Genomic DNA, 288,358 nt, shown 5'->3' on the forward strand with positions numbered 1-288,358 from the left:
TCTAAGGTTGAAAGTTAAATTGAGGTTTTTTTGAAAGATTGGATTTTAAATAAATATGGGATGAAGATTCTAATTGATAAAAATGGAATTCAAACGGATTGTAGAATTTTTAGGATTGGAAAATTAAATTAACATATAGAATGTTCGAATAATTAGACTTTAAATGATTAAATAAATACGGGATTGTAACTCTAAGTGATGAAAATAAGATTGAGTTGAATTGTAGAGTTTTTAGGATTTGAAAGATTAAATTAAAACATGGAATTTTTGGAGGATTAATCTTTAAATAACTAAATAAATATATGATAATAATTCTAATTGACGTAAATGAGATTTGAACGACTTATGGAGGGATTAAATTAAGACGTGGGATTTTTTTTAAAAAAAGGGTAGACTTTAAATAACTATACATGTATGAGATAATGATTCTATTTAATGAAAATAAGATTCAAGCACACTATTGAAAAATTAAATTGAGGCATGGGATTTTTGAGGGATTTAAACCTTAAATGACTAGGCAAGTATGGGATCATAATGATTCTATTTATAAAAATAATATTTAAGCAAATATTTGAATTTAAAACAAGGGATTTGTGAAGGATTGGCATAGGGCCTTTCATCCACACGAACTGGGCCTGGCCTGCAACTTAAATCCAAGCCCAAACCCGTCACCAAGAGCCTGGGTCTGGGCTCCAAATTAAGCCCAAGGCACCATCTCTATCATAGCATGGGCCTGGGCTTGACCTTGAGCCCAAGTTCAAGGCCAATGTGGGCAAGCCCAAGCATTATTGTCAACAGGGTCAGCCACGTGGTCAGCCATGTTCTCTAATGGCCCCTTCCCGGTCACTACGGCCTGCACAAAGAACCCGAACATGGAGAACATGGCCAACCTCCCATTCTTTATCTCCCTCACCTTCAGCTCCGCAAAGGCCTCGGGGTCATCTGCCAACCCCAAAGGATCAAAGCTGCCTCCCGGATATAGCGGGTCCACCACTTCTCCTAGTGGTCCACCGCCAATTCTGCACCTCTCTACTACACCATCAGCATCACCTGGGATGCCCATATGGACAAAATGCTCTGCGCATGCACCAGGTTAGGATTGCCTAGATAATCAAGTCTCTCCTCGCTAAAGATCTGCGCCCCGGCGTCGAACCACACGGCTTCGCCAAATTTCACGTCATTGCGCGCCAGAAGCTCCGGGAACACGCAGCTAAGGGCGCCCAGCACGGGCCATCGGTAGTGGATGACCTCAAGCTCCCTGTTCTTCGCAAAAGTCTCGGGGTCGGCCGAGAGCCCGGCAGTGCAATACCAGGGGCTCCCGGAGGAGACTGGCTTGACCCGGCCACCAATCTTCCGCATAGTCACCTGCCCTTCTCCTAGGAGATCGGAGGCAGAAGAGGCAAGCTTGAGAGCTTTGCCGGCTAGGGAAGGGGAGGAGAGAGCCATTGGAAGCGAGAAGGGAATGACAGATTGAAGACGAGGAGAAAGTGGGATTGTGTGCATGGAACGTTCAACAAATATGCTAAGCCTATTTCACTATCTCATCCTTAAACCTAACAATCATTGGATTGGAATAGAGAATGTTGGATAGGGTGAAGCATCAAAATATAGCAAACTCTTCAAAGACTAAACTAATAATCATCAAAACTCAGCAGCTCAACAATCAAAGATATCCTCAGAGAGAGTAAAACAAGAGAAATATGAAACATGAGAGAACATACGAAGAAAGAAATTATAAATGGCGATACCTGAAAGTACCCGTCTTGCTCCTGTGACCACCGGACTCTCCTCTCCCAGAGATCCCAACCCTCATTTTTTTTTTTTATTCCTCTGTTTGTATCTTCTTCAACAAGCCACTACTTGTTTTTCTTTTCTGTTCACCCGTCAGCAGCATGGGCTCCCCCCCCCCAACCACCTTCATGGCTGCCATTCTTCTTTGGCGGCCCATCCCATCTGGCTCCCTCCAGCAGAAAAGAGCCCCCCCTATTTCAAGATGAAATGCCGAGAAACAATAAAATTTTCCTCCCCCGGGGCCCTTCACAAAAAAGGGGTCTACACATATTTTCTATATTTTTAAATATATTTTAAAAATAACTTTTATATGTAATATTTTATTTTTAATCATTCTTCATATTTGAATAATTATTGATTAAAACGATCCTTATAAAACTAGTGAAAATAATTGAAAACAATTAAAAGATATTGTTAGCCCAAGGGTTCTCCTAATCAGGTTTTGATGATAACAAACCATGGTTAAGTAACTAATTGGTTTATTGTTTAGGAATCTCAGGTATAAACTCGAAAATTCATCAAATGACCAAATGGATACAAGATCGAGACGCTTGGAAGACTTGGGATCATAGGAAATGAATGTAAGATGATAGCATGAGTGCACTTAGGATGTTCATACCTTTTCATGCATCTTAGAAAACTCGGTTTATTCTTTAAAACTTGATTTTCTTTAAAACCCGAGTTTTATCAAATATACCTTAGGCAAATTGATTCAAAAGTGGCATATTAACTCACCTAAAGACCTTACCTAAGTATTGGAAAAGAAAGAAATAAAAAAGGATAGGTTTTCGGGGCCAAAAGGCTCAACCGGTCGAGGCTAAGGCCAACCGGTCAACCGGTTGAGGAATCGGTAGACCGGCTGAGGTCGTCTGATCGAGGACCGATCGAGGAAGGTTAAAAACCTTCTCTCTCTCCCAGTAGCCTTCTCTTCCCGATCGAGGTCTGGTTGAGGCAACGGTAACCTGTCATGCATTAAATGCTCCAACGGCTAGTGAACCGGTCGACCCCTAGCTCGACCGAACGAGGTTGCCTTTTGCTAGTTTTGGCTCCCGAGCTTAGAAACCTATAAATTGAGAGCTCCTCTTCATTTATTGACAAGAGAACAATTGCATTCAAAGCCTACCTACCTGTTCTTGATCAAAAAGCTCTCATTTCTTTCTTAGTGCATCAAACCATCACTTGCATATTCTTAGTGCACTCTTGTAATTCATCCTAGCTTTCTCTTGTACTTGAGCCATCCTTAAGCTAGGTTGAGAGTTTCATCTTTGTGTAAACTGAGTGTGAAAGCCTTCAAGTGGTTCAAATCTTGAAGAGATTGTGTAAGAGCCCATTGGAGCCGGAATCCAAGTGTAAGAAGATTGAAAACTTGATTGAAGCTTCAAGTTAGTGGAACCCTCACTCGGTTAGGAGATTGAGGAGAGTGGACGTAGGCAATGGAGTGTCGAACCACTATAAACCCGAGTTTGAATTCTCTAACTTTATCTCTTTCCTTTATTTATTTTGTGCATATATTATTATGTGGAAAAAGATTTGGAAAAACCCAATTCACTCCCCCTTTTGGGTATTTTCCTTAATTATTCATAGCCTTTGTTTTATCAATTGGTATCAGAGCTAGACCTCTTGCTTAAGACTTAATCGTCTAAGAGGAAAATGACTATTCCATCAAGCTCATCTCAAACTGAAAATTGTTCAAAACATAGAGCTCCATTCTTTACGGGAATCAACTATCCCTATTGGAAAGCTAGAATGACTTGGTTCTTACAATCAACTGATTTAGATGTATGGGATGTCATTGAAGATGGCCCAACTTTTCCCACTAAATTAGTTGATGGAGTTTTGATTCCAAAACCCAAGAAAGAATGGAATGAGCTTGATAGAAGAAATTTTCAATTAAATGCTAAAGCCGTTTTTACTTTGCAATGTGCTATGGATAGGAATGAATATAATAGAATATGCCAATGTAAATCTGCTAAGGAAATTTGGAGATTGCTTGAAATAACTCATGAAGGAACTAATCAAGTGAAAGAGTAAAAAATTAATATACTTGTCCATAACTATGAATTGTTTTCAATGAAAGAAACTGAATCTATTATTGAGATGATCACTACTAGGTTCACTGAAATTGTCAGTGGCCTTGAAGCATTGGGAAGGGTCATAAATGAATCTGAAAAGGTGATGAAGATATTGAGGTCTCTCCCCTCAAAGTGGCATACAAAGGTCACCGTTATTCAAGAAGCTAAAGATTTGACCAAGCTACCTATGGAAGAACTCTTAGGGTCATTAATGACTTATGAAATCAGTTTGACAAAGCAACTACAAGAGAGTGAAGACAAAAAGAAGAAAAGCATAGCTCTCAAGGCTACAACCAAGGAAAAAGAAGATGTTGAAGAAGAAAAACCAAGTGAAGAAGATGATGATTTAGCTCTCATCACAAAAAAGCTCAACAAGTACATGAGAGGTGAAAGGTTTAGAGGAAAAAATTTTACCTCTAGAAGAAATCCCTCAAGAAGGGAATCCTCATCACATGGTGAAAAGGAAAAATGGGAAGAGAAAGGAGATTTGATATGCTTCAAATGCAAAAAGCGGGGACACATTAAATATGATTGTCCTCTCTACAAAATTGAAGCCAAGAGAAGAATGAAGAAGGCAATGATGACCACTTGGAGTGAGAGTGAAGAATCTTCCGAGGAAGAAAAGGAAAAAGAAGTGGCAAACATGTGCTTCATGGCAATAGATGATCTTGATGAGGTAAACTCTAACTCTAGTGATGAAGATATGCATGTTATTTTTGAAGAACTATATGAGGATTTTGAAAAACTTAGTTTGAAAAATAATTCTCTTAAAAAGAGAATTCAAGAACTTGAAAAAGAACTTGAGGAAGTGAAAGAAAAGTTTTCGATTGATGAAATCTCTAAAACTCATCTTGAAAAAGAGAATGAGATTTTAAGAAATGAAAATGAAATTTTGAAAAAGAAAAATGAATGGTTGACCTCCTCTCTTTCAATTTTCTCTTGTGGACAAAAGTCCTTTGAAATGATCTTAGCAAGCCAAAAATGTGTTTTTGACAAACAAGGACTAGAATTCAAATCTTCAAAGAACCAAAAGTATTTTTAATCATTCTTCATATTTGAATAATTATTGATTAAAACGATCCTTATAAAACTAGTGAAAATAATTTAAAACAATTAAAAGATATTGTTAGCCCAAGGGTTCTCCTAATCAGGTTTTGATGATAACAAACCATGGTTAAGTAACTAATTGGTTTATTGTTTAAGAATCTCAGGTATAAACTCGAAAATTCATCAAATGACCAAATGGATACAAGATCGAGACGCTTGGAAGACTTGAGATCATAGGAAATGAATGTAAGATGATAGCATGAGTGCACTTAGGATGTTCATACCTTTTCATGCATCTTAGAAAACTCGGTTTATTCTTTAAATTAAAACCTGAGTTTTATCAAATATACCTTAGGCAAATTGATTCAAAAGTGGCATATTAACTCACCTAAAGACCTTACCTAAGTATTGGAAAAGAAAGAAATAAAAAAGGATAGGTTTTCAGGGCCAAAAGGCTCAATCGGTCGAGGCTAAGGCCAACCGATCAATCGGTTGAGAAACCGGTCGACCAGTTGAGGTCGTCCGGTCGAGGACCGTTCGAGGAAGGTTAAAAACCTTCTCTCTCTCCCAGTAGCCTTCTCTTCCCGGTCGAGGTCTGGTTGAGGCAACGGTAACCTGTCATGCATTAAATGCTCCAACGGCTAGTGAACCGGTCGACCCCTAGCTCGACCGAACGAGGTTGCCTTTTGCTGGTTTTGGCTCCCGAGCTTAGAAACCTATAAATTGAGAGTTCCTCTTCATTTATTGACAAGAGAACAATTGTATTCAAAGCCTGCCTACCTGTTCTTGATCAAAAAGCTCTCATTTCTTTCTTAGTGCATCAAACCATCACTTGCATATTCTTAGTGCACTCTTGTAATTCATCCTAGCTTTCTCTTGTACTTGAGCCATCCTTAAGCTAGGTTGAGAGTTTCATCTTTGTGTAAACTGAGTGTGAAAGCCTTCAAGTGGTTCAAATCTTGAAGAGATTGTGCAAGAGTCCATTGGAGCCGGAATCCAAGTATAAGAAGATTGAAAGCTTGATTGAAGCTTCAAGTTAGTGGAACCCTCACTCGGTTAGGAGATTGAGGAGAGTGGACGTAGGCAATGGAGTGTCGAACCACTATAAACCCGAGTTTGAATTCTCTAACTTTATCTCTTTCCTTTATTTATTTTGTGCATATATTATTGTGTGGAAAAAGATTTTGAAAAACCCAATTCACCCCCCCTTTTGGGTATTTTCCTTAATTATTCATAGCCTTTGTTTTATCAGATATTATCTGAAATCACCATATTTTTTATTTTCAAGAATGTGAAATTGTTTTTTGTTTTTTGTTTTCTACTTGTTAAACATATTTTCTTGTTTTTGTTCTAAAAAATAGAAAATTATTTTAAAAAATATTTACCAAACAAGACCTAAAATTCTTTGATAAGGAAAGGCATCACTAGTAAAGCCTTTTAATATGGTTCAATCAAAACACAAATCAGAATCATACATATTATATTGAATGGAAATAATATCTCAAAAAAATCGAATGAAAAACATATTACAAATATTTGTTTAAATAAAATTTTATTAAAAATATTGAAATATCTGACATATCATTTAGAATTATAATTTAGTAAGAAATGAGATAACTTAAATTTGAATGTGAATCAAATATGAGATATAATATATTATCTCATCTCTTATCTTATGTCATATAATATCCAACCAATCAAATATAGCTTAATGTGAGTTAAGATATGTTATTTAGTCTCTTATTTTATCCCATCCGATATCTGCTCATATAGGATATCATTTCCGATGAAATATAATATCCTTAAAAACTATAATTAATGAGATATATTATACTATACTTGCATTTGTGTTATATATATATATAAATAGGATGAAAAATATGATTACATATTTCATTCCACGCTTGAACATGTATATGAGAAGTGATGTGATAACTTAATTGATCCCATTATAATTTATCCTATCCCATTACTAATCAAACTTAAGATAAGATACATTATCAAAACTTTTATTCTATTAGAAAAGTGAGTTTTGACTTACTAATTTGAAAAAAAAAAAAAAAAAAAAAAGAGCATCAATTTTTATAAATCAATTTTATCTTCACCACTTTTAAAACATTTTAAAATTACATCCACTTTTTCATAACTCAAATAATTATTAACCGAAATGACCATTTTACTTGTGATGTTAATAACACCGATTAACAAATTTTTTTCATGAGAACTGATTTGAGATTAATAAAATAGGAAAATTTAAAAGTTAAAAATACTTTAAATCTAAAAATATAAAAATAAAATATTAATTTTTATTTAGTTAAAGTATTCTATTAGAAAATATAAATATAGATATTGAGAAAGAGCTGAAAATACAATGATAGTAAATATTTTACTTTTTACTTTTTAAGTTTTTTTTAATTGTATTTTTTAAATGTATTTTAGTTTTAATTGTATTTTTAATTTTTAAAATTTCTTATTTTATTGTTGATGCCAACTAACAAAATTTTTATTCAATTTTATCAAAAAAAAAAAAAATGAGAAGATGAGGGGATTAAAAAGATTTTATTTATCATTTGAGGGTCCTAGAGAATTTTTCCACAATGATTTGTATCTCATATTACATAATAAAAATTTTATAATATATTTATTTGTAAAACACTTTTATCAAATTAAAATGATAAATTAAATTTGGATAATTTTATTTAATATTATTAAGTGAAAAGTTATTTTAGGAAATAATTATTTGATTTATGTTTTGTACATCTATTTTAAAATATTTTAAAATGGATAAAGATAAAACTGATTTATAAAAATTGAAGTGTTTTTTTCCATATTTTTTTAAATTAGTGAGTCAAAATCTACTTTTCCCATTTATGTGTAATATATAGTCAACCAAATATAACCGAATGATTGACTATATGTGATATAATATGATATGATATGAATATATATATATATATGAAAAAATTTTATGAAGAAAATTTATAAGAAATGTAAATTTATAACTTACGGGTAGGTATATCTCATATCTCAACAAAACATAATTATATTCCATGTATAGAGGATATAAAAAGACGGATAATAATATATTCCAATCATTTATCCTAATAAGTTGAAAATGAGATATAATAAGCGGTGAAATGTGACATAACTTATCCTATCACATCTTCAATCAAATATGATATGTAATTCCATTTATTACCCTATCTTATATTATATGAGGTCAACTAAACATGACTTAACAGTACATGGCCATATCAAGACAGAATATGAATGAATGACATCAACCTCCTAAGTTCTCAAATTCTTTTAGTAGTTCTTATTGTAGGTAAAAGTACCAAGAATTTAGTAAGAATCCCATGTTTCATGATGCTAGTGACAATACAATTTCAAACACAATAAAATGGAAATTATAGTTAGACAGTGCATCTCATATTGTAGTAGATCCCTGAATCAATTTACCGGTAGGTTAATATTCAGCCACTGCATAACTTGTCACTATTCTTTATCATCAACATTTTAGATGTGGCATTATTGTCTTCTCTGTGACAGTCTCAGCAAGTATGAAGATGGCAATTGCTGCTTTAGATGTACTGCATTCTTACCCAGCTACCCCAAGAATGAAAAATCTTGTACCATATTGTAGATTATCATTCGATATGGAAGGGGACAATTCATTAGCATTTCCCGGATGGATAGACTCAATCCAGTATTGCCGTTTCCAGGTGATTTCTGGAATTGTTTCCATGGCCACATGCATTTTGTAATAAGATCACATTTTTCCTCCACATGCATCTTTTTCCATATTGCTTCACAATCATCTTCATCTTCAATTCCTTACACTCATTTTGTGAGGGGGCACTGGAAAGTCTGTCATTGGGAGCAAGACAAGATTTAGGATTTCTTTTCAAGGCTTCAGGAAAGTCCATGGAGAGGAAAGCTAGGGATAAAATTGTATGAATGGATTCTAGGAACAAGGTCTTCTCTATCAAATCCTTTTATGCCATTCTGGAGCATGGGACCGCAATTCCCTTTCTTGGGGTAAGGTATTGACCATGGATCAGATTCATAAGAGGGTGGTATTGGCGAATAGATGTGTTCTTTGCAACTGCGAAGAGGAATTAATAAATTACATTCTCTTGTGGGAAGGAATTGTAGGAAGGTTTAAAGAGTCATCCCTTTGTATTTTTTAGATATTTGGTAGGAAAGAAACCAAAAAGTGTGAAAGCTACTAAGGCAATTAGACAAATAAACTCTATTTTATTGACTGTTGATTGAAACCAATAAGGAATTACAACACAAGTACACAGAAAAAAGGCATCACATTCACACAAAGATGACATATATGAGATGATGAACCTTATGAAATAGACACACAGAACAACAATCCAAAAAAACCTCTCCACAAGCTTGCCTTACATCATACACAAGGAGGATGAGTAGAGAGTTAAGCTTCAGGAACACCTTTGCTCAATGCTTTTTCCAACCTTGCCTCAAATGGGGTAGAGTGCCAATTCACTCTCTTGTCCTGTAAAATCCACAGCATATCATCAAATACCCAGCATTGCCTAATGAAAGAAAATCTCACTTCAAGTATATACCTCTCTGTACTTGCTGGTTGTGTTTGGTATTCCTTTGTATGAGGCTGAATCAGAGTCCTTAGCTGGTCCTGTGTGGCTCCAGTAGGTCCCAACAGTGCCTAGAATGGGCATATCATCAGGGCTTCGAGTCGGTGACCTTCTAGGCGAATTAGATGCAGAGAATTGTCTGATCTCTTCCAAGGTTAATGCGCCCAAAATAGGCCGATCTTCTTGGCTTCTAGGTGAGTTTGAAGTGTAAGACGCGCCTTTCTGATATGAAATAGTATCAACAACACCAATGGGGCTAGTCTTGTTGGTGGGTGTGGTTTCAGATGAAACCAACCAGTTAGAAAGGCTTGCATTGACTGCTATTTCCTGGTTCAGGTTCTCAGGTTCATTGATTTTTGATTTGTTACTGAATGATGATTGCTTAAAATTGGGCTCCATGCTGAATGAAAGCCTTGGTGGTTCTTTATCTGATGTAAGATTCTCCTTCTGCAGCTTCAATGGTGGTGTCCCTTTTCCTTTCACAGCTTTCCATTGCGTAAGATTTTCAACAGGGTTTAGTACAGGATGAACATATGTGCTTCTATCCCGAGCGTTTGGGTTTGCCCCAATTGTTTTCAGTTCCCTTTGAGGGGAAGGACTTATGGCTTTGGGATCAACCTCCTCTGTAATCACTTGAGCTGGAGAAATTCTAGTCTTTGATCCTAAGATGTCATCATCTTCCTCATCAGAATCATTGTATTCATCGTCCTCATCATCTGGATCACTGTCCCCGTACTGCATTTCATCCTCTTCATCATCACTCTCTGCGCAATTCTGGTATCGATGATTTGGGGGATAAGACCCCAAGCTAGATGTGTTTGAATCATCGTCTGACAGCAAATTGGATCGGCTTGATTTTGCCAAGCTTTCCTCCGTCGCCTTCTCCCCAGTGCTCTCTGGTAAAGATTCAATACTTCCATGTACTGAGATAGGCTCATAGGTTCTCACATTTGAATCGAATGTAACTTTCTTTTTTGCAGCGAAGCTCAATTGTTCCTCCGGCTTCTCCCTACACCCAAAACCCAGAAATCCCAAAAGCAGAAAAGCAAAATTCAGGGAACGGGTTGGGGATTTTGTTGTCGAAAGGAAAAACAATGATCAAGAAGGAATGTAAACCCAAAACCTATGTAAATGTAATACTCACCGTATCTCTGAAACCAGGCTGATGGGTTGTTCTATGCTCTCCTGTTTCTGAGAGACAATGGATTGCACAGGCTTGAAACTTCCATTCCTCTGCAGTAATTTTCAGAATTTGAGTAATTCTATACTAAAAAAACTTTTGGAGCTCTGTTTGGATGCTGAGAAAAGGAAAGGAAAGGAAAGAAAAGAAAACATGGTACTGAGTCCTAAAATTTTGATCATCTGGGACCCAAAAACCAGAACCCCAGCACAACTGAGCCTACTAAAACGGATGGGTCCAGTTGGAGTAGGTTGTTCCGCTCTCTGATGAAAAGAAAGCCCGACAAGAAAGAAAAACACAAAATTTCTTTCTTATGTTCTGTTTCTTTTCTTTTCTTTCCTTGGGTTTTCTCAGAAACCAAACAGAGGTTGAGAGAAAAACAAAACGACATTCCATAACATGGGCTCACCTGGTCTCGAGGGAGTACATGAATCCTCTGTTTCTGGCGTTTGGCATCCTTGGAAGACCCAAAACAAGCAAGAAAACAACCCATTACAGACGAGTCTCTCTTTCTTGATCTTTCTGAAACTTGTTCAACGTAGGAAGAAGCCCGAGAAGAAAATGAAGATTGGCTTAAAGGGTGTACTTCTCCATGGGTTCCGAGAGAGCAAATTCGAGAGAAAGAGACAGGAGCGTTTGGATGGAAAGAAAAAGGTGGGGGCTCTGGAGGACAAAACGGTCATGAAATTTGAAGTTTAAAGCTAGGGTTTGTTTTCAAAAAGGAAAGTGACCGTTGGAGTTCATGATTATGGGCAGCGTGCAATCAACAGCCTGTAATGCATTACTTTTAATTCCTTTTCTTAATCTTATAATCATTATTATATTATTATTGAAAATTAAAAACAATTTTTTAAATAGAAAAAGGAATTTGAATTGAAACTTTCTCATAATTCAATTATTAATAATTAATAAATAATAAAAAAAGTGTAAAAAGGGTATATAATATTAGCATTAAATAAACATGTGGTACGATTTGGATTTTAGGCCCAATTTGACCATATTTTCTTAAACTTGTTTTTAAAAACTGTTTTTAAATTAAGAAAAGTTAACAAATAAAAAACATTTTTAAAAAATAAATTTTAGAAAATATGGTTGAGTATAATGTTTTTCTTTTATTTTTAAAAATTGGTGAAAACAATTCTTACTTGTTCTCCAAATTTTTTTCTTTATTTCATTTTATTTTTAAAAATTATTTTCAAAGAACAACAATAAAATAATATTAGAAAATTGTTTTTAAAAACAAAAAATTATTTATAAATCACACGACCAAACATATTCTTAATTTTTAAAAACTTGAGCTAATTACCTATTACATAATTTATCTTCTAATAAAGTGTAAAAGGGATATATAATATTACCATTAAAAAAATGTGGTCCCCTTTCGATTTTAGGCATGTTTCACCGTATTTTCTTAAACTTGTTTTTAAATTAAAAAAAGTTAAAAAATAAAAAACAATTTAAAATAAGTTTTGAAAAATATGGTCAAATGAGTCTCATGTTTTCCTTTCATTTTTTAAAATTAGTGAAAATAATTCTTATTTATTATTTTTTAATTCATTTTATTTTTAAAAATTATTTTAAAAGAACAACGGGGCCAAATAATATTAGAAATTTTTAAAAACAAAAAATTATTTATAAATCACAGGACCAAATAGATTTTTAATTTTTAAAAACTTTAGCTAATTACCTATTACATAATTTATCTTCTAATAATGTCAAAAATTCTTTTAAATGTAATTTACAAATAATTTTTATTCCTAAAATTATATTTCCATAAAAACCAAAAAATAAATAAAATTAATAATAAAATGTGAAATAAAAATATTTTTGCTTTTGGGTTTGTGAGTAAACATTCTCATCTCCCAACCAACCAACATGTGGGCACTTGTTAAAAAGGTAAATCAATGGTGTGATGATGAGTGGTTGCATTTCTAGGTAGAGAGGGTGTTGAGATATTTAAATATTTTTCATATTTTTTAAATATTAATTTTTTAGATTTAATAATATGATGTCTTGATTATTTTTAATTTTTTTTTTGAACAAAAATATAAATTAAAAAAATAGTGAACAAATTGTACTATTTTTTCTTATATATTAAATATAAATTTTATTTGCAAATTTAGGTAGAAAGTTACAAGAATGGCGCACGTGTGGTAAGAAGGGTGCACAAACACACTTCTACTTTATTACAAGCAATTAAAGCACTCCAACTCAAAGATAGTGAACTCACGGAATGGCCCACATGAAACGACGTCGTTCTTATGGCGAAACGACGTCGTTCTAATGGTGAAACGACGTCGTATAAAGAGATCATTGATATTTGGTCGGGCAACGCCTTGCAACAAACCCTAACCCCCTATTCGTTCTTCCCTTGCAGGCCCGAAGGGAAGGAAGCACACAGTAGAGAGACACATGAAATTCTAGAGAGGCAAACAACAGATTCTAGAGAGACAGGGATAGAGCAGATTCTAGAGAGAGAAACATGGACTCAGACGAAGGAAAGCTATTTGTAGGAGGCATACCATGGGACACTACAGAGGAGAAGCTCAAAGAGTACTTTAACCAGTACGGGGACGTCACGCAGACAGTTATTATGCGGGACAAGACCACTGGTCGACCCAGAGGCTTTGGCTTTGTGGTATTCGCAGATCCTGCCGTTCTCGATGCAGTTCTTCAGGAGAAGCACACCATTGATGGCAGGACGGTGAGGGATTCTTCATTCTGTGTCGTTTCATTGCCTCGTTGCATTTGTTTAGATTTTAATTTTTCTGGGCTTTTGATGATTTCGTTTGTTTCAAGGGTTTTATCATTATTGTGCTTCTTTATTTTTTCACTGGTTTGGAATTTCGGGTAATTGGTCGAGTGGTTCTTTACATTTGTTAGAAAATTATTTTCGATTGTTAGATTATTTTCTTTGGTGTTTTGGAAATTTGGGTTTGTTTCTGAATTTTTTGGGCTCTAGGTTTTTGTTATTTTGTGCATTCTTCAGTAGAAGCACGCCATTGATGGGATGGAACTTAAATTTTGTTAAATGGGCTTGCCTTATTTTTCTTTATTTTTCAGTGGGTTGGAATTTAAGATGCCTGTTTGTGTAGCTCTTAACTCTTGTGAAATTGTTTCGTTTATTGGTAATGAATATTTTCTTCACTTTTTCTGGGATTTTATATCAGTCTTTGACTGTTTTAGGTTCTGGGATTTTGTTATTTTGTGCAATTCTTTAATGGGCTTGGCCAATTGTTATCCATTTTTTTCATTGTTAATAATTATTGGTTTTGATATCCAGATTTTTTAAAATAAAAATTGATTTTTTTTCCCTTTGTTTTTGGTTGTATTGATTCTTTTGTCTGTATTTATGGACTGTAATGTTTGTAGCTTGGTGTTTTGAGTTCTGGGTTTCTGGTATCTGTGTTAATCTTTGATTGGTTTTGCCTAACTTTATATTTTTTCATCCGATATGGAATTATACATGAATATTCATATATCTTTGTGATTTTCCCTCTGGTTGGTTCTGAGAAAACTGAGGAAGAGGGAAAAAAAACCACAATTTGGTTCACATGGTATTTTTCTTGATTTTGCTAAAGAACATGAATACTTGGCTCATCTAAGAGAGATGATTGTATCAGCTTGGGTTAAGCAGTGGTTTTATTCTCTCAGGCCCCAAACAGTGATGGTCTGCACCCTTTTTTCTGTCTTGTTGAAATGCAAATATTTGCCCTTTCTGCATCTTTAATGGTTTTCTCATTTGTTATCCAATTGGATATTTGGATATCTTTGCTGTCTGGAAGTGGTTGACCTGCAAATGAAAGAAAAGAAAGAGAATAAAAAATTTTAAACCTTGTATTATTATTTATTTATTTTTGCTTTTGACGAGTGTCGATGCTTTTTTTTTTGGGTTTATATTGATCTATAATGTTTGTGACCTGCTGTTTTGATATCTTGGTGTCTTATTTTTTGTGTTGATTGGTTTTGCATATTTTTTTAATCTATTTTTTATTGATATGAAATTGCACATAGTATTTGGATATTTACTATTTTCCCTCTGGTTGGTCGCTGAGAAACTGAGGGAGAGAAGGACAAGTACAAAATGTGGTCCTGATGGTATGTTGTTTTGGTTTCCTTAAAAGAAAATGGAATACTTGGCTCATCTAACAGAGATAGTTGTATCAGACTCAGTTCACTGGAAATTTTTGTTTCCTTGATTCCCTAATAATGGATATTGTACACCCCTTTGGGCTATTGAAGTTCGCCTATTCTGCATATTTTTATGGCTGTGACTGTTTTTATCCATTTATTACATGTTTATTTGAATTCTACATGTTTTGGGTTTTCTTACCTTTTAAGTTTTAATGTTTGTTTGATTGCCAACAAAGCACACAGGAAGGGGAAGAGAAACTAAAATTTTGAATGTAATGTAAGATTTTTCCACATCTGTGATCTCAAACACCCAACACTTCTTCTGGAACTAAGATCATATTCATATAATACATAGATATTGAGAGATTTTATTTTATTTTACTCAGTTTTCTTAGCAACCAGCTGATTGTCATTAATATATGTTTGGTGAAATCTCTTTGGATAAATAGTTCTCTTGCATGTTCTAATTCTTAGGGATTGGAAACATTTTCACTGAATTGTGAGATTACCTTTGTTGGCCAATGGGTTTGGTTGTGTAATTTTTTCTGTTTGAAAGGACAAAGAATTTTGTGATTCTTGATTTGAAGAGTAATTCTTGTGTTAATTTATGGATTCATCAAATTGGGTATTTTCTATGCCCTTTTTTCGGCATTCATTATTTATATAAGATAGAATTTTTGTTTTTCAAATTGAATATGGTATCATTTTAAGTGATGTTGATTCTCGTTAGCGGCATTATTATGGCTTTCTATTGTAGTTCTTTGGTAGTTTTAAATTAGCACGTCTCTCTTATGCTTGTGCATTTCGATTGTCCATGCTTGGGATGCTGTGGAAAATTTGATTACATAAAATTTGAAACTTTTCTGCATTGATTCTCTTCTTCATGAATGTATCCATGCTTACTGTTAGAAATGGTTTAGATAATGGAAAAATCTGCCCACCTTGGTAGAATTTCGGCCCAAATGAACAAAATTGTTTTCTATTACTATTATACGTATAAAAGGTTTTCATTACATATAAAGGGGTTCATTGAATCCCAAAGTTTCTCAAAATTGTACTTAGACATACAACTGAATTGGTCAACAAGGGTCCTCTTTGAAAGATTGTCCAAATATGATTATAGACACACAAAAACAAACAGGCCAACATGGTTCCTGCTTGAAAGGTGGTCCAAATATGTTGAATCCAGCTGTTCCCTTTTAGTGGTTTTTCCTATTTTGCTCCATTTTCAGCTTTCTTGTTGGATCTTTAATAAGTTTTGGGCATTGTTTTTATTCTTCGTGTGTACTTTTTTCACCGCTTCTAGGCATTACTAATACAATCTCTTATTTACCTATAAAAAAATCTTTAATAAGTTGAGGTGTTTGTGTGTGTCAGAGAACCTATGTATGCATGCGTGTATTCATGTTTCTCCTGCAGTTTGAAATTACACTTTATCTACTAACCTATTGAATGAAAAATTCCACTTTGGCTACTCAGGTGGAGGCTAAAAGGGCTTTATCAAGAGAAGAACAGCACACCTCCAGACCTGGAAATTCTAATACTGGCAGAAGCTCAGGCATGGGAGGAAATTTTAAAACCAAAAAGATATTTGTTGGAGGGTTGCCTTCCACCCTTACTGAGGAAGGATTTCGTCAGTACTTTGAGACTTATGGTCATGTAACAGATGTAGTAGTAATGTATGACCAAAATACTCAACGTCCCCGTGGGTTTGGATTCATATCCTTTGACACTGAAGATGCAGTTGATCGAGTTTTACATAAGACCTTCCATGAATTGAATGGTAAGCTTGTAGAGGTGAAACGAGCCCTCCCTAAAGATGCAAATCCTGGTGGTGGTGGCCGTAGTGGAGGCTACCAAGGCTATGGTGCTTCTGGTGCTAATACAAGTGCATATGAAGGTAGAATGGATGGTAATAGATTCATGCCACCTCAGACCACTGGTGGTGGTTTCCCACCATATTCTGGCTATGGTGCACCAGGTTATGGCTATGGAGCAGCAAATAGTGCTGTTGGTTATGGTGGTTATGGGAGTTATGGTGTTGGTGGTTATGGAAGTGCCAATACTGGATTTGGCGGTCCTGCTGGGGCGTATGGAAACCCAAATGCTCCTAATGCTGGTTATGTAAGTGGCCCACCTGGTGCTATGAAAAGCCAATGGAACAACCAAACTCCTTCTGGATATGGTGCTTCAGGCTATGGTTCAAATGCAGCCTATGGAGCTACAGGTCCTTGGAATGCTCCGGGTGGTGCTGGTGTTTCTGGACCAATGGGTCAATCTCCAAGTGGCGCTTCTGGATATGGAAGTCAAGGTTTTGGATATGGTAACTATGGTGGGAGTGATGGTTCTTATTCTGGGGGATATGGGGCTGCTGGTGGGCGTGCTGGAAGTGCACCTAGTTCTGGTGGTAGTGCTAGTGGAGAACAGGGGACAGGTGGTGGCTACATGGGGAGTGGCTATGGTGACGCCAATGGAAATCAAGGGTATTCAAATGCCGGCTGGAGGTCTGACCCTTCACAAGGTGCTGCTGGTTATGGTGGTGGCTATGGTGGTGCTCAGAGGCAGGCCCAACAGCAGTGATAAAGATGCTTTAGTTTCCTTCACATGAATCTTTGGCGTTCACACTTGTTCCTCATTGTGAAATCTTCTGCATGATGGCGACAGATCCTGGGACTGGTTGGATTGCTTGAATCTCAGTAGTAGTTTGCAGTTGTTTATCCTGCTAGTATATAATGGCTAGTAGTTCTGAGTAGTAGTGTTATTTCTAATTTACTAGCATTTGCTTTTAAGTTATAGTGCTTAGCTTTGGCTTTTCTGTGGTTGTCTGCTAGCTTATTGAAGCTTTTTTCCTCGTCTTTCTACTGTTAAAGCTAGAGTAGCTTCTATTAAACTTCGTTATTATTGTGGGTATTGATGATAACTAGTATTTTGTTAAAGGCATATTGCTTTAGCCTTAAATCTCTGGCAGTCTGGTTTGCTGGTGTGAACCTATATGCTTTGAAGCTTAGACTGGATAACAATAGTAGTTCAGTAGCTACTACATTTTATATGCTAGAGAAAGAGGACTAGAGATAAAGATGTAGTGCAGTATCTTGGTATTATGGGTGGATCTCTATGTCACCTGGGTTGATCTCTGCATAGGGGGTATTGCTAATCATAGTGGTAGTTGATGTACAATAAAAAGGCATAATCATTTTCCTCCTATATTTTGCCCTTTTGTACAGGAGAGAGATATCGTCTTCTAATTTGGAACTCGGGGAAGTCAAAAAGGGAAAATAAATTTAAATGAGATTTGTGGCATGGGCAGGAATTTAAAGTGGATTCACTTGATGATGCAATGTTCACTTGATCTTTCATGCAGTTTATTGATGGGGACCAGAGTCTTCCAAGTTCGAACAGGTTGTGGTATGTGTAATTTGAAGTTAGAAGGGTAGTTAGCTTTATGTTCCTCTTTTAATTTGCTTTTTAGGTGTTTCTATTATAATTACTCTTTTGCAACCTATGGTTTTGCCTGTTGGGAGGAAAAGAAAAGTAAACCTTGAATTTTTTTTTTTCCTTTTTGGGAAGGTGAAACTTGAAAGGATAGCATAACATGGTTTATTTTTCTTTTTGTTGCTCTTCTTTTAGTGGACCTCAAACTAATTTAGATATAGTGTCTTCTCACCAGTTGTGTAAGAAGACAAGGTCAGTCTTGGTTACCCTAACATTGTTTTTATGCTTTAATGTTGCAAGCATGCAAGCTGATCGATCCCTAAAATCAATCATATTCACCAAGTGCATGGCAAGGCAGGAGGGACTTATCTCGGCATCTGACATTCTTCTCCTTGGTTGTTCCATGTTTTTCATTGTTTACTTTTGGTTATTTTGTTCTGTAAATTTTCCCCATTCCTGTTATATTTTGATCAGATTGTGATGTATGCGGCTGACTTCAATCACTAAATGTTCAGGTTGTTTTGGTTTAAGAGTACCCATAAAGTAGTTTTTGGTTTGCATCTTTTTAGTTCTAGCTGAAATTCTCAGTAGTTTAATAGTTTTACTAGTTTGGTGGTTTAGTTTAGCTTTGCTGGTGTAGCCAGGCAAATCATTCAAAGTAGGATCAAACTGGTATTGGTTGATCCTGCAAGAAAATATTTGGTATTGCATTGATAGATCCTTTGCCATCTGCCCAAGGCTGAATCACCTTAATTTTTCTGCTTATTCTCGGTACCCTTGTTTTTTGTGATCTCAATATCAAACTTTTCTGTGGCTTTTGGCATTGATGTGCAGGATAATGCCATTTGCTTATGCTCAACTATTTTTCTTTAAACAAAATTTTGCCTGTGAAGTATTGATAATTTGTTCTCTTCTGAAGTTCAATGAGGTAAAAAATCAGCCTCAGAAGAGCTAGTGGAGTTTGTGTCTCTGGACAGCACTCTCTGTCTGTTTGTTGTAAGTCCAGTATTCCTGGTTGGTGGATGGATATGTAGGCTATCTGCAGTGGCATAAACCTGGGAAAATAGATATCTGATCCTTGCGAGGGATGCTGGAACTGCTTTGTATCTGTATCCCCTTGGCTACTGCTTTTCACTATTACCACACTTAACATCGTTGTGGGTGGACTATAATGTATCATTGCAGGTAGAGGATTTGGTTGGAGTCAATCACAGAGCTTGCTTGCAATTGTGGGCTTTTGATTAAAATGATGTTTTCTATGAATCCTCTCCCAATTAAATTGCTCTTCCACTTGAAGCTGATGCTCCAGAAGTGGCCTAACCACCTATTGTTTGTAGATTTTCCCTTCTTAACCCTTCTTATATCACTAATACTTGTTAAAATGTCAGTTATGATTTCATACGTGAGGTTTTAGGACTCGTGCCAAATGAAACTTTTTCGTCATTCATTTAGCTGTGGCTTGCTTCCCCTACCTCTGGAAACAAGTTTCGGACAGCTAGTTATGCAGTTTTTCCTAGAGTTCATGTTCCTACAAAGTAAACCCCTGTTGTCCTGGTTGGACAGATCTTGTTCCCCAGAGCAGGTGCCATTAAGTGGGGGATTGACAACAACTGGGTTGGGTGTCGGTTTCAGGTGGCTTCGTCTTCTTCTTCACAAGGCCCTCCAACACTTCTCATGGTTCTCATGGCTCAAAGGGTTACGGTCACAATTGAACCAAGTCTCTCGGCAGGACAAACAAGTTCTGCTTATAGTTGATCTGTGGAGAGCCCTACCATTGACCTTGGTGCCTTCTTGTCTTGTCGATGCACTTGGGTTTTCTTTATCAAAATGATCGTAAATAGATGGTTAGCATTCATGAGGGGGGTCTCATGCACTGCATCTATCCCATTCCTCGAAATTTTTTGCTATCCATGCTTTTTGTCGTTGATAACCATGCCCTAATATCATCCAAAGAAACAGGATATGTGGCTAGTAGTGGTGTCTCCCCTTTGAGGTGAACCCAAAATAAGGGAAGAATTAAATTCTGTTTTGGAGGCATTTGAGCTTCTTTTCATTCTTTGATTCCTTGGGTCGTATTGAACAATGTGGTCTTGTCTTTAATGTTTCTTGGCTTCATCTATAAGCATTGTCAGTGTCTTGGTCTATTGACTCTATTCAGTTCCCTTTTTTTTTTCTTTCCCCTCTTTCTCTATTAGCCTCCCTTTGTTTTCTTGACTAGTCACCTGCCTCAGCGAGGCCACAGGATTCAACCTCCTGGCGTCATCCTCTAGGAGCATGTCCCTTTAATGCTGTTAACTATGCTTTTTAAAAAGCAATAAATGGGTTTCCAAAATTCATTTCACATCTATTTCTTAAGTGAAACTTTCCCTTGAGGTTGTTTTATTGGCAATCTAAGTTTTGCATTCAATTTTTTATGAGGTTTAAGTGCATAAATTGGGTGGATAAAGAGCTCGCTTGGGTGTGATTTTGAAAGGGATTAGAAGTGCTTCTCGACGCTTGAAAGCTCTTTCTCGTAAAAATGAGGTATTTGACAATGTTTTTAAAACCACTTTTAAATACTTAAAGAATTCATAGATTTTTTTTTTATTTTTTTTATTTTTAACTATATGATGCATTATCAAAACACTTTCTAAATTTCATATCCAAACATTAAAAGAATACTCTTAAATTTGTTTCATATGAAAGGGTTTCTAACAGGGGAGATGGATATATTCTAACCAGAATCACTCTCAAACCCCGGTTCCAAGTATTAAGAAACAAGTTGTTATTGGATTTAGGTTGAGTATAACATGTGGGAATTCTATAATTTGTTTAACAAGTCGGAATGTCCAAGCACTTGGCCAACCGAAAGCTCCAAGGAAGAGGCCAAAGGGAATGTGAGCGAAGGCCTGTGACAAAAGAATAAGACTGTTACCCTGTTGAGCATATTATTGCAGGAACTGAAAAAAGATTTGGATCAAGCTTGGAGTTGGGTTTGTCTGCATGCCTTCAGCATTTTTTCAAACTGCTTGGAAATTGGATGTAATTCTCTTTTCTACCCTATGCCATATGTAGGGCTTTTTCCTAATCCATCCAAGAAGCAAGAATATACTCTAGAAAGAAGATGTTTTTGAGCAAATATTTCACAGTTTCAATTAACCATGCTTGTTGTATGGTTGAAGCACATCTATTTTCAGTTAATGCTGGATTGGTCCTAGCTTAGAATCTTTTAGTTTTTCCTAATTTGTAAAAACTAAAGACAAAGGTTGTTGAATGATTGAGAAGGAATTTAACTTTGATTTGTTTTAAGATTTGATTTGATGCCTTCACCAAAAAGACAAATCCCTTCCCACAAATTTGTGGCTTGTGAACTCTTTCTGCTACGTGTCAATATTGCTCCCACAGCTGCTAAATCAGTCGATGGTTTATAGGCAAAGTCTGAGAAAAGAATACAGAAGTAGACAAATGGAGGTATGTGCTGGTTGTGGCTGTGACTGCTAAGATGCATTAAGAGGCTTGATAAAACAGAGGTGAACAGTTAAAACAAGTGGAAAGCCTGTAGTTTTAGGTGTTGGAAAGGCCTTACATTCACCTGTCCCATAACATTATAAAAGGCTATATGCTCACATGATTTCCAAGTATAATCTAAGGTTTGCTATCTCTTTTTGGCTACCATGTCTACAACAGTAGCTGAAGAGAGAGGTGGCGGGGATGGAAGAGAGGAGTACACAGAAGATGGGACTGTGGATCTCAAGGGTAGACCTATCCTAAGATCGAAGACTGGAAGATGGAGAGCTTGTTCCTTCATTGTAGGTATGTTACCCTAACTTTTAAGTGACACCCAACTCTCTTTATTGAGCCTCAAAAGTCCCTGAAATAAGGGCATGTAAGAATGAAGGACTGTTGGATAAGTGAAAAAGGGTGGATGCATGTGGGGAACCCTTAACCTAGAAGGACACTTCTTTCTCTTCTATGTTATTGGACTCTTCTCACATTTAGCTATAGTCACTTGGTCTTCTTTTCTTGATCTGTTTTTTTCAATCTATACATATCGTATGAAATTTATGTGTATAGTTGAGATTAAGAGCTTTGCATAAGAATTCTTCCTTCTGTGAATATGCTTTTGTAGGATATGAAGTGTTTGAGAGGATGGCATATTATGGGATTGCTTCAAACCTAGTGCTATATTTGACAAGGGAGCTCCATGAAGGCACTGTTAAATCTGCAAACAATGTCACCTACTGGGTTGGTACCGTATGGATGGCTCCGATTTTAGGTGCTTACATTGCAGATGCTCATCTTGGACGGTACTGGACTTTTGTCATTGCATCAGGCATTTATCTCTTGGTAGTACCCGATCCCCATTTTTATGGCTGTAAACGTGAATATGCCCACATGCAAGCTGACATACACCATACGTATTTAGTCTAAGTATACTTGTGTAATCTTGGCTTATTTCAAATCAAATCCACACATATTATGATATTTTTGCCTGCGGGCTTGAGGAGGGGACTGTTTGTTGGAATCCAAACAGTCCCATTTCTTAGCATTGTCTGATCAAAGATAAAATGGTTGTCAAAGTGGACAGCAGGAGTGAGCTAATGAGCACCCAGAAGCTCCAAGGCTCCAAACTTGTCCAAGGTGACTTAACCCAAGTAATGAGCACCCAGAAGCTCCTATCCTTTGGTCAGACTGTTCTTCAATTCAAGCTGTACTGCCCCTAATATGATAAAATGAATGGACTCTTAACTTTTTTTTTTATGAATTTGACATCATCAAATAACCTGCCTGTTTCTGTAACAAACAGGGAATGGGTCTGTTAACCTTAGCAGTTTCGCTGCCAGCACTAAAGCCTCCGTCATGCGGTCATGGGGTGAAAGATGAGGACTGTGACAAACGGGCCTCAATGTTTCAAGTGGCTATATTCTATCTGGCTCTTTACATAATTGCAGCTGGAACTGGTGGAACCAAGCCCAACATCTCAACCATGGGAGCAGACCAATTCGATGACTTCCAGCCCAAGGAAAGAATTCAGAAGCTCTCCTTTTTCAATTGGTGGATGTTTAGCATTTTCTTTGGTACCCTCTTCTCCAATACTTTCCTTGTGTATATACAAGATACCGTTGGGTGGAGCCTTGGCTATGGCCTTCCCACACTTGGGCTGGCAATTTCAGTCTCGGTGTTCTTGGTGGGTACCCCCTTCTATAGGCACAAAGTGCCTTCAGGGAGTCCCTTCACTAGGATGTTTATGGTACTTGTGGCTGCAGTGAAGAAGAGGAAGGTGGATGTCCCAAATGACCCAAAAGAGCTTCATGAGCTGAACTTGGACGAGTATGCCAAATCTAGGACTTTTAGAATCGATCATACCCCTTCACTAAGGTCATTTTCTTCACTGGTAGAAGCTCCAAACATTTACTTTTCTTGCTTTTCTTTTATCACTGTTCGAAGCATAGCTTTTGAAATGGAAACCATCTGGATTTCTGTATCTTTTTGCTTATTTCTAACCTTCATCTCTGCAATATTGCCTGCAGACTACTAGACAAAGCCGCTGTAAAGAGTGGGCCAACCTCACCTTGGATGCTTTGTCCAGTGACCCAAGTTGAAGAAACTAAGCAAATGATCAAAATGATTCCCATTTTGGTTTCTACATTCTTGCCTAGCACCATGTTAGTTCAGGTGTCCACACTTTTTATCAAACAAGGCGACACTCTTGATAGGAACATGGGCCCAAATTTTGTTATTCCTCCAGCTTGTCTCACAGCATTTGTAACAATCTTCATGTTGATAAGCATAGTAATCTATGACCGCTGGTTCATTCCATTAGTTCGAAAGTATACAGGGAATCCAAGGGGGATCACAATGTTGCAGAGAATTGGAATTGGCATCGTGCTTCAAATCATTGTCATGGTCACTGCTTGCTTAGCCGAAATGAGGAGACTCAGGGTCGCAAGAGAAAATGGAATTTTCGGTAAAACGCAAACTGTCCCTCTTACTATTTTCATTCTCCTCCCTCAGTTTGCTCTGATGGGTATTGCTGATACCTTTGTGGAAGTGGCCAAGATCGAGTTCTTCTATGACCAAGCACCTCAAGGAATGAAAAGCCTCGGTACTTCATATTTCACAACCAGCTTGGGAGTTGGGAGTTTCCTCAGTAGTTTTCTTCTATCAACAGTTTCTGATATAACTAAGAAGCATGGCCAAGGGTGGATTGAGAATAATCTAAACGTTTCTCATTTGGACTATTTTTATGCATTCTATGCCATCTTGAGCTTCGTCAACTTCCTTTTCTTCCTCGTGGTCGCAAAGTTCTATGTTTATAATGTGGATGTGGACATGACGGAATCCAAAAGAGAACTGCAGAAAGCCATGGAAACTTCACCAAGTGAAGCTAGATCTCAAGTTAACGAAGTCCTTTTGAAGGGACTAGGCTGATTAAACTTGCATTTTGTTAGAAGATAATCTTTTACCTTCTTTCATACTTGGAATTAATACACCATCACTGTAAAACTCATGGTGATGGCATCCGGATCGTCCTTGTTTTTGCTTGTTTTTGGTGGTCACAAAGATGCCATACAAAGCTTATTGAGACTGTGATGAAAGAAATTTGTACTTCCATGGAGGTTCTCTAATTCAAGACCGTCTCTCAAGATTCTGAACTTCTCGTTCATTTTTAAGAACGCAGCAACCAAATCACAGCCTAGTTAATCTGAAATAGAAAAAACTACACACTCCCAATCAATTACATGCACCCCTGGATTCTCAAGAAGTGTATCTCCTCAATGGTACTTACCAACTGAGGCTAAAACTAATGATTGTTGAATCTTGGTTGATCACTTCGCTTCATCTATTTTGGTTGATCACTTCGCTTCATCTATTTCAAAATGCAAATATTTTGATTTGAATTTACCTAATCATTGTTTGGTGTTTAGTTTAGTTTCAAGGGGATGAATCAAGTCAATATGATTCTTACATCTATGAATTGCACCAACACTCAATAATTCACCTATTAAAAGAAAGGATGGATTATAATAGTAAAACTCTCAAAAAACTTGTTTCAATTGCGGTCACACACTCTAAAAAAAATTGGGTTAAATATACAATAGGTACAAATTTATCATTCATTACATAAAAAAAAAAAAAAAAAAATTCTCCGAGAGGAAACCCCCGAGCTAATTGAGTAGCTTGATTCTTGTGAGCTCAAGGGGGAGCTTGACCCCCAACATCTCGTGCAAAACGTAATAAATTTGATTCAGGTTTCACAATGTAATATTATGTAGTAGCTTTAATATATCAGTCACCCTTAATTAGTACTGCTTTTAAATTTATATTTTCTATTGTGCCATTCAATCACTCCACAAGAGTACACAAGTGGTTTTTCTTTATTTTTATACTTGTTCTTTTTTTGCACTACCAATCCTCGTTTCATTACTCAGATTCCCCAAAAAATATAACTTTGTGTCCAACTACACTTAAGTAGGTGGATTTAATACCCCTAATCATGAAGGAATATTTTGTTAATTTGGGGGATTAAAAAAGTTTAAAGCAAAATAACTGTCTAGGCTGCAACTTTGTCTCCTTAAAAGTGCAAGCCACTAGTCAGTCTAAGCATGTCCCCTTGATAGCTAAAGATCTTAATTAATTATCTGCAGACCCAAGCTACTAGAAAGATTCCCCATCTATGTCATGATTAAGGAGAGTAAGTTCAAGTTTCCTAGGTTGTCAAGGATGAAAACATCCTATAGGACTTTGCCATAAAAGACGAGTTCATCATTTTTGTGATCTTTTGAAAAAATATATGAGCAGTATAAAAAATAATTCAATTGATATTTTCAAAAGACGATTTCAATGTAAAAACAATAAAAATAGTAAAAATATTGAATTTATCTTTTTAAAAGAAAAATTTATGTCAATTTTTTTTTATATATAACATATATATACAAAAGAGAGAAAAAAAGAAAAAAGAGTTCAATGGTCACATTGTTATTACATACCCAAGCTATTAGAAAGATTCCCCATCTATGTCATGATTAAGGAGAGTAAGATCAAGTTTCCTAGGTTGTCAAGGATGAAAATATCCAATAGGACTTTGCCATAAAAGACGAGTTCATAATTTTTGTGATCTTTTGAAAAAACATATGAGTAGTATAAAAAATAATTAAATTAATCTTTTCAAAAATACGATTTCAATGTAAAAACAATAAAAAAATATTGAATTAGCCTTTTTAAAAGAAAAATTCATGTCAAATTTTATTTTTTTCTTTCATATAAATCATATATATATATATATATTAAAAAAAGAGTTCAATGGTCACATTGTTATTACATGCTATTTGTCTTTACAAACTATATTATTTTATTCATACTTCTTTTTTTAAAATAATCATTTTTTTTCTAAAAAAAATTCCATCATTGGTTGATGATTAAATTTTACCTTCCCAACTGTATTCTATTCTATGCCGTCTATATATGCCTTTTTCATCATATAGGACAAGAGTTGCTAGAAGTTGATCTAGTTTGCGCCAAAGCATTATACATGCTTTTATGTTGATTGATCTCAACGTAGAATATGAGATTTCATACCTACTTTAGAAGAATTAAACACCACATTTTCATTTCTAAATTATAATAAAGATGTTGATTGACGGAGAAAGAATTAATTTTTATTATTTAAAAAGAAATATTTTGAATATTCTATTGCCATTATCAATAAACAAATCCTATTCACACAAATTTGTGGCCTCGATTATTTATAGGTAAAGGACAAGAGGAAAAGAATATAACACAGACAAAGCATATACTTGTTAATTGATAATTACAAAGTTGCGGGGAAAAAGCAAAAGTGAAAGGAGAAAATAGTGGTGAAGAGTTGAAACAAGTGACAAAGGCTTACAATTTGGGAGGTTGGAAAGGTCCTAAATTCACCTGCCCCAAAACTTTATATTAAAAAAAAAAGCCCTTTAGAGTCACATGATTTCCAAGAACACTCTAAGCCTATCTTTCTTTGCCCAAAATTTGGACACCAACCATTTGGACAAACAAAGGTACGCAACAGATCAAGAGAAAGGTGGTGCAGATTGGAGAGAGGAGTAGGCAGAAGATGGGACTGTGGATCTCAAGGGTAGACCCATTAATTCTAAGATCACAGACTCGGAGATGAAGAACTTTGCTCATTCATTGTAGGTAAGTTAATTACCATATGTTTTAGGGGCTCCCAAGCCTCTAATTAACTGAGTCTCACAAGTCCCTTTAAGTAAGGTCATGTGAGAATGAAGGAGAGTGGCAGATGCATGTAGGTAAGTTACTTTACCTTTGCTGACCTCTCATGAGATCTCACGCTTTGTTTGTAATGTTCAACTGTTATATATGCTTAGTTCCATTTGGATTAATCTCCCACAAGATCTCTTTGTTCTTCTTATTGTTGGTATAACTCTTGTTTTGCATCCCAATATCAAACTTCTCTCTTGTTCTTTTTTAGTCTCAGAAGAGCTAGCTGGAATGGGCGTGTGGTGAACTGCATACATGGACTGAGTCCAAAAGAGAGATATCTGGTGATGGCAGCAACTTTACATCTTTGTCGCCTCGTTCACTACTTTGAATTATTACTGAGCAATTATATACAACTGCAGGTGCATTCATGGGTGGGGACTCAAGTACTACACCGTGTCATGACTATATATGTAGAACATTGTGAAAGTTTTGGACATGACAAGCACGCTTTGTAATATAATCATAGAAATATGGACGAATTTCGGAGTTGATTGTATTGAAAGCATTCTCTCCTTGGAATTACGCTTTGTTTATTTGATTTTGTCTTTCTTTCATGAGCACCCATTAGTGAATCTTCTTGTCTTCCGGTGGACCATCATACATTATATACGTCTGGCAGTGGCTTTTGTGATTGGCTGTTCTCCCCCATGCACCATGGTTTTCCTCGTGAAAATGATAGCCAATGCGCCTCTGTTGGTGTCGTCTATGAATATGGAGTTAAAAGATGGTTCCTAAAGAAGGATTATTATACACTCCCCCAATAATTTAAACAATGTTACATGCCAAATAATTAAGACTTCCCAATCAAAATTTATATATTCATTCAATAAAGTACTCTATCCAAATATATATCTAATAATTCCTTAAGCAAAAGAGAAAAAAATTTCCCATGCACAAATGGTAGAATTCTACCCATATCCTCAGCCAATCAACTCATTACAACCATATTAATTTCCCAAGTAATGATTTTTGATAGAAATAACCAAATGAAGAAAGAAAGTGAAAGAGATAATGAACGGGGATTTAACATGAAAAATCTTTTAAGAGATCAAAAGGCACAACCCTGTAATCAGTCCAAAGATTCTATTATAAAGAAAAACATCAAGTATAAGGGTGGTTTTCTAAACTCAAGTCCATCAATCCTCTCCCGGATTACTTAATTACCATCTTCTAACTTCAACTATACACCTTTGTTTTTAGGAACACATTTGAAATCAATATCAAGTTTGATCTTAATTAGACATTTTTGAAAGTTCAATCAAGAAAAAAGAAAGAGTTTTACCCAAATCCAAAAATAACAATGAGAGTAGAGATGGAAGAACTAGATGAGTCAACTCATATTTTGAAAGGAAACCCACTAATTAAAATCTATCTTACAAATAAAAAATGGGTGGATTTTTTGAAAAACAAACTCTTCCAATGAATGACGTTTGCTACATTTCCCTTATACCCCAAATTGGAAAATTTGGGTTTAAAGAGTAGGGGTTGAGATCAATCAAACAAAAGTAATTCAACTAGAAAATTTTAAAAAGGTTTTTTTTTTTGGTAAATCGATCAAGTATAATCTGGATGGGTATGTAGGTGTATTACACTGAACATTCTCAATTATGAAAATGGATCAATTGCACTTAAGCTATGTTTAGTTTTTGGAAAGTATTAAGAAAATAAATAAAAAATTAAGAAAAATGATTTTTTTATATTTGATTTTATTATGAAAAATTTGAAAGAAAGTCATATATAATTAAAATTAGTTAGAAATTTATGTATTTTAAAAGTATTTCATCTTAATATAATAAGAAAAAAAAGTTAAATGAGTTCAAATAAGCATATAAAAATAATTTATAATATTTTAAATATTTTTTTCTTTCTGCTTTTCCTTTCTATTTTCCTTTCTGCTTTTCCTTTCTATTTTCCTTTCCTTGCATTTTCCACAAATTTTTCTAGAACCAAACATAATCTTAAGGTTGGATAAATTACAAAAACAAAGCACAAAAAGACCCTTTGACTCCCTATGATCTTCTATTACAAAAATAGTCAACACAACCATAATATGAAAAACCCACTTGAATTAATTGTATCTATCCATAACCTCAAACTTACCTTTGCTTTTAAATACTTTCAATAACCTTGGGCTAGAATAGAGAAGTATTTAAAAGGAGGATTGGAAAGACCCCACCCGGGTGCAAGATATGAATTTTGACTCGAGTGGCGAATCTACCTAAAGCACTTACCATTACAATTTATGGGGCCCTCATGCACTGTGTCCATACCATTTCCTGATACCGTCTCCAATCGAAGTGAATATTTTTGCTAATCAGAATGATTGGCTTTATGACTTTAATGTGTGGATAGTAGTGATGTCTCTTCCTTTCAGATGTGCCCTATTCAAGTGAAGAATCTAACCTCCTTTTGGAGCCATTTGATCTTCCTTTTCTACTTTGATTCGTTGAATTGCAAGTATTTGAAAATATGTACTAATGCTTCTTATCTTCATCTGTAAAGCCTGGTCACTGTCACTGTCTATTTGCATTTTCTTTCCTTTTCTATTCCTACTAGCCTGCTTTGTCTTTCTGGGAATCACTGATTCACTGTCACTATCTATTTGCATTTTCCTTTCTTTTCTGAGCCTTCTAGCCTGCTTATTTTGACTTCCTGAACATTTTCCCTATTTCCAGCATACTAGAAGTCAACCCAGCTTTCTGCCTAAGAGCCCTAAATTTTACTCTTTACTTTTTATTTCACCCAACAAAATAAAAAAGTCAGAATTTACACTGACCTTGTTCAATCATATATATAGAGATAGTGATAAGATAATTTTTGTTGGTCTGTGATCAGATCCCATTCTCCTTAAACAAACCCTCATACAAATTTGTGGTGTGTGAACTCTTATGACATGTCAATGTCGTTCACAAGGATGATAAGCTCGTCCATGACTTAGGGGCAAAGCAGACTAAGAAAATAAACAGAAAAAAAGACGAAAGAGGGCAGACATGGTTATGGCTCCTACTGCTAAAATACAAAAGAGCGGCTAGAAAATAGAGGTGAAGAGATAAAACAAGTGGAAAGCTAGCCTTGTAGTTTTACGTGTTTCAAAGGTCGTAACTTAACACCTTTCTCAGCACTTGGTAAAAAGTTATATACTCACATGATCTTCAAGTAGGCTCCAAGCCTTATCTCTGTTTACCATGTTGATGGAGGTAGCGGAAGAGAGAGGTGGTGCAGATGGAAGAGAGGAGTACACCAAGGATGGGACTGTAGATCTCAAGGGTAGGTCTATTCTCAGATCAAAGACTGGAAGATGGAGAGCTTGTTCCTTCATTGTGGGTAAGTAATCACCCTCTGTTTTAGTGATAAGTCATGAGGGTGATGAATCTCTCTCTCTTTTTTTTTTTTTTTTTCTCTCGATATTCTTTTTTATTTGACATTAGATGTAATTAAGGTATGAATTTCTTTGGTAGAATACTCTTGAGATTAAGGGCTTTGCTTAAGAATTCTCCCTTTTGTCAATCTGTTTTTTTTTTAGGGTATGAAATGTGTGAGAGGATGTCATATTATGGAATCGCATCAAACCTTGTGCTGTATTTGACAAGGGAGCTCCACGAAGGCACTGTAAAATCTGCAAACAATGTCACTAACTGGGCTGGCTTTGTATGGATGGCACCAATTTTAGGTGCTTACATTGCAGATGCTCATCTTGGTCGTTACAGGACCTTTGTCATCGCATCAGGAATTTACCTCTTGGTAGTACTCAATTCCCTAGTATATGTTAATACTCTCATAATTGTTGATTGCATCAACATATGGTTTAGTTTTGATCAGATGATTCACTAACCTTTTGGGGCCCCTCTTCCTGTTATTATCTGATCAAAGATCAAACTGTTGTGGAGATTAAATCATGAGGTCGGAGCTCTAAGTCTCCAAAATTGTGACAACCAAGTAATAGGAATCCAAAATCCTTAAAACTTGTTCAGAGTGTTCTTTACTTCAAACATACCCTCACTTGGCAAAATGAATGGCTTCTACAGTTTCCCAATGCATTTCAAATGATCTAAACTCTTTAATTTCTGTAATCAACAGGGAATGAGCCTCTTGACCTTAGCAGTTTCAGTGCCAGCACTCAAGCCTCCATCTTGTGGGCATGGGGTGAAAGATGAGGACTGTGAAAAACATGCGTCGACATTCCAAGTTGGTATATTCTATTTCGCACTGTACATAATTGCAATTGGAACTGGTGGAACCAAGCCCAACATCTCCACCATGGGAGCAGACCAGTTCGATGACTTTGATCCAAAGGAAAGGACTCAAAAGCTATCCTTCTTTAACTTTTGGATGCTCGGCATTGTCTTTGGCACCCTCTTCTCATACACTTTTCTTGTGTACATACAAGACAATGTTGGCTGGAGTCTGGGATATGGCCTTCCTACCTTAGGGCTGGCGCTTTCGATCCTAGTGTTCTTGGTGGGTACCCCCTTTTATAGGCACAGACTGCCCTCAGGGAGTCCCTTAACAAGGATGTCCATGGTACTTGTAGCTGCAGTGAGGAAGTGGAAAGTGCCTGTTCCTAAGGACCCAAAAGAGCTTCATGAGCTGAGCCTTCGTGACTACTCAAACCTTGGGAATTTCAGAATTGATCGTACACCTACATTAAGGTCATCTTTCTTCATTATTTTCTTTTTTATTTTTTATTTTTAATTTAAACTCTAATTTTTATTTTGAATTTTAAACTCATTTGGATGCGGGAAAGTTTGGTAAGAAGAAATAGAGTGGGAAATCAATGGAAAGAAAAAGTGAAAAAAAAAATGTTTATATATATATCATTCCAATTTTGAAAATATTTAAATATTTTTAATTATTATATTTGGTTTTCCTTTATATTTTCCTCTCCTTATGCAAACAATTATATATTGTTTTTCTAGTCTTCTGCATTATCTTAATAGAACTTAAGAACTGAAATCATGAATGTATAAGGAGGGAATAGGAAGAGAAGATTAAAAGAAGGGAAAAAAATGAAAAAAAAAATATATAATTTGAAACTTCATATTTTTTTAGCAATATTTATTCAATGCTATTCCTTTATATATATATAAATTACTTAAAAAATATATACACTTTGAAATAACTCTCATATTTCACTTTGTATTGTTCATCAAATTTCCTTCCCTAAACCTTTATTAATTTTCTATTTTCTTATCACAGTAATTTCAAGTTCCCTTAAACTTGTGTGTGCAATGGTTTTTGAATTGCCAACTGCTGCTTTTTCTGATCAGCAAAACAAGGGAAGGTACAGGCTTTCTGTGACCTTCTCGGATCTTTCTAACATTAATTGCATCACTGCGTTGCCTACAGAGTGCTAGACAAAGCCGCAGTAAAGAGTGGGCCAACGTCTCCATGGATGCTATGTCCAGTGTCCCAAGTGGAAGAAACTAAGCAAATGATAAAAATGATTCCAGTTTTGATTGCGACACTCATACCTAGTACCATTACAGCTCAGGTGGGAACCCTTTTTATCAAACAAGGCACCACACTTAACAGGAGCCTGGGTCCCCATTTCGATATTCCACCAGCATGTCTAACATCTTTTGTAGTAATCTTCATGTTTATAAGCCTAGTAATTTACGAACGCCACTTCGTTCCTGCCATACGTAAGTATACTGGAGACCCAAGAGGGATCTCACTGTTGCAGAGACTAGGAATTGGACTAGTGCTGCATATCATTATCATGGTCACCGCTTGCTTTGCTGAAAGGACGAGACTCAGCGTTGCGAGAGAAAATGGGATTTTGGGTAAAAACCAAACAGTCCCCCTTACAATTTTCATTCTCCTCCCTCAGTTTGCTTTGATGGGTATCGCTGACGCGTTTGTGGATGTATCAAAGCTCGAGTTTTTCTACGACCAAGCACCTCAAGGAATGAAAAGCCTTGGAACTTCATATTTCACGACCAGTGTCGGAATTGGGAATTTCCTTAGTAGTTTTCTTCTAACAACAGTTTCTCATATAACCAAGAAGCATGGCCATAGAGGGTGGATTCAGAACAATCTAAATACTTCGCGTTTAGACTATTTTTATGCATTCTATGCGATCTTGAGTTTCCTCAACTTGCTCTTCTTTCTCTTGGTTGCAAAGTTCTATGTCTATAATGAGGAAGTGGATGTGATAGAGTCCAAAAGGGAATTGCAGAAAGTCATGGAACCTTCACCTAATGAGATTTGATGTTAGGATAAGGAAGTTCCTTTGAACAATGGATTGGGATGATAAAACTTGTATTCTTGTTTGCTTCTTGGAAACTGGAATCATAATCAGCTGATTCTTTGCTACTTCGGTACTGTAAAACTACATGGTCAAGATATATATTGCAGGCATTGCTGGTTTTTTGCATTGTTTCAAAGAATGTTTTGTCGAAGCTTATCAAGACAGAAATGAAATCTAAACCTCGGAGGAAATTTTTAGTTCTAATAAGCTCAATTTTTCTTCAGATTTTCAATTGTTAGTTTCTTGACTATATTACAAATCAATTTTCTGAGATTTACTGAAAGATAATTTATCATTCAGTTCAATGTTCTCAATTCAAGGCATTCAATGTGATACTTTATTTTAGTCAAGATCTTTAATTTCACATTCTCACATTTTATTTGATAGCTTTCATGAAACAAGGCATTATATGGCTCTTAGAGGTTATCAAACTTTTTTTCAAATCCCCATCACTTGTCTCATTAGGACTTTCAATTTCAAGGGATGAGGGTTGTGAGATAGTGAAGGTAATAAGATTATTATTATCTTCACTTTCACTTGAGCCTATAGAGTTATTGCCATCAGACTCAAAATCACTTTAAGTCGGTTGTATTGTTTTTTAATCTTTTTACAAGTAGGGAAATTTGTTGCAAAATATCCTTTCCCTTCACAGTTGAAACACTTGGGATAATTTAGATGAATATTTTGCTTGAAATCTTGGATTGCTCCGTTCTTTACCCCTGTATTTCGTAAGGTGTATGTTATCTATCCCTAGGGGTCCTAGATCTAATGTACTAGAAAAGAATTGTTTCAAAAACCAAAATATATATTAGATCTAGTGATAGAAACTCAAACCTATGATCTAAATGTTCCCAAATAAAATATTATTTGATGAAAATGCCACAATTGTGATAGTTGTCATAGATTTTATCTACCCAATCTCTCTCTTCATGGTTTCCGGCATGAGAGAAGGGTGAGCTTTTCTTTCTCCCATGAAGATGGGTAGGGGATCTTCTCTCTAGAATCTAAAAAATTTGAATAGGAAGACTAAAGGCCTAGTTAACCCCTAAGGGGGTTTATTTAAGTTTCCTTGTAGGCTTAAGTGACTTAAGTCACCTAATCCAACTCACTTGGGTCTTGATTAATTAATTAGTCATAATGGGTTTCTATTAATTAATTAGCCTAGTCCAAAAAGATTATTCATAAGATCTAATGCAACTTTGCGTTTTTACCAAAATACCTTTATACACATTAATGAATTATATACCTAAAATACCTTCAAAAAGTGCACCACCATGAACTAGCTAGGAGCTTGAGTAGGGACCATTGGGATCCATAGGAAAATGATGGTTCCCTTAAAATCCAATTCTAAAATTGACTCAACATTCCACTAAAGAGAGTTTATCTTATGAAATTACAATGAGACAAAATTCAGGTCCGTGATTTACTATATATTGCATGTAGAGTACTTCCCATGAATTGGTGTCCCTAATATAATAGGGTAGTGCTATCAACCCAACCCATCAAGATTACCTCTCTAATTCTTGAGTTACAAATCCCCCTATTATTTAGTCAACTAATATACTCTAACTTCAAAAAGCATATATTAAATTTTATTAAAGGAATTACAGCGACAACAAATTTCATGATCACATGCCTTTTGGATCACTACCCAAGAGGACATATTGCCTCAATCCCATGAGATATTATGATGCCTCTATTGAGAATATCTATTACCACTAGCCTCCATCAATAGTGACTTAATCTATAGGGAATATATGACCACTTTAGGATTTCAACCATAGGTTAAAGTCACCTATTAATTTTAGCATAGACTCAATATCCTCTCAAGGTTGAGAGTCCATGCAATATAGTAGCTTGATGAATCATGACAACCTGATAGCCTTACATTATGATTCATGATAGGTTTTGTTCAATGTGTAACATACACACTAGTGCACTCACCATGGGAAGTTCTTTCTAATGATCAAGACAAGTCATCCTTCTAATTAGGAAGTAATGCACTATAGTCTCTATTGGATTGTTCAAATCCATGAATCAATTGTGAACAACTTATTATCTTGCAAGGAACCCATGACTTGTATCTTTTGTGCAAATCCTAATGCACCTAAGTCATGTAAATGCAAGTGATATAGGTCTAAATGCTCAAATCAATATCAACGCATAAAAAGAATGGTAAGGGGAAAGTAAAGTCTAACTTTGTTACATTATATCTTGCTTTTAAGGGTTCAATTCCAACAATTTTTTACTTTATTTTCTTAGACAATTTTTTTTCCCTATCTTTGAGTCATCTTTTTTGTTTGTCTTCTTTTGTAATTTCATAAAGGTTTTCAAATTCTTGGGTAAACATAAAAACTTTAGATTAAGTAAGAACTTGCTCACTCTCATCTTTACACAATATTTTCTTTTGAGAAGGACTACAGGGATCGATGCCCACTTAGGTCTCCTTGTTAATGATAGAGTCATCTCATAAGTCTATAAAGAACCTATACAAGTTCATTTACTCTAATCAAAACCATTTTTTTTACTTTCCTTTAGTGAGGTCATTTTAGGTCTTAATTTTTATATCACTTTAGAATTAGGGATTCTTTCTTGATCTAGGTTAAAACATGAATTAACAATTTCAATGTCATCAAGTTCAATGTAGAACTTAGAAAAGACATGCATATTTTATCATAATGCTTTCAAACTTAGTACTTAACATTTGGAGTTTAGACACCTTCATAATGGAAGGGTCGTCATGAGTAATTACTACTAAGATATCCTAAGCCCATTTAGCATATTTGCAAGTTGCAACATTAAGGAATTTAGTAAGACTTACTATAATATCCCACATTGGGTAGGGAAAAAAGTTCCTAATGCTATATATGCATGGGCTCCTCTTAATAATGTAGACACATTTTAAAGCCATGAGAGTCCATTGGGTTTAGAGTGAAAAATATCTATATGGTTAGGAATGGGTTGTCATAAATAGTATTAAAATAGATCATCAACCTAGGTGTAGGAAATTTTTTGAACCTACAAGGGATGTCAATCTATTTGGTCTTGCAATCTTGTAGGATGCAATAAGGATGTTCTTTTTATACAGGGAGGAAAGAGGATGTGATTATGAAAACCTACATCAGATAGGGGAAACCATGTAGATGCGTTTTAAAGCCCTAATAGCCCATTAGGTTTAGAATGGACAATATCTACATAGTTGGGAGCGGGTTATTGAACTTACACCCTTGAAAAATATAATAAAGGACATTAGCATTCACCTCACTTCCTTCATTATCCAATATATCCTATTCTTGTTTAGTCTTTATTTTACTAGAAAAGTATCCATTCTTTATTGGGGATAAACACCTTCCACTATATTCTATACTATTTATTCTTCCATTTTCAAGAGAATTCTCTTCTAATTTTATAGGTTAATTGAAGTACCCACTCTTTGTGGTTCCATTGATCAAGACAAGTAGGATTTGATAGAAATTTGGTTTTTTTTTAAGGAAAAAAAAAATCTAATTTGATACCACTTGAAAGAATTTTAAGTTTTGATATGAAACTACATAAAGAAGGGGTGGAAGTGAATAGGTAGTCTAAGGAATTAACCTCAAATTTATAATTTTCATCCAGATATTAAAATTTTGAAGATGTCCACACTAAAAGATAAAATCAAACAAACACAAGAACGTCAGATCTAACATGGGAAATCCACCTAGAAAATCCCTAATTGTAAAAAATTATAGACTAATGAGAGATTGTTCGGACAAACTCTTAAAAGCTAACATGATGTAAAAAATTTAGATTTACTATTTATTTAATGATATTCATTGAAAAGGTAAATATATTGAGAGGAAGTACTATTTGATTCATGAGATAGTTCTAATGGGTAATGTGATGGTTGAAAAGATACCTTTTGCATAGAATTTGGTGGATCTCTTCAGCAAGACATTGAAGAGGAAAGTCTTTAATGGTTATAGGGATAACATAAAGTCCAATGTGTACCTAGTTTGATTTGATAGCTTTATACTTTGAGGGCTAGTGAAAGATTGTTAAGATAAAGCCCTCAAAAGCATGACATGATATGACAAATTTGGATTTATTATTTGTTTAATAATATTTTAATTTTACTTTTATCTATCATTTTTCTATGTATTATACTTTATGAGTATTCTGACCTATCATTTTTTGCATTATAAATAGCTTGAGTATATTAGGAGTTGTATGAAAGATTTAAATCATGAGTTCCTTATAAGTAGATGACTAGTTCATAATCAATTCATAGACTTAAACAATCTATTTGAGGTTGTAATGCACAAGCTCCTAATTGAAGAGATGACTAGTCTTGATTATTAGGATGAGGTTCCATGGTGAGTGTATTTGTGTGTACGATTACACATAAATAAGACCTACAATGAGTCATGAAATAAGACTATCGAGAAATCATGACTTCGCCAAGCTACTATACTATATTGTCTCTCAACCTTAAGAGAATATTAAGTTTATGCCAAAGTTTGTAGTGGCTTTGACCTAAGGTGAGATACTAATTAAGTGACCATATATTTTGTATGGATTGGGTCACTATTGATGTAAGTCAATAGTAATAGGTATTTTAATAAATGTAGCATGATATCTCATAGACTTTGAGATAGTGTATTCTCTTGGGTGATCCTAAGGAAATGTATTTAGGAAAATTATGACCATAGTAGCTCCTTAAGTAAAACTTGACATAAACTCCTTATAAGTTAAGACATGTTATAGTTGATCACATAATAAGAGGATTTATAACTCAAGGATAGTAGAGGTAATCTTAAGAGACTAATAGGGTTCACCTTATTAGATTATGAACACTAGTTCATACGGAGACTATATATAGTAGATGATAGGTCACAAACCCCAACACTTAGTGTCTCATTGTTATTTACATAGGGTATTGAAGTGTAGTTGACTCCATAGTGAGATATTGAGTCAACTTCAAAATTGGATTATGTGGGAGCTAATATTGTCTTATAGGTCCCGATAGTTCTCATTGAAGCTCATATTCCTTAATGGCACGGTTTATAAGGGTTAAATTGATTCTTAGTTCACTTGTGTGCATAAAGACATTTTGGTAAAATATGCAAGTTTGCATAAGAGTTAGTGAATGATCTCTATGAATTGGATTAATTGATTAATTGAAGCCTTATTAGGTTAATTAATCAATTATAACCCTTTTTAGGCTAGATTAACTGATCCAAACCTAAGGAGGGTTCAAGTCACTTAATCCTAGTAGGAAACCTATAAGTACCCCTTTTAAGGGTTAGAGTTTCACTCTTGCATTCACTATTCTCTCTCATACACTCCAAAGAGACAAAAAGAGTCATAGCCTCCACCCTTCCAAATCTCCATTTTTTTTACTACAAAGTTTCAAGGGTGAGTCATCAAGTGGAAGATTAGTGGGTTTATGAGATATATGACAATTACTGTGGACTAAAAAGAATTGAACTAAGAACATCCAAATTGAAGTTAAGAACACCAAAACCATAAATTCTTGATCCTAAATTGTTTTTATATGAATACTTGATTTTGTGTGCTAGGATCTAGTAAACATAGGAAAGTTGCATGCACCTAATCAAATTTAGGGCTAAGGAACAAAGTAATTTAGGATTGCTAACAACATGCAGTATGATATCTCATGTGTTCAAGACAATGTGTCCCATTTGGTGATCTTAAGGACTTGCGATCATGAAATCTATGGCCACAATTGTAGGCAACCCTAGATGTCTTTGTTCTCTATCCTAGGTCCAGGTTAAGTATATGAATACTCCTTAAGGCTCTAGATCTTAGCAACAAAAGCATAAAAGTATAATTTTTATTAATAGAATCTAAAAGAACAATGATATAGAAAACCTTACTTATGATTTAGACATTCCCAAATTAACTCTGCATGGTGAAGAAGATGTCCAATGTATTTGGAAGTCTTATACACCTAAGATTTTTCACTCGATAACTCCTATCATGATCTTAACACTCCAAATGATGGGTAATGGAAATGAGAAAGATTTGATTTTCTATCTCTCTCTCTCTCTCTCTCTCGAGGTGGAATATGACTCTTTCATTAAAATTCATGAAAACCTTGACCCTAAGGGGTATTTATATGGTTCCCCTACTAGGCTTAAGTGACTTGAGCCTACCAAGGCTTAGGTACCAAGTTACTTAATCTAACTCAAAATGATTCCTAATTAATTAATTAACCACACAAGGTCATCTAATTAATCAATTAGCCTAATTCAGAGAACTTATTCACTATCCCCTGTGCAACCTTACGTAATTACCAAAACACCCTTATGCACAAGAGTGAACCTAGAGCCAATCCAACCCTCATAAATCATGTCATCATGGTATATAAGCTTAAAGCGGGGACCACTGGAACATATAAGAGTATTGAATCCCTTAAAATCCAATTCTAAAGTTGATTCAATATTCTACTAAAGAGAATTAACTGCACTCCAATACTCTATGTAAATAACAACAAGATGAAACTCGAGTCCATGACTACTATTCACTATATGTAGACTCTCCATGAATTGGTATTCATAATCTAACAAGGTAGTGTTCTCACCTAGCAAGATTACCTCTCTAATCCTTGAGTTACATATCTCACTTATTATGTAGTCAATTGACATACTCTAACTCCAAGGAGCATAGGTCAAATTTTCATTAAAAAAAATGATATGACCATAGTCTTCTAGATCACACATCATTTGGATTACCTAAGGAGACACAATGTCTCAACCCCATGAGATATTATGGTGTTTTTATTGAGAATACCTATTACCACTAGTCTCCATCTGTAGTGACTCAATCCATAGGGATATATGATCACCTTAAGATCTCACTCATAAGTCAAATTTTCCTGTTGACTTTGGCATAGTGTCAATATCCTCTCAAGGCTGAGAGTCGATGTAATATAGTAGCTTAGTGAATCATGATAACTGATAGCCTTATGTCATGATTCACCGTAAATCAAGTCCAGTGTGTATCACACACATTAGTGTACTTACCATAGGAAAATCATCCACATGACCAAGATAAGTCATCTCTCCAATTAGGAGGTAGTGCAAGATAATTTCAAATAGATTACCCAAATCCACAAACCAACTATGGACAACTCATCACTTTGCAAGGAAGTCATGACTTAGATCTTTTGTGCAACTCTTAATGCACCCAAGTTATGTACAATGCAAGTGATGTTGGTGTGTATCTCAAATAACCAATCAATGCAAAAGGGATAATAAATGAGAAGCCAAGAAACATGAATAAATAAATTTATAAATGAATCTTTGTCTATTACATCATGTCATGTTTTTTAAGACTTAATCCCAACGACAATAATTTGTTAATGGAATTTGATACATGCTTTTAGTGAGCTAGTGTATGTCAATTGATAACAAAATAAGTGGATCTGAGACATAGGGATGGTAGAGATAATCTTGAAAGGAAGATGACTTATACCTTATTGGATTATGCACACTAGTTCATAGAGAGCTGGCATGTAGTGATTTATAAGTCAAAACCTAAAAATTTATTAAATTAGATTTAATCCATTTATTTATTGGTATAATTTTCATAAGATATTAGAGTATATTTGATTATCTTTAGCAGGATATTGAGTTAATTTTAGAATTAGGCCTTGAGGGAGAGAGTATTTTCTCATGGGTCCCAATGGTCCTTACTTGAGCTCACACTCCTTGGTGGCATGTTATCAATCTAAGGGCTTTATGAGCTTTTATTCATAGATGTGCATAAGGACATTTTGGTAAAAAAGCAACGTTGCATAAGAGCTTATGAATGATCTTTCCAAATTACGCAAATTAGTTAATAGGAGTCTATTAAGGCTAATTAATTAATTAATTAGGACTTAGTAGACTAGATTAAGTAACCTATGCTTAAGATGGACTTAAGTCATTTAAGCCTTACAAGGAAGTCTATCTAATCTCGCTAGAGGTTTAGGTTTAGACACACAAGTTCATTAATTTTTTTATTCCAAAAAAAGAGCTTTAGCATCCACCTTTTAAGAGAGAGAAGTCTACCCTTTTAAAGTGTTATGTTCTAGGAATGAGCCATCAAGCTTAAGATCTTTGATTTTTGAGACCTGTTTCACCAATTGGAAGTGATATGAGAACATTTAGACAAATTAAAGATAATGTTTTTAAATCCTTAAATCTAAGGTTTTTTCACATAAATGCTTCCATTGTGCTTAGATCTAAATCCCCAAGAAGATCATATGCATGTATCCATATGATTCAAGGCCTGGATAATATTTATCCTAGGTATTCTAACACAATTATATCTTCATGCAATCAAGTTATCTTCTTTTTCTCTCTCTTATTCTCATGATTTACTTTAGGCTTCATCCCACTTTTATTTTATTTTTATATTAATTTATATGATTTTATCATTGTACAATCCATTTTTGCAAGCATGCATAGATACTTAGGTCTCTATACAATTGACCTTGAACCAATTCATTGTTAAGCAATTTGTGGTGATGAATCATCACCAACAATGGGAAAAAAAAAACACTTCAATATTTGTATCATACTTATTTTATCATTTCTTAGAGGTTTTTTCTTTCAAATATTTAGTTATGATCAAATTTTATATAATTGATTTTTTATTTTTTATTTTTGGTTTTCATCCAAGTGTTTTCTATATTTTTGTAAAATTCAACTACTCATATTAAACAAATCAATGATATTTTTCATCCTTATCAAGGATTATGATTGATTGTACTATATCTTTTGTGCTTAGTTCTACATGATTTTTAAGAAGGAAAAAAAGAAAAAAAAAATAAAGGGTGATGATTTGTATATGATTCTAAACTCAGAATGAATTGGTCCACATGCAAATGACTCTGAATCAAGAACCAATTGATCCACATGCAAGCAATGCCTTTGAAAAGATCAAAGGCAGAGAGAGGAATAATGATAAGAAAACGGTGGGATCTCTACTTGTTCTTATCGTGATCTGGAGCAAAACATCTAACTTCAATTAATTAAGAGATGGAGCAGTAGGAGCGACTACTTCCTGGTAGTTGGAGATTACAAGAATAGTAGTAGTTATTTTAAGATAAGAGGAAGCTAAACAAGGAGGATCCCGAGGACTACATATTTTCCTTTCTTTGAGCTTTATGATGTAGTGATTTTTTCTCCTTATATTTTCCTATATTCTTAGTAAATATTAATTGAAATATTCAGTAGAAGAAATGATGCAACATGCAATTACACACATGAAATCGTGTAGCACATCTATTATTTGGTGGGATGCCATTGGTTACACCCAATCTTTGGAAACTTTAAAATGTTCTATGGTTAAATGATACATATCTTTCTATTGTGATGTAGCATTCTACTTTAAATTTTGAATATTTAGATCTCATGAGGTATGGTAAAATTTCTTTAAGAAAAATGAGAAAGAAAAGTTGTTGAAACTTTGAATGGAAGAATTAGAAGTGGCATTGTACACGCTAAAATTGATTTAATCACCTGTTCACTTAACACTTTGGGCTCATTTCCATATTTAATTTTAAGCCCATTTTATTGGATTGTTTAGGCCCATTTTACTTTCATTTCCTAGAGCCCATTCTTTTCACTCTTCCTCCTCCAACCTACCTCCATTCTCTCTTTTTCTTTCTTCTTCTTTCCATAACTATGTCTCAACCTTAGTTACCTCATCTCCACTTCACCCAACATCACCCATGGGCCATAGCCAATGTTACTACCACCAGTCGTCACCACCGATCTTGCTAATGGTGTCACCATTCATGCCACACTTATTTCATTCTCTCTCTCTCTCTCTCTCTCTTATTCTCTCTCTTTCCCACTCCTTTTCACACTCATTTCCTGCATGCACTACTAGTAGTGCATGCCACAACCATAGCCACCTTTCACTGTCAACCCATGATTTTGCTTCCTTCCACTATAGTAGTGTCACTTCTTTATTTGTTTATCCAATGATGACTTCTGAGACTCCTGATTTCATTTACCACCCATGACATACCTCATAGATTTTCATTCCTATTGGGGTCGAGCCAACTGGATTCAGGACCGTCCAGCTTCACTAGAGTCAGGCGGATTTCTTGTCTTGTTCGTGCTTCTTGAGGAGTCCGTCTAGCTTCACTAGAATCAAACAAACTTCTTCTCTGCATAGAAGGATGTCTGAACGGGTGGTCCAGGCATGCTTCTTTGAAGCTTAAGTCATAGATCAACAAGAATAGCTCTAACTATTTTTTGGGAGAGAATTAGTGTATGTACCTTGTTTGTGCTTCTTGAGGGGTTTATATAGAGCTGATGGCACCATCCTTATCTTGTAATGATGATTGCGTGGACTATCAACGTTGTTATTGTGGCACAGATGGGCAATCACATCAAGTAAGGATGGCTAATCGGTGCCATTTGTTGACTGTTATGCCAAAATCTCAGACCGTGTAGCTGACTGTCCATTTAGCTTGTCAATGTATGGGATTGGGTGTAACAATTAATTAACATTGACTTTTGGGTATAAATAACGTCTAGTCCGCCACTCAAACGTCAGGCTTCTAGGTCGTCACTTAGACATCAGGTGTCTAGGTCGACACTTAGATATCAGGCGTCTAGGCTAACACTTAAACATCAAGCGTGGAAGACCACACATGCCAGAACTCCTGAGAACTTGACTTGATGGATTTGCCTATTTGATAGGTCTAGTTGGCTCGGTCTATCCATTCTATCTAACATTGTAGGCTCATCTAAAAGGTTAACCAACTTGGTCTGTCCATTATGTTTGGCATTGTGAAAGAAGGAAAGATTCTCACTTCTAGTGCCAGATGGAGCTCATCTTGGTCCAAACGGAGTGATCCTAGACGGGTTATCTATTTACTCTAGATAGCCAAAGGGTTTTGAGTCCGAGAAGGACACGTGGAGGGAAGCCCCCCACAATGCCCTCTAATCCATATGATTTTATCCAATAGGGTAGTTGTCGGGTTAAAACAAGACAGATTATCCATTTTCAAGTTTTTTGGGTGCCAAGAAGTAGTTTTTGAGACAGTAGAAGTGGTAGGTCATCTCCCACTTTTCCGTTTATTTTGCCTTAGTCTCTCATTTTATAATGATTTCTCTATTGCCCCTAAGTGGTAGCCGAAGTCTGATACCTTATGTGACAGTGCACTCATCTTTTCCATTGGTTGGAAGCAGCCGAGACCATAAGGGCATAGGTTGCCCATAATGTGGACAAGAATGAAGATATTCTTGCCAACTTGAAGATGACGAAAAGTAAGGTTGTTGCTACCCAGGAGTTAGCTAAAGAAAGTGTCGGTCTGTTGAGGAAGACTAATGATGAGAAAAAAGGTTATAGTGGCTGAGAAAGAGAAGGTTGAAGAAGAAACTGTCCGACTGAGGCTGGAACCGTAAGATCCTTGGGCAAGGTTTGATTATTTGTATTTCTTTACTCTAGATGACTGAAGTTTAGTCTTTCATACTTGTAATAAGCAATTTTACTGATAATATTGTTTTAGGTTGGTTACATTCCATGGGCGGAATAGGGGTACTCCGTCTAGATTCTGGAGATGGTATGTCCCCGAGTTTCCTACCTTAGTTACAACATATGGCCCTTCCCAATTAGATTACAGCTTTCTGGCTCATACTTCAACTGTATTCTCGAAGACTCTTCTGAGGACTAAAGATCCTGGCTGGAAAAATCATGGTCTCACTCTTTTGTTGTATTGAGGAATTGTCCTCTGATGGTATGAAGCTATTTGGATAGTTGCGTCTCCTCGCAATTCGTCTACCCAATCCAATTGTCTTCTGAGTTCTTCATCATTGTCCATTTGGTCTTGCCTAGCTGTTTTGGCAATAGGCATCTCAATCTTAGTTGGAATAATGACCTTCATCCCATAAGCAAGAACGAAAGGAGTGGCCCTCGTTGGCCATCTAGATTTTGTCCAGTAAGCCCATAAGACTCTGGGTAGCTCGTCTACCCACTTTCCTTTTGCCTCTTCCAATATTTTATTCGGTGCACTCAATACGGTCTTGTTTGTCATATCCGCTAGTTCATTGCTTTGTGGATAGTGAGATGTTGAGTATAGGTTCTTGATGTTTAACTCTGAGCAGAATGTTTGGAAAACAATACTGTCAAACTATGGCCATTGTTCATAACAATCACTCATGGAACTCCGAAACGACATATGATGTTTTTCCAGACGAACTTGGAGACATCTTTGTCTTTGATGCTGACGTAGGCTTCTACTTCCACCCATTTGCTGAAATAGTTGGTTTCAACAAGCAAAAACTTTTTTTGTGCTACTACAATATGCAAGGGCCCAACTATGTCCATTCCCCACTATGCAAACGGCCAAGGACTTGTGATCGAGTTGAGAGCTTGTGATCGAGTTGAGAGCTTCAGTAGGTACACGAGGAATGAGAGCGTATCTTTGACACTAATCACACCTCTTAACATTGTTTTCAGCATCCTGCTTCATGATGGGCCAATAGTACCCTTGCGTTTAAGCGCGATGTGCCAAAATTTGTCCATCTAGGTGATTGCCATATACGCCTTCATAGAATTCGACCAGAACATATTTGGTATCTAGCTCGTTCAAACACTTTAGGTATGAACCACCAAATGATTGTCTATACAGTTGGTCATTAATTAAGTGAAGCATGCTAATTGTATACGGATTTTGTGTGCTTACTTCTCGTCTCCTGGTACCTCCTCTATCTAAAGATATTTCACGATGTTAAGCATCTAACTTGAGTCCGTTTGATTGGTGTTGCACATTGGCTCGGGTATGATTGAGGGGGTAGCTTTGAGGTAAACAAGTAGCATCACCGCCTCTTTTATGGGAAGAATGGAAGCTATTTTGGCTAGTGTGTTTGCCTTCCTATTCTCCTCACGCAGCTCCCATCTAACAACCTACTCGTCCAACTTTTCCAGGCGACTTTCCACCATGGTGAGGTAGCAAGCCATGCGTTCATCATTTGCTTCATATTCTTGTTGAATCTGTCCAAAAATTAGTTGAGAGTCATTTCTGATTTCCAACTTGGTTGCTGCTAATACTAGGGTAAGATCTAGCCCGACTAGGACAACTTCATATTCTACTTCGTTATTGGTGGCAGAAAAGTTGAGATGGATAGCTTTCTCCATCGGTTCCCCAGTTAGTGATTGTAAGATCAAACCTATTCTAGATCCGAACACTCTGGACGTTCTATCTACATGCAGTGTCCACCATTGCTCTCTAGGGCGATCAGTCGGTTGTGCTTGTTTTTTAGGGAGTTCAACTATAAATTTAACCATAACTTGTCCATTCAATGATAACCTTAGTTGATACTTGATTCCGTACTCACTCAGGTCGATGACCCATTTCAACATTCATTCGAATAGATTCGATTTGTGTAGGGTAGCTCGAAGTGTCTAGTTTGTAAGTACGGTCACTTGATAAGCCTGGAAGTATGGTCGGAGATTCTAAGTGGCATTCTTTAGGGCTAGGGTCATCTGCTCCATTCTGGAGTATCGAGTCTCAGCGTCTACCATTGTTTTGCTCACATAGTAGACAAACATCTGCTCTTTGTCTTGTATGTGCTGAAATAGGACGACACTAACAGCATAGTCGGATACAACCAAATACATGTAAAGTTGTTTCTTAGACTTGGGCTGCTTAGAATGGGCGGTTCAGTGAGGTAGCACTTAACTGTTTCAAATTCCTACCTGCATTGATCAATCCAGCCGAACGTGCTTGCTCCCCTGAGCGTGAGGAAGAAATGTCTTAACTTGTTCGTGAAACAGGCTATGAAACACCCTAAAGCTGCTAGACAACTTGCGAGGTGTTGCAACTCTTTTTAGTTGCTTAGAGCAAATGTTTCAAGGACAACTTTTATTTGAGTCGGATTAACTTGAATTCCTTTTTGGGCCACCATAAAACCTAGAAACTTTCCTACACTAACGCCACAAGTGCACTTAGTTGGATTGAGCTTCATATTGTATGCCAACATCAAACGGAATGTTTCTTCCAGGTGCTAGACGTGCTCAACTCGGGTTTCACTTTTTACGACAATGTAAACTTCCACGATTCGACCAATCAGGGGCTTGAAGATTTTCGTCATTAGTCTTTGATAAGTAGCACCAGAATTCTTAAGCCTAAACAACATGACTTTGTAGTAGTACAACCTATGTGGTGTAACAATGGCTATCTTCTCTTTATCTAGTTGAAACATAGGGATTTGATGATATTTAGAGAAAACGTCTAGGAAGGAGAACATCTCATGCCCAACGGTGGAATCGACTATCTGATCTATCCAGGGTAAGGGAAAGCTATCTTTTAGGCAGGCATCATTCAGTTTGGTGTAATCAACACAAACTTGCCACTTTCCATCCTTCTTTAGGATGACCACCATGTTTGCTAACCAATCCGGATATTTGACTTCTTTGATAAATCCTGTTGCCAACTATTTGTCAATTTCCATCGGAATGATTTTCTATCTATCTAGATGAAAACATCAGAGCTTTTTCCGGATAGGACACAAGAAGGGTGTGACGTTAAGTTTGTGGGAGACCACAGATGGATGAATTCCTGGCATATCTAAGTGAGTCCAGGCGAAGATGTCCTTGTTTCGCTAAAGTACACTTTCTAGCGGTTCCAGTTCATCCTGTGTAAGCAGGGAGGTGGTATAAGTGATTTGATTTGTACCATGTGAGAGACACAGTGGCTAGAGTGGATGAGTTGCAAATGGATCTTTCTCCGTCTAGCTCAATAACTACTATTGCTCCTTTGTATTTGATGATTCTAGATGTGCCTCATAATTAGCTGGATGTCCGAAGACTAACCCCACCTAATAGCATTGGTGTGCAGCTAGCTGGCTGCCAAGGAGATCGACTTGTCCCTTCTTCATGAGGTAGCTCACCATCTAATGGTACATAGAGCGAATAAATTTCATTATGTAAAACCATGCACGTCCCATAATGGCATTGTATAGGGACAAATCGTCGACCACTAAGAATTGTACGTTCAGAGTGACTGGGCCAACTTGAACAAGTAGCACAACATCACCCAAAGAAGTCGTTGTAGCTCCATTGAATCCAGACAACAAACGCCCTAGGTTCTATAGGGTAGATGGTGAGTAACCCATATGCTTGAAGGCTGACATTTACAAGAGATCAACTGAGCTACCCGGATCAAATAGAATCCTTCTCATGTCGAATCCGCCTACCCCTAGTGTCAGGATTAAGGCATCTTCATGCGGTTGTAATACTCGATTGGCACCTACTAGAGGGAAGGTAACTGTGTCGTCAATGGGGCACACACTCCATTATAAAAAATTGCACTGAATGGAGTTAACTTGCTATCTTACAAAGGCTACATGGAGTAACCTTTGCCTTTGTCACTTAGAACTAGTTGTATCTATCGTCTACGGGGCCTCTATATACATAGTTGATGACGACTTTGGGAGCTGTCGGAGATTTAGAGGCTTGGACAACTGCCTTTGTGTCATTTCTCTTTGCTCGCTAGCTGTGCGAACATACTGTTTAGGTGCCCTGCTTTGATTAATTTTTCCACTAAGTAATGGAGACTCTTGCATTGCTTGGTGGTATAGTCCTAATCCTTATGAAATGAGCACCTTCTATTTTGATCCCATTTAGTTGGATTTGTCTTGATCAACTCTAGCCATCTGAAGTCAGATAAATCATTGATCATCGGGAAGAATCTCTCATATGAGATATTGAGGGGGGTCAGTCTTGCCTGATTCTACTGCTACTGGCTAGCTCGCCCCTTGCTAGCTTGCCTCAATTGGTTTGAGGGCTTAGAACTTTCTAACTCGTCGTCCTTAGTTGGATGATTGGTGACCAAGACCTGTTGAGTAGCTGCCTAGACATTGTCTTTGAGCATGGAGTATTTGTCTGCTCGCCTGAACAAGTCATCCATCATTATAGGCGACTTCTTTGTGAGAGACTCAAAAAATGGTGTGCTCGAGCCAATGCTTTGGTCGAAGATCTGTAGGATGTCATCCATATAGGATTCCACTTGGAGCACAGTTTGCCCAAACTGCTTCATGAAGTCTTTGAGCGACTCATTCTCCTATAGCTTGATGTTTTGCAGGGTGCTTATGTTCTATTTATGGCAAGCAGAACATAAGTAGTGGCTCACAAAGGCTTCTGATATTTCCCAGAAAGTGTTCACGAAATTCTGCAGGAGACGGTGGAACCAAGAAAATTCTTGGCCGTGTAGGTTGGCCAGAAAGACCTTACACAACAGTGCATCATTCCCTATATCGAGGGTTATGAGTTGCCTGAAGTGCATGATGTGATCAAACAGATCATTTGTTCCATCGTATGTCGTGAATTTTGGCATTATGAACCCCCTAGACGATTCATAATTAATAATATAAAGGTTGAACGACGTGAAAAACATGTCATCTAGCCGCCGACTGATAGAGTTGAGCAGAGATCGGATCGTTAGGGTCTCAACTTGTTGTTGCCTTAGCGGCTAAGAAGGTCATCCCGACATAACTATCGCGGCTAAGAGACCTAAACAGGCCTTCAAGGTTTTTGATACGCATGGTTGCCCATCCACGTCTAATGTCTAAGGTCCCAATCGAGCTCGCATCGCATTTGAAAAACGTGACCTTCTGTCGTGCCTCCTCTTCATTAATGCTTGGGTAGAGTTGGTGCCTTCATCCAGCTGAGTTTGGCAAGTTGACGAAAGCCCCTCCTCAGACCGTGTCATGTAGCTGCCAGAGAAGAACTTTGTGTTCTTAGGGAAATATGCCTCACGTTGGCATTTCTCCATTTTTTTTTCATGCCAGGCAATGTAGTTTTCGCCACCCATGGCTGATGATTAGCTTCTGGAGGGTGTTAACATCCTTAGTCGTTCCCACAAGCGATGCCAATATTAGGGTCGAGTCAACTGGATTTAGGTGTCCAACTTCACTAGAGTCAGGCAGATTTCTTTCCTTGTTCGTGCTTCTTGAGAAGTCAGTTCAGCTTCACTAGAGTCAAACGGACTTTTTCCCTGTACAGAAGGATTTTCGAACGAGTGGTTCGGGCATGCCCCTCTAAAGCTTAAGCGAAAAGTCAATGAGGATATCTCTAACTATTTTTTAGGAGAGAATGGGAGTATGTACCTTGTTCGTGCTTTTTGAGGGGTTTATATAGAGTTGATGGCACCATTCTTATCTTGTAATGATGATAGTGTGGACTGTCAATGTCGTTATTGATGCGCAAACTGGGAAATCACATCAAGTAAGGGCGGCTGACTGGTGCCATTTGCTGATTGTCATGCCAAAATCTCGGACCGTGTAGCTGACTGTCCATTTAGCTTGCCAATGTTTGGGATTGTGTGTAACAATTAATTGACATTGACTTTTGGGTGTAAATGGTGTCTAGTCCGCCGCTTAGACATCAGGCGTCTAGTCCGTCGCTCAGATATCAGTCATCTAGTTCGGCATTCAAACATCATACGTCTAAGTCGGTGCTCAGACATCAGGCGTGGTAGACCAAGCATTCTAGAAATCCTGAGGACTTTATTGGATGGATTTGCCCATCTCATAGGTCTAGCTGGCTTGGTCTGTCCACTTCATCTGACATTATAGGCCCGTCTGAAAGGTCAATCGATTTGATTTGTCCATTTTGTTTGGCATTGTGGAATAAGGAAAGCTTCTCACTTTTGGTGCCAGATGGAGTGATCCCAGATGGGTTATCTGTTTGCCCTGGACAGCCAAATGGTCTTGAGTCTAGGAATGACACATGGAGGGAATGCCCCCACAATTCCTATCTTGTGTCATCATTTCCTCGATGCCACCTTCGACATACCACTATTATCCCTCTCCTTCAACTTGTCATCCATTGATCTTCAGTTTAAGGTTTTAAAAATGAGGTAAAATTCTTCTTTGATCTTCACATTTTAAGTATATTAGGTTTGTTTTTGGACTTCGGACTTAGGTTAGTTCGCATGTTAGATGTTGTTCTAAGTATATATATATATATATATATATATATATATATATATATATATATATAATCATTGATATGGGCCATAGGCTTCAAATATATCATTGGTTGATTTTGAGACTTTAGGCTTTGTTTGGGCTTATTTTATCAATTGGGCAGAATTTTAGATTGTTTGTTTTAAAGATTTTGGGCATTAATTGTTTTGGGCTTCATTTTCCTAACTTGGGCTTCATCAGCTATTGATATCTTAAAAAAAAAAACAAAAAACAAACAAAAATAAGTGACAATTCAAATTTTTAAAAATTAATTTTTCACAAATAAAATGAATCTTGCCATCAAGTGGAAATATATGTGAAAAATATGGGTTTACAAACATGTTTCAAACTAGCTAATTTTCTTTACAAGTGCATGTTGATTTTCAAATTTTTGGAAAGGAAAGTTTTTTAGCCTCGAACTTATAGCATTTGAAAAGAAATTTAATTTATTTTATTGTTATATTATAACAAATTAAGATATTATAAACTTTTTACTACATCAAATTTTTAAAATTTGAAAAGTGATTTTTAAAAATGCTAGGCAATTGCATATACATTTTTATATAAGAATTATTAGGTCTTACATTAAGGGTGGTAATACCTATCCTACCTCACCTTTGATGAGATAGGTTTGAGATAAATATAAATAGGTTCAAGATGAGTTTAATAAATATTTTAAAACTTAAGACAAGTTCAAGTATGACGTCGTCTCTCTCTTGATTAATTTTTAATTGAATATTTTCATTTTTTACTTTTTTTTAACATATATAAAACACTAATTTTCATAAAAATAAATTCTAAATATGTATAATATTTATTTATTTATATATTATATTTATTTTTATTAGAAGTTAAAATTTTAAAAGTAAAAAAATTAAAAAAAAAAATTAAAAAAAAAAAAATTAAACAAGGCGAGGTGGGACAAATATAAGAATTTCCTATAGGTCTTGCCCTCCTTATTTATTTATTTTAAGATGAGGATAAGAATATGTATAAATAGATGAAATGAGATTGGGATGAGGGTGACTTGCTTGAACTCATCTTATTACCACTCCTATTTTACATAGAAGTTACCATTATTTTATATATATTTTTTAAAATTAAAAACATGAAGTAAATCCAAAGAAGTACTTCATTGTTTTACCAACACAAATTAAAGTTGTTTGCTTCATAATTATTACCATTCATCTAATTCTTTTTGTCTTTTTACTTTCTTTTATACCTATGTTTCTAATTTATGCTCTACAAGAAGTTATACTTCAATTTTTTATTTTTTATTTTTTGGAAAATTAATAATATATATATGTACTTATGTATATATATATTGAAGATGATTTTCACTTTTTCTTTTTCTTTTTTTCTTTTTCCATTTTTACTTATTTGTGTTGCATGAGTACAAAAACAACACTTACCTTTTATATTTTTCCTTTTTCATTGAACAAATTCATAACTTTTTTTTCAATATTGTGTTTCTAATTTATTTATAAATCAATAATAATAAGATGAAAAGAAAAGAAAACCACCCGCTTTATAAATATAACTTTTTTATTTCCTTTTTTTCTTTGAACAAATTCATAATGTTTTTTAGTAATGTGTTTCTAATTTATTTATAAATCAATAACTATAATATAAAAAACAGATAAAAGTTCACCTAAATATAGTAAAATTTTCTTTTAGTCTTTTATTTTGCTTCCAAGAAACATGACAATGCTTTGAAAAATGAAATTTCAATTGGAACAAACCAAAGGGTGGAGAGAAAACAAAAGGACCAAACATCTTGCACAAGATGATGTTACTTTTTTTTTGGGTTGTTCTTTGAATGACAATGATGATCTTTTATGGGCCACCCCTATTTTGCAGAAAAGTTACAATTGTTTTACATTTTTTTAAATTAAAAATCAAAAGTAAATTTAAAGAAGTACTTCATTGCTTTGTAGACACAAATCAAAGAGGTTTACTTTATAATCATTATCATTCATCTAATTCTTTTTTATCTTTTTTACTTTCTTTTATACACACCTATTTTTCTCATCTATGTTCTACAAGAAGTTACACTTCATTGCCACCAATTAGAATTGTTTGCTAAATAATCACTTTCTTTTTCGCATTCATATATATATATATATATATATATATATATATATATATATATAGCTATCTTAATCTACTCAAGAAGATTTTCACTTTTTTTTTTGTTTGTTTGTTTGTTTTTTTTTTCCTTTTTCCATTTTTACCAATTCATGTTGAATGAGTACAAAACAACACTTACATTTTTAATTTTCCCTTTTTCATTGAATAAATTCTAAATATAATATGAAAAAAAACATTCACTTTAGAAATATAGTAATTTTTTTTCTTTTAGTCTTTTATTTTTTCACTTCCAAAAAAAAATGACAATTCTTTGAAAAATAAAATTTTATTTGGAACAAACCAAAGGGTGCCCAAAAAACAAAAGAGTCAGACATCTTTTACACGATGATGTTATTACAAAACAATATGACTTGACTACTTTTCTTTTTTATATATAGTTGCTCTTTGAGATGACAATGAGGAACTTTTATGGGACATACCTATTTTACATTGAAGTTACTATTATTTTGTATTTTTTTTAAATTGAAAACAGGAAGTAAATCCAAAGCAATTCTTCTTTGCTTTGCTGGCACAAATTAAAGTAGTTTGCTTTATAATCATTGTCATTCATCTAATTCTTTCTATCTTTTTTACTTTCTTTTATACCTATGTTTCCAATTTATGTTCTACAATAAGTTGCACTTGAATTTTTTTATTTGGAAAATTAATAATATGAAAACCAAAAAGAAAAAAAAATGCTCTATCTCCCTACATTGCCATATATATATATATATGTCTTTTTTTATCTTTATCTACTCAAGAGGATTTTGACTTTTACTTTTTCTTTTGCCATTTTTACCAATTCATGTTCGGAAAACAACACTTATCTTTTTTATTTTCCCTTTTTTATTGAAGAAATTAATAATGTTTTTATGTATTGTGTTCCTAATTTATTTATATAATGAGAAAAAAAATCCATTCACTTTATTTTTTTTTATTTTAGCCTTTTATTTATTTCACTTCCAAGAAACATGACAACGCTTTGAAAAATGAAATTTTATTTGCAACAAACCAAAGGAGGGAGAGAATAAAAGGGCCAAGCATCTTTTACATGATGATGTTATTACAAAACAATATGACTTAACTACTTTTTCTTTTTGTTTATATATATATAGTTGCTATTTGAGATGGCAATGGGGATCTTTTATGGGCCACCCCTATTTTACATAGAAGTTACTATCCTCTTACATTTTTAAAAAAAAAAATTAAAAAATGAGAAGTAAATCCAAAGAAGTTCTTCATTGCTTTGTTGGCACAAATTAAAGTTGTTTGTTTCGTAATCATTACCATTCATCTAATTCTTTTTGTATTTTTTACTTTCTTTTATACCTATATTTCTAATTTATGTTCTACACAAAGTTACACTTCATTTTTTTATTTGGAAAATTAATAATATGAAGACCAAAAAGAAAGAAAAATGCCCTATCTCACTACTTTGCCACTAATTAGAATTATTTCCTTCATAATCACTTTATTATATATATATATATATATATATCCACTCAAGAGGATTTTGACTTTGCCTTTTCTTTTGCTATTTTTACCTATTCGTGTTCCATAAGTACGAAATAACACTTATCTTTCTTATTTTCTCTCTTTCATTGAGGAAATTAGTAATGTTTTTTCAATATTGTATTCCTAATTCATTTATAAATCAATAATTATAATATGAAAAAAAAAAGGTCACTTTATAAATAAAGTATTTTTTTTATACCTTTTATTTATTAGGTTTCAAGAAACATGACAATGCTTTGAAAAATGAAATTTTATTTGGAACAAACCAAAGGGTGAAGAGAAAACAAAAGGACCAAACATTTTTTACATGATGATGTTATTGCATAACAATATGACTTGACTTCTTTTCTTTTTATATATATGGTTGCTCCCTGAAATGGCAATAAGGATCTTTTATGGGTCACCCCTATTTTATATAGAAGTTACTATCATTTATATTTTTGTTAAATTAAAAACAGGAAGTAAATCTAAAGGAGTACTTCATTGCTTTGTCGCCACAAATTAAAGTTGTTTGCTTCATAATCATTATCATTCATCCATTTTTTTTTGTTTTTTTTACTTTCTTTTATACCTATGTTTCTAATTTATGTTCTATAAAAAGTTACACTTCAATATTTTTTTATTTGGAAAATTAATAATATGAAAACCAAAAAAAAAAAAAAGCTCTATCTCACTGCTTTGTGACCAATTAGAATTGTTTCGTTAACAATCGCTTTATTTTTCTTATATATATATATATATATATATATTCATGAGGATTTTCACTTTTGTTTTTTCCTTCGCTATTTTTACCTATTAATGTTCCACGAGTACAAAACAATACTTATCTTTTTTATTTTCCCTTTTTCATTGAGGAGATTAGTAATGTTTTTCAATATCATGTTCCTAATTTATTTATCAATTAATAATTATAATATGAAAAAAAAAAAAAAAAAATCATCACTTGATAAATGTAGTAATTTTTTTTCTTTTATCCTTTTATTTATTTCACTTCCATGAAATAATTTTTTTTTTTTTGAATAAACCATATGGTTGAGAGAAAACAAAAGGGTCAAACATCTTTTACAAGATGATGTTATTACAAAACACTATGACTTGACTACTTTATATATATATATATAGTTGCTCTTTGAGATGGCAATGGGGATTTGTTATGGGCCACCTCTATTTTACATATAAGTTACTATTATTTTATAATTTTTAAAAATTTAAAACATGAAGTAAATCCAAAGGAGTATTCCATTGCTTTGTCGACACATATTAAAGTTGTTTTCTTCATAATCATTACCATTCATCAAATTCTTTTTGTTTTTTTTTTTTTTTTTTTTTTTTACTTTCTTTTATACCTATGTTTCTAACTTATGTTCTATAAAAAGTTACAGTTCAATGTTTTTTTATTTGGAAAATCAATAATATGAAAACCAAAAAGAAAAAAAGAGCTCTATCTCACTATTTTGTCCCCAATTAGAATTATTTCCTTTATAATCACTTTAGTTTTTTTATTCTTATATATATATATATATATATATATATATATATATATATATATATATATATATATACACAAAAGATAAGTGTTGTTTCGTACTCATGAAACATGAATAGGTCAAAATAGCAAAAGAAAAAACAAAAGTGAAAATCCTCTTGAATAGGTAAAGACATCTTCGGTTATCTTTACCTATTCAAGAGGATTTTCACTTTTGTTTTTTCTTTTGCTATTTTGACCTATTCATGTTTCATGAGTACGAAACAACACTTATCTTTTGTATTTTCCCTTTTTTTATTGAGGAAATTAGTAATATTTTCAATATCATGTTCCTAATTTATTTATAAATCAATAATTATAATATGAAAAAAAAACTTTATAAATATAATAATTTTTTTTTTCGTTTAACATTTTATTTTTTTCGCTTTCAAGAAACATGACAAAGCTTTGAAAAATGAAATTTTATTTTGAACAAACCAAAGTGTAGAGAAAAAAATAAAAGGGCCAGGTATCTTTTATATGATGTTATTACAAAACAATATGACTTAACTACTTTTCCTTTATTTTTTTTCATATGGTTGCTCTTTGAGATGGCAACCCTATTTTACATAGAAGTCATTATCATTTTATAATTTTTTTTAAATTTAAAAATGGGAAGTAAATCCAAAGTGGTACTTTATTGCATTGTCGACACAAATTAAAGTTGTTTGCTTCATAATCATTACCATTCATCTAATTCTTTTCGTCTTTTTTTTACTTCTTTTATACCTATGCTTCTAATTTATGTTCTATAAGAAGTCACACTTCTATATTTTTTTTATTTGAAAAATTAATAATGTGAAAACCAATGCTCTATCTCACTACTTTGCCACCAATTAGAATTGTTTCGTTTATAATCACTTTATTTTTCATATTCTTGTATACATTTATATAATCTTCGGCTATCTTCACCTATTCAAGAGGATTTTTCACCTTTGTTTTATTGTTTTTTGTTTTTTGGATTTTGGTTTTTGGTTTTTGGTTTTTTTTCTTTCTATTTTTATGTATTCATGTTCTATGAGTATGAAACAACACTTATCTTTCTTACTTTTCCTTTTTCATTGAGGAAATTTGTAGTATTTTTTTAGTATTGTGTTCCTAATTTATTTATAAATCAATAATTATAATATGAAAAACAAAAAATGAAACGATCAATTTATAAGTATAGTAATTTTTTTTGTTTAGCATTTAATTTATTTCACTTCCATGAAACATGACAATGCTCTAAAAAATGAAATTTTATTTAGAACAAACCAATGTATGGAGAGAAAACAAAAGGACCATGTATCTTTTAAATGATGATGCTATTACAAAACAGTATGACTTGACAACTTTTTTATTTTATTTTATTTTATTTTATATAAATATATATTTAAGGAGCTGTTGATCTCAAAGTCCTTATCATCAAAGCTTATTGTGTTAATCATCTAGGAATATGTAGGAGACATATCAAGAGACTCATCCTGATGTGATTCCTGTGTAGACTTCTTTTCTTCAGTGTAAAAGGGTCTGGCCAAGTTGGTGTGATTTCTAACACCTGTTAGCTTAATGTTCTTAAGATTTGTTGAACTGGATCCTTTTTCTACCCTAGTGGTTCTTACTAGGATAGAAGAGCTTGAAGCTCTAGAAGGCTCATAATCTAAAATTCTAGTGCTACTAGAATGACAGAAAGAGTTGGAGAAAATCAAATCTCCTCCTCCATCAGGATATTGAACAATTTGTTCAATCCTTTTAGATCTCTGCTCTATGGCTGGAATGACATTAGCACAATGCCAATTTTCAGGAAACTCAACCTCACTCCACTTGATCTTTTTGGGGATTATGAAGTTTGACTTGTTTAACATATCAGAGTGGAAGAGAGTAGTCTCACTCTTAGGACTAGTGCACAGAGCTCTAGATCCAATGCTTGTGGTCATGCTCTTATAGGCAAATTTGGTGATGATGGAAACATGATTGTTTCCTTCCTTGAACTTAAAACCATGGGTCTTAACATGAAGGACAACCGAATCTAAGATGTCGGCATCTCTTAGTCTAATTGTGAAATTAGGGAAACACTGGAAGTAAACAGGACCATCATTCAATCCAGCTTGGACTGCACCTATAATAGAATTTCGATAGTCGAGATGTCTATTATCTCTTAGACACATGACAATAGAGGTGTTTAAACCTAATCTTGTCAAAGGCTTGGCTGCAACTTGAATCATACCAAAGTGTATGAAGTTGTAGTGGTCTTTCTTATGCTTCTCTACGGACTTACTATCTAAGAGTCTTATGACTTGATCATCTTATTCTAAACTTATTAACATTTCAGAGGTTCTAATGGTGTAGTATGTAAGGAACTTAAAGGTTCCTTTCTTATAAATTTCTTGATTAGATATCTTGGGTAACTTCCAATCATCTAAATCATTTTGGATCTTAGGATAATTGATCTCTTCACTGTTTACAACAGTATCTTAAGAATTAGTGGATTTCCTAGACATGGTTCTGAAAATCGAACTCATTTTAGGGTTTTAATCTAGAACCTAATAGCAGATTGACAGACCTAATGAGACGTCTCCCCAACCCCTTACAGCCCTAACAAACGCCTATCCACGACTAGGGATGGCAATGGGGTGGGTTTTTTCAGGTACCCGCCCCGCCCCGCCCCTAATGGGACGGGGATCAATTTTAATAAACGGGTTTGGAACGGGTTTGGGAAATTTTTTTAAAACCCGAGACAGGTTCGGGGCGGGTTCAGGTATTGCCTCACCCCACCTCGCCCTGCCCCGCCCCGCCCCTTTATAACATATAATATATATTCTACACATCCCCCATCTCCCATATCCATTCATACCCTCATAATCGGGTTCAGGGTGGTCCTCAACTGCTTCAGCAGAGCAGATTTAAAATCAACAGAGGAGAGAAGATCCTATCGTGTAGAGAAATCAAGAGTGGAATTGGAAGAATTAGAAGGAATAGGCGCAGAATCAACAAATGCAGTATGGTTCCAAAGAGAGAAGAGACTCAACTGTTGCTGCCTCAACAAATACAAAGATCACAATTCGGATTCCCTCATATGATCAGTGGGAGAATCAGCTTTAACGATGGAAATACTGGTGGTAAATAAGTTTCGAACATCTGTGGTGAAATAAATGATTATGATGAAGAGAGGGGGGAAGTTGGTGAAGAGGTACCTCTTATTGAAGGAGAAACGATGAGCAGAAATTCCAAACTTGAAATCCTCGATTTGGAAGCAGGATTGATGAGGGAGCTTCCGCTCATGTTCGTCGATTAGGTTTTGTCGATCCTCCTCATCGTCGGAAGATTCTCTCTCCATTTCGAAACGCAATGCCGAAATGCCCAAAGGTCCGATTCAATTTCAAAGAATGGAGAGTGAGTTTATGTATGTATTTAGAAAATCAAAGAGGAAAGTTAAACGGGGCGGGTATGGGAATTTATCATACCCGTCCCGCCTGCCCCGCCCCGCCCCGGCCCTTTTAAATTTTTAAATGGAATGGGGATGGGAATTATTTTAAATAAACGGGGTGGGGTTGGGATGGGGGCGACCCGTCCCAAACCCGCCCCGTTGCCATCCCTATCCACGGCTAACAATGGGCTCAACCCGGCAAGGATCACACTCCTCGGCACACTACTACTTATCCTAGGATAGCTCAAAACACCCAAAACAAACCCGACTTCCCTTCCCGTGGCTCTGATACCATAGACACCCAAGACAAGGTTATATGCCCAAATCATTTTTGGGTCTAATACCAAAAACACCCAAGACAAGGTTGTATGCAATGAAAACATAAATTATGCCAAGATTCAAAACAAAGAAGAGAAATAAAAAAATACACAAGTGGTAGACAAAAAGGATTTTATTTGGAAAATTAATTATATGAGAACCAAAAAGAAAAAAAAAATGTTTTATCTTACTACTTGCCATCAATTAGACTTCATTCGTAATCACTTTATTTTTCTGTTTCTTATATATATATATTGTACTATCTTTATCTACTCAAGAGGATATTCACTTTTTGCTTTTTCTTTTGCCATTTTTACTATTCATGTTCCATGAATACGAAATAACACCTATCTTTTTTATTTTCCCTTTTTCATTATGGGAATTTGCAATGTTTTTCAATATTGTGTTTCTAATTTATTTATAAATCAATAATTATAATGATAAAAACAAAGAAAAAAACAAAAAAACCATTGACTTTACAAGTATAGCTTTTTTATTTTTCTTTTTTCATCGAATAAATTTGTATTGCTTTTCGGTATTGTGTTCCTAATTTATTTATGAATGAATCATTATAATATGAAAAACAAAAAGAACTATTCACTTTATGAATATGGTAATTTTTTATTTATTTCATTTTCGAGAAACATGACAATGCTTTGGAAAATGAAATTTTATTTGGAATAAACCAAATGGTGGAAAGAAAACAAAAGGATCAGGCATCTTGTACATAATGTTATTACAAAACAATATGATTTGACTACTTTTGTATATATATATATGATTGCTTTTTGAGATGACATGAGAATCTTTTATGGGCCATCTCTAATTTATATGAAAGTTACTATTATTATATATATATTTTTTAATTTAAAACAGAAAATAAATCCAAAGAAATATTTCATGGCTTTGTTGGCACAAATTAAAGTTGTTTCCTTTATAATGATTACTATTCATTTAATTCTTTTTGTCTTTTTTTTTTATTTGAAAAATTAATAATATAAAAACCAAAAAGAAAAAAAGAATTTTATTTGGAAAATTAATTATATGAAAACCAAAAGGAAAAAAAATGCTTTATTGCTATCAATTAGAATTGTTTCCTTCATAATCACTTTAACTTTTTTTATTCTTATATATATATAACTTCTGCTATCTTTATTTACTAAAGATGATTTTTACTTTTTGCTTTTTCTTTTGTCATTTTTAGTATTCATGTTCCATGAATACGAAATAACATATACCTTTTTTATTTTCCCTTTTTCATTGAGGAAATTAGTAATGCCTTTTTAGTATCGTATTCTTCATTTATTTATAAATCAATAATTATAATATGAAAAAAAAAAAAAAACCATCACTTTATAAATATGGTAATTTTTTTCTTTTGGGCTTTTATTTATTTCACTTCAGGGAAACAGGACAATGCTTTGAAAAATGATTTTTTTTTTTTTTTTTTTGGAATAAACCAAGAGAAAACAAAAGGTCTAGGCATCTTGTACATGGTGATGTTATTACAAAACAATAGGATTTGATTACTTTTCTTGTTTTTTTTTTTATATGGTTGCTTTTTGAGATGGCATTGGGGATATTTTATGGGTCTCCTCTAATTCTAATCCCAAATCGGAAGAAAAGTATCTAGCTCCAATCTATTTATAGCTAGAAAGCAGATGATCAACATTGTGATAAAGAGTTGAAACTATGCAGCTACCTATTATCTTTCATCTTTTTAGTTGTTCCAAGATAGATGCAAGATATATTGTGAACTTCATTATCAACCCAAAAACTAGAAATCTCATGTTAAATCAAGAGAAAACATGTCGATTATTTAAGAGAATGTAGACAAACCTGAATCCATTGTTAATCTTGGGAAATATGGTGCTTCTAAGGAAATAGAGGAGGAAACCACATTTCTGTTTTCTCTCTTGTGATGAGAGGCAGGAGAGGGAACGTTTTGTATTTTTGGAAAAGAAAACTTAAAAAAACACCAAAAATCAATTTCCTTTTCCCTTTTGATTAATTTCTTCTATGCCTTGGGGACCATACCCATTGGGTTGTTGGGCCACATGTGTCTTAAGCCCATCATGTAAGACACATGTGACTTAGGCTCTACACACAAGGTGACCCATTCTTAATAAATATAAATTGAATATGTATAGATAGCTTAATCATAAACAATTATTAATATATGTGAGTCCATAGTTATTCTAACAATCTCCCACTTGGACCACATATATTACCGAATAATGTTCATGATAATACTTTATTGAGCTCATCTTTGCTATCCTATCCAAATATCCTTAAATAATCTGGTCTACTAATTATGCTAACACAGGATCAAAGCAGTCTTTGTTAATCATAACTATAACTAGACCCATCAATGATCACAACATTAACAAAATTAGCAACATGGATCAAGTATGGATGTGTAGCATGGAAATTACATAAAATGTGATATTTAATATGTCTATTTCCAATTGGTCCTACTTTATGACTAAAAATAGTCAAATTCCACTTTCAACACTTAATGTTAAACTGCTTCTGAAAGTCATCATTTCAATTCAAAGTATTCAAACACAATAGTATTTAAAACTAAAGTCTATACAGATAACACAAACATAACAATACATCAAGAAAACAAACACAAAACCCAAATACAAACTCCCACTATACTGGCATATCATTAATATGTACAACACTCATATGTGTGACATGCTCATGAAATACTTTGGGTGGCAAACCCTTAGTGAGAGGATCCGCAATCATGGAGTTTGTGCTTATGTGTTCGATTGATACTCGAAGACTCTGAACTCTTTCTTTCTCAACCAAGAACTTGATGTCAATGTGTTTGGACTTTAAAGAACTTCGGTTGTTCTTATAATACAATTTTGCGGCCTTATTATCACAATTGATTCTCAATGGTTTCTCAATCCCATCAACAATGCACAACTCAGTGATAAAATTTCGTAGCCATATCCCATGGTTTGATGCCTCATAGCAGGTTATGAATTCTGCCTCCATAGTGGAGGAAGCAATAAGTGTTTGTTTAACACTTTTCCATGAAACTGCTCCTCCAACCAACATGAAGATGTAGCCTGAAGTGGATCTCCTGCTGTCAAGACATCCCACGAAATCGGAGTCTAAATATCCCTCGATCTTTAAATGACTGGATCTTCGATATGTGAGCATATAATATTTAGTTCTCTGTAAATACCGCATAACCCGTTTTGCCTTTTTCCAGTGATCCATACCTGGGTTACTCAAATATCTGCCTAATATTCCAACGATGTACGCAATATCCAAATGCATACAAACTTGTGCATACATGAGACTTCCTACTGCCGAGGCATAGGGAAACCTCTCCATATCTTTCCTCTCAAGTTCATTTCTTGGACATTGGTGCAAACTAAATTTATCGCCTTTTGCCACAAGTGTGTCTCCTGGTGCACAATTGCTTATGCTAAACCTGCTTAGCACCTTATAGATGTAGGACTTTTGTGATAGCCCAAGTATATCTCTTGAACGATCCCTATAGATTTGTATACCTAGCACAAAAGATGCATTACCAAGATCCTTCATGTCAAATTTATTGGATAGAAATCACTTGGTTTCATGCAAGAGTTCTACATCACTACTAGCAAGTAAAATATCATCTACATATAGCACCAAGATAATGAATTTGCTCCCACTGAACTTGAGATATATGCATTGATCAACAATGTTCTCCTTAAAACCAAATGAAGTAATCACCTAATCAAACTTTCGATACCATTGTCTAGATGTCTACTTTAAACTATATATGGACCTTTTTAATTTGCATACAAGTTGCTTTGAATCATTAGACTCAAAGTTCTCCGGTTGCACCATGTATATTGTCTCATCAATGTTACCATTAAGAAACGCAGTTTTAACATCCCTTTGATGCAGCTCTAAATCATAATGAGCCACAAATGTCATGATGATTCTAAAGGAATCCTTTGATGAAATCGGTGAAAAGGTCTCCTTATAATCAATGTCTTCCTTTTGAGTGAAACCTTTTGTGACTAGGCATGCCTTATACCTAATAATGTTGCCTTTTAAATCCTGCTTAGTCTTAAAAATTCATTTACAACCAATTCAAGCAATTCTACTAGGTCCCAAACACCATTATCGTTCATTGATTTCATCCATCCTTCATGGCTTCTATCCACTTTTCAGAGTCAAAACTTTGTTTGACTTGACTAACTTAAATTGGATCATCTTCTAAACCCATGTCAAACTAATGTTCCTAGAGATATACAACATAATCATCTGAAATTGTACTTCTCATTTCTCTAGTGGATCTTCTTAGTGGCACTTGTACTTAAGGTTCTTGAGGTTGTTGAGTTACGTCTTCATGAACTTGAACTGGTTCCATAACTTGAGTAGGAGGAATCTCAGGTGTGTATACAATCTCTGTTATTGGTTGTACATTTTGGATAGTGTCATCAAACATAATATGACCATGTCCAATTGTAATAATAGGAATACTAACAGATTCCTCTTCAAAGACCATCTTTCTTAAGAATTCTCTCCCACTTAACTCAATATCGTCAATAAACTTAGCATTGCCCATTTCAAAGAAGGATTTAGTTGAGGGGTCATAAAACTTGAAACCTCTCGATCTTTCAAAATACTTTACAAAGTAGCAGTTCACAATTCTAGAGTCCAATTTTTCATTTGTCTTGTAAAGCCTAGCCTCAGCTGGACAACCCCAGACATGCAAATGCCTAATACTAGGTTTCTTGCTAGTCCATAACTCATATGGGGTTTTGGCTATTACTTTGCTTGGGACTCTGTTCAAAATGTAAACTACAGTTTTGACAGCTTCGCCCTAAAGTGATTCTAGTAAGGTGGAATGATTGATCATACTTCTTACCATATCCTTAAAAGTACGGTTTTGCCTTTCTACTACACCAGTTTGACTTGGAGTCCCTGACATGGTGTATTGAGGAACGGTACCACACTCCATCAAATATTTGGCGAATGGCCCTAAACGTTGTTCACCGAATCTGTCATATCTACCATAATATTCACCTCCACAATCAGATCTGATGGCCTTTATTTTCTTGCTTAGTTGGTTCTCAACTTCAACTTTAAAATTCTTGAACACATCCAATGACTGAGATTTCTCATTAATCAAGTAAAGATAGCCATAGCGTGAGTAATCGTCAATGAAAGTGATAAAATATTGTTGTCCGTTCAAAGAAGAGGTAGGAAATGGATCACAAATGTCCGTATGTATCAATTCCAAGACGTCACCACACTTATTGGCATCATTTTTCCTCATATTTGTTTGTTTACCCTTAATACACTCTATACAGACTTGAAAGTTTGAGAAATCAAGTGGATCAAGAATTCCTTCTGACACAAGTCTTTGAATACATTGATTTGAAATGTGACCCAAACGCCTATGCCATAACATTGATAAATTCTCATTTGTTAATTTTCGCTTAATGCCATAATTACTTGAATGCAAGGTTTCATTTCCATTAGAGGCCTTTATGTTCAATTTGTATAAATTGTCTGTTAGACTACCTGCACCAAAAACATTTGAATTTAGATAAAGACTAACCATTCCATTTCTAAATGAACAATAATATCCACATTTCTCCAGATATGAAACATAAATTAAATTTCATCTAAATGACGGTACTACAAAAGTCTCTTCCAAATCCAAAGTACATCCAGAGTCTAATTGTAATCTAAAAAGACCAATAGCATTTATTGCAGCCTTGTTTCCATTTCCCACATAGATGTATCTTTCACTATCAGTTGGCAAATACTCCTTAGGTAACCCTACATCGTGACACTTATGTGAGTGGTTGCACCCGTATCTATCCACCAAGTGTCAGTAGGCACTATAGCTAAATTAATTTCTGAACAAACAAAGTTGAGAAGTGTACCTTTCTTTTCACGCCAAGCAACGTATTTGGTACATGTCTTCTTCATATGACTAGCCTTCTTGCAAAAGAAACAAGTAATCTACTTATCTTATTTCTTCTGCACCTTTTGCTTTGATGTCCCAGAAACTGCAGTTTGTTTTCCTTTATTGTCCCTCTTTTTTTTCTTGCTAGTACCAAATCCCTGAGATGTGGAAGCCAAGTGAGTAGTTTCCAATTTTTCTTGTTTCAATCTCTTTTCCTCTTATACACACTAAGCAATATGCTCATTCAGAGTCCATTTTTCCTTTTGTGTGTTGTAACTGATCTTGAATTAACTAAATTGTGTAAGTAGGGAGATCAAGACCAAGTGCACAAGTATGTCTTCTGACAACTCTAACTTTAGTGCCTTGAGTCTAGTCACAAGATTGGACATTTCCATTATGTACTCCCTTATATTCTCTTTCCCTTTGTACTGCTTGGAGACAAGCTTACTAAGAATAGTGCTTGTCTCAACCTTTTCGTTTGTAGCGAATCGGTTTGCTATCTGGTCCAAGAATGTCATAGCTCGGGTTTCCTCAAGTATTGCACCCCTTATAGCTTCTGGAATTGAGTGCTTCATTATCATTAGACTCATGCGATTGGATCACTCCCATTTTTCCATAGCAGAACTTTGCTCAGCAATGTTGGCACTAGTAAGGTTTGGAGGGTGATCCTCTCTTAATGCGTAGTCCAAATCCATGCACCCGAACACAATTATAATGTGCTCCTTCCATTTCTTGAAGTTTGTGCCATTAAGCACAGGAATGTTATTAACATTTATAGATATAGAAGATGTTGAATTCATAACAATAAAACTCACAATCAGTCACAAAAATATCATACATACATGAATAAATAAAAAAATTTAACATATATATGTATATGCATGTGGGCCTATTATAAGATACCTAGTACAAACATTAATATTCAGTCTTTGGACAAAAATATCAACTTGTAATTGGTATTCTTTTCAAAATTAATTCAGAAATATTAACAATAAAACAGAAGCAATATGTCTGACTTTGGACTGACATACAACATACAAGATAAACTTTATATGTCACATATTTATGACTACTTTATTTATTATTATATTAAAATAATCTTCCTTTGGGCCAATTATTTTTATATAATAATAACATGTTTACATATTATAAAATAAATAAATTATATAATATAAGTCACTTTGGCAACAAATATACATAATTCATTTATTTTAAAATATTAAACACAAATATAGCAAGAAAAGGCTAAATCCATTATTTAAACTCTATGCAAATAACCTGAATTATGGTTTTAGTTGAGTTTTTCTCTCTAAAACTGAATCCATAACTCAAATCCTCGTGTTTCTCACCAAAGTTGAATGAGAAACCCATAACAAATGCCTATCTTCCCATAGCATGGATTAGTTTAGATAAATAAAAGTAAATAAATTTCCAATGAGATGACGTTAATATAATTCATGCTTGGAATGCCTTAATAGAGGAGGGATTACATGTCAATCTCATTAAGACTTTATTTATTTATTTATTCATTTATTTATTTATCAAACCATCACCAGTCCTTTATTATCAATTGCTTAGAGAGGGCATTATTTTAGATGCATAAACCCATGTATACATATATATATATATATATATATATATATATATTATTTTAAGTAAACAAACCCATACAAAGAGGCCCATCTTATCACACATTGGGCTCTACCATAAACCTGGACATGATGAGTAATGTATTTAAAGGCCTCATTGTTAATCCCACCTACAAGGATTTGAACTATTGATATATATATATATATCCATTGCAGCCCCAAATGACCCAAGGTTCCCTGCAGCCGTGTCATCAGCGACACCAAAACGACGCCGCTAAACGATGTCGCCGATTGGGGATGACTCCAAAACGGTGTCTTCGACTGCATTTTCGACTGGAAATGATGCCAAACGACGTCTTCAACTCCGATCCCCAACGACGTTGAGAGCGGTGTCGTAAGGAGGCCTGCAACAGCGCCTAAAAATGGCACTTCTAACTGGCGCCTGAATGGAGGACTCCACCGATCTGGAACGCCTACATCAGTCACGCCAAAACGGCGCTTGGATGGCATCGCTTGACTGGGAACGACACCATAACGGCGTTTGAACTGCATCGTCATCTAGAAACAACACCATAACGACGTCTCACTTGCCTGAAACGGCGCTACAATGGCGCTCCTAGCCCTCCTTTAGGCAGTGTCATAGGGATCCTGCATTTGGAAACGCCAACAATGACGCCAAGGATCAGAGTCATCTTCTCTGATTTGCAATCATCCGCCAAAATGCCACTACAGGAAAGGTCACCATGACAGGAGCAAAGTTGCATGCCTATCAAGGGCTTTGAGGGAATGGGTTGCAACGTATTTTACAAAGAAATATGCATTAAGAATTAAAATGTGGCAATTTCACAATGATTAAACATGTCGCCTCTGATACCAATTGATGGGGATTCCAATGTAAATCCAATGACAGATTGGGATTGCATGTTGAATCATATGAAAAACTTATGCCAGACATCTTTATAGAAATGAACGAAAATAAGTCCATTTTGCTTTTCAGTTTTGAACAAGGTATGGATCTTTTAAGGCTATAGAGGGGAAACCACCGTCTCTGTATTCTCTCTGGCGATGGAAAGCAGGAGAGAACGTTTCTTGTCTATTCAAAAGATATCTAAAAAATGAACAGACACTTAACCTTATATACCCTCTATGCCTTAAGAACCATTCCCTTTAAATATTGGGCAATATGTGTCTCAGGCATATCATCTGAGACACATATGGTATCGGGCTCTACACATGAGGTGGCCCATACTTTAGAACAAACAGAAAACAAATACGCAAATGGAAATAGCTTAATCATAAACTATGTTACATATGTGAGTCCATATTTTAACAATATTAACTCAATCAGGTATGTGTGAGCAGGAAATCAAAAAGGCTATAGAGGAAGTAAGTACATACGTAGGGCGACTCTTGAGGAAATAGCGTGAAAAACTGTACTAAGGTACAAGGATCTTAAAAGATGGTTGTGGGCAACCCATGTTAAAATGATTAGGAATTGTGTTCCTATAGTTATACTGCAACGCCGGCTCCATATGGGAGAATGAGTTGTTAAAAAACTTCAAGTCAATTAAGGAAGAGGAGAAGTCGTACTCTATCTCAAAAGAAGTAGTGACCTTTGAGGGAGCAAGGGTAAAGCCCTTACTCTATTCAAATAGTGGACTTTAGAGAGTGATGATAGAAAATTGTTTAAAAAAAAATTCTTTACCTCACTACTTTTCCACCAATTAGCAATTAGAATTATGTCCTTCATAATCACTTCTATTTTTTTCTTTTGCTATTTTTACCTATTCATGTTCCATGAGTACAAATCAAAACTTATTTTTTTTTATTTTCCCTTTTTCATTCAGGAAATTAGTAATGTCTTTTCAGTATTATGTCTCTAATTTATTTATAAATCAATAATTATAATATAAGAAAAAAAATGTCACTTCATAAATATAGTAATTTTTTTCCTTTTAACCTTTTATTTATTTCACTTCCATGAAACAAGACAATGCTTTGAAAAATGAATTTTTTTTTGTGAATAAACCATAGTGTGGAGATAAAACAAAAGGGTCAAGTATCATGTAACATGATGATGGTTATTACAAAACAATATGACTTGATTATTTTTCTTCTTCTTTTTTTTATACGGTTGCTCTTTGAGATGGAAATGAGGATCTTTTATGGGCCACCTCTATTTTACATATAAGTTACTAATATTTTATAAATAAAAAATTAATTTAAAACGTGAAGTAAATCAAAAGTACTTCATTGCTTTGTCGGCACAAATTAAAGTTGTTTTCTTCATAATTATTACCATTCATCTAAATTGATAAAACAAAGGCTATGAATAATTAAGGAAAATACCCAAAAGGGAGGGTGAATTGGGTTTTTCAAAATCTTTTTCCACACAATAATATATGCACAAAATAAATAAAGGAAAGAGATAAAGTTAGAGAATTCAAATTCGGGTTTATAGTGGTTCGGCACTCCCTTGCCTACGTCCACTCTCCTCAATATCCTAACCGAGTGAGAGTTCCACTAACTTGAAGCTTCAATCAAGCTTTCAATCTTCTTACACTTGGATTCCGGCTCCAATGGGCTCTTACACAATCTCTTCAAGATTTGAACCACTTGAAGGCTTTCACACTTAGTTTACACAAAGATGAAACTCTCAACCTAGCTTAAGGATGACTCAAGTACAAGAGAAAGCTAGGATGATTTACAAGAGTGCACTAAGAATATGCAAGTGATGGTTTAATGCACTAAGAAAGAAATGAGAGCTTTTTGATCAAGAACAGGTAGGTAGACAATTGATTGTAAAGGTTCTCTTGGTCATAAATGAAGTGGAGCTCTCAATTTATAGGTTTCTAAGCTCGGGAGACAAAAACAACAGAAAATAGCCTCGACCGGATGAGCAAAGGGTCTACCGGATCACTAGCCGTTGGAGCATTTAATGCATGACAGGTTACCATTGCCTCGACCGGACCTCAACCGGACAAGGGTGAGGCTCGACCGGGAAAAGAAAACTACTGGGAGAGAGAGAAGGTTTTTGTGCCTCTCTCGACCTGACCTCGATCGGACAAGGGAAACCGGTCGACCGGTTCCCAAACCGATTGAGCCGGTTGGCCATAGCCTCGACCGGTTGAGCCTTTTGGCCCCAAAAACCTATCTTTTTTTATTTCTTTCTTTTCCAATACTTAGGCAAGGTCTTTAGGTGAGTTAATATGCCAATTTTGAATCAATTTGCCTAAGGTATATTTGATAAAACTCGGGTTTTAAAGAAAATCAAGTTTTAAAGAATAAACCGAGTTTTCTAATATGCATGAAAAGGTATGAACGTCCTAACTGCACTCATGCTATCATATTACATTCATTTCCTATGATCACAAGTCTTCCAAATGATCTCGATCCCATATTCATTTGGTCCTTGATGAATTTTTGAGATTATGTCTGAGATTCTTAACAATTTAAAACAATTAGTCACTTAACCATGGTTTGTTATTATCAAAACTTGATTAGGAGAACCCTTGGGCTAACATAAATCTTTTTTCTTTTTTTTTTACTTTCTTTTATATCTATGTTTCTAACTTATGTTCTATAAAGAGTTGCACTTCATTTTTTTTTATTTGAAAAATTAAAAATATGAAAACCAAAAAGAATAAGAAAAATGCTCAATCTCACCAGTATGCCATCAATTAGAATTGTTTTCTCCATAATCACTTTATTTTTCTAATTCTTATGTATATTTATATAATCTTCAGTTATCTTCATCTATTTAAGAGGATTTTCACTTTTGTTTTCTCTTTTACTATTTTTACCTATTGATGTTCCATGAGTAAGAAACAACACTTATCTTTTCTATTTTTCCTTTTTCATTGACGCAATTAGTAATGTTTTTCAATATTGTGTTCCTAATTTATTTATAAATCAATAATTATAATATGGAAAAAAATCGTCACATTATAAATATAGTAATTTTTTTTCATTTAGCATTTTTTTTTTTTTTTTTTGCTTCCAAGAAACAGGACAATGCTTTGAAAAATGAAATTTTATTTCGAACAAACCAAACTATGGAGAGAAAATAAAAGGGTTAGGTATCTTTTACATGATGATGTTATTACAAAATAATATGACTTGACTACTTTTATTTATTTTATATGGTTGTTCTTTGAGATGATAATGGGGGAATATTTCATGGGTCAACCCTATTCTATATATATATATATATTAAGACTAAAAACAAAAAGCAAGTCCAAAGCAGTACTTCATTACTTTGTCGGCACAAATTAAAGTTGTTTGCTTCATAATCATTACCATTCATCTTCTTTTTTTTTTTTTTGTCTTTTTTTACTTTCTTTTATACCTATGTTTCTAATTTATGTTCTATAAGAAGTTACACTTTAATATTTTTTTATCTAAAAAATTAATAATATGAAAAGCAAAAAAAAAAAAAAAATGCTCTATTACCCTACTTTGCTACCTATTAGAATTGCTTCCTTCATAATCACTTTATTTTTTGGATTCTTGTATATATTTATATAATCTTCGGCTATCTTCACCTATTCAAGAGGATTTTTACCTTTATTTTTGTTTTTATTTTTTATTTTTTATTTTTTATTTTTTGCTATTTTTACATATTCATGTTCCATGAATATGAAACAACACTTATCTTTTTTATTTTTCCTTTTTCATTGAGGAAATTAGTAGTGTATTTTAGTATTTTGTTCCTAATTTATTTATAAATCAATCATTATAATATGAAAAAAAAAAAAAAAAAACCATGACTTGATAAATATAGTAATTTTTCTTTTCGTTTAGCATTTTATTTATTTTCCTTCCATGAAACATGACAATGCTTTGAAAAATAAAATTTTATTTGAAACAAACCAAGGTGTGGAAAGAAAACAAAAGGGTCAGGTATTTTTTACATGATCATGTTATTACAAAACAATATAACTTGACTACTTTTATATATCTATATATATATATAGATGGTTGCTCTTTGAAATGGTAATAGGGATCTTTTATGAGTCATCTCTATTTTACATAGAAGTTACTATCATTTCTTATTTTTGTAAAATTAAAAGTTGGAAGTAAACCCAAAGGAGTACTTCATTACTTTGTCGATACAAATTAAAGTTGTTGCTTCATAATCATTACCAATCATCTAATTCTTTTTGTCTTTTTTACTTAATGTTATACCTATCTTTCTAATTTTTGTTCTACAAGTTACACTTCAATTTTTTTATTTTTAACTTGGAAAATTAATAATATGAAAACTAAAAATTAAAAAATAATTTTATTTGAAAAATTAATTATATGAGAACCGAAATAACACTTATCTTTTTTATTTTCCCTTTTTCATTGTGAAAATTAGTAATGTGTTTTTAGTATTGTATTCCTAAATTATTTATAAATCAATAATTATAATATATATATATATATATATATATAAACCATTCACTTTATAAGTATAGCTTTTTTATTTTCCCTTTTTCATTGAATAAATTCGTAATGTTTTTTAGTAAAAAAAAAAAAACTTCACTTTATGAATATAGCTTTTTTTATTTTCCCTTTTTCATTGAACATATTCGTAAAGTTTTTCAGTATTGTGTTCCCAATTTGATTATAAATCAATAATTATAATATGAAAAAAAAAATGACCATGCTTTGAAAAATAAAATTTTATTTGGAACAAATCAAAGGTTGGTAACAAAAGGGTTGGGCATCTTGTAATGATGTTATTACCACTATAAAGAAAAAGATATATGGTGACGTTTATAATGAGTCACCCTAAACATAGGGTGTCGCTACAACATAACATCACCTTATCCACTGACACCATAGAAGGTACCAATTGATGACGTATTTGGAAGCGATACCAAAGCAGATAAATGGTGATGCATTCAAAAGTGACACCATATATTTTTAGTGATGCTTAATTTGATATAAAGTTGTGTGAGACATATAAGGTGTCATATTAAATGCACCATCTTTGAGTTATGATGTCACATTAAATGTATCACCTTTAAGTTATGGTGTCACATCATTGTAAATGATTATAGAAGATATGATTGTTTTTTGTTGATTAGCCTATAGAATTTTGTAACGCTTATTAATAAATAAGATCAATGTGTGTAAATTTTGTCCATAAATATAATAATCATATTACATTTAGCTTATATTTTCATAATGTTTATGGATTAACTTGTAATACATTACATCATCCACCAATATTTGTATATCAAATGTTCACAAAACAATAGTACATCAAACACATCAAACCCACCAAAACTAAAAAAGAAAAGTGAATACACATTAAAACATGATTTAGAAATGTTAAGCATCCCAACATTCATGTATACCTGCATTTCATATGCATAAAAACGGCTAACCATAAAATGACACGAGTTGCATCCAAAAACCCAAAATTCTCAATTCCAAATAAAGTAACATTTATATCATATAATGTATGACATAAGAGTCACATCTAAAAACCCAAATCTTGTTGTCTCTTTCTTCTTTCTTTTTTATTCTTCATATTGTCCTCCCAAGAATGTATACCTGCATTTTATAGTTTAATGAGTTTTAGAGTTCTTATTGAAAATAAAAATGTGATGTTATAAAAAATAAACAAATCTAAGTACTAATGTTTTCTTTTCTTTTTTTCCTATTTTGATATAAAAATAGTTCGTAAAGAATAAGTAATGTTGTACAATACCAATGGAAATTTTATATAACAACTAAGGTACTCACCATGCATGATCACGTACAATATATCAACATGATTCATGATTAGTTATAACACAAAAGTAATCCATTCTCCTCTAATTTCATCAAATTCTACTTGAGAATGCGTTTTTTTATTATCAAACTGAAATCAAATAAGAATAACATTAATATCACAACAATTGGAATTATGAAACTATGTACAATTCATTAAATGAGTAAAACATTTAATGCAATAACTGTAGAATCAACAATTATTTCTTTAATGAATCTCATAACAAAGTAGTCACATTTGAACTCAAATAAAAATAATTTAATAAATATAAAATCAATCAAAACTACAAAATAAAAATATAGATCTAAAACTTTATAAAAATACTAACCTTCCACTTAAAATCTACACTTTTTTAAATTTATTTTTTATAATTCATTATGCTTTTAAAAATCATTTTTAACATCTAATTTTTTTATTTTTTTTATTTTTATTTCTTGGAAGGATTTTCTTAATTTCAATATTTTTTTAATGTTCATTTTGTGAAATAACAATGTCCATTAAATTTCATCTCAATTATATAAAATAAAATTTTAGTAACAAAATATAAAAATGTTTTCAACTACTAATATGATAGGACATGATATTATAACAAGCATGAAAATTGTGTATATAAGATAAAAAACCTAATTCATTATTAAGAAATGTTAAGAGAAAAATTAGTATGAGAAAGAATTAAAGAACCTTTCATAAAAATTATTGATTTTTCAGTCATAACTCCAATTGATATTTTTTTTTTCTAAGTAAAATAATTAATAAAAAATTTGGATAAGAAAAATATGTTCAAATAAAATAATAACAAAATAAAAACATCAAAGGAAAAAATATTCAATATTTTAAATTTTTTACTTTTAATATTCTTTAGATCAATAAATTATCAAAAATCTTTTTCTGAAAAAAAAAATGAAGAAAATGAAGAGTTTTATGGAAGGAATTGGAAAAAAGTTTATAATAAACGGATTTTATAGAAATTTCCTAACCTTGAAAGGAAAATTTCATCATCAATCTCAAATTACTCCAAAGTTTGGTCAATGCCTATAAAAACAATAAGAAAAGAAGGCAAAAATAAAACATATTTTTAGAATCCTTTTGCAGGAGATGACAATATTGAAAATAATTTTCTCAAAAATTATTTTCCAAATATCAACAACCAATGTCCTCATCACAACATACTATAATATTCTTAGAAAATAAACAAACAATCCAATAAAAGGAAATTTCATAGAAAATCAAAAAAAAAATTATCAAACATCTTCTTAAAAAAAAAAAAAAAAAAAAAAAAAAAAAAAAAAAAAAAAAAAAAAAGGAAGAGTTTTATGGAAGGAATTGAAAAATTATGTAATAAAAGGATTTTATAAAAATTTTCTAACCTTGAAAGGAAAATTTCATCATCAATCTCAAATTACTCTAAATTTTGGTCAATGAATATAAAAACAATAAGAAAAGAAAGTAAAAACAAAAAACAAAAAATACATTTTAAGAATATAAAAAATATGAATAGAACAAGATGAGATATTAACCATAATACCATGTAAAAGAATAGAAAAAAAAACAAAATATCATATTTGATCATTTTTATTTTTCATTCCTATTTAAATTTTAAAAATAAAAAACCATTCATTTACATTAATAAATAAAAAATAAAATTAATTTCTCATTGTTAATTCCAACATTCCAAACCAACTCCAATATGATATGGAAACTATTTCATTTTTCATTTTGTGGGAGATGACAATATTGAAAATAATTTTCTAAAAAATTATTTTTCAAATATCACCAATCAATATTCTATAATATTCCTTGAAAACAAACAGAAAGCCCCATCAAAGGAAATTTCCTGTAAGATCAAAAGAAAATTTCATATTGTAAAATGTTTATCTCTCATTTTGAGTATGAAGTATATTAAAAAAAATCATTCATTTTTCTTATTTTCATTCATTTTGGGGTTTATGGGTTTAATAATGTAATAGAAGATATGGTGGAATGTTAAACCTAGTTTTTACTTTCCTACAACTCAATAAAAAAACACTATTTACATAATCCATATTACAAATATACCAAATCAATTAATATAGATCAATTGTGCTAATAAAGATTTTGACATTAATAAAAAAAATGAAAATGATAAAGATTTCAAAGAGTAACCATAAATTATTATTTTTTTTTTTCATGTATGCTTACTCTTTGAGATGACAATGGGGATCTTTTATGGGCCACCTTTATTTTACCTAAAAGTTACCATGATTTTATATTTTTTTTAAATTTAAAACGGGGAATTAAATCCAAAGGAGCATTTCATTTCTTTGTTGGCACAAATTAAAGTTGTTTGCTTTATAATAATTACCATTAATCTAATTCTTTGTCTTTTCTAATTTTTTTTTTTATATACCTATCTTTCTAATTATGTTATACAAGAAGTTACACTTTAGTTTTTTTTATAGGAAAAATTAATAATATTTAACCAAAAAGAAAAAAAAAATGTTATCTCTCACTACTTTCCCATCAATTAGCATTGTTTCCTTTGTAATCGCTTTATTCATAATCACTTTATTTCTCTAATTCTTTATATATATATATATATATATATATATATATATATATATAACTTCTGTTATCTTTATCTGGTAAAGAGGATTTTCATTTTTGCTTTTTCTTGTCATTTTTACTATTCGTGTTCCATGAATACAAAATAACACTTATCTTTTTTATTATCCCTTTTTTATTGAGAAAATTAGTAATATTTTTCAGTATTGTATCATAATTATAATATGAAAAAACAAAAAAAGAACAATCACTTTATAAATATAGTATTTTTTTTTCTCTTAGGCTTTTATTTATTTTGCTTCTGTGTTACAAGACAATGCTTTGAAAAATGAATTCTTTTTTGGAATAAACCAAAGAGGGGGAGAGAAAACAAAAGGGCTAGGCATCTTGTACACGATGATGTCATTACAAAACAATATGATTTGATTACTTTTCCTTTTTTTTATACAGTTGCTCTTTTGAGATGGCAATGGAAATCTTTTATAGGTCTCCTCAAATTCTAATCCCAGATCTGGAGCAAGGTATCTTGCTCGAATTTATTTATAGCTAGAAAGCAGATGATCAACAGTGTGATAGAGAGTTGAAACTAAGCAGCTACCTATTATCTTTCATCTTTTTAGTTGTTCCAAGATGGAAGCAAGACCAGTTCCTGGAAATAGGAAGAAGGAACACGTAAGGAAAGTCCTATTCGAAAATGCCATGCAAGGGAAGTGGAAAGCTGTGGTGAATATGTACCGTAGATGGCCCTGGCTGGCCAAGGAAAAGATCAATAGAGGAGGCAACACAGCACTGCATATGGCTGTCTCTGATCGCCAAGAAAGGTTTGTTGAACAACTAGTTGAGGTTATTTTACTCCGGTCTGGAATGCCCGAGGTTGTTCTACAAATAAAAAACAAGAAAGGGAATACCCCTCTCCATTTGGCAGCATCACTAGGAAATGTTTCAATGTGCAAATGCATCCCTTCTCAGCGTCCAGGCCTGGTAGGTGTTCTCAATGATGAAGGGGAAACTCCTCTCTTCCTGGCTGCTCGCCATGGTAAGATGGATGCTTTCTTTTGCCTCCTAAGCAGTGATACCGAAAAATATGTTGACACGCGGAACAAAAAAGGTGAAACAGTTCTTCATTGTGCCATCAATAGAGGTCACTTCAGTAAGCATTTCCATTCAGTCGTCATTTCTCTGGTTTAATCAAAATCATGTCCATCTATGATTTTATATTTCTAAATTTTATTTATTTATTTATTTATTTTGGTAATTGAACACTAATGTTTCTTTGCTTGACAGAATTGGCATCTCTAATACTTGAGCAGCATCCAAATGTTTTTAACACCTTTACTGAGAAAGGAGCCACCCCTCTCCATGTCTTGGCAAACAAGCCTGGTGCATTCAGAAGTGGAACCTACCTCAGCCTATTGGACAAATTGATTTATCATTGTAAGTATCTCATTCCAAATAAATCATCCATGGAAGAGCACATGTATTTTTTGTTTGAAAGCAGCCCCCGTACCCTAATATCTTTCTCCCAAGGAGGTTAATTTATGTTTTATGTGTGCTCATTTCAAATGTATATTAATTACTATATTAAGCTGTTGAACACCTTTCTCATTTTGCAAGGCGTACTTGTTCACACATCTCCCAACTGGTTTACAGCCCTTCAGAACAAGATTTGTAGAACAGGTGGGTAAAGGTCATTACTTTGTTTATAGTCACAGGTGTGTGTGTGCGCGCATTTCATTATGAGCCAGACTGATGCTTCAAAAGCACATAACTGGCATGCACCCACATACATATATGAGCGGAAAAAATGGTCTTACATATGACTTCTCAAATCCTCCCATCCTGCCCCGTAGAAGAACTGTGTGGAAAGGATTTCTGCCATTTTACTCCTCTTTGTATTATTAATGCTCATATATGTCGTGGCCTTGCTACTTTTCAATTTCAGCATCAACTAGAAACTTGAAGAAGTTCCAATACACATATGAAGAAGAGAACCCTCCACAGCTCATGACTGAGATCCTCGAAGTTGAAGAAGAATCCAGTATCATCCCCAATGAAGGTGATGAGTACACTGACTCTCTTGCGTTCTAACAAAATTAAGCAAACTTCCTCTTAACTTCTCAAACATAGGAACATGTTTAAAATTTTCCTGTTTTTTTAGTTCACAAAATATAGCATGCTCATTTAACCTTTTTTTATAGCTCGCAAGGACGAAAGCAGGAATTATAATACTTGCTTGGGCTTCATAAGGGGTATCCTCAGCCTTCTAAACAAAGCAATGAGGAGTATCCTATTCTTCTTGGGGATGGGTAGGACACTACTTACCTTACCATTCGGAAACTTTTGTGTTATTAACATTAGAGCTAATATAATTGTAAGTTTTAATTATTTGTACATGTTTTATTCATGGTTGAAAGGGCTAAGTTATATACACAAGATAAAGAAGAAGAAAGAAACAAACATTTGGTCTATTAAGGTTATGGACCAACTACTGAACCTTGAAGGAACTCAAATATGCGACTATGATAGAGCTGGATGGAATCCCCTCTATTGTCAAAGGACAACGGCTAACTATAATACGGATAGTGAAGAGGAAAATAAACCAGAACAAGACGAGGAAACTGGCCTGCCCAATTACGAAGATTTATCAGCAACAGATTCAGGTGTTTTGGGAAAGAACCACGGAAAGCAAGGAAAGGGAGATGAAGGTATACTGACAAAGGAAGGAAGCTCCCAGAAGGGTAATTTCCCTCTCCAACAAAGCATGCAGAAGTGGAAAAAAAAATTGAAATAAAAACTAAATTTATGAGCCAGTTTGAATATGCATATATGCAAAGCCTAGTGGCCCCATGCTAGCGTATTGCCCACAAAAGGGACTCTTCAAAGTTCAAACCTAGCCTGCGCATGTATTACATTTTTGTAAAACAAACCATTTGAAGCAATCCCATTCCCACATAGGCAATGAACAAAAACAATCTTCAAAGAATGCCACCCACACAATGACCCATGTGGGTTTCAAGAGGCCTTTAGTTATGGAACGGCCGGGTCTGAATTTTAAAACATTGTTTTACATAACCATTTAATCACCTTAAATCACCTTGTTATTTTTTAATGATCTCGAATTTTCAGCAGAAAGAGATGAAGGTACTTTCGAAGAGAACCAGAAAAGGAACAGAAGCTCGGAGGAAGGTAATCTCTCTCTCTCCCCCCCCCCCCCCCCAAAAGAAAGCATATATAGAAGTGAAAAACAAAAAAAAACAAAAAAAAATGAGGTAAAAAATAATTGTGATGTTTTGGTAGGCATCTAATCAACATAAGGTTGTTTTTTTTTTATGATTTTTAATTGTTAAATTAGAGTTTACAATATTCCAAATCCTTAGTAATTAGTTTGTACGCCCAGCTGAGTTCACATTTACAATCCAATGCTCAGGCTAAATGATGTTTCAACTTTTCAACCTTGTGACAGATTCTAATTGGGCTCTACTGCTCAGGCTGGGTAAAGCTGGCCTCCGCGCTGATCCAATAATTGTAGCAGGCAAAGCTGCCAAAAAACTGGATGATGAACTTTGTATGGAGACGGAGGAAAAAAATGACGAGATGGGAAGAGTGGAGACACCAATATTACTTGCAGCAAAGAATGGTATCACGGAAATGGTGAAGGAAATCCTTGAAATTTACCCCTTAGCCATTCATGACACTGACTTGGAGGAGAAGAATGTAGTGCTATTAGCGGTGGAGAATAGGCATCACCATGTCTATGAGCTCTTATTGAAGACGAATATTCTGAAAGATACTGTGTTTGGGGCAGTGGATAGAAATGGGAACAGTGCACTGCATCTTGCTGCCATGGTACCAGATAATCGGCCTTGGCTCATTCCTGGTGCTGCATTGCAAATGCAATGGGAAGTCCTGTGGTATGAGGTATGAGACATCAAATTACTTGGTGTTTTTTTTTTTTTTTTTTTGCTGCATACCATGATTTTCGTTTTATGTACTTCCATTTTTATGGCAGTATGTTAAGAGATCCATGCCGCCACATTTCTTCCCTTCCCACAACAAATTCAACGAGACTGCAAAGCAGATTTTCACACGCGACCATAAAGATATGGTGCAAAAGGGTAAAGAATGGCTGGGTAGCACAGCCACTTCATGCTCGGTGGTGGCTACGCTCATTGCAACCGTGGGCTTCGCCACATCAAGTGCTGTACCAGGTGGCACCAGGGAAGGGAGCGGAAAACCCAATCTTGAGCAGCAGCCAGCCTTTCATATCTTTGCAGTTTCATCACTTATTGCTCTTTGCTTTTCGGTCACCTCCACTGTCATGTTTCTTGCCATTCTCACATCTAGGCATCAAGAAAGCGATTTTGGGCAAGACTTGCCCATAAAGCTTTTGATAGGACTAACCTCCCTTTTCATATCCATATTGTCTATCTTGGTTACTTTCTGCGCAGGCCACTTCTTTCTGCTCAAAGATGAACTCAGTGTTGCTGCACTCCCAGTGTATGCGGTAACATGCCTGCCAGCTACATTTTTTGCTCTAGCCCAGCTACCATTATACATTGATCTCATATGGGCTACTTTTAGAAAGGTGCCACAGCGTTGGAAGGAGGAAGCTGACTAGGGTTTCATGATTTTACATTCTATTGTGATTTTTTTTTCCCTTGGTTGATTCCTAGAATAGCCACGCTTTTGATGGCCAGGGGTTCGGTTTGGCTCCTGTTTTTCTTATTTTGCGTGGAAATGTCTGGTCAAAAAGAAAAGAAAAGAAAATCTTCTGTTGTCATAGTAATGTTCCTTCTACTTTTTTTTATATCCATTTTCAATGGGATAAACTTTATCTTTATGACCGGTCAAGAAACAAAACAAAATAGAAAAGTGAGCACAGGACCTTCTTTTTCTTTTCATTTTTGTACATCATACAGAATAATAGTTTTGCCTTTTTTATCATGTTGGAGAAGACAACACACACTAGATTTTAGCCACAAAGCAAACCGAAACTCGAAGTATATTAACTCAAGCAGGTATGTGTGAGCAGGAAATCAAAAAGGCAATAGAGGAAGTAATTAAGTAGGGCGAACCCTCTTGAGGAAATAGCATGAAAAACTTTACTAAGGTACAAGGATCGTAAAAGATGGTTGTGGGCAACCCATGTTGAAATGACTAGGAATTGTGTTCTCGTTGTCATACTGCAACACTGGCTCCATACGAGAGAATGAGTTGTTAGGAAACTTCAAGTTAATTAAGGAAGAGAAGAAGGTTGTACTCTATTCCGAAAGGAGTAGTGACCTTCAAGGGAGCAAGAGTAAAGCCCTTACTCTATTCAAATGGTAGACTTTAGAGAGTGATGATAAAAAAATTGCTAAAATGAAAATAAATAATAATACAAAAATTAAGATTCGAAGAAGAGTTATGTCACATCTTATTATTTTCTCAAAAACCTTAATAATTAGCAAAGGAGCACTTTGTTGAGACAATCTTTTTATTTTGGACATAAAAAGGAGAATGATAAATATCTCAATCTCTTTCTATTTTGTTCTTTTTTCTTTAAACTTTTGTTGTCTATATAATATTTTCCTTTTATTAATGAAATTCACTAAATACAAATAGGAAACAATGACATGGAGTTATTATGTGAACTCATATATCCACGTACTTAAAAAATATTTGTACACAGTGGCCGAGCTAGACACTTGAGTCGGGTTGGGGGCAAGGAGAAACATATTATATTATTGTTATAATAATTAATGATATTTATTATTATTGTTATTATTGTTATTATTGTTATTAAAATATTAAATAATTTTAAATATTAATTATGAAAATGTACCGAATTAAACAATCATAGTACTAAGAACATTTAAAAAAAATTAGATTCTATACAAAAATAAAAAATAAAAAAATTGTTAAGAACATTTAGAGGAAGATATCAAAAGAAATAAAATTAGAAAGAAAAAACACTAGAAATTTTCAATAATTTTAATCATTTTGTAGCAAAAACCCTTAAAATTATTTTAAAGAATTCAATCATTTTTATTATATATTTTGATATTTTTCAAATGGAAGAAGTGTGTGCCTCTAGGTTTCGTTTTCTTATAACCTAGTTTCATTTATCTATACCTTAATCTCATTTTTTTGTATCCACGTCAAAAGATTTGGATTTTTCTATATATTTTCAAAAGTGGAGATTAAGATTAACATGTAAGGGACATTCTCTTTTCTTTTTCTTTTTTTTTCTATCTTTTTTATTTTTTATTTTTTTTTTATTTTTTTTGGTTGAATAGGATTTGAGAAATTTTCACATTGGATCATATTTATAAGTCTTGATTCAAAACTACTTCAGCTGGTCCAAGAGTTCTAATTTATTTTTTAGGGGTCATCGGATTTTGAGTTGATATGTGTACTCAAATGGTGATGTTATTTTCAATTTTGAGTATCTATATCACATCTAAAAAAATGTCATCTTCTAAAACATTTTATGCTCCAAAACTCCACAAAAATGTTATTATTCTATAACCCACACAAAAAAAAAAAACCTTCAATAAAACGGTGATGTCTTTTTAGTTCATATCTCCTTTATGACACTAATGTCTTTTTAGTTTTTACTTATCTAAAAAGCCCTCAATGAATAAGATTTTTTTGCCCTTTGTCCACTTATATATAGACTCATGTTATCAACATGTACGCATATATTCACAGTTATAAATAAAAAAATAAAAATAAAAATAAAAATCCACCTATTTCTAAATATCTGTTTCCTCACTTGTCTTTCTCATCGTGAGATTTTATTTGATTTTGTAGGAGTTCATCATTTACGAATGATGCAAGGTAGCATCGTAATGGGATCGACTACCGCACCTCTCGCATGCTAAGCTAGCACTCTACCATCTGAGCTACATCCCCATGACATGAGTAGCGCCTTGAATTAGAACTTAGGAATTGCCTAATTGAAACAAATATACAATATTGTTTACATCTATATTACATTTAAAAGTAAAGACAAGTGCATTCTCTAATTAAAATTTTAAAAAATATCATAACTATCTTTTATCTTTAATAAAAATATGATTTCAAAACATAAAATTAATTTCCATGATATTAGTAACTGCTTGAACTTTTTCTATTAACAAGTAGAACTTCCTTCTAAATTGAACTTAACCTCTCAATTTGAATATCTTGAGTTGGATGGAGATTCAATTTGAATGTTTATTAATTGAGTTGAATACAAATCTAACACATCCAATTCGAGTTGTAGTCATATTTCCATTATTAAATGTAGAAGTTTAACACTATTGCAAATAGAGTTGTAAAATATTTATTATAATATTACTATATTTTAAATAATGCTACATACTATTCCTAAACAATATCGTGTCACTCTATTCATGATGATGTTATTCATTGGAATTACATATCTTATTTTTATTTTATCATTTTGCTTTTAATATTAAATATTGATAATAAGAAAACCATGCACTCACTGTATTTAAATCTTTCTAAATTTTCAAAAATTTTGTTAGTTTCTCTCTTAATTTTCAAGAGACCCATGCAAATTTTCAATTTAAATTAGCTATTTTTTTACAGAAAAATAAATCAAACTTTAGAAGGAAGTTTTAATTACTACATTATGGTATTTAGATTCAAGAAACTTATTTCTTTGAACTCTCTAAGTTATTTCTAAGTTGATTTAATCCCGAAGTGGGGAAATTATTTTTAATCACTACGTCATAGTGTTTAGATTCAAGAAACCTTTTTTTTTTAATTAGATTTTCTTTTCCAACAATAAGTTCCTTAATATTACAATTCATGTCAATTTTCTAAGACCCATAAAAATGAAATTATTTATTCAAATCATGTTTCTTAAACAGACATTCAATAAGAGAGTTCTTTTTATTAAGGGTTTTCTTTAACATTACATTCTTAACCTTTAATTCATAACTCTCATGATGCAAGGCATTATATGCCTCTTAAACAATATTATACTCTCCTTTTTCTTCATCACTTGATTCAATGGGACTTTTTATTTTAGAAGATGAGAGAAGAGCGGTAGTGTTGACAACAAAATTATTATTATCTTTACTTTTAGTTGGATTATGGAATTATTATCATCAAACTTACAATCACTCCAAGTCACATGGCTTTCTTATCTTTTCGAGTGTAAAGCAAGTGTCCTTTCCCTCCACAATTAAAGCAGTCAACTTGTAATGATTTTGAGTCATCTTTAGAGTTTGCTTCCTTTTCCATTTTCATAAAAATTTCAAAATTTTTAGCAAACTTTGAAATTTTAGATTGATTGAGAACTTGCTCACTCTCATTTTCAAACTCAATTTTTTCTTTTGAAGAAGCCTTGAGGGCTATCCTTTTAGGTCTCTTTAAGGGTTGGTAGAGTAATCTCATTGGTGTATATAGAGCCTACAAGTTCATATGCTCTCATTAAGCCCACATTTTTTACTTTCCTTTATAGTAGTCACTTTAGGTCTAAATCTCTTAAAGAGAGAACACAATATTTTTTTGACCACTTTAGAGTTGAGGATTTTTTTTCTCCTAAATTGAATAAGAATTAACAATACCATTGAGTTTAGTATATAACTCAAACAATGAATGTCTCATCATCTTTCATCTTTGTGCTTTCAAACTTTGTAGTTAACATTTGCAATTATGATAACTTTACAATAGAAGTGTCCTCATGTGTTACTACAATAATGTCTCAAGCCTTTTTAGTATATGTACATGTGGCAATCCAGAGGAACTTGTCAAGACTAACCCACTTGAAAACACAATAAAGGGAGTTGTTATTTTAATTCACTTTTTGGATTACCATTCTTGTCAACTAGGATTGGGGGCAACCACCCATATTTCACTATAGTCCAAACTCTTTCATCTTGTATTTTAAGAAAAATTTTCATTTAGACTTTCAAGTTAGGCCAATTACTCCCATCAAAGAATGGAGTGAAATTTATAGAAATCCCAACACTCTATGGTTCCATTTATCAAGACTAGCATAAATTGATAAAAATTTTGAAAATAACTTTTTCAACTATGATACCACATGAAAAAAATTTAATGTTCAATCTTAATATAATGAAACTACCTTTATTACCTACTTTAGGTTGATCCCTTGATATTAATTCTTTAGTAAGAACAAAAATCGCATGCATAGATAAATAGAATTGATTCCACACAATACATAGGGTATAACTCAAAAAATCTACCTAGCAACCTATTAGGAGTAACCAACCCTGGGTGATCGATCTCTTGACCACTATATAATCTACTAATTATAAGAAAAAGGTACATAGCTTTACCTAATCAGATGTCCTACTCCCTTAGATCTTATACCCATGCTCCTTAGTGAATTCCACAAAACTCTTATCAAAGTTTCACAATGAGATCACTAACTTTTATTGAAGTCGAAAGTTATTCTTAAAAAAGATCTTAAAAGTTTGAGAGTTGGAAGATCAAAACTTTATTTTATGAATGGTTATGCTCTCTCAAGGTTTATAAAAGGTTTTTACTTTTCAATAAACCATATCTCTATTTATATTTGTAAAACCCTTTTTAAAATAATGGAGAATTTCCTAATTCTAAAAATCCTTTCCATAATCAAATATCAATTTAAAGGTAAACATAATTTTAAAACTTAACAAAAAAATTTCCAAAAATCCTTCTTAGAATCAAACACCAATTTAGAAATAAACACGATTTCAAAACTTACAAAAAATAATTTTAGAATTAAAAACATTATGTATAAAAATTGAATAAGGAAATACAAAGTATTTTCTTTCTAATTTATTGTATATTATCCATTCTAAAAGCTTTATTACTTGTCTTAATTAAATTTTATGACCCTGCACAACCGGAATCCAAATATGATGTGAAGTTGTCTTGAGACAAATAAGATCTAAGTAAGTTATATATAAAATAAGAAATATTTGGTTAAAAGGGATGAAATAATCCCCAAAATTGGTAATCTAACACTTCCCATGTTTTTTCTGGAAAAGTAATCCATTTTTTACATAAATTCCCTTTTCAATTTTAAGTATTTACATGTAGGTTTTAAAAGAAATGGTTATTTTTACAAGAAAATAATGAGGATCTTTTTGTCCAAATGATGCCAAAAAAGGATGGGATATTAAATTTCAAAAATTAGGTTTTGAGAGGCCTTAATCAAATAACCCTATAAATAATAAGAATAGAACAAAATTGCCAACTAAATAAAATATACTTACAAAGAAATCATGTGTTTGAGCCCAAAGGAAGTTGTGGTTTGTTTCGCCTACCAACCAAAATTGATTGTCACACAAATAATTTATCTTAAATTCCAAAATTGTTACCATAGTTGTGCATTTTTTTTTACGGAACTCTTTGTGCTACTGATGAAGTGATTCAAATCTATATCTAATGCAAAAACTACGGTTTCCTTTCACTGCACTCAAAATGTCAAGGATTATCATCATGGAAGGTTGTAGCAGCTCAGCCAGTTATAATGGATTGAATGCCAACTCTAGAACTGATTTAGGTGTCATGCAACCACCTCCACCAACTACACTGGGTTAAAATGGTGGTCCTGCAGCCTCTTTCTCCAACTACGTACACTGATGCCAGCCCCTGTCTCCTGTAATTAACCAGATTCTTAATTTATTCACAAAACCAACATAGCAAGACAAATTCTCACTGCTGCATTATAGGAAAAAGTCCAGAATTGACAGAGAATTAGGACAAGTGAATGAGTCCAGATCAAGATTTAGTTGACGGTTCATATCTTTTGAATCAAAACAAGAAGATCAAGTTACAAAGAAGCACATAAACTCTTATGCTGTGTCAACCATGGAGTTAGATCAGGATCTAGATTTAGGTGGTGTTTGTTTTTTTTATTTAATTTTTTGCTGAAAGTAATTTATTTTCACAATTTAGGTTGTTTGTTTTTCTACTTTTTCATAACTTATTATAAACTTTTTACTAAATAGAAAAAACCAAAATATGTAAATTTTTTTAAATAAAAAAAATAACATATTGGTTTTTTTATACTTTTTAATACTTAATAGAAATAAAATACTACAAAAAAAACAACCTAATATTTAACACTATTAAGCATTAAAGTTCTATTTAGAATTAAGTAAAAAAACAAACACCACCTTACTAAGAGAGAATCAAATTATACCGAAGGTTGTGATTATTTACACTTTTCACATGATTATCAGTTGCTCCTACCCTAATAATTATGGATGTGAATCTTCAAATGTAAATTATTAAATAGAAAGATTGTATGAAGAAAAGATTCCAGAGAAAGATCTACAAAATCTGATTATGGTGGACAAAATGAACTCAGTCAGGAAATTATATTGTATGGTGGACAAAATTTGGTTAAACTAGCAAGTAAGAATTTATTATTCAATACAAATTCAGCCTTGCAAGTTGTTCAAGTATGGCTAGACCCTACTTCATGTAGTTGTTCTATTCCACCTCATAAGTTCCATGAACAACTGTGGATTCACATGGATGAAGTTGTATGATGCACTTCAATCCTTAAGACAATCTTCTTTAAAACATTAAATAAAGGTAAAAGCATTAGGTTTCAAAACCCTAAAAATAATTAAATCAATACAATGAGTTAAGCATAGAAGTTACCTTATTTGATCTTTTCGCGTATTTTGGAGAAAAGCGTTATCTCTGCTACACAATCCAATCATTGGGCAATTAATAGGCCGATGTTGGATCTAATCCAATGGTAATGGAGATTTTTGGTGGTGACAAATTTTTCGTCTAGAGGTGTAATGACATTACCATTTGTGATTGTAAGCAGATAGGAATTTTGGATTCCTATCTTTCATCCCATTCCTGATATGTAAAGAGAAACAAGTGATCAAAGGTACTAGAGGCAAAAGAAAAGGTAAAAAAAAACATTATGTATAGATTGAAAACAAATTTTACTCAAAGAAATAGAGGTACATACTTTCTCTTATTCTATTTCAGGAGATTGAATAATTCTAGAAATTAGGGTAAATTAAACCTAATCCCATAATGTTAGTGAAAATATACCCCTCTCAACTACAAAGGTAATAGAAATAATGAAACCTTAAATTAAAAAATTAAAGAAAAGAAAAAATGAATGGCATATAGATATACCCTTTTCATTATCTTAATTCTCCAAGTTTTGTTTTTATATCTTGTTTATTTCTCCTTGAAAGGTGGCAAAAGCACATTCGTATCGAGTCATGAAGAATAAATTTACTATTGGTTAGGAACTTGAAGTAATTCCATTATGATTAACAATATAAATAAATAAATAAACTAAAATTTCTATGATAAGCACATACAAAGAAAGGTCAAATATGTAGGGTTGAAATAGCATATTTGATTAGGGAAATTAAAATAAAGTGAGGACCAATACTACCTTATTTGTGGAGAAAAATTAGATAATTAGTAAATTTATTGCTAATATTAGTTTAGCTTCGGTGTAGCAAGATAAACCGGTTTGCCTAGATTTCAAGGCCTACAACAAAAATAATTTCATGGAATTGGCTTAAAATCACTTAACAGGTTACATAAAAATAAATAAATAATAAATAAATAATAATATCATTACTAATTAAAATAAGGTAAAAAAAAATTGTAATTTAATTTGTGTGAGGAATTTGCCTAATCTACAAACCAACTATCAAAGTAAGTCTATAAAACCATTTTCATAACGAAAGCAATCAAATAGAAGAATAAACAAAACACATAATCATAATCTCACCCAAATCAAGATTGCCACTAACAAATATGATATATATCAATTAACATTAATATTTGGAACATGAATTTAAATAAATAAAAAGTAAAGTCCAACACAAACTTCAATCAAACTTATTAAAGAATGAAAACCTAGAAGATCCTAACTATCAATTGTAATCTTCTCAAGATTATGGGTTGCTCTAATAATAAAGAATTATAAATGAAATTTGATATTGTAATTACTGAGTAGAATTATCAATGAGGAGAATTTTGAAGAGAATTAACAAGTTAAAAATTCAAAAAAAAAAATTAGGAGATGCTAGTTTTACCTTTACTAAATCATTGATTTGATCGTCGTTGTCATCTCTTAATTTTTCATCCTTCTCATCTTCTTCTTCATCATTGTCGCCTTCTTTTAGCACCCACAAGTTACTCATGGTAGCAAGATGGCTATGGTACGTTTTTCTTAGGCATGTTACATCTCTATATATACCCTTACTCTAGATTAAAAATCTTATCACATGTCGATGTGGGTTTGAACTCTTACCTAGCTAATCATAAGCCAATGACACGTTGATGATACACAAAACTACAGGTTCAAACTTAATTAAGCATAATGTCACAATTTAACATAAATTATCAAATTGAAATGAAATTTTTTCTCTATCAATTTTTTCTTTCTTCTTTCTCTTCAAACCATATTTTCTCTTGCTCTCTCTTACCTTATCTATTCTCAAATCTATCTTACCTATCTAAACAATCCTAAAATTTAATTAGCTTATTTTATATTAGTTTGATAATCAATAATTCAATTTTATAGATAAACTTATGTTATTGGGTCATATGAAACAATTTATTAGAGGCATTTTTCATGTTGACACGCATAATACACTAGCTAGAACTAGTTTTGAAAAGTTTATCACATCGATCATGGTTTTAAACATAAGAATTATGTTCAATGTATTTTTAATTTATTCTAGATTCATGAGTTATTAAATGCAGATAGTAAAATCATTTTTAAATATGAATGTAGTGTCTCACAACACTTGGAGAGTGAGACGTGAAGAGCCATACATGAAGGGCTTTCACAATACACCATCGAGGCCTTTTCTTGAGGGCGGAGGCCCAATAAAGAAGAAAAACCAGGGCCGGTTGCTGGTCCATGTGTGCGTCACAACAACCCTGAACTGGACAATATCAAGTGGAGAATGGGGCGTGATAGAAAATCTAAATCACACAATTACTAATTGAATTCCAACAATAATATTACCAACATGGATCCCAAAGCAAACCTTTACCTACACACAACTCATTCAAAAAATCAAAATGCCAAATGTTTTTCCCTTTTTTATAATTAACAATGTAATTGATGAATAAAGTATGCTTTAAGTTTAATAAAAAAATAATATCCTCATTTTGTAGTAAGTACTAAACATTGTCATTGTAAAGTACTCCTATATTAATCAGAAAATTAAAGCTCAATCAGAAAGCTCATGCAATGACCAACGACATGCAATCCAATCTCATCAACTAAGATCTTGGCTTCTCATTTCCTCAAGATATCATGAAATCTTCTATCATTTACCTGAGGAAGATAAAAGTCGTTACCAATCAATGTTGTTGAAGGTAATAGGCATAGACATGGAGCGGGATAGATTCCAAAATCAGTGGACTCTATATAGAAAATTGCCACCATCAATTAAAATTGGTGACATAATTCCCGACATCTAACTTGGAAACTCATGCCTATTTTTTTCAAGTTCTAGAGCCTAAATTATCATGGCTAAATCTAAGAAATGAAAATTCCAATATTTCTTATTTTTTATCATACAAGCAACCTGGGTGGGAATGGTTTGTTGTTGCATCTAGATCATTTAGTTGCAATTGGCTCATACAAAATATAAGTTGTTTATTAAATTTTGAACCATACCAAAAAGTGACTCGCCCAATCCTATGTATATTAAAGGTCCAAATAAATGGGTATTTAAGATGAGCAAACTGATCACATTACCTAATCACTTAAGTCTGTCTGCTTGTTGGGCAATTAAGATAGCCTCATTTCCTCAAACTATAGCACTAAAAACAAAATCAAACTACTTAAGTTTTCCCTTCTCCAAATTAATTATTTTGTGAATAGCACCCTTTTCTTTGTCTTTCTATAAGAAGACCTAGACTTTTTGTAGACCAAAGAAGAAAGTTTATATTATATGATTCAACAAAAATTTATTCCCTCACATTGATATCATATGTTATCATTTGTATCAATATTTATAAGAACACTTTTCTCTTATATTTCTAAAACGATTAGTAGTATTTATATACCATGACAAAATAAAAGTAATCATATTTGAAAGAGTTTGTGATAATATCTCTCTCACTTCCTCTTATTGAAGAGAGAATTATCATCTCACTATGTTTTTCCCCATTTTATGTTCTCTTTTAGAATCATACCAACCATATCATTTCTACAAGCACATAATTGTCATACATGCATGCCATGTGTACTATCAATTAAATTAGTATCAGTTAAAGTTCCAAATTTATCAATTTTTAGTCCAATTATCACAAAAGCATCTAGACTCTTATTAAGAAAAATTAGTAAAAAAAATATTTGTATTTAAACTATATATTATGTTAATGCCTTAATTCACTAATGACAATTGATCTCAACTATGTAAACTCATCCGTCTTATGTTCATGTTGTACATGTTCATATCTTTATAATTAGTTTTATTATATTTTTTTTCTCTTTGGTGCCTTTTATATTCTATATTAATTTTTCTTAACGTTAAGTATATTATGTACTTAGGATAGAAAAGAGCCAAATATTAGCTCTCTATCAGCAAGATCAAAGATGGCTCTACAATTTAATTAAGATAAAGATAAGCCATGAGTATTCCAAGGTGGTCATGAGTACTCCTTAGTAATCTTCGATGAGTGAAACAAATTGGCAACAATAGGAAGCTTGTCCCTTAACTTTAAAAATCATTGTGAAGGACTACTCTTGATGAAGATTCAATAGGTAGAATAAAAGGAACATCAAGGGTGTTGATGAATCTAATTGAAGATAGTAGAAAATTAACTCTCCAGCTTCCAAGATTTGATTGAAAAATACCAGAAATTTAATTCCTTTATTTCTAAGATTGTGTAGTTGTTGTATATTTTTAATATTATTTCTTCATTTATAGGATAGAGGATTTCTAGGAATTAGTCAACCTTCTAATTTTGTGTAATTTTGAGTTTGCTAGTTTTATAGGATTTCACCATACAAAGCAATGTCCATACAAAACAATGCAACAACCTTCCATATTACTTTGAAACAATTTATTACATTGATAATATTTTTTTTGACAGAGTGCCTAGTATAGTCTAAATTTTCTGAGATAGCATGTTTTCTAAGAGGAAAAAAATTAAATGCTTTTGAGATATGAACTAAATAATAGTTATTTTAAATATAACGAAAAGAATCGATACAAATGGCATAGTGAGCGATTGAAAACAGTGTTATAAAGACAAATGTTTCCCTTTTTTAGTCATTGATAATGTAAAAAATGACTAATGATTGTTTAAGCAAACAAACCAATAACTTACTTTGTAGCAAAGCTTGAACTCCATTTTGTATTCTTTAACTGAAAATCATTGTAGGAATTAAGTCAAAGTCCACCGTACTATTTAGCTGATAGGGTCATAAAATGATAAAATGTTTTTATGCTTTTCTTAATCAGTTCCTTATTTTCTTAATAATCCCTCTTGTAGAAGCTAAAAAGTTTTCCTAACAATAAAATCAATATCTATACCTATACTACATCTAAGAAAATAGTCATCCTCTAAAACATTTTATACTAAAAAATATTATTTCCCTATTATCCCAAAAAAAACCTTCAATAAAATGGTGATGTCTTTTCAATTCATATCTTCTTTATGACACTAATGTCTTTTTAAAAGCTTATCTAAAAAGCCCTCAATGAGTAATAATTCTTTCTTTTCAACCACATATATATAGACTCATGTTCTCAACATGTATACATGTATTCATGGTTATAGAAAACATTTTCCTCATACTTGGATGTCCACCACACTAAAGAATATGTCTCATTAAAACCTTGCTAATAAAAAAACGTAGTGAAGGAAAAAAAAAAAGACAATATTCTTTTAATTCTTTAAACTACTCTTGGTCTGTTAGGAATGTCTCATTAAAAACCTTATCAATAAAACCCAATGGGATAAAACCTACTAGATCATCACTTGAGCATATTTGTTAAACATCAATTTCACTATTGTTCTAAAGTTCAGGCGTTTGAAAAAATTTTGGTGAAATGCGTTTAGTTATATCTCCTTTAATACAACCCTTTTTTATTTATGCAATGCATGCAACATTATCATCAAATGATATTATTAGGTTACCTTGGGTAGAGGAGAGTCCACATGCTTTCCGAATATGTTGGATCATAGATCTTAGTCATATACATTCATGACTTGCTTCATGAATTGCAAGTATTTCTTAATGAGTTAAAGATGTGACCACCATTGTTTGTTTAACAGATCTTTATGAAATAGCAGTACTGTTACAATTAAACAAATATATTATTTGTAACCTAGCTTTATGTGGATCTAAAAAGTATCATGGATTTTCATATCCAAGCAATTGTAGCTTTAATTCTCTTGAGTAAAATAAACTCATACCAGTAGTTCTGCAAAGATAGCGTAATAAATGTTTGATACAATTTCAATGTCTTTGGGTTGGAGAAAAATTCTATCTTGATAATAAATTAACAAAAAAAAAAAAAACATCTAGGCATGTACAATTGGCAAGATACATAAGTGCACCAATAACACTAAGATATGGTGCTTCAAGACTACATAATTCTTCACCTTTTTGAGAGAACGAAATAGGTCATTTTTCACATCAAGTTATCAGATGGCCATTAGAGAACTTAAAAGATGTTCTTTATCCATATAATAACACTTTAAAATTTTCTTAATATATATTGATTGATGTACTAAAACTCTATTTGGAAAATGCTCAATCCACAAGTCAACACAAAAATTTGTTTTTTCAAGATCTTTCATCTCAAATTCCTTTTTCAAATAATTTGTTCTTCTTATGAGCTATTCAGGAGTCCCAACAAATGGCAAATCCAAATTTTGATTTCTTAATAAAAATGCATGGACATATAGGGTTATTCACATACCCTTATTTTGGCAAGTATTCACTAAAGTGACTGTATCACATGCATCCAGATTACTTTAATCCATACAAGGATTGTTGTAACTTGATTAAGTATATGCTATGAGGCTTTATACTATTTTCTTCAAGTAATTTAAATATTTCAAGGATTTTCATGTATATTTCATTTTTTGTAGATCCATATAAATATGTTGTAATAACATCCATGAGATGCATATTTAGTCATTCTAAGATTGTCAAACTAATTAAAAAGCAAAATGTAATTGTGTCCATGATAGGAGACTATGCATTCTCATAATTAATACCAAGTCTTTGTGGGAAACCTTGTACTACTAATCGTGATTTATATCTTATGATTTCATTATTCTCATTGTGCTTTCATACAAATACTCATTTGTACCCAACAATCTTTACATCTTCAGGAAATTGGACTATAGGTCCAAAAACGTTTTGTTTTATTAATGAGTTTAACTCTGTCTGCATAACTTCTTTTGTTATTTAAAATTTAATGAAAAGAATCAATACAAGTGGCATAGTGAGCAATTGAAAACAATATTAAAAAGACAAATGTTTCCCTTTGTTAGTCATTGATAATGTAAAAAATGAGTGATGATGTTTTAGGCAAACAAACCAATACACTTACTTTGTACCAAGGCTTGAACTTCATTTTATATTCTTTAATTGCAAATCATTGTGGAAGTTAAGTCAAAGTCCACTTGTATTCTCTTCAAACCATATTTTCTCTTATTCTCTCTTACCCTACCTATTCTCCGAATCTATCTTACCTATCTAAACCAATCCTTAATTTTATTACAATATATTATTTTTACAATTGGTTTACTAGAAAGATGAATAATTCACTTAATAGATAAACTTATCTTTTAGTGTAAAGTATAAGAAATGTTTTCTAGAATACAAATTTTATTTGATGGATCTTGATTGATAAGGTTTTAGTTTTTAGTATAAATCATAAGATATTTTTTCTATAAGACAAATCTTAAATTGTTGGGTCATATGAAATGATATATTAGAGTCTTTTATCATGTTGGGATGCATAATACATTAGTTCATACTAGTTTTGAAAACTTTTTCACATTCATCATATATAGTTTTTAAACATAAGAATATGTTAAATGTACTTTTAATTTGTTCTAGATACATGTGTCATTAAGTAAAGATAATAAAATCATTTTCAAATATGAACAAAATAGTACTTATTTTAAAACAACAAAAAAAAATCTAAATTACACAATTACTTATTAATTTCCAATAATAATATCACCTTTTTGGATCCAATGGAAAATCTTTACCTAAACACAACTCTCATACAAAGTTGAATGAGCTTTAATTTTTATAATTAATGCAAGAGAACTCTACAATGGGAATGTTCAATACTTACCACAAAGGGAGGATATTGATTTTTTTTTTTAACTTAAAACTTACTTTGTTCATCAATTACATCATCAATGGTAAAAAAATAAAAAAAATAAAAATAAATAAAAGGAAAAACGTATGACAATTTTGATTGTCTACAATGGGAATAAATTAGCAATTATGTAATATGAGAAATATTGAGAAGAACAAACCAGGTAAACCAGCTAAGAGGGGAATCAATGATCATATCCAGAATGTGGAACATAGTGTAACCCAAAATCAATGGATTGTGTATGTTGGTGACCAAAACAAAGGAAGTCTGAGAGGCAGTAAAACTAACCTATTCTAAAGTTTAAGATGTTGCTCAAGTTTACAAGATAAAGATAAAGATTCGCTATGTAAAACAATGTATTTAAATTGTAACTTGAGTACTTTAATGTTGTAAAATATCGAGGTTTGAACTAGAATATTATCAAAATCTTGAAATAAAAAATAGTGAAGATATTGCTATGTTTCTTAAGTTTATTGAAAGATAGTAAAAATTTAAATTAATTTTTAGTCAAACTTAACGTGGAATTGATCACGTACGTGTTCAAGTACTTGGGACAGAATCATTGGCATCCTTGAATGAGGTATTCTCAATCATATGGGCTCAAGGTACATCATAAAGGCTAAAGAAGGGAGTAAGAGCATAATGCTAGACACCTCAACAAGTGAAAGGCCTACCCTTGAGGTTTCAAGCTCTCAAAGTAGCCTAATCCTTAGCATAAATTCTAGTAGAGAGGTATCCAAGTAGCTGAGTAACAAAGGTACCCAATGGTGTACTCATTGCAAAAAAAAATCCAAGGCATATAAAGGAGACACATTGAAGTTACATAAGAAACCATAGTCTCTCAACAAAAATGGTAGACACCAAAACCAACACAATCTTGATAGTGAAGATGCTAAATAAACATAACACTTTTGAAGGAGAAACCTAACCATGAGATTCAAACAATTCAAAGATTAAGGGACTTAAAAAGTAAGAGATTGAAAAACTATGGAGATTCCTCACTTCATAAAAGCCCGATGAGCCCAACATATCATGCTCCTTGGCTAGATCAAATAAGTACTTTAGGAGTAGTTCTTTTAGTACCTCAAAAAATCATTAGCATGAAAATTAAGTTATAAACATAGATGATACTAACCACATGACCTATAACTTTCATCATTTCTCATCTTACATCCCATGTCCTATAAACCAAAAAATCAAAGTAGTCAATGGTAGTTTAGCTATTGTGGCTAAACAAGGGACGATTACCTTTAATCCATCTCTTTCCTTAAAATTCATACTACATATTTGTAAACTCTCAATAAATCTTATGTCAATTTATCAAGTTACCAAATATCTAAACTGCAAAGTAACCTTTTTCTCATCCCATTATGTTGTTGATGACTTAGATATAGGAAAAATAATTGGTCATGCTAGGGAACAAGAGGAGTGTTAGGATAGAGTCCTTAAAAGCATGACATGAAGTAACAAATTTGGAATTCATTATTTAATGATATTATAATTTCACTTTTATCTATCTTTGTCCCATGCATCACACTTTATGAGCATTCTCGTCTAGCATCTCTTACATTGTATATGACTTTGGTGTATTAAGAGTTGAATGGAAGATCCAAGTTATGGGTTCCTTGCAAATAGATGATTTTTTTACAACCAGTCCATGAACTTAAGCAATCCATTCGAGGCTTAACGCACTACCTCCTAATTGGAGGGATGGTTGGTCTTGGCTATCAAGATAAGTTTTCTATGGTAAGTGCACTAGTGTGTATAGTTACACAATAGACAGGACTTACAGTGAGTTGTGACTTAAGGTTATCAAATAGTCATGACTTCACCAAGTTGCTTCATTGTGTTGTCTCTCAACCTTAAGAGAATATTGAACTTGTGCTAAAGTTAGCAATGGCTTTAACCTATAGGTAAAATCATAAGCTAATCATATATTCTCTATGGATTAGGTCACTACTGATGGAAGTTAATAACAATAGGTATTCTCAATATAGGTACCATGATATCTCATGGGATTGAGACAAAGTGTCCTCTTGGGTGATCTTAAGAAGGTGTGTTCATGAAAATTATGGTCATGGTAGTTCCTTGAGTGGAACTTAACATAAACTCTTTGTGATCTAAGATATGGCAGTTGAACACACAATAGGAGAATCTGTAACTCAAGGATAGTAGAGGTAGTCTTGAAAGGCTGATATTTTTTACCTTATTAAACCACAAACACTAGTTTATGGGGAAACTTAACACAATGGGTAGCAAGTCACAAACCCAAGCACATGGTATCTCGTTGTTATTTACATAGGATATTAGAGCTCAATTAATTTTTTGTAATGGGATGTTGAAGTAACTTTAGAATTGGATTATGAGAAGTTCAATACTCCTATAGGTCCCAGTGGTCCTCGCTCAAGCTCATATACCTTATTAGCACTGTTTATAAGGATCAGATTGGCTCTAGGTTCACTTTTGTGCCTAAGGGCATTTTGGTAATTACGTAAGGTTGGGTAAGTTAACAAAATCTCTAGATTGGGCTAATTGATTAATTAGTAGGCCTTATTAGGTTGATTAATCAATTAGAACCCATTTTGGGCTAAATTAAGTGACCCAAGCCCTTAATAAGCTCAAGTCACTTAAAACACTAGGAAGCCCTATAAATACCCTTTTAGGGCGGGGTTAGGGTTTTCATAACTTTTTCCATACAATTGTCTTCCACCTCTAAAGAGAAAGAGAGTCATAGCCTCCACTCTCTCTTCCCTCCCAAAAGTGCGTCAACATCAAGGAAAAGCCATCAAATAGAAGATCTTGGGTCTACTAGACTTCCGACGACATCAATTTGATTCTTCAACACTTGGATTCAAGGTTTGGAAAGATCCAAACTTAAAGGTTAATACTTTAACCCTAAAGATCAATTTTTTGAAAAATTGGTATTGATTCTATTGCTTAGATCTAAGATGCTAACAAAGGGCTTTGTTATCTAGATGTTAAATGATAATGGTAGTAGTCACATACCTTTCTTAGTGATTATTTTTGTGTCACTTGGTTGTTACTTAATTTTAAAAGCAAATTTCATGATAGTTTTATTTCTTTACTTTTCATAAGATGATCAGTACCTAGTTTAGCATTCAAATAAATAATATCAAATTTGAAAATAGAGAAGTGTACTATAACCAAGATTTATCTTATTCCCTAGAGAAAGAATAAAAAAACAAATCATTATGTAAATATACTCAAAAATTAGAGTTGCTAAAAGAAAATTTTGTCATCTTCTAAAAGTACCCTATGCCTTTTTATTTGAGAAAATATGTGCATAAATCATATTAGGAGAGGCAATATTAACCATTGCTTACTTAATCAATCGATTACCTTCTAAAGTGTTAGGAAACAAAGCCCGATGAATGTTCTCTCTGAATTCTTTCTTAATTTTCATGGGTTTAGAAAGATTACACCTAAAATATTGTTTGGATGTGCCTCCTTTGTCCATATTCATGCTTATAGTTGTGGTAAACTTGATCCTTGAGATTTATCATGTGTCTTTATTGGTTATACATAAAAAATAAAAAAAAATGATACAAATGTTATCACCTCAATTCTAAGAAATTTTCATTTCTATGGATATCACTTTTATTGAAAATTAGTCTTTTTTTCACTGGTCCTCATGTTCAGAGGGAATCCCTATCATTAAATGAAGATGAGGTTGAGTTAAGCTTACTCAATTTATCAAACAAATCTCTTACAACATATATTCCAAATATTATTCCTTCATTAGTCATCAAATCTGCTCCTATAAGGGTTGACACTTCTAAACTCGAGGATGATGATGCAAGAAATGGTAGCATTACTACTATGCCACTACAGGTGTACTTAAGAAAAAGATCATCAAAACATGCTTTAGTAAAAACCTAAGAATTCAAAACTATGAGAGGTAATGAATCTATACCTAGCCATTCTCCTTTATCACCCATGTTTGAAAACCTAAATTTGTAAATAGCTAATTAAGAAAGGAGTTAGAAATTGTATCTAACACCCTATGTCTAATTTTATATCTTTTGATAGATTGTTGTCACAACACTAAACCTTCATTACCTAAATAAATTTATTAAAATTCCACCAATTGTCCAAGAAGCATTTATGAACAAGAATTGGAGGAAAGCTATAGGTAAGGAGATGAGTGCTCTTGAAAAAATACATAAGACATGGAAGATGATTGAATTATTCAAAAGTAAGAAATCAATAAGATGTAAGTGGGTGTTTATGGTAAAATATAAAGCAAATGGAACCTAGGATAGACACAAAGCTAAACTTGTAACTAAAGGCTATACTCAAATATATGGAATGAACTATCAAGAAACCTTTACTTTAGTAGTAAAGATGGTCAATACTATATGAGTATCATCTCCTTAACAACTAATCTTGATTTTGATTGGTCCTTGCAATAGTTTTACATTAAGAACAACTTATTACATGGTGAAGACATAGGCAAGCTCAAGTATTTGTTGGGAATTGAAGTGGCTTATCCAAGAAATGGTATTTTATTTCCTATTAAAAATTTATATATAATTAATCTTCAAAAATAAACCAAGATGCTCATATATAAGCTTCTTGACACATGACCTATTGAACAAAATTATAAGCTTGGAGAAACATTAAAGTTGTGTTTGGTTCCTGAAAAGTAGTGAAGACAAAAAAATGTTAAGGAAAATTATTTTCTCATGTTTGATTTTACTATGAAAAATACAAAAGAAAGTCAAATATAATTAATTAGTAAGAAACTTATTTAATCTTTATATAGAATAGTTAAATAAGTGAAATGAGTTTGAAATAGAATATGAAAATAATTTATTAATTTTAAATTTATTTTTTTATTTTCCTTCCATTTTATTTCTCTAACATTTTTCCTCAAACTTTTTGAGAACCAAACATAACCTAAAAAATACAATTTTAAATAGGTGAAGTTACCAAAGGCTAGTTGAGAGGCTCATTTATTTGTCTCACATGTGACCTAATATAACCTGCATAATGAGTGTAGTAAGTTGGTTCATGTACTCCCTTACAAAGGATCACTTATAGGCTACAGAGAATTTTGCAATACCTAAAATCCACTCCATAGAAGGGAATACTCTTAAAAATAAAATGAAGACTTAAGATTGAAAGTCTATACTAATGCAAATTGAGTCAAATGAATAGTAGATAGTAGATCAACCTCTTGGTATTGTACTATTCCTAGATAAAACTTAGTGACATCAAAAAATAAGAAACAAGTTGTAGTTGCCAAGTTCAGTATAGAAGAAAAGTTTAACTAGAGTCGTGGAATAAGGAATTTGTGAACTACTTCAGCTAAAAATAATTTTTGGTAATCTAGAAGTAAAGTAGAAGAGGATTATGAATATAGAAATATTTGTTATAATAAATTTCACCTTTTACTACAACTGTTTTAATGAAACATAATTGCATGATAAATTATGTGAAATAGAATAATAAAGCCTATTTGGGAATGGTTCCAAAAAAACAGTCTCAAAAGACAACTTTTGAGAACATTTCTCAATTGCTTTTAGGAACAAAAATCCAATAGAGGAACTCAAATATGAAAAGTAGTTTTCTTATCTTATTCTCCATGAAAGTACTATAGATTTATTTACAATCCAAAAATTTATGAAGTATTCTCCATATTTTCAATTGCTACTTAAAATACTCTACAAAATATAACAGACAAATATTTAAAATTTGTTCTCAAACACATATTTTCATAATGAATTCTCAAAAAAAAAAAAAAAAAACAATTTTATCTAAGGAGTTTGTCGAATATGTTTTCTATTCTAAAGAGAAAAAAAAAATATTTTCAAGAACAACATCCAAACAAAACAAAATAATTTTTAAAATCTAAAGTATAAAGTTGATAAAATAGAACGACACATTGATAATGTGTTTGGCATGCTGGAACATGAAAGAAAATCATTTATAATAAGTAATTCAAACACATCAATGAAGAGAAATGAAATGAACTTTCTATTTTCATTTTGGTTCCATTATTCCAAATATGCTAAAAGAAAATGAGAAAGCGTCCATTTGGATACATTTCCAATTCTCTGTTTTTAATATTAGAAAATAGTACTAACTTTTATATAAAATACCAAAGCTTTTAGATGTTTCTATTGAAAGTTCTAAAAAGTGTGTAAAAAAATCAAGGTATTAAAAAATTTTTACTACATCAAATTATTTGAAGTGATTCTTAAAAATACAAGGTAAATCTATATTTTTTGTAAAAAAAATTTACATTTTATATAAAATAAAATAAAATAATGTATCTAAACGGAAACTAAACAAATCATCTCCACAACAACATTATGTATAGGTCTAGGATCAAATGTTCACACAAACTCAACCCTGAGTCTAAACAATCAAAATACAACAGGCTGAGCCAAAAAACCAGCTCATTTTTCCCCATTACTGCTAATCTAAACCATGAATAGCAATGTTTTTAAGCAAAAAGACTATCCTAATGTCCTCTGGAAACAACTTAGCATGTACATTGCAGACTCGTTTATCAAAGGGTAAAGGGCTGCAATCTGCATGCAGCAATTGAGTCTAAAATCCATCGATCACTAATCACATGTGAACCAATCATAGCAGCCAAAACCTCTGCTTCTCGTTTCCACAGCATGACTGGGTCATCTTCCCTCAGCATGGACCCTTGAGGCGGCTCGAGGTTGTAAACAACCAGCGCTGTTGAAGGAGCTATCCTGCCATCATGGACTTGTGCCACCAGCTTGTTCTTGCAGGCCAGGACAAAACCTCCTGCTGCTCTGATTAGATCCACAAGGTCTATTTTGTATGTTGGCACAAAATCACCGATAAAGTAAAAAATCAAGTCTTTGAATAGTTTTGGAGCCTGCAAAAGAAACTATCATATTACTCACACCTCAGACAGATAAGAAGGGGAAAAATGTGAAGGCAAGCTTCTCAAGCGATGTTATTGCACAGCAACCTTTCATAACATAATCCCAGGAGAACTTGAAAATATTAATCTTTTTCTCAAGTCGCACAAGTCCAATCTACCTAGGTAAACTTACCCAAACCAAAAATCTAAAATTCATCCTAATATTAGTCATATATCTCTAATGGAAGAAAGCTTGTTAACTCCAGATACTTCTAGTACTTGCAATCAATTCATACAAAATATAAGGAGATAATAGAGGTTTGAGAAAACAGAATCAAGGCTTCCACAGTGCAGCAAATGTTCGAATTGTCAACTAAATTTGTATATTAAAGAAAGGAACAGACATTATCCAATGACCTAAGTCGGCCTGTTTTTGGACCATCACGACAACCATAATTGTCAAGGCTAACTTCATAAGGTTCTTCATCAACAAGATATAGAGCTTCCATACATGCCTTTACCCCTGTAAGTTCAAAATTCAAGTAACATCAGTAGCTTATAATAGTTAAAAAGGAAGAAAAAGAAATGGAAAATGGGAAAAAAGAAAGAACAGCCAAAATATGACCTAACTCAGAATAATTATAAAAACAGATTTTACACTTGAATAGCATCATTCAGCTCTTTCATCAAGTTTTTGCCATGATTCCAATATTTCTCATTGCTGGAAACTACCCCATTTCTCACATAATAGTTACCCTAAACCATGAATTTCCTCAATACACAACACCGAAAACAAAAGAAACCAATTCATTTTCCTCCCGATTTCTAGACACCTAAATAAAAGAAAAAGAAAACAGTCATGCATTAAGGAATGACCACAATAGGATTTACCAAAACATAAGAATAATAATCACAGATATTACAGCCACCCACATTCTAATTTGTTCAGTACAATAACCCAACAAGAAAAGACACAAGCTTAGTTATAAAAGATAGCCTATGGACACAATAGTGAGCAACAAAGCGTCGAAAGCATAAGCTTACAATCAATCTTAAGAATCCATCCTCCGTGCAAAATGGCCATGAGGACTTTAATTGTTCTGCAGCAAGCACCATTCACATCTGTGGCAGTGATTACATGTGTGACATTTGGGTTCCAGTACTTAGATACACTTACACAAATTGTTTCTCCAAACTTGACCAAAAGAAACTGCAAATTAATAGTCAAAGCAAAAAATTTGTCATCCTGAATTTCAAACAGACATTATAAGCTTTGATCAAGCATTGAAAGAGAACAACCTTTTATCTCTTCGGTATTTCTATGGTGAGTGCAAGAGAGGATGAGAGAGAATATGAGTTGGGCAGAAAGAGACAGAGATAATAAGTAACAAAAATAAAAATAAAAATAAGCTGAGAAGTTTCTCTATTTGTTTCTGATCCTTGAAGTTAAACAGGGTTGTTTTGGGCATTATCGATGCAGCATGGATTAAAAGTAGATTTGAGAAGTATCCATGGCCATTAGCTTGTGAATAAAATTGGAGATCTCCTATTCTCATTATTGACGAGAAAGGAGAAGGACCCACCTAGAATGCATGGTGGTACCACAGAAAAGGATTCTCTCCACTTCCAGTCAAATTTACTAGTATTGCATTTTTTCTAATCAACACTAGAAAAAATAGTTATTTATAGCTCTATCATTCTCATGCCTTGCAAAATTTTATATTTTTTTCTAATGAATGATTCTGATCGCATTCATTCATTTAATTAAACTAATTCTAAAGAATACTTCATCCTACTAGCTATCAGATCAACTAAGTATTAATTATCCAAAATATTTGATGATACTCAGCTTCCCAATGTATATTTGAGCTTCTTAGACTATGTCCATTAAAATTTGGTGGTTCTTATTCAAACCAAGCTTTCCTATTTCTCCATAGATCAACATTTGGACTGATACAATGGACGTATCTTCATGTAAGAATCTCATCAGACAAAACACTCCAATACTCCAGGATACCCATCAAAAAAAATACTCCAGGCAAGGATCCCTTTCAGACATGTCTTTAAATAATTCTTCTCATATTCTAGGTCTAAATGGATTAAAACACAGTGTAATACATTAAGATATGACTATTTTGATTTATTTAAAAAAATGATTTTAAAGGCTATGCCTCTGTGTGTAAGTATGTGTACACGTCTCTGAGTAAGAATATTAACTACAGGGTAAGTCATAAAAATATACACCAGTTTGTTTGCACTGACCTTCTCTTTGGTAGATAGGGCAGATCCACATAGAACCCATTCTGTTACTCCCTTTTGAGAGGATGCTCCAAAGCTTCTACATCAGAATTGAAGAAAGTTGGACATCAAACAAAAATATGAAGTAACAACCTATGAAGCTAGAACAGAGAAAAGTATTCCTACTGAAAAAATGACTTCAAACTTCCTATGTTTTTTCTTTAAGAAAATAAGTTGAAGCCATTAACATAAACATAGGAAAAAAAAATGCACAATCTGTTATAACAGATAATGCCGTAATACTCATGATGCTGCTATGAACACCAGGGTGAGCATTTCTTTTTCTTTATTTAATAAACTTTGCATTTATAAAATACAATTCTATTTGAAAAAATGAGAAGAAAAAAATCATGCTATAGACATTATATTTTTAGCAGTAGAAAATACAATCCACCGCTAAATACCATTGAAAGCAAAGGCCATAGGTATAGTTCAGAGGAGGCTTTTTAGCAGTACCTAAGCAACCATCACTAAGGCCATTTTGTCCCCCTCCTCCAACCCTTTTAAAGAAAAAGTCAAGATGAGACTTTGATTGATGCATGTACTCAGTGCTAAAGCCATGTTAATCTCTCTTCCCACTAATTAGTCAAAATTTTAATGACAGTTGAATGCAATTGCTGTCAAAGAAACTTTACCTAGCAACACAATTTTGTTTGGTTGCTTCTAATTTGTTTTTGCTCAAAAATGTATTTTAGAAATGCAATTTTTGGTACCACATAAACTCAAATTTACAAAACCTCACACATGTCACAAATGAAAAAATACATCTATAGTTACTTGACACAATAGCAGTTAAATGAATAGGAAATGTACATTTGAGTCGACTTGGAATTGTTTTTACTGCTTTTCTCCCCAAACTGAGACTTTTCACTCGGGAACTTGAGTGAACTATGACTAGGACAAAACATCAAAAAATTTTCCTGAAACAAACCAAGGAAAATTAAGTACACTATTTTATGTAACGTTTAACCAACTACACATATAACATGAATGTTTAAAGAGATGTCTAATATTCAGCAAAGCAAGAAAGAATGCTGAACTTACAAAGTCCCAACGACAATGTAAGATTTTCATGGCACAAAGTACGTGAAAACTTTTCCGGCAGTGCTTCATGTAGCAGCCAAGTGCAGCTCCCTTAAGCCTACAGCCGCTGCACTCAAGCTGTCCACTCCTCTCCAGTTCTTTCTCCAAGTTTATAATATTTTCACCAGCATAATATACTCGTGGTGCCCTGCATTTTCAATAGTTTTTACATTCCTCTAACAGCCAATATATACTTTGTTAAAAGAAATGGTAAACAAGGAATCAGAACACAAACATTGTTTTAAATACAGTAACAAACAAGCTTAGTGGAATGGATATGATGAAACCAAACCCCTTTACAAATCAGTTTAATTAAAAAGGATAAAATCCTATTCAAGCAAATAAGATGGTTGTTTTCTTACACAATCAAACCTAAATCATGAACATCCATAGTCGCCAACATCACTTGGAAATACTCCACGTAAAATAGCAAAGGTAACTTACCAATCAACACATTTCTTATGAACATGTATGACATTGGAATCAAATATGTTGGATGATTGAACTGGCTTTCCATTAGCATAATGCAGCATTGGTCCCGTAGCCTGGAAGCACCCAGTGACAGTGCAAAAACAATCAAAATATACCATAAGAAAAATTGCTATAATCAACACACACCGTTAAACTGTAAAAAAGATAATGCAGCAAACAGTTTTATTATTCAAAAACAAAATCAGAGATACAAAAGTACCATTGAAAGCTTAGATGACTGGCAAAAACCGCAGACAATTTCCTTCACATCTGAAGAGCCTGAATTTGATCGTAGATGTGGACCAGAAATAGACCCTATATATTTTGATTCCAAATTAGAACTGAAAATCAGTCCATTTCCAGAATATGACATCGGCTTTGAGAACAATTGTGTTTCGACATACCAGACTCTAGATGACCAACATTCAATTTCTTTTGTCTCTTGGCTGGATTTTTTTTTGGACTCTGCAAAAATCCCTAAAGTAATTGAGAATAATTACGAGGCAGACGCCTAAAGCAGTTCCATTGTCATTAAAAATAAAGTCTTTAAATATTTCTTCTATGATAAGAAAGAGAATAGAAAGAGGATTAAGTCTAGCTATCAAATGGCATATTTGTTGGAACATCGAGGGAACTAAAATGAACTCATCTCAAGAAGTAAATTAATTGTCCCAAACAATCAATGGAACTGCTGTTAACGCAGAAGACTTGTGAAAAAAAGCCCAGAGATTAATATGGAAAAAGCACCTAAAAGAATTAAAAGGGTTGTCACATTGCCTTCAAATGTACAAACAAATTACGATCGCTTCATTCCGAATGGGTCACTTGTCAAATGAAGCCGCAAACACCAACAACAACACCACACTAAACCCATGAGATGAATGATGAATCCATGATACAGCCTTGTTTGGTAACTGGGAAAACAAAGGAGAAAATCCAAAGAAACAAAAGAAACTAATTTCCCCTTGCATTAGCTACAGGAGTTCCTGAAGAATGAAGATTTTTTGTCAAAAAATCCTAATATTAAAAAAAAATAAAAAAAATCCATTCATTACCCACGTTTTCTCAGTTTCCAAACAACCCACAAGTGCAAAAAAAAAAAACCCATGAAGATCAAAAGAAAAAAACTAAAAATCAAAAGAGTAAAGAGTTTATTTCTATCGATTTCTCAGGAAGCAAACGGAGAATGAAGAGCTTACCATTTTGAGATGAAGAGGCACTGGCCAAGCAGAGCACTTTGACGGAAGTTGAGTTGTTACTTGTTACAGTTGCTCAGGTTTGTTTCTAGTAAATGTGTACACGTGGACGTCTCCATTTAGTTGAAAATGGGCCCTATAGAAAAATTAGCTTTATTTATTTCTTTTACTTTTATTTTATTTTTATTTAAAAAAAAAATTTCCTCATCCTCATACAATATATTTTATATATTTTTATATTTTATTGTTCATATTTCAATTTAAAAACAAGATTTTCATATTACCTTATAAAATGTCCAATAACTTTGACAACTTTCTTACTCAAATCACATATGAAATTACGAATATTAGAATCATTCTTTTTTTTATTATACAAAAACTTTTACCTTTATTTTTACCGGAAAAAAACTTAGAGAAATATTTTTTTTTAGAAAGAAAAATGTATTCTTTAGAGAGATAAAAAAATATATTTATCTCTGGTGTTTTTCAAGAAGAAATTGTTCTTTAAGAGACAAAAAAATAATTTATTTTTTATATTTAATAAAGGCAGTTTCTTGAGAGTTTTAAAACTTCGAAAAATTGTTCTCTTTATTTCTCTTATTTATTGGATCAAATCAATTCAACAATTTGGACACCCAAATCCAACTTCAATATATTCTGATTTTTTTTTCATTGATTTATTTACCCACATAAGTTTCATTATACATATTCAATATTCCGATTTTTTTTATTAGGCAGGTATACTAGTAAATATTATTTATTATTTTATTGATTTTAAAAATTTTAAATAAAATTACTACTTGTAAGTTGTGACCATAATGAAAGTGAAAATAAAATGGTACATTTTATAATGCCTCAATTTGTTAGGCTATTTTTTATTTTATTCTTTTATGATTTATACTCTCTTTCCTTTCTCTCAATTACTTGGTTTTAGAAGTGTAACTTTTCACTCTATTTTTCAAAAAATTGAAGGTAAATGTTATCAAAATAATAAAAATAAAAATAAAAATAGATTTAAAATTAATAAATTATTGTAAATGTTTTTCAATTTAGAAATGGATTAATTTTTCCTTTTCTATATAAAGATTAAAATTTTGAAAATATATATTTTTTAAATAAATTTTAACTTATTTAATTTTATTTGAAATTCAAATATTATTATGTTATAGTGGAGAAATGTATATCATTTCTCCACTATTTTAACATTCTATAATAAAGCCTTATTATTATGTTATTAAAAAAGTGTGTAAAAAAAAACTTAAATTATTTTTAAAATATTAATTATTTAATATGTTTCTAAGATTAACATAAAGAAATATAATTTTTCCATCTTTTAAAAAAAAAATAAAACAAGAAAGAGGACATATTAAATACTTTAGAATATGATTGGAAGGTTACCCATACATATTATGGACTTTTGACTCTAAAGCTCTAATATGATATAGAGTTTGATATACCATCTAGCAATCATTTTACAAAGAGAAAGGTGAGATTTTGATCAACTTGTTCATAGACGCTCACCTGATCACGACCGTACCTGATTACTGCTATATAAAACCCCCCCAAAACCCTCTCATTCCGTCATCTTCGAACCCCACTGCTTTTCCAAAACCCTACCCTTCCCATGCCCACTTCAATGGCAGCTAAAATTTCCCGATCGATTATGGCCCTTCGTTCCTCCTCCCAATCTCTCCTAACCCTTCGATCCACACCCCCGCTTAGCTCCCTCTCCAAACGCTTCCTCTCCTCTTCCCTCCAACAACCGCGTCCTGTCCCGGTTCGGTTCTGGCCGGCAATTCCCCTCTCTTCGCGGCTCAATCAAGTCCGTTTTAGGGTGAACCGGGCTGGAAACTCCGGCTACTCGCCGCTCAACTCCGGTTCGAACTTCAGCGACCGGCCTCCCACCGAGATGGCCCCGCTGTTCCCGGGTTGTGACTACGAGCATTGGCTGATTGTCATGGATAAGCCTGGCGGTGAGGGCGCTACCAAGCAGCAGATGATCGACTGCTACATCCAAACCCTAGCCAAGGTCGTTGGAAGGTAACTTAAGAGTTTTGGGTCTTTGTGGTTGGGTTTAGGGTTTTGATTTTTAGGTTTTTCATTTTAGGATGACGCTCTGTTTGGTTGATGAGGAAGTGGGCGGAGAGAAAAGAGTGTTCGTATCTCATGTGTTGTGTCGTTTTCGGGGAGAGAGTGTTTTAGTAGTACATTTATTTGGTTGATGAGGAAGCAGTGGACCAGGATTGAGACTATGGGTTTCGAGCTTATGTTCTTTTATGTTGTGATAGGAAGATGATGTGTGTTATAGTGGTTATTTTAAAGGGTTTACGGGTTTATGGGCTTTTGTTTTGTGTTGTTCCACTCTGAAATTATGCTTTGGGTGCTGAGAAAATCAAGGAATATAAACAAAATTAGCATGTTGAATCTTATGTTTTATGTAGGAAAAAATAATTTGAGTTCTGAACTCAGCCAAATTGTTGGGAGACTGTTCGAGTTAAGCCCAAATTTTAGTCCATTTAATGTCTCAAGTCTGCATCCTAGGCTTCAAAATTTTAATTTCATCTTTCTGCATTTGTCGGTGACCAAATGGAGCATCTGGGTATGAATTTCGGTGTTTGAACCTTGCCAATTTCAAAAGATTTAACTTTTTTCTGCATTTCTCCACAACCAAACCTTTTGGGATATGCATTTGAATTTTGAAGTTTTCCAACGGATGCTGAATTTTGGGATTGTTTGAATTCTTTCACTTGTGGCTTCATAAGCTTATAGATTGTCAATCTGTCTATTTGTGAAATTATATTCCTTATTTTTGCAGTTCTAGTTGTTACGGGTTTGGGACTTTTATCACATGAGATGTGTCCTCTCTATGAGTACAATAATGATAATATTTTTAATGATGTCTCAGTGAAGAGGAAGCAAAGAAGAAGATTTACAATGTGTCGTGTGAGAGGTATTTTGGGTTTGGCTGTGAGATTGATGAGGAAACCTCGAATAAGCTTGAAGGTTTGTGTTGACTCACTTCACTTTATGCTTACTAATATCTGGAGCAATTGATCTTATGTTTCATACTTTGTTTTACTCTTTCTGCAGATCTGCCCGGTGTTCTTTTTGTCCTTCCAGATTCTTATGTTGATCCTGAGAATAAGGACTATGGAGGTAGTCTCTGATACATCAAGTTTTTTTTTGCAAAAACAACATTTTGTAAGGTCGATATAACAATAATGCTAATAGCGAGTGAGTAAATGAGATCCTCTTGAAATGTTGATATAATAATAAAGTCATAGGTGACTGAACTTAGTTGTGCCATTTTTCACTGTAGATATTAACTTATTTTGGTCACGAGCAAACTAAGATTAATTAATAGCATTCTAGGGCAGTCCGTCCAAATTTGCTATAAGCTGAAAAGCCTTCAAAGGCCAAGTACCTGCATTATAGATCACTCCGCCTTGACCAGGCTGAGAAGCCTTATAAGTTATAAGGTAAACAATTGCATTGTGGAGTCCATCTTGGCAAAGCTGAAAGGCCTTAAAAGGCAATGCACAGCTTTGAATGCTAATGGACTAACATAAATCTTATCTCCTAACTGTTCTGTGCTTCTTGAACTCGGTGGAGTATCAGGTCAGTGGAGATGGAACATGAAATATTATATTGTGCTCTTATTTGACTGTCTACATAGAACTCCAATCGAGAAGTGTTATTTAGTTTCATTTTTCAATTCTTCTCCTGTATCTTGATGGCATTGTGTGTCTGAGTCTTTGGCATAATGTGTTGCCAACTTGGATGAGGTCTTTACTTGAGGTATCAAAGTTTTTCCCTTCTCAATCCACCAGGTTGTGGGTGTTTGGGGAACCACCAAAATCAGGCCAGATGAGTTAACTTGATATAGGTTTTGAAGTTGTTTGGCTGTTCAACCCCCATTTTGTTTGCTTTATCAGAGAGAAAAGGCATTCTTGCCCATTCTCAAAGCTCAAATTATTTCAGGAGGGCAAAATTCAAGGAATTAGTAATTTACTACTTTCGAATTAGTAATATGCAAGCAACTTATTACTTGGAGTTTAATTATTTTCTCCCTCCTACCTGTTGTGTGCCAATTTTTGAAGCTGGAACAATTTTGAATTTCTTTATTTTTCTTATGATCAGCTGAGCTGTTTGTCAATGGAGAGATAGTTCAAAGATCTCCTGAGCGGCAAAGGAGAGTGGAGCCCCAGCCCCAGACAGGCAGAGATAGACCAAAATACAATGACAGAACCCGATATGTGAGGCGTCGAGAGAACATGCGATAAAGCTAAGAAATGAAGCCTAGTGGCACATTGTGGATGAACAACTCTTTACACAATTGCTTGGGTTGGTTGTATTTAGATATCTTGTTCATTTTAGGATTACCTTTGGTTATGTGACTGCATTCTAATACCAGAAAATTTCAGGTTGGGACTTGAACTGTTGTATCACCATGAACTTTTGGTGTGGCTGTGACAATATTTCCAGTGGTATAATATGGCAATTTTGAACATTTTTCTTTAGAACATTTTGAAAGGTTACTTTTTGGCCCAAACGTTGTAGCAATAATTTCCTGAGCTGGTTGATCTTTTTGCAATTAGAAATATGTGTTTTGATAAAAGAGGAATCCTCTGATAGTAAAAGGAGATTTTAGAGTTTCTTGGCATATGGAATAGTACCGGCCAAAATTTCCAGCTCTCGGGAATTATTCCATTTTCTGGGCTGGGGAGTTGGGTTTGCTTGGTTCAAACTCCAAAAATGTTGAACCAACCTTGGTGTTGGAGAAATAGTAATCTGCAGCTCTTAACTATTTGGACCCTTGTAGATAACTGCTAATAAATTGGGAATCTGCTGCTGTAATTATAGAATCAAACAAAAATAAAAGTAATCTGCTCATTTTACTTTATTGTCATATCATAGAATAGCAAAATATTAAGCAGAAGCTTATTCTTAAAAACTGATTGTATGCTTAACCACTAATGCCAGCTTCGCTAGTTGTTTATGCATCAGCATATTTGGTCCTGTAGTTCCACAGAATCTTCTGTAACTTGGCTTCCTGGGGATTTTTCTTCTCTGCTCATATCTGGCTTGTTAATTGCCAAGCTGGAGCCACTACAATGGTTGTGATTTCCTTCTTCAATGGGCAGCTCAGCCGTGGAACTCTCCCCTACTATGCCTGTGGAAACCAGTGTGGTATGGACTTTGGTTCTCTCTGGGTCAGGTATTTCAGCCATATCTTCCGATGCTACAATGTTTGTTGCATGTATAACACTACTATCATATGAGCCACCCTCCTCTTCAAGAAAACCCAAGGGCGTGTGGTGAGGGCCAAGTTCTTTATCAAGTACTTCTCCTTTGTTAATTCCAACTTCTGTTGCGCCTATGGCTGCAGCATTCACCTCAGATTCTAGAGAATCCTTGCAAGAACTGGCATCATCCTTACAAGAGTCGGTGGCGTACACAGATTGGTTTTCATCTGATGCTCCTTCACGAACAGCAGTAGTTTCTTCATTTGGAGGCAACTCTGTTTTCATCTCCACTAGCCTTTGAATAGTTTCAGTGGCAGCCTTTGTGGCCCATCCATCATCCTCATCTAAATCTCTGTGATAAAGGAAAAATATAAATTTCTGTTCTAAGGAACATGAGTTTGGCGCATGAAAATTATTAAATGAACTAGAATGAAAGACATCAAAATAAATATTTCGTCATTTCTCAGCCCTGGGGGCCCAGTAGATTTTCTGGTAGTTGTAATTCTTGTAGAAGACCCGATGGTGTGAAAAACACGGTTTAACACGAAAAAGTAACCCCTCACAAAGCCAGCAGTGCTCAAGCAAATTCAAGGAAGAAAATTTTTAAACAGCCAAAAAAAAAAAAAAGACATTTCATTTACAGTTGTGATTAGATTTTCATTTTCAGAAGTAGCAAATTAGTTAAAATCTCTGGTAAAACAAGTTGTTGCTGATTCTCCAATAATGCTTCCTGTTGATTTTGAGTTAAGACACAAAAACTTGTTGCCAATTGGCAGATGCCTCTTAACAACCTCTAGATAATAGAGCTATCCTCTTGTATAGGTACTTTTCAAATTATAGACCCCAACAATGAAAGTTTTGCGGCCAGGGAGATTGAGCTCAACTTAATAATATAAGAATCTATACCAGCCAATTGCTATGATGCTGAATGGGCAGTTCTAATCCTACATTTGCGTCAGTATAGAGCCATATAAATGATGCATTAGACGTTTAATCTAGGATGCTAAATTTCTGTATGTCCATCCAAGTTCTAGCAAAGAATTGGACAGGTGCTTTTTGCAAGTAGGTCTTTTGAGGTTTCTAAAATATGACAAAAAAATTCCCTGGCTTAGCTATGATTAATTTTTTTAACATCACAAATAAAAATTGGTAGTCTGCATGCAATTTATAGCTTACTATATATAGTGGAAATCAAATGTCTCAATCTCTCATACCAACTGATCTAGATGGCCGTACATACCCTACGGCAACAAAGAATATTGAAATTAGTGGTAGACTAGTTGATGACATATGTGAAAAGAGAGAAAAGGGAGAATCCCTAATTATTATTATTGAAAAACTATAAAGAATACACATTGGATTTGGGTATATATATACATGTTAGTGGGACCCACAATACAATAAGGAAAGAAAAAGAAAAAGGAAAAGTAAATAACCTAAATAACTGTACACTATCTAACAACATACTACAGAAAATTTTAAATTTCAGCACTAGTTATCTCAGCACAGAAAGTTGAAGCATTACCTTCTAGGATCCAATCCAGCAGAAAGGAAGACCGATTCCATGCGAGATACAACATCCACTGAGGCATTCATTATGTTATTGGAGAGGTATCCTTCATACCTTGCAATTTCAACTAGGAATTGGATGTCCAAAACAAACTATTCTAGGACAATAAACATGAAGGAAATAAATTAGCAGGGGTAGTAGCAACTTGACAACAGATGACTAAAAAATATAAGTAGGGCAGACATGCAAAAACCTCATCATGTCTTCAATTAGAAAACTGCATTGTCCAATACTGTCAATGAGGAAAGAACATAAGCCTGTTGTGTTTTGAACTAATCTTTTGCTTGTGAACATTGGCCAAGTTTTGGTGAAAAATAATTAGTTATCTAATTCTGGAAGTTCAATCATTGTATTTTCTCCAACATGAAACTATATTAATATTCAGCCAATTTGAATAGGATAAAATAAGCTTGCATCTAGCTTTTATGTGTAATAAATGAAACATTGTAGAAGTTTTAAAATAAGTAAAATTGTAAATAAACACAAAAATGGGACATATTTTCTTTTACCACTCAGAGAGTTTTGTCCTGGGGAAACAAGAAAATTAGTAAAGCTTGGAAAAAACTTAAGTCAGTCATGGTACAAGGCGTAAAATTCTAAATTTTGGATTATGATAGCCACGAACAACATATGCAAAGAAAGTTGATTAGAGACACATACTATACCATGTCTACTAGTGTATTCATGGCCAGTTCTAAACTTGAATTACAATACTGATCTCAATACCAATAATTTTATTAGCGATACATATATACTTAGAGAATAAGTTTGTAAGAAAAGTAAGGCCATAATTGTTTTATTTTTTATTTTTGATCAGAATTCAGAACCAAACAATTCATGTCATAAAAATGAATGACAGGGCAGAATGGATGAGCTATCCTTCAGAGAGGTGGCATGAAGGATTTGTATTGCCATCCTAAAGACTTGGGACAAGGAGGATTTAGATGGATCCACTTAGCTTGCATACCTGAAAATTTTTTAGTATGTTTCTTTGATGTTTTTTATTTTTACTTTTGGCTGTTAAATGGAAGCCAAACCAGAAACCTCCCTTGTACCCACTCCAATCCCTAGCCACTTGTGCTAGGCTTCAAGGGAAAATTTTGTAAATATAGATGGGCCACAAGTGCAACCATCAGCGCAAGTAGATAAGGCTCCTTTTAAATCTATAGAGGGGGGAATTGGAAATCTATGTATGAGCCCAAGAAAATATCTGATTAAAGAATAACGACATTAAGCAGTGAATACAAGTTTCCAGGTTTCAGCACTCATCTATACAAGGAAAAAGAATATGTATACCTGCTTAAAGTTTCCAGGATGTTGAACAATCAAATCATCTTCACTGGTGGTCCAGATATCTTGGTTGTTCAAAGTCCAAGCAAACCTGGCCTCCATCAGTGCTTTCAATAACTCCATCAACCACTCCATTTCAGTGTTGCCTTCAGTAAGCCTTTCCAGTTTCCTCAATTCTAAAAACAATACCTGGTAATTGCAAACTGAGATTAAAACCATATATAAGTGGGAAATTATTTACTGAACAAATTGAAATTTAACTGATGCATATCTCCTTTGCCAGTTTTATATTTGTTGAATACCTCCTTTCAGTTAACTGATATTTTTTCCCAACTGGTAAAAATAAACCCTATGAGGCAAAGGCAAAAATAGAGAACCATGAAATTAAAAAGAATTTCACATTGTCACTACAGAACTGAGGTAAACTAGTAGCAGAAAGATACCATCTACCACGTTATCACTGCAGAACTATGCTGAAATAACGGCACAAAGATCACATCGATTCAACTCAGCAAGCTCAAATATTGGAATAGAAATTTTGCATGTTGAGGCTATTTGCTTCACTCAGTAATTTATATTTATATTACTTGAGTCTCTCTCTCTCACTCATGTTTTTCTATAGACTCTCTCCTATGCTTTTCAAATATACTTTTATTCCAAGTCATCCAAGCTTATCCTGAATGTTTTTGGTTAGATACATGAATCCGTTGTCACCATTCTTCATAATATAGGGTCATTCTACATTGAGGCAAAATACAGCATTATTTTGTTCATAGCCTTGACCCAGATTTTTCTGGCCTTCTCCTTCCCCTATTAACACCATCAAAAGGAACAGCCTTCAAATGGAACCATGGCACTCTATATAAGTTTGTTCATGGCAAGGACAAGTGGAAGGCCAAAAAGAATGGGTCAATGGCATGAGAAAAGATACTACAACCTATGATTTAATAATAAATACGATAGCAAATAAAATGAATGGAAAACAAAAGCAAAAAGATCATGTGTGTGTGTGTGTATGCCCCATTTGGGAAAGCTTTTCAAGCACTAAAAGCAGAATTTGAAAGTCAAATGTAACTTTTAAAAGTGTTAGGATAGAAATCTCAAACATGGGCCCCATACTTCCTGACGTGATTTATCCATGTTTTGGAGAAGTAAACCATGCTTTTCCTCAAACATGATACAGAAATTAGATTTTTATTTAATTAGACTTTTTTAAAGAATCAAAATTATCCTTACTGTTTGTAAGAGAACTTTTAAAATACAGTGCACAAACATAAAATTCAATCACACAGCCACTGTAACTACTTTTGCCCTACTTGTACTACTAAAGGCTAAAGTTGAACACCATCCTCAACAGGTGCATAGCCAATCCCTGTAGGAAATGTAGCGTCTCTTATTTAGAGTTGGGTACAAAACAAAAAGATTGCAAAAGCCCAAAACATATCATTATTTTAAATTTCTTAAAACCAGGAAATATGAATCTGATCCTATCCTTTAAACATTATACTTGTTTGTGTCACCAAAGGCATAATTAGAGATTTACAACTGGCACATGTAAATGTAGTTGAAATAATCATTGACACAACACTTCAAGATTCTTGGTTATCCATTGCATTTAAGAACAAAATACTTTCAAAATTGGGGATTAAATAAATGCTATATAATGGAGCCTCAAATATTGAAAATGAATCAACCCCTTTGTACCAATCTGAAAACACCTTCCTCCCTGAAATGATGTTTCTTCAGAGAACTAACTTGTTAGTAATACAGACACTTTCCCACATGAGCAAATAATAGGGTCAGAAGAATAGGCTGGTCAACAGAAATAGAACATATAATGATGAAGAAAAAAGAGGGATATGCTAGTGAGGGTGAAGGCAAATACACTGTTATGCATCTATGGTTGTAATAATGTAACCATCACAAGAAAGTTAGGCAAAAGTTGTAAACATAAAACAAATTTATGTCATGTACCATAAACTCTAACAAACTTGAGAAGCATTGCACTTCATTCTAAGCCCACAGCCTTAACATCACCCTGAATGCTGAGTAATCTTTTTCTCATATAGGTAATGGTAGGGATTTTACAAATCCTTGGTAAGTGTTCTGCAAAATTAAAGTCATCAAATTTTCATCTCTGAAAGAAGTAAGTCATACCTGTAAGACAACAGAGGGTATCATGTCATGAAACACATTAAAATCACCATAACTGATACCACAAGTTTCTGGAGTCAGTCTACAGCCACTTTCTGGAGACATTCTATATATAAATTGCTGGCAAAAGCTAGCTCTGAGCTGATCAGATGCCTCTTGAATAAGTAGCAGACGCAAGGCAAGATCTTTCTGTTCACAACCAACTAAAGGGGTTTCCATTAGCTCACAATTAAAGTTACTGATGCTCTTGAAGATGCTTTTGATGATGCTGGAGAAGAAATGTACAAGTGTTGATATATTAGCTAAAACAGAAACTTGCTGTTGCAGCGACACAGCCAAATTGATTATTGAACCACCTGTTTGACAGGTGATCGCCCTTTCAAGACTAGCAATATAAACCATAAAGAGGTCTGTGAGTCCTCTGAGTATTGGACCTTCCATTTGAAGGGAAACCAATGGGGAAACATCCTCTGTGATAGCCTATAAGAATAGACCAAAAAAAGAAAAAAAGAAAAAGAAAAAAGAAAAAGAAAAAGGAGAAAGAGCAACAAGTGACTTGAGAGGTAGATGTGGCAAATTATTTGCAAGTTTACACTAAGATTTGGGAAAATTTAATTGTCTAAAAAGGGACCAAACCTGCAATAATGTTACAAACTTCCTGCCGCTGTTAGTGAGCAGACAATATTTTGGTTGTTGACCAACAGCCATAGAAGGGCACTCTTCATTTAAAATTCCTGATACAAGATATCTACCCAAATCCCAAGCATCCGTTGCTGCAAAAATAGCAATGACTTTCTTAAAATGCTCAATACGAATTTGTAAAGCCTCTTCCATGAAAGGGCGAACATGCTTGATGAAGAAAGGGCACAACACTATTCTCTGAGTTTCTAACAAAGAACAATATGACAGTGCAAACTGCACAGCCTCTACTGCTGTGGACAATCCACCACTTATTTCTGAGATCGATGTAACAAATTTAATGAAACAAGAAATAAATATTTGGGTTTCTTCACAGGCCCATTGAATAAGTTCTGAGGCATAGGGAGAAGTTTCTCCATATAACACCACAAAACTCTTTGCTGCTTGAGAAATCATAGAAAATACAAACTTTGCAAGAACCCTAATGTATGCTCCATGGGGCAATGATTTTGAATGTTGGAAATTATGTATTCCAGTTGCAAGACGTGTATGGTAATATTTAAGCAATAACTTAGTTGCATAATGACTGTGACCAAGTCTGCAAAGTCCAACTAGTGCCTTTTGAAGTTCTGGTGCAGCTACTCTTGGATTTTCAGCCACTAGGATCAATTGATCTGCAAGAAGGGCCTTCCTCTCTGACATTGCAGAGTTATAAGACATCAACATATCTGGTGGATAACTCTCTTCCAACTGCATCCTTAAAAAGGTCTCAGCCTCCATTTCTAGAATTGTCAGTGCTTCATCTAACCTGTATTCTGACAAAAAAGTGTCTAGCGTTTCTGAAACATCAATGGTATGAGCCTCTAATGTGCTCAGAGGAGATTGCTCAGCACAAACAGGTTCTTTAATAATTGACTCTATGGTCTCCTTGGATAAAAGGTCTAAATATATGCCATATGTAAGGTCTTTGATGAGCCTTTTTTGTGTTGAAACATGGTGTTTCAGCTGCATCAGTTCATTTTCCATTCCTTCTACTTCTTGAAATATTCTGCATATATAGGGACATATTTGAGTTTTTTTAGATAATTGTGAATCACTATACAGGCTTTGAGCAGATATTGGATGAATTTGCTCTAGATAATAAGTGAAAAGTGTGTCAGGCTGTCAAATAGTATCACAAACCAATACAAAAATAAAATAATGTCAGGGAAGTGGCTGAAATTCAGAGAACTAACTCTGGATAATAAGCTGAAGACAAACAAAGGAAGAGTGAGATGCATGTTCTGTTACCTATTTTAGTAATCAAAGACGATCTAATACAAACAATAACCATGGTTTTAGACAGGCATCAAGCTGAATCAAAAGAATCTTATGGTTGCAAGTTAAAAATAATAAACAAGAAACGTTCTATTTGTTTCAGGCACAGAGTATATCTCATTCATCATTTCAACAAATTCAAATCCTAAAATATAGCCAAGATATCAATCTGTCAGAGTCTGAAGGAATGAAGTACTAATTCCTTAAACTACCATGCATAATTAATCCTCAGTTGTTTCCTCCCAACAATTACCAAGCAGGCTAGCAGGAGTTACTGGAGCCTAACTAGCATGCTGCCAGAAAGCTTATATCCATTCAGGCATCAGGCTAGAACTAGTTCCTTGTTGCTGAAAGGAAAAATCGTTACTTGTTGGACGTTGCTCATTCCATCATGTTTCATATGATGGTTGCCAAATCTTATTAGGAGGATGCTATTCTAACTGCATGTTACTTGATAAATCGGTTTCCCTACTTTGTATTAGATCAAAAGACTCCTTATTCTATATTGTTTCTTAATAGTCCCCTGTTTTCTCTCCCTCCTAGAGTTTTTGGATGTATTTGCTTTGTTCATTATTTTTCTCCAAATAAAGATAAGCTTCATCCTCGATCCATTAAATGTGTATTTTTACAATATTCTAAAACTCAGAAAGGGCATAAATTCTTTGATATCATGTCTTGTAAATACTTTATTAGTGCTGATGTAACATTCTTTAAGACTACTTATTTTTCTGATTATGGATTATAGTTAGAAAATGACTTATTTCAATTCAAGCCTGTCCTTCCTGTTGTTACCAATACTTCTCTATCTAAGACTGACAAATCATTACAAGTTTATCAATGGAAAAGATTGGCTAGAGATCATGAAGTAGATCAAACTCAATCTCTACCTCCTCCAAACCCATACCCATCAATGGATGATTCTATACCACCACCTATTTCCATTTTCTCAATTTCCCATGAGTCAAACCTCCCTATTATACTAAAAAAAGGTAACACAATTGCACCTACTATCCTCTTACTCATTATGTATCTTTAGATAACCTTTCCCCCACCTTTTGGTGTTTTGCTTGTGCATTGTCTTCTATTTCCATTCCTAAGTCGAATCAAGAAGCTCTAAATCATACTACTGGAAGAAGAGGTGCATGCTCTCCCAAACAAAGGTACATGAGAGCTTGTTGATTTGCCTCAAGGAAAGGATTTTGTAGGCTGCCACTAGGTTTTCACTTTTAAATATTATCTAGATGGAACTATAGAATGGTTGAAGGCTTAGTCTGTTGCTAAAGGGTATAATCAAACTTATGGTGTGTACTATTTTGAGACTTTCTCCCCCGTTGCTCATCTTAATTCAGCACGTATTCTAATTTCCTTAGCTGCCAATTTTGGGTGGAGCCTACATTAGTTAGATGTGAAGAATACATTCTTGCATGGTGATTTGAGTTAGGAAGTCTATATGTAGCAACCACTTGGGTTTGTTGCTTAGGGGGAGTCAATAGTTAGAGTTTGCATACTAAATAGGTTATTTATCGATTAAAACAATCTCCTCTACCTTGGTTTGATCAATTGAATACTATTCTTCTATCATTTGGTTTTAGAAGATGTAATTTTGGCCACTCAATATTTGTTCTCAAGAAGGGCACTGGAATAGTAGTAATGATTATATATATGGATAATATCATCGTCTTTGGTGGTGATGTTACAAGTATTGAAGAAGTGAAAGGTTACTTGAAACAAACCTTTCAAACAAAGGAACTTGGGTTATTGCGTTACTTCTTGGGCATTGAAGTTACACATAGTAGAGGTGACATTGTTTTGTCCTAAAGTATGTATTAGACTTGCTCAATGAAACTAGCATGTTATGAGCAAAGCTAGCTAACACTCTGATGTAGGACAACCCTAGGATGGTTGCCTACACTCAAGGGTAGGTGGGCTAGGGTTTTATTTTTAGGGTGTAAGGAGAGGAACAAGGAATAAACTTTATGGTAGAGAAAATTATAAGATAAGAAATAGAGAGAAAGAAGAAATAATGAAGAAAAGATGGAAAAACCTTAAAGCCTCACTAAGGCCTTCTAGGAGTCTCACCTAAAAGAAAATCAATGGAGTCTCACCATTGAGGGTTGCAACCTTGCAATAAAAGAAAGTATAATATTATTCATCCAATTCATTCCTTTGATTTACATTGATTAGCCTATTTATAGGATTCTCTAAGAAATCCAAAGTCTACTAGGACTCTAATAACCTATTATGATTCTAATTCTAATTATAACATCCAAAGTCTACTAGGACTCTAATAACCTATCATGACTCAAATTCTAATTATATTATAACTCAACTAGCTAATCCTAATTAGACTCCAACAAATACCAATCCCTATTCAATTCTAATTAATATTAATCCTACTTAAAGTTTACTTAGGTCTTCCCTTTCTTCCTTGAATAAACTTTAAAAGGCCTTCCCCCATCAATTCTCCCCAGCTTGAAAGAACTCGGCTCCGACGAGTTAGATGCTTGGTACAATTCATAGAGATCGGGGTTAATCTTTTGAAAATCCGTTGTCGTAATCCATGTATTCTCAAAATGTGGTTTGCCTCGCCATTTCACCAAAAAATTTTTGTATCCACCTTGTCGAGTAGACACAAGTTGATCATCAAGAACATACTCGATCTCAGGACGTGGGCTAAGAGTAGGTGGTAATTGAAGATCCAACTCTTCACTTACATCGTTGGCCATGGTAGATATACAAATCTTCCACATTAAATATTGGACTAAAATGCAAGTTTGAAGGGAGCTTTAACAAATAAGCATTCTCACCCAATCGCTTTAGTACCCGAAATGGACCCGCTTTCTTAGCTTGAAGCTTTTGATATGTGCTCGGATGAAATCTTTCTAGTCGTAAACGAACCATCACTAGATTACCTTCTTGAAACTGAATATATCTTCGATGTGCATCTGCTGCCTCTTTATAGTTCTCATTGCTGATTTTGATTTTTTCTCGTACCTTTTCATGTATATCTCGTATATGACGTGCAAATGCATCACCATCTTGGCTAGTGCAGACAGAAGTAGGTAATGGTATAAGATCAACAGGTTGCTTAGGTTTCAGCCCATATGCTACTTCAAAAGGTGAGTACCCAATAGTACGATTAGTGGAGCTATTGAAAGCAAATTCGGCTTGTGGTAAGACATTATCCCAATTTCTCAACTGATCTCTCACAATGCATCTCAAAAGATTACCAAGACTGCGATTGACAACTTCTGGTTGTCCATCAGTTTGAGGATGAAAAGAACTTGAAAATTTTAATTGAGTACCTAGCTTGGCCCACAAGGTTTTCCAAAAATAGCTCATAAACTTGACATCGCGATCAGAAACAATGGATTGTGGTAATCCATGCAATCGAACTACTTCTTTAAAGAATAAGGCAGCAACATAAGAAGCATCTGAAGCCTTCTTACATGGGATAAAATGTGCATTTTGGAAAATCTATCAACCACAACAAATATAGAATCAAAGCCCCGTTGTGTCCTTGGTAATCCAAGTACAAAATCCATGCTCAAGTCTTCCAAGGTTTGGAAGGAATTGGTAATGGCGTATATAACCCCGTATTTTGCTTTGAACCTTTTCCTACTTGACATGCTCGACATTGTTTGATAATCTTCCAAACATCCTTCTTTAAACTAGGCCAAAAGAAGCGATCTTCCACCAAAGCAATGGTCTTATCTCGTCCAAAATGTCCACCATTCCGGCCTCCATGAAGTTCCCATATGACATGATCACGTAGAGAAGTCCTTGGTAAGCATAAATGATTTTTATAAAACAAGTACCCTTCTAAAATCTGGAAATCAATACATGTTGCTTTTGAACCACTCAAAAGAGAGGAATAAACATCTCCAAAATCAACATCATTGTCATAGCAATGCTTTAATTCTTCAAATCCAATTGTAGTGGTTGACATGTTTACTAAGAGAAGGGCCTTCCTACTAAGGGTATCAACTACTTTATTTTCAATTCCTGCACAATGCTTTAAATTAAAGGTAAACAATTGAAGAAAACTACTCCATTTTGCATGTCGAGAGTTAAGCTTCTTTTGAGAATTAAGATATCGCAAGGCTTTCATGATCTGAATACAAAACAAATTCTTGTAACTGAGATAATGTTGCCAATGCCTAATTGCTTGCACCACCGCATAGAATTCAAGATCATATGTGGAGTATTTTTTCTTTGCCCCATTGTGCTTCTCACTAAAGAAAGTCACAGGATGTCCCTCTTAGCTAAGAACTGCTCCAATTCCCACATGGGAAGCATCACAGGCCACCTCAAATACCTTCTCAAAGTCTGGTAGGCGTAAGATAGGAGGGTTCACCATTTTGGATTTGATTTCTTCAAATGCCTTGTTGGCCGCCTTGGTCCAAATAAATAAACCAGGTTTCATGCATTCAGTAATTGGGGTCATAATAGAGCTGAAATTTCGAAGTCGATAGAATGTAGCCATTCCATGGAAGCTTCGCACCTCATGGATATTTGTTGGTACTGGCCAATCAACAATAGCTTTGATCTTCTCCGGATCTGTTTCAACACCCTTAGAAGACACAACAAAGCCAAGAAATACAACACTAGGGCTCATGAAAGTACATTTTTTCAATTAATGTAAACTTTTCACCCCTAAGAGTGCGCATTACTTGCTTCAAGTGTTCCTCATGATCTTCAACAAGATCGACTATAGATAAGAATATCATCAAAATAGACAACCAACAACCGTCAATAAAAGGTTTTAATACCTGCGTCATAATCACATGAAGGTACTTGGAGCATTGGTTAGTCCAAACGGCATGACTAACCACTCATACAATCCATCCTTAGTTTTGAAAGATGTCTTCCATTCATCCCCTGGTCTAATACGTATTTGATGATATCCACTTCTTAGATCAATCTTTGAGAAGATTACTGATCCAACCATCATATCTAGCATGTCATCAAGTCTTGGAATTGGAAATCGATACTTGATTGTGATTTTGTTGATTGCACGACTATCCACACACATCCGCCATGATCCATCCTTCTTTGGTGTTAGTAGGGCAGGAACTCCACAAGGACTTAGGCTTTCACGAATAAAGCCTTTAGTAAGTAATTCATCAACTTGCCTTTTCAATTCAGCATGCTCTGTTGGATTCATTCTGTAGGCTGGTAAATTTGGTAATGATGCACCAGGAATCAAATCAATGGCATGTTGTATGTCACGCATAGGAGGGAGTTCATTAGGTAACTCTGCAGGCCACAAGTCAGAAAAGTCATCAAGGATTTTACGTGCGTTTGCTGGATATTCCTTGTCTTGCTCTTTAAATTCTTCCACTTTCCGAGCCATTAAAGCAAAAATAACTTTAGTTTCCTTGCTCTCATTTTCAAATTGACACATAGTAAGTACCTTTTTTGGTTGTGCATTCTCATCTGACTTCTTAATTGGAGGGACTTCTTTCATTGGACGAAGGATCTTCTTACGTCCGTTGTGTATGAGAGCATATGTATTTTCATAGCCGTCATGTTGAACTTTTCTATCAAAGAGCCAAGGTCTTCCAAGTAAAATATGACTTACTTTAATGGGTAAGACCTCACACCATACAGACTCTTCAAAGTCCTTACCAAAAAGGAATGTCACTAAACAACGAAAACTTACCGGGATAGAGGTGTCATTAACCCATGCTACTCTGAATGGATTTGGATGTCTCTCTGTTTTAAGGTTTAGCTTCTCAACAAGTTCTTGTGAAGCTATGTTCAAACTGCTACCTCCATCAATGATCATGGTGCATAATCTCCCTTGGCAAGAAATACGTGTTTGGAAAATGCTAGTACGCCGCCAATCTTCTTCTCCTTTTACTTTTGGAACGGTTAATAAAGGTCGTACTACAAGACTATGTCCTTCCGTCATACCATCATAGTAGTCAAATTCTTCACTAACTTCATCTTCATTGTAGGTCTCTTCTTCCTTTGGGTAACTTTCCAATTCAGATTCTGGTTCTTCAACACAAAAGTGTAAACTTTTGGTTGGGCATACAACAGCATAATGACCATGCCCACCACACTTAAAGCATAAAGGAGTCACGTCTACTTTTCTATCTCCATTACTCGTTGAATTTTGCCCCTTATTACCATTCTTATAAGCCACATTCGAAGTTTGTTGAGTGTTGCCCCCACCATTCACATGATTAGGAGTTCTGAAGTTTGATGTGCTTAAAGGTTTGCTTGCTGTCCTGTTGGAGAAAGTGCTCCCAATTTGTGAACTTGGACGCCTGGAAACCCGGAATTTGAGGCCTTCTTCTATTTTGAGGGCTAGTTGATAAACGTCATCTACGGTATAAGTGTGTGCAGCTATCATCTCAAGTTGAATCTCCATTCGAAGTCCAGCTTTGTAGCGGGCTGCAAGTTGAGCATCACTTTCCCGCACTTGATTTCGAATGCTCAATTCATGGAATTCTTCTGTATATTCTTCAACGGACTTGGGACCTTGTTTAAGGGAAAACAATTTTGTATACATAAGTTGTTCATAATCAGTTGGGAGAAAGTGCTCCTTCATCTTCAACTTCATCTCGTCCCATGTGTCAATAGGCGGTTGGCCAGTTCTATGAGCTTGATTCTCAATATTATGCCACCATAGACGTGCTGCTCCTTTCAACTTTGCCTTCACAAAACGAACTTTTCTATTTTCGGGCATTGCATACCAATCAAAGTAATCTTCCATTGACATAATCCAATCAAGAAAAGCTGTTGGATTTAGTTTTCCATAAAATTCAGCAACTTCAAGACGTACCTTTTTTGTCACATCATCATCTAGCTCAAAAAGTTTGGCCCTTCTTTGATTCCCCATCATAAAATTGTCTTGTTCTTCGCGTGATCGATTTGGCGATTGTCTAAATTGATGACTTGCGATCTCCTCTTCAATTGGTCGTTTTTCTTGGCTCTTTTCTAATAACTTCATGATCTCATCAAGTTTGCTATTTAGTTGTATTATAGCATCTTGATGGGATTGTTGTGTGGCTGAAATTTCCTCCAAGCGTATTGTAGCGGCATCTTGATTGCTAGAAGTTTTTTTGGAACTCATGCTTGCATAAGTTGCTCCGCTCCTTAATTGCATATGCCTTCAAGCCAAGAATTTTGGCTCTGATACCAAAATTGATGTAGGACAACCCTAGGATGGTTGCCTACACTCAAGGGTAGGTGGGCTAGGGTTTTATTTTTAGGGTGTAAGGAGAGGAACAAGGAATAAACTTTATGGTAGAGAAAATTATAAGATAAGAAATAGAGAGAAAGAAGAAACAATGAAGAAAAGATGGAAAACCTTAGAGTCTCACTAAGGCCTTCTAGGAGTCTCACCTAGAAGAAAATCAATGGAGTCTCACCATTGAGGGTTGCAACCTTGCAATGAAAGAAAGTATAATATTATTCATCAAATTCATTCCTTTGATTTACATTGATTAGCCTATTTATAGGCTTCTCTAAGAAATCCAAAGTCTACTAGGACTCTAATAACCTATCATGACTCAAATTCTAATTATATTATAACTCAACTAGCTAATCCTAATTAGACTCCAACAAATACCAATCCTATTCAATTCTAATTAATATTAATCCTACTTAAAGTTTACTTAGGTCTTCCCTTTCTTCCTTGAATAAACTTTAAAAGGCTTTCCCCCATCACACTCCTATGGAGCAAAACATGAATCTTAATGAAGATGATATTCTTGAGTTTTAAAATCAACGAGGATATCCAAGTCTAGTGGGTAAGATAATTTATTTACTTTTCTTGTTAGTATAGTAATTCGGTTCATAGAAATACCCAAGTAGATTCATTAGGAAGCAGTGTGTAGAATCCTAAGGTATCTCAAAGGTACTATAGGTATGGGAGTACTTTACAAAAGAAGGTCCAACTCCAGTATTGTTTGTTTTTCAGATGTGGACTCGGCGGATCCTCAATTGAGTGAAGTTAAAGTTCCGCTAGTGGATATTGTACCTTTGTTTGTGGTAACTTGGTTACTTGGAGGAGTAAAAAGCATAATATAGTAGCTATATCTAGTGTTGAAGCATAATAAAAGGCCATGACACATATAGTGTGTGAGTTAATGTGGATTCAAAACTAGTTATAGGAGATTGGATTTTCTCTTGGAAGTCTAGAACTAATAACTGTGATAATCAAGTAACTATTCATATCACCAATAACCTGATGTTTCATGAGAGAACCAAGCATATTGAAGTGGATTACAATTTTATCAGAGAATATATCAAGTTTGAAGATCAGATTGGTGATTTCTTTTACTAAAGCTTTAAGGAGAAATCCTTTTTCTATTATGTGTTCCAAGTTAGGTCTTAATAATATACACCCTAACTTGAAGGGGAGTGTTAAAGAATTATTAGTAGTTATTTGATATGGGATAGCTTGTTTGTGTGTGTGTGTGTGTAAAAGTCTATATATGTGCTTTTTTACTCTTTCTTATTGAATAAGACACTTTTTTTTTTTTCTCTCACTCAATAGAATCTAAAAGCCTCACTTATAATTAAGGATTTTACATGGCTTGTGCTAATAAGAAGATCAATATCAACATTATGTATCAGGGTGAGGAGGTCTTAAAATTCTTTCAACTCGAAGTACTATGTTATTTTTTTTTTATAAGTAAGCGTAGAATATATTATCAGGAGGCAAAATAGCCGCAAAACATACAGAGAGTATACGAGGCAACTCGAAGTACTATGTTATGTGCTTAGAGAGTAGTGAATCGATCATATTTCTTCATAACCCTATAGTCTTAAGACTTTGGCATAGATTGTTTGGTCTTGCCAAAATTGTTTAGGTGCCTCTTGGAGGCATAGCAAATATGTTAGTAATCTCTTTTGAAGGATTTGATAGTTATTTTAAAGGTAGGGGTTTTTTAGCAGTTGACTATCCTATCCTTGATTTTGTTTTTATAGTTGGAAAGAAATGCTAGGATCTTTGATGATAGATGGAGATCCGTAGAGACCATTTGGGAATGGGTTTACTTCTCTTATTTTTTTGGCCTTGATCATTAATTATTTTAAGAATACTCCTTTGGATCTTTTATTGTTAGATTGGAAATATGTTTGCCACGTTAAGAGATCACAAAGAATAACGATTTAACTCCTCTAATAGGCTCGATAAACTTGAATTTTGATGAGTGTTCTTTAGGTTATTTTGGACAATTAGTTATTGGAGGATGATTAGAGATCACTAGATACAATACCCAAAGCTTACTTTAAACTTGCTAGAGTGGGTTTAGTTATTAAGGCAAAGATATTAGATTACTAGAGGGCTTAACGTAGGCTACAACTTAATGTCTATCCAACCTAAATGTAGAAGGAGATTCTATTGTTGTTATCTCCTTAGTGTCTAATAGGGGGAGAGGCTCATGAAAGTTTGATAGTTGGCTTCACAAAATTCTATATATTGCTAGATGCTCCTGTTGAGCTGTAAATAAAATAGGAGAATTATTTTCCTATTATGTTAGTTTTCTATTTCTGTAAATAGATAGTTTTGTTAGTTTCCTATTTCTGTAAATAGATAGTTTTATGATTTAAGAATAAGTTAGTTTAGGAATAAGTTAGTTTCCTAATATGTCTCTTGTTTCCTATTTCTTCTCTTGTAATCTCCTATATAAACTATGTGTATAATCAATCTAATAGTCAGAATTTATTATTTTTCATCTCATATTTCGTGTCATGGTATCAGAGCTGTAGGTTTTTAAGACCTGGGCATCGTTCTAGCCTTCATCGCAATTTTTCTGGCCTTCATAGCTGGATTTTTTTTTTATTCACTTGTTCTTTTACTAGCCTTCATTGCTGCTGATTTTTTTTGTTTCGCGATCTGCCTTAATTTCAAGAGATCAGGTTTTTTCGTGGAAGATGTTGGAAAATTCAGGTACACCTTCACTCTCTTTTTACATAAATGCCTCACACAGAGTTTATGATGACTCTTGGATAATAGACTCCGGTGCCACAGACCATATGACCTCCAAATCTCAACTTTTCAATACCTACACCCCAAGCCCAAGTAACAAGAAAATTGTAGTGGCCAATAGCTCTTTAGCTACCGTTGTAGGTTTCGGAGACATATACATCACACCTACCCTTATTCTTAAAAATGTCCTCCATGTACCAAAATTGTCGGCCAACCTTGTTTCCATTCAAAAGCTTACCTATAATCTTAAATGTTATGCTATTTTTTTCCCTTCTTATTGTGTTATTCAAGAACAAGGCTCGAGGAGGAGGATTGGACTTGCTAAGGAAAGGAGTGGTCTTTACCACCTTGAATAATCTCATAAAACTAGTAATAATTTGTCGTTGTCTTTTCTCAGTTCCTCAAATAAAGATACCATTTGGTTGTATCACCTACATCTAGGTCATCCATCTTTTAGGGTTTTAAAGGTCATGTTTCCTCATTTGTTCCAAAGATTAGATATTTCTGAGTTTCATTGCGAAACTTGTGAATTGGAAAAACATACTCGTGTATCTTTTCCTATTAGCAATAAAAGAAGTTCTCATCCTTTTCATTTGATTCATAGTGACATATGGGGTCCTTTGACTATACCTAATGTTTATGGGGCTCGTTGGTTTGTATCCTTAATTGATGACTACACTCAGGTTACATGGATCTTTCTTCTTAAACAAAAATCTGATGTTAACATTGTTATACCTAATTTCCACTCAATGGTTCAAAACTAATTTGGGGTTAAAATAAAAAGCTTTAGGACAAGCAATGCTAGAGATTACTTCAACTAGACTTTGTCACCCTATTTTCAATCACAAGGCATTCTCCATGATTCATCATGTGTTAACACACCCCAACAAAATGGGGTAACCGAAAGGAAAAATGGGCATTTACTCAACACAACCCGAGCCTTACTCTTTCAAGGGAATGTTCCTAAGTCCTAATGGGGAGAAGCTGTTCTTACTGTCACATCCATGATAAATGGAATTCCCTCACGAGTGTTAGACAACAAAAGCCCTGTAGAGATACTTAAGAGTTTCTATCCACACTTCATAACCTCAAATTGGCTCACTCCTAGGGTATTTGGGTGCACTGCATTTCTTCATGTCCACAGCCAATATAGAGATAAGCTAGACCCTCGAGCCATAAAATGCGTCTTCCTTGGTTACTGATCCACTCAAAAAGGATACAAGTGTTACAATCCCTCAGCCAGAAAATTTTACATCTCTGCAGATATCACCTTCACAGAAAATAAACATTTTTTCCCCAAGTCCTTTCTTCAAGGGGATATTTCAATGATGGAAGATAGTCCTTATGAGTCCTTTGAACCTCTTGACCTTCCTCATGTCTCAACCCATGGTGATTAAGAACCTGAGTCATCCCCTGTTCCAGCCAGTGTCATTCACAATTTTCCAAAGGTTCCTCAAGTGTATTCAAGGGAAAAGGCCATTCCAAAACAAAAGCAGGTCCAAGAATCCAACTCAGACCTTGGGAATGAAATCACGGTAAGATCAGACCCACCTTTACATACACAACCTGGTGAAACTTCCACTGACTCAACAGACAACCTAAACCTAGACCTTCTTATTGCTGTTAAAAAATGCACCAGAGAATCCACTAACCAACCACTCTATCCACTATCACACTATGTGTCTCTTAAGCACCTATCACCAGCCCACAAGAATTTTATTGTGAGTCTAAACACCACTATCATCCCTAACATTGTTTTTGAGGCATTGACAAAAAGGGAATGGAAGGATGCTATGAGAGAGGAGATGAGTGCATTAGAAAAAAATAAAACATAGGAGATTGTTGAAAGACCAAGAGGGAAAAACATTGTTGATTGCAAGTGGATTTTCACACTGAAATATAAGGCTGATGGATCTTTTAAGAGACATAAAGCAAGATTGGTAGCCAAATGGTACACTCAAACTTATGGAGTTGATTATCAAGAGACTTTTGCTCCAGTTGCAAAAATGAATACTGTAAGAATCCTGTTGTCACTGGCTGCCCACTACAATTGGCAACTTCTACAGTATGATGTTAAGAATGCATTTCTCCATGATGATTTAGATGAAGAGATTTACATGAACATCCCATCGGGATTTGAGGGAAACACAGGTAACAAGGTGTGCAAGCTGAAAAAGGCCTTTTATGGGCTAAACCAATCTCCTAGGGCTTGGTTTGGGAGATTTGCAATGGTCATGAAAGAGTTTGGATACAAACAAAGCCAAGGTGACCACACTCTCTTCATTAAGCACTCGGCTTCAGGGAGAGTAACTGCTCTTCTAGTCTATGTTGATGACATCATAGTGACTGGAAATGATGAGAGAGAAAAACATGAATTGAAGCAAAGATTAGCAACAGAGTTTGAGATAAAGGAACTAGGGAAACTGAAGTACTTCTTCGGTATTGAGGTGGCATATTCCACACAAGGGATCTTCATCTCTCAACAAAAGTATGTGACTGATTTATTGGCAGAAACAGGGAAGATTGGGTGTAAACCAGTCTCTACCCCAATGGATCCAAACCATAAGTTGGGAGAAGCTAAAGAAGAACCAGTGGTGGATAAAAGAATGTACCAGAGGCTGGTTGGTAGGCTCATATACCTTGCTCACACTCGGCTAGACATCGCCTACTCGGTGAGCGTGATCAGTCAATTCATGCATGATCCAAGAGAACCTCATCTTCAAGCTGCTTACAAGGTGCTGCATTACTTGAAAGGCAACCCTGAGAAAGGAATTTTGTTCAAGAAGAACAATACTCTTGCTCTAGAAGCATACACCGACGTTGACTATGCAGGTTCCCAAGTGGATCAAAGATCGACTACAGGGTATTGTACTTTTCTTGGAGGTAATCTAGTAACATGGAGAAGTAAAAAGCAGAATGTGATAGCAAGGTGCAGAATCAGAGTTTAAGGCCATTGCTCAGGGTTGTGTGAACTACTTTGGCTGAAGATTATTCTAGATGATTTGAGAATCAAGTGGGATGGTCCTATGAAGCTCTATTGTGACAACAAGTCAGCTATCAATATTGCTCATAACCTTATACAACACGATAGGACAAAACATATTGAGATTGATAGGCATTTCATCAAAGAAAAATTGGAGGAAGGAGTAGTGTGCAAAGTTTTTAAAGGCGAAAGCGTAAGGCGAGGTGTTTTTGTGTTCGTGAGGCGAGGCGTTGAGGCGTAAGCTTTTTGAGCCTCACATTATATAATTAATTAATATTTTAAAATATATAAAATAAAATAACATAAATAAAAACATGAAAACAATTCATTAGAATCATAAAAAAAAACATACTAGTTCCTTACTTTCACAAAAAACCATAACAAATTCATAAAATAGATTATAGATTCAACTATACTAATAGTTTCAAACTTTAACAAAAAGCCATAACTAAGTCATGAAATAGAAAATAGAGTCAACCATAATAATAGTTCTAAACTTTTACAAAAAATCCATAACTAAGTCATGAAATAACAACTAGAGTAAATTGTTTCAACTTAAATCCTCCTCTCCAAGGTCATCATCATCCTCATCCAATGTATCAATAGTAGGAAAATGTCCACTATCATGTATCCCCATTTCATCTAAATCTTCATTTTCATCAATTGGTGTCAAATTCAATTCCTTCTCTTTGCCTTTGCCTCCACTTGTACCTAGCATAAAGTATTAATTATGTGTAAATATTAAAAGTTTTTTTTTATTAAATTTAATCAAATTTATGATTTCAATTTTTGAGTACTTACTTGGTACTTCATTATGTTTCCTTTTGTAGGAATGTGAAGAAACCATATGATCCGATGATGTTTGCGTCTCTTAGGAGTTGGATGACACAACTCTAATGGCATCAACATTGAATAATTCATTATCTTGAAGCCAACAAAGATCAAGGGGGAGGAGGGGATCTTCTTTCTCCACAATCCATTCATCATCGGAATCAATCTCCTCTACCAAGATTGGATCAACATTTTGTTTTCTTTGTAGACTTTGCTCTCTCAATCTAGTGTTGTACCTTACATACACTAGAGCATTCAACTTTTGATGTTCAAGTCTATTTCTTTTTTTTGTATGGATCTACAAATAATAAAAGAAACAATTTTATGTGTTAAAATGAAATAAAGTTCTCTAACATTGAAATAGAAATATATGTATAAAAATTTACAAAAATAGAAGTATTACCGATTCAAATGTGCTCCAATTTCTTTCACATCCCGAAGCACTACAAGTAAGGTTAAGGACTCAAATAGCAAACTTTTGCAACTCCGGTGTTGAACCCCCAAAATGCATCCACCAACTTGTAGGACTTCTTAATGTTCGAGAATCAATTGTAATACGACTCCCAAATTCACCCATTGCTTGGTCATATGAGTCCAACTGAATGTCAGCTTTTAAACGTTCTTGATAATCCAACATCCTATCCATGCATTCAAATAATCCCTTCCTCACCTCATCAACATTAGAGAACTTATCTCCATACCACAATTGAGGATTAAGATAATAGCCTACTGCACGTAAAGGTCGATGAAGTTGCGGAGTCCATCTTGCATCAATTTTTCTCCAAATAGGGCCATATTTTCTCTCCATGCCCCGACAATTAAATGCAATCTTCTCCTTAGCTGAATCCATCAACTCATAAATATAACCCATGGCTGGTCTTTCCTCTGAATCAACCTCTCTCAAAACACTAACTAATGGAACAGTGGTCTTTATGCAAAAAGCAACATGAGGCCAAAAATTTGGATCAAACAACACTGTACTTCGAGTTTTCACACCTTCTACCTTTTTAGCCCATGTGCTTGAACACCATTTTTCTGAGGAGAACATTGCTATAAGAGCTTGCTTTTGCTTATAAAGACTTTGGAGAGTAAGAAATGCAGTAGCAAACCGTGTAATTGCTGGACGAATAAGTTCATGATTTTTTGTTAATGTTCTCATCAAGCTAAGAACCCAAGTATACCCATATATAAACTTCACAACTTGCCTAGCTCGAGAAAGTGTAGTAGCATGAACATTTAGCTTTCCAATATCCTCCAACATCAAATCAATGCAATGAGTAGCACAAGGAGTCCACCACAATCTACTCCTTTTTTCCATAAGCCTCATTCCATCATTCACATAATTAGAGGCATTATCAGTGATGACTTGCACAACATTCTCCTCTCCAATTTCTTCAACCACCTCATCAAGATATTTGAACATCAATTCCCCATTTTTTATTGTATCAGAAGCATCAATTGATTTCATAAACCAAGTGCCAGCAGGACTATTCACCAAAAAATTGATAAGACACCTACTTTTTCCATCTGTCCAACCATCTGACATAATTGAACATCCATATCGTTTCCAAGCTTTTTTGTGATCTTCCATAATGATACTTAGGTCATTCACCTCTTCTTTAAGAATTCATGTCCTCAATTCGTGCATGGATGGAGGCTTAAACCCGGGCCCAAAGTTTGCAACAACATCTATCATAGGAAACCAATAAGGATCATTCACAGTGTTGAATGGAAGACCTTTTGAATACATAAACCTACCAATTTTTCTACACACTTCCTTCCTTTCTTCTTGCTTCCACTTTGAATTCAAAGTACTTTGTCTAGGTTGTGAAGTGGTAAATTTATCCATGGGTCCCCTAGGAATAGGTTCCCCACTCCCACTTACACTCCCACTCCCACTCCCTAATGTCCCTATTGTTTTAGACAAGGCACTTTCATGCATTGAAGTTGGACCCATACCAATTTCTTGGAGCAATTCATTTCTCTTCGTTTTTTGATCCTTAAAATTAGCCAATGCCTCTTTACATTCCAATCTAGCATCTTCACTAACTTTGTTGCATGAGTTCCGGCTAAGTGATGCTTTAGTCTATTCACCCCTCCCGTACATCTTTGATTGCAAAATTTACATCTTAAATATTGCTCTCCATAAACTTCCATCACATACTTCCACACAAAATCCTTTCTTGAATTTTTCGAATCAGAGGAACTCATTCTAAAAAAAATCACCAATAATAATATTCAAATTTCCATAAAACAATATAATTGACTAAAAAATAATAACAAAGCACAATTGAAAGAAATTTAAAACTGAAATACAAAATTTAATTGGTTTAAATTAAAAAAAATCAATTTTTTTTAAAGGAGTTTAAAAATTATACACATAAATTTTAATTGGAATTTAATAATGAAATAAAGAAAATTGAGGTGAAAATTAAAATTAAACAAGAAATAAAAAATTCAAAATTCACAAATAATTATCTTTTATATAATTTTAATTATATTTGTTTGTTGATACTATAAGCAAACATATAAAAAACTTCAAAAAAAAATCTTATTAACAAAAGGCACATTTGATTTGATAATTTAAAAAAAAAAAAAGATGAAAAGCCTACTGGGAGAGAGAGAAAAGTGTGGACTGGAAGTGTGGGCTGTGGACTGCCGAGAGAGAATTTAAATAGATATACTGTAAGAGAGAGAAAAAAGGGTTTAAAATTTAAATAGATATACATAACTGATTTGATAAAAAAAAAAAAAATTGGATGAAGAGCCGACGAAGCCCGTATGGATTGCAGAGAGAGAAACGAAGAGGGAGAAACCATGGAAGAGGGAGTTCGCAACATACCTGGAGATGAACGAGAGGGATCACCACTAGAGAAGATGCATTGCGATTGGTTGCCGCCGAGGGTGAGCACTCCGCTTGAGTCGTTGGAGGTAGGGTTTCGTTTTGGGTTTGTTTTCAATCGGGACTAGGGTTTTAGGGATTACTTAGGGTTTTTTTTTAAATCTCTGTTCATTGCCACATCAGATCCGACGAAGCATACGCCTTCTTCTTGGAGCGTGAAAGGCGCGATCAAAGCACGCCTCAATCACGCCTCACCGGAAAAGCGTACGCCTTTCACGTGTTTCGTTTTATTTTTAACGCCTCAACGCGTTTTCGCTGCGCCTCGCCTCAAGGCGCGCCCCACAAACGCCTTTAAAAACATTGGCAATGTGTATGTCCTATGTTCCATCAAAACATCAATTAGCTGATATCCTAACAAAAAGGCTGAACAGTTCAATGTTTCACAATCTTGTATTCAAGCTGGGAATGAAAGACATCTATTCCTCAGCTTGAGGGGGAGTGTTGAGCTGTAAATAAAATAGGAGAATTATTTTCCTATTATGTTAGTTTCCTATTTCTGTAAATAGATAGCTTTGTTAGTTTCCTATTTCTGTAAATAGATAGTTTTATTAGTTTCTTATTTCTGTAAATAGATAGTTTTATGATTTAGGAATAAGTTAGTTTCCTATTATGTCTCTTGTTTCCTATTTCTTCTCTTGTAATCTCTTATATAAACTGTGTGTATAATCAATCTAATAGTCATAATTTATTATTTTTCATCCCATATTTCGTGTTAGCTCCTTCTCTTGGGTTCCTCGCTCAACTAAATAAGTTGTAGACTAGTTAGTCAATCAAGGAGCAAAGCACTTAGTTTTTAGGTTCTTTTGTTGAGCACTTTTTCCTAAGTATATAGAGCTTTTACAATATGAGCACATTGCTTTTCTACCTAAATTTGTGCAAATAGTTGTAGTTTTTTGTGAAGCAATATACATTTATTTCACCTTCAGATCATCAATTGTATATCTTGGAAGGATTGATTGTCCTTCTTTGTATTTACCATTCAATAAGATGAATATATTTGTTTCTAATAAAAAATAAATAAATAGAAAGCAATAAATTAAACCAATACCCATATATCCACCTAGACTAGGCATATAATGATAAAATCATTAAAATTATACATATAGGATATGGGAGACCAGCTTCTACAGATATCATCACTGTATTGAGCTGTGTATATATATATATATCATATGAAAATTAAATATGTATACAACCCGGTTCAAGTTTGGGTGATGCCAAGAATTTTTACCTATCAAAAAAAAGAATTAAATATGTGTACAAATAGACGCTTGGCAACAAGGGGAGGGAGGGAGATGTGTTTGTGGTGTGGGGGGTGAGAAGGAGGGGAGATCCCATATATACAAGACATATTTAAGGCACACTAAGGCTAAAAGAAACAAAACTACTAAATTAGAACCAACCTATCTAACCATACCCATGCTAACTTACATTTCCCACAAATTGTTGGACCAGAAGCCAAGGATTTAATGAACAACAGTTTTGCTGTCATTTCCAATTTCAAATTTCCTATACCCCTCTTTCCAAACATTCCAAAACCAAAATAAAGGGGGACATCCTTCAAGCTAGTTTTGCCCTTGAGGCTTAGCTCAAATGGTAAAGAGTTAGGGATGGTTTGTGGGAGGTTCCTGGTTCAAGTCCCAATGGGGATAAAAATTTACTCATAAGGAAAAAAAAACCCTTCCAGCTAGCTGGCAGGTCTGACCCACAAAGTTACCATGCATGCTGAGGAAAACTACTTTAACTGCACAGGAGGAACCCAAGCATCTCAAACAGGGAAAACACCAAGGACCACAAACTGGCAACCCACTCACAATGTATTAAGATGTGATCTGCAGACTCCTTATGTTTACAAAGACAACACTATTCAACCAGAGACTAACCTCATCCCATAAGTTGGTCAGCATTATAATTTTCTCCCCTGTTCAAACAGAAAATCTAACCTAAGAAGGCACCATTTCCTAATTTCTTTGGCTGAAAACAAAGGGCTAATATTAATGCTTAAGGAGTCTCTTTTTCTTTCCTTTTTTTTTTCCCGCTTTTTATTTGATATTTTGTTTGTTGGTTGCTTCATTCATACCTAGTGCCTCGTTTTTGTGTCTGTTAGTGAAAACTGAAGCACTGAACTATTATGGGACAGAACTAAAAATAAAATAAAAACAAACAAATTAGGAAGTTACCTTAAAAATGCTGAATAATTTGAAAAGATGCTTTTGTGAAAATCTTCATCAGATGCCTTCTTTAGCTCAACAAGTTCTGAACAGAGCCGCTTAATACCCTAAATAACATCAGGAATTTCACATAGTAATGAGGATGAAAGAATAACCTAAATTTTTTGAGATGGGATTAACACAAAACAATCCAGCAAAACAGGACTATTCAATAGTAAGAATAGGTAGTTCTGCAAGTCTGCCAGACAATACTGAGAAGCTGCAGCTGAACCCCTTATAACTAGTGAACCAAAAACTAACCAATATATGAAACTGTGAATTGTGTTGATATTGGATTATTGAACCACTATTGGAAAATCTGACTTTGTATTGACAAATTACTTGTTCAACCGAGCCAAAAGAAATAAGACACGCAGGGGCATAAGGCATATAAGAGAACACAAATGCTAATTACAACCACTAAAACTAGTAGAAATATTGCTCAGAGCAGGGTGCTTTGAATGGATTTTTCAATTCTGTTGATGTTTCTCTATAGATCTAATTTTGACATGTAAGCCATCAATAGGAATTTCACTTAAGTGCATTTTTCCTAAGGCTGCAATACATGTTGCCATCTGCCCTGCCAATTCTAGAACAACAATTTCATCAATTGAATACAACATACAAGACAGATTCATGACTGGGAGCTGGAAAGTGTTGATGTGTTTCTTTTGAGATTGTAAGAGAGATCGGTAATTAAGGATGGAGAGGATAGGGTAGTCTAAGTGGATTCAAAGAGAGGAAATTTCTCGGTCAAAGCCTTCTCCTCCCTTTTGGCACCAAGGAAGATAAGAGACTTTTCCTGGATCAGTTAGAAAAAAGAGGATGGGCATTGGTATGATAGATGTTATTTGTGTATAGTTGAGGAAGGATTGATTGATCATATCCTTCTTCATTGTGTTAAAACAATGATCTTACAACAGTTGATTTTCTCCTTGTCTGGTACAGTGTAGGTGCTCTCTTCTTCAATAAGAAAAAAGGAGGAAAGGTTCAATCTAAGATAGACACGTAGGTTAAACCAATTCTAGTGGAGTTGACAAATTTCCCCTTGGAAGAATTAAAATTGAACCTCTGAAACTTAGGCATGTCCTAAAATCTTGGTGAAAGGAAGGTCAATCACATTTCATTGAATAAGGGGTGGAAAAATAGCCACAAGGTTAGATGGTAGGGTTCTCCAAACACTGAAAGAAGGGACGATCACCCTCCTAACTTTGGCAATTTGCAACTTGTCTTGAAGACAAGAGAAGCTGCTCAAGTCCCAATAGACGAGATGCTCCTCCATGATAAGAGGACTTAATGAAGGCTCTGACTCTAAGGCTTACAGGATCACTTTTGCTTCCATGGAAACTCCATTCAGTGGTTGCAAGTAAAGAAGTACATGATCGTAACAAAACATACAAAAAATTAAGACAATAAGGATAAAAAATCATGTAGATACGTAACTAGCGGAGCCATAAAAATCTCAACTGAGGCAAAAGATAAAAAGGCGAATATCCAAGACATCACAACTAAGGAGGTGTGATGCACTCCTAAAAATTTCTAAAGAAAAAAAAGTACTACAAGTTGCAACTTGGACATACAAAGAGATGTCTAGTCTCGAGTCTAAGGTCACAGTCCACCACTTGACAGTCGAGCATGGGGCCTGTCCAACCAAACAAGCTCAAATAATGCTTTTAATCACAACTCAGCTCCCAAATTGAGGCAGAAATCGACAAGCTGATTGAGGCTGACTTTATTAGATAGGTAAAGTATCCCACAAGGGATTGCAAACATTGTCCTCATCAATAAAAAGAATGGGCAAATCTGTGTTTGAGTAGGTTTTCATAATCTAAACAATGCGTGCTTCATGAATGGATCATCAAGGTAAGCTATATTTGAAAGACATAGAAGGATGAAGAGTTCACTTCATTTCAAACACTCAAGGACATTTACTGCTACAAAATACTGTCTTTTGGATTAAAGAAAGTAAAGGCAAATTACCAATGCATCATCATACAAAGGATCTTCGAGACATGCTTCATAAAAATGTTGAGTACTGTGTTGACTGTTTGTTAGTAAAGTCCAAACAGAGAACAGACCCTCTACAATCACATGCACGGATTGCAACTACATGTAGGAGTTTGTAGACAAAAATGCGGTGAGCCTCACACTCTACACGTGTTAGCCAGCTCGTAAGTCTCGTGAGTTGTCCAAGTGATGCGTGATAAAATTGTGAAAGACTACAAAATTATGTCTTACAAACAAAAAATTAAAGAAAAACTCAAAAGGCAAATCAAATAAAACCAAATTGAAATCAAAAGAGAGTTCTTATTGGCAGATTTCATTAATAAGGCACATTGTCAAAATCAGAATCAAACCCTCGCAGAAGATTGCAGCCACGCTTTTTTTTTTGGAAAATAAAAACAATAAATTTGATTTTTGTTATAATTTGCAGAAACAGGAAAATTTGTGAGTACTCATACTTTCAAATGACAGGGCCTTCTACCACCTCTTTCAACAAGTAAGAACATAATAAAACTCAAAAGTTTCTTTACGTTTCTTTCCCTTTCCTCCGTTTTTCGCGGAAACCAAACGCATACCTACAAAATTTCAAGAAAAAAGATATTTACCTTCCCAGTCATGGATTCAACCTCGAGCTCATCGTCACCGTCACTGGACACCGACGAACTCTCCGAACTGGTCCCGCCGTCCATCGAATCTCCCGTTTCCTTATGATCTCTGAAACGAAATTTTAAAGACGAAGATGACTTCATCGAAACTTTTCCCCAATCAAACGAAACCAAAACATTCCATGGATATTCGAATGCGAAAACGCGTGAAATCTCGTCGTTTGTCTCATCATTACGAAGTCGTTTTCTTTCATTGTCGGCGAGCTTCGGTAGCTCCGTTCACCAATGCGGTGAAAACACTACCAGTGTTTTTGTTCTTTTGTTTCTGTTTTTTGGGCGCCTTTTCCATGTTGCCGAGCCAAAACGGCCTACATTTGACTGTCACATCTTGTTGACATCAAAACGGTGCCGTTTTTCTTAACCCCATGTCTTCCAAACAAATCGGGAAAGCCTTTACACGAATCACACCCACTAATTTTGCCCTTTTCACTCTTCCAGAAATTACGATTTCAATATTAAAAAATTAAATATAACAAAAACTAATTAAAAATTTTAAATATTTTTAAATTATTAAATTTTTATATAAAAAATAAAAGATATATTCAATTCTCATAAAATATTAAGAAAATAAAATAAATGTGTTAAAAAAAATAATTTTCTCATGTTTAGTTTTACTATAAAAAATATATTAAAAAAATTAAATATAATTAAATTTTATTCAAAATTTATATATTTTTAAATTATTTAATATTTAAGAAAAATAATTTATTAAATTTAAATATTTTTTATTCCATTTTTTATTTTTTCTTAATTTTTTTTGAAACCAAACATAACATAATTAAAATAAATTTAAAATAATTTAATATATTTTATTTAAATGACTTTCTTTTTTTTTTTCTTCTTAATAGGATGACGTAATTTTTAAATGCTATAAAAGCTTTATTTAATAAAAAAAATTCTATATAAATTAAAATAAATTTCTACAACAAGTAATATTTATTTATTTAAATTCATAAACTCTTTAAATAAAATTACTCAAAAGAATTCTGAAGTTTGCTATTGAAATTGAAAATAACATTCTTACTTCTTAGAAATGGAATCAAAAAGTAAAAATATAAAATCTAAAAGGTTATTTCAACCCCTTTAGGTCTTTCTTTTTCAATGTCCACTTCAATTGAGACCCACAATAAAAGTGGATTTACTTTATTTCAAAATACATTTATGAAATAAAAAGGTGTTTTTTGAAAAAAAAATTAAATGCATTATAATAATTTTAGAATATGTTTTATAAATATTAAAAAAAATGCTATTAAAAGTTTGTTTAATAATAATTTTAGAAAACACTTTAAATATTTTTAATATTTCAAAAAATTTATCATTTAAGTGATAAAAATATTAAAAAAAATTTTTGAAATCAACATTAAATGCACTTTAAATTTAAATCCCTTATAAATATTAATTCATATTTTATTTCTTAAAGCAGAAATACATTGAATTTTTTCAATTTTTTTGGTTAAACTTTCTAACATTTGTACCTAAAATTGAAGCAGCCAAAATAGGAAAAAGACTATTTTACCCTTTATACAAGAGAATTATCTCATTTTCATTGCAACAATAAGCGTCCTTCAAGGGGCATTATGGGAAAAATATTAACAGAGGAGGAATTTCTAAGTTGAAAGTTGCAACTCTCTGGTCCTCAACCGAAGGTCAGTCCACAGGCTCCAAACAGGAAACAGCTGAAGCCATATCGCTCTCTCTCTCTCCTCTCTCTAACTGCCAATGAGAGAGCCAATCTCGCTCCTCCTCTTTCTCCTTCTCATCCATGGAGCTCTCCACCCAAGCTCCGTCACCGCGGGCGATTTCACCGGCGACTACTCCAAGCTTTCCGGCATCATCATACCTGGCTTTGCTTCCACTCAGCTCCGTGCCTGGTCCATCCTCGACTGTCCTTACTCTCCTCTCGATTTCAACCCTCTCGATTTGGTTTGGCTCGACACCACCAAGGCATGCTTCTTCATGCTCTTTCCATTTTCGTCTTTGATTCGTGTTTTCTAATTGTGATTTCTCTGTTTTGTACTGATTTCAATTTTCTGCGATTTCTTGTTTTCCTTTTCACAAAGATTAAACACATACAAATGTATGTCATTATGTATGTGTATGTATGCATATGTGCATGTTCATCATTCACGTTCTTTTTCGATTTTTACTGTCTTGATTACTCAGAAGATCTCCTGAAAGTGGAATTTTCTTTCATAGTTTGATGCATCATCATCTTGTGAGGAGTTAGGCTCTATTTTTTAGAAATTGTATATACGTGCTATTTGAAGTTTCTGACATCTTATCTTTTTAGATATGGTTCATTTTGACTGGAAAATGTTACTCAACGTGAAGTAGTGGCTTTCACCACCCAATAGCATGTTCCCGCTAGAAGCAGAACTCCGTATTTGTTCTAGATAAATGTAGGCCTGTTCCTACACAGCTATAGTTTTTAGTGGAATCCTTTTTCAGAAAGATCTATGTAAAGGCAGGAATCTGCTTAATATATAACAGAATCTAAATTCTGAGACTTGAAGCACTTATTAAGTCTGAAAGAGGTTTGTTACAATAAAAAATCTGCATCAAAAAGAGCATTGGTATAGTTGCTTAGATTGCACTTGAAATCATGCACATTTGGTAGGATTGGCTTGTTAATGCTTGTCCATGTAAAGAAGAGGCTTATTTTATATGTAAAAAATTTTAAATTCCAAAACCTCTTGAAAATTCTTCTGAATAAGTGTCTCTTAAGTTTGTTGAAATTTGAAAAGAGGTTTTAACTCTCAAACCTCTTCTATTTTAAAGTTCATTATTTGTTATGAAACGCATTGTAATGTTCTTTCAAAAGTCAAAAAGAGCTTTGATGAAATAAAAAGTCTGCACGAAAAAGAGCATTATGTCACGGACTTAGTCGTTTACTAAGCTTGTGCGGCACTTAGGCAAGTCAAGACGCTTGATCTTGCTAAGTCTGCCTTGCTCTCAATGCTTAGCTGGCTAGGCTAAGACGCTCATGACTCGAAAACTTAAGAAGCTTAGTAGGCAACTCTTTAAAGAATGGAAGCTCTTATTAACTCAAGGAAGCCTTTACAAGTGCTTGGAAGCTCACTTGCTTGGTGCCTTGGCCAAATGAGGCCCTCACCTATTTATAGGCACCAATGGAACTCTCTAGAACCTTGGAGGGTTCCTTACCTCTCTAGTATATTCTAGAATGTCCTACATCATTCTAGGTACAAGCCTATGTACAAGGATATACAAGAGACCTTTGGAATTCTCTAGAAGGCTATGGACTCCTCTCATGTCTTCCACCAAAATGTAGAGTTGTGTGGATTTCTCCAGGCATCTCTAGAACCTTCCACACTCTTCCCACTCTAGGAGTCTCCAGAAGCTTCCCGGCTCTATATAAGCCCATGGGGAGGCTCATTTGAATCAACTTGTGACAATTAGTACACTTGCTTAGGTTGCACTTGATGTCACTTGTATTTGGTAGGATTGGCTTGTTTATGCTTGTCTAGTAAAGAAGAAGATTTTAGTTAATATAAAAAAAAAATTCAAAATTTCTGAATTTTTTTGAAAACTGTTCTATTAAAGTATCTCACCCCTAAATTTGTTAACAGCTTTTAGGCCTCAAACTTGTTCTATTTTAAAGTGCTTTAATCATCATGAAACTCATCATAAAGATCTTTTAAGAGTCAAAAAGAGCTTCAACACACACACACGCACACAAAAGGCTACACTATAGAGAGCATTAGCATGCTTGCTTAGATTGCACTTGAAGTCGTGCCACATTTGGTAGGTTTGGCTCGTTTATTCTTGTCTACGTAAAGAAGAGGAGTCTACTTAATATATAAAAAAACATCTTGAATTATGAAACTTCTTGAAAACTCTTCTATAAAAGCATCTCACATCTACCTTTATTTATTTATTTTTTCTTGATAAGCAAGCCAAAAAAAAAAAAGATGTATTATTAATGCCTATAAAAAAAAGTGTCAAAAGTGCACAAGGGGACCAAAAGGCAATATCAAAACGAAGAAAACGAAATGCAAAGAAACACTAACCACTCCCCTTACACCACACCCGACCAATTAACTAAGTCTACCATAGACATTCTTGCTTCATTTAAGCCCACTCTCACCCACTCCAAAAATAAACATAAGAAAGAGAATTCTAATGCTTGATTTGTTTGTTCCATGTCCTAAAGCATCTGTTATTTCTCTCATTCCAAACAGCCCAAAAAACATTTAAGGGGGCAACCCTCCATACCTCCATACTTTATTTCTTTTCTTCCCCACAAAGGATCTTTGCCAACTTAAGAAGGCACCTTTAATTGAAGTTGACATCACCTATTCTACCCCCAATAACGAGAAGACTGGCTGCCACAAGACTCTTGTCTTATTATAATGAAGTAAGAAGTCGTTTGTTGCTTCTTCATCTTTACATAAGAAGTATTTGTTCACCTAGGCTTAACCCCTTGTTTTCAATTGATCTATGGGGAGGATCCTACCCCAAGTTGTCTCCCATGCAAAAAATCTCACTTCGTTGATATCCACAGGTTCCAAATAATATCTTTAGGTAAGGGGACATATATCCTTTGAGTGTAAGGATTTTATTGAAAATATACCACTCTTTGGTTCTAATCAGACCACCCTATCCCCTTTGTTCTTGGTAACACTTTTGTTTGCAATCTTGAAAAAAATTCTTCATTTCTTTCTAGTTCCTAGTCATATAATTATCTTACAAAGCAGTGTCTACAACATCCCCTTTCCCAGTCATATAAGGTTGACTCAGCACACCACCTATCCTTCTAGAACTTTACTATCCTTCAATCATCCCTAACTTTATAGGAAAAAGCTTTTAAATCCCAATCGTCTTCTATTTTAAAGTGCTTTAATTATTATGAAACAAATTGTAAAGCTTTTAAAAGTTGGAAAAAGCTTCAATGCAATAAAAGATTTGGACTAAAAAGAGCATTAGTTCACTTGCTTTGATTGCGCTTGAAGTCATGCACATATTATTCGGATCAACTAGTCTATATTGCTAGGCATGTTGTTGTGTCAATTCCTTTAGGCACCTGCCTATATCATGTCATGTTGTGATTTTTTACTCTGGCCACATCTTTTATTTCCGGAAAAAGTTTTTTTCTTGAGAAAAATTAAACTTGGGGTTTTTTGAAGGTTAATACTGTCACACCCTGAAGTTTGGAACCATGGCCCCTCAAGTTGCAATCCATGATCCCAAAATTCAAAGTGTAAAGAGAATTAATGATATTCATAATGATTAATTTTAAATTTTCTCATTATTTAGATAGACGATCATTTACTTAAGCCATTATTCATTTTATAACAAAGAATCATTATCCCAATTCTGAAGGAGGGCGATCAATAATCCTGAGTTGGGACTTGTAGTCTTCCCCGCTTCAGCGTCTAAAATGCTTAACAAAGAAAATGTAGAAGGCAAGGATGGTCACAAAGATGATCAATCGTCCTAGGAAAAATATTATCGTCCTGCCTTAGCGAAGGCAAGGATGGTCACAAAGATGATCAATCGTCCTAGGAAAAATATTATCGTCCTGCCTTAGCGAAGGAATGATCAAAGAATGATTAATCTATCAAAAGTTGAATGATCTATCGTCCCTAAAAAGTGTGTGATCATCCTAACTCAGTGGATGAACGATCAAACACCTGCCTGTTTGGACCTCCAAAAGAGTGAATACTGATTAAGTAGGGAGTTGTCTAGGAAAATTGTGAGATGATTTAAAGTAAATTATCATATTAACTTTCTTTTTATTCACACTTCAAATTTTGAAATCATGGATTGTCTCTTTGAGCTCAAGTAGAATCATGATTTCAATTTTTGGGGTGTGACAAATACATAAGTATGGGTTCCCCTTTCATCAACTAAATAAATGCTTAGGCAAAAAACGGTCTAGACTTCATCAATGGTGTTCATATCATATCTAGTTAACAGCCTATGAACTAAAGACTCTGCTTAATCTTTTCCTTTGTTATCGTTCTTCTTTTTGGATTTGATTGATAGAAAAGGAGATGATGATGACTTATACTGGATGACCTGAGGGTGTCATGTTCATGTATCCTGCAGCTTCTTTCTGCTGTGAACTGTTGGCTTAAGTGCATGCTACTAGACCCTTACAATCAAACAGATCACCCTGAATGCAAGTCGCGGCCTGATAGTGGTCTTTCTGCCATTACTGAACTTGATCCAGGTTACATAACAGGTATCCCATTTATGATATTATTTATTTTTCTTATTTTGGTGTTTATTTTTACATCTTTTTCTTTATACATACCCTTATATTTTAGTCAAAGACTCTTTTGTCTAAGCCTTCTTTCTCTGTTCCTTGTCTGTTTGTTCTTGGAACGCTGTTAAGATGTTGAAAGAAGTTTATCTGGATTGACACTCTAAAACAACTTCCTAACAAGATAAATTATGACGATTGATCTGTCTGTGCAAAGCAAACTGCTTTCTATATCATTATTCTGTGTTAATCTTGGTCACTTGAGGAGAACTATGAATGACATGTCTCTCTTTATCCAGACCTATTCTGTGGAATATTTAAATGCCATATTGTAAGGTTTGATGGTATGGCTTGCTTAACTAATGTCTTGCTTCACACTCTTGAGGCTTGGCTCAAGTGGAAAAGGGTTGAGGAGGATTTGTGGGAGGTTCTAGGTTCAAGTTCCATCAGGGACAAAAATTTACCTATACAAAAAAAAAAAAAAAAAAAAAAAAAAAAAAAAAAAAAAAAAAAAAATTTCTTGCTTCACATGACTACTTTTACCTGAAGAGCAATATGTGACCTGCAGGCCCTCTTTCTTCTGTGTGGAAAGAATGGATTAAGTGGTGCATTGAGTTTGGTATTGAACCTAATGCAATCCTTGCTGCTCCATATGATTGGAGATTGTCAGCATCAAAGCTTGAAGAGCGGGATCTTTACTTTCACCAGCTGAAGTTAGTATCTATCCTACATATTTCTATTACACACTACTATTAGTCACCAAGATACACAATATCAGATAGGGTAGGCTTATTGTTTATGTAGCATCATCATGCTGTGCAACCCTGATTATCATGAATACTCTGTTTCTGTCATTTGATTCCCTTTGAAGAATTTGCACTTGCACTAGTAACAACTCATAATATCTGTGTTAGTGCAGTAAAATTACTAGCTTTTCTGTGATAGGCATTGTACAAAATTGAATCTTAAGTGAAATATTGCTGTACCTTCCTTGGACCTTTAAGAATAATTATAACTGATTGGAAATTCTGTTCTGTGTATCTGTTCCTTGTGGTTTTTTATTACAAAAATGCAGGAGTAGTGGATTTATGAGCAGTGGAGGGGGCCCAGGTCATTGTAATCCTTGCACTGAAGGCCTTCTCAAGATTAGGAATTAGAGGGGCCAGGTCATTTTAAGGGGTGTATTCAATCTGTGAAGGTCCGAGAAGAGGGGGCAGTTAGATTACTTTGGAGGGATATAAAGGAGGAGGGGTGGTCCAAGTCAAGTCTTATTGCATTTCCTTGACTACTACAAGCTCAATGGTTGTACCTACCAAGAAGGTTTGGAGGTGAGTACTCCTCAAAGAGCCTCCCTTTTTAGGAAAAAAATAAATAAATTATTTTTTGTGTGGGAAGCTGCATAGGAGAAGATTTTAACTGTACACCAACCAATGAAAAGGGATTGCCCTTGGCAAACAAGTGCAGTCTGTGTATGATGTGTGAAGAGACAACCAACCACATCTTCATCCACTGTGATAATGTCTGGCTACCGTGGGATCTTATATCCTATAGTCTGGGGATTCAATGGATTCTTCCAAGGGTAATCATGAGCTTCTGTTAAGATGGCATATGAGAGGTTTCAACAAGTAGCAGAGGAGGGTGGCACCTATTTGCTTGTTTTGGTACTTACGGAAAGAGCGGAATGACAGAATTTTTAACAAAGGGGAGCTGTCCAATGAAAGTTTAAAGAGACTTCTCTCAATTATCTTGTGGAATGGACTAGAACCTCTCTAGGGTTGAAGTGCAGCTCTCTTGTGGATTTTATTTATCGCTTAGGATAGGGTATCTCTGGGCTGTGTTTTTTCTTTCCTATTTTCTCTTGGTACTCTGTGTATACCTCCTATGTACATGTGTTGCACCCCCATTTTTGCTAGATGTTTTTTCTTATAATATATTCCTTTGTTGCCTATCAAAAAATAAAAAGGAAAACAAAAAGAAAGAAGAAGAGGAAGAGATAACTGAAGAGACCTGTTATTTCCTGAGTTCTACCAACTTCTATGATCACATAGATTAATCAGACTAAAAATAGCTTACAATCATCTGAATGGTTTCTGAAATTTGATTTTTGCTATTTCAATTCTTCAATGAAATTTCTAAGCAGAATAGCATGTCTGGTCTACTTTGTAGTTCAATTGGTTTTATAGAAGAAGAGATGACACAATGATATTTTTCTTTGTTCTATTGGGATAAAAAAATTAGGATTACAATATTATATGTACTTGTCAGTGTGAAAGTAATAGATAATTTTCTTATTCTGGTTTGATTTTTAATTGGCACTGATATCTGCTCTGGTAAATTACATTTCTCCACTACTAATGACTCCCTGAGCATGAAAACAATTTCTAGGAAGATAACTTGATAGGTTTTCAGAAATATTTTCACTAAGATTTTATGATGTGATCAAAGACATGAAAGATTATGTAGTAACTAGCATGAGAACAATTGAAGAGAGATGAGGAAATGTGTAATTACAGCAGACTTACATCAAAGATCTACATTGAATTCTATCCTTTTGCATTGGTTATGGATGAACTTACTATGCATGATAGGAAAATTTCTCATGTTGTATGCTAGCTTTAGTTGATGAAACTAGATTAAGTATTCATGTTAAAACTATGTAAAGATATTTTTGCCTATAAAAGAATAGTGTATACTTTATAATTTAAAAGATTTAAGTAAAGCAAGACTAAGAATATGGAATGTAATTTTATTAAAATCAGGTATAGAAGCGGAGTATAATGAATATTAATGATTATATTTCTGTTATTTTGGATCCATAATCCCCAAGTAAAGGGCGATTGAGGAGGGTTTTGCTTGTAGAATTGAGAGTAGATGAATGAAGTGGGCGAGGCATCTGGACTGTCATGTGATTATAGAATCTTATCAAGTTAAAGGAAATTTTTAATGATGATTACATACCCAGCTATGCTTGTGGTATCAAATTTCAAGCCATTATGAATAGCTGAAATGAAAATATAATGATTATTGGGTGGCAATATGAGGAAAGATAAAACAAGAAATGAATGCAATCATAACAAGGTATAAGATGGGATGACGCACAGCATGAAAAAGCAGCAATGCAGAGGAGTGATATCATTCAAGTTGAAGGTGATAAAATGATAGGAGAGGCAAAAAAAAAAAACAAAAGACGTGAGTTGGTAATGAGAAACATCATGCACACTGAGGATCTGAGGAAGATACCACTCTTGATAGAGCTAAATGCTGAAAAAAGATCATGAAGCTGATTCCAAGTAGTTGGACTAAGGCTTTCTTGAGCTTTGGGTGATATTTTCTTGTATTTGACATTTTACAAAAACTACTTATCATTGCTACCACCTCTGCACTCACAAAATATGCTTTGTTGATTGTAAACCAAATGGATGCTGGTGGTTGTTCAGATGGATAATTAAGTAAATATTCTATCCTACAAGAATTAGAGTTAGAATGGAGTTGATTTTGTTGCGAGTATGATGATACTTAGGCTTTCATTTACTTTAATTTTATTTTGCTTTATTATTGCAGGATAACTTTTGAAACTGCTCTAAAACTTCGTGGTGGTCCCTCAATAGTTTTTGCCCATTCATTGGGTAACAATGTCTTCCGTTACTTTTTAGAGTGGCTAAAGCTAGAAATTCCACCAAAAAAGTATATCCAGTGGCTAGATGAACATATTCATGCCTACTTTGCTGTTGGTATGCTTCCTTTTCCATAAAATCCATTTTCCTTCAAAATAGAGTTGCTTGAAATGGCCATGGAGGCCATTTATTTGGCTTGCTTTCTTTGCTTGATTCAGGTGCTCCTCTTCTTGGTGCGAGTGAGACAGTCAAAGGAACCCTTTTTGGATTCACATTTGGTCTTCCTGTTTCTGAGGTGAACTTTTCTCTGTTATCTTATTTAAATAGTTCAAATGTTTTGTTGATTTATTGCAGTTGTGCTATTTGGAGTCATCTCTCTCTCTCTATCTTCAGGCTAATCCAAATTTTACTTGTTTTTTATTACATCATATTCTAAAATATATTTTAATATATATCAGATTCGTGGTTGAGTTTAGGTATCAGTTCATGGTTTGCTTGATTGACTGCTAAATCTTATTTAAAGGACCATTGTTTGTTAGAAGTACACTGCCAGAACATTTAAGTAGTGCCATCTTATAAGTAGAATCTAAAAAAGATGCAAGATATTGTAAACTCATGCAGACCAGTACCTCTAGTTGAAGCAGCAATCTCAAACTTCTAGTTAATATCCAAAATATGTCATCCTCCTTTACAGCCACATTAAATGTCTTGCATAAACTTTCTTGAAAAACATAAACTTCCTAGGAAGGCCTATTTCAGCTTTACTATGATTCTTGTCTTTGTTTGTGTTTACTCTCATATTTCATAAAACAGTTTATGTTCCTTTCTTCTAGTTGGCTTAGTTCCATTTGGCTGTTCCCAAGTTAGGCCAAAGAAAAAGTTCTAGCATTGTTTTGACTGCCATTTTACCAGGCACCAATTTGATAACCTGATCAACAATATGGCTAGCAATTCTAATGGTGCCCTCTATTTATTCTCCTGCTGATTGAACTTCTATGCTTTTGACCCATATGTTGCCAACAATATGTGGAGCATTTTGATGGCAGTGGACTTCTGGTATTCTCACTGATATTAAGAAGCTTGAACTAAACCTTGAGTTGTTGAGAAACAATTTAGATGAATGGATAAGATAAAATCATGTAAATTTCAAAATGTCCAAAAATTTCCAAAATGTTTGCTAATCATAATACTTCACCAAAAGCACATACATATTTATGATCATCAGTACTGAGAATGATCATACTGTTAGGATTTGAGCTAGTGCAGGTAACTTGCAATAACTTGTTGGCATTTGAATTGACTATGTAACTTACACTAGCTTGTTGGAACTTGTAGTGATCTATGATTATGGTATTGGCAATATATCAGGGAACAGCTCGATCGATGTTGAATTCATTTGGCTCTTCATTATGGATGATGCCATTTTCAAAGCATTGTAGAGCGGATAATATCTATAGGAAGCATTTCTCTCATTGGAGTAGGAGCAGCCATCAAACATATCAGTGTGATGAACAGGAATTTCGGCAAAATTACTCTGGATGGCCAACAAATATAATCAATATTGAAATTCCTTCAATTCCAGGTAAGACTTAGAGCATCATATGAATTTCATAGTGACAATGCTCTTACTGTGCTCATTACTTCTACCTATCTCTTATATTAGCAGGAATGGATGCCTACCCATCAGTTTCAGAAGTAGCACAGACCAACTTATCTAACATGGAATGTGGACTCCCCACTCAGTTATCCTTCTCCGCTCGTGAGACATCAGATGGAACCCTTTTCAAAGCAATAGAGGATTATGATCCAGATAGCAAAAGGCTCTTGTACCAATTACAGAAGTGGGTCCTGTCTTAATAATTCTCTGCTCCTTGAAGCATTTTGCACTCCATAGGCAAGGTTGCTAATATAGAATGCCAAAAGCATAGCCATTCCTCCTCCCACTTTCCCTAGTAGGGGCCCTAACTAGTCCACTTATTCAGTAAAACTTCATAACCTCCGAAATTTCTTATTTTATTGCCACATAGAAACTTTGTGTTGTATACTGGAATTAGTATTGCTTTTGTGAGGGCTCCATGTTGGAACTCTATATCCATGTTGAACATCAGGACCCGTGTTAGCATGTCCGTCTCTTTGTCCCCAGGTGTTAGGACACCTATAAATGTTAATTATATCAGAAATTGTCATGGCATAACATTTGCTTATTGTTAAAAGGCATGATATACGTTGTGAACCCAAATCTTACAAGTTTAAACTTTTAGAAAAATTGGTAGTCCAACATAATATCAGAGCCTCATTTGATGGGAGGTCATGTGTTTGGGCCTCATCACATATTTATTTTCCCAATTTATTATGTAAGCCAAAAGAGACTAACCATGGTTGTTTGCCTATGGGCTTGTGTATCTCTCCACATGCGTGTATGAGGCAGCACGTGTGGGAGGGTTTTAAAGAGCATGATATAAATTGTGAAACCAAATCCTACAAGCTTAAGCTATTTCTTTGTATATGGAGAGTGGGAATTGGTAATATTCGGATAGTAGGCCTCTTTTCATTGAGAGTCCTATCTTTGAACTTCTTATATATATGTATGCTTACCAGTGGCAGCATTGTCATCGATGTTATCCTACAATTTTGGATGCTACTGTGCAATATAACATGTTTTGTAGCAGAAAGCATCTCATTATCAAGGCTCTGGTGTGTGCAAAAGAATGTCTTTTTGAGGGGATGAATCTAGCTGTAACTGGTGGTACTATATACAAATCTAACATAAAAATCTTGGCATGACATATAAGTAATCATTGTAGATAGACAGTTTCACACTTAGACACTCACTTGCATGCTTCCCCAGTTCATGCTCAGCAAAAAGCCACATACATACTCGACTGTTTTCTTTTCCCGCAGTCTCTGCAATTTTACTGCCTTTATCCAAGGTTGAAACCTTTTGTTATTTCTTGCCTCTTTATCTTGAATGTTTTGTAGTTAACTTTCGAACAGGCTTTGTTTGTGTTGCTGTTTTTTTTCAGGTTATATCATGGTGATCCAGTTTTGAATCCACTTACACCATGGGACAGACCACCTTTAAAGAACATTTTTTGTATCTATGGAATAAATAAAAAGACTGAGGTATTATTTTGTTTTCCAAGTGAAATGTAGCATTAGTATTTGTCATGACTTAACCAATTATATAGATGCTTGTGGATTCCAGTTCTGTTACCTGCTTTTTAGCTCATTAGTTTTTCATGTCACGTGATCAATATGGAAGTTTTTTTTTTCCTGTTTGATGGTTTGTGTAGCATGCTTTCCATGCTTGATTGAGTTGCATTTTTTAAAATCCAGATAAATGATGCATTTGGATATTTTTCTGGAACTCCATTCAGATTTGTTAAACAAGCTGTGTTAATTGTTCAACTTCTTAAATAGATCTGGATGACAATATTTAAGTACTTTCAGTAGTCTTGGGACTAGTCTCTTCTGTTTCAGTGTAGCACTGACATCTAAAGAATGTCTGCCATGTTGTGCTTGCTGGAGCCATGGCATAGTATGTCAGACTATATTTTATTCCTTGAGGACCCAACACAAATACATTGAAATAAAATCTATACTTATTCTCATGCACTCATGTAAAGACTTAGTTGGGAATTTTAAAAAATATAATGGGAAACTTTCATTCTGTTTGTATATACTGGTCTATGATAGAATGACATGTTCTTTCTGCCACAATAGGATCCAATTGGATGATGCAGTTCATCCATCCTTCAAAGGCTAGCCGATGGCTATAGGATTCCATGGATTTGGATTTCTTTCTATGTCAATGTTAGCAGTTAGCTATTAGTTTTCATAACCTTTTTTTAAATCAAAGCGCAAGGAAAGGTTTGCAATTAGAAGAAAGGAACTTTTGGTTAGAAGTATGCAAATACATTGCAAGACTTTTGATTGGCCTATTCCTTATCTGGGTCTTCCTTTGGGGAGGGGGGGGGGGGGGGGGGGGGGGGTGGGGGGACCCAAAGGCTTGTGTTTTTTAGGATCAGAGAATCTTGTGAAGATTAGATAGGTGAAAAAGGCCTATTTATCATCAGGCAGAAGGATAACTCTTATCCATTTGTGCCTCTTCCATATTTCTAGTTATTTCCTATCCTTGTTCAAGATTCCCGCTGCAATGGTTGGAAAAATTGAGAAACTGCAAAGGGATTTTGTTTGGTCAAGGGCTATGGAGTTTAAGAGAGGCCATCTTATTAGCTGAGATTTAATGTGTAGGCTTATGGTGGAAAGGGGATTGGAGTTTAAGAAGATTTCTCTAAGGAATTATGCTCTATTAGGGAAATGACTATTGAGGTTTCCTAGGGAGAGTTTTGCTTTGTGGCAACAGGTTATTCTAAGCATATATGGGACACGTACTAATTGATGGGATGCCAACACCATAGTCAGGTAGTTACATTGTTGCTCATGGAAGGCTATTGTACAGGTTTTTCAGGATTTTACCAAGTACACTTGGTTTGTGGTGGGAAATGGGGAGAGAATCTGTTTTTTGGAAGACTTGTGATGGGGGATCAATCTTTGGGTTCTCGATTTCCAAACTATTTAGAATAGTCACAATTAAAAACCTTCTTATTTCATCAATTCTTAGGTCTGCTTCTCCTTTCTCTTAGAACTTTAACGTTTGTCATATCCTTTCTAATTTTGAGGTAGAAGATCTAGAAAGACTTATGTCCTCTCTTTCTCATTTACACTCATCCCAATCTATTCCAAATGCGAGAGCTTGGCCTTTATCTTCTTCGGGTTTATTTACAATAAAATCTTTCTTAGTCTTATCCCACAATTGTGATCCAATTCCATTTTTCCCTTCTAATTTTGTTTGGAAATCTCAAGTCTCTTTTAAGATCAAGTCCTTGGTTTGGTTAGTGGCACACAAGAAGGTAAATACTAATGACATACTACAATTGAGAAGATCCTACAAAGCCCTCAGTCCTGATATCTATAAGTTGTGTATAGAGCATGGAGAATCAGTAGATCATCTCTTTTTATAGGACTATAGTACAAATGATCTAAATTGACCAAGATGGATTGGGTTCTCCCGAGGAGTATTTGTGACATGATGACCATTTCATATAAGGAATTGGGAAGCTCTAGGAGAGGCCTAGTATTGTGGCAAATTGTTTGTTTTGCTTTAATTTGGGTTGTGTAGTAGGAAAGAAATATTAAGATTTTTGAGGACAAGGCAAAGAATTCAGGGGTTCTTTGGGATACCATTCATTTCCTTACTTCTTTTTGGGCCTCTTGCACCACAACTTTTAAGGACATTCCCCTTAATGTGGTTAAACTTGAATGGGTAACGGTGTGTAGTTCCAAGGGTGTGGGTTAGTAAGGAGAGGTTGCTTTTTGTATTTATCTTATGATTTATGGTTTTTGGTATTCCTTATGTTTAACTTTTGTTTGTGGGAAGATTTCTCATCCTTTCATTGTACTTCTTAATTCCTAATTCAATATATCACATTGTTGTTTCTCATAAAAAAAAAAAAAAAAAAAAAGTATGCAGTACTCAGAATATGCCAGCTATTTTTATTTTGCCCCAAAAGAGCTGCAGATGCTGCTGTATAAACATCAGATGGATATCTCACATGAAAATTCCTTGAGACTTGAATCTAAGTATGGCAATGAGGGTTTGGACAATTCTCCCCCCTTTCCACCTGTCATTTCTCAATTGTGAAGTAGGATCAAAATCATGAGAAGCGCAACCATTCTTTCTTAAGACCAGCATTCCTAGGACCAAAGGGTTGGGTGGAAAGTATGGGCCCTTTTACCATAACTTGCCTAGTGGAGAAGGGTGGTTGTGGCTGAACAAGGACTGTTATGTATTTTTTGTACATCCATCTATCAAGTATCTACATGTGTGTGCTTGTGTGAACATCTGCCTTTTCTATCTTGAACTCCCGAGCAATGATTCATCTCTGTCGACCCTGCTCCTCCCCTCAAAACTAGGCCCCACTGTCCAAAAAAAAGTTTCTCATCCTTACATTGTTGATGAGCGTCTGCCTTTTTCAATGCTTTGACATTCTATTCTGTCTCTAAAGCTTTCCATGCATTTTCGGAGGTAGTTTAAGCTCTTTTTGAAACCCACTTGAGGTGGATTGCATAAATCATGGGTTGAGTGCTGAAATCATATTCCCTCAACTCAATAACACCTTAACCAAAACTACTTGGGGTTGGTCACTGTTGACTTTGAGAACTATTTCAATAGAATTACACCAAATATATACAAATTGTAAGAGACCAAAAATAGAAAAAAGGAATGAGCTTATTTTTAGCCTAGGATATCTCTATTTAAAAAAAAGAACCAGTCAACTAAATTAATAAGGAAAAACTTAATTAAAATATATTTCCAGTCTTCATACAGGCTGTGCATATAAAAAATATTTCCTAGATGGAAAGTCTTTGTATAGGCTGTGCATACTGCCACATTAATCTTTTTTTTCATTTAATTCTATTTAGAGCCATATTCTCCATTAGATCCTTGGTAATCATGTTGTCTTTCACTGCTCTAGCATGTCTTTCTTGGCCTACTTATGAACTTATGTATTCAGAGATCTTAAGTGTACATGCTTGAATCATCTTGGACAACTCTCCCTCATCTTCTCTTGATTTGGTACCACCTCTACCTTCATACAAATTGCACTCATTTCTTATCTTTCCTCTGCTTATTTATTTATTTTTTCTTTAAGTTGGAAAGATTACATGTTACTATGTACTTTATCTCAAGTTCTGTAGTATTTTTCACTATTTTTTTATGGTTAATTTCTCTGCAAATCATTTCTCAGTCTTATTTTTTTCCTTAGATATATCATTCTTATTAGGAGGATTTTGTTGATGTCTGTTCTATATTTAATCAGTAATGTTGTTCAAGTGAGTAATTACTTTGGCATGTGGGAATGGCAAAACAGGTTGGTTATTATTTTGCACCAAGTGGAAAGCCGTACCCTGATAACTGGATCATGACTGATGTCATTTATGAGATTGAAGGATCTTTAGTCTCAAGGTGAGTGTCGGTATACTGAATGACAAGAATAATAGTGAACCAGTAAATATTTCTGATAAATACCAAACTCAACAGCCAATTTGACATGTATTGCATTTAATTATTGCTAAGAGCAAATAAACTTGTTTATTTGGGAATCTAATTAACATGTTCTAAGATGGAGGTTGAAGAAGTTGAGAGTGGGAGAGACAGGGAAACACAGGAAAGTTGCCAATCACCCTCTATTAGGTTTTAAAAACATTAGTTAAATTTTTTTAAAACTATCAATGTTTACAGTGGATCTTTGTTGGAGGAGCGAAGGACACATGCAAACACATTTGTACACTCTCATTGATTAAGGTGTTTTAAAATGGGGAAGGAAGGAGTTGAGTGTGAGAAACAAGGAAACATGGGAAACATTAAGTTTTATCAAAGCTTGTTTTGAAAGTTTAAAACTATAATTGTCTAGAATTTATTCTGTGCCAGAGGGGGTTGGCCATGTGGACAGTGAGGTGTCTTGGTTCAAGGGAAAAATGGAGTCAAGTAAGAGGCAAGAGGATTCAAGAGTGGCAGTGACCTTTATTCTTCTTCTGAAATTGAGAGATTCAACTTTAGAGAGAAATTTTTTTATCTTTTAGAAACAATTTCTTCAAAATGGTGACTCCTTAGCTCTATTTATGGGGGTATTGTGAATAAGAGCTAGCTAGGTGATAAGTCACAGACCGATTAGGTGGTACCATTTTTACATGAATGAATGAAATGGTGCTATCCATGCATCAGTTGACCCTTTTGGAGAATTGACTGGAAATTTGTGAAGGTTCACTATTTTCTAATTGTCAGTATTTCAACATGTGGAAGACCAAAGGTCATTGGGAAACTCCCAGAACCTTGAAACAACAGTTAAAAGTTAAAATGCCACTAAGGTAACTACCATGACTACAATCTGTAAGCCAATAATAATAATTATAACAATAATGAAGCAATTTTAGATGAACCAATGAGGAAAAGGAACATCAGTGTATAAGATTAGTTTCTGTCAATGGTTAGATAGCTTTATGAATAGCAAGTTATTCATCATCATAAATTAAAATAGTTATTTGGAACTATATAAAGGTGTGTGATTGTGCTGAGCAGCATTAATAGTCATTGAATGTGAAGTTGATAAAGAATGTCCAACAACAGGCATTATGGTTCTTAATTGGATTTAATGATTTACGCATGTCTGAGCAGAATAGTTAGAAGTCCTATAAGTTGCTTTCATAGTTGTTGACTCGTTAAACATATAGTATATTGTTTTTTTATTTTTCCATATCGTGTGTCATAATTTTTTTATGTTGTGAAAAAAATGACTATAATCTGTAAGCCAATAATAATTATAACAATAATGAAACAATTCTAGATGAACCATTGAGGAAAAGGAACATCAGTGTATAAGATTAGTTTTTGTCAATGGTTAGATAGCTTTATAAATAGCTAGTTATTCATCATCATAATTAAAATAGTTATTTGGAACTATCTAAAGTTGTGTGATTGTGTGGAGCAGCATTAATAGTCATTGAATGTGAAGTTGATAAAGAATGTTCAACAACATGCATAGATTCTTACTTGGATGTAATCATTTACACATGTTTGAGCAGAATAGTTAGAAGTCCTATAAGTTGCTCTCATAGTTGTTGACTTGTCAAACATAACGTATATTGTTTTTTCTATTTTTCCGTATCGTGTGTCATAATTTTTTTATATTGTGAAAATATATATTCATGTGCACATACATAGGAAGCATAAAGTAAAGAGTAATATATAATCAATTCATGAAAGATAGTAAGATTTAAAGAGTTAAACTTTATCACACCATATGAAAACATTGAATACTAGAGTTTTAAAAAGTTCAATTTAACAAAATAAGAGTTTAATGTATAAGTTCATCACAAAATCTATGAAAATAAACTTCTTAAATTTTTAGACTTGATTTTTAGCTCCAAATTCTAATTAGGTATATGTACTTATATATGTTTTTGATATATATTTCTTTAAGTGCTATCTTGAAAGGTCCAACTTTTCGTGTTTGTCATTGTTTCTTCCTCACTAAAAAATATATATATCCAAAGAAAAGAACACCTAATACATTAAGTAAAAGTTGTTATTCACCAATCACCATCAGTTTCAATGTCAACATTCAAACCATTCAAATGGTAATTCTCTAATAGTCATTATAAAAATAAATTTACTTAACTCCCGTTATGGGCTTTGACAACAAGAAGGAAGTTTTTCGTATAGAATTATTTTACCTCTTTCTCCCTTTCATGATTAATTTCTAACCTTTCTCTGCATTTTAAACAATCAATATAATAATTCTTTTAACAACAAAAATATATTGAGTTTGATTTTTCTTAAAAATTCTAAAAGATAGTTGAATGTGCGTATATTATTGTATCACATATGGTATGGTGTATCATATATGTATCATAAGATACACTTAAGTTAAGATATGGATTGTGACACATATTCATTTCCATAAAAAATGTATCATATTGTTATATTGTATCATATATCATTGTATCTTATTGTGTATTGTAAGTTTTTAGCAATTATGGTTGCTCTCATGAAACTAAACCTACGTGATATTCTTGTCCACCCATGTCTTTGGCATACATGTGGCTTATCACCTGGTGTGTTTGTTTTCATGTAAACAAGCATGTCAAATACTCCATGAGTTCCTAATCCGGGCTCATTAGGTACATAGAGCCACACTTTAATTACACTCCATTTTTAAGCATTTGAAACCATATTTATGCAAAGCACAGTCCTATGTATAATCTTGGATTACTGAGGTAACCCTCTTTGATCACAATTTCAGTTAACGAATGTCACCGTCAAAATCTTTCAGCTTCTAGGAACTCTAATATTTATGTTCTTGCTATTCCTACAGATCAGGAAATCTAGTTGAAGGGAACCCAGGAGCTGCCAGTGGGGATGAGACGGTATGCTCAAGAAATGTTGCATATATTTAGTGACCAAATACAGAGCATAGTCAAATTCCTCCACTTTATTTTCCCATTTTGACCTGCCTTATAAAATATGATTGGCATTTTTAGCTTTGTTGAGTATAGACAAATTTGTTTACAGGTTCCATACCATTCTCTCTCTTGGTGCAAGAATTGGCTTGGGCCAAAAGTGAACATAACAAGAGCTCCTCAGGTATCCGATTTGTGGAACTGCATAGTGACTCGTTAATCTTTTGGGGATAATTTTTAATATTTAATGGATTTGTCTTCCACTTAATGTATTATGTGTTTGCACTTTCTAGTCCAACAAAACCAGATCAATCGGCCCAGGAAGCTAAATGATGACAATAATTTTAAGTCTTAATTTATATGGTAACCTAAGGAGATATGATTTTGTGTATTTTCTATATGTTGTATGGAAAGGAAGTCCATGTGCATAACAGTGAAAGAGGTTGATATGTCCACTTCCTAAAAATATGGTAATGGAATGAACTTCAAGTGGTTTGTGGGACAACAATGACTAGAAGATGTCTAAAATCTGTATAATAACATTTGATAGGCATATTCAAGGGTGGAGCCACCTGGTGCCCAGGGGAAGCAGCTGGATCCCCATGAAAAATGAAAACCAAAAATTAGCATGGGAGGATTCATCCTGGAACCTATTATAAGCCATAGCTGGAACTTTGCTACATTCTTGCCCCCTTGGATAAATTCCTTATCTTTGCCCTCCTGAAATAAATTTCTAGCTCGGCCACTGGGTATGGTATAAGATTAATTGCCCGTTCAGTTTCTCTGATAAGATTTGAGATCTGGAATGGCAATCGTTGAATAAGACCATCTGGGGCGATCAATGAAATTCAATTTTCAGATTATATGGCATGGTATCATTACAGTAGATTCCCTGTATATTTGCATTATTTTTCTGATGCATGTCACTCTGCCTGTGGGTGGTGAATGGGAAACGATGCAGTTCACGAGACCCTTGTTTTAAAACCCCATATGTGATTAATTTTTATAGAGACAATCTAAGAGAAGTTTCATCAAATAAACCATGTGCATTTTATGTTTGCAGTGTATATGATGATTCATAAATATTAGAAAGAAAAAAAGGAGGTTTTGATGTAAGGGCTCCATTCCCCTTCAAGAACCTAATAAATGGTGGAGTTGGATTATTAGCCCAACTGTCACAATTAATTTTCCTCTACTTTTAAAAATTCAATAGAATCAAGGTAAGTTTTGACTTGATGATCAATTATGTTTGTTCAAATTTATGAATATCTTCACTGTTTCAAATCACTTATTTTCACTTTGATACCTTTCTATCTTTCATCTGTATTCATGTACTGACATTATATAGAAATTTTATCTTTCAGTTTGTAATATATCTCTGTTTGATTGATATTCTGTTAGAAAATCACAAAACATCAAGTTTATACCTCAGCAAAGGTCCAAAGGAGTGTGGTTAGGAATTGATGTCTCTTGTGCCTTGTTGGTGATAAATGGAATATGCCAACAATTTATGGAGGATACGGTCCTACAAATCTCAATGGCAAAATAAGATTCATGTAGCTCAAACCAACAAGAGGAAGGCCAAAAGAAACATGGATTGAGGTCGTGAGAAATGAAATATCACCAACAACTTAATGGAGGATGTGGTCCTAAAAATCTGATTGGAAAATAAGATTCATTTAGCTAAACTTACTGGGATTAAGGCTTTATTAAATTGAGTGGAGTTGTTGCCTTGTGTAATAATCTCATTTTGTTATTTTGGGTTTTACCTGGCCTCTCACCCTCTCTTTTTCATTGATAATTTTACTAATGGAAGAGAAATAGTAGATAGAGGCATAGAGCTAGCATATACCCCCAGTAATCTTTCCACAGTAAAATAATCTTATTGTGCAGAAGAGTTTAGATCGTTCATTTGGTTTTTTGAAATTTGCAGTCGGAGCATGATGGATCTGACATACAAGTGGAGTTCAATGTAGAACATCATCCTGATGAAGATATAGTTCCCAATATGACAAGGTCACCTCGGGTTAAGTATATGACCTATTATGAAGATTCTAAAAGTATTCCAGGAAGAAGGACAGCGGTTTGGGAGCTTGATAAAGGTATTGACATAAGTACTGATGTGCTTATGAACTGAAGCATGGAGTTTCTGAAGGACTCTTGCTTCAAAAGATATCTAGTTAACCTGCTTTGCCTACCATTTCATTGGAGATAATAAATGCTTTCCTGCCTTAAAACTAAAGATTGACGAAAATATAATCAGCATTAAAAAGGATTTCCCATGTGGAAATTTTCCACAAGCATAACTTATATGATTACTTCAGTAGTCTGGCGAAATTTTCACTGGCTTCAAACTGAAATGATGGCAACCTTTTTTTACTTCGTCCTTTTTTCTCTATTTTCAGTTATATTGTGCAACTGCAATTGAATATATGATTTATTTTTTTAATGCATTATGATTTTATCCTTCTACCTTATGCACATTATGTACATTTCATGGTTCACATGCATAGTTCATTTCAAGTTGTCTGAGGGAACAGATAGTAAAGTGAACAGCTATATAACATGGTAACATAGCCAGCAAGTACAAGCAGAAAACAGACTACAAGATAAACACGAGTTTAGGGTGTTTGGACTAGAAAGTAGAAACTCCCATACCTTCAACCCAATAGAAATAAAACTTTAATAGTTTCAAAAAGGATTTTGTTGTCCTCCCAATTTTAAATAGGTAAAGCCTATACACAGTTCTATCCTAAGTCCTTATTAGACATAATTTTAAGCATCCCTTTATACTCAGATGCATATAAAACAAAATGACGAATTTTAGGATGTATTGGGCACATTTCCCTTAATGAATTCAACATGATTTAGATACTCGCATTAAATCAGGAAAAGTAGGCAAAACATAGAGAACCATAGAAATAAAACAGGGACTAAAAGATAGCTAAAGGGTGGGATGGGTGAATGGCTCTTTTTGGGTGCCTTCTTACCATCCACTTTCATGTGGACATGTGCTCTAGTGCCTGGTGCAGGTCTGTAGACCAAAGTCAATTTGTCTGACCATTATATCCTTGGACAAGTACTCAATTACTTGAGACATAGTCACCCTTCCATTGAAAATATAAGCATACCGTTTTCACCAAAAAAAAAGCATGCTATTATACGTTCCATTATTTGCAGCCTACTAGATGACATAAACTATGACAATGAGACAATAAACTTGAAGCATAATAATGTGGAAGTATACCTACAGTTATATTTTTTTAAGTTTATTTTTTATTTTTTATTTTTTTATGGAGGCAACAATATTTTCTAGTTTTGACAAAGAAATGAATTTATTTGTTTTGAGTTTCCATTTCAATATTAGATGATAGATGTGCATAGGATGTGCAGAGAGAGAGGTGGGGTGGGGGGTGGGGTGGGTGGTGGGTTTGCCTAATCTAACAATTACACAAACTGATGTGTCTTTGAAGCACTGGACAAGTATCTAGCCTCTTGCCTTTGGAAAAAGATCTGATGTTTGTGAGAAGGGAGCTGGTTGTAAATTCTAGTGTCCCAAGACAGCAGAGTCTATCTCAACATTGTGCAGGTAGGAACCTCCAGATGTTGTGGATTAAGAGATGGCGCCTGGAATTTTCTTAGCTGATCTTGTCTGTTTGAGGATGGTTTGTGATGGGGTGGCTCTCTCTTATCGGAAGTGGAAGATTTGGTAGTTACGTTATCGACTCCATTTCTTTTGATGGGGGGTGAGTCTTCTCCTTTTTCCTTTTCTACTTCTAAAGACAGTGGTCCATTGTCGGGGATGGCCAATAGCTTGGTTCCATGGAGGAAGCAAGATGAAGGGTTTTCAGTAGAATGAAAGGGTGGTGATGGTTATGGGCAGTTGCGAATTTTTCGAGTGAGGGCTTGGTTGTGGACTTCCTGGAGGATCATCCTAGAGACACCGAGAGTACGGACCTAGATGTGGCAAGTGAGGACATGGCTTCAGAAAATGGCATTCATATCAGGGATATGATGAGAGATGGGAGCTTCTCTTATCTGTATTTTGGGAAATTTGTCTTCTTTAGCAGATTTTTGGATTGCTAGTGGAAGGGAATGAAAAGGAAATTGTGTCCTTGTTGAGAAAATTGGAAGCCAGAAAGGACCATAGAGCAGTGTCCTTAAGTAAGAAGAGGAAGCCGTCCTCTACATCTCAATTTGAAAGGGAGCTTCAGAAATTGGGGTGCTTTGTTAATTACAACCAATCAAAGAAGTAAAGAGAGGATCAGGAAGAATGGGTGGGAAATGGTTTCTGATTGTCAATGAAGTTTGAGATTTTCAGATTGCTGATAGTAGGTTTAAAGGCTAAGTGCTTGGCTCTCCTCAGAAATGGGAATGATAGAGATTAGGTGAGGATTCAGGAGGGTGGGAAGAGGAGAATGAATTCTTTGTTTTCAAAATTTAGAAGGGATTTAGAGGAGCGGGATTGCTTGTAACTTTTAAGGGGGCAAAACGTAATTGTTTTAGTGGGTAGATGAAGTTTGTGTTTATCTTTTGGATTCTTAGAGGGGTCAATGTCAGTGTGAAGAGCTAGAATTTCAAGGCTTAGATTAGATAGCAGCAAGCAGACTTGGTTTGCCTGAAAGAAGGTCGTTTGGGGACTTTCTGTTTTTCTAGGCCTTTAGGGTGATGTTTTTGTATCAAGTTGTGGTTTTTTTATTTCTCTTTTCCTGTTGGTTGCCTTTTGGCACTATTTGTATGTACTTTGTGTGCCTTTTCCAAGAACTTTTAATATAACTACTTAGTTTACCTGTCAAAAAAATGTCCATACACTACGATCATAGTATATCATATGATTTATATTATGGTAGATATGAGGCAGTTGTTAATGCAAAGGGTTCAAGTATGTAAGGAGAAACAAGTCCCTTGAGGGTTTGCTCAAGGGGTTGGAGTGGAATGTGAAAGGTCCAATTTTGATTCCCAACAGGAAAAAAGGGGTCATCTTTTAAAAAAAATGTATTACCAGTACACAATGGCCTCCCTCATAGGGTTTGATTTTAGCTCTGATTTGGGCATCTGGAACATCCTGGTTGAAGGGAATTCTGCAGTGCTTGTTTTCTCGGTCCCTTCAAGGAGTGGAGAGGTATTTGGAGGCTTCTTTACTGTTTAATGAGGATTTAGTATTGGAGGAGAAATATTTGTCTTGGCCCTTGGAAGCCTAGATAGTCCAATCATGTGGCTTACAGTTTCACTGAGTGGGATGGTAGATTTACTTGAGATTGTTTTAGGGGATCTCTGTGTTTGTGTAGGTTTAGATCTACCTTTTGTGACCTGGGTATGTACCTAAGCTAACAAGAGTTCCATCTAAAGAGGCAAGCCATTTGAACTTTTGGCTGCATATGCCATACTAGTTACATGTTAGATATGAATAAGTTGTTAATGTGAAGGATAGCATTGGAGATAGAGAAAGTTCAGTCATTTCCCAACCGGTTTTGCAGGCGATGCAGCTTATTGAAACCATGGTAAAACTTTTTGTTCAATAATTTTAACTTTCTCTTGGGAGTAGCTACATTTACTCTTATCATACAAGGAGTATTTCAATTTTGTCCAGTGCTTTATTGGCAAGATTTCCCATAATCAGCAGCTTGTTGGCCAATTAGATGTAAAATTTCTGGAGATTATATATTTTGCATGGAAACAAACATGGGACTTGGTTTCAACATGATAAAATTATGGCAACATGGAAATGTTTGAAAAGCCTTGACATGAATACGAGGGTATTTAACCAAATATAGATTGTGTATGTAGTGTAGAATTTAAGAATTTATACAATTATACTACATATTATACAATCTTTCTCATCCCTTTCTTGTCCTGCTCCAATGGAATCAGTCATTTTATCTTTTGTTTCTAAGAAAGGTGTGAGCATAATTTTTATGAAAATCTTTATATATATATATTTTTTTCCTTTTAAAACTGTACTTTGTATGCTGGAAGAAAACAGTATATCCGAAGTATATATTGCATTGGAGAAGTTCATAATGCAAATTTGATTACTGAACAAGTATCATGACTGGCCACTGGTGGAATATTTGGTCATTCTGTTTTCTATAATCTATTGACTGTTTCATAGAATAATTTCTAAATGATGAAAGGGGACTCAACTTCATGAATAGAGCAGTTTGTTTATATTACTGAATACCAGGGTTCTCGTTCCATCATTTTTCTGGTTTTAGGTTTATCTCTAGATTGGAAGGGCATTAATATGGCAATACAACCTTAGAAGTATTGCAAAATGTTGGTAAATATCAATCATGATTTCAAGATTATTGTATTCTCAAAAACAAGCATGGAATTTGAAATTTTTTTAGTTATTTGTTCCATGTAAGGATATGTTGATCCACTTTCTTGAATTAATGAGAAAATTTTGCAACTGCTGATTCCTTTTTCTGAATTCTAGCAACCTTTTCTTTTATGATAAATGTAAGTTCCTCTCAATAAACATCACTATTCTTATTTTGCAATCAGTCTTCATTACATTAAGCATCTTAGTGCATCCATTAGGTTCTTTCTCTTTAAGGTTAATGTTGCTTCATTGAGATCTTAAGGAACAGCTATTGCCTCCTTTTTGTTCCCATTTTACTTAAATAACTTAAGTTGACTATAAGTTAAATCGTTTAAGTAATTAACTTAAAACTTATTATTTATTTATTTTTACTTTTAAGTATGAAGATTGTTTGGTAAAGTTAACTTAAAATTTATTTTAAATTATCAAATTGACACGTTTACCCTTCTTAATTTTAATTAATATTTATCTTCATTGATTTTAACTCATATTTATTTTCATTAATTTCAAGAAATAAATTTATTTGTAAAACATCTATATTTAAAGTATTGTAGATATTTAAGATAACCATAAATATTTATTATAAAAAATGAGTTATGGATATGGAATCATAATTTTAAAATATATTTTCACTAGTATGGACAAATTAAGCAAAAAGGATTTGAGATTAAAAATAATTTAACTATTTTGACTTCATACTTAAAGTTAAAAATAACTTTAAGTTGTAATATTAAGTTATTTTACCAAACATGTTTAATCTACTTAATGATTTAAATTAAATTATAAGTCATTAAGTTATAAGTTGATTTACCAAACACCCTCTAACTTTTCCAGATCAGTTTTTGCAGTTTGGTCTAGATGACACTAGATTTTGATATTGTGCTGAGAGTTCTTGTCCCACTTGCTGTATACATATTCATTTGTGTTGTCTTCATTCTTTTCTATCAGTTTCACACTAAATTGGAACTTTCTGCTTGTAGCAAATCATAGAAACATTGTCAGATCGCCGGTTCTGATGCGGGAGCTATGGCTCCAGATTTGGCATGATATTCATCCTGATGCAAAATCAAAATTTGTCACTAAAGGTGAATTTTTATTTGATAATTTTTTTTCTCATGTCCCTTCTGATTAAATGTTCAATGCTAAATCTTGTCCAACAGCGAAGCGTGGACCTTTGAGGCATGAGGACTGCTATTGGGATTATGGAAAAGCTCGTTGTGCTTGGCCCGAGTACTGTGAATATAGGTCTTTTCTTCTTCTCCTGCACCAAATACATTTTCTGCTGATATTACCTTAATATTAATTTTATATTTGTTTTTACTTGCATGATGATGCAGATATGTTTTTGGGGATGTTCACCTAGGACAGAGTTGTAGATTAAGGAATTCTTCAGCCGATATGCTCTCACATTATGTATAGATTACAAGGTAGCGACTTCTGTTCTTGTTTCTATCCTGTGTTAAATACTAAATTCTACTAGCTCAATCGCTCTTAAATTAGAAATTTGGAAAATGGTGGACCCTTAATTGAAATGTTAAGAGGGGAGTAAAAAGGTTTGAGTTGTGATGAGCCTGAAGACATGATTAGGGAAATGTTATGAGCTGTCTCAATTGTCCAACTCTGTAGTTTGAGTTATTTCTGGAAAGTATAAGGAAAAAAAAATACTGAGAAAAATGATTTTCTTATATTTAGTGTTACATTGAAAAATGCGAGAAAAAAATTAAATATAATTAAAATCAATTAGAAACTTATATATTTTTAAATTATTTAATCTTTATATAAAATATTTAAAATAAGTAAAATGAGTTTAAAGTAATATATAAAAATAATTTTTTGACTGTAATCTATTTTTTATTTCCTTTTACTTTTCCTCTCTATTTTTTTCCCTTGCATTTTCCCTCAAATTTTCCGAGAACTAAACATGGTCTAAAGGTTTACCACATCTCTTGATTAGTACTTCAATACTTCTAATATGTTCTTTTTTCTTCATTTTTTTTTTTCCTACTGATAATCAAAAGATACTGCTTTTTGTTTGTCTGACGGTTTAATCTAGTCTGTGAGTGTGCAATAAATGGGACATTTCTCTTGAACTAAAAGGTAGAGAGAGGTCTGTTCAAAAGTAGTTGTTGAGTTCTAATTACAATTAACTGTATCTTTCTCTGCTAACCTTACCTTAGACTGCCATCTGTTGCAGAATGAAGCTATTTTGTTGCTTTTATAGATTAATTTTTTTGTATTCATGTACTTAAGGTTCATTCTTTATTATGAATCCATTATTGTTAATGGCTTCATTGCAGGGAAAGGTTGAGGATTCTAGGGTTCAGTCTCAGATACTGTGTACTCAATTTTTGGCTGTCAGCATTTCTGGTAGGTGGAATCCATGAGCCCTTATGGCTCCATTATTTTTCATCTACTGGAGTAATGGATAACAAGTTGAACTGTTTCGGTTCTGACAAACTTCAAGCATGCCCAAGATTTAGCATTCTCAAGAATAGTTCCCAATTGCAGGAAAAAATTTTGAATATTCATTTATCAAAATCATTTACTCATGGTTGACGAATCCGCCTGTAAGTAAGATTGGTACTAGGTTCATACTGTATCTTCAACAATATCGTAGTCTATCAAGTGTTCATCCTTCATTCATTAATTATGAAAAGTTGAATTCCTTATTTTGCAAGTTTTGAAATACTAAGCCTAGCTAGAAGTGATAGTGGATGAGAAAAGAAGTGGATTGGAACCTTTATATTTTTGTATCCTCAGATCTTTTTCTTAATAAATGCAAGCAAGATTTCTTTTCCTTTTTTCTTTTTCTTTTCTTGTCTTTTCTTTTTTTCTTTGTTTTGTTTTTTTTTGGGAGAAAAGCAGCCAAGAATTTTAGGTCTGTGTAATCCATGATCAAGAATGATTAATAATTGCTTATGTTGGTGTTAGAGATAATGGCAATGGTTGAGGCAATAGTGGAGTGCAGTTAGTAGGAAGTTCTCCTTGCTAGCATGTGCAGAAGATGTTTTTTTGCAAGAGACATGTGGTAACACCTGAAGGACTGGGACTTAACCCAGCAAATCAATTTGTTGCTGTTTGTCTTGATGATGGAAATTTTATGATATGGCATCAACAGATCATGGTACCAATTCATGGTTTTGGCCTTGAAGGTTTCATTGATGGAACCTCTGTTTGTCCTCCTAAGTTAATTCCTACTATCAATGGAGTCAGACCTCGCCTTACTTGCTCTATTGCTCAAGCATCTCTACCATTAAAATTCTGGGATGGTGTCTACTCCTCTACAGTGTACCTTATCAGCATGTAGCTAACACCAGTCCTTCATGGAAAATTCAGCTTTGGAGTAAGTTGTTTTATAATAAGTTTGACTATTCCTTGTTCAAGATATTTGATCATAACTGCGTTGATCCAATTGGAAGACTGGACATTTCTAGGCATGTCAGCTTTGATGGAAACACTTTTCCATGTGAACCCAATCAACCATCAGAGAAGCATACAAAACCAACTACAATCAGTGGAGCATTACAGGATGCAAACTGGAAAGCTGCTGTGAAGCAAGAACCGATGCTTTATTGAAGAATAAAACCTGGACTTTGATGTCATGACTTTCTGACAAGAAAATTGTGGAATGTGAATCGGTACACGAGAGATTAAAAAGAATTCAAATGGTGCTATAGCTAGATATGAAGCCAAATTAGAAACAAGAGGTTACCATCAGACGATTGGTTTTGATTTTTCTGATACATATAGTCCATTAGTCAAACTAGTAACTAACCCAGTGGTTTTGACAATTGCATTATCTTGAAATTGGGGAATAAGACAACTGGATTCCATGAAGCCTTTCTTAATAGCATTCCACCTGGGTTTAAGAAACGTCATGAAGAGAAGCAGTTGGTATGCAGACTAAATAGGGCTCTATATGGGTTAAAACTAGTCCATCAAGCTTCGTTTGAAAGACTGAGACTATCTTTAATGCAACTTCGATTCCAGTCATCAAGAGCTTATCAATCTTTATATATGAATTTTAGTAAAGCTTGTAGCATCTATGTTTCGGTTAGTGTCGATGACATATTGGTGACTGGGGGTGATCTAGCAGAAATAAACACACTCATTGCTTACATGAATAAGAATCTCTCTCAAGGACTAAGGTTGCCTAAACTACTTTTGGAAATAGAAGTAAGCCATACTAAAGATGGAGGTTTGCTACTTTCACCGCAAGGGAAATATATTAATGATCTGCTCTACAAAGAAAAAAAATGGCAAATACGAAAGCAATTTCAACGCCAATGGCTAGTGGAGTTCAATTTTCTATGAGAAATGATGGTCCCTTTGAAGATGCAATTTTGTATAGAAGGATAGCAAGGGCTCTACAGTAAATAAGTTCTACAATTTACGTAAAACCCTTTGGACACACATAGGAAAGCCATCAAAAGGATATTGGGGTACTTGAGAGGGACCGTCAATCATGGCTTGCATCTCCCAAAGTCAGAGACTTTGTTTCTGACTGGCTATTCTGATGCAAATTGGGCCATTAACCCAGATGTCAAAATCCACGTCAGGCTACTACATCTTTCTTGGCAAAATCGAGTGTTTTTGGAGTTCTAAGAAACTACATGCAATCTCAAGGTGAAGCATTGAGGCAGGCAGAGTATAGAAAGCTTGGAAAATGCAGCAGCTAAAGTTGCTTGGTTGAATCTCTCTTGAAAGAACTCAGAATCATGTAAACCAGAACACCAATTCTGTTGTATGACAACTTCAGCATCGTTTCTCTAAGTGCTAACCTTGTTCTTCACTCGAGAACTAAACACAGTGCTAGCCCTTTATTTTGTTAGAGAGAGGGTGTTCGCCAATACTTCAGCAATTCAACATGTCCTAACTCTCAACCAGACTACAGAAATTGTCACAAAGTCACTCCACTCATTTTGATCGGCTTTGGAACAAGCTAAATGTGGTGTCATCCTCCTTGCTTAGCTCAAGGGGAATGTTAGAGATAATAGCATTAGTTGAGGCAATATTTGAGCGCAGTTGTAAGAAGTTCTCCTTGCTGGCATGTGCTAAAGATGCATGATACATGTGACAACACCTGGGGGGTGGGGGTGGTGGTAAATATAATTTCGTAGAATTCCTAAAATTCTTCTCCTCTTTCTGTTGGCAAATCAAAATCAAGTTGCATGTTCATCGGCAGGGCAGTAATAAAACCAGTATCTAAGCAATCTCAAAGGGCACTCACAAACGAAAACTGAGGAAGCAATCAAGATAATTTCGATGCATCAATGTTAAAAAGGAAGTTGAGAACCACTTCAAATAGTTCAAAATACATTTCAATAAAGATTGATGATGGCAGGAAGTACATCTAATGTTCATGGTATGGTGTAGCTGGACGTCCTGAAACAGTAACTGAGACCCGATTCTACATTTTGTGTTATGCCTAGAATGCAATGTTTACTCAATAATTTCACCATTGTTTCAACAGTTTTTGTGAACCTGGGCAAAAAAAAAAAAAAAATTAACAGATCCTCAACTAGCTTCTCTTCTTGATCTGGAAGGAATACTTGAGCTCCATATGGCATCTTCGGTCATCATCTTGGAACTGTTGCCACACAGAAACAATGGGTTAATGAAGCATTCCAGTATATGCGCAACATTAGAATTCCTTTCCCCTAAAATTTTCTAGGACCAATGATTTTCAAATGTCGAGTAACCATAAAAAGAGCACAGAGTCACACTTAGTAACTAAACAAGATTTTTCCCCCCTTCAAATTTGTTTAGAGATCACATAGTTTTTCAAACATCAAGTGATAATACAAGGAGCACTAAGTCAAATATAGAAGGGTTAAAATAAGTGAAATGAGCTTGAAGTAACATATAAAAATGATTTATCGACTTTAAATCTATTTTTTATTTTCCTTCACTTGTTCTTTCCTTCTACTTTTCCCCCTTATTGTCTTTTCCTCGCATTATCCTCAAAATCTCCGAGAACCAAACATAGCCAAGAGATTTTGGGCCTTTTGTCTCTTGTTTTCAATCTTGGAGCAGTTCAAAATGTTAGAATCTTGATTATTGACTAAGCTTGCAAATGCACACCATTTGAACATACCTTAAGCTTTGCAGAGTAAGTTCCCCTTGCAAGCACCCCAGAAGGAGTAGTTTCATCGTCCAAGGTAACCACATATGGCTCGCGCTGAGGAGCAAATGTACCCAACATTCCCTTGCTTTCATAAACTGAAACCAAAACAGAAAGTTTAATAAATTATAATTTGTCTAGGGAAAATGATAATGAGAGAGCTATTAGTCATACATATTGAGTTCAGTTATTCATGATCAAACAGTATGCAAATTACCAGGCAAACCTTCCTCTTCTCAGTTCTCACAAGCTTCATCATATCATGAACAATGGAGAAACAAATCCACTTGTGAGATGAAAATAGGTATTCGATTAAATTATGTTTGGAATTCAACAACTACTTGGAAAAGGAGGGAGAAAAGAGAAAATAATTCCCAAAAAATTCAGAGACAAGTTCCAACATTCAAGAACTCAGAGAAACAACTCTCAAGAAAATAAATTTTTTATAAGATACTGGAAAAGGGAAAAATGCTATAAAACCCAATTGACACCGAGGGAAGCCAATACCTACTCGTGAGGATCAGCACTTCTCCCCTTAGTGCCATACTGACATGACCATGCCTCACCTTTGGAAGCAAATCATCACTAAAAAGAGCATTTTCCTTAGATCAAATCTATCAAGTTTTGAGACTTGATTATGAAGTTTCAAATTCAGACTTGGGTCAAGCCAAAAATTGGCTAGAATTCGCTACTTGAATGGCGCAAACTCAATCCAAACTTTTACTATTGTGAGCGTTGTCACTCTGAAATCACTTTTGGCTTATTTTGTTTCTGATCATTGAAACTCATCCCATGAATTAGCCCTACCTTGTGAGGTGCTCACTAGACAAACCAAAGTTGGCACTAATACAAATTCATTACAATATCAAGAATTGCAATTGTGATTAATCCATCAGCTATGAATATTGCAGACCTCAGAATAAGCAGTGGGAAAGGGATTATTCACCTTGGAATCCACCTTTCCATACCGTGTTGGAGTAGGTCAGGCCAGAGACAATGTTGTGAAGAACAGTGAATGTTAGCTTACGCCGGTAATGAGATCCCTCTTTGAGGATAAAGAGAAAATCATTTTTCTGACTTTCATGGACAGGCAAGGGAGCATTGATTTCCTCAAGATCCTCTGAGACCAATCCTATGGAGTGGAATCTGACTTCAGGATCCATTTGGCCTAAAGAAAAAGGAAAACAACTTCATGAAATAGAATCCAAAATTGGGAAATTCTGATGGGAAAATGAACTAGGGAATATGCGGTTCCCTAAGACCAACCATTAAAATCTTCCTCAAGGCAGCCTAAAAGCTTCTCCTTCCATCTCCTCAAGCTCTCATCCTCCTGGAAAGTAGAATTCAGTTTGAAAATGAAATATATATAAAACCCAAGTACACCTTAAAAAAATAGAGAAAAAAAAATCTAGTTTGCTTTTCTTTCCCCTCCATTTTTCTCAGCAACCAAACAGAGCACAAAGTTGAAAAGGAAACCCCAACATGTCAAATGGGGTTTATGAGATTCCATGAATAAATAAACAAACAAAAACCCATCTATTCATTCAATCTTATGATCAAGCCAGACCCAAAATCCAAACAAATTCAAATAGAAAAGTTGAGAAGAAAAGAAAAAACAGAAGAAAAAACCTTGTCTTTCTCAAGCTGTTCTTTGAGGGGAATAAGAGGGCCAGGAACAAAACCATCATCTCTATCATCATCATCATCATCATCATCGCCATCACAATCATCATTCCCAACAACCGCATCATCTGTCTTCTGAATCATTTCTCTTTGCTTTTCTCCCTTGCCACAAGCTGAAGAACACCCTGAACCCCCACCAGAGGATGGCCCTGCTTCTTCTGCTACCTTGCCATTCTCCATATCTCCCCCCCTCTCCCTCTCTCTCCCCCGCTCCCTCTTACTGCCCACCAATCCACAAAAAGGTTGAAAACCCTTCAACAATCCACAAGGACAAGCAGAACATAAGTATGAATGTTGGGGGCTTCTATCTAAAAACACAAACCCTCTCTCACCTACACTTTCTCACTTGTTTCTATGTTTGTTTGTTTGTCTTTGTCCCTTTATGTCAGCAGTGTCGGCCTACTGTTTCACTGTCCAGTGACCACTGACCAGGCAAAAAGTATACTGTGTTCAAACGGATTCAAATTTTTTCCCCTTTTACTGCAATTTTCCCCTACGGTTCCCATGCATTTCTCCTATTTGAATTGAATTCATTCCCAGATTCCATATTAATCTTCAGATTCTTCCCTCCATGGTCTCACAAACATTCAATTCCTTCAATTTGAAATTAACACCAACACTTACTAAAGAAAATAAAAATATGAAAAATATTTAAATTGAATCATTTTTATTTCATTTTTCTTCAATTTTTTCACCTTCTATTGAAAAATAAAAGAATTTTTAAGTGTGGTATACATTTTATTTTCTATAAAAATAACTTTTTTAAAGATAAAAGGTAATTATTTTATATAGAATTATTTTCTATTTTAAAAAATAAAAAATAGGAAATATATCCTAATTCTTTTATAGTAGTCATTTTTTTTACAAAAAAAAAGGTAATTATTTTATATAGAAGCTAGTAGTGACTAGTGAGGCAAAATTTGCCATGAGATTCAGTGGCTTCAGCTTACCTTTTATATTTACATTTGAATTTTTTTTATTTTTTTAAGGGCGAAAATGATGGTATGGATAAGTGGATAACGAGGAAGAAATAAAAGGAAAACAAATAGTAAAATATGGTGGGCCCCATTTCGCAATCCCAACTTACAAATTGGCCTACGTTACTTGCGTGATATTCGGAAATACAAATGTTCCTCTACGATGCTGAACAAAGGGTTGGAGCGTCAATAACCAATCAAAATTTGACATTTCAGATCATTGAGTGGCAAAATCGTATTTTTACTGAGTTTCAGGGGGTATTTCACTACTCTCATAGTTCCCATGTTTGAAATTTAGTTAAAAAATTTTAAAATTATTTTCTAATAATTTTTTTAACAAATAGATTTAATTAAGGTCACATTTTTTAATATTATATATTAAATATCATTTTTTTTTCTAACTTTATTCAACAATTCAAATATATATATATATAATAAATGAATCAAAGCTTACTTGTGATCTCTATATGGTCCTAGAGACATTTTCCCACCTTACCTTTCTACAGTAATCTTATCTTACCAAGCATTTGTCTTGTGCTCTCATTCACTTGAGAAGTAGCTGCTCATTAATGCTTCATACCCTCTGCATTTTTCTCACATTATAGTAAACTTCACCCCCCTTTTCTAGGGTTTCAACATCCCACTAATAAATTCCAACGCCACCCTCCATTTGAGAGTCAAGCTCGAGACTTAAGGGTACTTAGTTATGAAAGTTGTTGAATTGTAGAAATATTTCTCAAGAGTAGATATTTTCGTGCCCGTGAATGTTTAATTTTGTTTCAAGGTATTATAAGATCAAACGAACCGAGTCTAATGGTGATATATATATTATTTGATTTGGGTCAACTAGACGAAGTTTAATACTGATGTTACATTCTTTAAATTTGATAGACTTTTACGATTTTAAAACACATAATAATTAAGAAAAACCCAATAGAAACTTCTTCTTGTGTGACTGGAGTTGGGATTGATTAAAAGCCTCAACCTCATTGATAGATATAGTTAAGGGTTTTTAGGTGAGGATGAGGTAATGGCTCATGTAGTGCATGTGTAGTTGGAGATGAGATGGGTTCAAATTGGGATGCTGACCCAATTGCAAAGTGGTTGTAGTTGGAGATGAGATGGGGGCATTCAAAATGGTGGGTGTTCCCAACAAACACATCTAAATCTAACATGGAGTGGCCACCATGAATTGATCCAATGAGATTGGGAGACTAAAAGCTCAAATCAATTTTCATGAATTTGATTCATAGATATAAATATATTGAACTCAAAATTGCATGATTGATTCGTTCCTACATATAAACTTGGCCTGAATTAAATGATTTTTTTTATAGGAAATCTTGTAAAGTACAAAAATAAAAACTTCCTTCTTGTAGCACTGAATTAAAGTGAGTTGAAGTAGAAATTATCCATGGTGGATTTGGATGAACAGTGACTCTCAGTTTAGACGTATTCATACCTCTTAGATGAGTTGATAGTAGTTTATTTTGGTTCCTAACAAATTTTTAATCTCATCAGTAAATATGCCTCTGATGGGTGCAGGAAAAATTATTGAATCCAGGAACCCGAATAAGGGATGTAACCAGTGAAAGACAGGGTACCGGAAGGAGGTGGATGAAGGTGGCTATGATAGGTCCTGAGGTGGAAGCAATGAATGAGGAAGAAGATAAGTAAAGTGGACCTATTTTCTGTTAAGGTATGTTATTTGATATGACTCAGGTTAAACCTCAATTGAACTTCAGCACTGTTATTGTAATCTAAGGATGGCCCAGGAGCCAGAGGACTCAAACCCTGCAAAGATGGTCTCTGGAGGGCACCCCAGCACTACTCCAAGCATGACCCTTTCCTTACTCCTGCAGGCTGGGATTTAGGGTGAACCTTTTGAGTACTTACTGCAGGCCTTGGAACCCCCAGTAGGCATCATGTCACTCACACACAGACACAGTGAATATAATGTAACAGAGAAAATGCAGCCAAATTCATACATAATTTATTCATCCTTAAAAGACCATCCCCATCAAGGAATAGGGGTTGTTTTCAAGCCCCCTTCCCAGTTCCCACACATGGGTTTCACCCTTCATGAACTTGAAAAGCTACTCAGAGTTTCACCCATTGGAGCTAAGGTGCTAATATGCAAAAAATCAAGTGAACCCAATGTGATGGAAATCAGAGTAACACTCAAGTAGACAAGGAATTGTAGTTACTTGCAATGGCTAAGTCCAAATGCTGCTACTGCTTCAATCGGTTACAAGGCCAAGCTCCTGAATGCCCACTTTTCCATGATATACATCTAACAACTGAGGCACATCCTTCTCATATTTGATGATGAACCTATCCATGAAAGCCCTCTCAGTGAGCTTCAGAAAAGTGCCTAAACACAAATCCTTCTTTACCAACCCCTTCAATAACAGAACTTTCACCACTGAACACCTTGGAACAATCCTCCTTTCCAAATTGAAAAAGAGGGCTACTGGGACCCTGGCAATGGCTGCAGGCTGCCAACCCATGTTCACAAGATAATCCACGGTGCTCATGATTTTCTTTTCAGACAATTGGAAACATAAGGGATGATTTCTGAAGGCCAACATAATCTCATCCTCGGACAGCCCGCACCTCCTATAGGCCTTCATCTTCTGTTTCCAAGTTGATTCAGACATTTGAAAAAACATCTGGAGTGCATTCACGAAGATCAGTTTCTGAGGTTCAAATCCCATTTCCATAATTTTATTGACATCATTGCTGAACTTATCACTCTTTTGGGCCAGTATAGTAAAAAAGGTTGCTAAGAATGAGATATACGCCATAGGAACTCCAATTTCCCTCAGAAGCGTGGCATTAGGAGGAATGGTCTTCTCCAAATTTTCACAAGGAATCCAGCAATGCCTTACGAGAGCCTTTGCTGCATTTTCGTCACCGATGACCACACCCTTGAAGAGATTATAAGTAGGAATTAAATTCTTTTCCAAGCTCCTACACAAAATATTTGGGGTTGAAGCGAGAATCTTTGCGAGATCCACATGGGAGAGGCCTGCAGAACCAAGAAACTGGAGTTTGGGCAAAAGGGTCTTCACAGGATTGGCTAAGAGCAGTAGAGGAAGCTTGGCTACAATTTTGGAGATATGGGTATCGGTGCATCCATGGTTTCTGAGAAGGGCAAGAACAGAGTCTGGGTTTTTAGGGTTTTCAAATTGTACCTTCTTGGATGTAGAAATGGCCGTTTCTGGGGACAACCCACATGAGTTTATGAGGTAAGAAACTGTAAAAGAACGCTGTTTGGACGATGAAAAACATCTGATGACAAATGGAGTAATATTCCCAAGAAAATGCAGCTGGGTCATTGACGCTCCCTCAATACGCCTCCAGCTTGGGAGTAACCCTAGTCTGCCACGGCGGAAATTACTACACATTTCTCAGGACAAGCTTTATATGATCACCAACGTTGGCTATCCCTGAAAAGTTTCCGCGTTAAAATTTTCTCCAAAATTGTTTTCTACGGAAACAAACAGCCCGCAGAACTTTGCTCCTCCCCCAACGGTCATAGAACTGAGAAAAGGCTGTGTTGGTACACAGTATGTAAGAAGAAAATAAAGAACTAATTGGTCGATGAAAAGATCCCTCTACATCTAACATCTCCATATCCCACTTGAGAACTTGAAATCTAATCCATCATCCACAAATATCTTTCGCTATTTCGAATTATTCCTGTAGGTTTTAAAAGAGAAGATTATTTTTCCAAGAAAATTTCCTTAGGATTATTTCATGGTTTTAATCAAATAATAAAAATTCAAAAAACAAAATTAACCTTTTAAAAATAATTCAATCAAATGTCATATTGAGGTCAAAGTAGCATGTATATTGTCAACTTGATCGGATTGAATCGTCATGTTGGCTAACAACTTTACTTCGAGTTGATACCAAGACTCAAATTGATCGGATTATATGAATCAAAATCTATTTCTAATATTTTTAAAAACAATTTTTCATACATTTATATCAAAATTTGAATATCGAACCAAACAATTTTTTAGAATAATAATAATTTTTCTTTTAAAATAAATTTATATATTTTTCTTTGACCCGAGTGTAATCCAAATTGAGTCCGAGTTATTAAAAACTTAACCAAAGGTTAATCCTAATATTAAAATTGATTTTCCAAGCTCTTCTAAATGTCGAATTGGGGTGGGCTAATCTGCTCAAGTTACACCCTCACTTATATCATTGAAAAGTAATCTCTTCGAACTATCATTTGATCTAAAAATACATAGGATCTTAATTAGTTTGAGTTTATCATATTCAATGTGGATTTTATAATTTTGGATTCTTTTTTCTATTTTGGAAATGGAAACTCTCTACCAAATGAACGTGTTATATATATGTATGCTAATAATGTCAAGCCTCACCAAACTTGAGTTTGTTACTCTTAAATTATCAGGAAAAAACTATTTATCATGGATTTTAGATGCTAAAATCCATCTTGATGCCATAAACCTTGGATCAACCAATAAGGAAGGTAATTACGCTTCCCTGTAAAACTGCATAAAGGCATTAATTTTCCTTCAACATCGTATTGATGAAGGATTAAAAAGTGAATATCTTACAATAAAGGACCCTTTTATTCTTTGGATCAATTTAAAAGAAGATACAACCATCAAAAGACTGTAATCTTCTCCAAAACTTGTTATTATTGAATGCATTTGAGATTACAAGATTTGAAGTTTGTTAGTGAACATAACTCTATGTTATTCAAAATTTGCTCCCAATTGAAGTTTTGTGGTGAGAAAGTTACTGAAGAAGATTTGTTGGAAAAGACATTTACTATTCTCCATGCCTCGAATGTACAACAGCAATATTGAGAGCAAAGATTTATCAAATATCCTGAATTGATTTCGTCTCTCCTTGTTGCTAAACAAAACAATGACCTTTTATTGAAAAACCATCAATTTCATCTAATTGACTCTACTATTCCTAGAAGTGAATGTCACCTCATCCTATGATTCTAGACGTGGTCGTGGACATGAACATGGTCAACAACACAGTCATGGTTGTAGCAAACATAATTCCAAATACCATGGTAGTCATCATAGGAAAAATGCCACTTACCACCAAAAGTGGAATAATACTGAAGCGAAATTATCAAAAAATGGGAAAAATATACAAGGTAAACAAACTCATGAAAATGAATATTACAAATGTAGTACGAAAGAGTATTTGATTACATACCTATTGTACGTCATAACATTTAGTTGACCTATACTAAGTCTCACAAAAAGCAAAAAATATTGAGATAAACTTTGTTGATAATAATAGAATTAAAGACATAACTGTTGGAAATATTTAGATTTCTTCATTCCATGTCCCTAGATCTCGTAAGGTGTAAGTAAAACTATCCTAAACTTCTCTAAATCTATTGCAGTGGAAACATATAAATACAAAAACTATATTAAGATAAAGATCTAGTTGAGAAAACACTTATACTTGGATTTAGATGTTTCCAAATCAATTCCTCCCAATGAAGAACATGCCTAAAGGTCTTGTACACTCAAGATCTTCTATCTGATGACTCAAACCACGAACTTGGTACTCCAAAGTGTGGGCAATTAAATGGATGAAGTTTTGACTCTTTCTCTCTCTCTTTGGAGTTGGAAGACGACTTTCACCAAAAGTGATGGAAACCCTTGCCCCTAAAGGGGTATTTATAGGGTTTCTCTACTAGACTTAAGTGACTTGAGCCTACCAAGGCTTGGGTCACTTAAACTAGCCCAAAACGAGTCCTAATTGATTAATTAACCATGCAAAGTGATCTAATTAATTATTTGGTCCAATCCAAATACCTTATTCATTAACCCTTGTGCAACATTTGCATAATTACAAGAATGCCCTTATGCATAAGAGTGAACTTAGAACTAATCCAACCCTCATAAATCGTGTCATCATGGTATATGAGCTCAGTGTGAGGACCGCTAAGATCCATAGGAATATTGACTCCCTTAAAATCCAATTCTGAAATTAATTCAACATTTCACTAAAGAAAATCAACTGCATTCCAATATCCTATGTAAATAACAATGAGATGAAGTTCGAGTCTATAACCTACTATCCACTCAATGTAAACTCTTCATGAACTAGTGTTAGTAATCTAACAAGTTAGTGTTATTACCTATCAAAATTACCTCACCAATCCTTAAGTTATAGATCTCACTTATTATGTAATCAAATAATGTACTTTAACTCTTAAAAAACATATATTAGATTCCATTAAAAGAATTGCTATGGTACCATAGATTTCATGATCAATCTTTTAAATCACTTAAGAAGACACATTGCCTCAATCATATGAAATATTATAGTGTCTCTATTGAGAATACTTGTGGCTACCAACTTTCATCAAGAGTGTTCCAATCCATAGAGAATATATGATTAACTGACGATTTCATCTGTATGTCAAAGCAATTGCTAACTTTTGCACAAATTCAATATCTTCTCAAGGTTAAGAGTTCATGTAGCATAATGACTTGGTGAATCATGACAATTGATAGTCTTGCATCATGGTTCACTGTAGATCATGTCCAGTGTGCATCACAGTAGTGTACTCACCATAGGAAAACCATCTCAACGACCAAGACAAGTCATCCCTCCAATTAAGGGGTGGTGTACTGCAGTATCTACTAGATTGCCCAAGTCAATTAACTGATTGTGGACAACTTATCTATTTATAAGGAATCCATGACTTGTATCATTCGTACAACTCTTAATACATCTAAGTCATGTATAATGTAAGAGATATATACCGAATGCTTAAATCAATGTCAATATACCAATGGAATAGCAAGAGGATAGTCAAGTTTGACTTTGTTACATCATGTCATGCTTTTAAGGACTCAATCGAGCAATTTTATTTTCAACACTAAAAAATAATGCAACTCCACTAGAGTTAGAGTATGTTTGACAGTGATTCTTAAAAGTGTTTCTAGTGTTTCTAATACTTGAAAATTTTTAAATTTTAAGTATTCAAAATGTTAAAAATGTTTTCTAAAATCACTACCAAACATACTCTTAAGGTGCTGATATGCAAAAATCAAGTGAACCTAATGTGATGGAACTCAAAGTAACACTCAAGTAGACAAGGAATTGTAGTTACTTGCAATGGCCAAGTCCAAATGTTGCTACTGCTTCATACGTTTCAAGACCAAGTTCCTGAATGCCCAATTTTCCATGACATACATCTAACAACTGAGGAACATCCTCCTAATATTTGATGATGAACCCATCTAGGAAAGCCCTCTCAGTGGGGTTAAGAAAAGTGCCCAAACCCAAATATTTCTTTACCAATCCCTTCAATAACAGAAGTTTCACCACTGAACACCTGGGAACAATCCTCCTCTCCAAATTGAAAAAGAGAGCTACTGGGACCCTGGTAATGGCTGCAAGCGGCCATCATGTTCACAAAATAATTCATGGTGTTTATGATTTTCTTCTCAAACAATTGGAAACATATAGGATGATTTCTGAAGGCCAACATGATTTCATCATCAGACAGACCACACCTCCTATAGGTCTTAATCTTCTAGTACCAATTTGATTCAAACATTTGACAAATCACATGGAGTGCATTCACAAAGACCATTTTCTAAGGATCAAATCCCACTCCCATAACTTCTTGACATCTTTGCTGAACTTATCACTCTTTTGGGCCAGTATAGAGAAAAAGGTTGCTAAGAATGAGATATGCGCTATAAGAACTCCAATTTCTCTCACAAGCTTGACATTAGGAGCAATGGTCTTCTTCAAATCTTCACTAGGAATCCAGCAATGCCTCACAACAGCCTTTGCTGCATTTTCATCACCTATTACCACACCCTTGGGGAGATTGTAAGTAGGAATTAGATTATTTTCCAAGCTCTTGTGCAATATACTTGGGTTTGAAGCCAAAATCTTTGAGAGATTCACATGGAAGAGGCCTACCGAATCGAGAAACTAGAGTTTGGGCAAAAAGGTCTTCTTAGGATTGGCTAAAAGCAATAGAGGAAGATTGGTTACAATTTTGGAGATATGGGTATCGTTACATCCATGGTTCTTGAGAATGGAAAGAACAAAGTCTGGATTTTTAGGGTTTTCAAATTATACCTTCTTGGATGTAGAAATGGCAATTTCTGTGGGCAACCCATATGAGTTTATGAGGTAAGAAACTATAAAAGAATATTGTTTGGATGATGAGAAACATCTGATGACAAATGGAGTAATATTCTCAAGAAAGTGCAGTTGGGTCATTGACGCTCCCCCAATGCGCCTCCAACTTGGGAGTAGCACTAGTCTTCCACGAAGGCAAAGATTACCTTTTTCTCAGGACAAGCTTTATACGATCACCAATGTTTAGGAATGGCAACGGGGCGGGTTTGGGACGGGTCACCTCTACCCCATTCCTATCCCAAAATATATGGTTATTTCCCATCTCATTCCAAACCCGAGGCGAGGCGGGGTATGTACTTCCATCCCCATTTTGAAGTTATAATTAAAATCCCATTCTCGGCCCATCCCTACCCAGGTATGTGTATGCACTTTGTGTTGCCCAAAATAAGGGAAAACAGTGAGTTACAGATCTACTGAAATGAGGAAAAGAAATTAGCAAAAAGACCACACCTTGTTGCCACCAGATTACAGATCTGTTGTACATTTGGACTCTCCAAATTTTCTAATTAAGCTGCAATTACAATGATCCCAATAAGAAGGATAATCTCAAATATCACCAACAAATCTCTCATCTTTTACCTAGAAACTGATAAAGAAACACTCCAAACCAAACAAATCAACATTTGAAAAAAAATTACTTAAAACAATTCTTATGGAGAAAATGGAAGTAGCGTAAATTGATGAGACTACTAGTAGTTGTGAATATGAGATAAACAATGATGAATCAAGAAGAGATGGAGGAAATGAGATTATTGAATGGATTATCTAATGGATTTCTATATTGAGTACTCCAACTATCTGAAACACACCATCTTTTAGCATCTTGACGAACACTTGAGCTGTTGATTGCATATTAAGGATGAGTTTCAGGGACAAGAACGAGAATGAGAGGGATTTGTGGAAGCCATTTCTTCACACTAGAAGCTGGTACAAAATGGGGTTGAGGCAATCTAGTATGATGGGGTCGTCTTGAGTGATTCGAGACAGCTCCGTCTCCGTCGTCGCTTGTGTTCTCATCAACAACCCTAGCGATAGAGAGGAACGAGAACCCTAAAACGAGATAGGAAAACATAAAATGAGAGAGGAAAACCAGAAATGATCAAATGAAGCAAATATTTATAGGTGGGTAAACTTGTAATTTCATATTTGGGGTGGGGCGAGGCATATTATTACTAAACCTGATCCCGCCCCGAACCCAATTCGAGTTTAAAAAAAAAACTTGAACCCGTCTCATCCCTGATTTCTATGCTCTCATACCCATTCTAATAGGAGCGGGTGACTCGAAAAACCTGCGAAATTGCCATTCTTACCAATGTTGGCTATCCCTAAAAACTTTCCGCCATAAAATTTTCCCTAAAATTGTTTTCTATAGAAACAAACATATTGCAGAACTTTGCCTCCTCCCCAACGATCACAGAACCGAGAAAATGCAGTGCGTTTTGGTACACTCCATCCAAGAAGGGAAAAAAATGCATGAAACCAAAAGGCCATAAAACCAGAAGGAACCTTTTTCAAAGGATGAAATCATCTAAAAACTTTTAAATTTAATTTTTTTTAGGTGTCCTTCAACTTTTCATAATGTACTTGTAGGTCAAAAAAAGAAAAAATAAGTTATTTTTACAACAAAATAATAATAATAATAATAATAATAATAATTATTATTATTATTATTATTATTATTTTATCGTATTTTTTATTTTGAAAAGGGAATAATAATAATAATTGAGAGTTATTTTATCCTTTTAATCCTAAAAAATAATTCAAGTTAGAATGTCATATTCATGCAAAGTAGCATCTATATTTATGGCTACAACTTGTCAAGTTGACCGACTACCTAACTTCACCTTAGTTAAAAATCAAACTCCACCTGGACTAATAATCAATGGATACCAACCTAATTCCGTATCATCTCTAATTCGAGGTAATTAATTCAAACTCAATCTAATCTTTTTTTTAAAAGAAAATCGCCATGTTGCTTAGGTTGTATGAATCGAAATTCATTCCAAAATATATATTTTTCATATATTTATACCACAATTTATAATAAACGAGATAAATTTTCAAGATAATGATAAAAAATAATTAAAATAAATTTATATATTTTTCTAAAAAAATGAAAAAGCATAAAATGTAATTATAATTTATTATTTATTCTTAAGAATCTAAAAAAAATATTTATAAAATAATATAAATTATAAATATTATAAAATGTAAAATTGAGTTTGTTTAAACTTAAGCTGAGTATAATCTAAATTGAGTTCAAGTTTTTTTTTTAAAAAAAAAAATTAACCAAAGATCAATCCTAGTATTAAAATAGATTTTTCCTCATTCCTTAATTAAGAATCTTTATTAATTAAGAATTTAGGACAATTCCCAATTATCTTCATATTTGACCAAATTCCATTAAGTCAATCTTCAATCTCTCCATGATGCGCTCTCTTTGTATCACATTCCAAGGAGAGTAATTGACTCCACTTTTACTAAAATTCTTTTTGTCTTTTTCTTATGTGTTCTATTCTCTTTGACTCAAATCTTCAATCCAAATACCAATTTGTTGTAATAGCAGAAACTTTAATGCAAACATGTTAATTCAGGAGCATAAGGATAAAACATTCCATATAAAGTTTTTGATTCTGCGTTCTTGCTTTCTCATCCTCATCAAAGGTTTACAACTCGATATGAACAAATAATAACTCAATTTTGATTCTCTTATTTTCTATTTATTCAACATGGGTTTTTATAATCGTTTTATGTGTTATTAGTCATTGAGATGTATGATGGGGGCATTAGTTAGCATGACAACAAATGAACTTCAAATTCTAATAAGTATAAATGATCAAAATTATGTCATCATTATTTTTTTTTCATTAATTATAAATGTATCTACCAGTTAGGCTCTATTGTTAACTTTAGGGTTCATGGGAAAATCCTAGATCTCTTTCTTTCCCAAGCTCAAATCATGTTAGGAACATGCAAAACTATCCTAGGTATTTCTAAATCTTATGTATAGTGGAAAGTTTGTATTTTTAAACTTTATAAGGATTTAGAAAGTGTTAACAAAAACCATACTTTACATTCAAATGTTCCCAAATCGAATCCATGCGGTGAAAATTGAGAACGAAATTGCAGAAGTCTCGTGAACCCAAACTCTTTTGCCCGATGACTTGAACTTTGATCCTAACACATTTTCGTTAGGGATGAAATAGAGGGTGGAGGGTATGACCCTCTCTCTAAAAGTAGAAAACGATTCTCTAGCAAAAGTTATGGAAACCCCAACCTCTAAGAGGGTATTTATAGGGTTTTCCACTAGGCTTAAGTGACTTGAAACCACTAAAGCTTGAGTCACTTAATCTAACAAAAAATGAGTCTTAATTAATTAATTAGCCCAACAGGACCTACTAGTTAATTAATTAGTCAAATCCAAAGACCTTATTCATTTACTCTTGTGTAACCTTATGTAATTATCAAAACATCCTTATGCACAAAAGTGAACCTAGAGTCAATCTAACATTTATAACTCATGCCAACAAGGTATATGAGCTTAGAGTGAGGACCATAAAGACTCATAGGAGTACTGACTCCCTCATAATTCATTTCTTAAGTTGATTCAACATCCCACTACAAAGAATCAACTAAACTCTAATATCTTATGTAAATAACAACTAAACACTATGTGTTCGAGTCCGTGATACTATTCATTGTATTCAATTTCCCCATACACTAGTGTTTGTAGTCTAACAAGATGAAAGTTATCATCCTTTCAATACTACCTCTACTATCCTTGAGTTACAAACCCTCCTATAGTGCATTCAACTAACATGTCTTAGCTCTCTAAGAGCTAATATCAAGTTCCACTTAAGGAACTATTATAGTCATAGTTTTCAACACACCTCCTTAGGATCATTCGAGGGGACACACTGTCTCAATCCTATAAGATATCAAGGTGCCTCTATTGAGAATACCTATTGTTATTGATTTCCATCAACAATGACTTAATTCATAGAAAATATATGATCAACTTACAATCTTACCCGTAAGTCAAAGCCGCTATTAAATTTAGCACAAGTTCAATATTATCTCAAGGTTGAAAAATAACACAATGAAACAGCTTGGTGAGATCATGACTATTTGATAGCCTTAAATCATGACTCATAGTATGTCTAATCAATATATAATCATATACATCAATGCACTCATCATGAGAAACCCATCTCGATAGCCAAAACCAACCATTCTTCCAATTAGGAGGTGGTGCACTACATCCTCTAATGGGTTTACCAAAACCCACGAATTGATTGTGAACAAGTCATTTATTTGCAAAGAAGTCATAACTTGAATCTTCTATACAACTCTTAATATAGTCAAATCAAGTACAATGTAAAAAATGCAAGTAAAAGTGCTTACAAAGTATAATGCATGAAAATATGATAGATAAAAGTGAATTAGATTTTACTAAATAAATAATAAAAATCTACATATTTATTATATCATGTCATGTTTTTATAAGGGTTCCTTCCTAACTAAGGTAAACTAATATTATATAAGGAATTTTCTTATTTTGATGTTCCTTTATGGAAATAGATTTTTTACATCATTAGAAGAAAATAAATGAGATATAGATTTGCCTATTAAAACATTTGTAGATGTGATTATAAATTTGTTCTTTTTAAGTAGATAATAATAATAATTTTAATTTCTCTTAGAAATGAAGATGAATTATATTTTCTATAAAATTTATTCTTCCAAGTAAAAAAAAAAAAAAATCATTTTGTAGTTGTTTTAATACAATTTATATTTCAATTATTATCATTTGGATTTTATTTGGCTTGCAAATTCAAATTGTTACTTTATTTGACTTTTAAGATTGGTTTGTGATATAAGGCATGTTAGGGAATATAGCATGATAACCCAAAACTGTTAGTTCTATAAAATAAATAAATAAAAATAAATAACTTATAAATGTCTAAATTAGATCATGCTATAATGCATCGTAGTGTTAGTATAATTTTGTTGTTAGTAGTGGATTTATGTCGTAACTTTTGTAACATATGTTTTTTTTCAGATGATATGATATTCAATAAATGTTACTAATCTTATTAAAAAAAATTCATAGATATTTGATTGGGAACTCAATTTTTATGAATGATTAGTAGATATAAATGTATTATAAATTCAAAAGAGTATAGTTGATTTATTCCTACATATAAATTTGTACTGAATTAGATGATTTCACAGGAGATCTTGTAAAGTAGAATAATAAAAACTTCTTGTAGCATTAGAATGAATCAAAGTGAGTTAATTAAAGTTGAAATTATCACCGGTGGATTTGGATAAACAGTTATTTTCGATTTATAAGTATTTAGACCTTTGAGCTAGAGCTAGAGTGGGCTTGAACTAGAGTGGACCAGAGCTAGGGTTTGAACTTGAATTAGAGTTGGATTTAAAAAATTCAAGGGGCCGGATGAAGGTGGCCTAGATCAGTGCTGAGGTGCAAGCAATGTGTGAGAAGAAGATATAAGTAGAGGGAATGCGTAAAGGAATGTACTCAGGTTACAATCTAAGGATGGCCCAGGGGTCAGCCGAGGATGACTCAAATCCTGCGAAGATGATCTCTGTAGGGCAACCCAGCACCTCCTCCAAGCATGGCCCTTTCCATACTTATGCAGGCCGGGATTTAGGGTGAGTCTTGTGAGTACTCCTTATGGAAGGCCTTGGTCCCCCTACTGTGTATCATGTCACTCACACCTAATGACTATAACTTAACAGAGAAAGCCAAATTCATATATAATTGATTCAGCTTTAAAAGACCATCCATCAAGGAATAGGGGTTTTCAACCCGGCCCCACACATGAGTTTCACCCTGAACTTCAAAAGCTGCTCAGAGCAATTACATTTTCAACACTCAAAAAAACTGCAACTCCACTGGAATCAAGTAAACCCAATGAGTTGGAAACTCAGTAGGAGTCTAAAGAAGGAAGAATAGTTAGTTGGAACTGTAAAGTTGACATGGTGCAATCAAATATGCAAAAATCAAGTAGAGAAGGAATGATAGTTACTTGCAATAGCAAAGTCCAAATGCTGCTACTGCTTCATTGGGATACAAGGCCAAGTTCCTGAAAGCCCACTTTTCCATGATATACATCTAACAACTGAGGAACATACTTCTGATATTTGATGATGAACCTATCTATGAAAGCCCTCTCAGTGAGCTTAAGAAAAGTGCCTAAGCACAAATCCTTCTTTACCAACCCCTTCGATAACAGAACTTTCGCCACTGAACATCTGGGAACAATCCTCCTCTCCAAATTGAAAAAGAGAACTGCTGGGACCCTGGCAATGGTTGCAGGCTGCCAACCCATGTTCACAAGATAATCCATGGTGCTCATGATTTTCTTCTCAGATAATTGGAAACATATGGGATGATTTCTGAATGCCAACACAATCTCATCCTCCGACAGACCGCACCTCTTATAGGCATTTATTTTCTGTTCCCAAGTTGATTCAGACATTTGACAAATCACCTGGAGTGCATTCACGAAGAGCAGTCTCTGAGGATTAAAACCCATTTCCATAACTTTCTTTACAGTTTTACTGAACTTATCCCTTTTTTGGCACAGTGTAGGATAATTAGTTACCAAGAATGAGATATGCGCCATGGGAACTCCAATTTCTCTCAGAAGCGTGGCATTAGGAGCAACGGTCTTCTCCACATTTCCACAAGAAATCCGGCACTGCTTCGTCAGAGCCTTTACTGCATTTTCATCACCGATGACCACACCCTTGAGGAGATTATAAGTAGGAATCAGAGTCTTTTCCAAGCTCATACGCAAGATACTTGGGGTTGAAGCGAGAACCTTTGCGAGATCCACATGGGAGAGACCTACAGAACCAAGAAACTGGAGTTTGGGCAAAAGGGTCTTCTCAGGATTGGCTAAGAGCAGTAGAGGATGCTTGGCTACGATTTTCGAGATATGAGTATCGGTGCATCCATGGTTTCTGAGAAGGGCAAGAACAGAGTCTGGGTTCTCAGGGTTTTCAAATTGCACCTTCTTGGATGTAGAAATAGCAGTTTCTGGGGACAACCCACATGAGTTCATGAGGTAAGAAACTGTAAAAGAATGTTGTTTGGACGACGAGAAACATCTGATAACAAATGGAGTAATATTCCCCAGAAAATGCAGCTGGGTCATTGACGCTCCCCCAGTGCGCCTCCAACTTGGGGGTAACCCTGTTCTTCCACAGAGGAAAATACTACACATTTCTCAGGACAAGCTTTATATTACTCACCAATATCGGCCATCCCTAAAAACTTTCCGCTAGAAAATTTGTCCCAAAATTGTTTTCTACAGAAACAAACGGATCGCAGAACTTTGCCTCTTCCCCCAACGGTGATAGAATCATAGAACCGAGAAAATACTGTGTTCTAAAAATAATTCAAATGTGGAAGGTAATATTCATTTAAGCCAAATGTAAATATGTAATATCCATGAATAGAATTCCTTACATTGAGACATTTTAAGATGATAATTCAACTAAATTTATAACAAAATTTAAATAATAAATAAGACAAATTTTAAAATAATATAAATATTATTATATAGAATAATTTATATTATAAATATTATAAAATATTAAATTGAGTTTTTCTGTTATTTATAATTTTGATTATAGTAGAGAAAATCTAAATATTTTGATATTTTGAATAAAATTATTATTGATGAGGTATTTTGTTCCCATCTAACATAAATTCATCCATGAAGCAAAACTCGGGGAAAAAACAATGAATACAATTAGTAAATATTTTTATGTAAAAATACCAAATTATCAAATTAGTACTCATTAAATTTTTCAAGCTGATAGTTAAATATATGTGATGAAATTTAATTAAATGAAATCATAAGATAAAAGTAGGAACGAATGAAAATCATATACAAAGTTATAGACAGTTAATTAAAACTCCCTATTTTTTAGAAAAATGCATATTCAATTACAACAAAAGATACATGAGACATCTTTGATAAACATGTACAAAGGAGTAGAAAATGTGAAAAAGATTCGATTATAGATTTTAAGAACATAATCACATCTTTTCAAAGGGAGAAAAGACATAGGCTTTTGTCAATTAGATGCAATCCAATGGCAAAAGCTTTTCAAATTTCTAAGTTATAGAAAAAATTCTTTGAACCCTAACAGATATATCTTTTCAGGTATAGAAATTGAATGATAAGTAAATAAATTATTCAAATCCTTCGTAAAAGATATCATATATTAAAAAAAATGAAAAAAGGTTAAGAGAAACATAGAAATGGAAATTTTTAGTCTTTAGAACAATGAATAAAAATGAATAATTTATTAAGATGTCGGTTTACAAGATGATACGAAGAGAAATTGATAATTTTTTTTTTAATTTTTTTTAGGCATATACAAAATAAATCTATCAAGAGCACCAAATGAGGGTGAGGATGGTGAGGATGAGTTTGAAATTTATATAAATGGGTGAGATTTTTTTAAAAACCTAGGACGAGTTCGGGATTGGTTCGGGTATTATCTTGTTCCACATCATCCCATTTAGCTTTTTTAATAGGACGAAAATGAGAAATAGTTTGAATAAATGGGATGGGATGACCCATCCTGAACCTACGTTGCCATCCCTAAACGAGGAACACATCCTAGAAGTATATACAAAAACAAAGGAAGAAAATGAAAATCAAATAGGAAACAACTAAAAAAAACCACACTACCAATAACTAAGACTACGTTTTTCAATGATTTTATAAAGCATTTCTTATTTTTCTAATACTTTGATAATTTTTACCTTTCAAATATTACAAAAACTAACAATATTTCATAAAATATTATAAAACGTAGTTCAAGACTGTTTAAAAATTCAAGTATTGACAAATTTCCCAAACCCAACACAGGGGAGCCCATCTGTAAAATGTGCCGTCTCTTCTTATTCAATCTCTTAAAACCATACGCTCAAGAAGCAAATTTCTCACAATCACTGGAATACACCAGAGATTGCTAAAAGTTTATCCACAGCCTCTTTGTCCTTTCGCAATAAATCAATATACCTTCCTACTCTTCTCTCTTTGTAGAGACTGCGTCTATTAACCATCAACCACCCCGTCTTCATTAACATGTCAATAGTTAGAATCTTTCTCCAAACTGCTTCACAAGTGAAAACATCAAGATCTCAGAGGTGCATGAGAACCCCAAATTTCCTTAGATGAGTTTGAGTCAGAGTTAGAATCTTGTAGGCCAATGTACTATTCAAAAGTAGAAAAAAAAAAAAGAAAAAAAGAAAAAAAAAAGGAAGTATTGAGTGTGATATAAATATAATCATTGCTTACTATAAAATGATACAAATTAGATGACTCGGACTCAGATTTGTTCATCAAGGTAGCTTTCCTCCGCTGTTACATTGCTACAAGAAGCCTGAAATCTGTGAAAACTTTGAGAAATGTTCATTATCAAAATAATTGGACAAAGCATGGGAACAGATAGAGAAAATTGAAAATGAATTAAAGCGGGAAGCGTTTTGCATTTTCCATAAACAGAGGAAAACTAAAACTGGTGGTGCAGCAATTTCCCAAGATGAACCAGGGATCTGGAATGGATATCAAAATCAACTTATTAAGTTGCAGGCTTCAGGGAATAGATAGAAAAGCAAAATCAATTAGGAAATGCCTCGAAAAAAAAACAGGGAAAATTGTAATTGTAAGAGATCAAGTACTTGGATTCTCAAGCCATGAGCAGGTGGCAAGCAATAAATTGCCTGTATTCTTACATCCACAAGGGTTTGTTGAAGAACATGTTCACTAGTACTTCTCAGCAGACGTTGATACAGCAATTGAACAACGCTATCTAAGAAGATCCAAATCCTAGCTCCACAAAACCCACCTTCCCTTGATATACATCTAGTAACTGAGGAATTTCATCCTGATATTTGATTACATACTTATCCAGGAAATCCCCCTCAGGGAGATTCAGAAAAGTACCTAACTTCAGATCCTTCTTTATCAACCCTTTCAATGACAGAACTTTCACCACTGAACACCTTGGAGCAACCCTCCTCTCAAAATTGAGGCAGATAGCGATTGGTGCCCTAGCAACAACTGCAGGCTGCCAACCCATTTTGTTCACAAGGAAATCCAACACCTTGGTAACTTTCTTCTCAGACAATTGCATACATTGTGGACGATTTCTGAATGCCGACAAAATCTCATCTTCAGACCAACCCCACCTCCTATACATCTCCATTTTTTGTTGCCAAGTTGATTCAGTCGTTTGACAGACTGCTTGGAGTGCATTCACGAAGGCAAATTTCAAAGGATTAAATCCCATTTCCACAACCTTCTTGACATTTTCACTGAATTTATCACTTCTTTGGCAGATTGTGTGATAACGTGCCACTAAAACTGAGATATGGGATATGGGAACTCCGATTTCTCTCATAACTGCTATATTGGTAGCTATGATCCTCTCCAGATTTCCACAAGAAATCCAGCATGAACTCTTGAGAATCTTTATGGCATCTTCATTACTGATCTGTAAACTCTTGAGGAAATTATACTTGGGAATTAGAGCGTTTTCTAAGCTCCTCATCAAGACAATTGGCTCAGAAGAGAGAATGCTAGCGAGACGAGCACCAGAAAGGCCCATAGAACCAAAAAAATCGAGTTTGGGCAAAAGGGTCTTCTCAGGATTGACCAAGAGCAGTGAAGGAAGCTTGGTTACAATTTTGGTGATATGGGTGTTGGTGCATCCAGAGTTTCTGAGAAGAGCGAGAATAGAATCAGGGTTTTTAGGGTTTTCAAAGTGTATCTTCCCGGATGCAGAAATAGCAGTTTCTGGTGACAACCCACATGAGTTTACGAGGTAAGACACTGTGAAAGAATGCTGGTTGGATGCTGAGAAACTTCTGATGATAAATGGAGTTGGATTTCGAAGAAAATGCAGTTGGGCTGTGGAATCTGCCACCACTTGCCACCCTTTTGGGAATAACCCTAGTCTCTTACAGATAAAATTAATACACATTTGTAAAGGAAGCTTTATTTCTCACCAATTTCAGAATTGTATAGCTCTAAACCTTGATCGGATTCCGTCTGCACTACAGCAATGTATCCTTTTCCTGCAATTCCCTTCAACACCTTCTATGGAGAAATCTATTTTTCCAAGCTCAAATTTCCCCCCCTTTTTCTCTCAATACTAATCTACTCATCGTGGGGTTTTTGAAAATTCCATGAACACCCCCGATATTAATCATAATTACACACGTCCCAATGGCAACGGGTAGGATTGAGGACAACTTGCCCCATCTCAACACTGGCCTTTGTTCAAAATAATTTTTACCCATCCAATTTAACTTTTCTCTTTATTTTTTTTAAAAATTATTAAATTTTTTTATTACATAAAAATAAATATATTTTATAAATAATTAAAATATTATAATTTTTATAACTTATTTTATTAAAAAGTATATTATTATTATATATTAAAAATAGAAAATTAAATTTATATATAATCCTGTGGGGGGCAAAGCAAGATAGAGTGGGGTATAATAATACTTGAATCAGTCTTGAACTTGTCTCAGATTTTAAAAACAATCTCAAACTCGTCATAACTCATTTATTTAGATTTCAAACTTATTTCATTAAAGACAAGTTGAGATAGGTACTCAAAAAACACATCTCATTGTCATCCTTACATGCATCATACATTTACATAAGAATAAAATATATTGGTTTTTACGAATAAATTGATAGTCGAATTTTATAGATGTATCAATGGAAACTTTAACAAAAAATTCGATGAAACAGAAATTATGATGATAAATGAAATATATAAATATATATATGTGGAAGTTGTTTTGACGAATAAATTGTTATATGCATGATATGCAATAATATCTTGTGAAATACAAATTTATTTAGTATACCTTCAATATTCAATGATACTATTAAATGAAAAAAATCTCATCTTGATGGATACCAAGACATAACAAAAGAAGTAACAATACATACATTCAAGTCGTTTATGTCAAAGAAATTAATATATAAATGATATAATTTGAGGTATTCAATGATAAGACCAAACATTTAATACTAAAATGAAAATTTATCTACTTCATATTATATATGTGTAATTATTTTTTTGTTTAAAAATATTTATAATTTTATTTACAAAATTATATATATATTTTTGTATTTAACTCTTGATTTTTGTGTTTTTAATACTAAATTAAATAGAATTTGAAAATCTAAGGTTGCATTTGATTTGAAAAATGTTGAAAATATATAACTCATGATAAACAATTTTAAAATGTTTATTATTACTTCTTATATAATTTTTTTAGTGTTTTTCCTAACACTTTCATAAGTTTTGATTAATTTTTACTTTATTGATATTTTGTATCAAAATATCCATCAATATTTTTCAAATATCCCGATATGTCCATAATATCGAGTTACCTAACCCTAGTGCTTTTGAAATTTCCTTAAATATCTTTTATATCTTTTTTATTTATTATTTTCACTCATCTTCACCTTCCTCAAAATAGGAAGATTTGGTGTATTCAGCCAAAACCTAGAAAAAAATGAATAAAAGTAAATAAATTATCAAAATTCATTTTAGAAACAATTTTTAGCTTTTTTTTAATGAGCTTTGAGCAATCTATTTTACATGATTTTCCATAAAATAAGAATGTTAAAATTTTAAATAATATAAAAATAAATCAAAACCTCGTATTATTTAAAAACTAATTCTTATCATTGCAATTTATTTCTTAAAAGGAATAAACTCAAGTAAATGTATTTATAATTACACATCACGAAAATTAAGAAAATTCGATATAGTATCAAATCAATATGGCCCTTAAATCATTACTACTTGATTTTACAAAATGCCAAAATCCCAACAAATTTGATTTAAAATTCAAGAACAAGCCTATGTATGATTTTCCAACAAATTAAGACTATATTTGATTGTAAGATAATTTGATGGAAAATGCAAAAAATAAAAATAAAATAAAAAGTGAAAAAAATGTATACTTATGTCAATAAATTATTTTATATGCCATTTTAAATGTATTTTATTTATTTTTATATAAAATTTAAATAATTTAAACTAATTTTAATTATATTTGATTTTCTTTATATGAAATTACTTGCCAAGGGTGTAATCACTTACGAACTAAGTAGTATTGCCCTACTAATTGAAAAGGTTATTTGGTTATGCAAAAGTTAAGAAAAAATACAATAAAAAGAAAATAAATAAGAAAAATAGAAGGAAAAGGAAAGTAAAAAAATAAAATAAAAAATAGATATAAAATTTAATAAATTATTTATATGTCAAAAATATATATATATATATATATATATAAATTTCTAATTACTTCGATTAATATTTGATTTTTTTTATTTTCTTATTTTCCACAAAGAAACTAAACATGAAAAATTTTCGTAACATTTTTTTTCCTTTGTGTAGTACTTTCCGAAACCAAACATAATCTTGGACTTTACTCCTACTAAAAAAACCCAGTAAACCGAAAACAAAAGTACTTTGATGCTAAAATCATGAGCAGATGCAGGCAATGATGGAGGATAATGCCCCTACTAAAATCCTTTTACTAATACAACAATTAAACAATAATCTCTCATCACCAACCATCTTCCCCAGCAGAACTTTAACAACTCAACTACTCAAAGATGATCCTATTTCCAAAACTGAGAAACAGAAGCATTGTATTAGCAATGGAAGGTGTCTCACAAGCCATCTTGTTCACAAAGAAATCCACTCCCCTATCAATAATATTCATACTCACAGGATGCTTTCTCAACCAAATCTCATCTTCACACCTTCATTCCTTAAGTTCCGTAACCGGAAAATAAATAAATAAACAAAAGAAATCTTCCAAATAAAGATTAATACAAATATGAAGGATAGAATGGCAAGAAAGGACCTACTAAATGAAATGAAACCATGTTGAATCATTTGGGACAAGGGTTGCAGCAAGTGGTTAGAATCACTTGACCTTGTTGAAGCTTAGCTTCCCCTTGTGGGGCATTGTTTAGAAAATTGGTCTCAATCCCTTCTAGAATTCAAACCACACATCCTCTATGTAATTCTGTTTTTGGTTTCACATCAACGCGAGAAAGAAACTTGCAACTAAAATCCTTTGTTCAACATTTCTCAAGAGAAGATTAAGCCTCATCAGTAATATCTTTAAATACAAAGGAGGGAAGCCCGCATAAGAGAGATGAACTAATTTCACCATATAACACAAGTAGTTCTATATACTGAAAGAAAAACAGGGGACAAGAAATCAAGCATTGGTCAAGTATGTAGGAAGTAGGAACAACATGCAAGCAAATTCATCAAGTAAAGAGGAGTATCTATAACTTGGGAGTTGGATGCTAACATGCTCTGAAGCTCTTCTGCTTTGAACTGCTTAATAGCCCCCAACAGAAACTTGGTTTAACCACCATTTCACTAACTGCAAACATAATGAAAACTAGTAAATGCAGCTAAATTCATATATTGATTGGCAAAAGCAAAACGAAACACGCCTTTTAGTTCCCTACAGGACACTTCCCATGGAGGGAAGAAGGATGATACATACTCAATACCAGGGCCATCATCTGCAAACCAAACTTTAGAAACAACCCATACAAAACTTTTGGGGTTTTCATACCCACTTTTTTGTTTCATCATTGAATACATATCTCCATGAAGCTGTAAGGCATGTACTGTCCAGCATAAACAAAACGAAAAGAAGAAATTGTTTGATGTTACCACCAGCAGAAGTTGGTTAAGACAATTATCAAAATTATGCAAAGACTGATGTGCCGGAAATAAAGCAACACCTAGGGAAGAATGATAATTACTTGGGCCTGCAGAGTTGAAATGCTACAATCATTTCATGTCATGTATCACTATCTCCTAAGATCCAATTTTTTTATTTATTTATAACCGTGGATGTCCGGGCCAACTTACGCGCACCTCGACTAATTCGACGGGGCCCTGAAGTTAGCGACCGGGTAAACCTCCAGCTGAGGGGACTCGAACTGGTGACCATTGGGGAGCAAACCCAAGGCCGGACCAACTAAGCTACCCCTCAGGGTTTCCTAAGACCCAAATTCTAGCTCAATAAAACTCACCTTCCCTTGATATAGATCTAATAACTGAGGAATGTCATCCAGATTTTTGATTACATACTTATCCACGAAATCCCCCTCAGTGACACTCAGAAAATGACCTAACTTTAAATCCTTCTTTACCAACCCTTTCAACATCAGAACCTTCACCACTGAACACCTTGGAACAACCCTCTTCTCAAAATTGAGGCAGAGAGCGATTGGCGCCCTAGCAACAACTGCAGGCTGCCAACCCATTTTGTTCACAAGGAAATCCAACACCTTTGTAACTTTCTTCTCAGACAATTGCATACATTGTGGACAAGTTCTGAATGCCAACAGAATCTCATCTTCAGACCAACCCCATCCCCTATACATCTCCATTTTTTGTTGCCGAGTTGATTCAGTCATTTGACAGAATGATTGGAGAGCATTCAGGAAGGTAAATTTCAAAGGATTGAATCCCATTTCCACAACCGCCTTGACATTTTCACTGAATTTATCGCTCCTTTGGCCGATTGAGTGATAACGCGCCACTAAAAATGAGATGTGGGATATGGGAACTCCAATTTCTCTCAGAACTGCAATATTGGCAGCTATGGTCCTCTCCAGATTTCCACTAGAACTCCAGGATGACCTCTTAAGAACCTTCACGGCATCTTCATTACTGATATTTAGACTCTTGAGGAAATTATACTTGGGAATTAGAACCTTTTTTAAGCTCTTCCTCAAGATACTTGGCCTAGAAGAGAGAATGCTAGCAAGATCAGCACCAGAAAGGTCCATAGAACGAAAAAATTCGAGTTTGGGCAAAAGGGTCTTCTCAGGATTGACCAAAAGCAGTGAAGGAAGCTTGGTTACAATTTTGGTGATATGGGTGTTGGTACATCCAGAGTTTCTGAGAAGAGCGAGAACAGAATCTGGGTTTTTAGGGTTTTCAAAGCGTATCTTCCCGGATGCAGAAATAGCACTTTCTGGGGACAACCCACATGAGTTTACGAGGTAAGACACTGTGAAAGAATGCTGGTTGGATGCTGAGAAACTTCTGAAGATATATGGAGTTGTATTTCGAAGAAAATGCAGTTGGGTTGTGGAAGCTGCCTGCCACATTTTTGGGATTAACCCTATTCTCTTACAGATAAATTTGATACACATTTGCAAAGGAAGCTTCTGGTTCTCACCAATTTCAAAATTGTATAGCTCTGAATCTTGAACGGACTCCGGTCTGCAAGCAATGTCTCCTTTTACCGGAAGTTCCTTCAGCACCTTCTCGAGAAAATTTTCCTTTCAAGAGCCTGAATTTTCTCTCTTTTCTAGAACTGCTTCCAACTAAATAACTCCTTATCTCAAACCTAAATTACGAATTTGTTAACCCAAAACTACCCATTAATCTTCTTCCCTCGTTTCTTCTTTTCCATCTCTCCAAAACCCTAACAATTTTTGAAGAAAATTAGCTTTTAAAACAATATAAACAAATAATAATCTCCAATGAAGCTAGAGATATATTTGTACAATTTTTCCAATTATTTTCAATTTTTTTTTAAGCGCTAGATCCTATACTTTTTAACACTCCTAAGAGGGTTTAAAAGTATACCTCTCAACCCCCTTCTTGATGTTTGGTTTTTCCAAGTTCAAGCAGTACCTCCAATGGTTCTTTTTATTTATTTATTTATTTATTTTTTGTTCATTTTTTTTATTTCTTTCAAAATAAAAAAGATATTTTATAAAATTTTGAACTTATGAGCACCGGGAGTATTTAGCCAAAACATAGAGGTGGTGAACAAAGTTAAATAAATTATCAAAATTCTTTTTGGAAACAATTTTCAACTCTTTTTTAATAAGCTTTATGACCAATCTATTTTACATAATTTTTCCTAAAATAGGAATATTAAAAATTTAAATAATATAAAAATAAATCTTTAATGAAATAAATTACTCTATAATTTAAAAGATTCTTATCATTTCAAAACTCGATATAGTTTGAAAATTTTCATTTATTACACCCTTAGATATAACTCTTGAATTACTGCAACTTGCTTTTACAAAATGCCAAAATCCTAACAAATATGATTTAAAATTCAAGAATAAGTCTATGTTTGATTTCCCAAAAATTTAAGACTACGGTTTCAAGATAATTTGACCAAATATGCAAAGGAAAGAAAATATACAGATAATAAATTATTTCAAATCCATTTCACTTATTTTTAATTCTTTTATATAAATATTAAATAATTTGAAACGGTATAATTTTATAATTAATTTTAATTATATTTGTTTTTTATATATTTTTTGTAATGAAACCGAACAAGAGAAATCATTTTTCTCACCATTTTTTTCTTTCTTCATTCATGACTCTGTGAAACCAAACATAACCTAAGCCGAGAAAAAAATAAGAAAAATTTATAAAATTTCTGTTATTCAGTCATGAAAAAAGTTGACAGAAAAAATGCAGTTGGGGAAATGGACCCAAGGGCTTGGTAACCCTAAGTAATGCTCGTCAGTAAAGAAATGGTGTAGGATAGAGAGAGAGAGAACTTTAACAATAGTCAAGATGAACCTATTTCCAAAACTGAGAAACAGAGACTTTGTTATAGCACTGGAAGGGTGTCTCACAACCCATCTTGTTCACATGGAAATCCATTCCCCTATCAATACTATTCATACTCACAGGATGCTTTCTCAACCAAATCTCATCTTCACACCTTCATTCCTTAGCTTCCGCAACCGAAAAAATAAATAAATAAGCAAAAGAAATCCTCCAACTAAAGATGAAAACAAATATCAAGGGTAGAAAATTGGTCCATGTTGAATCATTTGGGACAAGGGTTGCAGCTGGTGGTTGGAATCTCTTGTCCATGTTGAAGCTTAAAAGAAAGCTCTGAAGCTCTTCTGCTTTGAGCTGAACAACAAAACTAAAAAGACATAGACTTGATAGCACCAAACAGAAACTTAGTTAAACCACCATTTCACTAACTACAAACATAATGAAAACTAGTAAATTCAGCTAAATTCATATATTGATTGGCAAAACAAAATACACCTTTTAGTTCCCTACAGGAAACTTCCCATGGAGCTAAGGAGGATGATAAATACTACAAGATACCAGGGCAGTCTGCAAACCAAACTTTAGAAACTGCCCATACAAAACTTCGGGGTTTTCATCCCCAGTTTTTTATTTTCATCATTGAATACATATCTCCATGAACTCTCACGGCATGTATTGTCAATCATAAACAAAACGAAAAGGAGAAATTGTTATTGAGGTTACCATCAGCAGAGGTTGGTTAAGACAATTATCAAGACAGTGCAAAAACTGATGTGCTGGAAATATAGCAACACTTGAGAAAGAATGATAATTACTTGGGCTTGTAAAGTTGAAATCATTTCATGCCATGTACCACTATCTCCTAAGATCCAAATCCTAGCTCCATAAAACTCACCTTCCCTTGATATAGATCTAACAACTGAGGAATGTCATCCCGATATTTGATTACATACTTATCCAAGAAATTCTCCTCAGTGAGACTCAGAAAATGATCTAACCTCAAATCCTTCTTTACCAACCCTTTCAATAACAGAACTTTCACAACTGAACACCTTGGAACAACCCTCTTCTCAAAATTGAGGCAGATAGCTACTGGCGCCCTAGCAACAACTGCAGGTTGCCAACCCATTTTGTTCACAAGGAAATCCAACACCTTGGTAACTTTCTTCTCAGACAATTGCATACATTGTGGACGGCTTCTGAATGCCGACACAATCTCATCTTCAGACCAACCCCACCCCCTATACATCTCCATTTTTTGTTGCCGAGTTGATTCAGTCATTTGACAGAATGCTTGGAGTGCATTCACGAAAGTAAATTTCAAAGGATTAAATCCCATTTCCACAACCTTCTTGACATTTTCACTGAATTTATCACTTTTTTGGCAGATTGTGTGATAACGCACCACTAAAAATGAGACATGGGATATGGGAACTCCAATTTCTCTCAGAACAGCAATATTGGCAGCTATGGTGTTTCCACTAGAACTCCAGGATGACCTCTTGAGAATCTTCATGGCACCTTCATTATTTACATGTACACTCTTGAGGAAATTATGCTTGGGAATTAGAACCTTTTCTAAGCTCTTATTCAAGATACTTGGCTCAGAAGAGAGGATGCTAGCAAGATCAGCACTAGAAAGGCCCATAGAACGAAAAAATTCGAGTTTGGGCAAAAGGGCCTTCTCAGGATTAACCAAGAGCAGTGAAGGAAGCTTGGTTACGATTTTGGTGATATGGGTGTTGGTACATCCAGCGTCTCTGAGAAGAGCGAGAACAGAATCTGGATTTTTAGGGTTTTCAAAGCGTATCTTCTCAGATGCAGAAATAGCAGTTTCTGGGGACAACCCACATGAGTTTATGAGGTAAGACACAGTGAAAGAATTCTGGTTGGATGCCGAGAAACATCTGATGATAAATGGAGTTGTATTTCGAAGAAAATGCAGTTGGGTCGTGGAATCTGCCTGCCACCATTTTGGGATTAACCCTAGTCTCTCACAGATAAATTTAAGACACATTTGCAAAGGAAGCTTCAGGCTCTTACCAATTTCAAAATTGTATAGCTCTGAATCTTGATCGGACTTGGTCTGCAGTAGAGCAATGCGTCCTTCTACCGGAAATTCCTTCAACACCTTCTCCAGAAATTCTTTTCCTTTAGGAGCCCGGATTTTCCCTCTTTTCTTGAAATGCTTCCACCTAATGGCTGGTCATAGGCACATATACCTAAATTACGAGTTTGTTAAGACAAAAATACCCATGGCATTCCATACAGACTCCTCCGCCTTTTTGTTTTTCCGATCTTTCTTTCCATTCAATCTCTCCAAAACCCTTAACAATTTTTTAAAGAAAGTTGTGATTTAAAATAAAAAAATTCTAGACATTTTTGAAATAATAGACACTATACTTCTAGACAATCTTGAGGGCGTTTAGGACTATTCCTCCTTATAACCCTTCCGATGTCACCTTTTTCAAGTTCATATAATATTTTATTTTATTTTAAATGCCTTTACTTTTAAATTATTACTAAATGTTATTTAAACTATTTTTACTAAAAAAAATGTTTATCAAAAATTACAAAAATAATAAACTCTAAATCATATTCACGGGGAACAAAAATAATATTAGCATATAGATTTAAAACAAATAATAATAAGATCGTGTTTGGTTCTCGAAAAGCATTAAGAAAAAAAACAGTTAAGAAAAATGATTTTCTCATATTTGATTTTATTATAAAAAAATATGAAAAAAAGTTAAATATAATTAAAATTATTAAAAATTTGTATATTTTTAAATGATTTAATCTATATATAAAAGAGTTAAATCTGTGAAAAAAGTTTGAAGTAACATATAAAAATAATTAATTGATTTTTAATTTATTTTTCATTTTTCTTTCCTTTTACTTTTTCTCTCAATTTTTCTTTCACTCGCATTTTCCTTCAAATTTTTCAGAAACCAAACATAGCCTTAAAGAGGTTGAAATTAAATTTCAAACCTTAGTCAATACCTTTTGGTTGACAAACAAGCTTAGAAGAGAAATATTTTCTTTCCCCTACAATGGAAAAATGAATAAATAAACAAAAGAAATCTTTGAAATAAAGATTAATACAAATATAAAGGATAGGATGGCAAGAAAGGACCTACTAAATGAAATGAAACCATGTTGAACCACTTGGGACAAGGGTTAGAATCACTTGACCATGTTGAAGCTTAGCTTCCCTTTGTGGGGCATGGTTTAGAAAATTGGTCCCAGTCCCTGCTAGAATCCAAACCACCCATCCTTCTCTATGTAATCCCCCCTTTTATTGCATTGAAGTTTTTTGTTTCACATCAAAGAAAGAAAGACAGAAAGAAAGAAAGAAACTAAGGACAGATAGCTCTGAAGCTCTTCTGCTTTGAACTGAACAACAAAACTAAGAGACATGACTTAAAAATCCCCAACAGAAACTTGGTTAAACCACCATTTCACCAACTGCAAACACAATGAAGAGTAAATTCAGTTAAATTCATATACTGATTGGCAAAACAAAATAAACCTTTTAGTTACCATAGGGAACTTCCCATGGAGGAAAGAATGATAAGCACTCCAAGATACCAGGGCAATCTGCAAACCAAACTTTAGAAACTACCCATACAAAACTTTGGGGTTTTCAAACCTACTTTTTTGTTTCATCATTGAATACATATCTCCATCTACTCTTAAGGCATGTATTGTCCATCATAAACAAAACCAAAAGAAGAAATCGCCGGAGGTTGCCACCAGCAGAAGTTGGTTAAGACAATTATCAAAATAGTGCAAAAACTGAAGTGCCGGAAGTATAACAACACTTAGGAAAGAATGATAACTACTTGGGCTTGTAAAGTTGAAATGCTACAATCATTTCATGCCATGTATCACTATCTGCTAAGCTCCAAATTCTAGCTCCATAAAACTCACCTTCCCTTGATATACATCTAGTAACTGAGGAATATCATCCTCATATTTGATTACATACTTATCCAAGAAATCCCCAACAGGGAGATTCAGAAAAGTACCTAACTTCAAATCCTTCTTTATCAACCCTTTCAATAACAGAACTTTCACCACTGAACACCTTGGAACAACCCTCTTCTCAAAATTGAGGCAGATAGCTACTGGAGCCCTAGCAACAACTGCAGGCTGCCAACCCATTTTGTTCACAAGGAAATCCAACACCTTGTTAACTTTCTTCTCAGACAATTGCATACATTGTGGACGACGTCTGAATGCCGATAGAATCTCATCTTCAGACCAACCCCACCTCCTATACATCTCCATTTTTTGTTGCCGAGTTGATTCAGTCGTTTGACAGAATGCTTGGAGTGCATCCAGGAAAGTAAATTTCAAAGGATTAAATCCCATTTCCACAACCTTCTTGACATTTTCACTGAATTTATCACTTCTTAGGGAGATTGCGTGATAACGCGTCACTAAATATGAAATACGGGATATGGGAACTCCAGTTTCTCTCAGAACTGCAATATTGGCAGCTATGTTCCTCTCCAGATTTCCACTAGAACTCCAGGATGACCTCCTGAGAACCTTTATGGCATCTTCATTACTGATGTGTACACTCTTGAGGAAATTATACTTGGGAATTAGAACCTTTTCTAAGCTCCTACCCAAGAGACTTGGATCGGGAGAGAGCATGCTAGCAACACGAGCACTAGAAAAGCCCATAGAACAAAAAAATTCGAGTTTGGGCAAAAGGGTCTTCTCAGGATCGACCAAGAGCAGTGAAGGAAGCTTGGTTACAATTTTGGTGATATGGGTGTTGGTACATCCCGAGTTTCTGAGAAGAGCGAGAACGGAATCTGGGTTTTTAGGGTTTTCAAAGTGTATCTTCTCGGATGCAGAAATAGCTGTTTCTGGGGACAACCCACATGAGTTTACGAGGTAAGACAGAGTGAAAGAATGCTGGTTGGATGCCGAGAAACATCTGATGATAAATGGAGTTGTATTTCGAAGAAGATGCAGTTGGGTCGTGGAATCTGCCTGCCACCTTTTTGGGATTAACCCTAGTCTCTCACAGATAAATTTAAGACACATTTGCAAAGGAAGCTTCAGGCTCTTACCAATTTCAAAATTGTATAGCTCTGAATCTTGATTGGACTTGGTCTGTAGTAGAGCAATGCGTCCTTTTACTAGAAGTTCCTTCAACACCTTCTCGAGAGAAAAATTAGAGCCCGGATTTTCCCTCGTCTTGAAATGATTCCACCAAATCACTTACGAATTTGTTAAGACAAAAATACCCCATTATCAAAATTTTAGTATAGGGCTATAGGTTCGTCTTCCTCTGTCTTCTTCCAATCTCTCTTTCTATTCAATCTCTGCAATTTCAACTATTAATCGTATTAATGATGTATTTCAAACAATCAAAGTTGTTGTAAAATTTATACTATGCTTAAATTTCTTAATTTATGTGATATTTTAATGAATAACTTGTAATTTCATAACATTTAGAAATTATAGGTTTATAACTTCCAATAAAGTAATTTATTAAACTTAGATTTTTATATAGTATAAACTATATGCTGTTCTTCATAGTAATTGCAGTTATAAACTATAATTTAATCATAAGTTTTATCAAGTAACATTTACATTAAATATAAAATTTTTAAAAAAATTATCTTAAATTTGATGGAAAATTTCGGCCTAATATTTGGCCCAAAAACCTCATTTGAAGCACAAATATTCGAGCTACGATAGAATGATATTTTAGATATATTGATAGTATTCAGATGGATGTGTTAATAAGATTTATGTTAAGTTCGATGTGTAGATAAGGTTGATGTGTATAAATGTTAGGATGCCTTTATAATCTTTTCAATAATTATTGGTTACTTTTGAAAAAAATTACACTAACAACACACACCCTTTTTAAGGACCATGACCACTCTACTTTTAAAATATTTGTCATAAATTCTCTTTGTATTTTTTATAAGGATCAATTTGTAATTAAAACTCACTCATTTCAATATAATATTTGATCTATTTATGCATACTCGAATTGTTTTTATTTGTCTTCATCTTTGTTTTATTTTAGATTTCTGTTTCTTTTAATTCCTTCTTCCATTTTCTCATTCTTCCATTTTCTCATTACTTTATGCTTGAAATCTCCAAAAGTTGCCTTCAAAGAGAATTTGGGTGAGAAACACTAATGGTTTTTAACAGTGGAGCCACCTTCAACTCAGTGGTAAGTGCCCTAAAATTTTTCGGAAGATTAGGTCACAAGAGAGGGACTAAGCAAGAATCGACCACACCCAAAACAAGCAAACTGGGAAAAAAGAAAAAAAAATAGAGCTTGAAAGAGGAGACTTATTGGATTAGGTCGAGGCCTAATGTGAAATTTTTAGTTTCACATCAAAGAAAGAAAGAGAGAAAGAAAGAAAGCTCTCAAGCTCTTCTGGTTTGAGCTGAACAACAAAACTAAAGGACATAGACTTAGAGTGCGTTTGGTAGTGATTTTAGGAAGTGCTTCTAATCTTTATAAGACTTGGAAATTTTCATCTTTCAAGTATTAAAAATGTTAGAAACACTTCTTATAATCACTGTCAAACGCACTATTAATAACCCCCAACAGAAGCTTGGTTTAACCACCATTTCATTAACTGCAAACACAATGAAAATGAGTAAATGCAGCTAAATTCATATATTCATTGGCAAAACAAAATACAGCTTTTAGTTCCTTACGGGAAACTTCCCATGGAGGGAGGGGGGCGATAAATACTCCAAGATACCAGGGCAGTCTGCAAACCAAACTTCAAAAACTACCATTGCAAAACATTGGGGTTTTCATCCCCACTTTTTGGTTTCATAATAGAATACATATCTCCATCAATTCTTAAGGCAGGTATTGCCTATCATAAACAAAAAGAAAAGAAGGAATTATTTGAGGTTACCACTAGCAGAAGCTGGTGAAGACAATTACCAAAACAGTTGCAAAAACTGATGTGCTGGAAATATAGCAACACTAAGGAAAGAATGATAATTACTTGGACTTGTAAAGTTGAAATGCTACAAACGTTTCATGCCACTTATGACTATCTCCTAAGATCCAAATCCTAGCTCCGCAAAACTCACCTTCCCTTGATATAGATCTAACAACTGAGGAACGTTATCCTGATGTTTGATGACATACTTATCCAAGAAATCCCTCTCAGTGAGCTTCAGAAAAGTAGATGATCTCATATCCTTCTTTACCAACCCTTTCAATAACAGAACTTTCACAACTGAACACCTTGGAACAACCCTCTTCTCAAAATTGAGGCAGATGGCTACTGGATCCCTAGAAACAGCTGCAGGTTGCCAACCCATTTTGTTCACAAGGAAATCCAGGACTTTCATAACATGCTTCTCAGACAATCGCATGCATTCTGGACGAGTTCTGAATGCCAACAGAATCTCATCTTCAGACCAACCCCACCTCCTATAGATCTCCTTTTTTTGCTGCCGAGTTGATTCAGTCGTTTGACAGAATGCTTGGAGTGCATTCAGGAAGGTAAATTTCAAAGGATTAAATCCCATTTCCACAACCTTCTTGACATTTTCACTGAATTTATCACTTCTTTGGCAGATTGTGTGATAACGCACCACTAAAAATGAGATATGGGATATGGGAACTCCAATTTCTCTCAGAACTGCAATGTTAGCAGCTATGGTCTCCTCCAGATTTCCACTAGAACTCCAGCATGACCTCTTGAGAACCTTCATGGCATCTTCATTGCTGATATGTACACTCTTGAGGAAATTATACTTGGGAATTAGATTATTTTCTAAGCTCCTACTCAAGATACTTGGCTTAGAAGAGAGAATGCTAGCCAGATGAGCACCAGAAAAGCCTATAGAACGAAAAAATTCGAGTTTGGGCAAAAGGGTCTTCTCAGGATTGACCAAAAGCAATGAAGGAAACTTGGTTACAATTTTGGTGATATGGGTGTTGGTACATCCAGAGTTTCTGAGAAGAGCCAGAACAGAATCTGGGTTTTTAGGGTTCTCAAAGTGTATCTTCCCGGATGCAGAAATAGCAGTTTCTGGGGACAACCCACATGAGTTTACGAGGTAAGATACTGTGAAAGAATGCTTGTTGGATGTCGAGAAACATCTGACGATAAATGGAGTTGTATTTCGAAGAAAATGCAGTTGTGCATTGGAATCTGCCTGCCAGCCTTTTGGGATTAACCCTAGTCTCTTACAGATAAAATTAATACACATTTGAAAAGGAAGGTTCTGGTTCTTACCGTTTTCAAAATTGTATAGTTCTGAATCTTGATCGGACTTCGTCTGCAGCAGGGCAACGTATCCTTTTACAGCAATTTCCTTCAACACCTCCTATGGAGAAATTTTTACTTACAGCCCAGATTTTCCCTCCTCTCAACGGTAGTCTACTAATCGTGGGTTACTTTGGGGGATATTACATTAACACCCCCAACATTATTGAGAATTACACTACCAATTCTCACCCTTGCTCAAGATAATTTCAAACACTTCTTATAAATATACCTAATCACCGTTAATTTAAATTCTAATCAAACTCTTCTCATATTTATTTTCGCTCATCTTCCTTTTGACTTGAAATAAGAAAAGAATTTGAAAAAATTTTAAATTAATATTGGTTGAACATATTTAGTTCAAATCTTAAAAAAGGTAAGTGAGATTTGTCTTAATATCACGTGAACATATTTTTAACCTCTACAATAATAAAAATACCCTCATCTCTTAACTTCTAAAACTCTTTTCCATATGTCGTTGATCCATTTATGAATAACGAAATTGTTTTTACTTATTTTCACCTCTATTTGTCGTGTAAGACAGTCAAAGATTCATGTTCTTTATTTTATATTTAAAACTCTTAAGGAGTTTCCATTGAAATGCATTTGTGGTAAGACCACTTATAATTTTTAATGTCGGAGCCACCTTAAAACATTGGGGAAGGGTTAAGTGAGCAAGCCTTTACATTTAAAAAAAAAAAGTTATTTCCTTTTTGTTGTGTATATCTATAAAACATTTGTTATACAACAAATATATATTCATATAATTTGTAACCTTAAAAGGGAGAAAATAAAAGCAATGCCATCCATAGGAATTTGAAGATGGAAAGGTGAGTGGTCACATAATGGGACAATCGAATAATAATTTCAATCACATTAACAAGATTTTGATTGTTGTCTAGTTTCCTTTCATTTGGCTTTGAAGCTATCATTCCTTTTGCTCTTAAAACCAGTTTCATATGAGTGTCAATAAGAATATTACAAACTTTTGGAGAAGAAAGAGTATTTGCATGACATTACATTACAGAGTTACCTAAAATACTAACCTTACAACATATTTGTGAGGAGAATCAAAATGAAGAAGACAAGCTAACGAAATCTATAACTTACATTGTTGTCATTGATGCTACTCCAATGGAAAAAAAATACAAGGAATAAGTTTGCCATACCTTCACTAAGGTGGGTTAAAATAGACAAATAATTTTTCAACTCATATGTTTTATAAGTATGTATTTGTCATAGAATTGATTAATGCAAGGCCATGGGTATTAAGTTGTGGTGCATAATGCATGAAGGTACAAATGTATGGTCTAGCTTTAAAAATGGATATATTGAAACAAATATTGATATATTTTAGTGGTTTGCATGCTAACTTTAATATTTATTTGTATTTATGTTTTTTTGATTTCATTTATAATTGTATCTAACTTGCAATTTCAAGTTAGGGTCAATGAAGAACCACATGTACTACAAGATCCTTCTTTCCAAGAACCAACCCACTAGACACAAAGAGGCCTCAATACTCCCCATGATAAATTATAGATGATGACATGCATCATGGTCCTATTTTGTAATTCCAAAGCATTGGGGAAGTCTTTCATTTGTGTAGTGACTTACATTCCTTCTACTACCATCTTCAAACAAAGAGAAGAATCGAAGAAATATCGTATGCTACATTATCCATATACAAACCCAACAAGAGAAGGAAACTTGTAAAAAAGCAAGATAAACTACAGTGCCATTGGGATCCTTTGAGGTTGACCTTTAAGGAGGCAAAAGAGCCTTTCAAAAACTTGTTAAATCAAGATCACAATGAATGAAAGCCTAATTCTATTTTTTAGTTTTTTATTTTTGCTTTTTCCGACCACATTGACAATTTCTTTCTATTTCTATAACGAATAGGTAAGAGGTAGATATTAAATACATGTATGCATCAAAAGAATAGTTTAAGCCAAGATATTTGGATGTTGTATTTGCATTGCTTTTCACTTACTACTATGGTTAAGAAACATCAAATAACTGACTTTGCATAGCTATTTTATATTGCACATTGAATATGATATTCTTCTTCAATAAGCAAAGGCGGTCACATAGCTCTAGGATGATTAAATGTCATCATGACTATCTATCGTCTACAAGTACTCCTTCAATTCCTTTGTCTTAGCTTATTGTCGCTTGAGTATTAGCTAGAATGATCACATATTTACTTTGATTGATTTATATAACAATTAATCGTCTATGGCTAGTATATATAGATAGTTTATTTCTAGCACTTAAATATTTTAGCTCAACCCACTTTCCTCGCACAATGACCGCCACTCCATGAACTTTTTTCTATCTTGATTGCTCACTTTACTGTTGAAACTAGAAAAAAATTAGTTTCAAGTACTCAAACCATTAAAAATACTTCAAAAAAACCCTTAAAATGTTGGGTTTTAGTTCTCATAAATGAGCTTAGCTTTAAACCGAAAATGGAATTACAAAACAACCAAAACATCTTAATGGTAGTTAGTTATATATAAAACAAGCTTAACGTCTCATACGTTCATATTCATCATGTGCATGTACACTTGACCATAGTGAACATGTACGCTCGACCATAGTCGAGTGTTTGTCAAACAAACTTAACGACTCATTAGTCTAGGTTTGAACCTTTGAAAAGGGACTTACAAAACTATCTAAACACATTAGTAGTAGTTAAAGTATAAAAAAACTTTACAACCTTTGAAAATGAACTTGCAAAACTACCCAAACACCTTAGCACTAGTGGAGTAAAATAATCTTAATGTTCCATGCATTCATATCCATTCTATGAATGTACACTTACAATATTTAAGTCTATGCTATGTCCACCCAATTGCCTTAACTATATGATCTGTAAGGTACAATGTGAGTTGCCTCATTTTCTGCAATCTGCAGAAGAGGGCACTGGTTTTAATGGCCAAAAAAGCTAAAAGCTCTGTTTGGGAAGGGACTGTTTCCCATGCATCAACTCAGCCATGCTATGGCTTAGGATTATGCCACTAATTTTGATGCAAATACAATGAAAAAGAGGCTATATATGTAACCAAAATAAACAAAACTACACACTTTTCTCCCTCAACAAGCACTTCCTGTGCAGGGAAGAGGAAGGATGCTACACAGCTCAGAAAACCCTTGACGAGCTCCAAGAGCAAGAGGAGTTTGTTCCCACACCTCAACTCCCTTCCTGTCTCCCACATCTTAAGCCCAAGGCCAATCCAGTTTTTTGCCCAACTTCATTTAATCCAGTCCTAACTTGGTCATCGGAGAGGTCTAGCTGAGGGTTTCTTGGACCATACCTTGGTGCAGGTACGTATCCGAAAGAAATGGGAGGATCTCTCAAGAAGCCACTAATATTAAAACTTAATATTTAATATTTATTTATACTTGGATTGTTTACTTAAAATTTATAGTCATGTTACGGTATCAAATTGGAATCAATCGAGAAACAAGACTAATCACAATATGTTACATGCATAGTTTGGTCGTATTATTTTATATATCACTTGTTACTTAGTCCCACTTCTTTGTATTAGTCTTATTTGCTTCTATCATGATTCCATATATTTATTTTTTCATTTAACGATACACTTTAAGATTGATCGAATCGGTAAAACCTATCATTTAGTTCTTATGTTAAGTGTTGAAATTATTTAACAAAATTGATTTTTTTTTTTTTTGAAGTTTTTAAATTAATATATTTACCCACATTGATATTAAATAATGAGATTATGAGAATGAAATAAAGAATAAGAAAAGAATTTTTGGAATTTAAAAAAAGGTGCTTTATTTTGCCTTATTAAATTTAAATCATTTCTAATTTAAAATTGAAATATTAAATTATTTGATAAAAAAATACACTAATACTTGAAATTAAATCATATTAAATCATAAAAATGATTTATCAACACAATTGAAATACATTTCTTATAACATCATATAAGATTTTCAAGTCTAAAAATATGACCAAAATTAAATTTAAATTAAGATTATATTTGGATTAATAAAATTTGCCTCAGTGTTTAATCCACACCGCCATGCAAATGGATAGATGGAATTGTCTTGACATGCCCTAACAAAAAGAATATGATGAATTCTGCCCAAAAAGAATAATAAAATTGCATTAATAATAATAAATAAATAAATAACGGGTAAAACAGCCAAAAAGAAGGATCATTAACAATCATACAGTTGAATTCCGCAAACCAAATTATTAAGCTTTGGACTTGAAAAGGCCATGAATAGAAAACATGGGGTTTTTTCCACTCTGCACTTTCATTTCACCCTTGAATCTATATTTCCATGAACTCAACAGACATCCTACATTATGCTCTTAAACAGATCAAAGGGAGAAAGCAATCAAAAACTGGTAAATCAAAGAACCCCCAGCTGAAGCTGGAAGAAGCAAATACACTTTTTGCTCACAACAATGAAAATGGAATTGAATCTGAGGAAACATAACAACACAACAGCCATACACAAAAAAGAAAGGAAGGCTGATATGCTATCCTACAACTGTTTGATTCCACCTATCTCCTCAGATGCAAAGCCTAGTTCTAGAACCCCCACTTCACCCTTATATAGATTTAACAACTGAGGAATGTGATTCTGATATTTTATCACAAACCTGTCCAAAAACTTACTCTCCGTGTACCTCAAAAAGGCACCTAAACTCAGATCCTTCTTCACCAACCCCTTCAACATCAGAACTTTCCCAACCCAACACCTCGGAATGATCCTCTTCTCCAAATTGAAACCCAGAGAGATTGGAAATCTGGTGATTTCGTTAAGCTTCCAACCCATCTTATTAACCAGGAAATCCATTGTGCTCATTATTTTCTTCTCAGATAAACTCATACATGCGGGAAAAGCTCTAAACAACAACACAATCTCATCATTGCTCCAACCCCACCTCCTGTAGACCTCCATTTTCTGTTCCCAAGTTGATTTACTCATTCCAGCAAACACTTGGATTGCCTTAATGAATACCACTGTCAGAGGGTCGAATCCCATTTCCATAACCTCCTTCACAGTTTCACCAAACCTGTCGTGCTTTAGCTGCACTACAATGGGATAATAAGTTATCAAAAACACGATAGAGGATTCAGGCACTCCAATTTCTTGCAAGGCTGTGATATTTGGAACGATGTTCTTGTTCACATCCTCAAGAAAAATCCTGGGTGAGCGCTTGATTGCAGAAACAACTCTATTATCAAGGTGAAGAATGCTCTTGAAAAAATTATAACAAGGGATAATCTGATTGTCCAAGCTCCGTGACAAGATCATTGGACATGAAGACAGGATCCTCCCAAGGTCAGCCCTTGAAAAGGGTTTAGAATTGAAAAACTCGAGTTTGGGCAAAAGGGTTTTCTCAGGATCAGTCAAAAGCAAAGTTGGGAATACTCTTATGAGTTTGGGAAGTTGGGTGTCGGTGATTCCATAGTTTCGGAGGAGGGCGAGGATAGAGTCGGGCCTTTCTGGGGTTACCAAGTGAAGTTTTTGGGAAGCGGAGAGAGCAGAATCTGGGGACAACCCACATGAGTTGATGAGGTAAGACACTGTAAAAGAGCATTGTTTGGGATTTGCGGATCGGGATGTTGGCGATGATGAGAAGAATCTGAATGTGAGTGAACCATCTTGAAGAAGTGAGAGTTGGGTTGTGAAGATTTTCCCAGTAATCCTCCAATTTGGGGGTGGATAGGGCAGAGACGATAGTCCTCTAAAGCTGAAGCGGATTCTCATTTTCCACCACTCTATGAAACCCTTCTCCTGAAAACCCTCCCTTTGCTACCATGAAACTTCTCTGGCGATCTGAATCGAAATTCAAAACCAAAAAGAAGCCAGAAATGATGTCAGACTGTCAGTGGTTATTAGTGATAACAATTAATAATCGACCAATTTTGGGTGCATTAACATACGCTTTCTGTTTTCTTTTGCAAACAGAAAAATTAGAATCACTCTTATATAAAAATTATCTTCTTTTGTCTCTAAAAATTATTTTAATAATTTAAAGTAATAAAAAAAATTAAGAACTTATTTACACATGTGTCATTAAAAAATAATTTATTAATTTTAAATTTTTTTTTTTTCCAAAACCAATTATAATAATAAAAAATTAAAAAATTTATAACAAATAAATAAAATTAAATATGATGTTATTCCTTTTTTCCCCTCTATAATATAGTACGATAGAGAAAATCTTTTAATATAATTTTGGGAAAATAAGTTTTCACTCACTAATTTAAAAAAATATAGAAAAAAAAACCTGAAGTTTTATAAATTAGTTTTATCTTCATACATTTAAAAATATTTTAAAATACATGCACTTTGAAAGACTCTTTTACTTATAATGTTAATAACAACTGTTAACTATTTTTTTTTACCAGGAGAACTTATTTGAAATTAATAAAATAAGAAAATTTTAAAATTAAAACTAAAAATTTTTGAAGCTTTAATAGAAAATATGGATATCAAGAAAGAACTAGGAATACAATAAGAATAAATATTTTGTTTTTAAAATTTTTAAGGTTTTTTTGGTTTTTAATTGTATTTAATTTTTTATGCTTTTTAGTGTTAATTCTATTTTTAATTTTAAAAGTTTCTATTGTTGTCAACTAACAAATTGTTATTCAATTTTATTAAAAATAATAATACAAAAAATAAAGGGATTTATATAATATAAGATATAAAATCATTATACACTATGACATTAGAAATATTTTATTTATCATGTGAATCTTGTAGAATTTTTCTACAATAATTTATATCTCATATTATATAATAAAAAACTTATAATATATTTATTTATAAAACACTGTTATCGAATTAAAATGATAAATTAATTTTAGATAATTTTATATAATATTATCAAGTAAAAGAGTATTTCAGGAAATAATTATTTGAATCATGAAAAAGTGTAAATATTTTTAAATAAATGAAGATAAAACTAATTTATGAAAAATTAAGGTTTTTTTCTTTATATTTTTTAAAATTAGTGAGTTAAAACCCACTTTTTTTCTCTAATTTTCCTTAAAATTATACATTACCTTTCATAATTTTTTAATTTCTCTAAAATTTTTCATTAACCAAATAAATATCAAACTACACTTATATATAAAATTTATTCATTTTTAAAAATAATTTTAAAATAAAAAATCAATTTATTAGTACTTGAAAGTAAAAAAAAAAAAAAAACCTCAATAATTTTAGAAAGTTATAGACCAAAATTTATTTTAAACTATTTTGATTGATTTATTTTTTACATATATTATAGTTTTATAATTTTTTTTACTAAGCAAATAAACTCTAAATCAAGTAAGATTTAATGTGTTGAATCATTAATGAGCCTAATAATTTTTAAAAATAATTCGAAACTCAAATAATAGCCTAATTAATATAAAAATTGGTTTACAAAAACTTTATTGTTTCTATTTTACATAAAATCAATTTTTTTGCTTTTTTTATACCTCTTATTATTTATTTTAAATATTAAGATTATTTGGTAAAATTAACTTAAATTTTATTTTAAATCATTAAATTGACCTATTTACCCCTACTAATATTTATATTTCTACTAAACTTGAGTAATAAATTTATTTATAGTATAAGTATAAGATAACTATGAGAATATTTCCTATAAAAAATGAGTTGTTTATCATATTAAGTTATTTCAATTATTTAATTTTTATTTTATCAAATATACTTAATCTACTAAATAATTTAAATTAAGTCATATTAAGTTAATAAATTAAGTTATTTCAATTATTTAATTTTTATACAAACTAAATAAATCATACGAATGGGAATAATTTATTAGCTTTAAATATATATTTTTTATTTTCTTCTAATTTTCTCTTTATTTTTTTCATAATTTTCATCAAAATTTCCCAAAACTAATCATAGGTTCCTTTCGTTCCATCTTTTTGGGCGAAAGGCTAGAATAATTAATTCATTAAACGGAAAACAGAAAGCATATCTTAATGAGCCCAAAATTAGTTGATCATTTCTGGCTTAATTTTTTATTTTTGAAATCTGGATTCAGACCGCCGAGAAGTTTCATGGTAGCAAAGGGGAAGTTTTGAGAAGAAGGCTTTCAAGGGTGGATCATGAGAATCCGCTTCAGCGTTAGACGGGTATCGTTTCTGCTGCCCAATCCAACCCCAAATTGGAGGATTCCTGTGAAAAGCTTTACAACCCAACTCTCCCTTCTTCAAGATGCTCCACTGTCATTCAGATTCTTCTCTTCATCGTCAACATCCCCATCCTCCTCAAATCCCAACCAATACTCTTTTACAGTGTCTTACCTCATCAACTCATGTGGGTTGACCCCACAATCTGCTCAGTCCGCTTCCCAAAAGCTTCACTTGGTAACCCCAGAAAGGCCCGACTCTGTCCTCGCACTCCTCAGAAACTATGGAATCACCGACACCCAACTTCCCAAACTCCTACGAGTATATCCAACTTTGCTTTTGGCTGATCCTGAGAAAACCCTTTTGCCCAAACTCGAGTTTTTCTATTCTAAAGCTTTTACAAGGGCCGACCTTGGGAGCATCCTCTCTTCCTGTCCAATGATCTTGTCGCGGAGCTTGGACCACCAGATCATCCCTTGTTATGATTTTTTAAAAAGCATTCTTCATCTCGATAAAAGGGTTGTTTCTGCATTCAAGCGCTCACCCAGGATTTTTCTTGAGGATGTGAACAAGTACGTCGTTCCAAAAATCACAGCCTTGCAAGAAATTGGAGTGCCTGAATCCTCTGTCGTGTTTTTGATTACTCATTATTCCAATGTAGTGCAGGTAAAGCACGACAAGTTTCACGAAATTGTAAAGGAGGTTATGGAAATGGGATTCGATCCTCTGAAAATGGTATTCATTAAGGCAATCCACGTGCTTGCTGGAATGAGTAAACCAACTTGGGAACATAAAATGGAGGTTTACAGGAGGTGGGGTTTGAGCAATCATGAGATAATGTTATTGTTTAGAGCTTTTCCCATATGTATGAGTTTATCTGAGAAGAAAATAATGAGCACAATGGATTTCCTGGTTAATAAGATGGGTTGGAAGCTTACCGCAATCACCAGAGTTCCAAGCACTCTGAGTTACAGTTTGGAGAAGAGGATCATTCCGAGGTGTTCGGTTGCGAAAGTTCTGATACTGAAGGGGTTGGTAAAGAAGGACATGGGCTTAGGTACTTTTCTGAGGTTCACTGAGAAGAAGTTTTTGGATAGGTTTGTGATCAAATATGAGAATCACATTCCTCAGTTGTTAAATCTATATAAGGGTGAAGTGGGCATTCTAGAACTAGGCTTTGCATCTGCGGAGATATGTGGAGTCGAACAGTTGTAGGATAACATGTCAATTTTCCTTTCCCTTTGTGTTTGGCTGCTGTTATGTTTGTTAGAAAATCAAGAAATAAGATCTCATGGATTTTAGTTTAATGAACCAAAAATAGATTTACAAAACTCGTCTTCCGTGAATTGTTCACAATGTTGAGTCACTTTAGCAGCACCTTGTCACTTTGTATTGATATTAACACTTTATATCTTCCCTCTCCTTACTCTCTTTCACTTAATGTTTGTACAAATGATGAAAACCTCACAAACTTACGATGAGTGGAGAGAGGGACCATGTTTACACTCAAAATATACTGCAATTATTGCAGTATAATTTGAGGTGTCAATCCCATAGAAAAACAAACAACAAAAGAGGTTACCACAATAAAAAGGAATAGATTAAAAGAACTTGGAAAACTAAAACTAAAACAAAGAAGGATGAAAATCAATATGATAGAAACCAAGGCATAGAGACTCACTTAATTGCTTTGTTTTATTGTTACCAACTTTGATTCCTACTTACTACTCAATCGCATGTTTCACATCCCAAACAAACAATTGGGACATATAACTTTGAAGATCAATGATAAAAACCAATGCATTTGTTTTGAGAACAATCTTTTAAATAAGGAAAAATAGAGATCTAGTCTTATGGGTTATCCAAGAGCAACAATATATCATATGACAATATTATAGTGAAGGATCAATTTATAACACAAATACTGAAGCGTTTATAGGTTATCCAAGACACAATATATCATATGACAATATTTTTCATAACTTCAAGAATTACCTTATGTGGATATCTGTAGCCAAAGTTATGCCAAAAATACTGAAGCCTATTCAGCAAATGACAGGAAAGGATAGAATCTAAGTAGAGTTTCTATTGTGTCTGAATTTCAATGCCTAAAATTTCCTGGAAGGTCAAAACTCTCCTAAAAATTACTCCATCTTTTTCTTATTTGTTTAAGAACATTCTGGAATATTCTGACTGCTAAATTGGTGCTTGAATGAACTGGGACAATCTGTTGACTGAATACATTATTTGGTCATCAATTAATTGGTTTTAGGAAGCTGAAGAAATCTAGCTTAGAAAAAGATAAGTTAAGCTGTCAAAACAAGCTAGCCAATTGGCTGGGTTGCTAGGTTGAACTGAGCTTTTTGGCACTTTTTGGGTGCAAACGTGGGCCTAGACAAAGGTCAAGGGCATTTTGGTGATTTTATTTAAAAATAACACAAAAACACAAAATTGTCCAAAATGACCACATTTGTTAAATAATTCAATAATTAATCAATTTAATCTCAAATTATCAACAAACGCAAATAATGAAATACTCTTTTGAAGTGCATTTTCATGCTCTAATCGGACTAAGAACCCTTTTATATCATGTCCAGTAGCTTTCCATCAAGAGTCACAAATGAACACTTCCTTTTAAATATATGAATCCACATTTTTCAATTCCATGTAGTATTAATGGTATATGAAAACTTTAATGTAGGTATGTGATTTTGGTCATTATACCTTGTGTACAATTTGGTAGATTCATGACTTTGGTCATGATACTTTGTATTTTTCTATATATCTTATATATTTAATCTTCCCACATACATTAGATGTATAATATAAGAAATGTAAATACATTAGTTTCATGATTTTAGTAGTGAACTTTTAGAATATTGGGGATTAACTTCATGACCACATGAAGGTCACAACAATTCCAACAATGTTTCCTCATATTCAATTCCATTTTCATTGTTTTGAGCAAAAACAACATTGACCCTTAAAAGACAACAAGTATGATCAACAAGACTACCTTATCTTTACTGTTTCAATTAGTTCATAGTTGTAGTGATGGTAGTAGTGACTTTAACGATAATCCATCCATAATTGAAAATTGGTGCGAAGAGTATCAGTTTTTATTAAATAATTGCATTAAAGTTACTATTGCTTATGAATCATAAAAAAACTAAGCTTGATGTGTTAAATGAAGAAAAATTGAACCATCTTGAAAAGATTCAATTTCTTAAGACTGAGCATAAATCTCTTCTTGCTAAAGACAATGCTCTAACTCAAGAGATTGAACAACAAAGAAAAGTAGATTCTTCAAAAAATGATATCTTTAATCTTGAGACTAAAATCTTAAAATAAATAATTGATAGTTAAAAGTCTTATCGAGATAAGAAAGGTCTTAACCATGTAACAAGATTGAAACTTCCACCATGGGAGAAACAATTTTTGTTGAAGGCAAGAGGAAACTCCTAATGTTGAAGCTCTCTTTAGCACACCTCCCTAGTACTCAATCTGCAAGAAATCAAGACATACACAAGGTAGGTGTTATAGTAAGCTTTTTGATGCGTATCAATTTCATTTGAATAGACTTGTAAGAGAATCAAACTTCCTTAAAAATCAAATCTTGAATAAAGGAAAAGGAAGAAAAACTAACATTAAGCTTAGAAATAAGAAAAACTCTCCTAGCATACCTCTTTGGATGAAACAAATCTAGGTAAAGAAATATGACCTCCTCACCCTCTAGAAATAAGAAAGGAAGGTTGATGTGCTATCCTACAACTGTTTGATTCCACATATCTCCTCTGATGCAAAGCCTAGTTCTAGAACCCCCACTTCACCCTTATATAGATTTAACAACTGAGGAATGTGGTTCTGATATTTGATCACAAACCTATCAAAAAATTTCTTCTCAGTGAGCTTCAGAAAAGCACCTAAACTCAGATCCTTCTTTACTAACCGCTTCAATATCAGAACTTTCCCAACCGAACACCTCGGAATGATCCTCTTCTCCAAACTGTAACCCAGAGTGATTGGAACTCTGATGATTGCGCTAAGCTTCCAACCCATCTTATTAACCAGGAAATCCACTGTGCTCATTATTTTATTCTCAGATAAACTCATACATAGGGGAAAACCTCTAAACAACAACATAATCTCATGATTGCTCAAACCCCACCTCCTGTAAACCTCCATTTTCTGTTCCCAAGTTGATTTACTCATTCCAGCAAACACTTGGATTGCGGTAATGAATACCATTTTCAGAGGGTCGAATCCGCTTTCCATAACCTCCTTCACAATTTCGTGAAACTTATCGTTCTTTAGCTGCACTACACAGGGATAATGTTTTATCAAAAACACGACAGAGGATTGAGGCACTCCGATTTCTTGCAAGGCTGTGATTTTTGGAACGATATTCTTTTTCACATTCTCAAGCAAAATCCGGGGTGAGCGCTTGCATGCAGAAACAACCGTTTTGTCGAGATGAAGAATGCTCTTTAAAAAATTATGGCAAGGGATAATCTGATTGTCCAAGCTCCGTGACAAGATCAATGGACAGGAAGAGAGGATCCTCCCAAGGTCGGCCCTTGTAAAAGCTTTAGAATGCAAAAACTCGAGTTTGGGCAAGAGGGTTTTCTCAGGATCAGCCAAAAGCAAGGATGGAAATACTCTTAGGAGTTTGGGAAGTTGAGCGTCGGTGATCCCATAGTTTCTGAGGAGGGTGAGGACAGAGTCGGGCCTTTCTGGGGTTACCAAGCGAAGCTTCTGGGAAGCGGAGAGAGCAGATGGTGGGGACAACCCACATGAGTTGATGAGGTAAGACACTGTAAAAGAGTATTGGTTGGGATTTGGGGAGGATGGGGATGTTGACGATGAAGAGAAGAATCTGAATGAGAGTGAAGCATGTTGAAGAAGGGAGAGTTGGGTTGCAAAGCTTTTCACAGTAATCCTCCAATGTTGGGGTGGATTGGGCAGTAGAAACGACACACCTCTAAGGCGGCAGCGGATAATCATTTTCCACCTCAATATCAAAATGAAACCCTTCTTCTCGAAACCTTCCCTTTGCTACCATGGAACTTCCCCGGCGGTCTGAATCAGTAAAAATAAAAAAGCCAGAAATGATGACAGTCCATCAGCAATAATAATTAAATAATTGACTAATTTTTTCATCTTTAAAATAAAAAATTAGTGATAAATCAACTTATTTTATCATTATGTCTCTAAAAATTATTTTAAAATTTTAATATAGTAAAAATGTACAATACCTTAATTTTTTTTTATAAAAAAAATGTTCAAAAAATTATTATCTTTTAAGCTAAGTCCCAAAAAATTCTCACATTTTATATAAAAACGAACATGTGATTTGCCTTTAAAATGATTAAGATTTTCAAATGTATGAAAAAATAGAGAGAGGATGGAAGATAGAAGAAAAATATTTAAAGTAATAATTTATTTTTATATAAAAATTAAATAATTTAAAATTACACTTATTTTTAACTAATTTTTACTTTTATTCTATTTTTCTTTTTTCTTTTTTTAAAAGTCAAATAAGAAAAAATCATTTTCCCTCATATAATTTTTTTCTTTCCTTATAACTTTTCGAGAACTAAATATAACCAAACAAATTGATTGTGTTGTATTTATTCAAGTCTTGGAAAGATAAAAAAAAAATGATGATATTTAGCCGACTATCTAATAATCATGTCAATTAAAACACGTAAAATTCATTTAATAAAGAGGACAAATTAGATTATATTGCCACAAATAATCCATTTAATCTAGAGACTATGACCTACCCAACATAATTAAGACTTGTTTTAACTTATTCAAAACTTTAAATTTAAATGAATTATAAATTAGTTCGTTTATTTAAGTTATAAAAACAAGAATAACTTCAATCCAAACACTCTAATTTCATGTCATTTTCAAATTTATTTGGAAGTCATGTCAAAAATTGTCATATCTATATAATATGGTTGGTTATTAAGTATAACTCTTAGGAGGCGTAGATCAGCTTGTTGGCTTAATATGATTTAATAACTTAATTTAAACCTTTAAGTATATTATTAGATTTTTTATGTTAATGTTAATATTTAACATTTTAAAATTATTTTATTAATTCTTCTCATATTCATATATTTAGAAATGTTAATAGCTTTGAAATAATTTCACGCTAAAGTTTATATCATACTTCAATTTTAAATCATAATTTCATACCTCATTCAAAACTTGTTTCTCAATGGTGAGCTAACAATATATATGTCAAAAGACTCGAGATTTTAATTCCCTTTTTCATAAAATTGAACATTGCTAGAGTTTCATTTTGTTAAAGAAAAGAAAGAAAACTAAAGTTTATATATATAAACTAACCCTAAATGACACATGTGGTATCATTTAATTGGCCACTTATTTAAAAAATAACATAAAATATTTCAAAATAATAATATATATGTATTATGATTTTTGAGTGATCTAGCCCATTTGAGGTTGGTGGAGTGCCAAAAATGGCAAATTGAAAGTGGGAGAGGTTCGAGCTTGAACCGGCAATGGATGAATTCAAATTGGAGGGTAGTTTCTTCCTTTCACAATAGATGAATTCAATTTTGGGCAAAATTTGAATTGGATTCCAATTCAACACATGATTTGCTTAATTAACTTTAATAAGTCATAACTTCCTTATTTCACATACAATTCGAAAACTATTTGAAGCATTAGACTCTTGACTTTCTGAGCTTAGAAACAGTATATAACTTACCCCAAAATTATCTTAAAAGTGCTCTAGAGTTCACCTCAAAGTCAAGGTATGTGTTACAATAAGATTTTGCATTTCGAATTTCATTTTGATCTCCGAGCTATGCCTCCAACCTTCTTTTCTCATGTTTGTTTGTTCTCTAACTCTATCTATAACATTTGGTACTCATCTTTCATGCCTATTTATTTTGTCCTTGCCTAGGTCTCCTCGGGTTCCACGAGCCTTAAAGCTCTGATTTATATATTATATATATATATATATTTAACCTTTTACTCTACTATGGATTAAATTGGTTCTTGCAACATGCATTATTTTCATCTAATATCAAATTAAACTCAAAATAAAAGTTAAGTCCATAACTAGGGTCTTATGGTATGCTTTAGCATCATGCTGCTAACCTTGATGCAAATACAATGAAAAAAAGGACTATGTATCACAAAAATACATATAGATTATATTTGGTTTGCATAAAGTACTAAGACAAGAAAAAAAAATGTTAAAGAAAATAATCTTTTATTTGGTTTTACCATAAAAAAAAAAAATGAAAGAAAATCAAATATGATCAAAATTCGTAAGAAATTTATGTATTTTTAAATTATTTTATTTGTATATTGAAAAATTAAATAAATTTAAAATAAGATGTAAAAATGATTTATTGACTTTAAAATCTATTCTTTTATTCCTTTTACTTTCCTTTCTATTTTCTTTTCTTCACATTTTTTCTCAAACATTCCGGCACAAAACATGGCCTGAAGGATGTTGAAACAAAACTGCACCATTTCCTCCCCAGTAGGCAACTTCGAGTTTAGGGTAGAAGGATGCTACACAACTCATAAAACCCTTTACTTTTTTTCTTTTTTAAATAAAAAACAAGCCATTCATTGATATGAAGTTTTAAGAACATGCAAAATGGAGGTACGGGTATTCCTGGTCACCTCGACCTGGACCTAGTGATCAGGTTCCAGACACCACATGCAAAATATAGACATAAGCGGAATCTATATTGCCATGAACTGAAAAGACATCCTACATTATGTTCTTGAACAGATCAAAGGCAGAAAGCAATCAAAAACTGGTAAATCAAAGGACCCCCAGCAGAATCTGGTAGAAGCAAATGTATTGTTTTTGCTCAAAACAATGAAAATGGAATTGAATCTGAGGAGACATAACACAACAGCCAAACACAAAAAAGAAAGGAAGGTTGATATGCTATCCTCCAACTGTTTGATTCCACATGTCTCCTCAGATGCAAAGCCAAGTTCTAGAACCCCCACTTCACCCTTATACAGATTTAACAACTGAGGAATGTGATTCTGATATTTTATCACGACCTTTTATAATGCTCTTGAGAAATTATAACAAGGGACAGCCTGCTTGTCCAATCTTCGAGACAAGGTCATTGGACAACAAGAGAAGATCTTCCCAAGGCCGGCCTTTGAAAACCCATTGGAATGGAAAAACTTGAGTTTGGGCAAAAGGGTTTTCTCAGGATCAACCGAAGCAAAGTTGGATACACTTTAAGGAGTTTGGGAATATGGGTACTGGTGATTCCATAGTCTCTGAAAAGGGTGAGGACAGAATCGGGCCTTTCAGGGGTTTCAAAGTGTAGCTTCCCGGAAGCAGATATAGCAGATTCTGGGGACAACCCACATGAATTTATGAGGTAAGATACTGGGAAATAGTGTTGTTTATCATCTTTTGCTTTGGATGATAAGGAGAAGAAGCAGACGCTGCGGGGTGAAAATGAGAGCCTTCTACAGGTGAAAGGGATGAACATGGTTCAAGGACGAATCATGTAAAAAGACAAAAAGGAATGAAGTCACAGTGAATGCTGGGATGCTTCAAGAGCAGAGAAGCTTCTTCCACTCAGCATACGTCTATGAAGTACTCAGATTCTCTCTCTCTCTCAATGACGCCGTTTCAGTTCCTCCGTTTCTGTCATTTGCACAACATTGTTTTGGTTTTCTTCCTTTCATGTGTTGGTTAGAATGCCCTCATTTGGAGTAGTTTGTTTTCTAATTTAATTTATTTGGATTTAGATAGAAGTTGAAGTATTTTGCATACTGAATTATTTTATTATCTTCTCAAAAGTCAAACATGAGCATTCGCAACAGGCTCAGGTTCGGTATCTCTAGAAAAGCCATAAATCCATTACATCCCCCTGAAATTGTGTTAGAATGGTGAACTGTCACCTTCCTCCATAGTCTTGAAGGAATAATTGATTTTGTATGAGGCAGGCAATCGTATGAAAGGCGTTGATCATCCTACAAGCACAAGGATGAATCACAATATAAAGTTATGTGATCTACAAGTTGTAGTTTCTTGTACCCATCTACAAAACTGAATCAGAAAACAAAACTTGTCCTTTTATTGCTTTTCTTTGTCAAATTACAATATGTGAAGAGTGTAAAAATACAAATGTGGGAAAGAGGGAGATGTATTCAAGCATAAATTTGATGGCTTACAGCTCTACAGCCAAAGGGTGCGTGTAGAGCTACTCATCTGAAGGGCTCAACTGGTGTCGACTCTTCAAGAAGGGCTGCAGCCTCGAAACATTCAGCAGCTTCTTGTAATGATGCAGTACCCTGGGCTTTGTAAACCAGGCCAAGATTATACCATGCAGAAGGGTTCATTCTGTCAAGCTGCAGTGCTTGTGTCAGAAAGCTTCTAACAACTGCATCTGATTGGGTGCCGAGGTGCCTGAGAACCACGGCAATGGAGATCAGGCAGGGTATGTGGGTGGGTTCAATATCTAAACCATTTGCAAAGGCTTTTAGAGCTTCTTTGTGGAGGCCTTGCTTTTCATAAAGTAAACCTGTCAAAATTACCATATTATGAATTCCTTCATTTGGACTCTCAATGCAGCAGTACTAGCCAAAAAGTAAAAAAGGAATACAAAAATTCGAAAGAAGAAAAGATTCAAGCCATGGAGAAAATTTAACTAAACCTTCATCAACTTAAAACAATAACTGATAGTGAATGGTTAGTACTTGTACAGTTTTTAACAATGATGAGTGATGGGAGAGAAGAATATACTATGAAGTGATCAAAATATCGGCATACCCATTGCATGACATCTAGCAGCAGAATAAGGACTGATGGCCCGGGATTTGGAAAGACAGATCTCAGCCTCATGCCACCGTGACAAGCTTATGTATAAATAAGCCAGATCATGCCATGCATCCAATTCCAAACTTCTATCAGGATATCCACTACCCTGTGACAGATGATGTAAAAAGATAAGTAGTTGCAACAACTATTTGTCTCAGAACAAGATTTCCCAGTAAAATACAAAAATGAATGCCGTGTTTGGTAAGGGACAAGTGAATTCAGAGCATAGTTCTGGAATTGCCCACATACTCTTGATTGGAGAAAAGGAAGACAGATAATTTGCCTCCATTAGAATTCTGGAAAGTGGCTTCCATTCCCACTTAACAGTAAACAAATTGTTTTAGTTGTCATATGGTGAAGAAAATGACTTCCACATCTACCTACATCCGAAACCCTCTCCCCATCACTATACACACTCACAATCCAAAAAGGGAAAAAGAAAAGAAAAAAACAAAAAGAGCTTCTTTCTTGGAAATTGTTCCCAGATCATCAATAAGATGTAGGCCCTTGGGTTTGTCTCAGACTAAAGGGATTATCACAGAAAAAATCCTAGGGGTGAGAGAAACATGAAAGGGACAAATGCTTAAGTGGAGTCAAAGTGGGGCCAATGTAATTTCAGAAAATTCTACCTACAGGCCAAAACAGAGTTAAAGTAATGCACTGGATTGACATTAATGGCAACACGAACATGCAAACAGGATGCATTTCCAGAACCATGTCCAGGATCTACTTCAAGAAAACACATGGAAAAATTTTCAAAATTCTACTCGATTTGGTTTCTCAAGCAAGAGTGCATTGAGCTGGAAGGACAAAGGAAAAGGCAGAGATCAGTGGGTTAAAAATGATGGGAGAACCATTTGTAAATCATTGTGATTGATGGGTTTGATCGGATATAAATAGTATATTCAGCTTATAGAAGGAAAACTTATCGATCAACAGACCTTGAGAAACTTATTCCCAGACCCAAAGCTTTTTCTCTGAACCTGAAGAACAGCAAGAAGATGAGTATATGTCTCAACTGCTTGCTTTAACCGTCCACGTGCAATTTGGAGTTTAGCTTTAGTTCTCAACAATTCTCCCTGATCCCATTTTCCAGTCTGATCAATGGCAGCATTAATGACAGCTTCAGCATCCTTGAACCGTTTTTGAGCTGATAATATCCGAGTCAACAATAACCATCCTTTAACTGAAGACCCGCCTTCAAGTTTTATGAAGTACTTTGCATAATAAAGTGCAGCATCCAACTTCCTCTGCTCAGCATTTTCTAGGCTGAGATGGTAAACAACTTTGGGATCTCTTACTTTAATCATTCGCCCAGCTGTTTCCAGGGCATGAAGTGCCTCAGCTTGTCTTGAAACCCTCTCAGAGTCAGCCACAACTGATTTGGAATGTGCAGAAAGTGAAATACCCAATAAACAGTTGGCAACACTTCCCATCTCTTCACACCCTCCCTGCAAGCTTTGCAGGGCTCTGCGGGCAAAGCTGATCCCTTCTTCTGCAAAATTTGGGTTTTCCCCACAAATCTTTGAAGCCATTAATAAAGCTGGAAGATAGTTTGGATTCTCCGCATTACTCAATAGTTTCTTCAACATATTCAAAGCAGTCAAGCTATCACCATCTCCATAATAACAGAGTGCTAGAGTGTGATACCTTTCTTTTCGATTCATGGTCCCAGGAAGCAATTCTTCTACTTGATTGGCTAAAGACCTTAGTCCCCCTGACAGAGACAGAGCATAGGAGAGGTGATCCAAGATTGATGGGTCCCACTCAATTTTTTCAAGAGAAATTTTTCTTAATAGAATTATTAATAGAAGAATAGCCTCTTCTATGTTGTTTCTAGGTACAAATGAACCATCCATTTGGGAACGGAGCTCGGGGGGGCTTGCTTCACCTCCACTGTATAATAGAAAAATAGCAAACTCTTTTTGGATTTTTGCATTAGTTTCCACATCAATGTTCCAAGCATGTAGAAGGGCTCGTCGGTATGACAAAATTGCTTCATGAGGAGAATCGGCAAGTTTCCATAATTCTGGAAGCAACTCAATGGCCTTATTTAAAGTCTCCTGCAATTTACAGTCAGAACCAAAGTTTACATGCAAGCCTTCTGGTAATGAAGATTCAACAATGTCCAGAATAACGTTGCATGATTGAGCAGCTTCTGCAAGATTTGGAAGATATATTAGCCCACATCAGGGTCATTTTAACTGCTGTGCATCACTTGAAATCTTTTTTCCACATCATGAAAACATATACACGAGAGAGAGAAAGAATCTGATTTTTTGCTGAAAACATTGAGTAAAAGACAAATTGAAATAAAGAAACAACCGACCAAGACTTCCATAAACTGTTTGATAAGCATGCACATGTATGTGTGCGTGTGTACTAGATTTATAAACACGATACATGCCTAGACATGCTTCACTAACAAGAGTTCAGAAAATGGCATCGTATTTAGTGTCCAATTGGATACACTTCCTGTTTTCTACTTTTAAAGACATAAAATAGTAGTAACTTCTATATAAAATAGAAAAACTCTTAAGAGACTTACATTAAAAAGATAATGGTTTTAAAAACTGTTCCAAAAAAATTGAGGCATTAAAAGAATTTTACTATCTAAAATTTTTAGAATTTTAAAAATGATTTTTAAAGACATAGGCTTAGTCCATTATTTTTATGTGAGACTTTCCACTTCTCAAATAAAGTTCTTGTTACTTTTTGTATTCAAAAACAAAAAACAGGAAGCATATCCAAGTGGACACTTAACAAAGAGTTTATTAATTTTATAATCTTTCTAATAGCAAGATGCTCAAGCAGTTGCTCTTTCAAATAAACCAGCAACTTTGTGTTTCATATTTTATAATAACCACATCTTGCATATTATCAATACCTGTCACAACAAATGCAACAATTTTTTAAAATGATTAATAAGAGAGAGAGAGAGAGAGAGAGAGAGAGAGAGAAGGGGAAGACGTTCCAGCTGCTTAGCATGAGCAGTTTTATTTTAATTCAAACAGGATTATCATGTCTCAAAAAATAATAATGGAGGAGCATTAAAGGAACTTCATTACAGTAAATATGCAATTAAACCAAGAACGAAACATTTTTTACACTACTGGTGTATAGAAAACATAAAGTAAAGCAAATATAAGTTAAATCAAAGAAGGGAGCCAATTGGTGAATCAGCACCAGTGACATTACCTTTAAACCTTCCAAGACCCTGCAATGACTTTGCTTTAAGAAAGATTGCTTCCAAGAGTAAACTAACAGCATGTATGGACATAGGTGGGGCAGCATCACTTCGAGAGCGTCTCCTACGACGTTCTCCTCTCTTAGCGAGGGTGAGTTTCATCTTGGGAGTCACTGCAGCAATATCTATTCCTTCAAATACATGCAGAGCAGCTTCTATGTTCCCTTTTTGATATTCGTATCTCCCTAACAATGCTCTTGCTTCCTGAAAATTGCAGACATATTAATCTCAGATATTCAGAAAACCCCATGAAAATCCACAGTAAAAAAAATTATATTCATTATTGTCATTTTCCATTTATTAGGCTTTCAGTTCAGAAGCATATCAATGACATGAGCATGGTTGAAACAAGGATGTTAAGACAGATAAATGGGAAAACAAGAAATGACAGAATAAAAAAAGAACGAATATTTTAGAAGTTAAAGGTAATGCAAAACTTAACATTTAAAAAGGTTGGTGAAAATGGTGCTACTCTGCAAAGAATACTAATGACTGCATGAGTAAAAAACAATTTTGTCCAGGTCGAACACACACTACAAGGATAAAAAGAGAATAAAGAGGGTATGATAGCATATGTTCTAACAGAAGATATTACCACATAAATAGCCAAAAAAGTAGCTGGTTGAGTCACTTCTATACTGAATTTCAAGGTTTCATCTAGGCTTATATCTCAGTTATTAAGATTCTTAATCATAAGAAAAGCTCCCATAAAAATGCCAGAAAAAACCTAAGAATAGATTCCCCTTTTTTTTTTCAGTAATTAAGTTCCCATTTGAGTGCATCTGAATTCTAATAATAAAGATAAGGAAGTAAATGCACTACTAGTATGGGATCAGGGAAAGTATGTGAAAAAATAAAAAAATAAGCTAAACTCAATAAACTTTTTTCTACCATCCTTCTCCATTTTTATTCCTCTTTTGCATTAAAAAAAAAAATAGAGAACTAAAAAAGGTCTAGGTTCTATTTCATTTTCCTAATTATCTTTCATGACAAACCAAACAAGAGAATTTAAGATCCTTTCGTATCTTCTTCCCTTCCTCTAGTGTTTCCACGATCCAAAAGGAGCCTAGCTAGAATAAAACTACTGTCCACATAGCTGGAAAAAAAAAGGGAAAGAAAGAAAGAAAGACCGATAGGACATAATCAAAGCTTTAATGTCCTAGTTGGAGAAACCAACCTCATAGTTTAAACAACCACTCTCACGGAGAGATGATTCAGCTTCTTCAATATTACCAATATCTTGCTTCTGCTCAAGCTCAGCAGCTCGAGAAGAACTGCAACTTGCTGAATAATCGTTGGTTGCAAGGATTTCAGACAAAGGAATCATTTTATCTGCTCTTAATTCCTCTCCAGAGCAGAGGCACTTCATTATCTTCTCCACCCTCCGTCTTATACCACCCCTCCGCTCCTTGAACCGGTTCTTCTTACTCCTCATACTGTTTCACCACCCTTGAAATCCTTCAACCACCACCAATAACAAAGCCTCTGTGTAAGTTATAAAAGTAGCCCTGTATACAAGTTCACATGTGGTGTGTTCTTAAATCATGACTGCACAATATTTAGCAATCAAAACAATTCTGAAAAAAATAATAATAAATCAACTTATTACCAATCAAAACAATTCTAAAACAGAAAAAATTCAATAGTTTGTGTAGAGTTTTATGAGCTGAAATTACCAACTGATCAGACCCAAATGGTAGTTTAAACCAATAGGAGTTGAACTCCAACTGAGGAAAACAGATACGAATTTAAATTCACATGAAGAAGGAGAAGCATAAAGAAATGGAAAATGAAAACAAAACTGGTTCTACCAGTGTTTAAAACAAAAACCCTAAATTCAGAATTCAAAATTCAAAACTAACCAACCAAAACCAAAAAAACCATTATTATTTCTGGAACCCCACTTCAGAAATCCACCATTATCACCCAATTTCAACCCTGAAACTGATATTAACACATATAAACCATCAGATAGACTATCCCATAATCCCAACACAACCCACCAAACAATTGGGAACAATAACAAAAATTCAGCAACCTGTGAACTCAAATTCACCCAAGATTCACAATCTTCAAAACCCTAGAAAGTGATAGAAATTTGAGACAGACCCATCACAGCGACCAAACATAAATTGCCAATCAACAGGACAGTACCTTCTTTTCCAAAAAGAAAAGCAGGAAAGAAGAGCCCACAAGGCATCCTCAACAGAGCCCATATGTTCAAACCCTCGAATCAAATCTTCCCTTTGAATCCTTTGATCATCCAAAGCTTCAAGAACCTCTCCCCCTCTTTTCTTTTTCTTTTCCTTTTCTATTCTATTTTCTCTTTCTCTTTCTCTTTCTCTTTTCTCTTTGATTAATGGTGGAAAACTTTATTGTGCATTGAATGTAAAAAGGAAAATGTAACACATCTGTGAATTTTACATCCTCCGCTCTGTGGTGTTTGCTCTGAAAATGGTGAATAAAAATGAAAAACACAGGGCATACTTCCAATTGAAACTTTAGAATAAAAACAAAGAATGGAACATGGTGGAATTTTAGAAAGAAAATTCAGTTCTGTTTGGATTCTACTAGGAATTTACCAGCATGATGAGGCTAAATTTCTGCCACGTGGAGATTGATTTTGTGCAGTTTGTGGTGCGCTTCAACCTTTGAAGCCTTGTCAACCAAATCTGGTAGTCAATGCAGATGATCATATAAGAGATGCTCCCCAATTTTTAATTTTCAGTTATTTAGGGTGGCTTGGACAAATTATTTTTAAAATTTTTATGAGATTTAAAATTTTATTTGTGGGAATTGTATCTTTAAAATATTTTATTTTAAGAAAAAATCTAATAAAATTAATTTTATTTTTAAAAAATTTATTATATTTTTTAGTCTTTTTATTTCCTAAAAAACATAAAGAAGTAAAGCAAATTATATTCAAAGCACAAGCACCTTTAAAGTTGGACCTTTGAGTAATGCTCCTAGCATCCTATAAATTATAAGTTATAAAAGATGATTTTTTTTTCTTTAAAAAAAAAAAATCTATGATATTCTTGTTAACTATTATTTTAAACAATTCTACGAAATAATTTTTAAAAGCTGTTTTTTAATATTTTATAAAATAAAAATCTGAAAACCTGAAATATTTTTAATATTTAAAAATATATTTTAAAAATAATTTTATATCTAATCATTTATTTTTAATCATTATACATGTTTATATAATTATTTTTTAAAACAACTCTCAAAAAACAATTAAAAAATATTTTTTGAAAACATCATATTTTTGTTCTTAATAATAGAAAATAAAAAACATTTTTTTATTACTAAATGTGTTTTCCAATTTTTTTTCTAGAAAATAAAAAATTATTTTAAAAAATAATTTTCAAACAAACCCCATAATCCTTTTTTATTTTATATAATACATATAAAACAAAACAAAAAATCCAACTATTTTAAAGAATGGGTCTTGCAATATGCCATATAAAAGGGATAATATGCCAAACAATTTAGATGATTTTGGAAGTGTTTTTATTTAAAATATTTTGGGAGAATTATCTTTTGGGGGTAGATGGACCCTCAAATTAACAAAATGTCCATATAATTCTTCAAATTGAGTTGAAGGATATGAAATAGTAACAGACAAATATACCATTTAAGAACACATATAAAATATTTCATAAAATTAAGTTAAATAATTTTTTTTCAATAATTTTTTTTTCAAAAATACTAAATTAAATAAAAGTAGTTTTCAAAAATATTAAATTAAATAATTTTTTTTTTCAAAAATATTAAATTAAATTAAAGTATTTAAAAAAATATTAAATTAAATCAAAAATATTAAATTAAATAAAAGTATTTTTAAAAAATATTAATTTTTTTTCTCAAAATCAACAAATGACATTTTTGAAAATACTGAAGGATGATATCCTTCAACTCAATTTTCATACTTTTATTGGGTCTTGGGCTCAATTTGAAGAGTTACATGGACCTTTTGTTAATTTGGGGCCCATCTACCCCCAAAACATAATTCTCCCAAATATTTTTAATAAAAATATCCTTTTTAAGAAGCAATATTAAATGATCTTTTAATTTTAAAAAAAAAAAATATTTCCTAAATTTCATTATAAATATTTAAAAAATATTGTTTTACACCATAAATACTTTTTATAATTATAATTATAATTATATATATACTACAAAAATGTACATGTAGATGATTTAATTTTTGAAAAGATGGGACACAACAACCTCATAGACCATTACTAATAGTCATATGGTTGTTGAATAATGGGTGGTTGGTGGGTATTAGAAAGGGCAATAAATAAAGAGATTGTGTATCATGTATTTATTTTCTTTTATTTCTCAACACCAACTCAAATATTCATAATATTTTCTTTTTGTCATTGACTTTCATAAGCCAACTACTCTATTTATTATCAAAATTAAACCAATTCATTAATCAAAGGACCAGTTTGTTAGGTCATCACCTTTATGCTCTGATTTTTGTTAGTAAATTTTTATTTTTTTCATTTATTTATTTGATATAGATTGGTTTGTTTAAGAAGAAACATAACATAAAAAAAAAAAACATTTTCTAAAATAGAATTAATTTTTAAAAATATTTTTTTAATTATAAAACTCTTACACTATGTTTGTTCTAATTTTTTTATATTTTCTATAATAAATCAAACATTAAAAAAAATTATTTTTTTGACATTTTTTTTCATTTCATCATGGTTCCCGAAACCTTAAGAAGATATGTTTTATTCCCAAAAGTATTAAGAAAGAAAAATAAAAATGTAAAGGATATTATTTCTTTTCTTTTTTTTTTCTTGAATTTTGGTGATTTTTTTTTCTTTCCCTCACCCCTCTCCCTTTTAATTTTCCTTTTTTTATTTTATTATTGCTAAAATTTCATTAATATCACAACCATCCAGCAAGTGCGTTCCAGCTGCCCCTTACCTTGAATCTTCGGGAATCGGGAGTATGATTTGGATTTCATTTTCATACAAATTAAAAATACATTCAGGACACGTGGACCACCGCCTCCATAAACAAACCTACTTGGCTTCGTCAGATGTGACACGTAAGTATCAAGTGTGCTGGCCTTTTTCATGTATTCAAGCGTCTCTGAGAGCGTGTTTAACACGCAGGAATCACCGGGTACAAATACTTTCGACTGGCTGCGAGTGACGCACACGTATCTTGTCACTCGTGTTGGGCCTTATCCTTGGAAAATGTTTTAATCTACTTGGAAAGAATACTTGATTGGAAATATGGATGATGAAGATTGAAGACGCCATCAATCTATAATTGTGTTTGCCACATAAAAAAAAAAAAAATAATGCGAATTATTAAATTTATAATTTGGTGAAAAGTATAACCTAAGAAAATTACGTTTTTATTTTTTAATTTTTAATTTTTTCTTTTATTCCTTTAAATAACGTGCTATTAATAATAAATAATTTTTTATTAAAAAATTAATATAAAAATAAAATATATTTAATATAATAAAAATTTTAAAAATGTCCTTTAGTTGTAAATTTAAAAATAGTTCAATATAAAAATAGAGTCATTTATTTATTTTCATATAAAATTAAATATTTTGTATCCAAAATAAAATATAGCATAAAATTAGTAATTGAAAATATCACATCATTATGAAAATAAAATGATATTAAAATAATTATAATAAATATATAGAGAGAGTAAAAAAAAAAATCATTTACTTTAATTAAAACAAAGGAGTAATATATAAGTAATAATAAATAAATAAATAAAACACTAACCAAGAAATCAAGTGATTACCTATTGTACTCCACCTAATTCCCGATGATAAAAATTAAAAACAACTTGGCATTAAACAATGCTTTAAAGAGATGACATCACGGTATCGTATGATTTCTTTGTAAAGTTGTTAATATACTAGAATCATAATGTATTACATTTCTCATTTATACATCCTAGAATCATAATGTATTACATTTCTCATTTATACATCCAACTCTCTTAAATTCAAGCAAGTGCTGAATTGATTCTATTTTTATTTTTTTATTTTGTAAATTTGATATTTGATAAAAATAATAAATAAATAAAAACTAAGTTTTAATTTGGTTAAAATCAATTTAAATTTTTTTTCAAATATTAATGAGTTAATAGTCATTATTCCTCTTTCACAATTTGGTCTACTTGGCAAAAATCCATGATATATATAGGGGAATTGATTCAATTGGTTATTATTCACTCAAATGTACTAGTTGTTGTTCAACTATCAAATTGGTTACTATTCACAAAAGTATATTGCAATCGAGAGAGGTGGATACCTCAAATCAATTGTTCAACCTAATAAGCTTCTTAGACATGGTGATTACCTACTAATGCATTAAAAGTCCACTAGTTAGTAGTAGGTTCAATCAAAAGATTAGCCTCAAACCTTACCTAATAGCTGGTTTGGGTCCTCCCAACTCTTATTTAGAAGGTTCCATGCTTTATCTAAGTCATGGGAGAAAGTTTTAAATATTTGTTGAAAACCATTTGAACCTTCGGTTTCAAAAATTACATTTCATCTTAGTACACCTTAATCTTGATTTTATCTTGTATTAATTTGAACTTAAAGCTGTATTAAGATTTTGCAAGATCAATTTTTTTATGAATTGTGACCTTGTGAGGATTGTCGAATATGGGATCACTTAGAGAGCTCAAAAGTAAGGATGACAACGAGGTCGGTTCAGGATGGATCATCCCCGTCCCAACCCCATTTTATTTATTTATATTTATTCATATTCCCATAAAAAAAAAAAAAAAAAAATTGTTAAACAAGTAGGGCATCATTTAATTTATTTTTTTGATTTTTGATTTTTTTTTTATTTTTAAATTTTAAATTTAAATTTTGTTCAAAATAAATATGATTTATAAATAAAGAAATATTAGACATATTTATAATTTATTTTTATAAAAAACAATATTTTATTTATGTTAAAAAAAAAGTTGAGAAATAAAAAAATAAATTTTTTTTTTTAAATTATGTATAATCAAGCAAGACAAGAACTAACCAATCTCGAACTTGTCTCTATTTTTAAAAAACTTCTCAAATTTGTCCTGAACCCGTTTATTTTTATCCCAAACCCTTCCGGGACTAGGAAAAGGTATTCGAAAAAACGTGTCAAATTACTTTCATATTCAAGAGTGAAGTATCTTTTAAGAAAGTGCATTGGAATCATAATTTAATGGACATGGTTTAAACACTTTGTATCAAACTCTTGTTATAAGGTCCCTTATAGCCATATTTGTAAGTAAAAAATTTAAATGCTTGGATTAAAAGCCTTGATAGCATAACCCTCAATGTTGTTAAAGCCTGATAAGAGTAGATGTCAGGCGAATTGTGCAAAACCATAATAAAAACAATGTGTTTGCATATTTTCTTCTATTCAACATTTATTTTATAAGTAATTGTTCTTTTATCGATTTAGTTATATTGTTGTTTATATATATATATATACACCTTAGGTTGATTAGCTCATAAACCTAACATTAAAAAGAAATAATATATTAAAAAAATATATAATGCATAGAATATATTAAAAAATATTATATATATATAAATTGCCAAGTACAACTTCATTTTTAAATTAATAAAAGGTTTAAAAAATTGGTTTTGGAGTCATTTCCAATTGTTGAACCACTCAATGCATAACGAAAGGAAAAAATAAGTTAAACATTTAGGGATGTCTGATAAAATTTAATACTTATTACTTAATAACTTAAGTTGACTTTAAGTTACATTATACTTAAGTTGATTATTTAAAACTTATTACTTCATTCTTACTTTAAATATTAAGGTTATTTGATAAAATTAAATTAAAATTTATTCTAAATCATCAAATTAACATATTTATCTTCATAAATTATTATTAGGGTAAAGAGGTCGAGTAATATTGGAGGTCATACCAAGGGAGATCATGGAAGTAACTGAAGTAAATGAGGGTAAAAATGTAAAACGAAAATGTGAATTTAAGAATAAATTAATTATTTTTACTTATTACTTAAAGTTGGTTTTAACTATAAATCATACTATTAAATTATTAAGTCATTTTATAAAAATAATTAAATTGAATTAATTATTTAAATTAATTCAATAAATAAGCAATCATTTTGCAAAATTGAATTAAATTCCAAAGTATAATTTACAATATTTAAATTAAATTAAATTAAGTTGAAGTATATATACAATTAGAATTAATCTTTATTGAACTTATATGATATATATATATAATTGAAATCAAACTATTTGAATTTAGATGGTATTAACAAATTTATTATGATACAGTTTATAATATTTGACTTGAATTAGATTGAAGTATTAAACTATGCCAACAACTTATGATTATGAGTATGAATGATAAACCATAAATAATTAAATTAAATATAAAACTAATATTTAAATTGAATTATAGTAAATATCAAACAATCAACTTATATTATAATATTATTAATGTAGTAACATACCTTAAATGATTGGCAATTCTTGATTAGTAATAAATATGCAATTGAAACACCACTCCCAAATTTAAGAAATTTAAAGAAAAATTACAATAAAAGTTTGAGTAAATGAGAGAGAGGTAGATTTGAAGTGAGATGTGAAAGAAATGATTTTATAAGTAAAATTTGAGTCAATGTAGTTGTTGGAAAGTCAATTATCTATTATTAATGCATGTGCTTGACCATCAAATCATATTCAAATTCAAATATAGCCGTTGAATCAGGGTCCCCACGTGGCTTTGAATATTTTATGAAAGAATGATTATATTTTAATAGAAATTTTAAATAATTTTGAAATTAAAATTCAGTTGTTATTTGTCATTGGTGTAGTAAAAAATAGGAAATTCAACCCTATATTCATTCTAAGAAAAAAAAAACAACTGTTATGTTTAAAGATTACGTGCAAGTAATGGATTAAGTGCATTCATTCTCATAGAATGCTTAAATCAACTTTGATTGTTAAGCAAAATCAAAGTTTGCAAATTAAAGAATGTAAAATGCCTTAATTAAAAATATGGTTTCAACATATCAAAGTAGAATTTTGTCTTAATTTGCTCGGGAAGGAAGCACCTTATAATGTCTTTAGAAAAACTTTCATCAAATATCAAGAAGATGTGAAAACTTTTATGCTAGTACGATGCCTAATAAATATAGACAATTTCTTCTTTGTTTCGTTATGATTAAAACTAGATGAGTATTTCTAATCAAGACTCTTAAACCATTTTAAAGAAGGTACACTCCTATGCCAAAGTACTCAATGTTTGTCTTAAACTTCCCACATGCTACTTCCCTTATAGGCATTTTCAATAACTTTATGGTAGTATACTAATATTAGCACCTTTAATAGAGTATAAAATATCAACACGAGGCACCTCTCGATGGGAAATGAGTCGCAATCTTATTGTTAACATCCTCTTTAATAAAATTTAGGATTCTTCAATCGTATACATTGTCAATTCACTTTTGAAAAACAAATTAAGATTTTAAGTTAATTAGTAACTTAATATAGTGTCAAAGCTTTATTTTACAAGAGATCATTAGTTTGAGCCTTATAACTTATTTGTTATATTTATTATACTTATTTGCCTGTGTTAAAAAAAAAAACCCTTACTTGCACATGTTAAAAAACAAAAAAAACAAAAAAACAAAAAAGAATTTACATGAAGCTTAAACTTTTAGGTCATATTGATAGCTTAACAAGTATTAGAGCGCATCACTCAGCTCATCAACTCTTTGACTCACTTTGTTTGTAAGAACCTTTTTAGGCATATATCCCAACAACACAAATCAAGGGTTTCACTCACTATTGCACCTCACCAAACATCTCTTGGTAAGCTTTTAGCAAAAGAATGAAGAGATTTGCTCTTCATCCAAGAGTTTGCTTCATTTATGAACTAAAAAGTATAAGGTAATTTTGTGACGCCTTAAAAACTTCATCCAATGAATAATCACTCATTCCATTTTTGGTTTCAACAAGTAGGCAATGTGAATATATGGTTCCTATGTTTTAATTGAATATTCAATTGCTTGGACATTTGAAAGGGTTTTAAATGGGTTTGGGTGCCCAAATGGGTTTACCCGACCCAATAAACAAAAGAAAATAGGGAAGTAGTTTTTAAGAGTTTTATAACCACCTAGAAACTACCATTATAAATTAGAAAAAAAAAATTAATTTCTCCCTTTCTTTGAGAAATTTTTTTCTTAAGAAAATGAATCTTTTTTTTTAAAACAAGTCCTCTCTTGAAGGTTCTTTTGTTTTCTCCGTGAAAATGAGAGTCAACACTCTTGTATTATGAAAAAAAATAAATTGATTCTCTTATTTATAGTTTCATTCCCAACTAGAAATTTTTTAATTAAAACAACCCATCAAGATCCTTGGACATCTTAGAAGTTGGTAGTAGTAGAGTTTTATTTTGATTGTTTTTCGGATATATATATATATATATATATATATATATATATATATATATATATATAAATTATTGTTATGGTTTCATAAAAACGTAATTTTTAAAAAAGAAAAAATAATACAATAAAAATTTTATACGCATCAATCTATTTATTAGTCTCAAGGGATTGCAAGATTATACATAGCCACATATGAACCAACAATATCAATTATTACAGTATGAGATATTCCAAAAATAATAACATGATAAAACTTTTATGTGCATTAGTCTATCCATCAGTCTCAAGGGATTGATAAATTATACATAAGTCATATTTAAACCAGCAATATCAATGATTACATTATGAGATATTAATGTTTGCACTATAAGGGCCCACTTGTAGTGGGCCAAAAAAAAAATGATGTGTAAAGTTAGTCTTATGGACTCAAACATCATATATGGAATGCATGTTAGTGGCAAGCACTCAATAAGTTGCTAACCTTTTTCTTTTTTTTTTTCATTCCTTTTATATAATCACACTTCATTGATATATATATAAAAGGTGTACTTAATATTTTTAAGTTTTTTTTAAGCCCCTTATCTAATTATGTTGACTATATAATAAATTATGTATTTTTTTGTTTATTTAGATTATGATTAAGACATAGTGTCTAATATAAATTCTTTGAGTTGTAGTATGTTGATTTATTCAAAACGTAATTAGATTAAGATTAAAAAAAAAAGGTCTAACATGTGGATCATGTCGTTAATATGATTGAGACATTAAAAAGTGAAATATATTTTTCTACCAAGTTATAAGAAGCGATTTTTGCAAATGTCATTCATTGAATTTAATGTTAAAATTTTAAAAAATATATGGGAAATCATTCAAACAAGGCCTAAAGGTTTGAAAAATAAGTCTTTGAATGACTTAGTAGAATTTTTTAAAGAACATTAGTGAGTATGTTTTGTGAAGAATGTCATTAAACAAACAACAATGCTCTTTATTTCTCCTAACTTACGAAGTGTGAAAATTTGAAATTCAATCAATCATAAAAATATTAGAGGATTATGGTTATTAAAAATAGGGTTTAATACTATATTTCCCCTCAACCTTTCACGTGTTTTGCACATTACTCCCTTAGGTTTAAAATCAAACACATTGCACTCTAAGCTTTTTAAATACCAATATTCTACCTTTTTTGTTGGACAATGTTAGATTCAATGGACAGAAATGTCACATGTATACATGATTGAATAAGTAAGGGTAGATTTATAGATTCAATCATCCAAAACCCCAAACCGAGTTCTCCCTTCCCCGTTCTTCTTCGTTTTGAAACCTAAATCTCCAAAGCCTTAGAATCTCAAAAGTGAAGCTCAGTGAAGAAAAAATGCAACTAGAAAAAGTAATGGAGGATCCTCTTGTTCATTGCTATTGTGGTAAGGAGACTTGTATTATAACATCTTGGACTAATCTAAATCTGAGGAGAAGGTTTCTAGGATGCGATAAACATAAGATAATAATGTTTTGATTTCCAGATTGATTCTTAACCATTTGTTCTTTGTAGACATCTTATTATTATATGTGTTTAATTTTTGGTACAAAGATATGAAGGATATGGATTCTTCTTGTGATACAATGCTCCAATGCATGATAGGTCGAAGCAAATCATTCCTAGATTATTGAATGGTCTGAAAAAGGAAAATGAAGTTTGTATATTGAAAAATGGATCAATGCATGTTTTGGTCCATGATCATTCCATGGACAATTTGTTTGATTGTTCTAGCCATCATGCTACAAAGAAATGGTGCTAATTCTAAGGCTTTCAAGTTTTGTACCCATAGTTACCTGGAAATTTGTAAATCTAATGAAGGCTCCCACCTTGGTTTAATTTTGTATTTTTTGTAAACAATTTGACCTTTATGAATGACCTTCAAAAGTGGAATAAAATGTTATTGATTAAGCTATTTCAACTAATCTTGTGCAACTCTAAGATGTTAGATATGGGTTTGGGTGCCCAAGCGAGTTGACCCCACTCGACTCAATGAATAAAAAAAAAAATGGGGGAAGCAAATTTTGGGAGTTTTATAACTACCCAAAAATTACCACTATAAATTAGAAATAAAAATCTTTCCCTCTTTCTCTTTCTGAGAAAATTTAAAAAGATGTGATTCTTTTTTGTGAAAAAATATATTTATAATGACAAAGAAATAAAAAATAAAGTTATTTTCTTTTTAATAAAATGATATAATACATAATATAATTATAAGTTGATATTTTTTTTCTAAAAATAAAAATATTTTTAAAAATATAAATAAATATTATCCTATAAAATGATATAAATTATAATATTATAAAAAATATTAAATATAGTTCAAGTTGCTTGAACACTTGGTAGGTGTCGAGTCGAAATTGAGTTTTGGTTTAAAAAGAAAAAAAAAAGAAAAAAAGAAAAATCAACTAAGTTTAATTCAATTATTTAAAATGAATACTCAATTCTTCCTCTATATATGTAGGACTAAACCACCTAAATTATACACTTATTCATAGCTGAAAATCCATAATTTATAAATAGTAGAGATACTTGAACACTTTCCACCAAAAACCCTAAGACCCCATGTCTTCACTCCCTTTTTGTCTCTCTATAATCGTCCCATCCTTCTTTTCCATTTTCTTCCTCTTCCTTCCCTCTTCTCTTTATTTTCCTCATACTTAATTTTTTCCCTTCCTCACCATGCTACCATACTTGCCACCACTACCTTCCACTACCATTAATCACCGTCACCACTGTCGATAACATGACGCTGGCAGCAACCCCCCTTTCTTTTCTTTCATCTCACACACTCTCTTTCACTCATCTTTCACTCTCTCTTCCATCCCTCTCTCTTATGCATCACCACACCTCACCACCGCCAGCAGCACCACCGACCACTACTAGTCACCGACCAGTAGCCGACCAACCCCCTTCCCCTCTCACTCTCTCTTTCCCTATTTCTCATTCCTTTTCTCTCATCTTTTCTCATACCCAATTATTTCTTCCATACCCACTCCTATCTCACCTTCATCCTCTCTCTTACCCATCTCTATTTTTTCGTCTTTTTCTCTCTCATTTTGGCCACCCATTGCTGCATTGTCCATAGTTATCACTTCTTCATCTTCCATTCCAGATTTCATTCAAGAAAATGGGTAAGCTACCTTTGATCTTCATGGCTTGTGGTTTACATAATTGGATATTGTTTGTCGACCTAATTATTTAGGCTTTAGATATTTGCATGGGAATTTGGGCTTCATTTATTGCATTTGAGATTCTGTTATTGTTGTTAGGCTTGTTGAATTGGGCTTAGACAGTTAAGTCTTTGTTTATTTAATTTGGGCTTCATTTATTGCATTTCAACTTCTTTTGGGCATTTTTAATTATTCTCATTTGAGTTTTTTAAAGCTATAAAATCATCTTTTTAATTAAAATATAAATTTTTTTAAAAAATAAAACTAAGAAGTCCTTTTTCTTAAAATAAAATTGAAAATTTCTTTTTTTTTTTTTTTAAAAAAAAAAGATAAAATCTTTTCTAATGTGTATTTTAAAAAATTTGAAAACTTTTTTAACAATAAATTTTGAAATATTTTTTATTGAATTGAGATCATTTGTAAAGTTTTAATTTAAAATTGAAAAACATTTCCCTAAACCAAACAAGAATAAAATATTTTTATGAGTTTGAATATAAGAAAAAAAAAATTTTTTTGGTGAATAAATAAAAATAGTTTTTTAAAATCAAATAAAAAATCATTTTTAGTAATGAAAAAATTGGATTATCTTTTGTAAATAATTTTGAAATTTCTTTTTTTTCCTATTAAAATCTTTTTTACTAATAAAATTGAGTTGAAACATTCTTTTGTAAATAAAATTGAAAAAATCCTGTTTCAATAAAAATAACAAAAATGAAAATATCTTTTATAAATATATTTGTAAAAATCATTTTTCTTAAACAAAAGTTGTAAATGAATTTGTAATTTTTTTTTTCTTCTTTTGTTGTGCAAATAATTTATAAAATATCATTTTCTCAATAAAATTGGATTGAAAATATTTTTGTAAATAAATTTGTAGAAAATCATCTTATTAAATTAAATTAAAATCTTCTTTTTGTAATTAAATTAATAAAAACCTTTTTTTATATATATAAAAATCACTTCTTCCTAAATAAAAGTTAAGTTGATACTTTGTTTTAAATAAAATTCTAAAAGTCTTGATTTCAATAAAAATAATAAAAATCAATTAATTTATAAATAAAATCAAATTGGAATATTCTTTTGTAAATAAAAATTTTCAAATAATTCTTAAATCTACAAAAATAATTTTTAAATAAAATTTGAATTGAAATATTTTATTAAAAATAAAATTATAAAAATTCATTTTTTTTCTAAAAAAAGGTAAATAAAATGTAAATAAACTCAAATTGAATATTTTTAGTGTAACTACATTCAATAAATTCTTTTAATAGAAAAAAAAAGTATTTTCTTTTAGAATTAAATCTAAATGTGAATAAAATCCAAATCTTTTGTTATAAATAAATTGAAACTTTGTGAATTAATAATTTGAAATTATTTTTAATGTAAATAAATTCTTTTGAAATTTCTTGAAAATGTTATAAAATTAGGAAATAATCAAATCATTTTTCTAATTAGTCTAATAAATTAATCTTTACATTTCCTTTACTCATGTTGTATATTATTGTATTTTGTTTTCCATATTGTATTATGATATATATTTGTATCATACTTTTTTTTGTATTCATGATTAATTAATTAATTGATACAATTTTCTTGGTTTGTTTAGTAGAGATATTTTTAGAGCTTAGAGGATACTATTCTATAGTACCTTCTCAATAAGTAACCGAATCTGAATTTAGACTCAGTTTTCACATATTCTTCTTGTCCTTCAATAATGAGTCACATTAAGGTCTTATGTCTTATTTTGTTTTCTTTTTTAAAAATGAATAAAAATAAGTTGCAACTCTAACTTTTCAAAAAATCATTTTTATAATAAAAAGCAAGTGTTGTCGTCGAATAGGAACATACATGAAAAATACAGGTCCACACACCTATTCAAATTGAATATTCATATTTTATAGGATTTATTACACTTTATCTCCCCCTTCTCCTCCAACCTATATCGTGTTTTTCACTTTGCCCCCTCACATTTAAAATCGAGCAATGTATCCTTCATACTTCATAAATACATGCAATGTACATTTGTTGTGCAACGGTATTAGGTGTAATGAATGGAAGACACATAAGCTAAACATGTGACATGTTTAAATGAGGACAAAATCATCATTTCATTTTAAAACCCCAACTCAACCCTCCTCCTTCCCTATATCGTCTAGTGGAAATTTCCTAGATCCCCAAATTGCAATTGAAGCCTCAAAAGTATAGACTTTTTCGGTTTATCAAAACTGAATTACAACAATCAATTAAAATTACATAATCAAACAAAGCAACCAAAAATAAAAGAGAAGATTAGAAATGGATATAAAAGTGGCACCTTTTATTTGAGAAGCAGAATCCTTGATCAAAAACCCATCTAAAAAATCATTTTCACAAGTGTTTCAAGAAATGATTAAAGAGGGAAAAAAAAAAAAAAACCAACAACAAACCTCATTTGATTGCTCAGAACCCTGGGAAGAGAAAAATAAAAATAAATTGTGGATCTAGCTCATTGGGATGAATTATTTCTCAAAATAAAAAATAAATGAAAACTTCAATTCCATCAACCAAATGATTGTATTCTTTTGCCTTAAAAATAATATTTTATTATACTTATGGAATGAATTAATTTTGTTTAAAAATAAAAATTCTTATTTGGTTAGTGGGAAAAAGCAAACATTCATAAGCCAAACCTTTACCTTCCTCAAAAGAAAAAAAGAAAAAAAAAACGAATTTCTCAAGAAACAAGAGGAACGGAGAAATGATAAATGAGATTTAAAAAAAAAAAAAAAATTCTCATTGTGCTCATTGTTTGGAAATCGGGCAAGGTTTTTTTTTAAATCTCAAGAGCATTCTCCAATAGTAACCATTATAGGGCTTCAAGTGTAATTTGCAATTTGGGGATTTAGGAAATTTCCACCAAACAATCTAATAATGGAGGAGGATTGGGTTAGGGTTTTGGAGGTTTTAAAATAAAATAACGATTTTGCCTTCACTTAAACATATCACGTGTTCAACGTATGCGCTTTCTATTCATTATAACTATGTACATTGCATGTATTTATAAAGTATGGATGATATATTGTTTGATTTTAAATATAATGATGTAATATGAAAAACACGGTATGAGTTGGAGGGTAAAATGTAATAAATCCTATTTTGTATATTTGAAGCATGTTTTAATTCACTTATTATCAAGCCTACATATTCAAAATAATTGAACACAAAACACATAATGTTTAAACCCCGTTCATTGTTAAAGAAAAGAAGTTAATAATATATCAATAATAATTATAGTCTATTTTGCTTTTCAAATGATTTAATTACAAGACCAATTATATATCAACTATTGATATACTCTACCTATTTTTCTTGACAAAAAAAAAATGATCTATTTAAATATTAGCACCTTTCAATTATAAAATAAGGTTTAATAGCTAAATGGAATGATGATCTTTTCAAAGTTGACATTTAATAAACCACATTTAGTATTTATATTAAATTTGCAATGATTAACTTATTTGATTTTCTTGTTAGGTGATTAAAAACATTGTTGTTGATTCTTATTCCAAGGGTTGAAAGGTAAAACGAATTGTTTTTATTTTTATTTTTTTTATGGAACAATTAAATATGATTATTTAAAATATCTAACCAACAAAATTTTCTAGCAATCCAATCTTAATTTCTAATGGGGACATCATATAATGGGTTTGGTTATCATATACATTATGGGAAACAAAGACCTCATTTCCATTTTTAAATTAAAAAAATAATAAAATAATAATAAATAGATAAATAAGAAATTGACTAATTGCTGGCTTGGCAATCTGGAAAAAGCCAAGCTGATCGCAACCTTCTAACTTCTAAGAAGATTAATAGGAAAAATCCGAGAAAAGGGCAGTGGAATGATTAAGGGCTCTTTAGTCATTTCATTCACATCTTCTGTTCCTGTAATTTCAACAAAATAGAAGGGTAATCAATTAATACCTATTCTATAAATAAGCCAAACCCACCGTGCCCTCCTTCCCCATATTCTCTCTCCGTTTCCTAAAAATTTCTTCTCTCCCACTCCCTGTTCTTGTGGCGGTGACGCCCTTAAACAGCCGTGTGTGGCAGATTCCGGTCACCCAGACCCCACCTCTGCCACCCTATTCCTGATCTTCTCTCTACCAACCAGTTTCCGGCTCCGCCGGTCTCCACCTCCAGACCCTTTTTTCTCCAGCTTTTTGCTATTTCTGACGTGGCATATGGCCAATGAGCAATGAGTACAAAGCTGAAACCACCACCTCGTCGATTCTCGACGCTCGGCGCGTCAAATAAGCGAAAAGAGAGGGACGGTTTTGACGCCCATGAAATTCCTAAAATACCCAAGTTCATAACTCCCCAAGCCGCCACCGTCACCGCCTCCCCAAAATCCCTGGAGCCGGCTTCGCACAATAGGCTCTTAGCTGGATACCTGGCCCACGAGTTCCTCACTAAGGGAACTGTTTTCGGCGAAAAATGTCCTTCGGCTAGAGCCGAGGCTAAGCCTGTACCAGCGGAGTTGAAGAAGGGTAGGGGAGGAGCCGAGCTGAAAATGGAGGCTTTAAAGAGATACGTGGCAGTATCAGATTTGCTAAAAACGGAAGGGGCCCATATCCCGGCATAATCAACCCAACACAACTAGGGCGTTACTTGCAAATGTGATGTGCCAGCAAGGTCGTGAGGATACGTGGAGGAAGATGATTGGTGTACTCCATACTCGAATTTATCTTTATTAAATGTTGTAGAAATCAGTGGATCTCATCGTATTTGTAAAGCGGATTCGTACATTAATAAAAAAAAAATTATTAATTTTCATTGATGAGATTTAAGTCAATTTGTATACACTTTATTAAATAATTTAAATTTTATTTATTTATTTTTATTTAAAATCTAAATTATAAAAAATTATATATATATATATATATATATATATATATATATATATATATAAAATGTTTTGCAAAATCTTCCTAAAAGTCAAATAAATCTCAAAAGTACTATACATGTGTTCTCTACCTTTTCATAAAGTCATTTGAAAATTAGTTATTCACTTTATTAACTACACGTGTTCTTTGTCTTTCGACAAAGAATAAGTTGTCTTAAACCTTCGATTGACTATTCTACGTCTTTCAAAAAAATAATTTGAGAATTCATTTGATTATAAGTTGCTGTAAGCCCTTGATTAATTATTCGTATTCTTCGTCTTTTAACGAAGTCATTCGGGAATAAGTTATTGAGTCTCACAATGTCTCTATATTTGAAATTGTTTACATTGATCATTTCTTGGATGACACATATAAGTTTTTATGCAAATATTAGTATTTGGTACTTCGATTAAACAGTATAAAGCTCGATTAATTGCTTATTAAGAGATTTCTCAACAGTATGATTACAAAGTTATTTACCAAATCACATCCATTTTTACGTTTTTAGTTTTTGGTTAGCAAGCTCTTGATGCTTCTTGCAACTGCATCGTGAGTTTGTGGGGGACATTAGAAGTAAGCCCTTGAGTAATTATTTGTGTTCTTTGTCTTTTGACAAAATCATTTGAAAATAAATCACTTTAGACCCTAAATTGACTTTTAAAATCAAGAAAACATTTTCGTCACTTGCTTTTGAATTGTGATCAAGAAAAAATTGGAGGAAAAAAATATTCTTTTACAAATAATATTAACACTGATATTGCAACTCACAATTATTAATTTTAATATAAATTTTTGTTTTGCAAATTTTTTCTATAATTTTAGTCTTTTATTTTTTGTAGGATTTCATGAAATTTGTGGGTACATAAATAACACATGTGTAGACCCATTTTTTTTAGTTTTGGTTTTCTTGATATATTTATTTTTTTGAGTCTTTCCCGCCACTTTGGGGAGCACCCGGAAGAAGACATTTGGAGTGGGGGACCAGCTTTTAAAAAAAAAACTCCATGCATGAGGCGCGTGGCTATGGAGAGGACTACAACCATGGTGGTGGTTGGGACTCCACAGAGGTTGAGCAGGGAACAGGAGAGCAGGAACGAATTTTCCGTAATTCCGAATAATGGAATTTAAGGGATTAATTCATGCAATATAAATCGGGCTTTGGTGGGGGCCCAACATATGTGATTTCCTTATGATTGATTGATTTAATTGTCATGCATGATTGACTTTATTTTGCTCTATAACATGCTCGAAATTATTCCTTAATTGTACACTAACCTCATTTCTTGATAGCGCATATTGGTTCGCCACCCAGGTTCGTATTCACTCGCCTCATGGTCACTCCTTATGCTTGTTCGGATTCTAATACGTGCATGATCATTTAAGGTATTCGTAGGTTCATTCAATTGTCACGTCAGCTTCATTTTATTAGTAGAGACCCGACTTTAGGGACTTAGAGGGGTGTTATGGTCTTTACCGTACCTTCCCGATAAGTAACTTGACCCTCGAACCCAATCCGGTTTTTCGTAAATCACTTTTTCCAAATAAGGAGTCACACTTAGGGTTTTTCTTTCTTATTTTGTTTACCCTTTTAAAAATAAAACAAAAATAAGTGGCGACTCAAGTCATATTTTTTTTAATCAATAAAATCATTTTTTAAAACCAAAATCGAGCTCGTCATCGAGTGGGAAACGCATGAGCCGAAACCAGATTATTATTCATGTCATATTTGAATTAATATATTTAATTGAGTTTCTAAAATATAACTTGAACTTGTACCCATTAACATGAATTATGACCCATATATAGATATTAATAAAAAAAGGTTATTTGATTAGACGGCCATTAAAAACCAAATTTTGGAAATCTAACATTTCATTTTTTTTTTAATTACATTTTGACAAAAATATCTCTATTATTTTCTTATAAAAATAACTCTTTCTTTTAAAACCTACTTATAAATATTGGAAATAGTTAAGGACATTTATGTCAAAAATAAGTTACTTTTAAAAAAAAAAACATGGAAGAGTTTAAATTCATAAATATAAAAATTATTTCATCCTTTTAACCAATTAATTCTAACATAAACAATTCAATGATAACCGAGTCAAATATATGAAAAAAAAATAATATCTACTTTAATTTTCAACCTATTTACAAACAGTGCTTGCATTTTGAATTTTCTATAGGGGCAAAAGGTTTTTGTTTTTACTATTTTAAATGTAAAGAAACATTTATTTAATAAACATTTTTTTTATAGTTTTAATTTTGTTTTACTTTTAAAATATATATATATATATATATATAATATAATTATATAACAATAAGTCAAAAAAAAATTCCTTGATAATTTCTATGAAATATTTATGTTCAAGACAATAAGGGTCGTTTGGGCATGTTTTCTTAAACTTGTTTTTAAAAATTATTTTTTATTCTTAAACTTAAAAACAATTTTTAAAAAACAAATTTAAAAAATCATGGTCAAACGGGTCCATATTTTTCTTTTTTTAAAAAAACTAATTAAAATAAATCCTACTTGTTCTCTAAAAACCATTATCTATTCCACTTTGTTTTTAAAAATTATTTCCAAAAAACAACAGTAAAATAGTGTTAAAAAATTTTAAAAACAGTTTTCTATTTTTAAAAATAGAAAACTATTTTTAAATCATACAATCAAACATGCTCTAATATTATCGATTTCATGGACGTTAATTCTAAAAGAAAAATAAATCTAAAAGAGAATAAAATGTGAGTGAACAATGGTTGTTAATTTTCTATTTTAAAATTGGAAATTTAATACCTTAACTTTTTCTTAAATATTTACTATTAAGGTCATTACACAAAAAATAAATAAATCTAGACCAAATTTGGTTGACTCAACATCCTCAATGAACTTAGTATTGCCCGTTTCAAAGAAAAACCTAGTTAAGGGATCATAAAACTTGAAACCTCTCGACCTTTTAGAATACCCTACAAAGTAGCAGCTCACAATTTGGAAGTCCAATTTTTTTCTTATTTGGCTTGTAAGGCCTAGCCTCAGCTGGACAACCCTATACATGCAAATGCCTAATACTAGGTTTCTTGCTAGTCCATAGCTCATATGGGGTTTTGACTACTGCTTTGCTTGGGACTCTGTTCAAAATGTAAACTGCAGTTTTGACAGCTTCGCCCCAAAGTGATTCTGGCAAGGCGGAATGACTGATCATACTTCTTACCATATCCTTAATAGTACGGTTTCACCTCTCTGCTATACCATTTTGGCTTAGAGTCCCTGACATGGTGTATTGAGGGACGATACCACACTCCATCAAATATTTGGTGAATGACCCTGGACGTTGTTCACCGGATCCGTCATATCTACCATAATATTCACTTCCACGGTCAGATCTAATGACCTTTATTTTCTTGCTTAGTTGGTTCTCAACTTCAGCTTTAAAATTCTTGAATACATCCAATGACTAAGACTTCTCATGAATCAAATAAAGATAGTCATAACGTGAGTAATCGTTAATGAAAGTGATAAAATATTGTTGTCTATTCCAAGAAGGTGTAGGAAATAGATCACAAATGTTCATATGTATCAATTCTAAGACATCACCACACCTATTGGCATCATTTTTCCTCACATTTGTTTGTTTACCCTTAATACACTCTATACATACTTGAAAGTCTGACAAATCAAGTAGATCAAGAATTCCTTCTAACACAAGCCTTTGAATACGTTGATTTGAAATATGACCTAAACGTCTGTGTCATAACATTGATGAATTCTCATTTGTTAACTTTCGCTTAATGCTATAATTACTTGAATGCAAGGTTTCATTACCATTAGAGGTCTTTATATTCAATTTGTATAACTTATCTATTAGACTACCGGTACCAATAACACTTGAATTTAGGTAAAGACTAACCATTCCATTTCCAAATGAACAAAAATATCCATATTTGTCCAAACATGAAACAAAAATTAAATTTCGTCTAAACAATGGTACCACAAAAGTCTCCTCTAAATCCAAAGTACAACCAAAATCTAACTGTAATCTAAAAAGACCAATAGCCTTCATTGCAGCCTTGTTGTCATTTCCCACATAGATGTATCTTTCACCATCAATTAGTATTTGATTCCTTAGGCAACCCTACATCGTGACACTTATGTGAGTAGTTGCACTCGTATCTATCCACCAAGTGTCAATAGACACTATAGCTAAATTAATTTCTAAACAAACAAAATTGAGAAATGTACCTTTCTTTTCACGCCAAACGGCGTATTTGGTACAAGCCTTTTTCATATGACCAGCCTTCTTGCAAAAAAAACAAGTGATCTCCTTATCTTGTTTTTCTGCAGCTTTTGCTCAGATATCCCAGAATATGCAGTTTGTTTTCCCTTATTGTCCCTCTTTCTTTTCTTATTGATACCATGCCCTTGAGATGTGGAAGTCAAGTGAACACTTTCTATCTTTTCTTGTTTCAATCTCTCATCTTCTTGCACACACTAAGCAATAAGCTCATTCAGAGTCTATTTTTCCTTTTGTGTTTTGTAACTGATCTTGAATGGACTAAATTGTGTAGGCAGATAGATCAAGACCAAGTGTACAAGTATGTCTTTTGATAACTCTAACTTTAGTGTCTTGAGTCTAGTCACAAGATTAGACATTTCCATTATATACTCCCTTATATTCTCTTTTCTTTTATACCACATGGAGACAAGCTTACTAAGAATAGTGCTTGTCTCGACCTTTTCATTTGCAGCAAATCGGTTTGCTATCTGGTCCAAGAATGTCTTGGCTCGTGATTCCTCAGGTATTACACCCCTTATAGCTTCTAGAATTGAGTGTTTCATTATCATTATACTCATGTGATTGGATCACTCCTTTCCATAACAACCCTTTGCTTAGTAGTGCTGGCATCAGTAAGGTCTGCAGGGTGATCCTCCCTTAATGCATAGTCCAAATCCATGCACCCGAGCACAATCATAACGTGCTCCTTCCATTTCTTGAAGTTTGTGCCATTAAGTACAAGAATCTTATTAACATTAGCATATATAGAAGATGTTGAACAATAACAATAAAGCTCACAATTAGTCACAAAAAAAATCATACATATATGAATAAATAAAAATTTAACATATATATATATATATATATATATATATATATATATATATATATATATATATATATATATATATATATATATATATATATATATATATATATATATATATATATATATATATGTATGTATGTATGTATGTATGTATGTATGTATGTATGTATGTGGGCCCATAACAAGATATCTAGCACAAATATTAATATTTAGTCTTTGGACAAAAACATCAACTTGTAATTGGTACTCTTTTACAAAATTAGTTCATAAATATTGACAATAAAACCGAAGCAATATGTCTTTCTTTGGACTGACATATAGTATGTAAGGTAAACTTTATATGTCACACATTTATGACTTCTTTATTTATTATTATATTAAAATAATCTTCCTTTGGGCAGATTATTTTATACAATAATAACATGTTTACATATTTCAAAAATAAATAAAATTACATAATATAAGTTACTTTGGTAACAAATATACATAACTCATTTATTTTAAAATATTAAACACAAATGTAGCAAGAAAAAACAAGGTCTGCAAATGTCGCCGACTCATCCTTCCCGTTTTCTACCAAGTGGATCATTTGGATGTCCGACGACAGAAAGGATGTTTCCACGAAGAAAAGCTTACATATCTCGCATCTGGTTCACTTTTCGTAACTTTTTTTTTTTTTTTTTTGTCCTTAGATTTCAAGAGTCCAGGGCTTTTACATGTACTCTTTGTTTTAAGCAGGAAAAAAAAAATCTTGCCTTGCTGTCTTATTTCCAAAGTTATACAGTAAATATATTCAAGTCAAAAAGTAAAATGGATTATAGTTCTAAGGATATGCAATGATGGTTCAAACTATTCCATAGTCATAATTTCTGCACACTTTTCAACTATTATTGAATCATATCCTCAAAAGCGGCATTTGTCTATTCAAGAGCCACGTGTCCAAACACAATTAGAGAACCATGCAATCGACATTTCAAGCACCGCCAGGTTTGCTGGCGTAATCGTTGGCTGGGTTCGCCGATGCAATTGCTAGTTGGGTTCGTTGGCTAGGTTTGTCGACCAAATCGCCGACTAGGTTTTTGTTTTTTTTAGATTCAGAAAATGAACCCAACCTAGAAAAAAAAAATTCTAGATTCTGTCAAGAAATTTCTTACCCTAATATGCCATATGGGAGAAAAATCATATAACTTTGAATCAACATGCATTTCTTAATGATTCAACATGTGTGGCTCTGATACCACTTGTTGTAAACTTCATTATCATCCCAAAACCATAAATCTCATGTTAAATCATATGAAGATAACATGTTGATTAGATTGGAGAATGTAGACAAACCTAAATCCATTGTCGGTCTTGAAGAAGTATGGTTCTTCTAAGGCAATAGAGGAGGAAACCACCTTTTTGTTTTCTCTCTTGTGATGGGAGGCGGGAGAGGGAACGTTTTGTATTTTCAAAAAAGAAAACTTAAAAAAAGACCAAACTTCAGTTTCATTATCCCTTTTTATTAATTTCCTCTATGCCTTAGGGACCATACCCATTGACTGTTGGGCCACATGTGTCTCAGGCCATCATGTAAGACACATGTGACGGGTTCTACACAGAAAGGTGACCCATAATAAATATAAATTGAATATGTATAGATCGCTTAATCATAAACAATTATTAATATATGTGAGTCCATAGTTATTCTAACATAAACTTATAAGGAGATTTTGTAAAACTTTTTCTTATGTGAGACCATTTTTTTTCCGTGTAGAGTCTTTTTTATGAATCCAAGAAGTCACTCGTTGAAGGAAGGTACCCTTATTTATAGGTGAGATTAGGAAATTAAATTTTGGAATTCCCTAAGATTTAGTTGTTTAATTCAAAAAATTTGATTTCTTGATTTTAGCAACTTGTCTTGTCTTTTTCATCAAGGAAAATTGTCAACAAAAAAAAAATATATTTTTATTTTCTTTTGACTTCAATGTGAATATTTTTTTCCTTTAGAAATTTGTCTAATGAAATAATATTTATTTATTTTTAATTATCTTTTCATAACTATTGGAAGATTTGATTTTATTTGCAAGACTAAATCTTATAGTCTTTCAAATTTTGTCACGTGTCATCTTTTTAGTGTAAGTCTAGTATCAAACGTATGTAGCACCTATCACTTATTGATCTCAAATTTTGTTGAATTGAGAGTCACATTTTTTTTAAAACCAATTTAGTGATAATATAATTTATTAAATTTTTTTGATGTCTACAATGCTATTGCTAAAACTATAGTTTATGTAATTGAATTGGACTCATACTTTTAGAGAAAAAATAAATGTAATAATGTGTGCCTTGACATACAAGTAAAGCTAAAATTAAAAGTGCTTTTGTATTTTGTCAAAAATTGAGTTAGAAGATAGTGATATTATTCTTAAAATAGTATTAGCTTTTATGGAAGAATTCTCTTGATTTGACTTAATTTGACGTTGCCTATAGATTTATTTATTTATTTCTTCTATTATCTATAAATGAATATATAAATAGTTACTTTGATGGATCCAATCCAATGGTCTTGGGCCATTAGTTGGTTGGGCCTTGGGCTGGGCCTTTTACCCAATGTCATGGGCCTAGTCCACCAATTAATACCTTTCAAACCCCTCTCTCTTCACAATTAACATGTGGGAATTGTATATAATTTTTACACCAAGACATTTGTGGATCATGGAATAAATAGAAAGAAAAAAATTAAATCTAATTAACTTGATGTGGACCCCGCATTTCGGCTTATGCGTTTTCCACTCGATGGCGAGCTCGATTTTTTTTATTTGAAAATGATTTTATTTATATAAAAAAAATGACTTGGAGTTGCCACTTATTTTTTGTTTTATTTTTAAAAGGGTAAACAAAATAAGAAAGAAAACGCTAAGTGTGACTCCTTATTTTGGAAAAAGTGGTTTGTGAAAAACCAGATCGGGTTCGGGGGTCAGGTTACTTGTTCGGAAGGTACGGTAAAGATCGTAACATCTCTTTAAGTCCCTAAAGTCGGGTCTCTATTAATAAAATGAAGCTGACGTGGCAATCAATGAATACTCAAATCGATCATGCACATATGAGAATCAAAACATGCATAGAGAATGACCAAAATGGGAGTGGATGCGTACTTGGGCCACGAACGAGCAATGTGCTATCATAAAAATGGGGTCAGTCTACAATAAATAGAACAAAACATATCACATGCATCACCAAACATAAATTAAAACGGTTCAAGAGAAAACTAGATTTTTGAAATTTATTGAAAAATTGGAGTTTTAGAGATTATTTGAAAATTGGAGTTTTAGAGATTATTTGAAAATCGGATTTTTAGAAATTAAATGTAAGAATGAGAATTTTAGAAATTAAATTTGAAAAAGATTGGAATTTTGAAAATTATTTGAGTTAAAAAATTAAATTACGAAAATTGGGACCTTGGAAATTAAATTTTGAAAGAAATCAGAATTGAAAATTATTTGAGAAATAGAAACTATGGAAATTGAATTATAAAAATTGGAAATCTTGAAAATCATTCGAAAGCAGAATTTTTAGAAATAAATTAATGAAATGATAATAATAATGAAAATAATAATAAGTAACGGAATAAATGCGAGAATTGGAATATTGGAAATTGAAAATTATGTTCAGAAATTGGAAAATTGGAATTTCAGATAACTAAATTTGGAAAATTGGAATTTTAAAGAATTATTTAAAGACGAAATTTTAAATAAATGAATAAGTGAATAAATAAATGAATGGAATAATAATAATAACAAAATAATAATGATTGGATAAATAATTGTGGAAGTTAGGATTTCAGAAATTGGAAATTGAACTTAGGGATTGAAAATTTAAAGAATTATTCAGGGATGAAATTTTAAATAAATGAACACTTGAGCTTTGGTATTGTATTAAATTATTAATTTAACCCAAAAGTTTAAATTATTAATAAGGAATCCAAAATTAATATCAAACTAAAACCAACACTTACACTAATATTCCATTTTTTAATTTCCTTACAACATTAATGTATATATTAAGGAAGGAAAACAATTTTCTTATATTTGATTATATTAAGAAAAATAGAAAAGAAAATCAAATAGAGCTAAAATTAATTAAAAACTTATATTTTTTTCAATTATTCATTCTTTTTATATAAGAGGTAAAGTAAAAGAAACAAGTTTAAAGAAAAATATATAAAAATAATTTATTAATTCTAAACATATTTTCAATTTTTTTTTTCATTTCTTTCTGTTTGTATTTTTTTTATTGTCTTTCTTTAATATTTTCCATCAAAATGAACAAATATTTCAAATGTTACTAAAATGTAGAGTGCGATTAACAATGATTCGATGAAGTTTTTCTAATATTTCTAATACTTGAAAAATAAAAAATTTTAAATATTAAAAATATTTTCAATAATTACTATCAAACGTAATATTAATATTAATATTTTTTTATAAAAAAAAAAACCCAAATTGATGGAAAGCTAGGTACACGTGCATTCCCATGCTTGCATTTTCACGTACAAACTCATCTTTCTCCACCACCCAATTTCAAAACGCAACCAAAAGGGGAAATGTAGGTATTTTATTAGGACTTTGCATCAATGGTGGGCAGACCAACCTTATGTGAATGATAAAATTCGTTGTTATTTATTTATTTTATAATTATAAGATATATAATCTATGGGTTTTCATAATCTTCGAATTAAGCTCCACATATAATTTATGTATAGGGCCCAATTTATTAATTGGAAATTTGGGGGAGGGTAGGTTTTACCAAACCATGGGATTGGAGGGCAGATGGAGAAGAATACCAATTGAATGATTAGGAGGGGGTTTGATGATTTGGTAGACATGTGACATTTTTCTATGTTTGCCCATTCATTAATTATATCTCCCAAAACCTACTTTCACGTTCACCATGCAATTCACATGCATCTGTCAAACCTCAAGTCATGCTGTACTTTCAATTTTTTTAAGAATTAAAATGTTCATTTTATTTCTTTATATTTCCCAATGCATACTTAGAAGTTAGAATTATACATTAAAAGAACGTCAAAGATAACATAAGATATATATATATATATATATATATATATATAATAGACATATTGATTACTAAGATTTTATCATTGGAGCAGTTCAGAGAGGATTAAATGATGGTCCTGTTTACTTCTAGTGTTTCCTTAACTTCACAGTAAGATTAAAAGATATTCTTCGTCTTTAGAGAAATCATTTGATTATAAGTTACTCTAAGCCCCCGATTAACTATTCGTGTTCTTCGTCTTTCAACAAAGTCATTCGGGAATAAGTTATTGAGTCTCACAATGTCTTTATATTTGAAATTTGTTCACATTGATCATTTCTTAGATGACACATATAAGTTTTTATACAAACATTAGTATTTGGTACTTCAATTAAATAGTATAAAGCTCGATTAGTTGCTTGTTAAGATATTTCTCAACAGTATGATTACAAAGTTATTTACCAAATCACATCCATTTTTGCGTTTTTAGTTTTTGGTTAGCAAGCTCTCGATACTTCTTGCAACTGCATCGTGAGTTTGTGGGGGACATTAGAAGTAAGCCCTTGAGTAACTATTTGTGTTCTTTGTCTTTTGACAAAATCATTTGAAAATAAACCACTTTAGACCCTAATTTGACTTTTAAAATCATGAAAACATTTGTCACCTGCTTTTGAATTGTGATCAAGAAAAAATTGGAGGAAAAAAATATTCTTTTACAAAGAATATTAACACTGATATTGTAACTCACAATTATTAATTTTAATATAAATTTTTGTTTCCCAAATTTTTCTATAATTTTACTTTATTTTTTGTAGGATTTCATGAAATTTGTGGGTACATAAATAACACATGATTATTAAATAGATTACATATGTTATTTGTTTAAAAATTAGTTTGTATTTAGATTTATATTTTTAACCCGATTATTATTCATGTCATATTTGAATTAATATATTTAATTGAGTTTCTAAAATATAACTTGAACTTGTACCTATTAACATGAATTATGACCCATACATAGATATTAATAAAAATGGTTATTTGATTAAATGGTCATTAAAAACCCAAATTTGGAAATCTAATATTTCATCTTTTTTTTTTTAATCACATTTTGACAAAAATATTTCTATTATTTTCTTGTAAAAATAACTCTTTATTTTAAAACTTACTTATAAATGCTGGAAATAGGTAAGGGCATTTATGTCAAAAATAGATTATTCTTTAAAAAAAAAGCATGGAAGAGTTTAAATTCACAAATATAAAAATTATTTCATCCCTTTAACCAATTAATTCTAATAAAAAACAATTCAATGATAATAGAGTCAAATATATGAAAAAAAAAATAATAATATCTACTTTAATTTTCAACCTATTTACAAAGGGTGCTTGCATTTTGAATTTTCTAATGGGGCAAAAGGTTTTTGTTTTTACTATTTTAAAGGTAAAGAAACATATATTTAATAAACATTTTTTTATAGTTTTAATTTTTTTTTTACTTTAAAAATAAAATTAAAAGGTATATATATATATATGTATATATATATATATATATATATATATAATTATATAACAATAAGTCCAAATAATATTCCTTGATAATTTCTATGAATTTTTTTATGTTCAAGATAATAAGGTTTCGTTTGGGCATCTTTTCTTAAACTTGTTTTTAAAAATTATTTTTTATTCTTAAACTTCAAAACAATTTTTAAAAAATCATGGTCAAATGGGTCCATGTTTTTCTTTTGTTTTTAAAAACTAATTAAAATAACTCATACTTGTTCTCTAAAAACCGTTATCCATTCCACTTTGTTTTAAAAAAAAAATTTCCAGAAAACAACTGTCGGATAGTGTTAAAAGTTTTTAAAAATAGTTTTCTATTTTTAAAAACAAAAAACTGTTTTTAAATTATACAGTCAAACATACTCTAATATTATCAATTTCATGGACGTTAATTCTAGAAGAAAAATAAATCTAAAAGAGAATAAAATGTGAGTGAATAGTGGTTGCTAATTTTCTATTTTAAAATTGGAAATTTAATACCTTAACTTTATTTTCTTAAATATTTACTATTAAGGTCATTACACAAAAATAAATAAATAAATAAATATAGACCAACTACCAAATTTGGTTTCAAGCTTTAAATTCCAAAACCAAAATAGGAGAACCCAAAATAGGAAAAGAAAGTGCAACCAAGTATACCAAACACTCCTAAAAATTATTTTAAAACTATTTATGAAAAATAGATTATTTAAAAATCATCAAAATATGATTAAATATCTTTTTTAATCATAAAAAAGAGACCAAAAAATTGGTAATAAAATTATATAATTAGAACTTAGAAAATGAATAATATTTCTCATCAAATGGCTAAACACATGAGGGATAAATTTGACCACTATTAATTACAATCATTTCTATCAAGAAATAAATAAATTGATTTGATAATTATCATCTATAGAATGAATGAAAAAAAAAATCAAAATATCAAATACGTCATATCTTATTATATAGAAAAAAAAATGTATATACATTATGTAATAAAATTGAAGGAAATAATTAAATTGTATAATTTATAGGTGGAAGCGAACAAATCAATAGGAAAAATATGTGAAATAAAATATTTTATTAAAATTGATAAATTATAGGGTACAATTTTTTTGGTAATATTTTTTTACAAAATAATATATTTCTCTAATTCTTTTTACCTTGATCACAATTTGGAACATGACAATAAAGTTGTTTGCTTAATTTTAGAGATCAATCAAAGGCAATAAGTGACTTGTTCTCAAATGAACTCATTGAAAAGTGAAGATCACGTGTGTAGTATTTTGTCATTTCTTTAAACTGTTGTAAACTTCATTATCATCCCAAAACCAGAAATCTCATGTTAAATCATATGAAGAAAACATGTCGATTAGATTAGAGAATGTAGACAAACCTGAATCCATTGTCAGTCTTGAAGAAATATGGTTCTTCTAAGGCAATAGATGAGGAAACCACATTTATGTTTTCTCTCTTGTGATGGGAGGCAGGAGATGGAACGTTTTGTATTTTTAGAATAGAAAACTTAAAAAAAGACCAAACTTCAGTTTCATTATCCCTTTTTATTAATTTCCTCTATGCCTTAGGGACCATACCCATTGACTGTTGGGCCACATGTGTCTTAGGCCCATCATGTAAGACACATGTGACTTGGGCTCTACATTGAAAGGTGACTCATACTTAATAAATATAAATTGAATATGTATAGATAGCTTAATCATAAACAATTATTAATATATGTGAGTCCATAGTTATTCTAACAATCTCCCACTTCGACCACATATATTACCGAATAATGTTCATGATAATACTTTATTGAGCTCATCTTAAACAATCCGGTCTACTAATTATGCTAACACAGGATCAAAGCGACCTTTGTTAATCATAACTATAACTAGACCCATCAATGATAACAACATCGACAAAATTAGCAACATGGATCAAGTATGGATGTGTAGCCTGGAAATTACATAAAATGTGATCTTTAATATGTCTATTTCCAATTGGTCCTACTTTATGATTAAAAATAGTCAAATTCCACTTTCAACACTTAATGCTAAACTGCTTTTGAAAGTCATAATTTCAATTCTGAGTATTTAAACACAATAGCCTTTAAAACTAAAGTCTATATAGATAACACAAACATAACAATATATCAAGAAAACAAACACAAAACCTAAATACAAACTCCCACTATACTGGCATATCATTAATATGTATAACACCCATATGTGTGACATGCTCATAAAATACTTTGGGTGGCAAACCCTTAGTAAGCGGATCTTCAATCATGGAGTTTGTACTTATGTGTTCGATTGATACTTGAAGACTCTGAACTCTTTCTTTCACAACCAAGAGCTTGATGTCAATGTGTTTGGACTTTGACGAACTTCGGTTGTTCTTAGAATACAATTCCGCGACCTTATTATCACAATTGATTCTCAATGGTTTCTCAATCCCATCAATAATGCACAACTCAGTGATAAAATTTTGTAGCCATATCCCATGGTTAGATGCCTCATAGTAGGCTATGAATTCAGCCTCCATAGTGGAAGAAGCAATAGGTGTTTGTTTAACACTTTTCCATGAAACTGCTCCTCCAGCCAACATAAAGATGTAGCTTGAAGTGGATCTCCTGCTAGCAAGACATCCGCAAAATTGAAGTCCGAATATCCCACGATCTATAAATGACTAGATCTTCGATATGTGAGCATATAATATTTAGTTCTTTGTAAATACCGCATAACTCGTTTTGCCTTTTTCTAGTGATCCATACCTGGGTTACTCAAGTATCTGCCTAACATTCCAACAATGTACGCAATATCCGGACACGTACAAACTTGTGCATACATGAGACTTCCTATTGTCGAGGCATAGGGAAACCTCTTCATATCATTCCTCTCAAATTCATTTCTCGAACATTGGTGCAAACTAAATTTATCGCCATTTGCCACAAGTGTGTCTCCTGGTGCACAATTGCTTATGCCAAACCTACTTAGCACCTTATCGATGTAGGACTTTTGTGATAGCCCAAGTATACCTCTTGAACGATCCCTATAGATCTGTATGCTCAGCATAAAAGATGCATTACCAAGATCCTTCATGTCAAATTTACTGGATAGAAATTGCTTGGTTTCATACAAAAGTTCCACATCACTACTTGCAAGTAGAATATCATCTACATATAGCACCAAGATAATGAATTTGCTCACACTGAACTTGAGATATATGCATTGATCAACAGTGTTCTCCTTAAAACCAAATGAAGTAATCACCTAATCAAACTTTCAGTACCATTGTTGAGATACCTGCTTTAAACCATATATGAACCTTTTTAATTTGCATACAAGTTGTTTTGAATCATTAGACTCAAAGTTATCTAGTTGCACAATGTATATTGTCTCATCAATGTTACCATTAAGAAACACAGTTTTAACATCCATTTGATGCAGCTCTAAATCATAATGAACCACAAGTGTCATGATGATTCTAAAGGAGTCCTTTGATGAAACCGATGAAAAGGTCTCCTTATAATCAATGCCTTTTTTTTTAGTAAAACTTTTTTGCGACTAGGTGTGCCTTATACTTTACAATGTTGCCTTTTGAATCCTGCTTGATCTTAAAAATCCATTTGCAACCAATCGGTTTTACAGCTTTAGGCAACTCTACTAGGTCCCAAACACCATTGTCTATCAATGATTTCATTTCATCCTTCATGGCTTCTATCCACTTTTTAGAATTAAAACTTTGTTTGACTTAGTTAACTGAAATTGGATCATTTTCCAGACCCATATCAAACTCATGTTCTTGGAGATATACAACATAATCATCTGAAATTGTACTTCTCTTTTCTCTAGTGGATCTCCTGAGTGGCACTTGTACTTGAGGTTCTTGAAGTTGTTGAGTTACCTCTTCATGAACTTGAATTGGTTCCACAACTTGAGTAGGAAGAATTTCAGGTGCGTCTACAATCTTTGTTATTGGTTGTACATTCTGGATAATGTCATCAAACATAATATGACCATGTACAGTTGCAATAATAGGAATACTAATAGATTCCTCTTCAAAGACCACATTTCTTAATGACTCTTTCCCACTTAACTTAACATCCTCAATGAACTTAGCATTGCCTGTTTCAAAGAAAGACTTAGTTGAGGGATCATAAAACTTGAAACCTCTCGACCTTTCATAATACCCTACAAAGTAGCAACTTACAGTTCTGGAGTCCAATTTTTTCTCATTTGGCTTGTAAGGCCTAGCCTCAGCTGGACAACCCCATACATGCAAATGCCTAATACTAGGTTTCTTGCTAGTCCATAGCTCATATGGGGTTTTGGCTACTGCTTTGCTTGGGACTCTATTCAAAATGTAAACTACAATTTTGACATTTCACCCCAAAGTGATTCTGGCAAGGCGGAATGACTGATCATACTTATTACCATATCCTTAAGAGTACAGTTTTGTCTTTCTGCTACACCATTTTGGCTTGGAGTCCTCGGCATGGTGTACTAAGGGATGATACCATACTCCATCAAATATTTGGCGAATAGCCCTGGACGTTGTTCATCAGATCCGTCATATCTACCATAATATTCACCTCCACGATCAGATCTAACGACCTTTATTTTCTTGCTTAGTTGGTTCTCAACTTTAGCTTTAAAATTCTTGAATACATCCAATGACTGAGGCTTCTCATGAATCAAATAAAGATAGCCATAACATGAGTAATCGCCAATGAAAGTGATAAAATATCGTTGTCCATTCTAAGAAGGTGTAGGAAATGGACCACAAATGTTCGTATGTATCAATTCCAAGACATCACCACACCTATTGGCTTCCTTTTTCCTCACATTTGTTTGTTTACCCTTAATACACTCTATACAGACTTGAAAGTCTGATAAATCAAGTGGATCAAGAATTCATTTTAACACAAGCCTTTGAATACGTTGATTTGAAATATGACCTAAACGCCTGTGCCATCACATTGATAAATTCTCATTTGTTAACTTTCTCTTAATGCCATAATTACTTGAATGCAAGGTTTCATTACCATTAGAGGAATTTATGTTCAATTTGTATAACTTATCTATTAGACTACCAGTACCAATAATAATTGAATTTAGATAAAGACTAACCATTCCATTTCCAAATGAATAAAAATATCCATATTTGTCCAAACATAAAACAAAAATTAAATTTCGTCTAAACAACGGTACCACAAAAGTCTCCTCTAAATTCAAAGTACAACCAGAATCTAACTGTAATCTAAAAAGACCAATAGCCTTCACTGCAGCCTTGTTGTCATTTCCCACATAGATGTATCTTTCACCATCAATTGGCATTCGACTCCTTAGGCAACCCTGCATCATGACACTTATGTGAGTAGTTGCACCCGTATCTATCCACTAAGTGTCAATAGTCACTATAGCTAAATTAATTTATGAACAAACAAAATTGAGAAGTGTACATTTCTTTTCACGCCAAGCGGCGTATTTGGTACAAGCCTTCTTCATATGACTAGTCTTCTTGCAAAAGAAACAAGTGATGTCCTTATCTTGTTTCTTCTACAACTTTTGCTCAGATGTCTCAGAATATGCAATTTGTTTTTTCTTATTGCCCTTCTTTCTTTTTCTTGTTGATACCATGTCCCTGATATGTGGAAGCCAAGTGAGTACTTTCTATCTTCTCTTGTTTCAGTCTCTCCTCCTTTTACACACACTGAGCAATAAGCTCATTCAGAGTCCATTTTTCCTTTTATGTGTTGTAACTTATTTGAATAGACTAAATTGTGTAGGCAGAGAGATTAAAACCAAGTGCACGAGTATGTCTTCTGATAACTCTAACTTTATTGCCTTGAGTCTAGTCACAAGATTGGACATTTCCATTATGTACTCATTTATATCTCTTTCCCTTTGTACCGTATGGAGACAAGCTTACTAAGAATAGTGTTTGTCTCGACCTTTTCGTTTGTAGCGAATCGGTTTGCTATCTAGTCCAAGAATGTCTTGGCTCATGATTCCTCAAGTATTGCACCCCTTATAGCTTCTGGAATTGAGTGTTTCATTATCATTAGACTCATGTGCTTGGATCACTCCCATTTTTTCATAACAGCCCTTTGTTCAGCAGTGTTGGCATCAGTAAGGTCTGCAGGGCGATCCTCCCTTAATGCATAGTCCAAATCCATGCACCCGAGCACAATCATAACATGCTCCTTCCATTTCTTGAAGTTTGTGTCATTAAGCACAGGAATGTTATTAACATTAGCAGATATAGAAGATGTTGAACAATAACAATAAAACTCACAATTAGTCACAAAAAATATCATACATATATGAATAAATAAAAATTTAACATATATATAATAAAAAAATATATAAATATATATATATATATATATATATATATATATATATATATATGCATGTGGGTCCATAACAAGATACCTAACACAAACATTAATATTTAGTCTTTGGACAAAAATATCAACTTGTAATTGGTACTCTTTTACAAACTTAGTTCATAAATATTGACAATAAAACCGAAGCAATATGTATTTCTTTGGATTGACATATAGTATGCAAGGTAAACTTTATATGTCACACATTTATGACTACTTTATTTATTATTATATTAAAATAATCTTTCTTTGGGCCGATTATTTTACATAATAATAACATGTTTACATATTTCAAAAATAAATAAAATTACATAATAGAAGTTACTTTGGCAACAAATATACATAACTCATTTATTTTAAAATATTAAACACAAATATAGCAAGAAAAAGCAAGGTCTGCGAATGCCGCCGACTCATCCTTCCCGTTTTCTACCAAGTGGATCTTTTGGACGTCCGACGACAGAAATGACATTTCCACGAAGAGAAGCCTACATGTCTTGCATCTAATTCACTTGTCGTTACTTTTTTTTTTCTTTTTTTTTTCCTTAGATTTCAAGAGTCTAGGGCTTTTACGTGTACTCTTTGTTTTAAGGAGGAATTTTTTTTTTAAAAAAAAAAAAAAAATCTTGTCTTGCTATTTTATTCCCAAAGTTATACTAAAATATATCCAAGTCAAAAAGTAAAATGGATTATAGTTCCAAGGATATGCAATGATAGTTCAGACTATTCCATAGTCATAATCTCTGCACACTTTTCAACTATTATTGAATCATATCCTCAAAAGTGGTGTCTGTCTATTCAAGAGCCATGTGTCCAAACACAATTAGAGAACCATGCAATCGACACTTCAAGCACCACTAGGGTTTGCAAGCGCAATCGTTGGCTGGGTTTGCTGGTGCAATCGCTGCTGGGTTCGCCGACACAATTGTTGGCACTGGATTTTTTTTTAGATTCAGAAAATGAACCCAACCCAAAAAAAAAAAATTCTAGATTCTGTCAAGAAATTTCTTGCCCTAATAAGCCATATGGGAGAAAAATCATATAACTTTGAATCAACATGCATTTCTTAATGATTCAACATGTGTGGCTCTGATACTACTTGTTGTAAACTTCATTATCATCCCAAAACCAAAAATCTCATGTTAAATCATATGAAGAAAACATGCCGATTAGATTAGAGAATGTAGACAAACCTGAATCCATTGTTGGTCTTGAAGAAGTATGGTTTTTCTAAGGCAATAGATAAGGAAACCACATTTCCGTTTTCTCTCTTGTGATGGAAGGCAAGAGATGGAACGTTTTGTATTTTCAAAAAAGAAAACTTAAAAAGATGCCAAACTTCAATTTCATTATCCTTTTTATTAATTTCCTCTATGCCTTAGGGACCATACCCATTGACTGTTTGGCCACATGTGTCTTAGGTCTATCATGTAAGACACATGTGACTTGGGCTCTACATAGAAAGGTGACCCATACTTAATAAATACAAATTGAATATGTATAGATAATTTAATCATAAACAATTATTAATATATGTGAGTTCATAGTTATTATATCATAAACTTATAAGGAGATTTTGTAAAACTTTTTCTTATGTGAAACCTTTTTTTTTTTTTTTTTTTTGTGTAGAGTCATTTTTATGAATCCAAGAAGTCACTTGTTGAAGGAAGGTACCCTTATTTATAGGTGAGATTAGGAAATTAAAATTTGGAATTCCCTAAGATTCACTTGTTTAATTCAAAAAATTTGGTTTTTGATTTTAACAATTTGTCTTATCTTTTTCATCAAGGAAAATTGTCAACAAAAAAAAAATTATTTTTTATTTTATTTTCTTTTGAATTTAAAGGTGAATATTTGTTTCCTTTAGAAATTTGTCTAATTAAATAATATTTATTTATTTTTAATTATCTTTTAATAACTATTGGAAGATTTGATTTTATTTGCAAAGCTAAATGTTAGTCTTTCAAATTTTGTCACGTGTCACCTTTTTAGTGTAAGTCTAGCATCAAACGTATGTAGGACTTATCACTTATTGATCTCAAATTTTGTTGAATTGGGAGCCACATTTTTTTTAAAACCAATTTAGTGATAATTTAATTTACTAAAAATTTTGATGTCTACAATGCTATTGCTAAAACTATAGTTTATGTAATTGAATTGGACTCATACTTTTAGAGAAAAAATAAATGTAATAATGTGTGCCTTGACATACAAGTAAAACTAAAATTAAAAGTGCTTTTATATTTTGTCAAAAATTGAGTTAGAAGATAGTGATATTATTCTTAAAATAGTATTAGCTTTTATGGAAGGAATTTTCTTGATTTGACTTAAGTTGATGTTGCCTATATTTTATTTATTTATTTATTTATTTTCTTCTATTATCTATAAATGAATATATAAATAGTTACTTTGATGGATCCAATCCAATGGTCTTGGGCCATCAGTTGGTTGGGCCTTGGGCTGGGCCTTTTACCCAATGTCATGGGCCTAGTCTACCAATTAATACCTTTCAAACCCCTCTCTCTTCACAATGAACAATGAACATGTGGGAATTGTATATAATTTTTATACCAAGACATTTGTGGATCATGGAATAAATAGCAAGAAAAAATTAAATCTAATTAACTTGAGCTTTGGTATTGTATTAAATTATTAATTTAACCCAAAAGTTTAAATTATTAATAAGGAATCCAAAATTAATATCAAACTAAAACCAACACTTACACTAATATTCCATTTTTTAATTTCTTTACAACATTAATGTATATATATTAAGGAAGGAAAATAATATACTTATATTTGATTATATAAAAGAAAATCAATATAGCTAAAATTAATTAAAAACTTATATTTTTTCAATTATTCATTCTTTTTATATAAGAGCTAAAGTAAAGGAAATAAGTTTAAAGAAAAATATATAAAAATAATTTATTAATTCTAAACATATTTTCAATTTTTATTTCATTTCTTTTCTTTTGCATTTTTTTTTATTGTTTTTCTTTAATATTTTCCATCAAAATGAACAAATATTTCAAATGTTACTAAATATAGAGTACGGTTAACAATGATTCGATGAAGTTTTTTTAATATTTCTATTATTTGAAAAATAAAAATTTTCAAATATTAAAAATAATTAACAATACTTCCTATTGGAACATAATATTAATATTAATATTTTAAAAAAAAAACCCCCCAAATTTAAGGAAACCTAGGTTCACGTGCACACATGTGAATGATAACTTGACGTTTTTCCCTTCCCATGCTTGCATTTTCACGTACAAACTCATCTTTCTCCACCACCCAATTTCAAAACCCAAGCAAAAGGGGAAATGTAGGTATTTTATTAGGACTTTGCATCAATGGTGGGCAGACCAACCTTATGTGAATGATAAAATTCGTTTTATTTATTTATTTTATAATTATAAGATATATAATCTATGGGTTTTCATAATCTTCAAATTAAGCTCCACATATAATTTATTATAGGGCCCAATTTATTAATTGGAAATTTGGGGTTGGGTAGGTTTTACCAAACCATGGGATTGGAGGGCAGATGGAGAAGAAGACCAATTGAATGATTAGGAGGGGGTTTGTTGATTTGGTAGACATGTGACATTTTTCTATGTTTGCCCATTCCTTAATTATATCTCCCAAAACCTACTTTCACGTTCACCATGCAATTCACATGCATCTATCAAACCTCAAGTCATGCTGTACTTTCAATTTTTTTAAGAATTAAAATGTTCATTTTATTTCTTTATATTTCCCAATGCATACTTAGAAGTTAGAATTATACATTAAAAGATGGTCAAAGATAACATAAGATATATATATATATATATAAGAGATAATAGACATCATGCTTACTAAGATTCTATTATTAGAGCAGTCCAAGAAGGATTAAATGATGGTCCTGTTTATTTCTAGTGTTTCCTTAACTTCACAGTAAGATTAAAAGATATTAATATTTTCGATTTATATTTAGTTAATTTCTTTTTCTGTTTTTTTAGGTAGTTTATGTATCCTTTATATCAATTAGTTTCTTTTCCTTATTTTTGGTACTTTAGTTTGACTACATGCTAGGACAAGTATATATTATATAAAAGCGTCATCAATGAAAGTTAGAGACCATTTCATAATTTCTTCTAGTTCTTGTATTTGCTTTAATGTAAACCTTTTTAATTGAACATCACTTTTCAAAAACTTTATGAGTTTGGTACATGTAGGAATAGGAATAAAATCTAATAATAATAGAGATGAATTATAACACCATATAGAAAAGAGAATCAAAACTTGTAGTAATTTGGTAGTTAAATTGATTTAAGTTGAAGGCGGTCTATTGTGACCTCTCATAACTTTAAAAAACGTCTACTTAATTAAGGGGAGTCCATACATATATAACATTAAAAACTTTTTTCTCCATCCAATATGGGATATTATAATCACCCTCATGCATGTGTCTCATGAGATTGTGGGTTCAAATAGACAAATACCCTTCATAGGGTCAAATAAATCCCCACACCGAGGTCAATGATTGACTTTAATATAATTTGTAATAATCAATATCTATATTATTAAGAAGAGTATATATATATATATATATATGTAATATTAGAAAATTTTTCTCTTATCCAATGTGGAATATCAAAATCATTTATTATGCAGACAATGCTCTTATATATCTTACAACATTGCGGGGTCAAACATACAAATACCTTTTATAGGTCCAACAAACAGAAGTTTGTATGGAAGTTGAGGATCAACTTTGATATCATTTATAATGACACATTCTTAATTGTGTAGATATTATTTGTAAGTACCCGACCCAAAAATTATGTTTTGGGAGTATTATTACTTTCTCATAATATAAGAAATGCCAAATCCAACGTGGTCCACCCATTATCTTTCCTTATATCTTTTGGAATATTATTATTCTTGGGCTACCCAATAGCCAAGATTTCCCACTATCAAAAAAATGGTATTTTGACAAAAGGATCAAAAGTTGAGATGACATTGCCCTTTTTTCTAACTTTATTTTTTTCAATGATTTGGATGGATTTGAAATAAATTTAAAATAAACCCCCAAAACACGAAACAAGTCCAAACTACACAGATTTTAACTTATCTGATCTCCCAACATGATATCATCTTATCAATTTTCTCTTAAGACAAGGAAGGATTTATAGTCAATAAATTTAGTTTTTAAACTTATTTTGTATTTTTTAAATTTAATTTTTTAAAAAATTAAACCTGGGTAGTTTGTAAGAATTCTTATATTTTATATAAAATATATTATTATTATTTTATTTTAAAAAAAATCAAACATATACCCAAACTTAATTACTAATTACTAAGATGTCATTTGGGTAATTTTATTTTATTTTTAAATAAAAAATAGTAATAACTTTCATATGAAAAGTAAGACCTCTTATACAAAAATATTATAGCTTTTTTTCTTTAAAATTAATTAAATTTTTTTAAATCTGAGGTAATACCTTAATTTTTTTCAAATTGATTTTAAAAACCATCATCCTTTTAATGTAATCCTTAAAAAAAAATTATATACAAATTATTAATTTTTTGTTTGTAAAATAGAAAATTAGAAGCCTTTCCAAATGAACACTGAATTTATCTTTTTATTATTTTAATCATTATAAGTCATACTTCTTATAAGAATTTGATTCATATACTAATATTGGTATCACTTATCACTTAATCGTGTAAGTAACTTATTTGTATCCTCTTTACTTAAACTAAAAACAAATATATATATATATATATAATATATATATATATATATTACATGACATGATATTAATAATTAAGAGTTAAATATTAATATATTTATTAATAAATATTTAAATATATTTTATCCATATAAATAATAATAATTTTTATTGCTTAAAATAATGGAAAAATAAAAAATATGTGAATTAATTTTAAGAAAATAAAAAAAATGCCAAACAGCTATAAAATATTGTTATGGCTTGGTTAGGACAAAGGAGGGTATCTTTGTAAAAAGAAAAAGTTATACTTTGCCCTTTTTTATACCTTCCAGTCTTCCATCTTTCAAGCACCTCAAAACGCGTGTTCAACACACTCCACACATTTCTTAATACACGTGCAAGGCACATGTGTTTTGTCACTCTTGTTCGATTTAAAATCTATTAAACCATATCTTCATGTCTTTGGTAATGACATGAAATTAAAATATCCTGAAAACACTTTTATGAGGAATTTAAAAATTAATTCTAATAGTATTTTTGATAATATATTATATAAGTACAAAAATACTTTTAATATTAATAAATTATCGAAAAGACATACAATTTAACTATAAAAAGGAAATATTATAATAAACTAGGAACTTTTCATTAAAAAAAATATATAAGCGTCTATGTTAAATGAATATATAAATATTTATATTGTTAAAAAATAAAAATAATTATTTTTATTATTATAGGAAAATTTTGAAATGTATTTAAAAAATGGATTAATAAATAAACATCATGATACAACATTTCTTCAAAATAAAAACAAATTATTTTATTATAAATTATATTATAAATAAAAAAGAAATTTAATCATGGAATAATAGGTGACAACTACTCGACATTCAAAAGTCTTCTTAAATGGTATTTATCTAAAATTGAAAGAACCAAATGTTAATTTTTACCCCTTATTATATTTTTGCGCAGGGTAGGGGATTGGGTTATAAAATATAATTGAAATTGTGTAATCCGTAGGTTCATGTACCTACATAGGTCCATTATAAACGTATGTTACTTTCCTTCCTTTTATGAGATAGGCATACTTGTAGGTATTAATTTCCAATAGATATTTTTTCTACATCTTGCACATGATTCACTTTACAAAACTTGTTCATTTAGAACAGGGAGTACCTTGAAATAGAGTTCAACAATATTGAATAAGAGTGATGAGAGATTTCTAATTGTAAAGTCTCCACTCAAATGGAGAAGAAAGGAAGAAGAGAAAAGTAAAAAAGGAAGAGAAGAGTGAGAAGGACAATGATGGTATCGGGAAATACTTAGGGATATTTTAGAAATATTTGAAAATTTTTAAAGTATTTTTTTAAAAGAAACACCTTCCAAGTGTTACTTTAAAAATCAATTCAAATGTTTTTCTAAATTTTCTAAATTATCTTTTAAAATATTGTCAAACACCTATTTTTTACCTTAAAAATGTTTTTAAGTATTTTTAAGGTTAACAACACTTTTAAGAAGTACTAACAAAGAAGCTCTAACTAATATGCAATAGGAGGGTATAAAGAGATATTATACATGCCTTCCATCATGTGTTTACTTTGTTGCATCCTAATAATGTGTTATCTACTACATGGAATGGACTAGCTAGCCAATAAGATTGGACCTGTTGGCTTTCCCTTAATTGCAATTGAAACCTATCTAATCATGGTCCCATGATAGGTGTCACAAAAATAAAGTTTTCCCTCAAAATGTTGTGTTTATGTAGCACTTAGAAACCCTGTAAGCTAAGATTTTTCAACCAATAAGAGATGCACTAAGAGAAAAGTATATTATTACACACATGAATACAAGAAAATACCCCAACTTGTATTACTTTCCAGAGATTTACAAGAAATAACTAAGGCTTCTCTAAACAAGGCTCTCACAACACTCTTTGTTAAGTTCATGTAGAGAATGTCCAACAAAGTATACTATTTATATGCATTTGAACCTTATGTGGGTGATAAAAGATCACCTAACTCTTATTATTTAAGAAGTAGACTATTTCAAATTTGAAATCAAATGTTTCAACTACTACCACTTGTTTGTTTGCATGCATTACTTGCCTCTAATCTTGTTGCTTGTTCCTAAGCTCAATAGCCCACTCATTTGTCATGTTAGTTTTATAGGGACTTAGTTTCACCCCCTTCATGCCACCTGCTCCTTTATTGTAGAGATTTGCTCTACTTGTGTCAAGTGTCTAGCAAATCTCAACCTATTAGGTGTCATGCTCATGTTGTGCCATTAGCCCTTGCTTGGGATTCCCTCAATGCCAATGTGACAATCCCTTATGCTTTTATGTGTCATGCCTTAGTGTTAGCCCTTGTTTAGGTTCTCCCTAATGCCAAGTGTTACATGTTGTTGAGCTTCAAAGTGTCATCTGACCCACTGTTTTGTGTTTAAGTAATCTATATGTGCCAAGCCTTGATTTCTTAGTCCACATTTTTATGCAACATTGCCTGAGAGTGCTTAGTCTTCTTCTTAGCCTATGACTCATGTTTGTTCCATTGCCTTAGAGTGTTTCCACTTCTCCATCCATCGTTTACATGGATATTGATTTGAGCATTCAAACCTATATCACTTGCATTATACATGATTTAGGTACATTAAGAATTCTACAAAAAAATCCAAGTTATGAGTTTCTTGTAAGATGATAAGTTCTCATTATCAATTCATGGATTTGGGTTATCTAGTATAAACTTTAGTGCACTACCTCCTAATTGGAAGGATGATTTGTCTTAGCCATTGAGATGAGGTTTCCATAGCGAGTGTACTAGTGTGTACAATTACACATTAAACAAGACTAATGATAAATTATGACTTAATCCATTGGTAATTATGATTCACCAAACTACTATACTATATATTCTCCCAACGTTGAGAGGATATTGAGTGTATACTTAATCAACAAGAGGCTTTAACCTATAGGTAAGACCTTAATGTGTTCATATATTCCCTACAAATTGAGTCACTATTGATGAAGGCTAGCGATAATAGATATTCTTTATAGAAACATCATAATATCTCATGGGAATGAAACAACACGCCCTCTTAGATAATTCTAATGACATGTGATTAGGAAAACTATGGTCACTGTAATTTCTTAAGTAAAATTTGGCATAGACTCTTTGTGAGATAGAGTATGTAAGTTGATCACATAATAAAATTTTAACTCAAGAATTGGAAAGGTAACTTTAAGAAGTTGATAGTGCTACCTCATTAGATTATGGACACCAATTCATGTGAAGTCTATATGTAATGGATATTATATCACAAACTCGAGCTTTGTCTCATTGTAATTACAAAGGATATTGGGATGCAATTGAATCTTTTAAGTGGAGTGATTGAGCCAAATTCAGAATTGGATTATGAAGGAGCTAGTATTTTCCTATGGGTCTCAATGGTACCAACTCGACCTCCTGATTCATGGTGGCATGTTTCATTGAGGGATTTTGAGTTTGTAGTTTAGAAGTGTGCATAAGCGCATTTTGGTAAAAATGTAAGGTTGTACTAGATCTTATGCAATCACTTTCTAGATTGACTTTAATTAATCAAAGTCCTATAATACTAATTAATGAATTAAGATCCAAGTAGGTTGAATTAGGTGACCCAAGCCTAAGTTAGACTCAAATTACTTAAGCCCATAGAGAAGCCTACATGATCTAAGACTTATGAATGAGGTAATTCGAAGTTTCTTACACATACATGCTAACAAAGCTCACCATCACACCTTGCTCATGTTTGAGGCTTTCATGTTGCACTCTTTATGTGGCATGGTTCGTGCCACCATTACTACCTTTAAGTGAATCACCCTCTCCTTAAATAGCATTTTAAGTTATTCCTAAAGCATAGGTACGACCATAAGCATAATAAATTTTCTCAAATTCAAAAAAGTATTTTTCCACTTGGAAACCCTTTGCAAGGCATCACCTTTGAAGGAAAAATATCAACTCCCAAAAACCTCATACTTGAATATATGCTATGTCAGCCACCCATATGGTGCCTTGCATATGCATACCCAAGTGCTACATGTTGTCACCACATGCTAGAATCACAAGTTTCCACCCTAAAGCTACCACTAAGTCATCACCTTACACTCATATATAACATCACTCCCCTTATATGACATGATCCTTAACCTTACTAGTCCCCTTGTCTAGAGCATGGCATGCCACTTTACCTACTATAGGCACTCAAACATGTAAAGCGTTATCACATGAGGCCTTTGCGTGATGTCAAAATGGTAATAATAAGTTATAACAAACTCAAAGAGGGTTTCAACTTTGGGAAAGTCATCATGTTCCATTCTCACACATTCAAAGAGGCATATTACTCACCCTTGACTTTCTCACCTTCTTATCTTCTAAAAGTCAACCTTTGCATTCATCATCCTACATCCCCTTTTCATATTTTTACCCATCCAAACCTTTACTTATTATTTTAGTATTGTAGAGGAATGTGAAATCTATGTTTGGTTCTTGAAAAGTACTATGGACAAAAAAAAAAAAAAAGTGTTAAGAAAAATAGTTTTATCATGTTTTCACTATGAAAAAATATGAAACAAAATAAATATAATTGAAATAGTTAAAAACTTATATATATTTAAATTATTTAATTTTTATATAATGAAAGAAATAAGTGAAATGAGTTTGAAAAAACATATAAAAATAATTTATTGATTTTACATTTATTTTTTTTTTTCTTCATTTTTTCTTTCATCTCATTTTGTATATCATTTTTGCAAGAACCCTAATTTGATAGGAGTCACTTGACAGCTTGACAAGGGAGTTATTGGTCTTGTGGAGTGGTTCAAGTTTCCCATCCTAGTGGCACAACGAGATCTAATATGAATATTACAAATAGAAATGATATTTAATGAGAAGATCCATCATAATAAAACATAAATTTAGTAATCTTCCAACAAACCACTTTAATGATTGAGTGTAATAAAAAGCATTTCTATTCATCAAATGAAAAGGTTTTTTTTTTTTTTTTTTTTTTTTAAATTTAGTATGATTAACCATTTTCTCTTAATAATTACATCAAAATTAGTTTAAAATGTATTTTTCTTCTATTTAAGTTAAGTCATGATTTAAAAAAAAATATTATAAATTTTTATTAAATATAAAACAATTTTTTGTATCATTAATAAAAATAAATTTCCTTAAATTTAACATTATCATTTTTTTTTCTAGATTTAGATTTTCATTTAAAGAAAAACTCTTATTAATTTCATCTATATATAAAGAACTTTTAGCATTAAAGCTAACCAAAAATTGGATTCAATCACATCTTAAATAATTAGAAGAAAATTAATTAAGGATTATCCTTTTGTACCTATGTTCTTTAAGTAATTCATTGAAAAATATCGAAAAAGACAAAAATAACAAAATAATTTAAAAATCATTTTATATATCCTCCTATAGATGGAACTTCATAGTAAATATGTATAAACAAGTAGTCATTATATCACACATAACATCAACTATCAAGTTGCATACTCATCCAAAAACTCATTTGCTTAATCAATAACTTTGAAGATTTTTTAGTACCTTTTTGAGTTACCTTAGCATAATTTTCATGTTACATAATCCATTGGTGTGTATGCTATATTATAATTATAAATGGGCAAAATTAATGATATATTTTTAAAAGTATTGAAAAAAAAAAAATGCTAAAAAAAATTTTCAAAATGATTTAATCTTATATAAAGAGTTAAAATAAGTTAAATGAGTTGAAGTAATATATAAAAATAATTTATCAACTTTAATTTTTTTTTTTTTTATGTTTTCTTTCCTTATGAGTATTTCTCTATTTTCTTTCTTCTTTTAAAATTTTTACAAATCAAATATAAAAGAGTTAACAAGAAAAGTGTTGTTTAAATGGTCCGTTTACACGTAATCACTATTTATTTTCAATCTCTATTAAATGGTAATTATTATAGTATGATTATCAATCAAACCATTATTATTGGCATTATTGGCTAGACATAAATTTAATAACAAATGCTTAGAGTTTAAGGTCAAAATAATGCTTTTGAAGAAAAAAAATAATGGAAGTAGAACCCCTCCCAAAATATTCACAAATCTAGTCTTTGTGATCACATGTTCATTCACATGACCTTTTTTTTTTTTTTTTTTTTTGGTTTTGAGTGTAAAAAATTGGTGACTGTGATTTTAAAACAAAAAAAAAAAAAAAAAACAATAATGAAGTTGAACTTTATGGTATGCAGATGCACTCCTTTGACAAATATTTTTAACATAGATTTAGATTGAGATTTTTTTTTTTTCAAAAACAGGTTACTTTGACCAGAAACTCAAATGCTTAAGTATTAATCATATTGTAATATTTTGTATAAAAAAATATCTTAACTAACATTAATAAAGAAAATTATTTTCATATGTGCGGGTATTATTCATTTTAGTAAAGTCACACAAATTTGTATGAACTTTGAATAGTGCATTTTTTTTATTGTTATGTACAAGGCTTCTATCATGACCTCGTATTTCCACAATATTTCTAGATAGTTTTAGAGGTATAATATAATTTTCATAAATCTATTAAAAAAAATTGACTTAAAAATGAGGTTAAAAAAGTAAAAAAAAAAGTGAATATCATAAGATGAGAAGAGACTAAAGACAACGAAATTGACCTTGTATGACTAATTTTCCAATTAGAATTTTGTAAACTTATAGATAGAAAATTTTGAGAATTGTAGAAAATACATGGAATTTTGTATTCAACTCAATATCTATGAAGTTGCACAAAGGTATTGAGGGTTTCTTTTTTCCCTCGTTTTTTTTAAGAGGAGCTCGAAACATATTACTTTGTGTTGACAAGTATTCAATTGTGATTGCTAAATCAGTATTTTTCAACCATTTGGTAGCTAGTAAGAGGCCTAGTCCTATTACATAGGTGCAATAATTCCATGTTAGATTCTTCAAAATATCCTACTCAATCGATAAATTAATTAAGTTAAACTTATTAATATTAAGGTATTAGATTAACGAGCACGTCATATTAATATGAGATGGGTTCATGGAATTAAAGCTATAGTTTTACAAGTTTTCTATTTTGATGGTATAAATTGTTTGTTATAGCATGTTAGTGCCCCATGGGGTATTCTTTTAAGTTTATTCTTGTTACAATATTTATCAAAGAATAATGCTTTTGAAGAAAAAAAATATTGTAAATAATAAAGTTGAACTCGATGGTATACAATGACAAACATTTTTAACATAGGTTTAGATTGAGAATTTTTTTTCAAAAACATGTTACTTTGACCAGAAACTCAAATGCTTAAGCATTAATGATATTATAATATTTTGTATATATATATATATATATATATATAATCTTAAGTAATATTAATAAAGAAAACTGTTTTTCATATCTATGGGTATTATTCATTTTAGTAAAGTCACAAATTTGTATGAACTTTGAATAGTACATTTTTTTATTGTTATATGCAAGGCTTCTATCATGACTTTGGTATTTTCCACAATATTTCTTGATAGTTTTAGAAATATAATATAATTTTCATAAATCTATTCAAAAAGTTGACTTAAAAATGAGGTTAAAAAAGTAAAAGAGAATGAATATCATAAGATGAGAAGATATTAAAGATAATAATATTGACCTTGTATGACTAATGTGCCAAATAGAATTTTGTAAACTTATAGATAGAAAATTTCAAGAATTATAGAAAGTATGTTGAATATTGTATTCAATCAATATCTATGAAGTCACACAAATATATTTTTCAACCATTTGGTAGTTAGTAGGAGGCTAAGTCTTGTTACCTAGGTGCAATAATTCCATGTTAGATTCTTCAAAATATCATCATCGATTGATAAATTAATTAAGATAAGCTTATTAATATTAAGGTATTAGATCAACGAGTATTTCTCTTAAAAGGTGTCGTATTAATATGAGATGGGTTCATAGAATTAAAATTATAGTTTTCACAAGTTATAAGACCGATCTTACAATACGAGTTTTCTATTTTATGGTATAAATTGTTTGTTCTAACAAGTGATTTTATTTATGTCTTTATCGAATAGTTAGTGCCCCATGTGGTACACTTTAAGTTTATTCTTGTTACAATATTCATCCGAGTATAAACTCCTTTTCTACTTTATTGACTTTTAATGAGATGATGCCAATGCATCATACGTAAGGGATTGAAAGAATGATCCAATTGGATTAGGCAAAATCCTCTCATAATTTTGTTCGTCACATTCTTATCTTTTATAAAAAATCTTTTTGGCTTTGCAAAAAATCTTGTTAAGCTCAACAATAGTTAGAGTTTCTTAGTGATGAAAATGGGGCAACCCTTTCTTCAATCCACATAATGCCACCTTTTCTTAGTCAAGTAGGAGAATCTCCGATTTAATATGTCTGTCAAATAAATAAATAAATCAAAATTTCAATTTTCTTGAATGTTAATATTTATTAATTTTAAAAAATAAGTGGGTAATTAAATAAATAATCTTTGAAATTTTCTTATGATAATTGATTTAGATTCTTATATTTAATATCTCACATTTACAAAAAATATTCCTATCTTGAAGAAGTGAGCAAGTAACAGAAAATTCTCTATTAAATTAATTTTTTATTTAGAAAAATATTAGGTTTAAGAGGTAAGATCCGCAATATGTACAACAAACATTTGGATAAGAGGTAAGGGCTATTTTGTCATTTAAAAAGGTGGCTTAGCTGTAATTTTAACCAAATAGAGGGGCAATCAATTAGCACACGCACTATAAATGTACCAAACCCAACCATGATGTTTCTCTGCCCCATCTTCTTATTCTCTCTCTCTCTCTCTCCTTCTCTCTCTCTCTTTCTCTTTCTAATCCTCCCTTAGCGGTGGCGAGACCGTAGATTCCGGCCTCTTGGCCCTCTTCCCACCACCCTTCTCCCCTTTCTGATCTTGTTTTTACCGGTAACCGTCTGTGCCGCTGTCCAAACCCACTTTTTGTACACTGCTATTTTATACTCTTTTTTTTTTTTCCGTCTCTATTGTTTTTTTGGTTTGCTGACGTGGCGCCAAATGAGCAATGAGTAAAACGATGAAACATCCACCCCGGCGAGTGGCGACACCAGCAGCGTCAGATAAGCGTAAAGAGAGGGAGGTTTTTTACGCCCCTGAAATTCCAAAAATACCCAAACTCGCCGCCTCCAGAGCCGGCTCCTCAAAACCCTACGAGCCGGCTTATCGCAACCAGCTTCTGGCGGGATATCTGGCGCACGAATTCCTCACCAAGGGAACCCTTCTGGGCGAAAAATGGGAGCCAGATCGAGCCGATGCTGCGCCGGTGCCAGTCGAGTTCAAGAGGAAGGAGAAGGGGAAGGGGAAGGGCAGAGCGGAGCCGAGCGCAGAGGCGTATAACAGGTACGTGGAAGTAGCTGATTTGCTGAAGAGGGATGGGGCCCATTTGCCTGGAATAGTGAACCCGACCCAACTCGGACGGTTCTTGCACATGTGACATCTCAGCAAGGCAGCATAGACACGTGGAGGAAGACCATTGGTCGTCTCCACTTTAGATTTCTTCTCACCATCCATTGGATTTTGTAAACACAGTAAGCAACATTTTGTTTTGTATCTCAACATCGATTTAAATCCGATAGATAAGAATTTTCAGATCGCTTTAACCCGATCCGTTTAGCCCCAAGAAATGCCAAGAATGGAAGGGATAGGAAGAACATGCAGGCATTTACGAAGCAACAATTAATGGGTTCTTCTCTCTGTCTTCTTCATTGTTGAATGATGAACTGCCTTGGGTTTCTGTACATCGTTCTTGTTTGTTTATATCTCCTCTCCTCTCACAGCTTTCAGGTTTTTATCAACCATAGAAATGGAGGGAGTAGTTTTTGAAATTCTTTTGCATGTTGGTATTTCTAATTGATTCCACGTGGTTTCCGGGAAATTTTTTAAGGACATGTTTGGTTGAAGGAGGGAGTCAGTCACGCAAGAAAAGGAGGAGGAGAAAGGAAAGTAAACAAAAAATAGATTTATTTTTATAGGATGTTTAAACTCATTGTTTTTATAATTATATAAGTTTTTTAATATTCTTAGGTATATTTTATTTTTTATTTTTTATATTTTACATTTTTAACAGTAAAATCAAAATATGAGAAATTATTATTATTATTATTTGTGGGTTTGGCTTATTTAGGATGTGGTGTAAATCTTTGCCCTGCTATTCAAGTTAAATGAGTGTATGGTTAGGAGTGTGGAATTGACGGGGTTGATTTGATATTGGATAGGGAAGTTTCTTTTTTGTAGGAGGGAGAGACGGTCAGACGTGGTTAAGAAGCAAATAGAAATGCAGTTTCTAAAGTTCCTTAATAAATTTATGTCTTCAGACTTTATGACTTTTATTGCTTCTTTTTTGTCCTTTCCATTTTCATTCTCTCTCTCGTGAGGCAACCCCTTTGTCCTATTCACATTTGTATGAAATTTCATTTCAATTTCAAAATTTTGTAACATTGGGTTAGGTTTAGTTTTCGAGAAGTAATTAAATAGATAAAATAAGTTTGAAATAATATATAAAAATGATATATTTATTTTAAGTCTATTTTTTTTTTCTTTTACTCTTTCTTTTTCTTTATTTATTTATTTATTTTTGCATTTTTCTTCAAACTTTTATGAAATTAACCATAGTCTTAGAGTTAAAGATTTTTGCTTTTACTTCTTTTCATCTTCAAGGATAAGACATGAGAGTTACAACCTACTACCTTCTTCTTCTAATATGGTAGAAGACTACAAATGTGTTATGAAAATTTCTAAATATTTTGTAAACGTAATTTAAAAATAACTTCTTGTTGTTAAGTGGTTGAAAAAAGAATTAAGTGTTATGATTCTTGTTTTTTTATTTTTAAAATAAAATAAAATTATATGTAAAGTAGAGCATCATGTAAAAAAGATATAAATTTATCTTATATCTTTAAAAACTACTTTTAAAAATTTTTAAATTTGAGAAATGAAAATTTTTTGACAACTGGATTTTTTTAAACGGTTTTTAATCATGTTTTTGGTCCTAGATTATTTATTGAATTAGGAAAATTATTGTTATATAGTTCAATTATTAGACCTATAGTTGAATTGCAGTTGCACCAATCCAGCCATTATATAGTTCAATTATTAGATTGATGGTTAAATTGCAATCGTATAAATGACATCATAAATATCTACATAACCTCAAGAAAACAACTTTTGAATCCCCTAAATACTACATATTTTCGAAATCTCCCAAATGTTATCCCACACTTGAGTCCACCTCATAAGGTATACAAGGATAGATTTGACAAGAATATAACTCTAGTATACAAGTTGAAACTTAAATATTAAAAGATAAAATTAGGATTTAGAATGATTTTGAATAATTTTTCATGTAATATAAGAAGTTTGGTACCTTTAAATATGAGTTAAAAGCTTAAACTAATCATTAGACATATTTTGAAGTCAATCGATCAACCTTCCAATAGAATCGACTACTAGTAGTTGGGTTTTTTGTGCATTAACAAAGTGATGTTAGGTCATAGAAGCTTGTTTTAATCAATTCAATCGGCTCCCCAATCGATTCAACTTGTTGTTTAAGTAAACAATAACTAGTTAAGCCAATGTTAGGAACAAGACCATGGGTATATGCATTTAAGATCTTAGGACTACTAGATTTAATTATAGCGGAAGCAAAAAATATTTTGCAATGAAAACCTAAATCAGGTGAAGTCACACCTTTAATCTAGATGTTTCTAAATCAATCTCTAGTTGACATAAGGATCTCATAAACTATGTGTCTTGCATCCAATGACTCGGTCTCTGATCCTTGGCATCTATGTAAAGTGGCTACCCAACCTTGAGAGAAATGGGAGGCTAGGATCTTCTTTGGGAGAATGGATAGATAAATCGATGACTAACCCAAAACCCTAAGAGGATTTATATATAACCTTATTTATGGGCTTAAGTGACTTAGGTCTACCATGAATTTGGGTAACTTAATCCAGTCTATGAGTTTTAATTAATTAATTAGTCAAATATGGAATACCCATATCAAAAGTTTTCGTGCAATCTTACATTTTTACCAAAACACCCTTACATACACATGATTAATTAAACCCAATTTCACTAAAATCTTTGTGCCAACAAAGACTATGAATTCAAGCTATGACCACTAGGACTCATAGAATAATGATTCCCTCAAAACCTAATTATAAAGTTGATTCAACATTCTATTAAATAGAATCAATTGCACTCCAATGCCTTGTGATATTATTTAGAAATAAAATTGATTAAATACAATTTAATCAAATTTTCAAGTCTATGATCAACTATTTACCGCACACAAACTCCTCGTGAACTAGTATTCATATCTGATGAGATAGAAATTACCAATCTCTCAAAATTAGTTCTACAATCCTTCAGTTTAAATATCCTCCTATTATGTGATTGAAGGACATACTCTAGTTCATAAAGTTCATATGTCAAATCTACTTAATGAATTATTACAACCATAAATTTCATATCACAAGTCTTTAGAATTGCCTAAGAGGATACATTGTTTATCTTATAGTGTCTATCTTGAGAATACATGTTTTTACCTACTTCAATTAATAGTAACACAATCTATAGAGAATATATGACTATTTTAGGGTGTCACCCATGAGTTAAAGTCACTAAAGACCCTAACATTAACTCGATATTCTCTCAAGATTAAGAGTTCATGCAATATAATAGCTTAATGAAGTCTTGATTATCATATAACCAATATCATGACTCATAGTAGGTCATCTCTAATGTAGAACCATACACATTAATATACACTCATCCTAGGAAATTCATCCCAATAATTAAGACCAGTCATTCTTTTAATTAGAAGATAGTGCATTATAGCCTCAAATGAATGACTTAAATTCATAAACTAGTTATGAACAACTCATCAATTTGTAAGAAACTCATGACTTAAATCTTTCATGCGACTTTTAAGTCACTCAAATCATAATGCAATTAAGTCATATACAATGTAAATGATATAAGTCTAAATGCTCAGGTAAGTAATAATGAAATCATA

The 288,358-nt window shown here is 33.0% G+C and overlaps 23 protein-coding genes, 1 long non-coding RNA gene and 1 pseudogene across 32 annotated transcripts; 9 read left to right on the forward strand and 16 right to left on the reverse strand.

Moving 5' to 3' along the window:
- Positions 1-757: 757 nt before the first annotated feature.
- Positions 758-1,503, reverse strand: LOC117918171 (annotated as a pseudogene).
- A 7,644-nt stretch (positions 1,504-9,147) lies between these two features.
- LOC117917598 lies at positions 9,148-11,393 on the reverse strand. The gene is made up of 4 exons (XM_034833924.1): positions 11,125-11,393; positions 10,680-10,768; positions 9,509-10,544; positions 9,148-9,435 (listed from the first exon to the last, which is right to left on the reverse strand). Exons 1-4 carry the CDS (start codon positions 11,206-11,208, stop codon positions 9,355-9,357), a joined length of 1,290 nt encoding a protein of 429 aa, XP_034689815.1. The 5' UTR covers positions 11,209-11,393; the 3' UTR covers positions 9,148-9,354.
- Positions 11,394-13,050: 1,657 nt separating this feature from the next.
- LOC117918469 (heterogeneous nuclear ribonucleoprotein 1-like) lies at positions 13,051-18,811 on the forward strand. Of its 2 annotated transcripts, XR_004651857.1 has the most exons (3): positions 13,051-13,419; positions 16,329-18,254; positions 18,582-18,811. XR_004651857.1 is itself a non-coding variant. In XM_034835156.1 (2 exons), exons 1-2 carry the CDS (start codon positions 13,198-13,200, stop codon positions 17,427-17,429), a joined length of 1,323 nt encoding a protein of 440 aa, XP_034691047.1. In that variant the 5' UTR covers positions 13,051-13,197; the 3' UTR covers positions 17,430-18,811. The 2 variants fall into 2 exon arrangements, 1 of the variants encoding a protein (XP_034691047.1); XM_034835156.1 differs by having other exon boundaries at positions 16,329-18,811.
- A 2,165-nt stretch (positions 18,812-20,976) lies between these two features.
- On the forward strand, positions 20,977-24,916 carry LOC117917872 (protein NRT1/ PTR FAMILY 5.2-like). Of its 2 annotated transcripts, XM_034834324.1 has the most exons (4): positions 20,977-22,073; positions 22,390-22,607; positions 23,068-23,639; positions 23,792-24,916. In XM_034834324.1, the coding sequence occupies exons 1-4, from the start codon at positions 21,935-21,937 to the stop codon at positions 24,690-24,692; spliced, it is 1,830 nt and encodes a 609-aa protein (XP_034690215.1). In that variant the 5' UTR covers positions 20,977-21,934; the 3' UTR covers positions 24,693-24,916. The 2 variants fall into 2 exon arrangements, with proteins under 2 accessions (XP_034690215.1, XP_034690216.1); XM_034834325.1 differs by lacking the exon at positions 20,977-22,073 and having other exon boundaries at positions 22,432-22,567.
- A 5,728-nt stretch (positions 24,917-30,644) lies between these two features.
- Positions 30,645-34,043, forward strand: LOC117917934 (protein NRT1/ PTR FAMILY 5.2-like). Its single transcript, XM_034834405.1, has 4 exons — positions 30,645-30,851; positions 31,051-31,268; positions 31,605-32,176; positions 32,874-34,043. The coding sequence occupies exons 1-4, from the start codon at positions 30,713-30,715 to the stop codon at positions 33,736-33,738; spliced, it is 1,794 nt and encodes a 597-aa protein (XP_034690296.1). The 5' UTR covers positions 30,645-30,712; the 3' UTR covers positions 33,739-34,043.
- A 44,040-nt stretch (positions 34,044-78,083) lies between these two features.
- LOC117917860 lies at positions 78,084-82,387 on the forward strand. Of its 2 annotated transcripts, none has more exons than XM_034834299.1 (9): positions 78,084-78,636; positions 78,771-78,920; positions 79,101-79,163; positions 79,429-79,542; positions 79,685-79,792; positions 79,901-80,224; positions 80,613-80,672; positions 80,950-81,404; positions 81,496-82,387. In XM_034834299.1, the coding sequence occupies exons 1-9, from the start codon at positions 78,117-78,119 to the stop codon at positions 82,102-82,104; spliced, it is 2,403 nt and encodes an 800-aa protein (XP_034690190.1). In that variant the 5' UTR covers positions 78,084-78,116; the 3' UTR covers positions 82,105-82,387. The 2 variants fall into 2 exon arrangements, with proteins under 2 accessions (XP_034690190.1, XP_034690191.1); XM_034834300.1 differs by having other exon boundaries at positions 80,616-80,672.
- A 20,746-nt stretch (positions 82,388-103,133) lies between these two features.
- Positions 103,134-108,792, reverse strand: LOC117917940 (BRCA1-associated RING domain protein 1). Its single transcript, XM_034834418.1, has 10 exons — positions 108,734-108,792; positions 107,939-107,999; positions 107,755-107,849; positions 107,508-107,608; positions 107,025-107,211; positions 106,794-106,900; positions 105,945-106,020; positions 104,727-104,892; positions 104,087-104,205; positions 103,134-103,694 (listed from the first exon to the last, which is right to left on the reverse strand). Exons 1-10 carry the CDS (start codon positions 108,734-108,736, stop codon positions 103,350-103,352), a joined length of 1,260 nt encoding a protein of 419 aa, XP_034690309.1. The 5' UTR covers positions 108,737-108,792; the 3' UTR covers positions 103,134-103,349.
- A 1,513-nt stretch (positions 108,793-110,305) lies between these two features.
- LOC117918405 (multiple organellar RNA editing factor 2, chloroplastic-like) lies at positions 110,306-113,545 on the forward strand. 2 transcript variants are annotated; one of them, XR_004651851.1, is made up of 5 exons: positions 110,306-110,770; positions 111,636-111,733; positions 111,821-111,886; positions 112,871-113,074; positions 113,155-113,545. XR_004651851.1 is itself a non-coding variant. In XM_034835036.1 (4 exons), exons 1-4 carry the CDS (start codon positions 110,355-110,357, stop codon positions 113,011-113,013), a joined length of 723 nt encoding a protein of 240 aa, XP_034690927.1. In that variant the 5' UTR covers positions 110,306-110,354; the 3' UTR covers positions 113,014-113,348. The 2 variants fall into 2 exon arrangements, 1 of the variants encoding a protein (XP_034690927.1); XM_034835036.1 differs by having other exon boundaries at positions 112,871-113,348.
- Positions 113,546-113,586: 41 nt separating this feature from the next.
- LOC117918404 (exocyst complex component EXO84B-like) lies at positions 113,587-142,747 on the reverse strand. Its single transcript, XM_034835035.1, has 7 exons — positions 142,434-142,747; positions 139,795-139,892; positions 119,627-120,677; positions 118,994-119,470; positions 116,843-117,025; positions 115,502-115,638; positions 113,587-114,328 (listed from the first exon to the last, which is right to left on the reverse strand). The coding sequence occupies exons 1-7, from the start codon at positions 142,575-142,577 to the stop codon at positions 113,734-113,736; spliced, it is 2,685 nt and encodes an 894-aa protein (XP_034690926.1). The 5' UTR covers positions 142,578-142,747; the 3' UTR covers positions 113,587-113,733.
- Positions 134,312-134,865, reverse strand: LOC117918406. The gene is made up of 2 exons (XR_004651852.1): positions 134,683-134,865; positions 134,312-134,592 (listed from the first exon to the last, which is right to left on the reverse strand). It is a non-coding gene; the product is annotated as an uncharacterized LOC117918406 (long non-coding RNA).
- Positions 142,748-144,138: 1,391 nt separating the features above from the next.
- On the forward strand, positions 144,139-171,350 carry LOC117918673 (phospholipid--sterol O-acyltransferase). 3 transcript variants are annotated; one of them, XM_034835490.1, is made up of 16 exons: positions 144,139-144,437; positions 148,563-148,698; positions 149,288-149,432; positions 152,281-152,450; positions 152,552-152,628; positions 153,702-153,915; positions 153,997-154,174; positions 155,357-155,456; positions 159,269-159,363; positions 162,272-162,323; positions 162,469-162,540; positions 164,290-164,458; positions 169,662-169,766; positions 169,842-169,926; positions 170,019-170,108; positions 170,979-171,350. In XM_034835490.1, the coding sequence occupies exons 1-15, from the start codon at positions 144,213-144,215 to the stop codon at positions 170,098-170,100; spliced, it is 1,905 nt and encodes a 634-aa protein (XP_034691381.1). In that variant the 5' UTR covers positions 144,139-144,212; the 3' UTR covers positions 170,101-170,108; positions 170,979-171,350. The 3 variants fall into 3 exon arrangements, with proteins under 3 accessions (XP_034691381.1, XP_034691382.1, XP_034691383.1); XM_034835491.1 differs by having other exon boundaries at positions 154,000-154,174; XM_034835492.1 differs by lacking the exon at positions 162,469-162,540.
- Positions 171,351-173,921: 2,571 nt separating this feature from the next.
- LOC117917499 (rho GDP-dissociation inhibitor 1-like) lies at positions 173,922-176,833 on the reverse strand. The gene is made up of 5 exons (XM_034833799.1): positions 176,435-176,833; positions 176,072-176,135; positions 175,752-175,973; positions 174,779-174,903; positions 173,922-174,271 (listed from the first exon to the last, which is right to left on the reverse strand). Exons 1-5 carry the CDS (start codon positions 176,666-176,668, stop codon positions 174,203-174,205), a joined length of 714 nt encoding a protein of 237 aa, XP_034689690.1. The 5' UTR covers positions 176,669-176,833; the 3' UTR covers positions 173,922-174,202.
- A 2,872-nt stretch (positions 176,834-179,705) lies between these two features.
- LOC117918172 (transcription termination factor MTERF2, chloroplastic-like) lies at positions 179,706-180,875 on the reverse strand. The gene has a single exon (XM_034834684.1). The coding sequence runs from the start codon at positions 180,873-180,875 to the stop codon at positions 179,706-179,708; it is 1,170 nt and encodes a 389-aa protein (XP_034690575.1).
- Positions 180,876-191,744: 10,869 nt separating this feature from the next.
- Positions 191,745-192,845, reverse strand: LOC117918174 (transcription termination factor MTERF9, chloroplastic-like). The gene has a single exon (XM_034834685.1). The coding sequence runs from the start codon at positions 192,843-192,845 to the stop codon at positions 191,745-191,747; it is 1,101 nt and encodes a 366-aa protein (XP_034690576.1).
- Positions 192,846-195,317: 2,472 nt separating this feature from the next.
- On the reverse strand, positions 195,318-196,891 carry LOC117918353. The gene has a single exon (XM_034834936.1). The coding sequence runs from the start codon at positions 196,693-196,695 to the stop codon at positions 195,523-195,525; it is 1,173 nt and encodes a 390-aa protein (XP_034690827.1). The 5' UTR covers positions 196,696-196,891; the 3' UTR covers positions 195,318-195,522.
- Positions 196,892-199,197: 2,306 nt separating this feature from the next.
- Positions 199,198-202,284, reverse strand: LOC117918354. Its single transcript, XM_034834937.1, has 2 exons — positions 200,078-202,284; positions 199,198-199,955 (listed from the first exon to the last, which is right to left on the reverse strand). Exon 1 carries the CDS (start codon positions 201,945-201,947, stop codon positions 200,784-200,786), a length of 1,164 nt encoding a protein of 387 aa, XP_034690828.1. The 5' UTR covers positions 201,948-202,284; the 3' UTR covers positions 199,198-199,955; positions 200,078-200,783.
- A 1,068-nt stretch (positions 202,285-203,352) lies between these two features.
- On the reverse strand, positions 203,353-205,594 carry LOC117918175 (transcription termination factor MTERF15, mitochondrial-like). Its single transcript, XM_034834686.1, has 3 exons — positions 205,591-205,594; positions 205,381-205,539; positions 203,353-205,296 (listed from the first exon to the last, which is right to left on the reverse strand). Exons 1-3 carry the CDS (start codon positions 205,592-205,594, stop codon positions 204,200-204,202), a joined length of 1,260 nt encoding a protein of 419 aa, XP_034690577.1. The 3' UTR covers positions 203,353-204,199.
- Positions 205,595-206,769: 1,175 nt separating this feature from the next.
- LOC117918355 lies at positions 206,770-208,714 on the reverse strand. Its single transcript, XM_034834939.1, has 2 exons — positions 208,428-208,714; positions 206,770-208,343 (listed from the first exon to the last, which is right to left on the reverse strand). The coding sequence occupies exon 2, from the start codon at positions 208,030-208,032 to the stop codon at positions 207,238-207,240; it is 795 nt and encodes a 264-aa protein (XP_034690830.1). The 5' UTR covers positions 208,033-208,343; positions 208,428-208,714; the 3' UTR covers positions 206,770-207,237.
- Positions 208,715-209,918: 1,204 nt separating this feature from the next.
- LOC117918176 lies at positions 209,919-214,843 on the reverse strand. Its single transcript, XM_034834687.1, has 3 exons — positions 214,709-214,843; positions 210,436-211,683; positions 209,919-209,963 (listed from the first exon to the last, which is right to left on the reverse strand). Exons 1-3 carry the CDS (start codon positions 214,841-214,843, stop codon positions 209,919-209,921), a joined length of 1,428 nt encoding a protein of 475 aa, XP_034690578.1.
- A 1,040-nt stretch (positions 214,844-215,883) lies between these two features.
- On the reverse strand, positions 215,884-217,474 carry LOC117917779 (transcription termination factor MTERF15, mitochondrial-like). The gene has a single exon (XM_034834169.1). It carries the CDS (start codon positions 217,383-217,385, stop codon positions 216,153-216,155), a length of 1,233 nt encoding a protein of 410 aa, XP_034690060.1. The 5' UTR covers positions 217,386-217,474; the 3' UTR covers positions 215,884-216,152.
- A 2,274-nt stretch (positions 217,475-219,748) lies between these two features.
- LOC117918177 (transcription termination factor MTERF15, mitochondrial-like) lies at positions 219,749-220,987 on the forward strand. The gene has a single exon (XM_034834689.1). The coding sequence runs from the start codon at positions 219,749-219,751 to the stop codon at positions 220,985-220,987; it is 1,239 nt and encodes a 412-aa protein (XP_034690580.1).
- Positions 220,988-223,100: 2,113 nt separating this feature from the next.
- LOC117918895 (transcription termination factor MTERF15, mitochondrial-like) lies at positions 223,101-224,833 on the reverse strand. The gene is made up of 2 exons (XM_034835866.1): positions 223,456-224,833; positions 223,101-223,276 (listed from the first exon to the last, which is right to left on the reverse strand). Exon 1 carries the CDS (start codon positions 224,774-224,776, stop codon positions 223,538-223,540), a length of 1,239 nt encoding a protein of 412 aa, XP_034691757.1. The 5' UTR covers positions 224,777-224,833; the 3' UTR covers positions 223,101-223,276; positions 223,456-223,537.
- Positions 224,834-228,855: 4,022 nt separating this feature from the next.
- Positions 228,856-235,534, reverse strand: LOC117918921 (protein NPGR2-like). Of its 3 annotated transcripts, none has more exons than XM_034835897.1 (6): positions 235,455-235,534; positions 234,050-234,330; positions 232,824-233,076; positions 230,567-231,783; positions 229,578-229,731; positions 228,856-229,329 (listed from the first exon to the last, which is right to left on the reverse strand). In XM_034835897.1, exons 2-6 carry the CDS (start codon positions 234,305-234,307, stop codon positions 229,013-229,015), a joined length of 2,199 nt encoding a protein of 732 aa, XP_034691788.1. In that variant the 5' UTR covers positions 234,308-234,330; positions 235,455-235,534; the 3' UTR covers positions 228,856-229,012. The 3 variants fall into 3 exon arrangements, with proteins under 3 accessions (XP_034691788.1, XP_034691785.1, XP_034691787.1); XM_034835894.1 differs by lacking the exon at positions 235,455-235,534 and adding an exon at positions 235,027-235,360; XM_034835896.1 differs by lacking the exon at positions 235,455-235,534 and adding an exon at positions 235,027-235,360 and having other exon boundaries at positions 234,050-234,380.
- Positions 235,535-250,750: 15,216 nt separating this feature from the next.
- On the forward strand, positions 250,751-251,137 carry LOC117918178. The gene has a single exon (XM_034834690.1). The coding sequence runs from the start codon at positions 250,751-250,753 to the stop codon at positions 251,135-251,137; it is 387 nt and encodes a 128-aa protein (XP_034690581.1).
- A 32,958-nt stretch (positions 251,138-284,095) lies between these two features.
- Positions 284,096-285,077, forward strand: LOC117918752. The gene has a single exon (XM_034835631.1). It carries the CDS (start codon positions 284,345-284,347, stop codon positions 284,771-284,773), a length of 429 nt encoding a protein of 142 aa, XP_034691522.1. The 5' UTR covers positions 284,096-284,344; the 3' UTR covers positions 284,774-285,077.
- Positions 285,078-288,358: the final 3,281 nt, after the last annotated feature.

Source organism: Vitis riparia, chromosome 7 (assembly GCF_004353265.1).
Source record: "Vitis riparia cultivar Riparia Gloire de Montpellier isolate 1030 chromosome 7, EGFV_Vit.rip_1.0, whole genome shotgun sequence".
Taxonomy (NCBI): Eukaryota; Viridiplantae; Streptophyta; class Magnoliopsida; order Vitales; family Vitaceae; genus Vitis; species Vitis riparia.

What these genes read in the sequence shown, in the direction of transcription:
- LOC117917598 (XM_034833924.1), bottom strand. Translation starts at nt 11,208, where the DNA reads ATGGGTTGTTTTCTTGCTTGTTTTGGGTCTTCCAAGGATGCCAAACGC. An exon ending in ATGTACTCCCTCGAGACCAG is followed by an intron (nt 10,769 to 11,124) that starts GTGAGCCCATGT and finishes AAATTACTGCAG; the next exon opens with AGGAATGGAAGTTTCAAGCC. An exon ending in AGCCTGGTTTCAGAGATACG is followed by an intron (nt 10,545 to 10,679) that starts GTGAGTATTACA and finishes TTTTGGGTGTAG; the next exon opens with GGAGAAGCCGGAGGAACAAT.
- LOC117918469 (XM_034835156.1), top strand. Translation starts at nt 13,198, where the DNA reads ATGGACTCAGACGAAGGAAAGCTATTTGTAGGAGGCATACCATGGGAC. An exon ending in ACACCATTGATGGCAGGACG is followed by an intron (nt 13,420 to 16,328) that starts GTGAGGGATTCT and finishes TTGGCTACTCAG; the next exon opens with GTGGAGGCTAAAAGGGCTTT.
- LOC117917872 (XM_034834324.1), top strand. Translation starts at nt 21,935, where the DNA reads ATGTCTACAACAGTAGCTGAAGAGAGAGGTGGCGGGGATGGAAGAGAG. An exon ending in AGCTTGTTCCTTCATTGTAG is followed by an intron (nt 22,074 to 22,389) that starts GTATGTTACCCT and finishes ATGCTTTTGTAG; the next exon opens with GATATGAAGTGTTTGAGAGG. An exon ending in GATCATACCCCTTCACTAAG is followed by an intron (nt 23,640 to 23,791) that starts GTCATTTTCTTC and finishes TATTGCCTGCAG; the next exon opens with ACTACTAGACAAAGCCGCTG.
- LOC117917934 (XM_034834405.1), top strand. Translation starts at nt 30,713, where the DNA reads ATGTTGATGGAGGTAGCGGAAGAGAGAGGTGGTGCAGATGGAAGAGAG. An exon ending in AGCTTGTTCCTTCATTGTGG is followed by an intron (nt 30,852 to 31,050) that starts GTAAGTAATCAC and finishes TTTTTTTTTTAG; the next exon opens with GGTATGAAATGTGTGAGAGG. An exon ending in GATCGTACACCTACATTAAG is followed by an intron (nt 32,177 to 32,873) that starts GTCATCTTTCTT and finishes CGTTGCCTACAG; the next exon opens with AGTGCTAGACAAAGCCGCAG.
- LOC117917860 (XM_034834299.1), top strand. Translation starts at nt 78,117, where the DNA reads ATGGAAGCAAGACCAGTTCCTGGAAATAGGAAGAAGGAACACGTAAGG. An exon ending in CAGTATCATCCCCAATGAAG is followed by an intron (nt 79,543 to 79,684) that starts GTGATGAGTACA and finishes CTTTTTTTATAG; the next exon opens with CTCGCAAGGACGAAAGCAGG. An exon ending in CCTATTCTTCTTGGGGATGG is followed by an intron (nt 79,793 to 79,900) that starts GTAGGACACTAC and finishes CATGGTTGAAAG; the next exon opens with GGCTAAGTTATATACACAAG.
- LOC117917940 (XM_034834418.1), bottom strand. An exon ending in TGTTGGTCATCTAGAGTCTG is followed by an intron (nt 107,850 to 107,938) that starts GTATGTCGAAAC and finishes CAAAATATATAG; the next exon opens with GGTCTATTTCTGGTCCACAT. An exon ending in AATTCCAAGTCGACTCAAAT is followed by an intron (nt 106,021 to 106,793) that starts GTACATTTCCTA and finishes ATTCTGATGTAG; the next exon opens with AAGCTTTGGAGCATCCTCTC.
- LOC117918405 (XM_034835036.1), top strand. Translation starts at nt 110,355, where the DNA reads ATGCCCACTTCAATGGCAGCTAAAATTTCCCGATCGATTATGGCCCTT. An exon ending in CTAGCCAAGGTCGTTGGAAG is followed by an intron (nt 110,771 to 111,635) that starts GTAACTTAAGAG and finishes ATGATGTCTCAG; the next exon opens with TGAAGAGGAAGCAAAGAAGA. An exon ending in AACCTCGAATAAGCTTGAAG is followed by an intron (nt 111,734 to 111,820) that starts GTTTGTGTTGAC and finishes CTCTTTCTGCAG; the next exon opens with ATCTGCCCGGTGTTCTTTTT.
- LOC117918404 (XM_034835035.1), bottom strand. Translation starts at nt 142,577, where the DNA reads ATGAAGTCATCTTCGTCTTTAAAATTTCGTTTCAGAGATCATAAGGAA. An exon ending in ATCCTGGAAACTTTAAGCAG is followed by an intron (nt 115,639 to 116,842) that starts GTATACATATTC and finishes GTCCTAGAATAG; the next exon opens with TTTGTTTTGGACATCCAATT. An exon ending in GCTGGATTGGATCCTAGAAG is followed by an intron (nt 114,329 to 115,501) that starts GTAATGCTTCAA and finishes CCTTTATCACAG; the next exon opens with AGATTTAGATGAGGATGATG.
- LOC117918673 (XM_034835490.1), top strand. Translation starts at nt 144,213, where the DNA reads ATGAGAGAGCCAATCTCGCTCCTCCTCTTTCTCCTTCTCATCCATGGA. An exon ending in TGAAATTCCTTCAATTCCAG is followed by an intron (nt 153,916 to 153,996) that starts GTAAGACTTAGA and finishes CTCTTATATTAG; the next exon opens with CAGGAATGGATGCCTACCCA. An exon ending in GGTTTGGGAGCTTGATAAAG is followed by an intron (nt 164,459 to 169,661) that starts GTATTGACATAA and finishes TTCTGCTTGTAG; the next exon opens with CAAATCATAGAAACATTGTC.
- LOC117917499 (XM_034833799.1), bottom strand. Translation starts at nt 176,668, where the DNA reads ATGGAGAATGGCAAGGTAGCAGAAGAAGCAGGGCCATCCTCTGGTGGG. An exon ending in AACAGCTTGAGAAAGACAAG is followed by an intron (nt 176,136 to 176,434) that starts GTTTTTTCTTCT and finishes TCTACTTTCCAG; the next exon opens with GAGGATGAGAGCTTGAGGAG. An exon ending in CCTTGAGGAAGATTTTAATG is followed by an intron (nt 175,974 to 176,071) that starts GTTGGTCTTAGG and finishes CTTTTTCTTTAG; the next exon opens with GCCAAATGGATCCTGAAGTC.
- LOC117918172 (XM_034834684.1), bottom strand. Translation starts at nt 180,875, where the DNA reads ATGTGTAGTAATTTCCGCCGTGGCAGACTAGGGTTACTCCCAAGCTGG.
- LOC117918174 (XM_034834685.1), bottom strand. Translation starts at nt 192,845, where the DNA reads ATGACCCAGCTGCATTTTCTGGGGAATATTACTCCATTTGTTATCAGA.
- LOC117918353 (XM_034834936.1), bottom strand. Translation starts at nt 196,695, where the DNA reads ATGTGTATTAATTTTATCTGTAAGAGACTAGGGTTATTCCCAAAAGGG.
- LOC117918354 (XM_034834937.1), bottom strand. Translation starts at nt 201,947, where the DNA reads ATGTGTATCAAATTTATCTGTAAGAGAATAGGGTTAATCCCAAAAATG.
- LOC117918175 (XM_034834686.1), bottom strand. An exon ending in GCTATACAATTTTGAAATTG is followed by an intron (nt 205,297 to 205,380) that starts GTAAGAGCCTGA and finishes GGTGGCAGGCAG; the next exon opens with ATTCCACGACCCAACTGCAT.
- LOC117918355 (XM_034834939.1), bottom strand. Translation starts at nt 208,032, where the DNA reads ATGGGCTTTTCTAGTGCTCGTGTTGCTAGCATGCTCTCTCCCGATCCA.
- LOC117918176 (XM_034834687.1), bottom strand. Translation starts at nt 214,843, where the DNA reads ATGTGGGAGACAGGAAGGGAGTTGAGGTGTGGGAACAAACTCCTCTTG. An exon ending in TTGTTGAGGGAGAAAAGTGT is followed by an intron (nt 211,684 to 214,708) that starts GTAGTTTTGTTT and finishes ATTTCTCCATAG; the next exon opens with GAGGTGTTGAAGGAAATTGC. An exon ending in TAGATCTATATCAAGGGAAG is followed by an intron (nt 209,964 to 210,435) that starts GTGAGTTTTGCG and finishes TTGTGTTTGCAG; the next exon opens with TTAATGAAATGGTGGTTAAA.
- LOC117917779 (XM_034834169.1), bottom strand. Translation starts at nt 217,385, where the DNA reads ATGAGAATCCGCTTCAGCTTTAGAGGACTATCGTCTCTGCCCTATCCA.
- LOC117918177 (XM_034834689.1), top strand. Translation starts at nt 219,749, where the DNA reads ATGAGAATCCGCTTCAGCGTTAGACGGGTATCGTTTCTGCTGCCCAAT.
- LOC117918895 (XM_034835866.1), bottom strand. Translation starts at nt 224,776, where the DNA reads ATGATTATCCGCTGCCGCCTTAGAGGTGTGTCGTTTCTACTGCCCAAT.
- LOC117918921 (XM_034835897.1), bottom strand. Translation starts at nt 234,307, where the DNA reads ATGAGGAGTAAGAAGAACCGGTTCAAGGAGCGGAGGGGTGGTATAAGA. An exon ending in GTGGTTGTTTAAACTATGAG is followed by an intron (nt 233,077 to 234,049) that starts GTTGGTTTCTCC and finishes TGCAATTTTCAG; the next exon opens with GAAGCAAGAGCATTGTTAGG. An exon ending in CTGGGAATAAGTTTCTCAAG is followed by an intron (nt 229,732 to 230,566) that starts GTCTGTTGATCG and finishes CATCTGTCACAG; the next exon opens with GGTAGTGGATATCCTGATAG.
- LOC117918178 (XM_034834690.1), top strand. Translation starts at nt 250,751, where the DNA reads ATGAGTACAAAGCTGAAACCACCACCTCGTCGATTCTCGACGCTCGGC.
- LOC117918752 (XM_034835631.1), top strand. Translation starts at nt 284,345, where the DNA reads ATGAGTAAAACGATGAAACATCCACCCCGGCGAGTGGCGACACCAGCA.